General features: G+C 35.7%; 3 long non-coding RNA genes across 10 annotated transcripts; 2 read left to right on the top strand and 1 right to left on the bottom strand.

The window, feature by feature from the left end:
* The first annotated feature begins 79,196 nt into the window (after positions 1-79,196).
* On the top strand, positions 79,197-174,208 carry LOC139079838 (uncharacterized). 6 transcript variants are annotated; one of them, XR_011533799.1, is made up of 6 exons: positions 79,331-79,634; positions 79,748-79,903; positions 149,574-149,703; positions 162,456-162,603; positions 164,198-164,257; positions 173,204-174,208. It is a non-coding gene; the product is annotated as an uncharacterized lncRNA (long non-coding RNA). The 6 variants fall into 6 exon arrangements; XR_011533800.1 differs by having other exon boundaries at positions 162,456-163,023; XR_011533797.1 differs by lacking the exon at positions 149,574-149,703.
* LOC139079839 (uncharacterized) lies at positions 107,098-154,301 on the bottom strand. The gene is made up of 4 exons (XR_011533802.1): positions 154,183-154,301; positions 149,343-149,472; positions 146,536-146,694; positions 107,098-110,598 (listed from the first exon to the last, which is right to left on the bottom strand). It is a non-coding gene; the product is annotated as an uncharacterized lncRNA (long non-coding RNA).
* A 31,918-nt stretch (positions 174,209-206,126) lies between the features above and the next one.
* LOC139079837 (uncharacterized) lies at positions 206,127-223,630 on the top strand. Of its 3 annotated transcripts, none has more exons than XR_011533793.1 (6): positions 206,127-206,237; positions 209,230-209,284; positions 211,113-211,162; positions 213,799-213,986; positions 216,872-216,967; positions 223,267-223,630. It is a non-coding gene; the product is annotated as an uncharacterized lncRNA (long non-coding RNA). The 3 variants fall into 3 exon arrangements; XR_011533795.1 differs by lacking the exon at positions 223,267-223,630 and adding an exon at positions 219,350-220,467; XR_011533792.1 differs by lacking the exons at positions 216,872-216,967; positions 223,267-223,630 and adding an exon at positions 215,974-216,358.
* The last annotated feature ends 64,728 nt before the right edge of the window (positions 223,631-288,358 follow it).

The following is a 288,358-nucleotide window of genomic DNA, read 5'->3' as shown; positions in this document are numbered from 1 at the left end:
ACTGTCACTACTTGCAGATGACATGATTTTATTTATATATAGAAAAGCCTGAAGAATCCACCAAAAAACTTTTAGAAATAGTAAATGAGTATGGTAAAGTTCCAGGATACAAAATCAGCATACAAAAATCAGTGGCATTTCTATGCACTAACAATGAAGTGGCAGAAAAAGAAATTAAGGATACAATCCCATTTATAATTGCAAAAAGAATAAAATACCTAAAAATAAACTTAACCAAAGACGTGAAATATATGTACATTGAAAACTATAAAATATTGTTGAGGAAATCAAAGAAGACACATAGAAATGGAAAGATATTCTGTGCTCTTGGATTGGAAGAATTAACATAGTTAAAATGTCCATACTTCCTAAAGCAATATCTAGATTCAATGCAATTGCTATCAAAGTTCCAACAACATTTTACACAGAAATAGAACACAGAATCCTAAAATTTATGTGGAACAACAAAAGACCCCAAATAGCCAAACGAATCCTGAGAAAAAAGAACAAAGCTAGAGATACCAAACTCTCTAATTTCAAAATGTACTACGAAACCATAGCAAGCAAAACAGCATAGTATTGGCACAAAAACAGACACACAGATCAATGGAACAGAATCGAGAGCCCAGAGGTAAACGCAAATATCTATGGACAGCTAAATTTTGACAAGGGAGCTGAGAACATACGATGGAGAAAGGAAATTCTCTTCAATAAATGGGGTTCGGAAAACTGGACAGCCAAATGTAAAAGACTGAAAGTAGGCCATTATAATACACCATACACAAAAATCAACTCAAAATGGATTAAAGACTTAAATATAAGACCATGAAGCTTCTGGAAGAAAACAAAGGCAGGGTGCTCTTTGACATCAGTCTTAGCAGCATAGTTTCAAGCTAACATGTCTGGTCAGGCAAGAGAAACAATAGAAAAAATAAACAAATGGGACTACGTCAAACTAAAAAGCTTCTGCACAGCAAAGGAAACCATCAACAAGATAAAAAGACAACCTAACAACTGGGAGAAGATATTTGCAAATCATATGTCTGATAAGGGATTAATATCCAAAAAATATAAAGAAGTCATACATCTCAACAACACAAAAACTAACAGCCCAATTAAAAAATGGGCAATAGATCTGAACGACATTTCTCCAAGGAAAATATACAGATGGCCAACAGCCAGATGAAAAGATGTTCAACATCACTAATCATCTGTGAAATGCAAATCAAAACTACAATGAGATATCACCTCATTCCCTTTATAAGGGTTACAATTAACAACACAGGAAATAACAAGTGTTGGAGAGGATGTGGAGAAAAGGGAACTCTTATACACTGCTGGTGGGAGTGCAAGCTGGCACAGCCATGAAGGAAAACAGTATGGAGATTACTCCAAAAAATTAAGAATAGAACTACCATTACCATGCAATCCAGCTATTCCACCACTGAGTATTTATCCAAAGAACATGAAAACATGAATGTGTAAAGATACTTGCACCCCTATGTTCATTGCAGCATTATTCACAATAGCCAAGACTTGGAAGCAACCTGGTGCCCATTTAGGGACAAATGGATAAAGAATATTGGTATACATACACAATGGAATACTACTCAGCCATAGGAAACAATGAAATCCAGCCATTTGTGACAACATGGATGGATCTTCAGGGTATTATGCTAAGCGAAATAAGTCAGAACGAGAAAGTCAAATACCATATGATCTCATTTATAAGTAGAAGATAAAAACAACAACAAACAATCACATAGAGACACAGATTGGATTGGTGATTACCAGAGGGGAAGGGGAGAGGGAAGAGGAGGATGAAAGGCATGATTAGGCACATGTATGTGGTGATGGATTGTAATTAGTCTTTGGGTGGTGAATATGATGTAATCTGCATAGATACCAAAATATAATGATGCACACCTGAAATTTATACAACATTATAAACCCATGTTACCACAATAAAGGAATATTTTTTTAAAAAGATATTCAAAATAAATGAAGAAAGAATAAAACCAGAAGGAAGTGGCATAATATTTTTTAGTGCTGAAAGAAAGAACCATCTCGGGGCCGGCCCGGTGGCACAGCGGTTAAGTTCGCACATTCTGCTTCTCAGCAGCCCAGGGTTCACCAGTTCAGATCCCAGGTGTGGACATGGCACCACTTGGCATGACATGCTGTGGTAGGCATCCCACATATAAAGTAGAGGAAGATGGGCACAGATGTTAGCTCAGGGCCAGTCTTCCTCAGCAAAAAGAGGAGGACTGGCAGTAGTTAGCTCAGGGCTAATCTTCCTTAAAAAAAAAAAAAAAAGAACCATCAATGTCAGATTCTATAGCTGATGAAACTATCCTTCAGGAGTGAAGAGGAAACATGGCAGCCTCAGACAAAGGAAAACAAAGAATTTGTGACTGGCTGCCCTACCCATAAAAAATGGCTACAGGAAATTCTTAAAAAAGAAAAGAAATGATAAAGAATCTTGGGGCATCAGATAAGAACAAGAACAATTGAAAGAGTAGAATTGTGGGTAGGTACAATAGACTGTCCTCCTCCTCAGTTTTTTTTTAAATAATATGTGATAATTAAAACAAAAGTTATAACACCATCCAATACTTAAGATAATTGTATTGAATAGTGGGGAGGGTAAATATACCTAAATGGAAGTAAGATTTACACACTCCACTTTAAATGATAAAATGTTGATATTTATTGATTGTAATTAATGACAGATATATTGTAATGCAAAGAGCAACCCCTAAAGAAACTGTGTAACTATCAAGACAAGATTCTCCCAAATAGTCTTGTCACCAGAGGAGGAAAAGAGAAGTCAATACTAGAAAGAAACCAGATGTCCTTCAATGGCAGAATGGTTTAAAAACTGTAGTATGTCCATACCACACTTTGCAATAAAAAGGAACACACTATGTATATGCAACGACTTCGATGAATCTCCAGGGAATTTCACGGAGTGGAAGTCAACCCCAAAAGGTTACATATTGTATGATTCTATTTATATGGCATTATCAAAAGGACAGAATTTTAGAAATGGAGAACAGATTAATGGTTTCCAAGCGTTAGAGACGAGGGGAGGCAGGTGGGTATTCCTATGAAACAGCAAATGGAGCGATCCTGGTGGTGATGGAACTATTCTGTATTTAAACTATATTGATGTCAGTATCCTTGTTGTGATATTGTACTATAGTTTTGCAAGATGTTACCACTGGGGAAAACTGGGGAAAAGATACAGGCAACCACTGTATTATTTCTTGCAGCTGAATGTTTTATGATAATTGATAGAATGATATATGCAATTTACTTGCACCTCCCATATTTTCATGTGTTGTTTCATTATACTATTCTGTTTTTTCTTTATATCTTCAAAGTACTAACTGAACATTCTCAAATGTTCTCTATGTTTGAAATGAAGGTTATTCTGAATTTAGTCATGAAACTGCAAAAGTTATTGATTTTCCACAAAGAGCTTAAAGATGACTTCCCAAATCCCTGTGGAAAAGACGCCAGGAGACCAAGTGTAATTTTCATAAATCCAAACTTTTGTTAAATTGAGGCAATTCTGTGAATTAAATGTGAATCCAGACTTTCCTCACCTCCTAGTTATAGTGCTTTTTTCAAGAAGCAAAGCATTATCTAGATGAAAAAAATATATATGAAGGCCTAGAGAGGACACAGAAAAAAGTGCTGAAATTATAATTGTCTCATAAAATCTGTAAGATTTTAACTAAAACCATTTCATTATAAAATTTAAAAAATAAGAACGTGTGGACTGTCACAAAAATATGACATCTTCTTTACATTTTTTTCTATCTAAAAAGTGTAAGTAATTCAATAATCTGCATGAGCATTAACGCTCTTAAACTCCTTCATGCCCTATAATCATTTGGAAGATACTTACTTAGCTCTTTAATTTCAAAAACTGAAGAAACAAGGCAGACTTGAATTTCCATATTAGGGAGACCATCCATCACATGGCTACTGATAATATTCAAAAAGCCAAATAACAAATATGAAATAATAATTATTCTCTTATCATATCTTCCCTGTTAAACTATATTTGGGGAAATAATTTATAAGATCTGACAAGCAGATGATTCACTCAGATAATATTATTTCTATTCCAGTTTACTTTCTACCGATTTCAGCCTTTTTGATATTTCATAACTCTGGAGGAATCTTGAAGAATCGCTACATTCATGTAGCTACTCATTTATTTATGCCATCATTTGTTAAACAAACATTTATTTCCCACCTGCAGTGTTCAGAACATGGTGTTACATCATGCCAAAGAGACCAAAATGAATCAGACATGGACTCGATCCCTAAGGAACAGAACATTAGATGTTCCTTAAAATATCTGCAAACCTACATACAGTGTATGATATATATGAAAATCCTGCTGGAATTTAGAGAGGGAAAAATTCTTTATAAGGAGAGGATTGAGAGATGATTGGGAAAGAAAGAAATTAATTTATTTTAAAAATAGTATTTGATGTGAATTTGGTACAGAAAAAATTCATCCTTAGGCTATCATTTTTCCCAAGCAATTATTAGCTTTGGAAGGAAGCTTGGCAAGAATATTTGTGCAGAATTCCTTCTACTGAAGTCTCAGATAAATAAACTTAATGGGCAGCGGCCTCGAATTTGTAACCGGTATAAAAATACATGGAATATATACAGGTATACACACCCTTCTGCATGCCCAGAAATACATGTACTAATCTAATACAGCTCAAGTATACAAATCAAAAACATATTTGAGGTACAATCTGCAAATAAAAGTCTATAATTAAAATAGAATGAATAAATAAAGATGACCTGATAATAACGAAACAAAGACAAATCTCTAAAGATGGTGAAGCAGCTAGCAGAAAGTCAAATTACACATGGCGTCTGAATGTACGTTCCGTACATACTAGCTTTTGTTAGTTTTGGGAGAGCACATCTATGTTTTTTCTGTATCTTATTAAAAGAAAGCAAATTAAATAAAACTTTAGCTTTAATTAAAGAAACTATGATGAGCGATGTTCTTTAATTATTTTTAGAGTAGTTTGTGTTATATTCCTACTATTGCAATAAGCATTCTTTTAATATGCATCTCAATACCACTTTTCTGAATTTTACTTTAAAAATTTTAATGGAATTACTTAAGATATATTTAATACAACAAGAAAGTGATTTTTGCTCTGCTTTTTAAAAATTATAATGCAATATACATTATTCCAAACAGAATTCTTCTCCCATGATTACCTACCTAAATTGATCTGAAATGAAAAGGTGAAAGACATGTAAAGGGCTTTTCTTTTTCAGAAACTTGAAAAGATGCAGCTGTTCTAGCCTGAGTAAACGACTATAAATTATGAGTGTCAATCAAAGATGTGATTTTCATCTCCTGATTAAATCTACACAAAAGATCTTCAAACACACAGTTCCACTCTCTCCAAATGACAAATCAATCAAAAAAGACAATACAAGAGAGTGATTAGGCTGTAGGCAAAAGACAATAGTATGTGGGTGGCATTTTTCCTCTCATTCAAAGCCCTGTTATTAATCAGAAAATGGGAGTGACCATTTATTGCATTTACTTTTATTTAAACATTAAAAGGTTTCAATATGAGCATTCTGGAACCTACAAACATTGAAACAACAAAGGAAAAGGCTTCAATGGCTTGTAAATGTTTGCTTAAGAAAAAAAATACTATAAGTTTACTCAAAATCATCCAATAAATGTGAGTGGGTGGGTAGAAATTGCCTTGAAGCAAAAAAACCCAAAAAACAAAAAACCCCCACCAAAATGATAGATCACTCAATTAAACCACGAAAATGTCAAGCTTTTTTCACATTTTCTAGATTGATTTACACTCTTACCAAGTTGGTTGTCATGTCCAATAGGGTTTGATTTCCATCACTAAAGTCAAAAGACTTCAGGCAGAAAGACAAATGAAATCGGAAAAATGCTGGTGACATTGAGCTCATAGCTCAGAGAGAAACTGATTTTAGGAAATTAAGCATGTACTATCGCTTTCATCTTTATTAGTAAATGTTTTTGAGAAGTCATTACCCCTCTGACATATATAAGTTTAACAGGATTTATGCCCCCCAAATTTCTAAATATGTATTATGTCAAAAATTTAACTAGTTTTAGTGTAGCCGATTTTATATGTATTACCCATACATCCATTGTATAATCTCAATATTTAATAAGCTTATTTTAAAATGGAATAAATATTTTGATGTCTAATTTTTAAAAGTGACTTAGGGTTATCTTCAGAAAAACATTGCAACATATCAGTATGCAAAATACTTTAAAAAGTAATTATGAAATTAATAATTCGTATTCAATTCATGAATACAAATTTCCATTACTTTCTAACAAAGTAGACACTTTGTGATTTTATGCATGGAATATATTAAGAGGTCTTAATCAGTATTTATAAAATTACTTTTTGGCACATGTATGAAATAAAAATCATTTTAGTACTACTAGGAATAGCTAAGATTATTAAAGACTATTTACTTATACTAATCAGTCAACAATATTTTAAGATAAATCATTATTCTTATTTCATACATGAGATGCCGCAGGTGCAATGATTTGCATACTCAGACAGCTAAGTAGTGACTAGTATTAATTTTTCAAATTATTCATACATACTTTTTACATTTAAAAATGTTAAAAAATTTCCTAGTGATTTCTCTAGAAATGTGAGCTAGTAAGTGATAGCTGAGAATATTTGAGAAAATGCGATTGCATTTTTCCTAAGCATTTTCAGGAAATGTAACCATTTCCGGAAATGGTAACATTTCCTGAAAATGCTAACAGCATGCTCATACTCTTCTGCACTCTCTTCCCCACCAACCGTTTTTTTAAATTGGTCTGTAGGATGAGCAGGGCCACCAGACCAGGCCAATTCAGCCAGCACTGATCTATGTATTTTCACATTCTTTTTTTCTCTTGTTCTGTATATAAGAAGAAATGGATTTTTAATTCCAACCTATTCACCATTCTTCAGTATCATTATTTTGGCACCTCTCTGAAACTCTCTTAATTTTTTTTACCCCAGAGAAATCACTAGGATGGAGCAATAATGTGAACTTTCAGTTTTCATCTGCCTAGAACACAAATCTTGAATATGTGACTGTGTGTGTGCACATGTGATTTTGCACATAAGTTATGAAAAAGCAGTTGTGGGTTTTCTACAGAACGACTTCTTAGTAAATTACTGATTAGTAAATCAATATTTTGTTTTATTTAAATTTTATGTAAATATTTTACTTAAAACTCAAAAAAATTTATCATTTATTTTTATATGAAGTGTCCTCAGCACTCATTCTACCAGAGATGTATACTGGAGTGTATACTTCATGTGAAGACGGATCCTAAACTGCAGAATTTTTAATTCTGTCATATCTGGTCTGTCACAGTAATAGACACAGAGCAAGGACAAATGTTAGCTTATTCTTTTTTTTTCAGACAAAGACTTTATTGCAGTCCAGTGTGCCCTGACTCACTAGGAAATGGCTCTAGGTGGTGTTTAGACACAATGTTAAATGACCCTGAATCACGCAGTGAGGAACTAATTCCACTTTCAATTGTTTCATCAAGGAGAAAGTCTCTGTGTGGTGCTGGTAAGTCTGTCCCATCTCTCTAACACTTGCTGATAGATGTATGTTTTTCCAAACACAGATGCTGCTGTAGATTCAGAGATTCAGCAGGCAATAGTGTCTAGGTAGAATTTAATAACATTATTTTAAAAAATTCTATTTACTTTTACAGTTATCATCCAATTATAGCAAGATAGCTATTTTTCATTTGTGCTCATGACACAAATTTCCCTTTTAAAATAAATTCACGTTTGCAAAAATAGTGAGTCACCTAAGAGAAAATTATAAGCACAGGATGTTACAGATTTAAAACAATTGGACAAAATTTTAGATAAAAGTAATACTTGAATGAAGTTTTGTAGATGCTGCTTTACTGGATTCATAAGAGTGCCATCTGGGCTCCACAGGCATTGCTATTTGTTCACCCTATTCATAGTTTTCTAACTGTAGGGTGCATCACAATCATGTGGAGTGCTGGTCAAAAATGCAGATTGTGGGCTGGCCACATGGTGTAGGGGTTAAGTTCTTGCCCTCTGCTTTGGTGTCCCAGGATTCACAGGTTTGGATCCTGGGCACGGACCTGCACACCACTGGTCAAGCCATGCTGTGGTGGTGTCCCACATACAAATAGAGGAAGATTGGCACAAACATTAACTCAGCGACCATCTTCCTCAAACAAAAAGAGGAAGATTGGAAACAGATGTTAGCTCAGGGCCAATCTTCCTCACAAAAAAATAAATAAATAAAAAATAAATAAACGCAGACTGCAAGGACTTTAACCCCAGAAAGCCTCAGGAGGTCTGGGGCAGGACCTGAGAGATTGCAGTTTTGACAAGCAGCCCAGGTGGCCCTGATGTGACTGGTCAGTGAGAACAAGTGGCATATTCTTAAATTACAATTAGCCTTAAAAGAGAGCTTGTAGACAAAAGAGTCATACCCACATACCTATTCCTTTGCACCAATAATTGTCATGTTTTGAATTAAACAACTTTAGAAATCTGTTTCTTTGGGGCTTTTATATGCATTATTTATTATACAGAAAAATATTTTCATTCAGCTTTTTTGTTTCAATAATAAAGCAAACATTAAAAGGGATCACTTAGGATCTAAATTAGGCTATTGTGGTAGGTTGTATTGTTCTGAAATATTTGCTTTCCTTTCTTGTAAGATAATTATATTAATCATTTCATTGATGTCAGCTAGGTCACAAAAGGTGGTCTGTAGTGATATGCCAATTATGAGCAGAGGCTTTCAGATCTCTTGCTTAGTTCCAATAAGTTCTTTTCTCTGAGCCATGATATATGCAATTTCCCAGATAGGGGCTATTCTTTTAGCTTCAGATTCCAAACGTTGATGGCCTGTAGCAGAACCACTGCTTACCCAACGTAGACAAAACTTTTTTGTTGGAAGCCCTTGAGGTTTGGGGTTGTTTGTGACCATATGACTCTAGCATAAACTGACTAACACAGCCAGAGGAGACAATGCTTTTTATTCAAAAGTCTATTTTTCCTAGTCACACAAATTTTATACTGTTTTAATAACACAATAGCATTTGGTTACATTCACCAATACAATGATACGTATTTGGGGGCCTACTATGTGCAAAGAACTGGACTGAGAATTTAAGTTATACAAAATGTATAAGCAGCCACGGTTGCATACAAGGCCTAACACCATGATTTGTGCGATAAAGCAGGAGCATGAATGATAAGAAATGTCTTGAGACAGTGCCTGATTCCCTCCAAATTAAGTCCCGAAAAAGAAGAGTCCACACGGGGTGGAGAGTTGTTTATAAAATAGTCCCAAACAATGTGGAAAGTTAGCAGGACCTTAACTGATGGTAAATTTTAGTTGCAAAATGAGGAACACATTGAGTGGCTAACAGAGTAAAGAAAGGCACAGATGAAAAGACAAGGTGCCGTCAAGTTAAACTTGGAGTTCTTCAGCCGGTGGTTGAATATAAGGAGGGAAACTCAGTCTTTTGGATCTTTGTTTCCCCAAACATTCTACCCCAGAACACTATTCAACAGAATCTTAATAAAGTACCCCAAAATTAGAGTTCTATGCTCAAATAAGTGTGGGGAATCCTGAAATCACGGACAGTTTTGTTCATGCTGATCTCAAAGAACGTAATATACTGATACATGTTGTGCATCCCCACTGTGTAGATAAAGTTTTCAGTTTTTCCAAAATTTAAATGGCCATAAAACAACTTTTTTACATTGCGTCTTTGTGAACATTTGAAACAATGCTATTTGGAACTCAATTTAGGAAATAATTGTAGCACAACTTTCAATACCATGCCAAGGGTAATTAAGCCCTTAATTTTCCACAGCATTGGCTTCCAAACTTTTCAAGTATGAGGATTCTTTTAATAACAAAAAGTTTTGTGGCCAGCCCTGGGGGCACAGCGTTTAAGTTTGCAGCTTCTACTTCGGTAGGCTGAGGTTCTCAGATTCAGATCCCGGCTGCGGACGTGGCACGGCTCATCAAGCCGTGCTGTGGCAGGCGTTCCACTTACAAAGTAGAGGAAGATGGGCACAGATGTTAGCTCAGGGCCGGTCTTCCTCAGCAAAAAGAAGATTGGCAGAAGATGTTAACTCAGGGCTAATCTTTCTCAAAAAATTAAATTTTTTTTTAAAGTTTCAAGGACAACTATTAAATAGCAGTTGTACTAGATGTATGATTAAAAGTATTTATATCTTAGTTGAAATTCCTGGGTTCAAATCCCAATTTACTACTTACTTACAAGATAGGACTCTGTACAAGTTGTTTAACTTCTCTTAACTTCACCTTCTCCACTGCAAATTGAAGATAGCAAGTATAGTGTCTCATTCTTGTGTGTGTGTTTGTATGTCAGTGTGTGCAAGTGTTTGAATGTGTATGTGTATGTGCATGTGTGTATGCTAGGAATAAATGAGATTAATCTATGTAAAGCTAACTGGCACAAAATAAAAACCCAAGAATACTAGAGTGGGTTATTGAGGAATATGTATAATCTCTAAAACTTAAAACTTGAGTAGCATTGAAAGTTAATATTTAATTAACAACAGTGCACACATCTGGAAAATAGTAGTACCTATTTGTGCAAGATATTTATTTAGTGTGCCATCAGTACATGTGTCTACATGGATTTACAATCCCTTGTAACACTCCGGAGAGTAACTGCTCTAGGCACTGCAGAATGACTAAAGGTTTTTGAAGAGAGGAATGACAGAAAGAAAGGTATATTTCAGAAGATAAATTATGTAGAAAGAAAGGCAACAAGAGAGGTGGCAACAAGATCAGTGAAAAGACTATACTATTCCCCAAGGGTTGTGTGCACATAGGCATTATTTCACTAAAAAGTCAATAAATGGCTTCAAGGTAGGGACTTTATCATATGCTTTAAAAATGCTCAACTGTTTTTACTATAAATGGAATAAATCAAATCAGAGAAAGTTCTATAAAGGAGTCCAAATGGAGATAAAAGAGAAACTTACGAGGTATATAATTCTTAACATACGAATCTAGTGCTGACACTATTCTTCACTGCCGCCATTGAGGTCCTGCTGTCGCTGGGGTTCCAGAGCCCTGTGTGGCTCCTCTCAGGCCAATGACATAAACTTGGACGTGCAATGGAAGATGAGAGAAGATATATTAACTATAAGTCCCAGACCGAAAAGACTCAGCATCGGTTCCTGACAGATCGCTTATCTAAATTGCAACCCAAGTCACTGGAGTATTGTCCACATTCAAACAATTCTTGAAACACTGAGTACATGCACCATACCTGCATTTAGTGTTTTCTCAAAGCATCTTCTAAAGTAAGTGATTTGGTACAACACCAACATTCATTTGGGGACAAAGAAAAGTCTATGATTGATCCTGTATGCATTTTTGCTGAAATATGGATTGGAATCACAGAAATAGTTTGAAATTCAAGGGAATTCACAGTAAATGAGTTTTAGATAAACAGTGTAAAAAATATAATAACTTCTCAGGGAAGAGACAATATGATGCTTATTGCAGTACTGCTAAATCCCAGGTTTGTTAATTACCAGACAAAGCAATCTTTTAATTGCATCTAATTAGGATAATTTAGACTCCAGAGGATTTTGCGTTGTTGAAAAAGAAGGAAAAAAAAAATAAAGAAAAATATTAGGAAAGGTAGGTCTCTTTGTATTTTCAGATACTTTTTAAAACTGCAATTTAAAAATTTAAATATTTCAACTTAAAAATTTAAATTGAAGAATTGAATTGAAATTAGAAAATGTTTGGAAGAATTGCAATTTTTTTCTAAATTTTTGTTTTGAAGAATAAATGTATACACTGCCCATATGTTATTATATTGTGTTGAATTTATTTAATAGCATTTTTAATTATTTATACTATATCAAAATAGTCTTTGCTAACAAAGCATCCCACTAAAGTCAAATATAGGATTTGCCTTCGGAACACTCTTTCATGTGCAAGCCATAAACTTTTTTGATTTACCTCCAGTTAGAAGGGATAATGCCTGTGCAGGGGAAGCCAATGAAGGCTGTATCTCAGAGCAGAAGAAATTCTAGTAGATAAAACTAGGACATATTGAAGCTGAAGGCGTTCTGAAATGCAAAGCAAAACTAGAGACTCATTTTCAAAAGCCGTCTCCCCCATTCATGTCCTAACGGTGCTACCTCACATGTGACTTCTCCTGAATCTGCTCTTCCTCACTGGCCCTTCCCATCTATTTGTCCACATTATATTGTCAAATATGCATATATCTACGTACATCTTGCTGGGTGGTTTGTAGTGTAACATGTGGACGTGTAACTCTACCAACTCAGGAGTCACTATGGTAACACAAAATTCCTGAAATGGAGTTGTGGCTGTGGCATGGTCCCTAACTGACATGCCAAGATATATGGTTTTAACAAGGTAATAAAAAGATAATCTGCTCCTGATTATGCTTCCAATACACTCTGATGTTTTAAAACTCTTCATTAGAAAACCTTCTTTATTCCCATTAGAAATGCAGATCCTAAAACCCAGCTTCACAGGTTTTTTATTTAATATTACCTTTTATTACAGGAGAAACCCAAGAGACGAAGTATTTCATTAAGAAATTTCAGTCCAGCTAATAATGTGATCTTTCAGAATTTTAGTTTTAGTTCAAGTAGTAAATGCATGTGTAATAACAAAATATAGCCACCTTATCATCCACATTTGACTTCATTCTCTCCAGTGAAGAAAGAGCAAGAATATATTTTGGATATTTGATTTTACCAGTATAAAACAGGAAGAGCTCTCAGAATATCTGATGTGGTTTCTTTATCTCCAGGTGTAAAGGCATGGGAAAAGAGTCCTGTGAGCCTTATTAGAGAGGTACTCTAATGCCTTTTAATTATTAAAAACTTGCAAATGTAAAAATTAACTGATTCCTTTCTAACATTAAATTCACATTCAAAAAAGGAAATGTTTATAACCGTCATCTAAAGAACAGAAATACTATAAAGAGCAGAGATCATAAAAAGTTATTTTGATTTGTTCCTTTAATCATATTCACTCAAAAATAGTTATTCACCACTTATTTTGTCCCAGACACTGAGCCAAGCGTTTGGTGTATATTATCATTTTCAAAGCTCACAGCAACCTGTGAAGTAGTTAGTTTCCTAATTTCATAAATAAGGAAACTAAGACTCAGGCCCGTCTCAGCCGCCAATATCATGAGCTGGTGTGTGGAGCCAAGATTCAATGTGAAGCTATTGCCAAAGCTGATTGGTTCTCCGTGGTAACACTATTCCCAAGGAAGCCTAGTAGAGACAGCGAGGGGTTTGTTAACGTAAGACTTTGTCCTGTTTTGTAGGAACTTCTGTGTACTTAAGTATGAAGCGACCCTTAAAATAACAAACCAGTATATCTCAGGTGAGGAAACCACTGTATAGAAAATATGTGCTCTGAATCTGAAGACCAGAGATAAATGTTTGAGGTAATCTAAGGGAAATTTAATGAATAAAATCGTTGTTTCTTTTTATCTTCTTTTCGTCTAAGTCTATATATCAAATAAAAATGTTCCTCAGTTTTCAGGAAGCATTGGTTATAGATCTTATTGTTAAGAGTTAATTGACTTTAACTGCCTGTACAAAGAACCAGGATATGAGATCATTGCATGGACAGTTACCCTTTTTATTGAGGAATCTTCTCTCTGCTCCATCCTGCGCTCCAAACACATCTCACCCTGAGAGAAGTAGACAACAACTCTCACAGTAGTGCCTACTCTGGGCGATTCTGAGGAGAATTGAGGGGAGCTTGAAAGAGGTGGAAATTCCACTGTCAATCATCCTTTAAAAACACGGGGAATGGAAGGTAAGATAGTGGTACTCAAGAACTCCTGTGTTTTTCAGAGCCTCTTAAAAAAGGCACAGTGATATTTTGCCATTTATCATATAAATGCAGATGGGAAGTTAAAGAAAGTCAGGCCTGTGGGCTTCAGAATGCATGGTAGAGAATGCTAGTGCACAGTACTGTGCTGTTATTGTGCAATATCCTATATGTGTATTGCTTGTTCTGATTCCTTTGCCTTCTGTAAAGACTTGCCTCAACTGGGCTCTGTAGAATTAAGATAGGTTCTGTGGACATAGAGTCTTGAGATTTATAGACGAAGCAGTACTCTTGTCACCACTGCCCACAGAGGACAATATGGTGTTGCACTGGCAGTTAGCAAGAGGTCCCCAGGGGAAGGTGGTTAGGGATTAAAATTAGTGTTGCAAATTTCAACTTCTGATTCCAATATGCAGTTCTTCTTTCATTGGCAATTCAGGAACCCTTTTCTTGAGGAAGGTGGCAGTGTCTTTTACTCCTAAAAATGACCAGTGTTTTCTGGAAGATTAGAGTTTCACAAAAGAATTTTTTGGATATGTTTTTACCGCATTCGATTCTAACTGTTTGTTAATAAAGGAGACATTATTATACAATATTTCCAGTTTTATAGTAAGATAAAAGTAAATTATTTTCATGAAAAAATTTATACCATTGTACCACTTTTTCTTTAAAATATAATAGTTGAAAGTATTTTTAGGAGCCTAGGGATGATAACCTTGCACAGAGACCTTTTTTGAAAGTCACATTTTAGATGGAATTATCTAAAATGAATATGTGGTTCACTTATTGTCACTCCAGGGTCCGAAAAATATCAAAGGAAAGTTATTTGCTCAACAGGGGTCTCTCTAAACTTCTCCGCATCAAAGCAAGCTACTTAGGGAGCCCCTGCTCCACAGAATTCACTTCCAAGTTATGCAGATTGAGATCCCCTCTGAAGCCACAGCTGGAGGTTTTGCCTTTATAGAAACCTCAACTAGACGGCCCTGACTTTGGAAGTAGCTATTGACTTTCTGTATCCTAGGCAGTTTCATATCGATCTCGAGGCAACTCAATTACCCACACCTGGAAGAGGCAATGAATTTGAATAGTGTTCATGGCTTTTTTTAATACATCTTTTTTCCCCCTTTGTGAAGGGCAATGACTTACGCTTTGCAAAATGAATCAGCAAGGAGATACTCTTGTTGTCTTCTTGAAGGTAACAGAAAAGAATCTTTAAGATAAAACACTCACTAGTCTAGTGTGGAGATTATTTATGAACACTTACTTTATTCAATTTTTATAGTCTAAATGATTACAGCGTTTCCTTTTTTTTTAAATTCTAGGCTAGTTGAATGTTAAACTTCAAATAGTTGAGATTTTAAGGAGCAATCAATGTCTCTTTTTTCAAAATTAGTAATAGAAAAACCGTTATATAGAGGAGAAGAGAGATATATTGTAGGACAATTGAATTACTTTTTATTGAGCAATGACTAGATGATTTCTTTATTTCTACTATAGAATTATGTCATTTCAGAGGTGGAAAGACATTAGAGAGTGAGCTTTCTAATAAGAACTGAGATGCGGTCTTGGTGGTGACTCCCTCAGATTTTATCAGTGTGATGATGTCTGATAAGTTACTTGACACTACAATGCAAGTAAGTCCAGGGCTCCTGGAATAAAGGTGGATGATTACCACACCATCTCATAAGGCTTGTTACAAAAAGTAAATTAGATAATATATACAAATGGCTTATCCCAGTGCCTGGGACAAATTAAATGACCAACCATGTTATTAACAAGGTCAACTCCATTATTTAACAGGTAAAGTGAGGCACAGTAATGTTAAATTACCAAATTAAGGTGGCAAAGCTAATTAACAACAAATCTTGGATTAGAAGTACTGATTCTAGTGTCTTGAAATACATCATTTTAAACAGAAGTATATTTAATCCTCATATCCATATCTATAGATACTTTCCGTTTAAGCACAATACACATTTACTGAGCCCCTCTTCTATTCAAAACAGTGACCTGAACACTGTGGGAGGTATATTCATAAATTCGCACTTAATGGAGCATATCATTTAATAGTGAAAAATAAGAATATAAGATTAGGATTATAAAATAGGCATGATATTCTATAAGAGGAAAGATTGCTTTTAGTCAAAGGCAATTGGAAAAGATTTCCTAGGTGAGTCATTATTGAGATGTATTTCTTCAATGAATGCATCTTCTTCTTGAAAAAGCTTATTATAACTATGGGACTTCCTGCACTTCCTCCTCAGAATGTAGTACTTTTATACTACGGTGCTGCCCCTCACACTATCCCTTACACCTTTCTGTTGTTGCCATAAATATTTTATTTCATGTTGAAAATACAATCACCCAAGAGTATCAATCTTTAAAAGTTAAATCACATCGTGCTGCAAAAACATTTAAAAAAAAAACCCAACTACTAACCAAATTGCTTAGTTTCAGAAGTTTTTCTGGCCTTTTGTTTGATCATATTTATTTTTGCACCACTGTCATGAAATCCACATAAAGAAAACTTTTCCTTTATCTCTAATCATCTGTTCTTATGTACGAATAACTATGTTTTATTTTAAAATAAACTTCCCAAAAAAGGCCTGTCATAGTGCCTGATGAACTTTTTGATTGTTCTTTACATCTTGGCTCAGCTTTAACCGTCTGTCCATATCACCCCATTCTCTGCAGCTGGTAGGGACACATCTGAGGGGTTCTCTCGGCTCTCTGAGTCACCATACTGACCAATTGAATGGTCATCATACGTATTCTCATTTTCTCCCTACTGGAGGGGGAGCTTCTGGAAGGCTGAAACTGAGTCCTTTACTTCTGACATTCAAGAAATGTTTTCTGAATGGATCAATCAAATGGAGCTCTATTACAAGGTGAAGAATTTATTTTGGATAGCTGGAGTACAAAGGACTTTAAAAAAAAATCAAGAGTGGTCAAGGAAATGATTTATACATTATTTTGAGGACAGACATAGAAAAATGCATGTAGCAGAGATTGTCCTGAGGTAGGAGAAAAAGAAGGCCAAACTATGAAGTAATATAAGGTGCTAAGAAGAAAGTCCTTAAAATGGCTTGCTTGCTTTATTTTTCTCATTTAATTATAGTATTCCTGTTCATTCAATGTACTTGGATGAATAATACTGTTTAAAAATGTTTTATAAATATTAAAACAAAAGATGAGTAATAATTATGAAGAGAAAAACTTCAGAAAAATAAAACTCCCTTTACAAGGAAATTTCTAAAGAAGCTTTGAATAAAAGCTATGATGCCCTCTGGTGTGCACAAATTATAAAACCAGTCTAATACACATTTTTCATATATATTCTCTAAGCACTAATTGCTAAAAATCTCCATTAGTAAGTGCAGCAATTCACAACATATTTAATTTCAGAAGACCCAAAATACTAACATTAAGGCATTTCGTAAATTTTTACAATATAAATGCAAGTCAGCCTAGTCTTTCTCATTTGTGAGTGAGGGTAGTAATTTCTGACGAGAATGCCAAGGGCTTGAGTCCTCCGTGAGCTTGTCTGTGACTCCTCACAGGATTATGAATAAACATGACTGGAGGAGTATGCAGATTTCCTCGTAGGAAAGCCATGAATGTTTTAACACCCAGGGGTTCAAATTATAATAAAGGGATAGCACCTGTCACTGGAGGCAAACTACAAGATCACCTTTGCAATCCTTGGAGCAATTAAATCGCCGACAATTTAGCCTTTCTCTGGCAACTAGAGTCTCCGAAGGCATTCATGTATGTACATCTCGGAGGGCCGCATGTAGGACAGTTGGCTTGCATTACACTTGTTTGTGTTTTTATGCACTATTTTGCAAATATCTTATCAAAAGTTTTTTTTTTTCAAAGAAGCTTAGGGTGATTTCCTGTATCTTGTTAAATTATGAGAGGAGAAACTACATGGTTACTTCTAATCATTACAGTTGATCACGAATATGATATGACCTTCCCATTTGAACAAAATATATCTCTCTATGTGGTAAGTATGCAGATAGGATTCCTGCATTAGAGCTTTTGTAAAAATATTTTAATTCATTTATCTAATGGCATACTTTTACAGAAAAAAAATGCAGAAACAGATTATACTGAATGTTCTGGAGGAACCATATGGCATGTTTACTGGCCATGTTTATCCATCTGAGAAGGTGCAAGTGCTGTTCACACTTACAGCTCATTCAGAGGGATTCCCTATGCAGTCTCCTGTTTTCCAACATCAATATGCCACCGCCATAACTGCAGCTTCTTCCTAGGGATACGTGGCCCAGGAGGAGCTTCCTGTGACGGAGCCTGGTGCCCGGCCTCTCTCCCACTCACGGCTGGCTGGTATGAAAGCGAAGAATGCAGGAAACAGACCCTCTAGATTTAAGAATCCAGAAGTAAGCAGAAGCCCTGACCCCACAGAGCAATAAAGCAAAGGCACATGTAGCTTAAACATCTCAAGGAGGAGCCCTGGGGAAAGGAGGGGAAGCGCCTCCTCCTGAGTGAAAGCTCTAGGGTTGCAGTAGGGCAGGCGAGCTTGTAGGATACAACACACACTACTGGTGCTTTCAGAACAGCCTCTACTCCGGAGTCCTGGCCGGGGGCCCATGCAGGCAGCTTTCTCTGTTTCTTACTGTCCTCAATAGACTCACACTAACTGAAGTGACCTTCACAACTATTCATTCTTTACACCCTAAAATGCCTACTTAGAATATTTCACTGAACTCCAATGACTTCACTATTTGTCCATCATATATTTAATACTGTCATTTCCAAAGACAATGCATTACAATGAAGGAGAAAAGAAAAAAAAGAAAACAGCTTAAAATATCAGGAAATTAGTTCCAGAAATTACGATTTCACAACATTTGATATTGAGAAGATAAAGTTTTCAAACTTGTAGTGCTGCTAAATTTACTGAATAAAGGATGGAAGTAAAGAAAAGCAATCAGGAATTAATCCATATATCCTGTGAATATTTTTTAAAGCTCCCCTTATAACCAGGCTCTTTGTATTAGCTACTGGAAATTGAAATATTACAAGATGATATCCTACATTAAAAAATTCGCATATTACTGGAACAAGATGTAAAGAGAAGTATATAAAAAGTAAAAATTATTAGTGAAAATAACAAAGGCATAACAGAAAAAAGTCTTGTGGTCAAATGTGAATAAATAAATCTGTATATGAAGTAGTATAAGAAGAATATAAGAACATGCCTTTCAAATAACTTAAGAATGTTGTCTGCCAAGTTCCCATATACAAAAAGGGAAAAAAGCGTATAATTGCATAAGTAATATAGTAATACTTATATGAATAATTCATGTACACAGTCATATGTCACTTAATGATGGGGACATGTTCTGAGAAATGTGTCATTAGGAGATTTTTGTTGTCATTGTGCGACCATCACAGAGTGTATTTACACAAACCTGGATGGTACAGCCTACTCCACACCTAGGCTACATGATACTGATCCTGTGGGACCACCATCTGTGGGGTCTCTTGTGGACCAAAACGTGGTTATGCGGCTTATGACTGTGAACAAGTTTGTAGATGTGGGTGCTAGATATATGCATGCGTGCACACACACTCACATACACACACACACAATAGTCCCAAAGGATCTTTTGGTAACAATGTCTTGGCCAGAAAGCTTAATTTCAGTTGGATGAAAAAACAGTTACTGCCCTCACCCAATAATTGCCAGGGGCTTTCTACTTCTGCCAAATCTATACAGACGTCTACTTTCCTGAAAAGATAGACAAACAGGCTTAACCTTGGCTGTTACCTTGTTAACTGTTGCCATACAGATGGCTGTACTGCACCAGCATTAAAGAATGCCAGTCTGCAAGTCAGTTTGCTAAAAGGTACAGAGAGAGATCTAGAAGCTAGTCACAAAAAGAAAAGAATTGAGTAGTATTTCGAATTAACATTAAATCTTCTCATTTAATTGCAGTTTGATATGCAAGGCATTCCATTAATGGTCAATTGCTAACATGCACTGAATGTTTTCATGTGCTACCTACGTTGCATTTCATATAGCAAGTTCCATTTTTATAAATAGAAGCTGGAGCTTTTTCATACTAAACTGTGAGAGGGTGGTGATTTTAAATAATTGCTTTTTTAAATATTGTCATTTAAAAGGAGAATAAAGCCTTGATTTAAAAAATATACGTATGTGTGTGTGTGTGTGTGTGTATGAAACAATAAAACACATTCAATCACTATTTAGGAGGAAATTAAAGACTTTGTTACTTAGAAATGATAGTTTAGTTGAAAATGTTTGAGCCATTATGGTTGTAAAACTTAACAAACATGCCTTGTCATGTACATTACCCATTGTTTATTCAGAATGAGGAGTGTAGTTATATGTACGCCAACTATATCATAAAAGAAATAAAAATGCTAGTTAGAGTAGGATTGCCCAAGTTTCTGGACCATTATAAATTTCTAAGATTTCTACTAAAATTCCTTATTTCTGGCCTTCAAGACATACTGAATGAAAACTTCCCCCAAACATTCTGTATTTGTGATAATTTGCCCAGGTACCTCATATGCTCAAATAAATTTGGGAAACATTTTTCTAAGGGATGGAAATACAAAATGGTTACTTTTAATGTTGTTTCTTTGGTTGCTAATAATTAGAAAGGTGCTGGATGAGAGGGGGAATGTGCCTTAAAACACAGCTTCTCAAATCTGCCTGCTCATTAAGAATCATCTGGTAAGTTTTTAAAATACAGATTTGGGGACGTTGTTGCAGATGCATCGCTTAAGAAATTCTGGAAATCTTCCTCTTTTAAAATCTTTCCAGATCACATTTTTACTGGCGTGTCTGGAGATCTTTACTCTAAGGCTCTTTTGGAGAGCCGAAGGGGGAAAAGACTCTCCGGTAAACAAACAATGAAATCTGCATTACCTAGAATCCTAACAGTTTTTAATTTATTCTCATCCATTTTTTTACTACTTGACTTATATCTCAGCATTGCGCTGTTTTCTTCTACTCTACACTGTATCAAAGCTATCTTTGTAAGTATCAAGCTGCCCAGCTCATTCTTTTCTTAATAAATTTCTAGGGATCCTCAAAGTGTACACAAAGAAGCCCAAAAGACCTCAATTTTTGCTCATCAATCTATTCATTCTTTCTTCCTTTCACCAAAGACTTATTAAATATCTACTATGTTCCATATACTGTTCTTAGTGCCACATATTGGCTATTAAACAAAAAAGACCAAGCCTATGTTCTCACAGTGTTTTCCTTCTATAGGCAAGAGATAGAAAATTAGATAAACAGCAGCAATATGTTGATAGAGAAACATAGCACTATTTCCATGATTCCCTGGGTAGCAGTAACCAATCCAATTATAGGCATAACATCTGAAGTCCACTGAACTCTAAGAAGTCCCTGAATGGGTAAGACTCGGGGCATGCTATTCTCTGACATCGAATGCAAAAATTTGTGCTATAAGCATGTTCAGAACTTATTTTGAGGAAAGTGTTCATTGCTTTTACCAGATTGATTAGAGGGGTCACTGATCCTCAATAGTTTAAGCACAATCTTATAGAAGATGGATCTGACAAATTTAAAAGATTTCAGGTTTCAGTCAGAGAGTGTATTTGTTTCCTATTGCTGCTATAACAAATGACCATAAACTTATTAGCTTAAAATTGCACAAATTCATTCTCTTGTAGGTCTAGAGGCCAGAAGTCTGAAATTTGTTTTACTGGGCAAAAGTCAACGTGTCAGCTGGGCTGGTTCCTTCTCAAGGTTCCAGAGGGAATCCATTTCTTAGCTTTCTCTAGTTTCTAAAGACTGCCTACATTCCTTGGCTTGTGGCTCCTTCCCTCATCTTTAAAGCAATTCACTTAAACCATTTGTTTCTGCCATCACATTTCCTGTGATCTGCTCTGATCTTCTGCTTCTGCCTTATAAGGACCCTTGTTATTACAGTAAGTGCCTGCTTGAATAATCCAGGATAATTTCTCTGATCTCAAAATTTTTATTTAATTGCATCATCAATGTCTCTTTTGCCATATAAATTACATGAACAGATTCTGGGGATGAGGTTGTGGACATATTTTGGGGACCATTATTCATCATAGGGAAGTAGTTAAGAAAAGATGTTAGGTTATGAGTAACCACCGAATCACATTCTAGATGGCCGTCTCCCTGTGGATATAAAGTCACCCAGTCCCTTTGTACATTGATGCTTATATAGCACAATATAGATCATGTTGGGGATTGGCAAATATTTTCCGTAAAGTAACTATTTTAGGCTTTCTGTTGTAACTACTCAACTCTCCTACTATAACTCGGAAGGCAGCCATAGGCAATATGTTAATAAAAGGGCAGAGATGTGTTTGAATAAATCTTTATTTACTAAAACAAGCAGTGGACACGATTTGGCTCATGGTCTGGAGTTGGCAGAACCCTGGTTTAGATAAGTACAAACATATTAAGTACTTATTAAGCATGTATTTTATGAGATTGTTTGATAATAAAGTTGGAGCATGTTGAATAGCCTGGTGTTTGGACACAAATAGATTTGGCTTCGAGCATCATTTCTCTCACTTGTAAGCATGATAAAATTAGAGAAATTACTCTATCCAAACAACCACATCTGTACAATAGTCACATTTACTTAATTGGTTTGTTTTTAGATGCGATATTATATGTGAAGCAAATGGCCCTGAGCTTAGCACCTATTGAGTATTTAATAAATATTATTCTATATAATGTCTACAACAGAGATTCTAGGGTCTCAGCATTATGTCAATTTACTATACAGACACACTTATACACTTAATCAATAAAAAACAGAGTAAATATGTATTATTTTAAACGTGGGTAGGTAATAGTATTAAAAGAAGTCAGTTAATATTTAGCCATTTGCTTGAGATCTTAAATGAGTTTACAACTTTTCTTAATAATTATTGAAAATAAAATTAAAAGCTAGATTTTTTACTTATTCCTATTTTAGTAGTAAAAATAATTTATATGTCATTTAAGAATAATTCGTTTGAAGTGCATGCACACTTGACTTAATTAAAAATCCAAAATCTTCAGTTGTCTGTTTTCACTGCTCAAGAAATACCAATGACATTATGACAGATGGACTTGGCAATTAATTAAAAGTCAAATGATCTTTCCTCTTATCATTATAAAATCTTTACAGATACTTTTCAAGGAGGATTCCTTTTGGACTAGACAGTGTTGATTCGAGATCTGGTATTTTAAAATGTACTCTTTTCCAATTCAAATGTCACAGTCCACTTATTCAAATTATGGCATTATTCATATGAAAGTCCATTTCATATAGCCCCAAATGAAGTGAAATGTTGACAATGCCCAATTAATTTTCCTAGTTTATAATATGTGTAAATTTATAGAGAAAACATTCACTTTCATATTGATAATACCAGAAATGATTTTCTAAAGCATCAAGCCCTAAAGAAAGAGAGTAAATAATTCAATTCTTCCTGCAATAAAGAGCTATTTAAAAATATTGTCACTGCATTTTACTCATTATTCAATAATCATAAAAGCCCAATAAAACTATTATAAAGTTATTTATATCAAGAATTTTTCTTAATAAAAACTTTCTTATCATAAAAAGCCTGGTTTGGAATAGGTGATATGAGATTTCCTAGTTGTTTTATTTCAAACAAATAAAGTTGTTTTATTTCTTAGTTGTTTTATTTCCTCTCTTGTTTCCAGTGTTCTATATCATATTGATTAAGAAGTCTTCATTTTAAAACATTATAAAAGTATTTGCTGTAACTTAAACCAAGTTCAGAAAAATATAAATGTATTTAAGCACCTTACAAAGGAGAAAGTAGGTGATTTAGATATTAATTCTGAAATATCACTCTGAATTTATATTTAATAACAAAAAGCTGATATTTTCAACTAAAGTAAGTTTTATTTTTGTGTGACTATTGATAGTTTATTAGCTATCATTAGTTCTAAGCATGTGAAAATTACTAAAATAAACTATTATTGTGATATTTCATTTGATGCTATGGATACCAAAGAGTTGAGTAGGCCATAAGCCTTTCCCTTACGTCAAAAAGATTGTAATATGTAGCAGAAAACATTTAAATTGTGTAATATTTTTCATTCATTGTTCATCTACGCTAGGTGCTAGAAATACAAAAGTAAGAAACAACAACTGCCCATGCAAAAGTTATATTCTACATAAGAAACAGTTACTAGTACTTAGAAAGTGAGTCAGAGTTTTTAAAAAATATTTTGTTTTTAGGATAGTTGCATAATTATTCATATATGATAAGAAATATGCACCTGTGTTGAGTATAATGATAAGAAACATTTGAAAGGATACGATTATTTGATACAAGTGTTGAAATATGGAAGATATATATATAAAATACAGAATATTATATATATACATATATAAATATATACATGGCACATATAAATATGAAAGACATAGACCTCTGGGAGATTTTTGGCATGTTTCATGGATGAGCTGGCATTTTAATTGGGACTTAGAGGATAGACAGTATACTTTTAAACCAAAGTGAAACGGAGACATCTTCCAAAAAGAAGAGCGAGATTAAGCAACGCAATGAAGATGAGAAAAAAATAGGTCAACTTTGGGGAAAGGTGGAAGGCTCAGCTTTGTTTGAGTAGAGTCTCAGGCTCTATGCGGTGGAGTCAGAATAGAGCTGATTAAAGGTGGCTCCTGAAATAATTGTGCACTTCACTTAACATGGAGGGACAATTCTTGAACAGAGATATGATATAGAAAGATTATTCAACAGCACTTAGTAGGATGGATTATAGGCTGGGAGAAACTATAGGTAGAGAAACAATTTCAAAATAAGATACATAAGGGACTAAATTAGTGACAAAAAAAAGAATGGAGAAACACTGATAGATGGAAGAGAGCTGTGCTGTTAGAATCCCATGGGTACAGTATTGCATAAGGATTAAAACCATCCTGGAAACACAGAGGCCACACTCAGGGCCTTGCTTTTTATTCTTCTCTGTGTGAACTTTAAATTTTGTTTTTCACATCTGAGACCAAGAATTAGTAATAGAACTAACCTCATAGACTTGTGCCAATGAAATGAGATGCTGTGTGCAAAGTGCCCAGTACAATGTCTTAGAGAGTAGTCGAGTATCTGATGACAGGTTAATTGAATGGGAGAGGTAAAAGAAAGAATAAAGGGGATGTGGTTGAAGCTTTCATTCTGTGATTGAGCTACTAACAGAAACAGAAAAACCTGGACAAGAAAGTGGGCGATAAGGCATAGAACTCAACATAAAACTAAAAATCTACACCTATTCTTCAAACATCTTGCATTGTTACCATATATTGATCATCTTTATCTGGACTTTGCTAACTTTTGCCAATTAGCTGAGTTATTTTATTCATAGACACAATTGTTTTTACTGAAACCTTCTAATGTTTTGTTCCATATTTACCACCATAAAGAGCAGTCGGCTTGCTTCTGTCCCCACAGGTATACTTGTCATTCATCGCCTTCTGCTCTATTGATTAAATGACTTTTTGTGAATTTGTATTCAATCCAACACCTCCCTTTTTAAAAGCTAGGATCTAGGAAAAAGACACAGTTTCTGGGGCCAAATAGATTGTGGCACAGCTGAAGCTTTGTTCAAAATCTATACTGATTGCAATAAGTGGATCGATCAAGTAGCCATCTGCATTGATTGGTAAGACTGCTGACAATTTGAATCGACTGTCATTTTTTGCATTGAAAACCACTGCCGAAACCTCTATGATTAAAATCAACTTATTTAAAAGAGAGGGCAGAGGGAAAACAAAAAACAAATCAAGGATGGAAAAAGATATCTATGAACAAGAAAAATAATACAGTACTTTACCAACATTACTATGACTACCAAAAACACTTTCATTGCTAAGCCTAGGGCACTGATCAAAGAATGTGACTATAATATGTTTAACATGCCAGTTTCGAAAATATGAAGGTAGATAATAATAACAATGAAAGGTATTTAGAAACATAGAGCTCTACAGACAATACACAGTGAAATACACACAGATAAGACTTGTCAGGTATGAAACCCAAAATGTTTAAAATTGTTTAAGAAAATATCCCAGTTGTACTTGTGTCTCAGTTCTAATATCCAGAAAATAATTTTCCTATATGTTAAGACTGTAAAGTTCAAAACTAAATTTTCAGAAAATTTGGGTTCCTATCTTGGTTTCCTCTATTGTTTATTTATGAGAAACAATAATAGATTTGTCAAAGCACTTTTTAGTTTATTAAGTTTAATAAATAAAAAGCGTTTCATGAGTCAGAGGACTTGAGTGGTAATATTTTTATTCACCATGTGTTAACTTCTTGTGCACCATTCAGAGAATAATACCAGCCTCTGAGAGTAGCAATGTGAGCTCAAAAATATCTATGGCTATATCTCAAGGGTTGTCACCAACATTTTTTAAATAAGTAGGTATTTCAATCAACAATATAAATTATTATTTGATTTTATTAATCTATCTCTATTCATGAAAGTAAATAATCCAAATACTAATCTTTCACTTATTTACTTCTAGAGAAATATTTCCACAAGTGTTTCAATTGACTTAGCAACTTTTTAGCATATAGATAGAATAAATTAACTTTTTAATTTAGTCTAAATGTTTCAGATGTTTGTTTCAAAGATTCTGCGTTTGAAAACAGTCCAAAGTGACTTAATCATCAATATTTTAATTTTAAGTAGAGGAAAACCATAAATGCTACTGCTATAATCATAATTGAGAAATATAAGACACCTTATTCATAGCTTATAGATTTTATTAAATACTAATTTGAAACATTGGAATAGTCGATGTACCAGAAAATTAGTGGAAATGAGTAAAAGAGAATGTTAGTATGCAATATTATCTAAATATTTAGCTATTGATTTCTACTTAAATCTGTATATATTTTGCTTCTGTTTTTCTCATGAAACTAAATTTGATGAGTATTTTCAAAATTAAAAATTGTATCATAAAGAAAGTTTTAATTAAAACCAATCTTGGTTCTAGAGATCTTTGTATTAATTTAATTCCTTAAAAATGAACACATTCTAGATTAAATGTATCACTTGTAGCATTTAGTTTTAATTAACATATTTTTAAATTTTAAGGAAAAATACTCTCAAACAATTACATTTCCAGTTACAGATTAGGCATGACTGTCACTAGAGGGGAATTTATTTTCTTTATTTGAAAGTCAGCATGAAACATAGAAGCAAGTATCAGAGGAGTACTTGCTCATTGTTTCCAGGACTGACAAAGTGTGAAGGTCACCACTTACACGTTCCTGTGTTCTTTCACGTGATCTGTTGCAAACAAAGATTAAATACTCTTATTTATCTTCTTCTGATGATCATATATTATTCTGATGTCTAATGAGTAGATAAAGCAAGTTTTTCATTAAATATTTATAAAAATAATATTCTTTATGCTTACCAATTAAGGCATAATTTTATTATAAAAAGGGCAAATTTCAAAACTCTGAGACTGAAATTATTCTCATGATATGTCTTACGGTTTTCAGATCAATAATATTCATTCCTATTCTGAATTAGATAAATAAAAATAAAATAAAATATAATATAAACCAAAGGCAGTTATTTAAAGGTAAAATAAATGCGCAAATCCTTATCAAATTCCAAATTAATTTCAAAATCTTGATTTTAGTAATTTACTGAGAAGTCATTATTTACATTAAAGGCCTATTCCTTTCTTTTAAATATATTTTAAGAAAGGTCCAATAATATCAAACCATCAAAAATGGTTTACAACCCCAAAATTCTCTCCCCCTCCTCTCTCTCTCTCTCTCTCACACACACACACACACACACAGCTTTAGCTGTGTACAGTAGATAAGTATAATTTTTAAAATTAAAGCAAGTCATTTTTATTCAGATGCTACATAATTAGGAAGATCGTTATCAATAATTATGCACGAGATAAATATTAATTGTGATAAACATAAGTGACTAGTTACAGATGTATAGACAAGCATATAGATAAAATATGATTGATAGATAAATTATAGACCATAGAAAGATGATCGCTAGCTAGATAGACAGATGCATAGATAGTAAGACAAATTTTTTACATACATTTTCTCTAAAAACTGTTTGCTATTTTTAATTTATGAGAGCTTAATTTTCTTTCCTAATTGATTCACCTCAATATTTCTCAGTTTAGTTTCTGCTTTTTGGAGGGAAAATCACATTTCCTTTCTTTTTTCTTTTTTAAACAAACTGACAAAGAAATACACGGTTATGGAAAAACGTGCACAGGGAATTTCAGTTTTTCTTCATAGCAGGAAGCGGGTGCCCTCTGCTGTCCATTTGCAGACTAGTTTAGACTGCACTTGCCTGCTATCTCTGAAAATATTAAAAACTGTAAAAATTCATCCTTGTACCATGGAATGGCCATATAGTACATATATTTCATATATATGTATGATACATGTAAATAATATATAATATTTAACTTATAGAGTTGATAAATTTTCCAAAAACAAGACTTGGTACTTATAAATGTGAGAGAGACAAACTGAGCACGTGGATGGAGAGATAATTAATTGTGTGTTGGTATTTACACAATAGTAAGCAAAGACACAAGCTTAAGCTTTTAAATGAATGAAAAAGCAGAGAATTGAGTTTTAAATGAGTATTGAATTAATTTTTAAAAGAATTCTTAAGTTTCCACTATGATTATCACATAAAATCTTACATGACACATAAAGCACTTTTTACTGAGCAGTTTATCAAAATAAAACAAAGAAATATTATCACAGGTAACCGTGATGGGTAACTGATATTTATTTTTTCTATTTTTCCTAATTCTCTCCCCACCGACACAAAAGTGCTTTTAATAAAGCAATGTGAATGTTCTGTAATATGTTGCAAAAATAATGAAAACTTTTTCTTCGTCATTTACCTTTCAGATTTCACAATTTGCTCTCAAGTTTTCTATTTCCTTCAAATTATATTATAAATTAAGAATATTATATAATGTCAATAAAAGCTAACATTTACTAAAAAATTATAGAAAATTTTATTTAGATGCACTAGCTATTACTTCAATACTTTTAAAAACAATTTTTAATTATAAACATTTTTCTCACATACTCATGTATTCATTCAATAATTGTTCATCTACCTATAAGCTAATTACTCTGCTAAACCAAAGCACAAAAGTGAGTTAAATAAGTATCCTGGTTTCAATGAGCAGTTATTACTATCATATACTTTGTTTATGCTACTTAAAATATCACCAACCTTTATATATAAAATATTAGAATAATCTTTTTCATGAAGTTTCATTCCAAGAGTTTTATTTTTTCTCACCAAAATTATCTCCACTCCATGTTAAAACTCACTAAAGACTTATAGATATATAGATGTGTGTGTGTATGTGTGCATATATATATATATATGTAGAGAGAGAGATACACAGAAATTATTTTTGAATATAACTTTCTACCAAGAACCCAGAAATTCAAAACAACAAAAAATAATATATTTATTATCATAGTACTAATCCACAAGATTAAATAATATGAATCTTATTCAACTGCTGTATATTTATGTATAAGTTATGAAAAATATTCTTCTCCTCTTACTGCTCTAAAATAATATGCCACACTGTGTAACAAACATAGCAGATGTATCTTTAACATCTTATTCATTTTTGAGATATTTTCTAAGACCTTTTTCTCTAAACAAAGAAGAAACCATGTTTCAAGCATGACCTTCTCAACTCTCTCCTTTTTGGTATGTCCTAAGAAAGACGCCCTCAAAATTCACTGCACATTTTTTTGATGTACTTATGTCTCGAGGTTCGTTAGACCCAATACCCTGATTTGATGCAGTGAGCAACATTTCATGTAAGAATTATGGGCTCTGAATTAGAATATGTCAAACAGGAATCATTCAAAAACATCTTTGGGCAGCAGTGGAGAAAATTTAATTTTTCTAATAATATAGTAGTGAGTGATCCAGCAGGAGAAATAATGGTAAATTACTGGCAAAGAGATCTATGCCTCAGAAATGACAAATAACGACAATCTGAAGATGATCTCATCATGTTTAAAAATTTTTTTAAAAGAAAAAAGCATATTTGAATGATGTCCCATTATACCTGTGGAACTAAAATTCTGTCTTTGATATAGATTTTATAATTCCTCAAAGGGTCCCTAGAAAGAGGATATATTTTGTTTTAATGTGTGTGTGTGTATTGGGAGGGTGATATTCTTTATTTAACTTTTTGCTATTTGATGTGGTCATACTAATACAGTTTGTGGTGTAGAATAATAATTTAGGGTTTTTTCCTTTTTACTTCAACTTGCTTTTAAAATTGGTCAGACAAGTTTTTATTGGTAGTTATATATACTCAGTTCATTGAGCATTAATCATAAAGAACAGGAAAAAAGAATTATCTTTTTCACTTCTGATGAATTATTTTATTATTACAAAATAAGAAGCTTTCAAGGAAATATTGTCTTAATATAACAGCTCACGTCTATAGTCAGTACTGGCTATTGCAGGAGGAGCTATACATAGAATCCTATTCAAATTGCCATTCTTTCACATATTTTCTTAAAAAGTCAATATACAATGGTTGAAACCTCATTAAGATTCATACAAGAAAGGAACATGAAATTTTGCTTAATATGTCCATTCAACAATCTCATACGTGCACTATCATTTCCAAATGTGATTGACATTTCAGCAACTATTTTAGCTTTCCCTCTCAAGTCTCTGACCAGCCTTCTGACTTCTAGCACACTTGTATTGGTGGCAGGGGGTCAAGATGGCTACGTGTGAATCCCCATCATTCAAAAGGCAAATTGGCATAATCTAGATAAGAGAGTGAAGCAGTGTCATTGGGACAGAGGCCTCTCTCCAGCTTTTATATCAATGCAGAATGAAAGCAAAGGACTTTTTGAGTAACGGTTAATATAAGCTGCCTCAGTGCTGCAGCTGGTGCTCTGGCCTCATCTCCTTACCTACTCCCTCTGCCCTCGTCTACATTCTCAATGTCCTGGAATTAACTAGCTCTCCCCAGAAAGCCAACTGTAGATTCCAAATTTGGGGAGCTATGCTAAATTTTATAAAGAAATTTGACATGCTTAGCAATATAGTGATCTTGTTAACAGCTTGCGTCAAGGATCAGAACACCTGCTTCAGAATCCTAGCTCTAATTTTTGCTAGCTGTAACTATGGGAAATTTTTTAAAACATCTCTGTGCCTCAGTTTCCATTTTTTGTAAACTTAGGAATTGCTGTGTCATTCATGGTTGTATTTTATGTAAAGCTCCAGACACAGAATTAACACTCAATATATGTTAGTCATTATTAATTAGTGTTGTTCTTATTAACTTTTCAGTTGACTACTGGAAAGGGAGAGAATAATTAAATCAACTGGGGAGATTATTTAAATTGCAGATGTGTGGCAGAATATAAGGACTTTCTGAAATATTCGGTGTGAGAAATTAGAAAGTAGAAGGAGGCAATAATGTTTTCCCAATTCGTTGAGTGTTTTGGTGTTGATAAAACTAAAGGAAAATAGTTGAAGAAGGCCTGTGTGTTGGGATAGAAGCAAAATAAATGTGTTTGGATGGGATTATTCTGGGTTTGACAGCATCCTGACATGTTGAGGTAGTCATCTATGGGAAATATTAGGAACACTTGACTGGAATGTGTGCAAATGTCCTTTTAAGTTGATAGTAAGAGAATTCCCCATGGCATGTAAATTGCTTTCTTCTGTTACATGGACAATATGTTTTTACTTGAATTTCTTTCATGTACTTCCAAACTTTTTTTTTTGTGAATTATAAGTTGTTATGCTTAAGAAAAATTTCTATTTCATTTAAGTCCCTTGAATTTGATCAGAGCCTATTTTCTAAGTAACTCCAGGATCCTCTGGGTTCTAACAGTTACAACTGTTTTTACCTGATACTATTTAATTGTAAGAACGTAACCTCTCCCCTCCTCCAACTCAAAATGTCTTGCAACTTTATGTTTGGGAGTCCCTGGAGTGTTTCATCTCCCACTGGGAAGAAGTTGACTTAAGAACCTCCGCCTGGCTTCCTGTTCGTCTCCCACCAGTGTTTCTTCTGTCCATGTCAACTGTAAGAAGATTACTCTGTCAGAAAACATTACCTCTAAATTCTCAGATTGCAAAACCTGCACTCTTTTAAGACTGGGAAGTTGAGGAATGGAAAATCACCTCCTTTCCATTGTGAGTCACGACTTGTCCCCTAGGCCCTGGGGCATTACTGTTTGAACCCAGAATCTCATAATCTTTCATGAATATATAACCTTTTTCTGGTCCTAACAAAAATGTTCAAACACAAGTGTCGGCCCAGTGGCGCAGTGGTTAAGTTCTCATGTCCTGCTTCGGCAGCTTGGAGTTTGCCAGTTCGGATCTTGGGTGTGGACCTATACACTACTTGTCAAGCCGTGCTGTGGTAGGCGTCCCACATATAAAGTAGAAGAAGATGGGCACGGATGTTAGCTCAGGGCCAGTCTTCCTTAGCAAAAAGAGGAGGATCGATGGCAGATGTTAGCTCAGGGACAATCTTCCTCAAAAAAGGAAAGAAAATGTTCAGACACATTAGATCTTCAAACACTTATTCATTCATTTTATAATGAAAATGTTATCTATAAGGTTTTCAGGTCTCTGATATGCTCTGGTCAAACAATGGTAAACAAAACACTATAATTAAATTTGTTCTATGCTTATGGAACTAACCTTCTAGAGGTGACAACCAATGTTAAATAATAATACTTAAATTAACGTATTTATTCCCACAATTCTGTCAACAAATACTTATTGTTTCATTTCATTCAACACATATTTATTTGGCTCTTGTACCAGATACCATCTATAGAGATGTGAATAAAACAAAAAAATCCCTACCCATATGGAGTTTAAATTCCAGAGAAAAAGACAGCAATAAACAAATTAACAAATAATGTGTAATGTTCTTCAAGATAACAAATTCTAGGGAAAAAAAGTAACTGTGGTAAGAAGTATAGGAAATGTAAATGGATGGAAGTTGCTATAAATATAAAATATGAATGATATATGAAGATACAAATAGAAGGTAATAATTTTTGTGTTATAAATGAAAAAAGAGTATTTTGAAAGAAAAGAGAAGGACAAGGAGAATTCATTCATGGTGGAGAAACTAGTCTATTTTTTCCATTAACATTCCGAGCATGAATCCCAGCTAACCATTGTTTATCGTTTTATCTCTTTGGACTATAATTCTTAAAAGATACATACAAGTTCAATATTTTTTGATACCATGGGGAATTGTGTGGGCTGAACACAATAAGTACACATTTGAGTGCAGCACTATTAGCTAGGTAGCATACCCCCGCTTCTGCGGTGAAGATGTCTTATCTAGTCCTGAGCTGTTATGGAATAAACTGAGACGCTTCCTAACTCTGCCCTCCCACATGTTAGTTACAGCTCAGCACTCAGACTTGGATTAGAGTCCTCTGTAGGCTAGCCTCTTTCTCACTAAAAACTGTCTATCTGAACTCAATTTCTTATTGCTTCCTTTGCTTTACATTTTTGTTTCTCTATTGCAACTGTGTCTCTATCCTTAACAAAAATTCCTTCTTAATAATAATGAAATTGTCCATGTGATGATAAACATGAAAGGATTTGATTTCTGTGGTCATAAGCTGTCAAGAGTTTTTATCTACCTTGGCTGAGGAAGCCAAACCACCTTTCATCTCATTTAATTATTCTTATTTAACATTAGCTCCTACTCTTATCTGGCTTGAGGGTCGAGGTTGTATTCCTCACTTATATTCCAAGAAATACAGTCTCTGACTACCTAGGGAGAAGACCTGTGCTCCAACTGCATTCTACGCAAAATCCTATTTGATTTTTCATTGTAGTGCATTATAATTATTAGGGTCCAAGTTTAAAGGCAGGAATAATTATGTCTGCAATGATAGGTGATTGGTAAGTGCTGTTTAAGTTAATAAATGGATAAAGCAATGCACATAAGTAAAGGATTCCCTCCAAAATTACATCCTTTTGTAGTTCACAATATCACCTAAAATAACTTATTCCACACTGATAAAATATCCCCCTCAATAGTCCTCTCTCATCACGGTTTACTATTTAGTGTATCTCTGTGCTTTATCAATAAGGTTTAGAAATCAATTAAGAGAGCGCAAGGATATGCCCCGGCCTGGGAGCACGAGCTTAGCTGTGAGTACCCCTTGAAAACCAGAGAAGGACGTGCAAGTTGGAAGAGGATCGCTACAGCATCTTGACTGTTAATCAACTGCTCTTACTTTACCCCCACCCTCCTCTGTCCTCTCACCCCTAAGAAGTCTGTCTCCTTAAGCTGGATCACAGAAGATAGCCTTTCTTGCTAATGCGGTAAAGGGAGCAGGCTGCATGGGGAAAATGTGAAAATAAGGAATTCTAACCGGTGTTCAAACAAGGTTTCAACCAATCTTCCTACAGATCCTTTGACTTATAATTTTGCAACTTTATGATGGTGAGAAAGCGAAACACATTCAGGAGAAATCATACTTCGAATTTTGAATTTTGATCTTTCCCAAAGCTAGTGACACACAGGAGGATACTCTCTCATGGTGCAGGGGCAGCAATCCACAGCTCCGAGTCATCGCCGCGATCATGAGGGTGAACAACCGATACACTTACAACCTTTCTGTGCCCATAGGACCATTCTGTTTTTCACTTTCAGTACAGTATTCAACAAATCACACGAGATAGGCAACACTTTATTATAAAATAGGCTTTGTGTTAGATGATTTTGCCCAACTGTAGGCTAACGTACATGCTCTGAGCAAGTACAGTGTGAGCTAGCCTGAGCTGTGGTGTTTGGTAGATTAGGTATATTAAAGGCGTTTTCAACTTACAGTGTTTTCAACTTCCAATGAATTTATCAGGGTGTAACCCCTCTGTAAATTGAGGAATATCTGTATTTTCATATTCTCTCCCTTCCGAAGTACTTAGGAGTTTCATTTGCTGAGACATTCTATTTTTCTCCGTGTAAATAAGGTTGCTTTTTGTTGGGTCCCTATATGCAAACAATTAGCTTTCAACTTTCTTTTCTCTGCTCACGTAGATATCACTTGCTTTCTTCCAACATTTTTTGACATCTTTCATTTGGTAAAATAATCACCCATTTTATTTTTCCGTTAGGACTTTTAAATATTGTTTATCTCTCATTATTTTTATTCTAATTAGAGGAAGCAAAGATGTATGTGTATATCCAAACCTCTATGTTTTGATACTTGTAGAATATGAGCTATTGACAACCACTTAACTATATTTATAGTTTTCAAGTATCGTATTTGATTTTTGTGAGTCATTCTCATAGGTGCTTGAGAAAAAATATCTTCCTCATGACTTTGTCCCATTCTCCCTGTGATAGTTAACCATGTGTACCAACTCGACTGGATCAAAGGATGTCCAGATACCTTGTTAAACATTATTTTTGAGTGTGTCTTTGAGGGTGTTTCTGGAAGAGATTAACACTTAAAGCAGTAGACTGAAGGACAGCATATTGCCCTTGGCAATGTGAGTGGGCGTCATCCAATCCATTGAGGACCTAAACAGACAAAAAAGTAGCACAAGGGAGGATTCACTCTCTCTCTGCCTGACTGACTGAACTGGGACATCCGTCTTCTGCCCTCAATGCTCCTGGTTCTCAGAATTGGACCCAAAGCTACCCCATCAACACTCAGGCTCTCAGGCTTTCCAACTACATCACTGGCCTTACTGAGTCTTGAGTTTGCAGAGGGCCGACCTTGGGACTTCTCAGGATCCATAGTCCGGTGAATCATACCTTATAATAAATCTCTTTTTTTATATATGTATATATATATATATACAAAAAAAAATAAATTTATTTATAAATACTTAATTTATAAATATATTTATAAATGATAAATAATACATAATTTTATTCCTGTCTGCCAAGCCTAGAGAGAGAAACTTGATAGAGATGCTTTTGTATAGTTACCAGTAGTCAGATAGACATTACCAAACAAATATAAATACCAAACATACCTCTTTTCTCTCTTCTTCCTCCCTCCTGGAAATTTCTATTAATTCTGAACCATAAGAAATTGAGAATGCTCTTCATCATCTTTCAAAGTACTCAAAATGCAATATTTTCATTGTATAGGTAGATGTAAAAATAAATGTGGAACATGAAAGTGGTCAGATCTTGTTAGCATAGTATATTTGTTTCGTTATACATATAACTGCCATTGTTAAAAAAACATTTTCAATCCAGACCATGGTTCTGATTTATTGACTCTAAAATAAAAACAATGAAGACTTGCAGAATGACATCTGTGTTCATTCTCCTACGAAAATGTAATTCATTATTATTTTAAGTTAAAATGCATCTTAGTGGTGAAGAGAGTTACCAAAAACATATATAAGATTTGCTGCTCATTTCCGTGTACCACAGCATGCTAAGTGGATATTCACATTTTTATAAATTTCTACTTTTTTTAGTTTAAATGATTTCAATTTTCAATTCTCCACAGAATTTATTTGTTTCCTAAATTACCTCAGTTGGATATTTTTAAAGCCATATATAAATATATAAATAAAAAAATTATTTTTATAAATAGCATTTATAACATTACCTGCAGTCCTGTAAACTTCAATGGAAGCAAATCATTTTTTTGACAATAAAATGCATATGTAGTTTTTCTCACATGCACAGCTAAATTCAAGATTATATTTTTGAGATATGAGGATATGGTATTATATTAAGAGAATTCAAAATTACTGGTGATAAAAAATTTCAATTTTTTTACTATGCTCAGAAACAGAATAATGGTTTCATTCCTGCTATTTGGGTTTTTTCCCACTGAGTGTTACTGGGTTAGAAAAGCCTTATAACCTCATCTTGGTTGCCTACTGCTAAGAGCTATTCACGTGCCACAGAACATATTTTTTGAACATGTCAAACGCAAAAGGATCAACTAATAAAGGAAGAAATTGGCAGTGGTTTGGGCTATAGGTCATAGTTCCAGAACCTGCTGGTTCACGAAAAACTTAAATTATCCAATAATATTGTTTTATTCATGTCTCTAGTGTTGTCTTAATATGGACATTGTTTCAGCCTTGGTTACAGTCATTTGAAACTTAATTCACATGGTAGATACCAGTCGGTGTAATTTCACTGGTAAGATTTGCATCCTTTTGGATAGTGACAATTCTTCTTTATAGGTGGCCATGCAGCTTATTCAGTTCCTTATCATTGTTAGAAAAATATATTAATATTCTCAATAATCAAGGATCTTTTAAAATTCATTCTCCACTTCCAAATGCATAACAATGAAAAATTGTCATCTCTTTCATAAGATAATATTTTGATTCTCTTTTTTCTCAACACTTCTTCATATTTTCTTCTATCTTTTGATAAAATCTCTTTAATTTTATCTATTTATCTATCTCTTTAAATGTATCTATCTATTTATTTAATCTCTTAATTTTTAAGTTTATCATGTGGTTTTAAAACTGAATCTGCCTCAAGCGAGTAATGAAGATATTTCTATTTCAAATCTTCTTTCTATAAATAGATACGTATTTGACAATAAATATACATTTATCAACTCTATCCTTGATATTTAGTAGGCTCTAGAAGTGCAAAGGAAACAGTACTTTGCGCCATACCTTTGAGTTTGTCAAAGAGTAGTGTAGTAAATTGTTTTCCACAGCACTGTTTGTAGAGGTAATGCAGGTGAACTATGCATCCTTTTCATCAGGAGAACCTGCTGTGAGGTGTGTACATCAGCATAGCCTCCAACTATCTGCTGCCGCTTTGGATCCACTACAACATTCTTGAGAAGGCTGTGGTCTCCCACGGATGCCCCCAGTCAATGACAAGCATGGTGGACCAAATAGAACTGGATTATTCTTGCTGAATGCAGGACATCTAATGGAAAATCTTAGTTCTGGGGCTCCCCATAAGCCTGGAAAAAAAATTTCACAGAGCTACACGAAGAGTAAGGTTACTCAACACTTTCTCCTTTTTTCTCTTCTTCCTTCCTTCCTTCCTTCGTTCATACATCACTATCTGAAGGCCTGCCATGCCTAATTCTTTGTTCTCTCCCCTTTATTTTTCAAAGACAATTCCCCTCATTAAATATTGTGCATGTCTAATATCATCTTGGTCTGCTCATTGAAAGATCCTAATGACACACTAATGTTTTATGTAGTAAAATCATGTAGTGAAATTATAATTGGGACAAGAAGTTATGGGAGTTATACTGAAGAAAATTTGATATTACTAAAGCTCTGAAAAATACTGGAATTGAGAAAAATGTCTAATGTTTTACGGGATATTGGAAGAGAGGACATTTGAAATTTCCATTTTATATTGTGGATTTGGGAAATCCTCACCATCTACACTAATAGATCTGGCTTTGATTTGGGGTCACCACTGCATTTCTACGAGTGCTTGGGCTTTGTGAACCCTTTCAACTCTCAAGTCTGCATGGGCATTTAAGATAATGTATGTAGTGCACTGAGCTCAGTTAGTCACCTAATACATACCAACAGTTCTAATTATGTGTGATTAATGAATGCAGTCATAATTTAAATTGCTTTTATGTAAATCAAACCCAACTATTCCTACGTCAGTACATAAATGTGGAAACTGAAGGAACACAAAGAATACAGGGATAACCAACGGCAGTAATTTTCAAACTTTAACGTACAAAAAAAATCATCTAGGAAACTACTGAAATGTACATTCTTGGGCCCTCATATATAGATTTTGTTTGTTATTTCTTGGAAAATTTCTAGGAATTTGCCTTTTTAAGAAGACTCAAAAGTGTTTCTGGTGTTAGTAATACATGGAACAAATTCTGACCAAAAATATATGCTCTATGTGTGCGTGACATATTAAAATGTATTCACTTATTAATTTAACATGAGTATATAGATTTAATTCAGTTTTTCAATTTGGAACTGCCTGGAGTTAATATATACTTTTTCATAAATAAAATGTAACCGGCCCCGCAGCCCAGTGGTTAAGTTCGTGTACTCTGCTGCAGGCGGCCCGGTGTTTCATCAGTTCGAATCCTGGGTGCAGACATGGTACCACTCATCAAGCCACGCTGAGGTGGTGTCCCACATGCCACAACCAGAAGGACCCACAACTAAGAATATACAACTATGTACTGGGGGGCTTTGGGGAGAAAAAGGAAAAAAAAAATCTTTAAAAATAAATAAATAAAATTTAACTAGAGAAAAGCATAATGTTATCAAATATAATGGATCTTACAGCACTAGTTATACACTTTTCATGAGTGCAATTTCTCCTCATTTATAAACTCAAGTAGAATTTGAATGTGTAATTTACTTATTCCAAGTAGCATAAATAATTTTTAGTTGTCCAAATCTTTGATTTAATATTTATTTAGTGAAATGTTAAAGTCTCTCACATTATGAAATTCAACAATTTCTATCACTATAATTTTACTTTTGTATCTGTAGGTAGCTAACAAATCTATTTCAGATTTTACTTTAGTATAAAATTATAGGAATTTAAAATTTTTAATTTAAAAGATATTAAGGTTGCTAGATTTGTACTAATCAGGCCTTTCATAATGGTATGAATAAGGCAATAATTTGACAAGTCTTTGGAATGAAAGAATGCCACCTAGCTGACTAGCATAAGAAAAGAGATACTACCTTGAATATAAATTAACTCTTTACAATGTCATTCACCTTTGACATGTGCCAGTGTTTATAGAAAATTTTACAATAAAATCAGTAAGCAATTTTCAGTCCCTGTTCCTAAGTTTTTCTTTGTGTAAGTAAAAACATTTTGATTTTCAGATTATAAGTAAAGCGGCTCAATATAAAATATTTTAAATATAATTTTAAATGAATTATAATAAACTATTACTTACTAATCCTATAGAGCTTCAAAGTAAGATTCCCCCAAGGAACCGTAATGAATTTACTAAGATAACAGAACCCCTAGAAAACTAAACCAAAACACAAAAAGAATTCATTCTATAAATAAATAAAAGTAAATTCCATTACACAGAGAAAAAAGAAAAAGGAGGGAATGCTTTGAATGGGCGTTTCGGATGCAATCAACAGCTTGTAAACAGCAAATATTTTTCACGTGTCCTCTTTGAGGCATTGTGATAAGACCTGTGAATTCAAGAGTTAGTAGCATTGTTTTTAGTTAGGAGTTTGAAAAACAAACCATTACACAGCTTATGGAACCTACTCAACAGCAGGCAATGCTGTTGACTCTATGTGCCATTCATTTATGAAAGTGGGTTCCTTTAATGATATCTGATGACAGGTTTATGCTACATTCATGGTCACTAGTTTCTTTGTTCTTAAACTATTGTTTCAAAGTCAGCAACATTCAAATGCAAATTCGGCAGGTAATTGACTTGAGGAGAGATTCAGACTTTCTTATACACTGCCACAAATTTGTCAAATAAAAAACAAGTATAAAAACTAGGAAATGTTTGCTCCTGGTGATTCTTTTCTCTACAGTTTGCATAAGGTGATTATAAATGTTGACTAGAATATTTATTAATGACAAATGAAGCCTGATACTACAGTTTGGTAATGAATTTGCTAAGTGTGGGTGACTCCGAGGGAGATACTGGTAGGCTGAGAATATTTCTAAGTGAAACAGTACCTAGAAAATCAAGGCTATGGCTTGCATATATACTTGCATGGAATAGTACAGAATATTCTTGCATAGAATGGTATATGACTTATTTTTACATAAGAGTATATTCACCATTGCTTTTCATTTAATTTTTATTATAAGCCGCAAATTCTAAAGTAAGCTTGCAAAATTAGACTAATATATCCCCCAAATATAGAAAATAAGACCTTTTATGGCACTTATTTTCATAAAACAAAGTTATAGGAGAGAGGTAATATTTGTAGTCTACAGAGATAGATTGGAATAAGGAGAAATAAAATTATTTCAATATAGCGAAGCAACCAAGAAGAGTTTAAAATATGTTCCTCAAACCTATCAAAGTGTGACATTAAACTACTACCTTCTGAAGAGTAATCTGTAGATATTCCAGTACAAGAAGATTAAGTTGCTTAAAAATCAGGATACAGTTATTATTCACTTTGCATAGTGTCACATTGGCTTAAGAATAAAATTTACTACAAAGTACCTTTTGCCATTAGGATCCATACAACAAGGCTGAACAAAACTTACTAAAAAGTACCTTTAAAAACAGTTGATACCAGAAGAACTGCCAGGAAGGCATGGATGTACATTAGGGGGAAGTCACAGAGGGAAACATGAGTTTATTTGGATGAAAGAAGGCATTAATAAATAGGTTGATGCAACTCTGAAAAGCCACTGATATTAAATATTTGCCTGATTATATAAGTTGACTAAAATTACAAAGAGAGAGGGCCTGATTTTTGCAAAGAATTTATAAATAATTTCACCTGTAAACAATCTTGCTTCTAAAATAGATTAATTTAGTTGTTTCTTTCAGTCCATGCTCTTTGCTAAGTGTCTCTTTCATTGCTTGAAAAAAAATTTTCTTAGCTTACTGCAAAAATACAATTTTATGCTATAGCTGATATAAGAGAACAGTATGATACTCTGTTCATTCCAGTAAAACTTAATTTGAATTTTGAAATGTAAATTAAAAATTTAAATAATTTCCTTAATATAAAAGGACTAATTATTGTGAGGCTGTGTTCAATATATTTGATTGACTACAAGTTCAATCTAACTGCTCATAATCTCTCCTATCCAATATCTCTCATTCCTTTTTTCGTCTCTGTTTAACATGGGACTAAACACTGGTCATAAATTTATCCTAAAGAAATTATTATTTTACCATAATTTAAGTTTCTGGAATGTAACTTTCAGAAGCATAGCCAAGACAAATAGAAATGTCTACTGCTGTCGAACAGGAGTCAAACATTTCAAAATCTGCCCCCTCTCCGGGGCTGGCCCCGTGGCCGAGTGGTTAAGTACGCGCGCTCCGCTGCAGGCAGCCCAGTGTTTCGTTGGTTCGAATCCCGGGTGCGGACATGGCACTGCTCATCAGACCACGCTGAGGTAGCGTCCCACATGCCACAACTAGAAGGACCCACAACGAAGAACATACAACTATGTACTGGGGGGCTTTGGGGAGAAAAAGGAAAAAATAAAATCTTTCAAAAATCTGCCCCCTCTCCCCACCCAGGCTCTACTCAGAATAGAAGCAAGAGAAACTTGCAGATTGCTTTTCTTTCCTTTAAATTTAACAAAATAAGGTTAATCACTAAAATAATAAAACAAGGGGAAGGAGTGAAGAGAGACAATAATAGAAAACCTCCTAGAGACTGTCAATTTAGCAAATGGTTTGTAAATTACAAACTCCTTCCTTATCAGACGGATTCGCCCCGCCTCCGGTGGCATGCGGCTTGAAAGCAGTTGCTTTGGCGTGTTGGTCCTGTTGGTGTCATCCCTGCAATCACACACACACTCAACATCCTTCCATGATTAAGAACTCTAAATATAATTTCCTTATGAGAGTTCTTTTTGAAAAAAAGATATATATTGGAAGAATGGCATGTGAATATTCAAGAGGGAGCTATGAAGCTGAAGGGTTAGATGGAGAGGAAGAAAGGCAAATTTGAGAATGCTAATTAAGGACTTTTCAATTTGCATATTCTGCAAATAGCTCTACCCCAAAGATCAGCCCAAAGTGTTATTACTTGCAGAACTCAGATGGCCATTAGCCTGGCCCTGGCATCGTCATCCTCATTAGCACACAGATGGCCAGGGAAAATGGCATAACCAATTGCTCCTATGACTCTAGCCACTCCTGGTCTCTACCAGTCAGATCAGCGGTGTCATTAAGATAATGCCCCTCCTGCCATGGTTTCAGCTGCTGCCTGGCAAAACTCAGCTGATGTTTTTTCCCCAAACTAAGCAATGCTGATAGAAAACAAAAAATTTATTTAAAAGACAACTTGAAGAAGGAGGGATATATGCCTGGATTCAGGAGTCCTAGATTCGCTTCTGGGCCCAACTCTTCCTGAATATCTGTATCTTAATCTATGTCCCTATCTGTCTATCTATACACACACACACAAACACACACACACAAACATACACACATCTATTTTACCTTTCTGAGCATCAGTTCCTACAAAGTAAACAACATTGTAATCACTTTCTAGTCCGTTTCCTGTGAGAACGTCATATTAGCTAAAACATGTAACAATACCATTCAAAAGTAATGGGTTATTTCTCTCCAGAGGCATTTTCTTCAACTTCCACAATTAAGAAATTATCAGACAGTGTGTGTTTGTTGCAGATGTATTTTCTAAGTAAAAACAGGGAAAAATAATTTCTCAAAGACCCTTTTCTGGACATTTACTCATTCATGCATTCACTCATTTCTTTACTAAATAATTAGTGAGTGATTTCTATGCTTTAACCACCTTGATTGGTCCTAGGATACAGAAATAAATAAGACAAAGTCTACCTCCCCATGGAATTTACATTCTAGTGGGGGAGAGGAACAATAAACAAAGTAACAAGTATACACTAAAGTGTCTGATAGTGATAATTACTGAGAAAATAGAGCAGGGTAAAAGAATAGTGATAAGCTGGGAGAAGACTGAGGGTGTTTGTTTGAATAGATGTTCAGGAAATACCTCTCTGAGGAGAAAGCATTGAACTCGGTAAGGTTGAGTCACTTGCCCAAGGTCAAATTCCGAGAAATCTTAAACCTGAGTTGAACTCAAATATACCTACCACTAAAACAATACCCTAACCATTGTACGCTATTGGCCCACAATACAAAATTTCTATAATATGAATGGCTTCGTGTATATTTCAATAAACTCTAGAGTAAGGAAATAAAAGAATATTTCCTTATCATTGCATTTCCCCTGCTGCCCATTGATGGCTTATTTTCCCAGATATTAGGAAATACCGTACTTAGAATGCAAATTTCTATTTCTTTATATACTTTCTTGCACACTATTTTAACACCAAGCACTAACAAAAATGCGTGAATCTAAATAAAGTTATGCAGAATCAGTATAATTCTGTTTATGAGAGCAAGTGATATTGACACTTAGCAGAAAATTCAATTTAAATTTAAATTGACAAGGTAAACCATACTCCTTGAAATACACAGACCAAGGTAGTAATGATGTTCTGAATGGTTCTAGCTCAAGATTTTTTGTACCATTTAGGGAGACTGTAGATGAATTTTGAAGGAATTCTCCATTCCAACCACAGTATTTGGAAAGATGATCAATGGCTTCCTTAGATTGTGATTATTTTTCTCTACCTGCTAGAGAATATTCTCTAAGAATCCTTTCAAACAAGAATTTCAAGTCATAGTCTTTTTGATTTCCCAGTTTCTGTAAAAATATCCTTGTGTCCTCATATTACAGTGATACTTTTTTCAGTTTTAGTAGTCTATGTTTGAAGTTATGCCCCCTCAGAACTTTGAAGACGTTATTCCATTCTCTTCTTGTGTCATTAATTGATAACAAAGTCTGTTGTCATATGTTTGCAGAGAATCTTCCCCCACACGCATTTCCCTGGTAAGTCTTTGTATTTTGTATACGTTCTTGATGATCTGAAGCTGAAGTATCATGTGGTGTGGGTGTATGTGCGTGCTTGTGTATGTGTGTGTATGTGTGTGCATATGATATGTGTGTGCATATATATATGATATATAGGTGCATGTGAATGTGTATAATTGCATGTATCTTTATTATTGCCTTTCTTCAGGGCCTGGAATATACTTATTCAAGTATTACTTTTTTATGTATTCTCTATATTGTCCCTTCTGGAATTCCAAAAATGGATGCTATTTTTAACATCTGGTCTATGATGACTAGCAAAAATATTTCTCCTCTCCAAAATTTTGATATATGTTTCCACGTTGAGAGAACTAAATTTTTGAAATGTGCTTGGATCCCTTCAGTACTTCTCCCAGGTGTGACTTTCTTGATTTGTGAGTTTCGGAAAAAGACCTGGTCATCTTCTGATCTCTTCTTTCTACTTGGCATCTAATCTGCCCATGGAAAACATGTTCTCTGATACTCTTGACCATACCATAAACTGTCAATGAAGGTGTGTTTACAAGACATGACCTGCAAGGTCAGTGTCCCCTGTGACTGGATGGAGAAGTTGCCTGATTCTCATGTTCTCATAGGCATAGCGGTTAGCCTGCACATTAAATTCCATATCCAACCCAGGTATTATCAGTGAAAAAGGTGAACATTTGGTCTTCATCCATTTTACCCTTTGCTTTATTTCTCAATTGCTTCATGCTCAAAGGTAGAAAGAGGGAAGCAAATTGTTGGGCACCTTTGAAGATGCCAAATGTTTGTCTCTTCACCCCTCTTTAAAATTTTTCATCTTTTTTTCCCCTTTTGTATGGCTTTCTGGGGCAATTCTTCCACTTAACTTTTCCTCTCTACTGCAGCTGTATCTATTCTGCTAATGAGTGACTTTATCATTTATGTATATAATGTCAATGATCTCTAATTTGTTCTTTTAAATATATAAGTTTTTTGTTTCATATGAACTTATTCTTCTGTGGTAAGTGAAATATCCACATTTATCTCCTTATGAATAATAATCACATGTATTTTGATGTCCTCCTCTGATTGCTCTATTACTTCTATTTCTAGAGTGTGCATTCTTCAATTTTTGAGTTGTTCTCTGTTTTTCATTAACTATGAGTTCATGCCTCTTGGTTTTGAACTCTTAAGATTACTTGTTAGGGGGCCAGCCCGATGGCATAGAGGTTAAGTTCGAATGTTCCATTTCTCGGCTGCCCGGGGTCTGCCGGTTCGGATCGTGGGTGTGGACATGGCACCACCTGGCAAAAGCCATGCTGTGGTAGGCGCCCCATGTATAAAGTAGAGGGAGAAGGGCATGGATGTTAGCTCAGGGCCAGTCTTCCCCAGCAAAAAGAGGAGGATTGGAAGTAGTTACCTCAGGGCTAATGTTCCTCGGAAAAAAAAAAAAAAACGATTACTTGTCAGACTGCCTTCTGCCTTTATGTGTGGAGGTCACTGACAATCTCAGGAAAGATATTAGGCACCCATGCCCAACAGTCCACAATTTCAATCATCTTTCTAAGAAGCAGAAATCCCCCATCCCCGGCATAATTAAAAGGAATGTGCCGCCAGGCACCTGGAGCATTGTTCTGTCTCTCTCATTCAAGCTCCTAGTCTTGCTGTTTCTGCCTGATGACAGATCTCCTTCCTCTTAATTAATGGCTCCCACCGCAGCAGCCAAACTAAGCAACTTGCTGGGTGTTTTTCTGCCCACCCCCAATATCTTGATTCCCTGCTTCATCACCAACACACTAAGAGATTTCTTGGTGTTGAATTACATTCTGTGTCAGTGAACTAAAGTGTTTACTTTGGCCTATGGTTTCTATCAGAAATTGTCAGTTTTTCGTCTTTCAAGAATTCCTCACAATGTCTGGCTCTTCAATATTTCTCCTTCTTGATTTCTAATGTATCTATTTCTTTATTTTTATACCTTTTTTCAGTTGTTCATTTCTAAGATGTAATGCGAAACAGAAAGACTGCAGTGTACACTTAGCTCACTATCTTGAAATCAGAGACTCTCTGCAGATTCAGAAAAGAATTTTTACGTTGACTAAACTAAACTAAAAGTTGTTTGTTCACTGGTGAAAAATCATATCTTGGACTTTTCATAAGAGAATGAACAGGGTACATTCACCCATTCCACATCACAATAAAAGACAATATGAGTATTTAGTCCTCTGAAAGCATTATGGCAGTGATCCATATTTAGCCACAAAATAAATAAAATACACTCATATATATATCAATTATGTAATAGTGTCTGTCTCACATCACTTATTATCTTTTAAAATGTAGTTATAGAATGAGTGTCCCTGTTACATATTTAAGCATACAAATTTATTTTCAGCTGAATTAAGCAGTAATCTGAATTACTCAGCTTTACGATATAATAAAAAATGTGCCTCTAGGAAATAATAATCCTTCTAAATTTATAACATTTGAAAGCTGGTCCATATTTTCTTTTTTGTAATTGATATCTCTTATACATTTTTTATACCTCTTTATTACACGGAAGAGCCTGGAACTGTATTTCCCAGAAATTCCTTTTGTTCTTTGCTTCCTGGTTAGATGTTACCAATCAGAAAATTGCACACAATTTGGAAGTTAGAAGAGAAGGATAATTCATTATGCTCAGTAGACAGCTAAGATCATTGGCAGTGGCTTTCAACAACTGAGTAGATCCTCTGACTATCATCTGCTTTTCTGGTGCAGATTCCTGGAAACTTCCCGGCCTGGTGGAACTTTCCAGCAATGCTTGGACTTGAGGATTTCCTAAAATGGGCCTCCTGATATTTCTTCTCCAGTCAGCCACAACCTGTGTGTGCCTCTAGTTCTTACGTGGTATTAAATCTCTCTCTACTATAAATACTTAGAGTGGCTTTTGCTTCCTTAATTGAGCTATACATTACAAATGTATACAACTTGTTCAACCAATATCGTATCAGGATAATATATGATTACTAAATCCAGTGACATTAAGATAAACATTATAATTATCTACTAACTGTTGCTGTATTTCTTCAGTAGTAACCTTCAGCTTCTGTATGATGACAGAAAACATCGAGGGAAAGATGTCAGAGAAGACACATAGGGTTCCACTTAGCTAACATTCACCCTTTATTGTGGACATTGATGAAAGTGACATACAGCTCATACAGATTTTCTTTGAACTTCAGTTTTCAAAGATTTCCTTGAAACCAGCATACTTTTGTATTATAATACCTAGATGCCGGAGTCCAGCTCCAGCCGGTAGGGTTTCCTGAGGGATGAACGACGTCGGCGAAGAAAGAAGTTACGGTGAGACTGGAAGTGAGGTTTCCAAGTCTGATTTATTCGAAGTATTCAAGCACTTATATAGGGTCCAGGTCATGTGTTTATGATTTCATGGAATGGTCTCAGTACATAATTTTGGCAAACAAAATGGGTCTATAAGCATATCTTGTTACAATATTAGCACAGTATGTCTGTGAGATGTAAGCAACCCTTATTAAATATAGATATTGACCTTTTTTATATGTCTACTAGGCGTCTAGATGTTTAAGACTGATTGCAAAATGGGGTGTAACATCTAGATTCAGTTCCTCATGGGTCGAATGGTCCTAAGCCTCTATCTTTATTCCTGTAATAATGACAGTAGAAGTATTGTAAAGTATAAGGGGATTGAAAGCCACACAGGCACAGTGCTTGGGGTTTCTCTTTTACCGTTAACTATTTTATAGGGTTCCCAATCCTCATCATAATCCCAATTCCTCTGTGTCAATATATTATGATATTTTTCTACAACTTTATCAGGGTTATGGGTTGTTTTAGGAGAGTGTACGTTTTGCATATGTCTGTATGTCTGTGAGATGTGAGGCTGATTATTAGAAGGCTTCTTCTTTGAGGGTTGTCTAAATTTCTTCACTGCCTCTCCAGGAGGAGGTCAGAACGTTTTTTCCCTTCAGGCTGTTGCTCCCCTGAACCTTCCCTAGAAGGCCAGGTTACATCAGCTTTTCTCCCCTGCTTGGAGAGATTTTCCCCAAGACATCCCCATGTACAGGAAAAGAACAGCAAGAGCAATATTGCTAAGATTAGTAGCATGAGTAGGATCAGGAGCGGCCGACCGCCACCTTCTGAGGTCCGCCGTGCGTTCCCTCATCTCTCTCCCAGACCGCTGTCCTTGGGTAGAGGCTTAGCTGACTGGTGGGCGCTCCCGGCACCTAGACTTGTTTATTCAGAAACCTCATTCATTTCATGATTATTATAGAGCCAAAGAAACTTAAAACATTTTCAAATATATTGCGATAGAATTTGCAGAATACTTATTTCAGCAGTAATTTATGAAAATCCACAAAGGAACAATCGCTAATGAACATAGACATCTTTAGGTGTGTTAAGCAATATGTTCAACAATACATACAAGACCTACTGATAATTTTAAAATTTGTCAAATGAGGACATATATAGAGAAAATGTAAGGTTTAAATGGATGGAAGAAAGTGCAAATATTTTTTTTCTTTAAAATGCTGAATCAAAATAACTAGAAGCATCTATATAATGCTTTTATTTTATTTAAAAAACCACAAACCATGAAATAAAATGTGAAAATATAATCACAATGGGTATTATAAGTGAATTCAAAAGTCAAGTGATTAAAATAATGACTTCTTAGGAGTCAAAAATTGTTATTAAAGAATCTATTTTTCCTGTAGATAAAAATAAGAACAGAAACTTAGGATTTTAAAATAGCAGAAGAACGTTTTCTAAAGAAAATATCAGCATTTCAATGTTGTCAAACAATAAATTAGATCTGATTTAAGGAAGAAATAATAAATATTTCCTTCGTCTAAAGCAACTTGGCATAAACAGCATTCAAATGTCACAAAAGAAACTAAATCAATTCAGTTATTATTTCTTTTCCATGTAAATGAATGTTATGCCTGTGACAAAACAGGAGGTGAGAAATATGAAATCAATTTAATATTAATATTTTTCTAAAGTCCTGAAATATAGTATGTGAGTATGTGTGGGTGTGTGTGTATACTTTCTGTACGAAGAGTTGCAAATAATTAGTATGCACCAACTCACTGTGCTGACTTTCCTCAATGAACTGCATGGCTGAGCCTCCAATAACTCAGGGAGGAACAGGCAGTTCCGGCGGCAGCTCTTTTATAATTGACTATTGCCATGCTCAGTTTCACCTAATTGAGAAGTCTCTTAGACCAATCTTCAAGTCTTTACAACATTTATTGACCTTTCTTGGTTATGATTTCTTAGGTGGTAACCACTTTTGGGACAGAATACATTGCATAGATATGTAAAGCCGAAGTTTAATTGCTTTTGCGGAAACTTTTTCTGTAACAACATCTGACTAAACTAAGTCAATTAGATTCTTAAGTGAATTTTCACTATTGAATAACAAAATGTATATAGATTTATGCCTAAGGACACAGTCTCAGACTTTAGATAAACTGAGTCCTCGCTTTCCCATATTCCTATGTGAAAGAGAAGATCGGGAAAAACTCTTCTATTGTCGTATGGTCTCACTGTTGAATTCTATGATTGGCTTCAACTGATTTTCTTTTTTTTGGTCAAACAGTACCAGGTAGAAGAAGCTGATATAGCGCTGCTTTTGCTGACACTCTGAAACATTTCATTTGATCGCAGTTATCTGTAAATTTTAAAGTATACATTGATTTTTGTACAAAAAAATTATGTTTACATTAACCTTATATTAAAATTACTTTTAGCAGTTCTACCTAAGCGTTGGCATCATGTGCCACTGAAGCTTTCACAGTCTGAAGGAGATGTCTGGAGTTTCAGTTGAGTTTGTGTTCCAAAACTTGAATAGATCTCAAAAAACTCAATGTAGAAAAGCCTTGACTTTGCTTTAAATACTTATGTTCCAGTTTTGTGTAGAGACTACAATTAAAACTTTACCTTTTCTTTATTAAATCTTGCATACTATACATAAAGATAATGCAAAAATGGATTAAAAATAATTATAAACACTGATACTATCTATTGCCTGTGTCTGGAAACAACACATTCCCAAGATCCCAGAGGATGCTCAATATTCTTCCCAATGACAATCCCTTCTTCCCATCCTGGAGGTAGCCACTTTCCTGGCTTTATGGATATCATTATTTTTTTTCCTTAATTAGCATCTATATTTACATTTCTAAATAGTAGGATTTATTAATTTTCGTCTGTTTTTTGAACTTGATATAGGTGAACACATATGATTTGATTGGAGGAGTTGTTTTATTTGTTCACTATTAAGTTTTTAAGGTTTTACACTTTGTTTTACTTAATTACACTATATTCATTTTCATTCTGAATAGTATTTGAAACTTTAATTATATAGAAAAATGATGATTTGGTCAACTATGTGACCAATGTCTAAAGCATACACTTTTACTTTCAATCCCCTGTTTGGGATTCTATGCAACCTACTGACACCCCTAAGCTTGACTGAAACAATTTACATTAAAATGGTATAAGTGACATGCTTTCACTTTATTTCTCTAGAGTTTCATATATTATTACTGTATCAACTCAAGACTTTGGAAATTTACATGCCTGGAATATAATGTGTCAGTTCCCCCTGCATTCCCAAAACTGTAATTTGATATTTTAAAAAGTTTGTTGATTTAATATTAAGATTATTAATAAGAATAATTTTATCATTTCCATAAAATTAGTCTATTTTTGCACTTTCTTTCTGTATATTTGACAATAGAATTTAAAGAATAAAAATAAAATTTTAATTGTATTATCTGCACAAAGTAGAGTATTTCCAAGTCTCATATTATATCCATTTAATTGATTTATACATTTTTTTGTATTAAATAATGATAATTATTTTTCACCACTCCTCACTTGCCGCAATTCTTTCCTCAGTTAATTTTCATGTTTTTCTTCTTTATCATCTCTAACACCTCTTAGCAATCCTTCCTTGGAAATTTTTATGGCTTAAAAAAGTAGCACAATAAATATCTCCCCGTATCACCTACTTCAGTTACTTTGCTTCATCTCCCACCACTCCTTATCCATTCTCTCAATTTATTAAGTTCTCAGTAACTGTTATTATTATTACTATAATACTACACATTTATAAATTTTTATTTTTTCCCTTCTGACTATATTTTGAACTTCTCAGTGGCAGGAAGTGTTCTTTATTTATTTTTGCGTCTTTATTATCCACTATAGTAAAAAATGCAGGCAGTCACTGAATTTTCTTGAGATGGTTAAGGCAGGGCTTATTGCCTCAAAATTACAGGTAATTACTACTGAGCCTCACAATTCATGCTCAAGAATCCTTTCTTGTAAAACAGAAAAACCTTGATTGGAATTGTTGATTTCTTTCTCTTCCAACCTATGGTTTACCTGAAGTCTAAGTAAGTATAACGAGGAGAGTGCTGGGCCCCATTCGAATTACTGGTTGAATTAACTCTTTAAAGTTTAGCAGGACTATCACCTTTATTTACCTTAAAATGGGGAAAAAACTCTTTTTTTAATTCATAAAATAGACTTTAAAATTATTTCATTTTTGCAAGTAATCTCAAATAATGAAATCTTAAAATTCATCAAATTAGGATTCAGTTAACTGAAAAGTTTTAGGTTCCTAGATAAAATATTAATAAACAAGCTACTGTCATTCCTGAAATAATTTAAATAACACTTCTCAAGGAAGAGAGGAGAAAGTAAGAAAGCAGAGAGCCAATTTAAACAGAAGAAGTTCAAGCTGTCCAAGAATATTTCGTCTTCATGACTAATTCACTTTCATGGAAGGTTTTCTAGAAGAATCTCAGGACTAATTTTCAGCTAACCATGTGACTTTGCTACTCCTCGCAATGCAAGGTTACAAAGGTTTGTCTCTCACTGTAGCGGGGAATATAGGTACTAATGAGATTTGCAGTTAAAGGGCTTCTATTTTATTGGCCAGGATTCAGTTAGGGAGAAAGACGTCAAAATAGTTACTTCAATTAAGGATATAACAGTAAAAATTTATTAAGGAGGGAATGGAGAGCTGAAAAAGATTGGAAGGAAAGCCGGAGTTTATAGAGTCAGTAACTGCAGAAAAAGCAGTCTCCCATAGGTCTGGGGGAACAAAGAAGTTGAGGTTGTGTTATTTGAACCTAGAAGGTTGGAGAAGGGGACGCCGTAGGGTTAGGCATCAGACTTCTGAGATGGGGTGCTGTGAGGCTGTCTCTGGAGCTTGGAGAAAGAGGACCCTAGAGCTGGGACTTACATAGAGCTGCTGCTGGTGCCTCTGGGGAATGCCAGGAGATGGCTCTATCAGAGGGGAAAGAGGCTGGACGCTGGGACGAGCTATTGCTGTCAGGGAGAAGAGCTTTCGCTGGGGCAGTGACAGCAGGGACAGAAGACAGGAGCGACAGAAGACAGGAGGAAGGAACAGGCCCCTTTCACTCTTCCAGGCTTCCAGCCTCACTCCCTGACCTCTACTGGCAGCTGTCAAAGAAGAAATGCCATTTGTAGACTTCAGCACAAGCATGACAAAGCGGAGTATAGGAAGATGTATTTGGAGCTGGGAAACCATCACTTAATAATTTACATAAAAATTTTAATTATACAATTATTCCTGGAGTGCTCAACTGATGTGAGGCTGAAAGTGACTTGGGTTGATAGAGGCAGTAATCACAGCAAGAATAAATTTAAACTATGAAAATGTCAGTACATAATGATAAAGTTTAAAATTTAAAATACCCGGGAACAATGTGATATATCAACTTCTAGGCTCCTGTAGATTTTTAAATTATTTTATGTAACTTTAAAGAATTGAAACCCAAATTTTAACTATACTTGTGAATTATAAAATTTTGTCCTACTAATAGAAAGTAAAATTTACACAAACAGAAGAGTGACTTTGTTTAATTTATATCTATTAATTCATAAAGAAATAAGTGTATCTGAAGAAGCAAATTTCATACATGGATTTTTGAAATCATGTGAAATAATATGAAATAATTCCATGTTCTATAAGTAGCTGGAGTCCCAGAGAGTAAAAAAAAAAAATCTGCTTTTTTCAAAAGATGCTTCCAGATGTGCCTTTGTTTATGTGGACAAACCTCCCTAGAATTTTCTTTTATAGTTCTCTGAAAAGCAACGTTCAGCCTTGAAAGGTAAGCTCAGTAGTCCTCATAGCATTTCTGAGGGAAAGGAGCACCAGAACTTCTTGTGAAGTTTGCAGATATGATCCATCCCATGCAGAGTTGTTCACTGAGAAGGAAATGAGTAAATTTTCGTAGAGGCAAGGGAGCTGTCTCAGAGGAACAATTAAGATCATTTTCTTTTTAAGATTTAATATTATTACTGCAAACTCTGATGAACTGAGATGGTTCCAACTGGTGAATGTTGGCAAAAAAGTGTCAAAAAATTCCAAAACAGGGCATACCAAGAAAAAAGATCATCTGTTCTGTCTTTCGACACAATTCCAAGCTTAGAGGTTTATAGGGCAGAGCTAGTTCCGGGTCACGTGTGGTTGAGGTGAAAAGTTTTCAACCTCTGGATATACTGTCATTGAATTTGTGTTTTGGGGACACATGGTGAGCGTGACTGTGTGTAATCCGAAGGGCTCCTTGGGACCCCCTCACCAAAGCAAGGGTGAGGAGGAGCAAGAGCAGTGGACGAGTCTGAGGTTGTAAGCGACCAGGTTTCAACAGCAAAAGATAACAGCAACATAATTACAAAAGTGTCTAAAAATCAGGACCAATATATTGATAAAACTTTGTTCTCACCATTCTCTCCAAACTAGAAACTGGTCCAACACTTTAGTCAAAGTAGGCTCCAATGTTTTGAGACAATTTTTGATTTTGAGGACTTCTAATAAGATTATATAGTGAGGACTGAGTGTTTAATAGGAATCATAAAAGAGAGAGAATTATATTTGTATTTCTATCTAATAAAGTATGTCCTATCAGCCAGTACACATGTATCCCTCATACTGATTTCAGCATTACAAGTTTTGCTGGTTGTAGTGACCTGAGAAATAAAGAATCTCTTCATTTTCCAAGTCTCTGAGTAGATTCACAGAGGTTAAAAGCTTGGCCAAGAGTCAAATACCTAGTCAGTAGCAGAGACGGAGAGAAAAATAAAACAAAAAAGCTGATGTCATCTACAATTTATTCCAGATTGTCACCCAGAACTCAATATATTTAGCAGAAGCACGTACTTTAAAGCTACTATTCAGTGCTATCACTCTTTGACATCAAAAGGAAAAGTGATGACATAATACCAACTTAATATTTTATGCATATTAAAGTTAGGTCATATGTCTCATTCATCTTCTGATGTTATAAACGTTTAGTACGTAGAAAGCAGTCAATGAATATTTGTGGAAGGAAGGAGAGGAAGAGAAAAGAAAAGAAAGTTCAATCACAAGTTCAGCACTGCCAATTCAGGATGAATTCACAAATTAAAATAGGTATAATTAAGAATCGCTCCCTGAGTGTACATGTAACCACAGCACTAAATCCTTATGCTTAATACTCATGTTCATACTATTTCATTTTAGAACTACCTACCACCTTTACTGCACATCGAGTAGGGGAGGACATAGTTACAGCAGCAGACATCATAAAGAAAAAAGCTGATGTACTTTACTATATAAAAATTTGATGGGCAGGCCCGGTGGCGCAGCAGTTAAGTTCGCACGTTCTGCTTCTCAGCAGCCTGGGGTTCGCTGGTTCAGATCCTGTGTGCGGACATGGCACCACTTGGCACACCATGCTGTGGTAGGCGTCCCACATATAAAAAGTAGAGGCATATGGGCATGGATGTTAGCTCAGGGTCAGGCTTCCTCAGGAAAAGAGGAGGACTGGCAGTAGTTAGCTCAGGGCTAATCTTCCTCAAAAAAAAAAAAATTTTGAATTTTTGGTATACAAAATTTTAAGTACTTTGAAATAAAATGAAAATTACAAACTGAATAAAAATAATTGCAAGACATGTGACAGATAATATGACAAAACCTTCATATATAAATAACTTTTACAATTCAATAAGAGACAAGAGAAACAAAGGAAAAGGTGTACAGAGGAAGTTCCTCATGATTAAGAGCTATAGATATGTATAAATAACAATTAAATCTGTAGAATTTATAAAGATATCTATGATATACTGTCAGGAAAAAAATAAAGATTTCTAAGCCACATGCACAGCATCACATACATACACACTCACAACAATCTCTGGAAAGATTAAATGTTGACATTGGGTGAGTAAACCTAAAGCTGTTATTTATTATTATTATGTTTATGTTTATGTTTATTATACCTTTATATATTTCCTTCCTCTGTGTCTCAGCAAGTACTCCTTTAATAGGGAAAAAAAAAAATGAAAACTTGCGGGAAGAAAAATGACTGACCAATGGAGGACTCCTAGAATGTAGCCACTTATCAGTATTGAATCAATACTTATAACAAATGGATGGAATACACACAAAGAAGGATAGCTATATATTAGAGACGCATTGTGGTCTAATTGGAAAGAATAATGGCTACAGTGTCAATTAAAACTGGATTCAAAATGTATCTTTGCACTGATTAACAATATGGACTCGGGTCCATCACCTAAAGTCGTTGATATTAGGTATCCTTGCGGTTTCCAAGCTTGAGGATTGCATGGGGTGGGAGGGGAGGAGTTGGGGGATGGGCATGGTATATTCAAAATTTTTGTTTTTTCCTCTGTTCTTTGAATTTATTGTACTTCCTTAAAGTTTGTTTTGTTTTGTTTTGTTTTTTATTTACTTTTTAAAGTTATGTTTTTTCTGGTCTCCGTCATCTATGAGACTTTCATTATAGAGGTGTAAATTCTACCCGTATTTTCCTTAATGATTTAATTAGTCTTTACCTTTTTTGTTATTGTTATTTGCTGTTTTAAAAGACCTTCCAGGTTGAAAAATAGTTGCAAAGTATTGTCGGGTTTTCATTTTTTACATTCCCTCCAGTACAAATGAAATTTATTTTCCTCCATGGTGATGAGTCAAGTTGTCTCTTGTTTAAACAGAAAAGTTATTTCCCAGTACTAACTTTAAACCAATCTTAGTGATTTCAAAATGTCACCTAATAAACTAGAAAAGAATGCATATCTTTTAGGGTGACAGGATTAAATAAGATAATGTACGTAAAGTACACATTCCAGTGCCTGGTACATAACACTGTTCAGTCAATTGCCATATACAAACAACTTTGATATTTTTATAACAATCAATTCTCCCTGAGGATTAACAAAATGCTACATCTGGTATCTGTCTTTTGGAAATAGGAGACTACGTTTTAAGTTGTTATTCTTAGAAAATAATGCCTAAATTCTTTAAAGATAACTGGGCATCCTGTCTTTTACTAAAAGAATTCTAAGTTTTCTTTGAGCCTCAGAATCTATAATTTTATAGTTGTTTTGAATCACCAAGACTTCAACATATTCTGAGATATTTTTAAAGAGTTTATATTTACGTATATTAATAATGAGTCAAAATGTGCTATCTGTACTTTCCCAGTCTGTGTGACTATTGAAAAGCATTTTATAAGTGGCCATGACAATATCATAGGTACATGAACTCATTCTCTAGTAAATGCTCATGACATAAATCTTTCCACCCACACTATTGCTTATGTTAAAACAAAAGAGGCAAAGAATTAATAAATAAGTTTAACTTTTCTGGGCAATAAAGTTATCTCTAATCATTGAACATGATAAACCCTTTAAACTATACTCAGATTTTGTAACATACACATTTCACTGTATTTTATTCAACAGAATTTCTGCCAAACTTTATAACTTGAAATAAAAGTCTTGAAATTTCCTACTGAGATAGACTAAAGAGATGCACAAATTCTTTGCCACTCTTTCTATGGAGAAAAACGATCTTCTTTCCTCCTGTGAATCTGGACAACATGTAACTGTTAGGTTCAATAGTGTGGTGAACTAGACACCATGTCAGTTCCAGGCTAGCTCTTCAAAGGACTGGCAGCTTCTGCGTTGGTAATTTGGAGCCCTAACCTACCGTGTAAGAGATAATACGAGAGACCTGGAGAGGGCATTGAAGAGGAAGGGTGTGCAGCTACCTCCAACTTTCCAGCCATCTCCATCAAAGCACGAGATATGTGAGGGAAGAAACCTTCATGGAGACAGATTTTTTTCACTGCCAGGTACTCCAGTTTATGGCACATAAATTAGACACAAATCATCCAGCCACGCCTTCTCCAAATTACTGACTCAAAAAATTGTTGGCACATTTGTCCAAATCCATAAAGTGTACACCACCAAGTGTGAACCGTAATACAGACTACAGACTTTGGGTGATTACGATGTGTCAATGTAGCTTCATCAGTTGTAACAAATGCACCTCTCTGTTGGAGGATGTTGATAAAAGGAGGCTATGTGTGTGGAGGCAGGAGATGCATATGGATATATATGGGTATATATCACCTTCCTCTCAATTTTGCTGTGAACCTAAAACTGCTCTAAAAAACACAAAATCAATAAAAAAACATTGTTGGTAAAAATAAAATGATTCTGAAACTAAATTTCTAAGGTGTGCATGATTTTATGGTGGCCTATTCTTGTTAAAACACATTAAAGGATTAAATTTTGAGGAAAAACAAAAGAGAACCTGGATTTTTACATAAAGGAAACTTTTGAGTATTTGAAGACTTTTTATAATTCAAAACCTGAATTGCATAGATTACCTTGAACACCCAGAATATTTTATTCCTATAATACTGTAATGCAAATATTTAGATATATAAAACTGTATATAACTAGTTTATTTGGTAAAAATAGATATATCTACTCTTACACAACTGTAAGCTAAGTCAAACATAAGTCATTATCAAATAAACTTAAAAAATGTATACCATAGCAAGTAACATTAATACTACAGTTCCCAAACTGCGTGTGAACTCTACCTTGAGAAACTCCATTTTAACAAATTTAGTCAATCTACAAAATTAAATTATTATTATGTAAAGTTTTCCCAATAAGCAGAATCTAAGCTTTTATAATGACAATTATAAATCAACATGAAACCTGAAATATTTTCAGACAGTGAACTATATTTATTGGACAAAATGTCCCATCAACATATTTTTTTTTTCCCTCCTGTCACTGATAAGGTAACTATAATCGCTTTAGGTAGATGTTTATTAACATGTAAAATTCATTTAAATTGTCACAAAGCACAGTTTAAGAAGGTGGTCCATGGAGAAGTGACTACAAGAGTGTAAAAGCAAAGATCCTCAGTTGTCTGATCACTCTGGCAAGATGGGGATGGGACTGACGGCAGAGCAACAATGAGAGAAATGCAATGTGCTATCCCAAAGGCTGCCTCCATCCTGGCAAGTGAGTCAACATCTCTGTGTAGTTGAATCCCACTGAGCAGTTACAGCAAAGAAACATTGCATTTTTAAAACCCTGGAAAATCCAAAATCTAGACATTTTGTATGAACAAAGAAAAATTATGTTTGCATTATTTTATGAGGACGTATTCTTCTAATGAGTAATGAAGTAGAATTGTTTTCTTCCATTCTTTTCTATCTTAATTAATGTTAAGAACATAATATAATTTTAACTGTATTATCAATAGAACCCAGGGTCATAATCACACAATTTCTCAATTTGCATAAGTACCTTATAAACCACTTCCTAATGTGACATGATACGTTTGACAAAAGTAATGTGACTAAAGATTTTATTATTTATCTTTTTTTGCTGTAGAAACCATTTAATTTGCTTTCACCACATTTGATGCTGATAGAAAATTACTAATGTAAATGATCAATGTGCGTCTCCTAAATATGAGTACTATTTTTTAAAGAAATATTCTAAGAACTTTGGCAAACGTATTTCTCCCTTTGGTTTTCTTGGTAACAGCTAACAAAACACATTTATCCACAAATTATTCCTGGAAGCATTATATGTCTATTCGTATGATAAAGCAAGCTGCAGCAAAGAGATACATATTCTAATAAGGTGTTTAGATTATATTCCCAATGCATACATGCAAGTGTTTGCCAAAGTAAATTAAGCCAGAAAGCTATCATCTTCTTGTTACTGATAGAGTTCATCTATATTCAGTTGCATTTCCTTTTTAATATACATTTTACTATCAAATTTCTTCAATCTCTTTCCTCCTTTAGACTAATCTTCCCTTACTCTTTCCCTCTCATTATAACGGTCATAAAGAATAAGCATGTCTTATGAATCCTTACAAGGCTGCTGAGCAAGATAATAAACTTCGATTTTTTTGCTCCCAAATGTTAATACCTGTTTTAATAAATATAAACCAAACATTGCACTTTATTCCTTTTTAATTATCTAAGATGCCCTATTTTCCATAGTGTCCAATTAATGTCTAACACCAAGGGCGTCTCATTTTGTACAAAGCTCTACAAACATCAAGAAGAACAAAAGAACTGGGGAAAGCATTATGTATATCATATAGTTATAATAATTACCACATTGTTTCCAAATTATTTATCAGTGTGTCTCACATCTCTGCTACCTCTGACCTCTCTGATGAAGAGACCATATGTTATTCATAATTGGTCTCACCAGCCCAAAGCTCAGTGTCTGCTACAAAGGGAGTTCGCCAAAGATTACGGGTGAATAAATGGGTGGGTTGATGGTAGGTGGAGGGAGAGATTGAGGAGTATTGAATAGAGTAATATGTTACCTCCTCCCAAAAGAAAGTTCTGATAGAAAAGCAGATACCAGACATATAAATGCTTTATAGCAGTATATATTGTCAGAGAAATAAACTGTCATAATACTTAGCATAAATTTGGCCTACTTTTGCTCAGCATAAGCAGAACTAATTATATATAAGAAGGTATCTGAAATAATTCTGAAAGACAATCTAAAATAAAATCTTTATATTCATTGATGTCATCTCTCAAAAAGCAGCACTTAGACGTGCGTGCAATTATGCAAGTCAATCATTTACACAGAGAGGCGTAAAAGCATCCTGCAGAGGCGGAAAATTAATAAGAATCAACAATTAACTTTATTTCATCTATTCAAGCATCTTAGATATTGAAATATAAATTATCACACTACACAATCTTGCTTGGAAATTAGAGTGATGGCATCAAGAATGCATTATTCTCTTGATTCAAAGGTATTGAAAGCAAGAGCAGAAATCATAGTTAAATATAGATTCAAAACACTTTGGCACATCAAAGCATGCCATCCGACTGCTCAGCGTTCTTTCCACATGCCACATTGTGTTCACATTCTTATTCACTTTCGCCTGTAGTTCCTTGCTCCTCACAACATGACCCTCAGATAGAGCTGCATTCTACTCTTACAAATGCTCATTAGTGACAGCACTGGCATTCATTGCAAATGTGATTTATCCAGATTTTACCAAGAGAAGAGCCATTAAAGTTCCCACCTTGTAAGTTGCTCAACTTAGACCCAAGGAGAATGCCTATTCCCACTTTTCTGTTGAATTGCACACCAAATTCACATTATTTTGCCTCCACACCTCAAGATTATGATTGAATCCCCGCCCCCCACCAAAAAGAATAATATATCCATTTTCTTTATGCAGCTTCTTCTCTTTCTAGGGATTGCACACAAATTGTTTAAAACTTCACTGGAGAATTAATTACTGAGAAAGTCTATGGGACCCTTTCCCCCAAGGCTTTTTGTCAGCTACCCGTTGGCAATACAACTTCCTCATCCTCTCTCAGCTGTACAGTTCTGTTGCAACTTGATTCATGGAGCCCTAAACTAAACTAAATTGACATATGCATTTATTAAGCAATCTTTAACATGCCAGACAATATTTAATGTTAAGCACATGGAACACAACAGTAAACAAGAAAGACAATGTCCTTGCTTCCTGGAGCTTCCATTATTATGACAGAGCGAGGGTGAAATAGAGAGTTAATACACAAAGGAAATATTATATTGGGATCAATTTTGGAGGAAGGGAAACGAGAGAATAGAATAGCTTTGGGAGAGACAATGTGGATACTGTGGACTAGACAATATCGGAATTGTCTGCCCTCTCCGTAAAGGAAGGGCCATTCCCAGACATGACCAACCTTCAGGAATATAGTCCATGTGGAGAAACAGAATCCAACTCGGAGAAGATGAGGAAGAGCTGTTTGTTGGTAGGAAAAACCCAGCATCATCGAATGTGATGGAATGCGGAGTGCGAATATCCTTAGCCACAGCAATAGAGAAAATGTTTGTCTAGAGAAATAGAGACGAAGTTACCAACAAAGGCACAGCCCTCAGGTGGCCAATGAACCTAAATAGAATTCTAAATATTTGTATGTAGAAAAGAGGAACATTTGAGCTAAGAAATGAATGACTAAAAAGAAGCTATATCTTCAGAAAAAGAGAAAGAAACTTTAGTAGCGAAAGAGCAAAGCAAAGACTCTAAGAAGGAATAAGTTCAGTGAGGTCCAGGAACATAAAGAAGACCAGTGCGTCTACAGTGTGATGTTTAAGAATGCAGAGGTATTAGAAGAGGTAAGAGAGTTAGAATAAGTCCAGATACACCAGGTAAAGGGCTGGGTTTTATTCTTACATGACAGGAAGCCACTGGTTAATTGTAAACATAGTTGTGACATAACCTGGCATAACATTAAAATATGATAAAGGTCACTCAGGATACTATACATGGAACGGATCAGAGTAGGGCAAGGGTGGAAGCCAGGACCCAGTTAGGAGGCTTCTGTGGAAGTTCAGGTAAGAAATAATTATAGCTTAGCCCAGGGAAGTGATAAAGAGGGGACATTTGGAGACAACATAATAGAACTTGATAATTTAGTTAGATATTGGATGGTAGGAAAGAGTAGAATCATGGATAACTCTCAGATATTTGGTTTTAACAACTGAGAAGATAGTTGTTTCATTTCTGAAGCAGAGAGAGTATTTGGTCAGGTAAAATGTAATTTGTGTATTAGACATTAAAGATGAAATGTAGATTAGATAGCTGTACATATGAGGTTAAACTCAGTAAAGTCAGAGTTGGAAAAACGTTTAACTTCATATAAATGGACTTGATAGTTGACACAATCCCTAAGGGAGAATGTGCAGACAGAAAAGAGAAGAGGGTCCTGGAATGACTCATGGGATAGTACAAGTTAGCCATTGCATTAGTTTCCTACTGCAGCTATAACAAATCACCACAAACTTAGCTTAAAACAATGCAAACTTACTACCTTAACATTTTGGAAGTCAGAAGTCTAACCTGGGTCCGCAGGACTTCTGGAGTCTTCAGGAGAGACTCTTTCCCTTTCCTTTTGCAGCTTTCAGGGGCTGCCCACATCCCTTGGCTCTTGACCCTGCATCGCTCCTGTCTCTGCTTACATCCCCATGTCTTTCCTGACTCTGATTCAGCCTCTCCTGCCTCCCTCTTTCTCCTATAAGACTCCTTTGATTAAAATGGGCTCACCCGGATGAACCAGGATAATCTCCCCATCTTAAAATCCTTAATGTGATCACATCTGCAAAGTTAATTTTACCCTAAAACATACTCACAGTTTCTGGTAACTAGGACGTGGACATCTCTGGAGGTCATTATTCTGCCTACTACAGACATGTGGGAGAGTCTAAATTCAACTGCCTGGACTGTGACTACAGATTCCACATACCAGACTGTTTCAGACATCAGTTACCCTTGATATCTGAGACTACTGTGGAGAGACATACAATTTTGGGAAGAAATTATTATAGGCTAGAGCAGTACATTTATAGGATTTTAAAGATGCAGGAGACATTAAAGATCACCTAGAACTCCTCAATTCTTGCACAGATGAGAGAATTCATACTAAGAATAATTAAATGGATTAGGACTTAAATCCACATATTTTACTTGAGTTCACTACACTCCCCTCTCCAGAGAGTATCCTGGTATTTAGCAACTCAGGGTGGATTGCAGATTACCATTTGCCTGACTGCTTGGACTTGAATTCCATCTCTGTCACTGATCAGATGTATGACCTCGGTTATCTCTGCCCCTACTTTCTTCATTTGCAAAAATAAAACAATAATAACCTCCAGCTATTGATGTGTTTATCGGACAGCCCAGGTTTACTCAAGAGAAGAAAATCAATAGGAGTGGTGTCTAGTATGGAATTTGTTATTTGGATTCAACCTATAAAACTGTGAAAGATGCTGGGGAAGTGAAGGATCAGAAAGGGGAACCGAGAACCCAGCAAGAGTCACTCCTGAGCAGATCTGAGAAATCATTCACGCCAGTGGCTGAAGTGGGGCTGGGGATGGAAGTTTGTGGGGACATTTATGGGATGCTATTTTGTTGGGTGTTTTTTGCCTCAATTGAGTCCACAACCAAGCTTCTGGAGGGGAACCTAGAACTGCTATTGGTCAGCAGGACCAATAGTGGGGAAGATCGCCTCTCAGCAGAGTGGAGGAGAGCGAAGCCATTCTACAGCCCACCAGGCAATTCTGTCTGTCACGTTTGGCATCAAAAAGACCTCCTGAAAGTAATGGCCATCCTTTCACTTCCCTTCTACCTTTCAACTCTCTCACGAGTTCCTGTTGTGGTCAAGTCTAACTTGGAACCATATACGAAAGGGGATTCTGGGAAATATACTCTCCAGTTTATTCAGGTTGACACAATTAAAATGAACTTACCATTTACATTGACACATACATGTCTTTTTACAGGTAATAGTCTAATAAATTTGATGCAAAACCCAATATTTCAAAATTAATCTAAGTTGTCAATAGATGACATTCTTTAAAATTCAAAAGACCACTTAGAAATAAATTGCATATAAGGCATAAAAATATCTGTATCTGACTATATGAGCAATTTTTTCCTGAGGAAAATTAGAGATTTGTTTATGAATTTAATAGCATTGCTTAAGAAATGTTCCATTCTTTTGGGGACATATACTTATGTATAACTATTCCTTTATTGTTTAATTTGTGTTGTAAACAGAGCACTTTTTTTAATCATGTAAAATATTTTTTAAAAATTCAGAGTTAACAGAGATATAGCAATGCTCAATTATTTATTAAATTTGATGATCCAACATTCTTTACTGTTTCTCTAAAGATTAGTTACTGATTTGCAATTTACCTCTCTAAATACAGAATGAAATTGGATTGCCACAATTTTCTTCAATGGCCAATTTTTTGTCTAAAATACTTTGATTTTCTACAAAGTAAGAACAACATATGGGGGCCAGCCCAGTGATGCAGAGGTTGAGTTCACACGTTCCACTTCAATGGCCCAGGGTTCGCTGGTTTGGATCCCAGGTGTGGACCTACACACTGCTTCTCAAGCCATGATGTGGCAGGCGTCCCACATATAAAGTAGAGGACGATGGGCACAGATGTTAGTCCAGGGTGTCTTCCTCAGCCAAAAACAGAGGAGGATTGATGGCAGATGTTAGCTCAGGGTTAATCTTCCTCAAAAAAAAGAAAAACAAAAAGAACAATATATGGATATTCTGTTCCTTAGATGCGGTTTTAATGGCCTTATTGTTTTCTTGTGATCTTTTCTAACCATAGATCTAGAATTATTTCCAGAGAGTTTTCACAACTTTAATGAAAATAGGTATCTATTCTAGTACTAAATTTAGAATATTCAAATGAAATTATTACTCTGGGATTTCAAAATTATTTAACTGTGTAGATTCTCAAAGCTTTGGAAGTTATTTTTCAAATACATCATTGGTTTTTAGTATAATAGTTCTTACCACAACTTTCTTTCCGATTTCACAAATTTTGTGACACTTTTCTTTTTTTGCTAAGGAAGATTAGCACTGAGCTAACACTTGTGCCAATCTTCCTCTATTTTTTTATATGTGGGTCACTGCCACAGCACAGCTGATGAGCAGTATAGATCTGCAGCAGGGATTTGAACTCGGAAACCGAGGCTGCTGAAGCAGAACGTGCTGCATTTAACCACTGTGCCACAGGCCCAGCCTGTATCATTTTTGCTCAGAAGAAAATATCATGTCTAAAATCTATTTTATTTGGAATTATTATATATTCACAATATTTATTTACATTTTTATAGTGAGTTGTGTTTTCATAAGTGAAATAAAGATTGTTCCCTTTTTTGTTTGTTTGCTTTATGAATACGGAAACTGAAGTTAGGAATCCTTGTCTCATTTTGGCAAGTAAATTATGGAGTGCCAAATATAAAACAAAGGTTAATAACAAGTCTAGTGTCTTTTGTATTGTGTCACATATTTTTGTAACACTGCATCATATTTTAAAATGGACGGTTTACCTCCATCGTAATTACATCGTGCTTTCTACTTACAGAAACATGACATTTCCTCTGTAGACGTTCTTACTGGTGGAGCTTCAGGCTCCACTTCTCAGTATCTGGGTACTTTAAGGAGAGAGATTCACATCTCTCGAAACAGCCGAGTACCCCCTACATTTCCTGACCTCACGTGCAATAAGAAAAAATGTTTTAAGAAGATCTTTTATATAATGAAATGCTAATTAGTGTATTATTAACTGTGAAATTAGTTGCATTTAACTGATAACATTGTGGTTCCACAAACATGAACTTAAAAATTATTTGCTTATTTGGGTAATTTTGAAAAGAAATGGAAAAGGAGAAAGCAATAGAATCATAATTAACTAAAAGTAATGAACCTGTTGAATTAGTGCTGTTCTTTATTGCAAGAATAATCCAGAAGACCCAAATTCATAGCAGCTTTTCTAGTACTTCCCCACCCCCCCAAAGATTTTGTTATGGAATATAAAGAAAGAAAACTAAGTGTTGTCAGTTCCAGTGTGGGAATCTTGGTGTTGCATTTCTCTTTGCTATAATATAATAGCACAACGTTTTTTATTGTGAATATATAATGAATCCATATAAAATAGATTTTAGGAATGAATTAACCTGTAGGAATTGTCTGTGTGGAAACCGGATAGAAACCAAAGGTTGAAAGGTCCCTTTGAAGTCATCTGGCAGAATGTCCTTGCTATTTGAAGCCAACATTCTCCATATAGCGTTTCAGGAACAGGAAACTTACTGGCTATAGAAGAAGACTTTTCTCCCTTTGGTTAGACAAATCTTTAGAAAATCCTCCATTATTTGAAATCTGAGTTATTTTGCCCTGTGTTTATAGGTTTGTTTGCAGATATACAGAATTTAATTTTTCTTCTTCATAATTATTTGCAGCAGAAGTGAAATAATATATGTATATGCTTCTCATACCATAACATAGTACTGATGTTTAAGCATACTTCCTATAATCTCATATAGTCCAAATAAAAAGTTCCAAGCAAAATTTCAACTAGCCTTTTCCCTTAAAAGGCAGATTTGTAGTGGTAATCTTCCACTGATACAACTGCAATAGCAATTGTCTGTTCGGAAATATGAAGGAATAGAGCACACTGCCTTTTCAAATGCTATATCCACCAAACTACATCATTTAAAAAAAAAAGAACAAATGAAAATTTTAAAAGACAGAACAGAGATAGAGAACTGTAAGTAGGACAAATTTAATGAATTCATTTATGTGTTGGGCTAAAATACATCCCTCATCAAGTCAGTTTGAAGTTGCTGTGTGGTAGGGTGTTCCACCTGCTAATGACCCTGCAGCTGGCACGTGCATGGCATCCATGTTTATCGGCATCCTCAGTGTCAGTTATTTTTAAGAAGCTCTCTTCCAGGCCTCTGAATAATTTATCTATCAAGTGCGGCAGTGCATGACAACACCAACGATACAATTTGCAGCCTTGCACAGACTCTCATTATTTGGTGTAAATGAAATCCCAAGTCGTTAAACTTTTTAAAAAATGAAGGCAGCCTGTATTAAAAATATGAGCAATTGAAAGACCTCCTAGGTCATTCTTTCAGTCCACGATATGCATAGTAATGAGCCTGGAAATAAGTTCAATCCCTCAGCAATTGTTTGTTTTCTTCTGAAAGACAAAAGTTTCTGTCAAACACATCAAGGAAAAAGTTCAAGCAGGCTAGTTTCATCTGTTCCACTGGGAATATGCCTAGAAAATTGGCCAAGAGAAAAGACAACACAAGCAATGATGATAAGAAATAACATGCTCTGAAATTTATGAAGTCGTAAGTTATAAGTCAATAGAATATGTAGGGTGTCTGCCAAATAACTATGAGCAATTCACATTTCTGTGTCTGAAGGTTTTCCCCCCACATATGCTGTAAGCTTTATCAAAAAAAAGGAGATGGAAAGACCTTTTCCCTGTTCTGGTTATACGAGCCTTATCAATTTCAGGCAAGATGGCAACTAACTTTCTTGACAATGAGTATAAACGTATCTGCAGGCTCTCCCTGCTATGTTTCCAGTGAATTCTGATGGCGCTTTACATGAGCTTCAAAGCTATTTGATGTTGCCGCACTTTTAACCCATGAACTGAGATTCATTGCCCATCGGAAAACATTTAGTCACAAATCAGTATGGAATAAATGTTATCTAGCACAGCTGGTTTTGTTGTTGGTTTACAAATGCAAGAAATACATATGATGATACAGTGTAACATCTCAATGTGAACGTTGAGGAAAAGCCTTCAACACTCACTTACAAACTAACCAAACTTAGGTGTGATATCACTCTGCATTACCAATATGTTTTTTTTTTTTTTAAGATTTTATTTTTTCCTTTTTCTCCCCAAAGCCCCCCAGTACATAGTTGTATATTCTTCGTTGTGGGTCCTTCTAGTTGTGGCATGTGGGACGCTGCCTCAGCGTGGTTTGATGAGCAGTGCCATGTCCGCGCCCAGGATTCGAACCAACGAAACACTGGGCCGCTTGCAGCGGAGCGCACGAACTCAACCACTCGGCCACGGGGCCAGCCCCAACATTACCAATATGTTTTAAACGCACTTTACCTCTGTGAGGTGCCTGACTTTGTGGGATTAACAGAAGAGAGGAAGGAGGAGGAAAGAGCTCTAATGGTTTTATCGAGAAAAATCGAAGTGCAATTCAAGATTTGATTAATGTGGCTCTCTCCCACTGTCATTAAGTTCCATGAAGGCAGCCACTTTCATTTTACTTCTCCAGTATATTTTCACTACTTAACATGTTCCTGGCATGCATGGTAGATACTCAGCAAGTACTTGTTAAATAAATGAATGAATAAATGAAGTAACTGGCATATTCAAATTCTTGAAGCTTCCTGCATTCAAACGACCCTGCTAGGGCAAGGGCTGCTTTGAAAATGAGTCTCACAAATAATCACAAATCTTTTTGGTGTCCCATATATTGTGACAGTAAATTATTGTTATTATTATTATTATTATTATTGGTAAGGAAGATTTGCTCTGAGCTAACATCTGTTGCCAATCTTCCTCTTTTTGCTTGAGGAAGATTGTCCCTGAGCTAACATTTGTGCCAATTTTCTTCTATTTTGTATGTGGGATGCTGCCATAGCATGCCTTGAGGAGTGGTATGTAGGTCCACACCCCAGATCCGAACCTGCAATCCCAGGGCTATCGAAGTGGATTGTGCGAACTCAACCACTATGCCACCAGGCCAGCCCCCTGTGATGGTAAATTTAATAGAAAAATGCCAGCACTGAAAGAAATTTAAAACTAAGACAGTGTAAGCTGCTAACCAATTCTAGAATACTCTTTCCAGTAACTGTGATTGTGGTAGGCAGATACTAAGATGATCCCAGCCTCGTGACATTGAGGCGCATGTGTAATATCCTTCCTTTGAGTGTGGTGCACCTAGTACTAGCTTCTAATTTGACAAAAGTGATGGAACATCACTGCTGAGATTAGGTTACAAAGAGAATATCTCAATTTCTCTCTCTCTCTCATTCACACACACAGGCACACACACACACACACATTCCTTGGACTGGGAGAAACAAACTACCATGTTGTGACCAGCCCTATGGAGTGGTTAAACTCCTGTCCAGTCTTGAGACAAAAAAGCCCTGACTGAAGCTTGGCTGCAAATGAGAGACTCAGAATAAGAACCACTCAAGCTGCTCCAAGATTTCTGACCCACAGAAACTATGACATAATAAATGTCTGTTGTCGGTCACTCAATTTTGGAGTGATCTGTTATACAGCAATAGATCACTAATACACTGAAATACAGCACCCAGTCTGTGATTTAGCATAAATCTATTTATAGGGAATCAATGGATATAGGAGATCCTCGTTAAGAAATGTCTTCTTAATTTTAAGTTGAAATATACCACCTTATGATTTTCACCTATAGGTTCCTAAATGTTGGTACACCAGTGAACAAGACAGATCACTTTTCTGGAACTTTAGAGATTATATTTTAATTAGGGAGACAAACAGTAAACACATTTTAAAACGAAAAAACTATGGCGTATGACAGAATCATATCATGCATAACAGAATAAACAAAGTAAAAGGCAAAGAGTAATTGGAGAATGTGCCATTGGTTGGTGTGATCAAGAGGGGCATCTCTAAGGATATGACATTTGAAGTGGGCTTAAAGAATATGAATGAGGCAGTCACATGAAGAGCTAAGGAAAGATCCAGCAAGGCAAATGGAACAGTAAGGACAGCATCCCAGAAATAAGAAAAAGCTTCATAGTATTTAAGGAAGAGAAAGAAAGCCAGCTAGGTTGAAGCATAATGAAAAATTGGACAAAAGGTTTGTTAGTGATAAAGTAGAAAAGACTGGCAGGAGCCAGATGCTGTAGGGTCCTATTAGCCAAGGAATGAGCTCATTGGTTTTTTGTTTTTGTTTGTTTTAATACAAGTGGAAGCCATTAAAAGATTTTAATCAGAGGAGAGTATCAAAGGCTTAGTTAAAACTCTCATACTTAGGCCAATTAAGGCTGACCATTAGGGGTACATTTGGCTCTCTCAGGTCTATCAGGTGCCTAGGAGTTAACACCAATTTGGCTTATTACATAAAAATCACTAAATTCTACCAGCTTTAGCTGGTACTGGAACTTCTGTCTCTATTTCCCGAAAAAATAGTCAGCCAAAATATTGCACTTATCTTCAGAAAGAACGGTGATGTCCTCTCTGGAATCTCCTCTTTTCAAGTAGGTTCTTGAAATATCCATGACTAAGCTTAGACCCTGGGCTGAAGAAATACTACTGAAGCAATCAAACGAGGAACATCCAGTGAGCTGTAGGCTCTCTGAGCCTGGCACCAGGAAACGTCAGCCAACAGCAGTAAGGTATAGCAGGTCTTCCACAGTTCAGCGGTGTTCCTTGGCTTCTCATATCATGTCCTCAGCCTTTGACCAAACATAAGACAAATGCAGCAAAGTCAATATATCTGGGTATATTGGTCAACTATTGTCGTGTAACAACAAGACGTAAAATCTCTGTGGCATGAACAATAACAACCGTGCAGTTGGTTGGAGCAGCTCTGCTTTAGGCTGCGGTTCAGCTGGGCTTTGCTTCAGACCATGAATCTACCCCATGTGGCTCCTTCTGGGGCCCAGATTTAAGGGAGAGAATCTGCTTACGGGATCTTGCAAAGATAGGGATCAAGAAGTGGGAATAGGGAGCAAGAAGTGGGTAAGTGAAACACGTGATATTTCCTAATGCCTCAGCTCATAACTGTCGTAAACTGCCCTTTCAGCTCATTATTCAATGGCAAAATTAAAACACATGACAAAACTCATTATCAGAAGGAGTAGGCACTACACTCCCCCTACGGAAAAGGGAGGGAGCAGAGATTACTTTCGAAACATTCATCTAAACTACTGCACTGTAGGGGGCTCATCATTACGCCTCAGTAGGAAAACATCATCATGCTAAAGATCCCTGTACCCTTGGACAGAGTACAGGTAGCTTTTCAGGCTACAGATGAGTTAAAATCTGAAGGTTTTCTGGGACCCATATGTGTGGTCTTCATTTTGGCCTCCTGTCTTTAAGTTCTGGTTACGCAGTTCTTCTTTTTGTCCAGTTGGCAAATGTAGCCACTCATATAGATCACTGCCGATGCCCAGGAAAGTCTTCATCCATTTAGCATTGATGGCATGGCTCAACACATGAACTGTTGGCCTAGGTAATGAGTGTCTCCAACAATTCTAAGCCTTAAAAAAAATAAGCGTACATTCTACTAATTAGCTTCTCTTTACCATTGTAGCAGGAAGTGATGCTGCCCACTTCCTAGCAGAGCAGAGAGACCCTCCACGTGTGTAGTGAGCAGACTGTAAAAGTATCTTGGGATCATATAAGGACTTGCTTCTCTAATCTTGAGTTAATTTACTGCCATATCACTCTGCAGAATTTTCATTGAAGTTTTAGCATTGTTGCTGTTGAATTTGTTTTCTGTTAGGAGTGAGAGGGTTGTAACTGGGTGTGTACCACTTTTTAAATAATAGACATCTAAAACGTATATGTAATTTCTGGTATTCGTTAGACATGCCACATCATATACATTTATGACGTCAATTTTTCCTAAAACTTTCCTCTATTTTTAAGAGAGAGATTATTTGGGGAATTTTCTAATCAAATCAGAAATTTATCCCCTGACTTCAAACTTTAGGTTAGCACTGAAGTCTCTATTATTAAATGATTACCCAGTAATGAAAACCATCTTGAGGGGCCGGCCCGGTGGCTCAGCGGTTAAGTTCTCATGTTCCTCTTCAGCAGCCTGGTGTTTGCCGGTTCGGATCCCAGTTGTGGACATGGCACCGCTTGGCAAGCCATGCTGTCGTAGGCGTCCCATATATAAAGCAGAGGAACATGGGCACGGATGTCAGCTCCGGGCCACTCTTCCTGAGCAAAAAGAGGAGGATAGGCAGCAGATGTTAGCTCAGGACTAATCTTCCTCAAAAAAAAGAAAAAACACAACAACAAAACCATCTTGAAATTCTTAAATAAAAATTCATTACTATGTGTAGATGAACTTCTTGTTTGTAGAAAATTAAATTCCAGTATGTCCCTATTATAATGCAGGCATTATATAAGGTTGTGATAAGCCATGATCATATATTATTAAGTAGTTATATATAAAGCATATAAACAAGAAGAAAAGACTTTCAAACTTCCATGTTACCATTATTTGGCTCAAATTGTTTATTGCATGAATAAATAGGTCACACTGAACTCCATTTATTTGTTTCTGAGTATTGTTTTGAATGAAAAATTTAAAAATATTTTATACATGGAGAATAAAATCTACATATGTTTCATATAAATGCTCATGGTGACACTTGAGAATGCATATCATGGTTTTATTTCTCTACTAGTTTCTTAACATAATTTACCTTCAGCATACATACATCAAGTCAACTTTTCAAATATTTGACCCTTTCCATGTAGGTTAACTAGTGTTTTGAAATTGCAAAAGTGAATTATAAGGGAAATTGACATGCATCCATGCTATTAAATAAAACTTTAATAATTTTATCTGGCCTGTACCCTGTGTGTAGTTATTATAAAAGTTATTCTGAGAACAAAATTCCAATTTTTATTTGATAGCTGCTTCAATTGGCTTGCGTTTGTCATTTTATGTATTTTATGAGAAGAAGCAATTTTAGTTTGCTAGTCTTGAGGTGTTAAGTAACTTCTATTTTTTAGGTTTAAGAAGTCTTTTAAAGTTTGTCTTTATACTTTGGAAATTCTTATGTTGAAGATTAAAAGTTTGTAAGTCCTGAGCTGAATCTTAGAGAATAAGTTAAAACGGCATGTTTTCACACATGAGGAAAAGATGGTAGAGATAAGCTAAAGGACTTGCTTATGGCCCCATATTTAGTTCCCAGTGAGGTGGGACAAATGGAAAATATTCTTTTTGTCATCCTGTGATGTTTATAATTCTCCGTGGATTCTTTGCCATTCTATATCTCCCACAACTCTGGCACCATCTTCAGTTGTCACCATCATCTTCATTCTCAAAAGCGTCCTCAGCTGAGCATGACTAGAAACTGATTATATTTTTATCAGTGGAAAAGACGATGTGTGAGAACCCATTCAGTGAATTATTAGAAGATCTTAGGTATATAAAAATACGTAGCTGGGTCTTGTAGTTCTGGACTCCCCATTCCTTGAGACTGCATCAACTATCTTGTTTGACATCCACAACACTATAATATCCTGGAATTTCTTCTACTTTTCTGACTGTTCCCTGAGTATTATTTACTGGATCATCTTTTTCCTTCTTTACACTCAGTCAATAGGAGAACTCCAAAAAAATAAATTCTCAATTTTCTCCTCTTCTTTTTAGTGCCTGGGAAATAGAATCTAACACTCTAGCTTCAACTCTCCTCTATCTGTGAGTCATTTCCATTTCCTTACGTCTAGCCCTCCATTTTCCCATGCTACTCTTGCACTTCCCATTGAAATGTCCATCATAACTATTCTGAAAAGCTATTCTAGATCTCTCACTCATTATGTTTACTCTCTCTTTCTGTCTTACACACACACACACACACACACAGAAACATACACACACATATACACACCACTACCATCACCAAATTTATGTCTGTTAATAAATGGTCCAACTATCCTCTTTGTCATTAGGGTTGAAATCTCCAGATCACCTTGACTGTATTTCTTTATTGACCATCACATCTACCAATTGCTAATTCCTGATAATTCACATAATATCTTTCCATTTCCTATCTATGATTGCTACCTTAATCTAGAAATTCAGTAATTTGTCTTTCAGTTTATTGCAATATATTTAAAAATATATACCTTTCCTTAGACTCTTTTACCTCCAGAATGTTTTATGTACTAGTCTTTTTGGAAAACATATTACATTCTTGCTTAACATCCTCCCCAGTCAAAAGCAATCACTAATCTACTCTCTGTCTCTACAGATTTGCATATTCTAGACATTTCATGTGAATGTAATTCTACACTATGAGGTCCGTTGTGAGTGGCTTCATTGACTTGTTTAATGGTTTGCAGGTTCATGCATGTTGTAGCATACGGCAGTACTTCATATCATTTTATTACCAAATAATATTCCTTTGTATGGATATAGCACACTTTACTTATCCATTGATTACTTGATGGGCACCAACCTCCATTTTGATTAGGAGTTCAGAAAGAAAGTGATAATGAGGAAAATTATTTGTAAATGTTTGAATGTCGGTATTTTCAATTTGTTTATTTACTCTCAGATCTTACGTACGTGCCTTAACAGCCTTTGACACCAGCACAGGAAGAACAAAACAAACGCACCAGTTTCACCTTTAGTTGCTGGTAGTTACTGAAATAATTTTACATGGTTGAAGAGAGATGGAAGCTGAATAAGTTTCTGAAAAGCGGAGAAACAGTACAGAGATACAGTATAAGATGGCATTAATTATCCATTGCTCCAGTTTTAAAAATAAGACTGTTGTTAATAGCCAAACACCCTTTTTTAAAGTTCCTTTAGCGTGACAAGAATAACGAGCTATCTCTGTAATACAGGATTACATTGGTTCTTAGTAGCAGGCTGAGTCACATCAAATTGCCGTTTCTGTAGATTAAAAAATATTGTCTAGTATGGTTAAACCTAATAAAAGTGACTGAAACCCATTGGTGGGAAGAAATATTTTTCTTCATTTACTTTACTGAATATGATGGACTGATATTAAAACGAAAGAAATATATGAGGACTGTTGTTACAATAAACAAATGCCACAACAAATCACAGTAGCTATTTTTAAGGTGTCTTTTTCTCCATACTTCTTTCTGGGTAAATTTACATCCCAAACTCCTTTTTATATGGAAATGCAACCTTCATGGCAAACTAAATTCTCCTCAACTCTCTATAAGCCCAGGCTGCATAAACCAAATTTGGTTTATTTATAGGCTGGCTAGTAATTTATGACTTGGCTCAAAAACGTAACCTTGGTAAAAAAATTCACTAATACGAATTTGAATTAAGAGGAAAAAGGCAAAGAGGAAAGAACAGGAAGGAAGGAAGTAGCCCCAACCTAGGTCTACTGCTATTTGTCTACTACAGACGCCTAATTAAACTATCTTTTGGATGCCCATAAGAAGTTTATGTATCCAAAATAAATCTAAATTTCCTTGATTTGGCTTATCCTTACATACCTCTCAAAGCAGCTTCATTACAACCAGATGGCTTACAAAACAGAAGAGAAATCTCAACAACTTTAATACTTTGCCAAACATAAAGTATGAAGGAAAACCACCTCTCCTTTCAGGTATGTGTGTCTTCACTGCCAGAATTCACTTACTCTTATTTACATGGTTTATAAAAAACACTAACACAGTTTTCTTTAGAAAGAAGGCTTACTCAGAAAAGTTATAATTTCAGCAATTTTTTTTTGCCTGTGTACAGCGATTTTTAAAGTGGCAATATTATATTAATACAGGTGGCATCCTTGAAGGAAATGCTGTAAAATGTGAAAATTAATAAAACTATAAGCATTTTATATTACCAAATGAATACATAATGGTGTCATCCATTAAATAAAGTAATTAAGCTCTTTTTATATTTAATATACAAATTGACAGTAGCATATAAATCTACTATAAAATAAACACCATGAGGGCAGTGTTCTGTTGCTGTTTGGAATGTATCAGGAAAAAAAAAAAGAAACATGCATATTTCTTCATTTACTTTTTCTTTTCTGATAAGAATTCACAGCCAAAAGAACTTCCAGATCAGTGACATAGAGGTTTTTGCTCATTATACTTCATTATAAAAATAAAGAGATTTTTTAAAAAACAGTTCTACTTGCAAAGATAATAAAAAAAAACTGTCAAATTATAGACAAAGAAGATTTATTGTCTATGTGTGTTAAATCTAAAAAATCTTTAATAATTTTTTAAGAGAATATTCTTGTCCTATTTAATGGCTATAAAATGCCAGAAGGGTTTCATTGTAATGGAAGTCAACGTGAAAAAAGAAAATAGAACATGAAGTCTTATTGATTTAAAACAGGCCTATTATTCTTAATGTTTCATGGTAGCATGTAAACCTTCTGTATAATTCACAGTCAAAAGCATCACATTGTAAAGGTATTGGTGCGTTTTGACTTAGTATGTTTAGTGCCTACTTGATAAACATGAAATAAGAAAAGAAAATATCCATTTTTTACCGCTTTTTCCTGTTTGGAATCATTCTTCTTGTCAGCAGATGTAAAATGGATGACTATAGAAAGGTACTAAAATGTGGACCTACGGCTGGATAGCAAGAGCAAAGGACATGACTCTCAAATACTTTTCAAAACAAAGTTTTTTTCAAAAGCATATTAATCTCAGAAAATTTAGAAAATATCAACAAAGTAAAAGAAAACATTCAGATGGATCATGTAAGCTTCCAAACACCTTGGCATTTCGTCTAACATTGCACCATGTTGCATTTATAGATTTATATTTTTGGAATTATGGTTAAGAATTCATCCACAGTGAAGGCCATGTAAATTTTCACAGGGCTGGATTCAAGAGTTTTCAGGGGTCATTTCTTTTCTCTGCAACTACATTAAAACAAAGACACGAGAGCCTTGTAGGAGATCAAATTTTGCTTTCTGTTCACAAGATCCATTTAAAATTGACTGTCTTCGTTGGCTAGAAATGACTAGTTCAGAACCTATTGAATTTTTGACATGATTAAATGAAAACAGCTTTTAAAATCCAGAAAGATTTATTCCTAGAAAATAGTAGTAAAAAGGAAATAAAAAATTACATTAATACCTCTTTTTCTATTCCAGGATTAGCTTTCTCAGAGACAGAGAAAAATAAGACTGATTATAAATAAAATATAAAAGTTGAGCAAATTGCTTTGGATGAAAGATATCTAGAGTTACATGGAAAGAGTTTGAATATAAGTTAGTAGCCAATATTAAGCTAAAAAAAGAATTATTTAGAAAGCAAAAATTACTGAGGGCAGGCTGTACAAAGTGTAGAGAGCAGCCTATGGAAATGTTTTTTTATGATTGACTGAAACCATAATTATCTATAGAATTACCTGGAAAAGCTAGAGTTAAAAGTTTAGATTATTACATTGGTAAATGGAGTCAGAGAGCTGGTGCTTTATAATCTCGTAAGTCAATACAAAGAAAATTTTTCAGATAGTTTGTATTTGCTCTTGGTTCGGGTTTTTTGTTTTGGTACATTTAAAATGAATATTTCTAGTGTTCTGAATAGTCACTTAAAGTATAATAAAGAAGAACCAAAGAGAAAAGATGACTCAGTAAGGCATTAGAGCTGTATCTATTCTGTCTCGCTCCTATTTATCGTCTCTACTTGCCTCATTGCATTACGGGTAAGGTTGTTCGTCTCGTATACAAAGCAAAGTCCTTAATACAGCTAAATTGCATTCTCTCCAAACTATCATTAAAAGGTTTAAGAGCTTCCAACTGGGATAAAGGCAAAAGTGAATTTTTAAAAAAAATTGGTGGATAGGGGCTGGCCCCGTGGCCGAGTGGTTAAGTTCGCGCGCTCCGCTGCAGGCGGCCCAGTGTTTCGTTGGTTCGAATACTGGGCGCGGACATGGCACTGCTCATCAGACCACGCTGAGGCAGCGTTCCACATGCCACAACTAGAAGGACCCACAACAAAGAATATACAACTATGTACCGGGGGGCTTTGGGGAGAAAAATAAAATCTTTAAAAAAAAAAAAAATTGGTGGATAGAGAATAAAATGCAAATAAAATAAGTAATTTTGCAGAGTCTGTCTTAGTTCATTATATTAAAACCAAGCCACATCTTAGCTCCAAAGTTCACCATTTGAAAATCATCAACTTTAGTTTAAATAGTCATTTTTAGATTAAAGAGTCACACACATTTAAAATAATGAATGAAATCCTGTTCTATAGGTGAAATAAAACTTGCAAACTTAAATCTTTTGAACATGCAACCCTGGAGGAAAAAGAAAACAAAACTAAGGATGATTAATGATGAATGTGATACCCTAGACAAGTGTACAAGCATAGCTTTTTTCCCTGGTTTAGTTACACACCATAAAATTATTTCAAAGCATCACTGTGAAAGATTTAGTATTTGATTGTGCTGCAGGCTGACTAGAATTTCTCTAGCTATTTGTTCAAAGACTCTATTGTTTGTGCACTAATCTATGAAATTTCATAATGAGTTTGCATTTTTCAATCATGTTAACTTTCTGCGTTTTTTTTTATTCTTGGAAGCACATCCAGCTGAGGAAATCTATAGCTGATGGAAGGAAAGCTGTGTTACACTAATGTAATTAGATACATTTTAAAGAGCGAAAACATATATAATGAAAAGTGTAAAATTATTCCCATTTCCTCTGCAGAAAATTCTTTCAGAGACATTTAAAAAATCATGCTGGTTTCTTTTCCTGAAGTGATCTGAACGACGGAAAACCTCAATAGGGGGCACTAACAGTCTGTTCTGGAAAGCCTTGCATTTCCTTGCTTGTGACAATGAAACCTAACTGAGAAGGCAGTACCTTTTAGATGCATAAAGTTGCAGAAGTGGTATTGGAAAGGGGGAAAAAAATCATCTCGTCCTTGAGCCGAAAGATAAGTTCACAAACCTAATCCATTAGCATGTGATCCACTTTCCCTGTATCGGATATTATCTACGAGCTCTATAAATTCTCTAAGTACTTTGTTTTGCCTGTGGCTCTTGCAAATGATATTTCTCTCCAGTTTTAGATCTCATTGCACATAGTTAAACGCCATCCAAGAAAACGTTGTCACGCCATCAACAGTTGGTGATCTCTGCTGGTGGAAGGGCGCAGGGATACGTCCAAAGAACTATCTACAACAACCATTGGTCTTAGCGTCCTATCTCTGTATTTTGCTTTTGAGGTCACTTTTGACAGTAAGCCAAAAATAATTATAGAAAGAAATCTGTGGTGATATCCAAACTCTAAAACAACCCAGGAGTGACGGCCATCCAGGGAGAGCTGCTGAAACGTTTTGGAATAAAACCTGGGCAAGCCAACAACAGGCCCTGTTCTACAGGATGCAACTTCAGGGACTTCAGGAAAGTCTTTCTGATTTTAAGGAAGTTGAATGATGCAATCCAACCATGTGACCAGAAGCAGTAGTAACGGAACATTTGTGAAAGTTGTTGCCGAGACTGCAGGGATTCTCAAGAGAGACGCCAAATGAAGTCAGGAGACCGCCATGATGGGGCCAGAAAGCACTGGAAATTTATACTCCCCTTTGTTTGGTAAAATCAATCTATTTTGATTATTTTTTTCCATTTTAAGCAATTTGCATCTTTGTGTCTAACCTGAAGGCCGTCCCTTCTGATAAAGATTCCTTGATACTTTTTTCTCACAGCTTTGAGGAATTGTGTAAGATTTCTTCAAGAAGCCATCTAAATCCAGTAGCGGCTGCAGAACCACACCACACCGAGAATCACGTGAGGACTCTGAGAGATAGCTCTGCGTTCACACACCGCCTCTACAACTTTCAAGCCTTGTGTGGTCTTTAGAGGTATGCTGAATGAGCCCAGTTTCCCCTAACTTTAAAAGGAACACAGTTTCAGTCATTTAAGTTGAACTGAGGATTAAATTTAAAAAAAAATGTGTAAAGTACTTGGTGTATTTTGAGTGTTCGATACATGCTTCTTCACATCTCTTAGCCTGTTTTCTTTCAGACGTAGTCCCTTCATCTATACCAATTTTACGTTGACTATAACATGAACTGTCATAGGCAGTACTGTTTCTATAATCACCTTCCACAAAGCATAACATTTGTTATAAGCTTTTTTTTTCCTGTCTCCAATTGTCTCTTTGCTAAATAAATGTAAAATAAGTTTTTATTTCCATCACATAAAGTACAATATGAAAACTGAGTGTACCTGGAGTTAGATAAAAGTTTCCTCTTTAGCTTAATAAGCATTATTAATAAGTTTTTAGGAAATTGTATACATATGTGTATGTGTAAATCCAGTCTAGAATCTTATATATAGGTATATCCCTTAGTAATATAGTGAATAATTATTGAGAGGGCAACAACATATTGATGCCCATAACTGAATACAATTTTCTGAAAGTTCAATAAGAATCAGTCAACAAACTTGTCCCTGTAACTTGGTACTGGTCATTTAAGTGATTGAATACATTTTAAAAGCCTTATTTTGAATGTGAAAAATGTAAAATATTTTGAGTATTTGCCTTTAGTAAAGGGATACAATGCTCAAAATCAAAATTTTTATTTTCTTATGATCTTAGATTTCATTATAGCCTGTCAGTTATTTGCATGTGGCATTTCAATTTGATTAACTCTAAAAAATTTTCCCTCATTTCAATCAATATTTTCTTTTGTGTGTAGCCACAGTAAAGAGTTACATCCTTCTCTAAAGTCTTTTTAACCTTGCATCTCGAATTTCCCTTCTGTACTACTCATGTTCTTCCTATATTCCTGCCATTATCCAATACTTACATACTTCACTTTTAATTAATTAAGTAAATAAGTGCTTACACAGGCATACAGTTTTAACCAACACTCAGTTCCTTCCTGTCGTCTATTAGTGTCAACACTTGAGTGTTTAATAGGCAGTTTTCAAATGATAACCAAACACTTGCATATTCTTTTTTCTGAGACAGGCATGTGGAAATCATAATCAGAGAAATGTAGTTGAACCTTCGGTAGACAGACTGCACTATAAAGTACTCTGCCAATTAAATTGATGCTACTCATCAAAATTAACATTGCAAGCAGTATGCTTCTCTTCTATGTATCTAGTTCTTTGGTCATTTTCCCTTGCATTTATTTGGCACACTCATATGTATTTCTACATATGACAGTTAATTTTAAGTGTCACCCTCAGTGGGCCACAGTGCCCGGACATTTGGTCAACATTATTCTGGGTGCATGTGTGGGGGTGTTTCTGGATGAGACAAACATTTGTGTCAGTAGACTGAGGAAAGCAGTAGAGCCCTGAATAGACCTAAAGGCTGAGTAAGAGGGAGCTCCTTCTACCTGACTGAGCCAGAACATAGATCTTTTCCTGCCTTAGGACTCGAACTAAAACGGCTTTTCTTGGGTCTTGAGCCCACTGGCTTTCAGGCTGCAACTAAACTGTCAGCAGCCCTGTATCTCAAGCTTGCTGACTGCAGATCTTGGAATTTATTAGCCTTCGTAATCACGTGAACCAATTCCTTATAATAAATCGCTCTCTCTCTCCTTTTATATATATGTGCACACACAGACACATACACACATACACACATTTACACATAAATATACATATATATATATATATATATATATACACACACATCCTTTTGGTTCTGTTTCTCTGAAAGAGTCTACCTAATACACTATGTTATACAATTAAAATAGAAATCAAGACAACATAAAATTTCATAAAATAAAAATATTTTTGAAAATTGCTATTATATTCTTTAAGCCATATTGTTATGTAAATAGAAACAAAATTCCTGAAAAATATTTCAGCTGTTAGTTGTATTCATAAGGTAGGAAAGCTGCTCCACCTTTGTCTGTCGCCTAACTCCTTTCCCTCATTTATAGAGAAGGATCCTGTGGCCCAGAGAGGGAAAGTTACTTCCAAATACTACAGATTTGGATCAATATCACCTTGCTTTATTTAAATTAGTCTCACCATTCATAAGAACCAGGGATCAAAAAATCTCAAAAATATCTTCATATATGTTATCTTCTAGGCATAATTACAAGTCATATTTTAAGAGAAGTATAAGAAAAGGAAAGGTATTATTTAACTATAGTCTGGAAATGTAAAATTTACAGAAAGAGATTAAATTAATAATTTACAGATAGCCTTGTAAGAATCAGTCTCAGGGAATTGATAAATGCTCCATAGTAGAAGAGTGTCAATGAAATAATGAGGGGTGAACGACTGATAACATTTTATAAACCTTGGTTTATAGCACTGCATTCTTGTTTCGGAAAGGTGCGCTGTTGATCTTGAGAAATGAGGTTTGTGCAAAAATTAATGCATATTATAAGCCATAAGAAAAAGAATTTTACGTATTCCTTCATTCAAATATTTCCTTCAATATGCAAAAGAAATTTCTTAATTTCTCAAAGAATTTTATGAGAAGATATATTGTCAGACACGACATGGGTGGGTTAAAAAATTTCACTCATTGCGATTTTTGTGAGCATAGCTTTTTTCTTTTTTTATAGTACACAGTAACAAAGACAGAGCTATTACAGAAACACTCATGGAAATAGAGCCATAAAATCTGTGAATTTAGAAATCAAGGCATAAAGTCACAAGAATAATCTTACATTTTGAATTAAAAACATCTCAGGAATAGAAAAAATAAATATAAGATTAATTTGAATGAAACCTAAGGCTATTTGAACTATTTTGCATTGTATAAAACATGATTCACAAGAAACTATGTAATTTTGAAATATAGACATTGAATACTATAGATATAACACAGAAGGCCTTTTTTCCCAGAAGGCTTAAGTTAGAGGATCAATCTAGCAACTCCCCCGACACTAATAGGGGTATCAAGATTTTATGATCAAAATCACATTATGAGAAAGGATGTAAAAAATAATCTTTGAAAATTGTGAAAGAAACCACTGCAAATTTCAACATCTAGTTCAAGGAAAAAATTATTGACAATATCTTAATATAACTTCCACATTTTTTCAAATGGGGAACTTGATACTAGCATTGTATAAAATAAACCATAAAATTTTACTGGGTTTCTGTCTGCTGGCCTTTTTCTTGCAAACTGAATAAGAGATGGCATTTAAGAAGACTTATCTACCATGTGTTGATAATTTCATGATATAGTTGGTAGGATTACCAGAAGATTAATTTTCATAATTGCTCTGCACCCAGAGCTACCCTATAGAATTCTCAGGAATGAAATTTGCACAGCAAGAACCCTGCTTAGACTGTGTCTTTGTAATACCATGACTGATCACTTCAAACAAATGATCTACAGTGTTAGCATTCAGAGATTGATGACTTCTCTATTTGGAACTGTTCAGCTTTAAATGCGTTTAATAAATCTCAAATAAATTAAAATTTGAGAACTTCTAATAAGTTTTAATATTTTTATTCTAATGCTATCATGAAATCAATGTGTTAAATATCACTTTAATGACTCCAGGAAGTAATGACCTCGAGAACATGACTTCCTATTTTTACTCTTTCTAACTTACATTTTAAATAACTTACATTTTTAATATTTCCTTCACGTTTGTACGAAGAAAAAGAATCACCTTAAGAACATAGAGCACAAAATCGTGACCCCTGTTTCAATCTTCTAAGTCCTCTAACTTCTCTGAAGTAAACCCTATGAAATGTTTATCTTTCCAACTTATTTCTAATATTTATGTTCATATAGTTCCTTCTCAACATAAATCATAGTAGATAAGTCATAGTAGATATATATTTTGTGTGATTTTTTCCGCACATGATAACATGTCTAAGAAATCTTCTATGCAATTTCACAAAGGTCTACCTCATATCCCATTTTATGTATGAATTCTTCCCTCTCTCTGTTTTTTTCCTGCTAGAAACAGTATTGCAAAGGATATCCTTTTAAATATATGTTTGCATACCCAGGCATATATTCCTGAATTCTAGATTCCTAGGATTAAATTGTTGGGCCAAATAATGCGCATACTTGATACTTTAATCGCATCTATTGTTACTTTCTCAAAAGCACATATAATTTTACATTCCCACAACACTGTTTGAAAGTACACATTTCTTCTCAATTTGCAATCTCTTATTTTATTTATAAAGTTTTCCAACGCATAATTCAAAATGGGGTGACATACTCAACATATATTCAGATATTTATAGAAAAAATTAATAATATCTTTATATTTTGCCAGGTTTTTATATAGTTATTCTTTTCTTGTTGATTTATAGAAGCTTTGTGTATATATATTTTTATATATATATATATATATATATATATATAAAATTACAAATACTTTCTGTTGTATTGTATTAGTTGGGTTTCTGCTGCTATAATCCTCTTTAAAAACAAGCTCTGAATGTCAAGCTTACAAAGACAGTCATTTACTCTTCTTGATCATAGGTCTGTAGATTGTCTGGGATTTGGCAAATTTTGCCTGGTCCCGACTGGACTCGATTCTACTCTGGAGGTCAAGTTCAGGTATCTTTCACATGTCTTATGCAAGAAACCATTATCTACTTGGGCAAGTTTTTCTCATAGTGATGGCGAAAGTGCAAGAGAACAACTCTGACCACATCAACACATTTAAAACCCCTGTTTGGAATGTATGTGCACTGTATGAAGAAAATTTGTGAACTAGTGATCCTGTCCATCAGTATATCGTGAATGTTTCTCCAAATCAATTGCTTATGCTGTTGTTTTGGTACAAGCTGTAAAATCTGCATTCTAATAACCTGTTCCTTTGTAAATTCTGGATTTTGTGTCTTACCTAAGTGTCCATGCTAATCATGAATAAATATCATCCTATGTTTTCTCTTAATTTTTTTATAGTTTTGACTTTTGCATTTAGATCCTTGTTCCATTTGCAGGTTCTTTATGTGTACATTTTAAATGAAAACATTTTTTGTGAGCTTTAACTTATCTTTCCTATTGCCACAACGTAATTTTTATTGTCATTTCTGCATGAATTTGAAACGCCATCTTCATGTACTCAATTGCCACATATAAATTGGTTTCTTTCTTGCTTTTTTCATTTTTTTCTTCTAATCTACATCTCTATTTCTGCACCAGAACCACATAGTTCTCATTTCTGCAGCTTTACAAAATCTTTGGTTACATAGTAAATCAAGTCCTAGCTTACTGTTTTGGATTTTTTTGACCTTTTCTATATATTTTCTCTTTTGGATGACCTAAAGATTAAGTTTTCCTTTCTCAATTTAAAAATACTTCTGGGATTGTGAGAAAAAAAAGAATATAAAAATAACATAGATTGATCCATCTGAAATTGCTAATCTTTCCTCCTTTTAGACCCACAAAAATAGCAATCATTGTGATTCAACCTAATATATAAAATTCATTCGGAAGAAATGACATGTATACAATATTAACTGTTCCCATAAAGGAATATAATGTAGATTTTCCCTGACATATTTTTGTTTGGTTGGTTTGGTTTTCACCTGGCTTTTTCATAATTTTTTTAGGTATATCAATAAGGTCTCTAAGGTTTAATTTGTTGTTAACAAATGGGAATTATTTTGCATTAGATTTCCGTATTGCTATTGCTGATTTATAGGAAAGATATTGCTTTTTCACAAAGCTGACGTTGAAAGGAAGTGAAGTATAGTGGTCCCTATCAAAAGGCTCTGAAGCCAGGCTACTTTGGTTCAAATCCTAACTCTACCACTTATTTGAAGAATGATATTAAGGAGTTCCTGCCCTTGGCATGTTTTCTTCTCTACAAATAAGCTATCATAACACTTTCTGCCATGAAGTATGGTTTCCCAAATTCCTCTATCTATTGTCCTCTTTCAAGATTACCACCTCAAATCAGTGACCTGTCTGTGTACGTGTGTGTTCCTGGGGGTGGGGGCGGGGGGGGGGGCTTGTCATTGGGAGAGATGTGAGAAGCAAGCTTGCAAAGACAAACTTTGCTCCTGTCTATGAGGTAATTTCATTTTCCTTGATTCGGTAGGTCGTATTCTGCTAAATTGTTGAGCAAAAGTCAAGCAGCAGTTTCTGAAAGCTTTCTTAGGATTTTAATTTCATATAAAATTTATTAAAGTGTTAAAATACAAAACCAAACATGTCATCTGAACATCCATCATAGCAGAAATGTATAGAAATTCTACATTTTTACATTGCAGTGTAAGAAGTTTGAAATATTGTATTAACCAAATGTAATACATCCTAAGACAGAAAAGAATAGAGACTTAGTGAACAGGACTAACTTCAGTTAAGTAAGTAGAACAAGGTAATGTAAATTGAGCAAAATGAGAGAAATTCAGAGAAGAAAAGCCAGACATGAAGAGGTGACATTTACCCCACACTTTAATTGGGCAAAGAGAAAAACTCCTAATCTGAGTATATCCTTTTTTTCAGGCACTTTTTTATTATTACATTTTTAAGTATACAGGTCAATAGTTTTTATTATATACACAGTTAAGTTATACCATCATCACAGTCAATTTTAAAACATTTACGGCACCCCGAAAAGAACATCACATGTATTCTTTAGCTCTCACCCCACTATACTCCACTCCTCAAGGATGAAGCAACTGCTAGTCTACTTTCTGCCTCCATGGATTTGTCTATTCTGGACATAGCATTTAATAGATTAATATCATATTAACCTTTTGTAACTGGCTTCTCTCACTTACTGTAATGATTTTAAGTTTCATCCATGTTATAGCAGTTATCATTATTTCATTCCTTTTAACAGCAGAATAATATTCCATTCTATGGATGTACCATATTTGTTTATCCATTCATCAGTTGATGGAGATTTGGATTGTTTCTACCTTTTGCCTGTTATGGACAAAGCTGCTGTAAACATTCATGTGCAAGTTTTTGTTTGGACAGACGTTTTCATTTCTTTCGCAATATACCCAGGAGTGGAATTGCTAGGTCATAGATAATTCTGTATTTAATTATGTGAAGAACAGCCACACTGTTGACCAAAGTTGCTATGGTGTACGAATGCTCTGACTTCCCTCTAGCAGTGTAAGAGTGTTCTGGTTTCTCCAGATTGTTGCCTTGTTATTATCCGTTATTGTTTTTTTTTTTTTCACTCTAGCCATCCTTGTGAGTGTGAAGTAGTATCACACTGTGGTTTTTATTTGAATTTTCCTTATAGATAATGACACTAAACACCTTTTTAATGTTCTTATTGGTCATTTGTATAATGCCATTGGAGAAACGTCTATTCAGATCCGTTGCCCTTTTTCTTTTCTTTTTTTTTTTAAAGATTTCATTTTTCCTTTTTCTCCCCAAAGACCCCTGGTATATATTTGTGTATTTTTAGTTGTAGGTCCTTCTAGTTGTGGCATATGGGATGCTGCCTCAACATGGCCTGATGGGCAGTGCCATGTCCACGCCCAGGATCGGAACAGGCAAAACCCCAGACTGCCGAAGCGGAGCGCGTGAACTTAACCACTTAGCCACGCGGCCACCACTCATTGCCCGTTTTTTAGTTGAGTTGTCTTTTATTCACTGAGTTCCAAGTGTCCTTTATGCATTCTGGATACAAGTCGTTTCTTAGATATATAACTTGCAAATATGTTCTTCCATTCTGTGATTTGTCTTTTCATTTTCTTGATAACGTTCTTTGAAGCACACAAGTTTTAAAGTGGTCGTCTCTTTCCTTCGTGATTATTCTATTTATTGTCTGTAAGCAGCTTGTTTCTCATAAAATGCTGTATTAGATTGTGAGGACTGCCATGAAAAAGCACCACAAATTAGGTGACAAACAACAGGAATTTATTGTTTCACAGTTCTGGAGGCTAGAAGTCCAAAATCAAGACTTCTGAAGGGTTGGTTCCTTCAGAGCGCTGTTGGGGAGAATCTGCTCCCTGTCTCACCTAGCTTCTGTTGCTTTACTGACGGTATTCAGTGCTCTCCTTGGCTGGTAGGAGCATCAGTCCAGTCTCTGCCTCATCTTCACACGCTGTCCTCCCTGTGTATGTGTCTATCTCCAAATTTCCCCCTTTTATAAGGTTGTCAGTCATATTGGATTAGAGGCCTGCCCTACTCTGGTACAACCTCATCTAAACTTAGCTAATTACATCTGCAACAACCCTAATTCCAAGGACGGACACATTCTGAGGTACTTGGAGTTAGGACTTGAACCTATGAATTTTTGAGAAACAATTCAAGTCATAGGTACATCATCAAATAAATAAATACATGTCGAGTACTTAGATATTACTTAATAAAATCTTGAAATTTACATAAAATAACTATTTTCAAGGCTTTTCCCATACATTGTCTCTTTTATTTTCCTCATAACCACCTAGTTTGATAATCAGTACTTATTTTTGTCTTCATTTTATAGATGAAGCAGTTGACATCTAGAAGGATTACTGATTTGCCCCAGTTTATTAAGTGTCTATGTAACAAGAACACAAAGGTGCCATCTCCCACTCTACGTCCTCTCCAGGGCCTTTTACATTCCTAAGGGTAATGCCTATGACTATACCTATCTATTTAAAGGGAAGGTGGCACTGATAAAAGTTGCAAAGCTTATATACTTCTGTGAATGTGTGGGAAATAAATGCTCTAGGAAGATTGCATAACATTTTATCTAACAAACCTAATGCCTGTCTGCTGTGAGTTCTACTCAGCTAGATAACATAGGAAAGACAGAATGAATAAAAAGCATTATCCTTGCTTTCAACGTACATATTGTCTATTAGAGAAGTTAAGAATAATATGGAAAAGGATGAATAGGAAAACAAGATCAGAGAAACTATGATGAATTGTTCAATTTTGTGATTCAGACAGTGGTCAAAGGAGAATTAAATTTGGGTGGCTTGGAGTATTCTGGGATGGCTTTATTATGAAAATTGGACTTGAATTAGGGACTGATGTAAGGAGATGGAGCCTGAAGTCATACAAAGGAGGGAGCATTCCAGACAAGGGGAAAAACGTGAACCAAGGTAACAAATGGAATTGTGAATCCTCTCTCTCAGGGAAAGGGACAATTCAGGGTACGGTAGTACAGAGAAAAAAAATAATTGAAGAATTAATAATAACAATTGAAATATTAAACTTGCCATTCTTCTCATTTCTTTACTCATATTTGTTGATTAATAGGTGACTGAACTAGTAACTATAAAATTTTATGTTCATTCCAAAGCATTCACCCAGCAAGAAGAGAACCACTCTGAAAAATAAGATCAAGTTTTCATTTCATGGTATTAAGGAAAATTAGCACATATTCAAAGTAGTGGTTTAAACTCCCTGTACCTTAAGTGTTTCATCAGTCTACCTACTGAGTAGGTATGGAGTATGGGTCATGAAAGAGCAAAGTTCCCCTTCAAGCAAAGTCAACCCTAATCTGGTGGGTCAGTGCTTTAACCTCACAGCCTACTCAATCCATCTCTATTTTTCTGGAACTACCAACAAGGCTGCCAAATGTGATCCATGCACTTGTCCACTAGAAACTGAATGGGAGCCATCAACTCATTTCACACAGGTCAGCAAACAGCAATCAAAGGCTAATGGCTTTCTGTCACCACGAGCCCAGGCTAGGTGCAAAGGCCGACCTGGAGGTTAGAGGCTCTGCATCCCATTACCTATCCCAGCAGCTGTCTATTCCCCCTCTAAAAAGCAATTTACTTGGTGCAAAATTGAAAGTAGTACTTGATTTGCTGTTTTCCCAGAGCTGCTTTTGAAATGCCCAGAAGTTTTTAAGGTGGCAGAACTGATGGACTGGCCTCTTTGTTAAGTATCTGGCAGGTTTGAGGGAGCAGTGGTGAGAGAACTAATAAAGAGAAAAGCCAAGCTATGCCATGGCAAGAGTGAATCACCATTTGATATGTGACAAAGACTCTTGGGCTAAAATCCTCATACAACTGTTGTTAAATGTCAAATAGAGCCACACAACGGTGTTTCCAAGGAAAGCTTTTCTTTCACAAAGCAACTGTTAATTGATGTCAGTGATTAGAGATGGATCAGTTGAAAATACTTTTCTGTCTACATCATTAACAAACTGGAATTATAGGAATAGTAACAACTTAAAACATTTGATGTCAATATACTATAACTCTAGTAATGTTTATCTTCAGAAATAGTTTGTCCCAAACTGTTAAATAAGCAAGTTGCATATGTCTTGTCCTAAATTTTAGGAAAGCTTTGCCTTAAAATTAATAGAAAACTATCAAAAATGGAAAATCAAGAATAGTGGGTGGATATACACTATAATTATTTAAGATTGGGCTTTACGTACCCTCGAATGCATAAGTCATACCCAAAGTTCTAGTAAGCTTTTGTTGATTCATTTTATTATTTTTCATCAAGAAAGTGCTTCTAATTATATAATATTTAGGATCCAAATAATTTGGATGCATCCCTATCAACTAACTAATCATTTTATTAATCTATGAAAAGCTATAACCACCATGTCTGTCTATGCTTCTCAGTCTACGCAAACATCACTAGAAACAATATTTGAAAAGATTCCTTTCTGTGGGCCTCTGGGGGGAGACACAGCCCAAAGAGTGGTTGCAGCATTTTCTCAGGCTAGTTTATAGCATAACTACACACAGAGATGCACACACAAATACAGGTACAAATGCATAACAAAGATAAAGGTGGAGTGAAAACAGACACTAAGATCTGAAAAAGGCTCAACAAGAAAGAAATCTAAAATATCTCATTTCACTTAGATGTCTAACTGCATTTAGCAAGACATAAAATTACATTTAGTTAACGGAGAAATTATATGACCTCCAATAAAATGTCTCAGCTTGTCAGTAATGCTTCGTAGGGTGAAATAATCCTCAGAATTTACAAAAGCCTTATAAGACCCTATATTATTTATTTTATACTTTAGCTCAAATAATAATCATAATGTTTAATCATTGCCATTGACTTTCCCACAAATTATGAGTGTATGTGTGCATGTACTGTATGATTCAAAGTTAATTATGTATCCCCAGGAACACCCCAGTGATTTTCAACACATCATATAAATCTGTTCCCAGAATAGCTTTAAAATATTGATATATGAAAAATATCTTAGAGTCAAATCAAAGTTCAGGGATATCCTAAGTCATGTTATTTTAGCAAACAGATATAATTTAAATTCTAAAGTAACTTGCCTTGAAAGCTACTATTTTTGTTAATACTTTAAAAAAGACTTTATTTAGTCTTAGAAAAAAGTACAGAAAGTTCTTGTATGCCCTCTACTCAGCTTCCATAAAGGTTAACATCTTCTACAATCATAGTATATTTATCAAAACCAGTAAATTAACAGGTGTCAATACCACTAACCAAGCTACAGACCTTATTTGAATTTCACCCTTTCTTCCCCTCGTGTCCTTTCAAGAATCCAGTCCAGGATCCCACATTGTATTTAGTTTTTGTCTCTTTAGTCTCATCTTTCCTAGTCTTTCATTCTGTCAGTTCTCTTTCAACAGGAATTTCATTTATTTTCTGAAGCAAGAAGATAGACAGTGATTTCCACTGATTGTCTACTGTCACAATGATTTTATTATTGATTTTATTGATTGATTGATTTTATTATTGTGTCCGCTAAATTAAATGAGAAGTAATCAATAATTTTGTGAAAATATATACAATCGCACAAAAATTTAGGGTCATGTAAGGAAGAATAACTTGAACCTGTATGTTGTTCATGTATAATCATGATATGTTTTTGCCTTATCTTATTATCATTATATCTTTTAGAAATGTGTTGTCAATTCCGTTTTGCATGTGATGAAATTGAAGCACAGAAAAGTAACTTGCCCAAAATCACAGCTGATAAGGAACACACCAGAATCTCAAAACAAGTTTTTTGTATTACAATCATATGCTCTAGACAACCTCCAATGCATGAGTTCTGCTGACAGGTACATAGGATTAGATTTTTATAGACTGAAGGATCTAACTCCTAAACAATCTAGATCCTTTTCAGCTGCCTTGCACAGCTTCAACCGCCCACTCACACCAAAATGTGACACGACCCAATAGAACTGTTGCTTGCCAAGCCCTAGTGTGATCAATAGATATCAACTTTTCACTTAATTTTTCTGTTTTTCCATTAGGCAGTGTCAAATATCACATATACACAAATAAGTCATGCTAACATCTTTCATATAAATTTCAATGAGCCCAATAGTCCCTATCTGAATACCAGTGCTAAATTTCCCCCTTCATATTGCCTCCCAGTTTTGAAAGGAGTCATGTTCAGAGACATCTATCCATACACCTTTCCCCAAATTTTCTTGTCACCAAGTTACCATGAGACCTGAGCTGACACTCATGAACGGGGTGTTGTCTGACTCAATAATCCATAAAGTTGGGCATGTCCAGCAGCACTCCCTCATCAAATGGAAGTGATATATACATGACTGAGTGACATATACAGGCCCAAGCAGGCCCTGAAGGCACAAGTAAGTTAAATGAAGAAGTGGCCTAAATGCCCATGGTCCCTACTCCTGCCACACTACCTTCTTTCTCTCAGCCTGCACCTAAGGTGTCATGGAGAGTTCCCAACAATCAGTTGACAGAGGAAGAGGAGACTCATGTCTGGTTTAGAGATGGTTCTCATAATATGTAAGCACCACCCAGAAGTGGAAAGCTGCAGCGCTAAAACCTATTTCTAGGACATCCCTGAAGGAAAGAGGTGAAGGCAAATTCTCCCAGTGGGCAGAAGCTTGAGCAATGCACCTGGTTGATCACTTTTCTTGGAAGGACGAATGGTCATATGTGCAGTTATATACGAAACCATGGGCCATAGTCAGGAATTAGAAGGAATGTGATTGAAAAATTGGTGACAAGGAAATTTAGGAAGAAGTATGCAGATAGACTCTCTGAATGCACAAAAAATATGAAGATATCTGTGTCCCATGTTAATGCTTGCCAGAGGGTGACTTCCACAGAGGAGTATTTTAATAATCAAGCTCTGTTCTGTGGATACCAGTCAACCTGTTTCTACAGCCACCTTTGTCATCATCTAATAGGCCCATAAACAAAGTGGCCATGGTGGCAAGGATGGAGGTTATGTATGGGCTCAGCCACATGGACTTCCACTCACCAAGGCAGGCTTATCTACAGCCACTGCTGAGGGCTCAGTCTGCTAGCAGCAGAGACCAATACTGAGCTCCAGATATCACGCTATTCCCTGAAGTGATTAGCCAGCCACCCGGTGGCAGGTTCATTACACTAGACAACTTCCATCATGGAAGTGTCAGTGTTTTGTCCTTACTGAAATAGATACTTACTTTGGATACAGATTTGCCTTCCCTGCATGTAATGCTTCTGCCAAATCTACCATCTGTGGGCTTATAGAATGCCTTATTCATGATCATGGTACCAAACACAGCATTGCTTCTGGTCAAGGAATTCACTTCACAGCATTTTGCACACCAGCCTGAAGCAGTTGGCTTAACAAAACAGTGGAATGGCCTTTTGACAACCTAGGCACAGCACAGCTAGATGGCAATACCTTGTAGGGCTAGGGCAAGGTTCACCAGAAGGCTATATATGCTCCAAATCAACTTCCAATATACGGTGCTGTTTCCTCCATAGCCAGGATCCACGGGTCAAGGAATCAAGCAGTGAAAATGGGAATGGTGTCGCTCACTATTACCCTCTAGCAATCCAGTGGAAAAATTTATGCTTTCTGTTTCCATGACCTTATGCTCTGTCGGCCTAGAAGTCTTTGTTCCAAAGGAAGGGATGCTTCCACCAGGAAACACAACAATGATGCTATAGAACTGGAAGTCAAGACTACCACTTGGCTGCTCTGGACTCCTCATACCTCTGAAACTACAGGAAAAGAAGGGAGTTATTGTACTGGATGGGGTGACTGATCTTAGCTATCAAAGGGAAGTTAGGTTCCTACTCCACAATGGAGGTAAGGAAAGCATGTCTGTAATATAGGAGATCCCTTTGGTATCTCTCAGTGTTACCACGCCCTGTGACTAAGGTCAAAGGAAAACTACAACAACTGAATCCAGGCAGGACTACTAATAGACCAGTCCCTTTAGGAATGAAAGTTTAGGTCATCCCACCAGGTAAAGAACCATGACCAGCTGAAGAGCTAGCTGAAGGCAAAGAGAATATAGAACGAATAGTGGAAGAACGTAGTTATAAATAACAACTACAACTATGTAAGTAATTCCAGAAACAAGGACTATAATTGTTATAACTGTTCCTCTTTATTTTGTTATAAATATGTTTGTATGTAAGTGTGTATAGGAAATATCTTTGTTTCCCTCTCTCTCTTATTTCATCATCATGTAACATAACATTTATTGACTTATTATCATAATATTTAAGTATTGTTAATTTCATATAAGAGTATTTAAGTTGTGGGATACCAAAGAGAAGCCTAAACAGAACTCAGGAACTTTACCTCCTGTTCTAGAGAAGGGGTTACTGTGTTTTCAGTTACATGCAGGAGAGTTGTATCAAGTTAGGCAGAATTCTAACCTTGTTATTGCCTTTATTTAAAGATTAAGTACAGTTAAGAAGATGTGTATGAGTGCCAAGTTGGCAAAGGGTGGACTTATGATGGTTAATTTTATGTTTCAACTTGACTGGCCTAAGAGATGTGCAGATATTGGTTAAGCAGCATTTGGGGTATGTCTGTGAGGGTGTTTCTGGATGAGATGAGCGTTTGAATTGATAGACTGAGTAAAGCAGATTGTCCTCCCTAGTGTGCGTGGGCTTCATCCAATCCATTGGAGGCCTGAAGAGAACAAAAGGTGAGGCAAGAGAATATTCACTCACTGCCTGTTTTTAAGCTGGGACATCCATCTCCTCCTGTACTCAGACTGGAGCTTAAACCACGGGCTCTCTTCCGTCTCCAGCCTGCAGACGGGAGATCACGGGATTTTTCAGCCTCTGCAATTGCGTGAACCAATTCCTTATAATAAATCTCTTTCTTTCTTTATAAATATGTATAATAATTTATATAATCTTAGTCCATTTGGGCTACTATAGAAAAATGCCATAGACTGAGTAGCTTATTAACAACAAACATTTATTTCTCACAGTTCGGAGAAATCTGAAATTTCAGAGGCTAGAAATCTGAGATTAGGGTACCAGTATGGTCAAGTGCGGGTCCTCTTCCAAGTCTCAGACTCTGTTGCATCCTCACATGGTGAAAGGAGTGAGGGAGCTTTTGGCTCTCCTTTACAAGAGCTCTAATCCCATTCATAAGGGTTCCATTCTCATGACCGAAGCACCTCCTAAGGGACCACCTCCTTACCATTACATTGGGCATTAGGATTTCAACTTATGAATTTTGGAGGGACACAAATTTTCAGACCATAGTCTTCTGCACCCTGGTCCCTCAAAATTCATGTCCTTCTCACATACAGAATACATTCATTACATTCCACAACTTCAAAAGTCTTAATTTGTTCCAGCATCTACTCAAAAGTCTAAGTCCAAAGTCTCATCTACATATTACCTAAATCAGATATGAGTGACAGTCAAAGTGTAATTCCTTCTAAGGCAAATTGCTCTATAGCCACAAACCTGTGAAATCAAATATGTTATGTGCTTCCAAAATACAGCAGTGGTACAGGTACAGGACACACTCCGATTCCAAAAGGGAGAAATAGGAAAGAAAGTGGTGACAGGTCCCAAGTAAGTCCAAAATCCAAGAGGATGAATAACATCAAATCTTAAGTCTGGAGAATAATCTTCTTTAACTCGATGCCCCGCCAGCCAGGCCCACTGTGGGGGTCCCATCTCTTGGACACACTCAGGTGTCCCTGCATACAAGAGAAGCCACTTTGAAGCTTCAACACTGCTTAAAAATAGCTGCAGCCAAATATCCAATTTCATCACTCACAAGTTCTACCTTTCATAAAACATTAGGACACAAACATAATTCAGCCAAGTTCTTTGCCACTCTATAACAAGGGTGGCCTTGCCTCCATTGTCCAATAGCATGTTCCTTTTTTCTGTCTGATGCCGCATGACGGTGGCCTTTTGCATTCATATTTCTACCAAAATTCTGTTCCTGACCACCTAGGTATTATCTAGAAGATTAATGCTTTCTCTACAGGTCTCCTCTTTACTATCTGGGCCCTCACCAGAATTGCCCTTAACAGTGTGTTCATGGCAATGTAGGCTTTTTCTAGCACGTGTCTAAAAACTCTTCCAGTCTCTACCCATCGCCCAGTTCCAAAGCTGCTTCCACATTGTTAGATATTTGTTACAGCAGCACCAGTACTTCTCAGCATCAATTTTCTGCCTTAGTCCATTTTGGCTGCTATGACAAAATAACACATTCTGGGTAGCTTATGAACAACAGAAAATTTACTTCTCACAGTTCTGGAAGCTGAAAGTCGTCGATCAGGGTGCCAGCATGGTTGGGTGAGGGCTATCTTTGGGGTTGCAGACTTCTTGTATCCTCACACTTTGGAAGGGACTAGGGAGCTTTGTGAGGTCTCTTTTAGAAAAGTAGTAATCCCATTTATGAAGGCTCCATCCTCATGATCCATGCCCCTCCCAAAGGCCTCACATTGGACATTAGGATTTCAGCATTTGACATTTAGGTGATACAACCATTCAAACCATAGCATATATAAGAATAAATTTTATATATAAAATATATATTCTTTATATAAATATAAATAGTTATACATTATATAAATATAAACACCATATCAATATATATTATGTATTAATATGAATAAATATAAATGCATATAATTTATTTCTTTATAAATATATATTTTATATATTTACACTATTGGATTTATTTCTCTGGAGAACCCCAATATGAATGACCATGTGAGACACAGGGAGAAGGTGGGCATCTGCAAGCCACAGAGAGAGGCCTCAGAAGAAATCAAATCTGCTCATCCCTTGGTCTTGACTTATAGCATCCAGAATTGTGAGACAATAAATGTATGTTAAGTCACCCTGTGTATGCTGTTTTGTTATGGCAGCCCTAGTAAACTAGTACAAGATTTGACAGTCACAGAAATAACAAAGGAAACAGACCTGGATAGAACACAAAATACGTGGAAGAGTGCAGAGTGAGTAATACATGACTTTCCCAGCCTCTGGCAGTTCCCTTCTTCCCTTCAATCTTCTAACTGGTTACTCAGGCCTAGTTAAGAGCTATTCATACTTGAGACTCTATTTCCCCAAATGGACTGAATATATGGGCAGCACACCACAATGAAGAGAATGTCTGCATAAGCCTATTTCTGATTGCTCTACACATCACACTTACATATTGCATTAGATTTTTATTGCCACATAACCAATTGTCACAAACTTAATGGCTTGAAACAATATCCATTTGTGATCTCAAAGTTTCTGTAGGTCAGAAGTTAGGCATTGGTTGACTGTGTCCTCAGATACGGGTCTACCCATGTTGAAATCAAGGTATTGCACAGGTTGCATTCTCATCTGGAGCTTGGAATCCTCTTACAAACCCATTCAGATTATCCACAAAATTCAGTTTCTTGTAGCTGTAGGACTGAGGTGCTGCTTTCTTGCTGGCTAAAGGCCAAGGATTGCTCTAAGCATCAAGAGGCTTTTCTCAAGTCCTTAGCACATGGGCCTCTCCATCTTCAATGGCAGCATTCCTCCTAGAGAATCTGAATTCAGAAAGGGCCTAGTCTCTTTAAGGGCTCACTTGATTAGCTTAGTAATACGCAGACAACCTGTTCTTTGATTGACTCAAGGTCAACTGATTATTAGTCTAATCATTAGAGTGATATCTCATTGTGTTTACAAGGGGGGGAGGATTTTACAAGGCATGTACACCAGAGGGTGGAAATCTTTAGGGCCATCTTCAACTGTGTCTACCCCACAGATTCTTCCAAATAACAACAACAACAAAATGGTGAACAAGGTTGAAGACTCTTTCAGGTATAAATTCTCCATTTTATGAATAAAAGATAACACCAATATTAGTTTCCTTGGTCAAATTTATAACAAATACTAGTCTTTGTTTTTTCAGTTTTGATCCATAAACCCAGGTAATCCAGAGTGAACTGTTTTTAAAACAGCTGATATTCTCATTTGAGTGTATTATTTAAAACAGGTTTCGTATCTATTATCTCATTTAATCCCACCCCCTATAGATACACATGGCATGTGGTAAATAAACTAATTAACTATTATCCTCACTTTATAAATGGAATAAAGGTGATTGAGAGAAGTTGAGCAACTTGTAAAAAGTCACACAGTTAATGAGTGCTAGCACCTTGACTTAACTTTAGATTTCTGCATTTGCTCTTTTCAGCACACCATGCCATCTTTCAGAAGTCATTTGCACTAAAAGATAACAGAATCTAATGCTTCTATGTTTTTAATCTTTAAGGCAAATAAGACAAGAATCATAACATATTTGCTGTTAGTCTTGACTGTCACAATATTGTGTACCGTCTTGTCCATTTGAGTGGGCTTTAGAATCACAAATTTGACAGTCAATATGCAGATCTTTACTGAATCTATTGTTTCCTAGATACTAGGCTACACAATGTGGAATGCTGAGATATATAAGGCAAGCTTGCTGGACTCCAAGAGGTGTTTGTACTTAAAAGGCAATATCAACGGCAAGGGCTATTAATTGTCATTTTTCTTTTCTTTTTTTTCTTTTAATGATTGCCACCTGAGCTAATACCTGTTGCCAATCTTCCTTTTTCTTCTTCTTCTCCCCAAAGCTCCCCAGTACATAGTTGTATAATGTAGTTGTGAGTGCCACTGGTTGTGCTGCCATTTTTCTTTAATTCTTTTTTTTTTCTGAGTAAATTCTGGATTTCTCGTGTGGTCATATATGACATATATGTCATATATGTCATATGTTGTTCTTATATGGAAGATCTCTTATGAAAACAGGAAAGTAAAATCAAAAGACATTGTACAAAAGAATAAACTTCTTAGAAATTAAAAGAATACAAAATGACAGAGTGGCAGGGTCCAACATTTGAACACAGTTGAGAAAAATATTTTAAAATAGACAACTAAGAGAATTTTTACTCCATTAAATTATTTTCTTATTTCATCCTTGATGAGAGTTAATTCATTATGGGCTTCAGAGAAACTGATTGAATATACAATCTTATACTTATAAAAATTTTATCAAAATGATACAAGAGAACATTTTTAAGAATTATATTTATTTGTGCCACACTTACAAGGTAAATTTTGTCAACCTTGTTAGCCAGTTCTGGTTAATTCAGAATTAAATATAAATTGGGTTTTCTTTTTGTCTAAATGTCAGGCTTACTTTAATCAAAGATGAAGACAAAAAAATGAAAAGTTGGAACATTAAGAGTTACTACCTAAAATTTTCAAAGCCTGAGTAAATATACCTATCTGCTAAACACAAAAGGTAAGTTTTAGGTTTACAGAGATATTGCGGACAAGTCAATAGATTTTGAAAGTTTTGGTTTTACAATGACTTGCACCAACTCTAATCCCAGCCCTCATATTTTAGACTATCTTTACTTTTACCTTCCAGAAATATGAAATATCTAGGTTTAAGAGGTATCTCCATGTTGACCTTGAGATTAACACAAAGGCACTAGTTTTATAAGTGTAATCAGGTGATCAGTAAGGCATTTGAGTAGCACATTTCTTCTTGTATCATCCTTAATTAATCTCATCATTCATATCTGAGTCGTAATTTGCTACACCACTGCAAACTGAGTTTTAGTCTGGTGATTGAACCTATGCTACTTTCTTATCTTACCACTACAAATAGTTTGCTTTCAGTGGGATGTCTTGTCAGAAAATCTCATGATTCTATTGATGAGTTCAAAAAAGAGAGATAAGTAAACGAATTATGGTGTGGTAAAAATTGGCAAATAACTTTAGCATTAGCTACATAAATTAAGAATAACATTCCTAAACGCAAGAGGGAAAAAAATGAGCATTTATCAAGTTTTTCAGCTGATTGCTTATGTGGTTTGGGGCAAATAGTTTAACCTCTCTGTTCTTTCATCTCCACCTGTTTATTTATATTCTATGAAGCATTCTGGTGTCTTCGCATATCTGCAAGGTAAAGTAATGCTAAAAAGGAAAGAAAGAAAGTGTCATCTGGAAAATGAGGATAATGATATCGTAATTGTCAAGCAGTTTGAATTTTTTGAAAAAAAATATGAAGCAATTTGAAGAAGTATTGTTTAATGAAAGCAGCTATATCTGTAACTCAAATTCACATGATCATAACTGTATAAATTATAAATGAATCTTTTTGCTTTGGATAGAAAATCGGAGGCAAAAAACTGTCATTCATCAACAAAGTGATATGTGAAAAGTAAAGAAAGTAGCTTTATCTTCTGGTTTAATAAGCAAGTCAACCAAAGGGTGAAATATCTTTCTTTCAATGAACAGAAAAAAGTTTATTATACTGATTTTTTTGGCCTGTCTCTGTCTTTTCATTGTTAATGTAAAACACTTCATCATATTCTGGTTGCCTTTTGTCTTCAAATAATATGATTTTTTTTTTAATACACTCGGGCTTAAATAGGGATCTTTTATCATAGATGTGATAGCATTACTTCTCAAATTTCTTATTGCATATTTCCACTGATTGTATTCATTTTCCAATAAATATTTATTGGTCACTTGTTAAATGCAATGTACTAGGAGTTGTGAAGTTTTTAAAGATTGCACTAAAGCTTGCTAACTCTGAAACGTGATGGATGGTTGCACTTGGTTTTTAATGACACGACAGCAGGTGTAAACTAGCTCAATACAGGACGGGGAAAAGGTGGTCTATGAGGACATTTGGTGCATGTCTGTCAGGCCAGTCTCCATCAACACGACAAGAATATGGTCCAGGGAATACCAGTCTTTCTCTTCCCTCAACTGTCCTTTCTCTCTTAAAGTCTCTGCTGAAGCTGGATACTCAGGAAGCATCATCCTTGTTCAAAGATTCAGTCCTTTTCTCTGTTGCCCTAGTAAGGAAATAAATAAATATTTTGCCTGCTGTATTAGGAAGGAGGATTTTTCCTCATTCTACGTATTTATACAGACTCTTATTGGTTGATAAAAAGAAAAGTCAATTTTGAATTTTTAGTTAATAAACATTTCACTCACAAATTCTGACTCAATAATATCTTGGCATATTTTGTGGGAAAATTAATATTTATTCACTTTTTGTTGAATAAGGATGATGTGAATTGACTCTGTTGAAAGAGCTTAATTAAAAATTTGAGAAAGTTTTATGTTAACAACCATTTTTCCAATGTCCTTCTATGCAGAGGTCTTTCAATATTACTGTGAATTCGAAAAAATAAATCATTGGTTCATACCCTCAAAAAGCTAATAGTTAAGTGAGAGAATCTGACATGCATAGTGTGTTACATTGACATAAGAAAATATATTTCAACTGCTTATTAGCTGTGCAAAGTCTCATGCTAGCACTGAGAATAGAAAAAATAGACAAATTCTACCTGAAGATCAGGTAAAGCTGAAAGGAGGAAAATACATTGAACATGGGTAAGGTTTCTATTGGTGAGTAAGTGTTGGATACACATCTACTTTTGGAATTCTGTAAGAATTATTCCAAGGGAGGAAAGTGTGGCTTGTTCAAATAGAAGTTTGATAGAGGTCATGCATACAATATGAGAGATTCAAAAGAGGGACATGGCTAAAATGTGGCCAAATCAATACCAGCCTTAAATCTATTCTAAAAAATGCAGAGCTGAGATAACTCATATGAGACTAATTGATGTTGACTCTTTATCATATTGCTAAGTGTATGACGGTTCTGCCAAAGCAACGCATCAATACAAGTAACAGAGGGTACTCTACATTTCAAGGATTCCTAGAAAACTTGGGGACAAATTTTGCTAAATAAGGAGTCGTTCTTTCTTTCTAAATGTCTATATAAGGCTGAGGTAATTTAGAGAATCACGTAAATGCTATTTGATTAAAGTGTCAAGTCTGTATGACTTGACCTAAGTTGGTATTTGGAAGATCTTTGTGTCATCTTGAGAGAAAGAGAAACTGAGTAAGCCTTAATAGATTGCAAGAATTAAATTAACATATGCATTTTATTCATTCTTTTTAACAAGGCCTTGTTATGTATTGGGGGAAAAAGATATTTTTCTGAAGTTGAGTTGGGCCTGATGAGCCATTTACAATGGGCACGTTGCATTGGCCATCTCCTTCAAAACAGATGAAATAAAATATTCTAGAAAATTCCATGTCTTTTTTAATCCATCTCATTATTCTTAGAGAAGATGGTAGTTATTCATGACTTTCTTATTAGGAGAACAAAATTTTCTTAGGTGTCCACATATCAGGGTAAAACATCGTGCTTTAGTTTTAAATGTTTAGAGCCTACTCTCCAATTGTTCAAGAGACTATAATAACATGCAAGAAATTTAAATAAACTTTATTAATAGATGCATATTTATCTTCTATTTTAAATAGAAATTATGAAAACAATTCCATTCACACAATAAAGTTTATAAGGGAATCATTTTTAATATTTTAAACTATATAAAAGTTCATACTATTTCAATACATTTCTAATTGAGATTTTGTTCTGAAAGAATTAAAATGACACCCTCTGTGCATTTGTTAATCAATTACCATCAAATCAAATGTATCACCATCAGATGGTAATGTATGTCTATCGCAGGAGCTTTGAATGAGCTGGACCCAAGCTTGTATTACAAGAGCATGAGACGTTATAGCTTGTACAGCTTCTCATTCAATAGTTTGGAACATAAAAATGCAAATAATGTAAGTCTAAAGTTTTAATGATGACTGTCAAGGGAATATTGTATCTGAATCCTGCTTCAAATTCATTTTAGAATGGCAGACTTTAATCACCATGGAAAGAATTTTGAAAACCACTATATATAGAAAATATTTATCTTTGCAAACCTAATTACTAAGCTTCACTAAAAGACACTCTAACACTAACTCTATTTACCTATAAATTTTCATCCCTGTTTACCCTCTTTGATGTAATGTTTAATGTGGATTAATAGAAAATGAAAGGGATGTAATATTCTAGAAACCAAGTTTCTAGTCCTAGATTTGCCAATGGCTAGTTTTGTGATGCCAGATAATTTCACATTCTCTGATCTTCATATTAGTCATCAGTAACATTGTAGCTTTATTCCGATTTGATATAATATCTATGAAGTAAGTGTTAACAAGAAAGTGTTATAAAATTGTATATTTTGTACTATATACTGATTATTTCTAATTGTAAAATAATATATGCACCTTGTAGAATATTTAGGAAATATAGTACAAGGAACATTTATACCTAATTTAAAAATTATCAATGGAAATAATAAAACGAACTAATCATCTCTCTATTTTCTCTCTTTCTCTCATACGAAATAAAACATATTGCATGCATTTGCATCCCAATATCCCAAGAGCTGACAGAAATAATCATGGAATTTAGATCTTGCCTATGATTAAATGACTTTTTTCTGCAATATGTACCTTCACATTTAAGAGTTATTTTGACTTGTCCATTGCTTTACAACATCAGCAACACCATAGAGACATTATATTTTAGTGAAACTGTAGCTTTAGCATCAGTTGTTGTGGTAGGTTCTAAGATATTCCCCAGTGCTCACCACCTCTTGATATTCATGCCACTGAGTTCTTTCTGCTCCCTGAATGAGGACTGGCCTTAATGATTTGATTTTTACTAATAGAACCCAGCAAAAACGGTGGATGTCATTTATTTGGTTAGACTATGGAGATTGTGACCTCCATGAAGTTAGTAGACCTTTCCTATTGCCATGTCACCTTTCACACTTTGATGAAGCAGGCTGCCATGTTGGCAAAGCCCCATGGCAAGGCTCTGAGGGTTAACTCCTGCCAACAGCCAACAAGAGACTGAAGCCCTCAGTCTAACAATCCGTGAGGAACTGAATTCTGTCAACAACCATGTGATCTTAGAAATAGATTATATCCATGTGAGAGTTGAGATGACCATAGTCCAGCTGACGTCTTGAACACAGCCCATAAGAGATCTTAAAGTCTAGGACCCATCAAAAACATGTCCAAATTTCTAACTCATAGGAAAGGTAAAATAATAAATGTGTGTTGTTTTAAGTTATTGAGCTTTCGGGTAATTCATTATGCAACAATAGATAACTAATATAGTTTTTACACTCTAACTTTGTCATTATAATATTATTTCTGTAGTGTCTCATTGATTAATATTTCTACTGAGTCTTAGGTGACTGATATTTCCCAGGTAACTAGAGTGTATTACTGATTAATGTCTCTTTTCATAAAGAGTACATCTGTTGGTTATTTTAAGAGACCTTGAAAATCTTAATGTATCTTTTATTTGTCTGCACATATACATAAACATTTTTTGTTATTATAGACATGTCAGTTCCCAATATATTATCTTCAAAATATAGATTCTCTACCGTTATTTCCTAGTATTTATTGTTATGATATGAGTGTCTATTTTTAATAATTAATTTCTAATTCTATATGATAAAAATTATTAATATAGCTTGCAAAAACGATATGAGAAATGATATGGTATGAGAAAATGATATTATACGAGAAAAATAATCTGAAAAACATCAAGGCAAAGACAAAATGGGGCAGAACAACAAAATGAGCTCAGAAAATAAATGTGTATAGTTTTCATAAAGTCCTAAATCGTTAAAAATTTGTCACAAATTTAGCCTTGAGTTTTTGTTCAGCGAATGAAAGAAATATGTGGGACAAACTTCATAATATCATGTTTACATCTTTAAGATGGTAACATGTTGGATTCAGTGTGATTTCATCCTTTAGGAGAATTATCCACTAGCCTCCATTCCATCCCAAACCTCTTTTTGGCTAACATGTTAGTAGACAAGTTTCCTTTATCTTTAAAAATAATTGTTGTGTACCTGACCTGTCTTTTTGAGTTCTAGATTCACATCTTTCTTTCACTTAGAAAAGTTAGTTTGTGTTATATTTTGCTTTTATTCCATTTGTCCATTGAATTTTCATCTTTTGCCTAGAAGTTTCTTATAAAAATTTAGATCTTTGGATCTCTAAACATTGTTCTTTCTCATTGTTTTACTCACTTTCTCATTTTCTTAGTTCTGATGGAATGTATTAAGTTAGACTTTTCCTTTACCAAAACTTGTTTCTATAGTGTCTAATGTATGATTGGGGTCATGGATCTAGTTTTATTTCAGCAATTATGGTTTTTATCCCTCTATATTTTTTCCTGGTTCTAGCTCTACATTCATGGATGTAATACAATCTTAAGTTTTATTCTAACATAAATGAGGGGTTAGTGTAAATCTATACAGAAAGGAGTAGCTTATCATTATTCGAGATGAGCTCTTCCTTATGAACTGTAATATTTTTACAAAACTGGTGATATTTCACTGATTGCTTATTTTTTATATGATATTCTATATTTGCCTTGCCTTTTAATGGCTTAAAATGATAAAGAATCTTAGATAGTTTTGTTGGGCATTAAAACTCATAGACTCATCATGTTCAGATGAAAAGGGTAAGTATAGCTCAGATTAGTCAAAAAGTCACAAAATCAGTGCATTGATCCTGAATCTTTGATTGACAAGTAAAGAGTTAGGATTGATTTAGGAGGCATTTGAAAGCCAGAACGCTGGGCAATGTCTCCAGGATACTTCATCTCGAGGCATATCATTTTCTCTTCTGAGTTGATAGGATCACACATCGTAGGAACAAGTCTTGGCAGTGCCTGAGTTACTCTTTTTTGTTATAAACCAGTCCAGGAACAAGACCCACAAAGAAAAGACAAGCCACAGACTGAGAGAGAACATTTGCAAACATATATCTGATAAAGGACTTGTATCCAGAGTTTGCGAAGAGCCCTAAAAATCAATAAGATAACAAAGGATGCAGTTAAAATGGGCAAAACATTCCAAAATACTTTATGAGGGATGTGATAGCAAATAAGACGTTGATTAAAATTCTATACATAATTAGTCATAAGGAAATACAGATTGAAACCACAATGAAATTCCACTATATGTTTAAGGATGACCAAATAAGAAAACAAAAAAGAAACGAAAATTCCAAGGGCAAATAATGATGTATAGTGGCTACAACTCTAATAAAAGACCGGTAGAAATGCAAAATGGTACAGGCACTTTGGACTGCAGTTTGGCAGTTTACCACCAAAGCTAAATATTCATTTACCATATGACCCAACAAACCGCTCTTTGGTATTTACCCAAGACAAATGAAAACTTATGTTCACAAAAAAAATGCATAAAAATATTTAAGGCAGCTATATTAATAATTGTCAAAGATGCAAATAACACAAATGTCCTTCAACAGGTGAATGAATACACAAACTGTGGTATATCTGTACAATGAAATACTATTCAGCAATAAGAAGGGATCAATTATTGACACAAGGAATAACACAAATGATTCTCCAATGCTTTATGATAAGTGAAAGAAGCTGATCTTAAAAGACTACACTCAGAATGATTCCCTTTATATGCCATTCTGGAAAGAGCAAACGGATCAGTTGTTGCCAAGGGCTGGAGCGAAGGGGAATGATTGATTACAAAGGGGCAAGAGGAAAATTTTCCAATAATGAAAACATTCTATGTAATTCTGGTTTCATGAATCTATAGATTTGTGAAAACTCATAGAACTGTATACCTAAAAGGGCAAATTTTCTGATTGTTAATGATATCTTAATAATCAGACTCAAAACAAAAGTGTTAAAGGTAACTATGACTGAATTTTTGCAAGAGTTAAATGATGGACAATATTTCAGATGCTACTATTAATACTAAAAGCAAATTATAATTATGATAAGATATGATAAATTCCATAGTAATGAAATTTTATGTCTTGCAATTTGGAATGAAGATTACATAAGTTTTTCTTTCATACTCTACAGTGTGCTTTCATACTCTACAGTAGCATATGATTTTCATACTCTACAGAGGCTTTCATACTCTACAGTAGAATCATACAGATCTCCTGCTTGTAGAATACAGGTCATAACAAATAATGGTGTATTTAACAGACATGAGCCATTCACATTCCATTACTATTCAATGAAAGAAAAAAGACATATGCCAACTCTTCCATAATAAACTTTAGCAATTATTCTTTTCAGAAAATGACATTAAAAATATAAATTATAGGTTTATATTATACCAAGTTCACTCTGAATTAAAATACCGCAATATAGATTACATCATAACCAATGATGGATGACTAAATACAGTTCATAGATCCCTTCCCACACAGGGCTATATGATTGCCAAAAGCTAACTGTAGTGGAACAATTAATGGTAAACATAAATGCAAATATGTTAACAAATAGATCTAGTACAAATACCTAACATCAGCAATTCACTTGCTGTTTTCATTTAAATACTGGTTGAATTTCTTCTTTAAATGTGGAATGGTTTTGTCATGATCTTCACTAAGCTCCTAATAGTCCTACCAACAAATTAAGCATCTGTTAAGAAGTCCAACACCAATTCTGAGTATATTTTATATCTTTGGGCAAGGATGCTAGCTGTATTTGCACAGTAATAATGTTTTTGAAAATATAAAATCCTGTAGAATAATTGTGCTACGAATCCCATTTTATTTTTCAAAGACATTCAGTGAAAAATAATAAAAGTGAAAAAGAATGCAAACTCAGTCATTGAAGCAACTATTTTTTGGAATATTTTATTGTTTTATTTTATTTTTTCCTGAGGGAAAGGATGGATTATTTAAGTGTAGATAGAAGACCTTCTGATTGTCTTAATATTTCCCCATAGTACTGTGAAATAAAGGAGACAAGGAAAAAAGGACTTTTCCAGTAGGCAGTTACTTCTGCTATTTCTTTTGGATCACTATTTTCAGCATTATAGAGCATATAACTTGACAAATGAGATATTAACGGATCGTCTAACACCAACAGCATTTATTTATGGTTGTCTTAAAAAAATCAATTTTGTATATCAAAAGAGCTTCTAACCTAGGAGTTTAGAGATATGAAATGTGAGTTGTATTTGCTTCAACCTACTGTCTCTGCAACACTGGACATAATGTACTCTCTCTAGCATCTTTATATCTTCATTGTTAAGTGAAGTTAATAGATTAGAAAATGTCAGAAGTCCCAAATAATTTTTGATAAATCACTTTCTGATTCATCAAATGTTGTGAATTGGGTTTTTTTGCAGCTTGATAAGGAACATTTTTACTTTTTCTGTGAATTGAATTTAAATATAAAACATAATTTTTATTCAGTTAAAGGCACCATAGTTTAAAAAAGTTGCACACTGTAAAACAAGACCCTAGAAATGTAATTTACCCACAATGTTCTAGAAAACAATCACTAATACTATAGAACCTCCTAAATCACACTTTCCTGGATGTTTAGAGTTTTCATTTAGTTATTTTAATCCTGTGTTTTCAAAGTGTGGTTCTCCAATAACTACTTTCTTCTCAAACAAGTGATTCTTATTATTGTGGCTTTCCAATGGAAAAATTTTAGTGTACACTTAATTTTAATCATTGTCTTGAAAATTATTATGTTTTAAGGTTACTTGTTTTCTTATTCCTCTGCAGATTTGCCACTAAAATTCAAGGGATGTGTTTTATATTCTATTTACATAGCCCTTTTTCTAATAGCTTAAATTATTTCAATTTGGAGCAAGGATTAAGAAAGTGTAATGTGGTAAGGAGAAACTTATTTTATTTGCTCCATGGAAGGTGCAGAAACCAGGAATTTTTCCAAAGTGATTCTATTTATCCATATTCCATTATGTATTCCATTACAGTTATCAGTTAAACTGACGATTGGAGAATACATTTGAGTAAAGAGGAAACTAGATTGGAGAAGGCACTGGAAAAATCATCAAGGAGTAAAATTGAATCTCTAATCTTTTTTCCCTTTCTGCCTGTCTTCTAGAAATTTGACCCCTAATTCACTTCTCCTGATAGTCTAAATGCAAAGTAGTACGCTCAGTGAACCTTCTACTGACATCGACCACTTCTTGGGATGAACTTATCAGGGTTTAGATTTTATAAGGAAAGTAAAGCCTCACCAGTAATCAGGTAGGGTATGATACGTTATCATACATTTGCAGTGTAGTGTGGAATTCAGTGTAAATTTGCCTTTCCTGGGAGTGTTTGCATTTTATGTCTTATAACTTGTTGAGGAATGAAAAGGTTGGTATTCAATTAAAAATGTTGGACATGAGTGCACAGAATGGGGAGGAGTTACTCAGTTAAGAGAACATCTCAGTCTCTAAATTTACTCTACGCAAGCTGTCTGTACTCTACTAGGTCAATTGTATTTATTTTCATTAGTACATTCATTGAATCCAGGTTGTAACAGTTTCTATAACTGCTTAAAACAACATCAGTCAGAAATCTATATAAATAATTTATCACCCTTCCCCCACCCATTGCCCAAGAACTCCCCTGAGTTTTGTGTAACATCTTTCAGTTGAAAGGACATTTACAGAAAAATATGTACATGCCATAAATTTCTGCAAACACCAAGAAACAATCTGCCTTCATAATTTAGTGTGCAGGCAAAGTAAAAAATAGAATCTCTGGTGAATTATTGTTCCCTATAGTCATAATGTGCCTTGTTTCACTGCCCATAAAACAATATGAAAAGTGGCACTGTGATGGATTCAGCAGTTATACCATATGCCAGGATGTTTTCCTGAAAATATCTTTCCTTAAATATCTAACAAAACAGGTAGCTCCTCATGGGCTGATGCATATGCAATTCTAAAACATTTCCTGCATACTCGAAAAGGCCCTAACAAATAATAAAAGGATAATGAGCTGTGAGCATTATTCCGATGATTAAATGCTCAGGAAGTTGGATGGTGAAACCTGTAGGTTCCTAGTGTTTGATTGGTGGTCACACAATCATATCCTAGGAAGGAGATATGCCCAGAACCTTATTAGTCTAGATGCTAACATGGTATCTGGTCCGAAAATTCTAAAGTGTCTCAGTTGCTTAACATTTAGGAGATGATGGTACTCTGGAATGATAGTAATATTTTCTAAACTAATACAACATTTGAGAAAGATATCCTTGTTCTCGCAAAGTAAGTGGTACTAATGGCAAACAAGTGAAGTAGAAGCAAAGCAGGAGTCTGTACCTTGGAGTGGACAGTTAATCCTTTACTATTATTCAATAATGGTTTAATGAGAGAAATTCACTTGAAATTTAGATGCAACTGTTTTCAAGCCTTGCTTTAGAACATATAGATGAATATAGTTAATCTATAGGACCACACCCTAAATAATAAGCAGATATTCTAAACTTAGAAAAAAGTACTCAACTAAAATATTCACTGTCTCTCTGTTATCCACTACGTTATCTCCACAGCAAGCCCAGGGCTAGATCCATAAGGAAGACTTAAAAAATAGACTTCAAACAAACAAGTAAAATATGTTTTCTAGCATTAAAGTTACTTTTAAAAAGATTATGTTCCAATTATTTCAAGCCCTTTATTAAATTAATGCAATCTAACATTTCTCCGTATTTCTCATCTCATCCTTTTCTGTCATCTTCTTCTTTTCCTGTATTCTTTCCCTCTCCACACTCTCTCCAAGCAACTGTTAAAAAATAAGAAAGTGACAAAGCTTAGCTTTTAAAATATTTCATTTATTAAAAGAAAATTATCTCATAATTTGAAAGAAAAACGGTAGAGTAATTAGAAGGAAGTTGTTAAGTTTTGTAGATGGAAATAAAAGCTATGTGACCATGAGATGATTCTAGATACGTGGGAGCAATCAATCCCAGGCTTGACCTTTGCAGAAAAAAAGAAAAAATAGGAAGGCTGGCCCCATGGCTAAGTGGTTAAGTTTGCGCACTCAGTGTTGGTGGCCCAGGGTTTCGTGGGTTGGGATCCTGGCCATGGACATGGCACCACTCATCACGCCATACTATGGCAGCATCTCACATAGAAAGACTAGAATGACCCACAATTAGAATATACCACTCTGTACTGGGGCTTTGGGGAGAAAAAAAATAGATAACTTTGGTAGGATATACTACTCAATTTCTCTTTGAAAAATATATAAAAATAGGACAACAATCCTAATTATACTAATTTAAATGTTTTATTTATGTTTGTACTTTCAAAGGAGTTAAGATGATGGATGCTACATGATACATAATTGATAGATTTTTTTTCATTGTTGATATTCATAACACGCCAGATTCTTTAGACTAAAGGCTGCCTATGTTAATTAGTTCACAATTAAACCTTCACACCACATTAAATTGTACCCAAATGGTGCATAATTAATAGTCCATTGTGAATAAAATATGAGGCAACCCAACACAAGAAACCAAAATGAAAAGGGAAAAGACGTAATAGGATGTCCTGTCAATCACTTAGGGCATACAAAAGACTGCCGAGGAGCCTCACTTTTAGGAAAACAGTGACTAGATCTTGTACCTGAAGTTTGTCAGTATACTTTGGATGATTTGTCCTTGTTAAGACAGTAGGAGAGGATTGACCCTTGTTGGGTTACAAAGAAAACAGCTTTCTCAAGTCTAATAGAACTATTACAAAATAGCAAGCACACACAATTTATCATCACATAAAACAGGTAGAAATACTTTACAGATATGCTATGATTTCTCATGTGTCATATTAGCAATCTGTTGGGGATTGACTGGCCCAAGCTTTGTGGTACTATGTTCTCCAAGTTTAGCTTATGTTTTTTGCTTTGCCAAACTTACGTTTCCATGATCATCTCATAGGAAACAGCCAAGAGCTTCACACAGCTGAGGTAGCAGTGCCCATGTTTCCCCAACACAGAAAATAAATCCGTTCTCAGTCAATATTTATTTTACTACGTAAAGTGTACACGGTACTTTCTCATTGTCTTCTTAATCATCACAATAGCTCCAGGAGAACATATTGATAATGTCCCCATTTCACTCCTGAAGATCCAGCAACCAATAGGCAAATAACTATCAAAGCTCCGTGCCTCATATCTTATTCACAATGGACTATTAGTTATGCACAATTTGGGTACAATTTAATGAGGTGTGAAGGTTTAATTGTGAACTAATTAACATAGGCAGCTTTTAGTCTAAAAAATCTGGAGTATTATGAATATCCACAACTTTTCACTGTTCCTGCCTACTCATTCTATCCTGTAATTTTTTCTGCATCTGTTTCCACTGATGGATTTTTCTCCCCATTATGGGTCGTAGTTTCCAGCTTCTTTGTACGCCTTGTAATTTTTTATTGGATGGCAGATATTGTGAATTTTACATTATTGGGTGCTGGATAATTTGTATTCTTATAAATATTTTTAAGCTTTTCTTTGGGGCATAGCAAGTGTCTTGGAAATAATTTGACTCACTGAAGCTTGCACGGAAACTTTGCTAGGCAGGACCAGAGCAGTCCTAGTAAAAGCTAATTTTTTCCAACTATTGAGGCAATAACTTTCTGAATACTTACTTAATACCCTGTAAATTATGAGGATATTTTCACCTCTTACTGGTGAGATCACAAGCTATTTGCAGCCCTTGTGAAAGTTGGGATTGTGTCCTCTTCTCTTTGCATGTGGTTCTTTCCCCAACCCCATGTAATTTCCTTTCATTCATGAGCAACTGACTATTCAGCTGAGGACTTCGGATCTCTGTGTAGCTCTCTCCTTCTTGATATTATCTCCTGCAAACTCCGGCCACCTAGGACTTCCCAGACTGCCAACTCCATCTCCTCAACTCACGAACATCGCCAGGTTCCTCCCAGGTTTCCTTACCATTCTGTGACAGTTGCACACTCTTATTAGACAGTGAACAGGGCCACTCATAATGTTCACACTGATTGTTTCCCGTCTGTCAGGTCACTGTCCTTTACTGCCTAATGTGGTAAGTCTGTACGCTGTTGTTTCTTATATTCTGTTTAGTTTTTATTTATTTCAGGAGGGAGGGTAAATCTGTCCCCTCCCACACATTTTGAAGATTAGCAATCACTTACAGTCATTTTGTTCCTACCAACATCATAGAAAAACACTGGAGACTGAAAAAAATTTTCTTTAAAAAAAATAGGACACATATTTAGTCCAGCTCACCTATAAATAGAAATGTGTAAGAGATGATAGGTGACTTGCACAAGGATCTAAAAGTTACTAATGATAGAGATAGGACACTAATCCAGCACTTATTCTATTAACTCACAATTGTTTGAACTATTGATGGAGCTTCCAAGAATCAAATGAAAGTCAACAAACATAACTTTTTGACACTATAGTTTTAAATGTAATTCTCATCTGTGAAATGGGGACATTATCAATATGTTCTCCTGGAACTATTGTAATGATTAAGAAGACAATGAGAAAGTCTTGTGTACACTTTACATAGTCAAATAAATATTGACTGAGAATAGATTTATTTTCTGTGTTTAGGAAATATGGACACTGCTACCTCAGCTGTGTGTAGCTCTCGGCTATTTTCTATGAGATGATCATGGAAACGTAAGTTTGGCCAAGAAAAAAATGTTATTTGGAGAAAACTGATCCTGATATTTCAAAATTTAAGAATTTTGCAAGTTTGCAAATAAGCCCACAGTTTGGAGAGATTCTACCTTGGCTTAATCCTCATATGATCATGATTTCTTGTTCAAGGATTTGTGAAATTTCTTCACCTTAAAATTATCCTTTTTATCGAGGTTTCTTATGGGCCCAGCAGGAAATCATTAAATATTTTTATTTTTCTAATATGAATAAGAACTCCTCATGAGCACCATATGTTAACCTAGATGAACCTGAGGAAACGATAATAGGCAGGTCTGGTAATGTGGATTGTCCTATTCAGCTGTGTATTTTCAAATTCAGATACAAATTTAATTTGATTTGCCCTTTGACCTCATTTTAGTCCCAGGCACATGGGACTATATGTTTTAGTTATACAAATGGTTGTTACAGTAACGTGACTTCTAGATCTTATGCAAGCCACCTACTTCTCTTCAGAATATTCATCTAAGTTTCTCGGTCTATTGAGATTGATCATGATAAGAACATTTAGGGTTATTAAGAGCTGCAAATAATGCATGTGTTACTCCTAATAAATTACTTTGCTGTAAGCTAATGGTCAATTATTATAATAACCAAAATAAATTAGGAGGTAAAGCCTTTACTGGTGCCCCAAAACTAAGCTGCTAATATGAGCAAGATGAATGAGATTTATAATATACATCTTTGGTTAGGGAATAAATATATCATCACAGTTATGTGCTGATTGCTAACTAAAAGCAATGTTCACGGTTATTATTTCTGATGTTCTTTTGTATTTGGGTAATTCAGAGGGGGGATTTGGGAGATTGTAAAACAAATATTTCATTTTACCTTCCTTTTTTCCTTCACTCCTTTCACTTTTTGACGTTAATACTGCTAATTGAGAAAGTAAAATATCTAACTCATCTCCTAAATTATATTTTTCCAAAATATATTGCTTATTATATCAAAAATTCCAATGTTAATTAACTACATTTCTAGGGTTGATAGATTTTATTTTGTTTTTAGAATACAGAAGCCTTCAAGAATTTTCTCCATAAATAATTTAATTTAGAACAAATTATATTTAAATCTATAGTGTCAGAAAGTTATGTTTGTTGACTTTCATTTGATTCTTGGAAGCTCCATTAATAGTTCAAACAATGGTGAGTTAATAGAATAAGTGCTGGATTAGTGTCCTATCTCTATTACTAATAACTTTTAGAGCCTTGAGCAAGTCACCTATCAGCTCTCATGCATTTCTATTTATAGGTGAGCTGGACTAAATATGCGTCCTATTTTTTTTAAAGAAAATTTTTTTTCAGGATCCACTGTTTTTCTATGACGTTGGTAGGAACAAAATGAGTGTAAGTGATTGCTAAACTTCAAAATGTATTGGAGGGAACAGATTTACCCTACCTCCTGAAATAACTAAAAACCAAACAGAATATAAGAAACAACAGTGTACAGACTTACGACATTAGGCAGTAAAGGACAGTGACCTGAAAGAAGGGAAACAATCAGTGTGAACATTATGAGTGGCCCTGTTCACTGTCTAATAAGAGTTTGCAACTGTCACCGAAGGATAGGGAAACCTGGGAGGAACCTGGCGTTGTTTGTGAGTTGAAGAGATGGAGTTGGCAGTAGGGAAGTCCTAGGTGGCCGGAGTTTGCATGAGATAATATCAGGAAGGAAAGAGCTACACAGAGATCCACAGTCCTCAGCTGAATAGTCAGTTGCTCATGAATGAAAGGAAATTACACGGGGTTGGGGAAAGAACCACATGCAAAGAGAAGAGGACACAATCCCAACTTTCACAAGGGCTGCAAATAGCTTGTGATCTCACCAGTAAGAGGTGAAAAAATCCTCATAATTTGCAGGGCTTTAAGTAAGTATTCAGAAAGTTATTGCCTCAATAGTTGGAAAAAATTAGCTTTTGACTAGGACTGCTCTGGTCCTGCCTAGCAAAGTTTCCGTGCAAGCTTCAGTGAGTCAAATTATTTCCAAGTCACTTGCCATGCCCCAAAGAAAAGCTTAAAAATATTTATAAGAATACAAATTATTCAGCACCCAATAAGGCAAAATTCACAATATCTGCCATCCAATAAAAAATTACAAGGCATGCAAAGAAGTGGGAAATTATGACCCATAATGGGGAGAAAAATCCATCAGTGGAAACAGATGCAGAAAAAATTACAGGATGGAATTAGTAGGCAAGAAGATTAAAGAGTTATTAATTCCACGTGTTCAAGAAGGTATAGGAACACTTGAGCATTTTAAGTAGAAACACAGAAGATGCAAAAATGACTGAAATCAAACTTCCAGTGATGAAAATTACCACATCTGAGATTAAACAAGTATACCAGATGGGATTTAGAGCAGATTAGGCACTGTCAGAGAAAAGTCAAATTTAGAGACACAGCAATAGAAAATAAAATATGTAGGGAAAAACTACTACCCCAAAAAAATGAACAGAAACTCATTCTGTTTCTGAGGAAAGTATTACTCTGACACCAAAGGCAGAAAAAGAAATCTCAAGAAAATTAAAATATTCACCAATGTCTTTCATGAATATAGATGCAAAAGTTATCAATAAAATATTAGCAACCTAAACCCAGCAACATATAAATAGGAGTATACACAATGTTCAATGGACTAGAATTAACAACCAAGTTAGTCGAGGACTGAGGATACAATGCCAACGTCTATATTGTATTTCCAAATAATAGTAGTAAACAATATGAAAACAAAATTAGAAAAACAATTTCATTAACAATAACACATCAAGAATAAAATAATGAAGAATAAATTTAACAAAAGAAAAAATCATATACAATAGAAGTTACAAAACATTACTACGATACATTTTCTAAAAAAATCTAAGTAATTGGATCCACATTGGATTTTCATGCGTTGGAAGACTCATTTCACTAAAGAAGATATACGATATCCAAAAAGCATGAGGTTCAACAATGTTAGTCATTAAGAAAATGTAAATCAAAACTATAATGAAATACCACATCACACCCACTAGAATGACTACTATAGAAAGGCAATAACAAGTGTCAATGAGAATTTGGACAAATTAGAACCCTCATAAATTGTTTTTAGGTATATACAATATTGCAACCACTTCAGAAAATGATTTGGCAGACTTAAGATATTTAAAAATATATTCATTACATGACCAAGCAATTCCACTCTAGGTATTTACACAAGACAGATGAAAAAAAAATCCACATAATAGTTGTACCTGAATGCTTATAGCAAAATTATTCATAATGGACAAAAACTGGAAATAATCCAAATGTTTATAAATTGATGAATGGATAAACAAAATGTGGTATATTCACACAATGGGATATCATTCAGTAATAAAAGAGAAGAAAATACTAATACATGCCACAACATGTAGGAACCTCAAAAAACATTAAGTCAAAAAGCCAAACATACAGAAACCCACACATTACATGATTTCATTCATATGAAATGCCCAGAAAAGTCAAATTCATAAAGATATAAAGTAGATTGTTAGTCCCTGGTGCTAGGTGTAAGAATGGGAAATGACTGAAGAAATGCATGAGGGAAAAAATGTTCTAAATGTGGACTGTGGTGACATTTTCAGAATTCTGTAAATTCACTAAAATTTTTAGAGTGTACACTTAAAAAACATTAATTTTTGGTATGAAAATTATGCTTCGAGAAAGCTTTTTAAAAAATAAAAGAGCAGAACACCAATGAGCTCTGGATCAACTTCAATCTGACAAATACAGTTTAATGGAATTCTCTAATGAGAAAAGAAGGTGAGGAGGAAAAAAAACATTTAAGGAAATAATAGCTGAAAATGTTCCAAATTTGATGAAAATTTATAACCCAAACTTCCAAGAAGCCCAACAGATCCCAAACATAGGACACACGAAGATAGTTACGCAAGACACCTCATAATAAAATTGCTTAAAACCATTGGTAAAGAGAAAGTTTTAAGAACAGCCAGAGTCAAAATAAACACTACATAGAGAATGACAATGGGATTCTCAACAGAAGCAAGATGACTAGAAGACCATAGAAAAACATGCTTAAAGTATTGAAAGAAGGAACAAAAATTGTCAACCCAGAAATCTCTACCCAGCAAAAGATATCTTTCAAAAATAAAGGAAAAACAAGGCTTTTTACAGACATTTAAAATTTGAAGTAATTCATCATCAGCAGTCCTGCATTGCAGAAAATTTTAAAGGAAGAAATTCAGTAACAAAATAATACCAGATAGAAAACTGGTTCTCTACAAAGGAATAAATGGCACAGGTAATTGTGTGGGAAAATATAAAATAATTTCCTCCTTATTTTAATATCTCTTTCAATTTGAGTTTTATAACCAAAAGAATGATAATGTAATTGAAGTATAATCTACATGGAAGTACATATAATCTACATGGAAATAAAATATGTAACAAGGATGACAAAAGGCCAGGTGGGGAAAATAGAAACATACTCTTGTGAGGTTATTATAATACATACGAAGTGGGATAATATTACTTGAAAGTAAGACTGTGATAAGAAAAAAACGTATACTATAAACTCAAAATTAAACATTAAAAAAAGACAATGAGGGATTAAAGGTAATAAACCAACAAAGGAAAAAACAGAATAAAAATTTGTCAATAAGCAAAAGAAGATGAAAAGAAAAAGAGGAAGGAGAAGGAAGAAGAAGAAGGAGGAGGAGGAGAAGCAGAAGAAGAAGAAGCAGCAGCAGAAGAAGAAGCAGAAGAAGAAGAAGAAGCAGAAGAAGAAGAATAAGAAAGAAGAAGAAGAAAAGGGAAACAAAGAACACAGGGGACAAATATACTACAACTAGCAAGATGGGCAATTAAAACCCAAACATCAACAGTCGTATTAAATATAAATAGTCTAAACAATCTACTTATAAGACAGGGATTGTTATATGGGATTAAAAGAAATTAAGCCTCAGCTACGTGGTGTCTACAAGAAATCCACTGAAACATAAAGACACTAGCAGATTAAAAGGAAAGGGATGGGAAAAGCTCATATCACATTTAAGCAACCATTGCCCAATCCAAAGTAATGCAGATTCACCCCTAGGTTTTCCTCTAACATTTTTATAACTTTTCCTATTATGTTTGGGTTTTTGCAAATGGTGTAAAATGGGGATCCAATTCCATTCTTTTGCATATAGATATACCATTGTCCCATCACCATTTGTTGCAAAAGCTCTTCTTCCCCCATTGAAATGCTTTGACACGTTATTGGTGAAAATCAGTTAACCCTAAATGTGTGGGTTTATTTCGGAATTTTAATTCTGTTCCACTGATATGTATGTCTATCCTAATGCCAGCACAACACTATCTTGATGATTGTTGCTTTGCAACAAGTTTTGAAATTCAGAAATATGAGTTCTCCAATTTCATTCTCTTTTTTATAAAGATTGTTTTGACCATTTTGAGAGTCTTGGATTTCCATATTAAGTTTAGGAACAGCATGCCAATTTCTGCAAAGAAGCCAGCTGGGATTTTAACAGGGACTATGATGAATCTGAAGATCAGTTTAGGGCGTATTCTCATCTTAACAACATTAAGTGTTCTAAGTGATGAATGTGGGATGCCTTTCCATGTTTGTAAGTCTTCTATTTCTTTCAACTTTAAAAACTAAAGTTTATAGCTTTCAGTGCATAAGAATTTCACTTATTTTGTTAAATTTATTCTAAGTGTCTTACTATTTTTGATGCCAGTGATAAAGGAATTCTTTTTTTAACTTCATTTTTGGATCATTCATTGTACATATCTAAGAATACAATTGACTTTTGTATATTGACCTCGTATCCTGAAACCCTGCTGAAATCACATATATGCTATAATAACTTGTTTGTGGATTCATCAGGGTTTCCTATATACAAAATTATGTCGTCTGCTAATAGAGATACATTTAATTCTTCCTTTTCAATCCAGACACATTTTATTTGTTTTTCTTGTCTAATTGTTCTCCCTGGAAACTCCAGGAGAATGCTGAATAGAGGGAGTGAAGGCAGACATCCTTGTTTTTTTTGATCTGACGGAAACAGCATTTTTCTTTCAACATTGAATATGATGCCAGCTGTGAGTCATTTGTAGAGGCCTTTATAAAGTTGAGGTTGTTCTCTTATATACCTAGTTTGTTGAATATTTTCATCATGAAGACTTTGAAGTTCTTTTTCAGTGTCTTTTAAGACGATCATGTAGTTTTTGCCCTTTATTCTATAGATACAATATACTACATCAGTTGGTTTTGATGTTTAACCAACATCACATTCTTAGGTAAAAACTGTTTCTTAAATGGTATATAAGTCTTTGCTGTGGATGAGAGGCCCTCACTCAAGAACACCCTGCACTGTACTTCTTTTACTGGAACTTACTGTAGTCTCTGTACTGAATCTTCTCTCATCAAAGGCACATCCAACATCATAGGGTCTGCCAGCTGCAGTGTCATTTCCTGCTCTGGGTCCCACTCAAAGCTAGCTGACTTCAACCAGTAGATGGGATGAAGCAATATTCCTGGGTTTGGAAACATGTTTGCTTCAGAATTTGAAGAGGCCTACCAAGTATTTTGTGTGTGTATGTTAGATGCAAGATGCACCAATTTGTCTTTTATTTTGTAACGGATGTTCCAGCAACCCCCTAACTACTGGAACCCTAAAACCTCACTATAGCGGCCAGTCTCTGGACCTATGTAAGGTTTATCTCCCACTGTCAGAAACACACGTATAGTAAGAAGGCCTCCAGTGTACCAGCCACTTCTCAATCATTCTGTCTAATCATCAGGTCATTGCGATGTTGTTGAGATAATGAATCAGTGTGATGTTCTGTGGGATATCCAGGACTTCAGGTCTCTGGATTATACCATAACGTAGAAAAAGGCAGTTAACATAACTATAAGCCAAGATTGTAAATTAATATTATTGTCCATTTTAGGTGAACAAGAACTGTTTCTGATCCTGTTTTAACTGGAATAGAAGAGAATACATTTGCAAATCAGTGGCAAACCAAGGACTAATCAATGGCCTTAATAATCTGCTCTAGCAAAGAGATCACGTCTGGCACAGTAGTTGTGATCTAGGCAACTGCATGCATAAGTTTATGGTAGGTTGCCATGACTCTCCAGAATCCGTCTGGTTTCTGTAGGTGACACTAATCTCCCAGTCCCTTTGTATATACAGCACTGGTTTTGATTTATTAACTGGCAATGATGGGTGGTAGTTTCATTCGTCCTTCTTCACTTCACAACTTTTACAATACAGACCAGTATGGAGGTTACCCTGAATTCTGAGTATATCACTTCAAATTCTGCACTCACAGACAGGGTAGAAGACCTTTGGATATGCCTGCAGGATCTCTGAACCACCATGAGTCAGATGTTACCCAGACTCTATTTGTTACCTGGCTTCTGTAGGCCCCTACACTAACAGGTGGGCCAAGATTCTCTGGGAAACCGTGCTAACTCAGTAGTTCTAGAAATGTGTGGGTCCTAGAAATGTCCCTTTTCTCCAGTGGGCAGCAATCTCAATAAATAGTTACAGTCCCCTTTGGAGACGAACTCTAAAAGTCATCTTGGTATATTCTTACCATACTGTTGCAAGGGACTTTCTTCTAGGGACTTGGCCAGGACTTCAGCCAATGGGTTCTGAATCCAAAAATTGACTCATATGTAGGAACTGAGAAAGGGATTACTGGGGAACAATTTCTCACAGATCTCATCTTTATATACAATCTTGTGAAGAGAAGTACTAATTGCCCTTTGTATTGAAATATCTTTTCAAGGGTGTTTCTGTGGCAAACAACCTTTAAAGTTAAAAGAAAGTTTATTCCTTCATGGCAGAAGGTAGATTTGCTTAGTACTCATCTTAAAAAATGTAGATTTCCTAAGCTCAGGTTTCCTGTCCTGCGGTGCACTGTGTATGCAGGTATCACCTGGCTGTCTTGCTGTTGGTCTACACAGATTGGGACTTGGATAACTGCCCCCCCCCCATGCTTATATTTGGCTACCACTATTGCTGTGAGTTATAAAGTGTCCTTCATCTTTGTCCCAGAAGTCTTGTATCTTCTACCAGCTTCTACAGAACTGTGGCAGCCTAACTTGTTAGCTTGCAAGTAGGGTAAAATATCCCACTCTTCACAGTTCTTGACAAAGATTATAACCTTATCACTGTGGCAATTGTCCTCAATCTCTTGCTCTTCCAGACTTGCTTGTTTTTTGGTTATAGAGGTTAAGCAGGACTGTTGTTGGCTGCCTGTGTAAGACACGTGATACACATCTGGAATGGTTTGAAAAGGAGAAGCAAGGTAGGGATTTGGTGCTGGTTTACCAATTTCTTCACTTGTAAAATTCGTGAAAATATCAGTATCCTCCTCATAAAGGTTGTACATGTATTAAGTAACATACTGCATGTAGCATATTGAGACCAATATGTGGTATTTATAAAGGACTCATATATTATTATCATCATCCCTCATTTACTAATATTACTGAATTACCTATTACTTATTACTGAAAGTAGTAAGTTACTTGAGAAAATTATTTTAGGCCAATCCTAGGTCTGACCAGCTCCAAAACTGCGGGATAATTAAAAAAACTAAATGTTTTATGTCATGTGTAAATTACCCAGCACTTTGAGATTGATCAATAACTACTGATGCTGCCTTTCTTATATATGTACATGCTAAAAATGTAAAGAAGAATATGAGACCTTATCCTTAGGGCAAGAGCAATATTATCCTCTCAGCCAAAGTTTCCGAGATTAAATGGGAAGTAACAATTTTCATTCCTATTACGTTGAATAAGTATCATCAGAAAAAAAAGTGAAAATTTTATTTTGTTTTTGCACAATGAAGGAGACCATCAGCAAAACAAAAAGGAAGCATAATGAATGGGAGAAGATATTTACAAATGATATATCCGACAAGGGCTTGGTGTCTAAAATATGTAAAGATTTCATACAACTCAATATCAAAAAAACAAATAATTTGATAAAAAGTGGGCAGTGACCTGAATAGACATTTTTCCAAAGAAGACATACAGATGGCCAAGAGGTACACGAAAAGGTGCTCAACATCACTAATCATCAGGGAAATGAAAATCAAAACCACAAATAGATATATCCTCATACCTGTCAAAATGACTATTATCAAAAAGATAAATAACAAGTGTTGGCAAGGATGTGGAGAAAAAGGAACCTTCATGCACTGTTGGTGGGAATGTAAATTAGTGCAACCACTATGGAAAACAGTATGGAGGTTCCTCAAAAAATTAAAATGGAACTACCATATGATCTAGCAATACCACTTCCAGGTATTTATCTGAAGAAAACAAAAACACTAATTCAAAAAGATGTATGCACCCGTATGTTCACTGCAGCATTATTTGCAATATTCAAGATATGGAAGCAACCTAAGTGTCCATCAGTAGATGAATGGATAAAGAAGATGAGGTATATATACACAATGGAATATTACTCCACAATAAAAAAGAATGAAATCATTTCATTTGCAAAAACATGGATGGATCTAGAGGGTATTATGCTAAGTGAAATGAGCCAGCAAGAAAAATACAAATATAGTATGATTTCAATTGTATGTGCAGTCTAAAAAACAAAACAAATGAACAAACCAAACAAAAGAGGAACAGACTCAGATACAGAGAGCAAATTGGTGATTGCCAGAGGGGAGTGGCGTGCAGTGGGTGAATAAGAAGTGCAAACTTCTATTCATAAAATAAGTAAGTCAGGGAGATGTAATGTACACCACAGGGAATGTAGTCAACAATATCATAATAACTTGGAATGATGACAGAAAAATTTCATAAATTTTGAATTTCGCAACTAGTCTTATCAGTGTGATTATTTTGCAACGTCAATAAGTGTCAAATCACTATGTCATACACCCAAAACTAATACAATATTATATGGCAACTATACTTCAATTAAAAAAAAGAAAATATTCATTAAAATCCTGTCGACCTGATTTTATGAGCAATGTATAACAGAGCTGTAATTCTGAGATTAAACAATATTTAATGTAATGAAATGTCTTGTCAACTTTAATTTACTAACACAAATGTGACTAGATGTATTGGTCACTGATGGGAAATTGACTTTAATTTTAGTACTGTCGTCATTCAAAGATAAATTGCATCCTTTGTATATTAATATACTAGTGCCTCCTTAAGAATAATGCCCTGGATTGAAAAAAAGAAGTAAAAGAAAAGCAGATGGACATATTAACTAGGAAGACATTCAGTGCATTCTTCCACCCAAGTTCTTTCCCCAACGTTATTGATTTTGGCCCAGAGATAAACCCAGCCACCGTGAGTGATAAACTGTCACCAAGTCCCATTGACTTTTTTCTCTTTTTGCTGTAGTTTTGTCAGGTCAATGAATTATCCTTGGCTTATACTCTGTTCTCTAAGGCATAAATCAAGATTTTTAAAAAACATTAGCTCTTCACAAGTTTGGAGGGATAAAGCCAAATTTAGCCTGAAAAGAACATCTATGCTTTTGTTTATTTGAAATGCCTTAGTCTGATTCATAGACTGTCAATATAATTGCCACTTATTAATGATAAGAAGCGGTTTATTTTCATAAACTTTGAATTTGTTAATGGACAGAAAGAAAAAGGTTTGCTGTTGTCATCTTTATGCACTTTACTTCAGTGGTCATAACATATGAATCTCAATGATTTCTGTACTTGCAATTAGTGATGATCAAACTATATAGTCACGATGGTATTAATAATCGCAAATTTTTATTAAAAGTTTAGCTTTTGCCAGATGCTATATTAAGTACTGTATGTGTGTCTATTTATCTATCCTCAACCTATCTATCATTTTTCATCTATCTGTCATCTATTCATCTACCTATTTATCTAAAGTCATTACATGCAGCCAGGATTAGATACTATCATTATCTCTATTTCATAAAAATGAAACCTGAAGCATAATGAGGCTATGTAACTTGCTCATGTTAACAGATCTAGTGAGCAGTGAGATGAAAATCTGAATCCAGGTCGTCTGGTTTAGTGCCCATAGGCTTTTAACTACAACATTATATATATTACCTTTTTAATGTAACAGCAGAGCTATATTTAACGGTTATTAAATAGTCTATTGAAAATTTTAAAAGTACTCATAGGTTAAGCTTTCTCAGATTAGTATCCTATTAAAAGACACACAAGGGGCCGGCCCAGTGGTGCAGAGGTTAAGTGCGCATGTTCCCCTTTGGTGGCCCAGAGTTCGCCTGTTCAGATCCCAGGTGCACACGTGGCACCGCTTGGCTCGCCATGCTGTGGCAGGCGTCCCACATATAAAGTAGAGGAAGATGGGCACAGATGTTAGCTCAGGGCCAGTCTTCCTCAGCGAAAAGAGGAGGATTGACAGCAGTTACCTCAGGGCTAGTCTTCCTCAAAAAATTTTTAAAAAAATAAAAATAAAAGACACAAAAATAACGAAATGTACTAAAAATAAAATAAGAAGCAATTTAACCCAAACCAAACAATGTATTATTTTGAAGCATTTGAGTTGATAGTTCCAAGAAACAGGTACTCCAGTGGCTTGAGAGTCCTTACAAACCTAGTATAAGATTTAACTTCACAGAAGGCTACTGTTTGGACCCTCTCTCTCACCCAGCAATTGCTTCGCCCCGCTATTCTAGCACATTCTCATTTTTTCGTTGGCATCGTAACATTGCATTTTCTGGCTATACACTATATATTCGGCATTGTGTAATTTTTAACAACTAAATGGAACTCACTGAGAGAGAGAACACTATATAGCCAATATTTTTAAACTATAAATTATATTACATATAATATTTTGACTTTCTTGCAAACATATTTCCCTTTATCATTCCTATTAACGGGATCCAAACTTTCCCAAGCACTACCTATACTATATAAAAAGTTTACTAAATGTCAATTTTCTGATTATCTTTCAGTGTCATTTTCAACTATTGTAACACATTTAAGTTCTAATCAAAAGCAAAAATATTAAGTACAATTATAACATAAAGCCTTATTGTGAGTCTATATAACATTTTAGTCTTATTCAAGATTTTGCAGATAGATCCTGAATTTCTATTTATTCCTTCTTGAATCTTATATTTGAGGGACAACAAGCAAAGAAAAGCTAACAGAGGTATAATAGGAGTGTGCAGAAAAAGAAAATCAAAGGACAATAGAACAGAGAAAAAAATCTTTAAAAAAGTGTAACAACTTGAAACAACGTATTAAAATGCCGTGAAGTAACTCCTGGATTCATGAGCAACCTGATAAATGATCTTCCCAAAATATGTCATATCATGCCATTTCCTTGCCAAAAACACTTGTATTTCTTTCCTGCACTTCAAATTAAACTTCAGTTTTTTATTTTAGAGTTCAGGGCCAGCTATTATCTAGTTTCCATCTCTCCCGACTTCAGCTCTTACTTCTCCGTGTTGTTTTTCTCACTGTAGCCACAATGGCCGATTTTCTTGTCAAGAATGCATCAAACTTGCTCCTGCCTTTGGGTCCTTATCCATGCTAATATTTTCTGAAAAGAAAAAGCTCAATTTTCCATGAGTCTCTTGCGTGACTGATAGTTGTTTCCTTTCAGATTTCCTATTAAAGGTCAGCTGAGGAGACAGGCTTCCTCTGAACACTGAATCTAAATAGCCCCGTCTGCCACTAACACAGTCCCCTGCTCATTGCCTCTATTGAACTTATCACTTCCTGAAGTTATCTTCCATTTATTTGTTTCCTCTTTTACTGGCCACATTCTCACTTCTAGAATGCAAGTTCTCTGAGAGTAAGGATCTTGCATATCATATCCACTATTATATGATATGAACACTGACACAAACCTAAATGCTCAATAAATATTTGTAAAATTAAGAAAAACATAGTCATTTAAAAATAGAGCATGTTTTACTGTGTCATCATTTAAGCAAAACATCCTCCTTTACCCACGCCTCCACCTTCCTGTGATGTGATTCTATGAACATGATGGCTTGTGAAGACTGGCATTTGGAACAACAAATCTTAAACAAGAATATCAAGGTCTGTGAAAACAGGTGAGTCAATGTGATAACCAATATGAATTATAAAAAGTTTGCTCTTTGCTCAAACTAATTAGTTCTTTAAATGTTTAAATTCCTTATGGTTATGGTACAGAGGTCTTTGTTTCCTTGCTGGCTATTAGCTAGGAGCCATTCTTAGACCCCATATACCATTCTCATACGGTCCCACATGGTTCCTTTTATCTTGAAAGGTAGTTACAGAGAATCTCCCTCATCCTTGCTCATGTCAAATCCTTCTCACCCTTCTAATCTCTTTAAAGGTTCCCCTGACTAGGCCAGGCTCACCAATGATTATCTCTCTCTCTCTCTCAGAATCAAAGGAGTCATTCAACATAATCTAATCACAGGGGTTAGCACCCATTATGTCCATACTTCTGGCCCACATTCAAGAGGAGCAGGGAGATTATATAATGCTTATCAGCAGCAGGCACAAATATTAGATGTCAACTTAGAATTCTGCCTACCATAAGATGTATTTTCTTCATATTTAATCAACATATAAATTTTATAAACAATGGTTCATAGATTTAGTTATCTAAAAAAATTAATAAAATAGATACATAGATATTGATAGACAACTGGCAATGTTAAAGCAGTAAAGGAGAAATCTTTTTTTTATTTTTGGTGAAGAAGATTCGCCCTAAGCTAACATCCATTGCCAATCTTCCTCTCTCTCTCTCTCTCTTTCATTTCTTTTTTGCTTGAGGAAGATTAGCCCTGAGCTAATATCTGTGCCAATCTTCCTCTATTTTGTATGTGGGATGCTTTCCCAGCATGGCTAATGAGTGGTGTAGGTCCATGCCCAGGATCTGAACCTGTGAATCTGGGCTACCAGTGTTGAGTGTGCAGAACTTTAACCACTCAGCCAGAGGGCTGGCCCTAAGAAATCCTTTTTTATGCATATATAATTCATACATAGATTGTCCAAAGTCTTAGATAAAGGACAAGCTGATCATAAATTGCACCACTCTCAGTTATTTGTAATTCTGAAATAGACGTAATTTGCAGTTAAGAGTATTTGTATGTGCATTTCATTTTCTCATTGGATGAGTACTTGTAGATATTTAATTAACATCCAAGAGAGAACCAGTTTGCTTAAAAATTAACTGAAAATTAGATGAGATTTAATTTTATAATTAGATTATAATTTATACATTAAATCTAGAATGGTGAGATGTTACCTGCTTATTAAGCATGGAAGTAGGACAGATGGTTTTGAGTCAATTAGCCATGTGAAGAGTGCGTAATATATTTTTGTTTTATAAGGATTTATCTGTCTGTTAAATTGGGACGGAATCTGCTAAACCTGCAACCACTGCAATTACCTTTGATGGCTTAGAAACAGTGTTCAGAGAAGGAAGGCCTCGCATTTGCCCCAACTTCATCATTTACAAGTTATATGGCACTGGGCAAGTTTTTCTGCAAGATTTCCTTACAATTTTCTGTTTTCAAAATGTCTTGGAGTGCTATCGCTCCTTCCCATGGTTTCCTTTGCCTTTGAAAAATATAAAAACTATATTACGTGCTCTTCACGTGGCTAACCAGCTCAAAACCATTTGTCCTACTTCCATGCTTTGAAGAGAAAGGGCATCATGTGAGAAGGGGCACATCCTTCTCAGCCCTCCCACATCCTTCGCCTCTACTCTCTGCCGTGAGAACACCATGACTAAGCTCTTCACCCCGGTTTTTCTCGTTCACAGCGCAAAGCCCAGCTCAGCAGCCCTGCTCATCTGCCACACTCTAACGCCCATTTGCCGCCGGTACTGTCCATTCTAACCTGATCTCTCATCCCCTTCCCAGCTTCTGAAACCCAAGGATTGTTAGAGGCAAAATCCTCTTTCCTCAAACTCTTGCTACATGTTCCTTTCTCTTTTTGCTCCAACGTAAAATTGACTTTCCCTAAAGACACTACTTCCCCTGTAGGCCTCTCAAGTGGTGGGTTTTCCCCCCAAAGCTTTGGTAACACCAGGCCTTCGGGAGTTGGAGGTATTCTCCTTTCTCACGGTGACTTGCAGTCTTTACTCCACCTCCTCCGCTACAACTCCCTAGATGGGAATCACATTTCAGATTCTCCTTCAATCTTCCCGGTTGTACTTCATTACTGACTTCTAAATCAGTCTTCCCTTACACATTTTATTTCCTGCAATATCGTCTCTCTTTCCAGCGCAACTCCTTTTGTAATTCTTGATATTTTTATTTTACTGTTTAATAACATTCAATAGAACTTCCAAGAAAATTTTGTGCAATAATGGAAATAGAGAATATCTCTCTAGAAACTCTTTGTTGTTGAGTTTTGGTAAACATATATTTTTTTAACACCGTCTCTGCTTTTTTGAAGAAAAATTCAGTCAATTCATATAATAAACAATATATTTTATTTTATTCCTCTCTGTTGAAACCCATCCTTTTATATAGCTGTTTGTGATGCTAAAGCTGGGATTCCCAAAACTGTCTTGCCCTTTTGTCCGCTCTCCTTCTGTCAGGCTCAGCCGAAGGAGGGCGCTAGAGCGAGGCCGCAAGGCTGGAGGAGGGTGAAGGGACTGCTCTCTTCTTCTGTTTCCTGCTCCCTTCCTGTTTTCTTATGGTTTCTGCGAGTGTCACCCCAGCAGCCCTTTCTCATCCAGCGCTAGTAATTCCCTCTGCAGAAGGCGCTGAAGCCAGTCTGCCGTTTTTCCAATAATTGCAAAACCAGCCTCACGGGCCCCCATCATGGTCACCAGCAGCGGACCAGTGTGTGCCTCTCCGTCACCAGAGTTTTGGGTCTCTGCACACTGGGACCCTTCTCTAAGTTTCTAAATTTTAATAATTCCAGACACTTCTCTTTCTTCCCCTCTGCCGTAAGGATGACGGTGCTTCCTGTAGCTGTAGCCGTTATGACCTTAGAATTCTTTTCACCTTTTCAATCTCCTAGTTAAAAATTTTATGCATGGTTAACCATTCTTGTATTGAATTCTCTGTTTTTAAAAAGCCTCAGCTAAGGCATTAATCCTGCTTAGACCTGGGTCAGGTCCTTAAGTCAGCTCACTGAGGGTTTTCTTCAAGGTAAGAAAAATTTCTTCCATTATTTGTTCAATTTCTTTCTCTTCTAGCTCTTCTTTTTCTACCAAAGGGTCGCCTATAATTCAAGTATTAACAGTTCTGAATATACCCTTCAAGTCTTTCTTTTTCTTTTTCCTATTCTTTTTTTCATGATTTCTATCTTTTTGCATTGTTCTGTTTTGAAATAGATCTTACATATGATATTTCAGTCCATTGATTTACATCTCCAAAGAGGATATAAAATATTGGGCAAGCAAGTTATCGTTTCTGCCGTACTTGATCTCCTTTCATGATTTTTCTTGGTAGTGGTACTATTGAAATTGTCATAAAATTGTCAAAGTGTTGTGCAAAATACCTCTAAGAATTCATACTAAGAAAAAAGTTGCATGCGAAAAGATGTAGGTAGAAGATTATCATTAAAGGCTTATTTATGAATAGCTAAACTCAGGGCACAGGAAAATACCCAACTTTGGTAGAACAGTTAAATTATGAAGCAACAAATGATAGAATGGTATTATAAAGTGTTCAAAGAATGAGGTAAGGAACCAGTTACTAGTAGAATGACATTGGACAGGTTACTTCTTTATGATTCAGTTGTGTAAAATTGGCAAAATAATAATAATAATCCTTCTTCCATAGGATAGTTGTGAAGATTTGTTGACCTAATGCAAGTAAAACATTTCGAAAAGTGCCTGGTACATGGTAAATCCTAACTAGGTTAATGTTAGCTGTTATCATTATGATTATTATTCAGTCATTAAATTGTATTTATCATATTATGCAAATGTTATGTGTTCATGATATATTGTTAAGACATATCAAGCAAGTTAGAAACAGTAAGCACAATTTCATTTAGTTTTGTTGAATGCATATATTAATATGGAATACAAAATCTAGATAACTAATAGACTATATATTAAATATATGTGGCAGCCTATGTACTAAATTGCTCACTCCATTCTTTGGAGTTAGAATAGTTGTAAGTAATTCTTTTCTTTCTTTCTTTATTTTAAATTTTTCTTTATGTAATAACCATACTCTACCCAATTATTTAGAAAAATTATTTTTAAAAAGCTTTGAAGTCTTAATATTTTATAATTTTCCTCCTTATTTATATTCTAAGAAAGTATAATAATTTGAAATCATTCTTTACATCTTTTTTGGTCTTATTATTACACTTTTATGGAAGATTTGTTAGTCTTTGGAAAAATAAACGTTATTAATTAGATGGTAATATTACCTTTATAGGTAGAAATTTATAAATATGAATGTTTCAGAAAATTGAAGAGACTCAACAAATTGTCTCTAAATTTTGATCAAGTTGAGAAATGAGACAAAAGTATGGCAGATAGAGGGTAAAATAATTTTTCAATATATTTCATATATAAATAATATATAAAAATATATAATATTGCTTCAAAATAAAGATGTTTCAAAATATTCTAAAGATGAAAACAAACCAGTTCCTCAGAAGAAGCAAAATTATTCCTTAGATTAGGAGCTAGGAAAACTTTATCCCTTCAAAATTTAAAAAAGAAATCATTACTAAGTTTTAAAAAGGTAAAAATATATAAATAATATGCTTACTAGCCTTTCTCTTTATTGATAAAGACAAAAAGAAAGAAAATGTTCCAAAAGTCTTTTTGCTAAAAATCTATTTGACAAAATTGATAGCACAACCACACAGGAAGGACTTATTTCAAATAAATTTAAAGCACACTAAATTGCCAGTGAATTCTTACCTGATGATATATGCCAAAAAGACAAAAATAAATTAACAAAATCTCTAAAACTGCTTTCAATAAGCATGGTCTTGGTAATAATATTGGAATACTAATTTGAAACTGCAATATATATAGTATAAGATAAAGCAAAGAACAACCATCTTATCATGATGTTCAAAATTGAAAAATAGGTCTAGACATATCTGAGTATGTGTGTACATGCAAATATGTAATGAAATAATATACATAATTTGGTAATTATTAAAGTTGAATTTAAAGTGTAGTTATGAACATAAATTAAATCTTAACTTAAAAAAAAGAGTGTGTTTCACTATTGTCAAAAGTAGAAAAAAAGGGCAACCCAATAGTAAAGAGCACCTATAGCACAAAAATTAAGATTTTGTTCTCTACACGCCATTTCCCATTTCTAGTAACCAATGTAACTTAGAGAAATAGCTGCTTGTAGGTATAGGAGAGAAATGATGATGATTTTACATAAGGAGCCTGTAACAAATCGTCTTATCAGACAGCTAAGAAACTAACAAAAAAATGCTAATATTTTGTCAAGAGGACTCAGGAGCCAACAAGAGGAGGCTCTCTCATTTGCCAAAGATTTAAAAACTTGAACATCAATTAAGAATAATAAGCACAATGGGTTTATCAGATAAAATATATTTAAATTAATGAGATCATAAATATAATACAAAAAAGAAAATTACTGATTGATGATATTCAAAGAATAAAAGGAATGAACATGTTATTTTTGTAACTAAACTTTTAAAAAGAAAGAATCAGACATTTATTCTGATTTTTAGTATAAAACTTCCTTCAAAGTAATCACAGAATAGAGAAGGAGAATTTCTCTTTGAGAAAGTATTCTCTGTAGAAATGCAGAAAGAATGTAGAGTTAGAATATTGACATTTTAACTTTAATCTGTTGGAAATAAAAGAAAACTTCAATCTGATAAAGGGTTAAACCTAAGACCTATTGCTAACATCATACATACTGATGAAATGTTCTCGTTTCCTAAAATCAGGAGCAAGGAAGGATGTTTGATTTTAACACCTCTATTCAGCTTTGTAATTTGGGTTCTAGCAAATGCAGTGAAACAGAACAAAAAGAAATAAAAGGCGTATATATTGGAAAGAGGTAGAGAGGTTCTTTTCTGCTGATGACATGATTATCAACTTTAAAATCCAAAGGAATCTACAGAGAAGTTACCTGAAATAAGTGAATTTAGCAAGGTTTTAGAATACAAGATCAAAATTCAATTTAAAAAAATTTTTATATGCTACCAACAAGCAACAGGAAAATTAAATTTAGAAATAGCATTTATAGTAGTGGCAACCAACATTTAATACCAAACAATAAATTTGACAATTCATAAATTAAACAAATTTTGCCAAATAAATTCATAAATGCAATAAAAATTGTATAAGAAGTTTTCACTGAGCTCTATAGCATATTGCTGAGAGAAGATTTAATTTATTACGTTCATTAGTGAAGACCTAAATAAAAGAAGAAATATAATATATTAATTGGAATATTCAATATTGTTAGAATGTCAATTCTATGCATATTGTGTCACCACCATGCCAATGTTTTTTGTAGAAATGGACAAATAAATTTGAAAATTTGTATAGAAATTAAGAAGACCTAGAACGTACAAGGGTATTGAGAGAGAGAGAATAAATTAGAGAGAGAAAGAGAATAAAGTTGGAGGACTTGCACCACGTGGTTTCAAAACGCAATAGAACAATACATTAATTTAGGTAGTATGGAAGTGGTGGAAGGAATGAAACATAGTGGAGAGCAAAGAAATAGACTCACGTGTACATAGACAATCAAGTATTTATTGACAGGGATGCCAATACGATGCAATGAAAAGTGAAAAGTCTTTTTCCTAAACTGTGCTGAACAAGTGGATATCTTTATGGTTAAAAACAAACCTAATCTTATACATACAAAATTTAATCTGAGATAGACATTAGATCTAATTGTAAGTGCTCAGACTGTGAAGCTGCTAGAAGAACCATAAGAGAATGTCTTCATTCCTTTCATGTGGGCAAAGATTTCTTACATAGGATATACAGGACATCTTCCACAAAATTAAAATGACAGTTCATTAAAATAAAAATTACTGTTCCTAAAAAGATCAAATAAAGACTGGCAGAGAATGTTTGCAATTCATAAATCTGACAAAGACTTATATCTAGAATATGTAAAGAACTCTTAAAACTCAATAATGAGAAGGCAAACAACTCAATTCTTAAAAATGGTGAAAAGTCAACACTTGGACATGAATTGCCAATAAGCACATTGAAAGACTTCATCCATCATCAGATAAATTCAATGTAAAATCAAAGTATGATACCACCACACACCCACAAGATGGCTAAACTTCAAAATTAAATGAAACAAAAGAAGATTAACAAAGTCCAGTGCTGGGATACGGAGTAACCTGAACTCTTATATATTCCTTCTGGGAATGCATAATGGTTGCACACGGGAAAAATCCATGAGAGTTTCTCAGAAATTTAAATATACATCTTGCCATATGATCCAGACATTCCACTCCAGGGTATGTCGCCAAGAAATGTGAAAGTGTGTATTCCCCAAAATCATTCTACAAGAATGTTCATGGCGGATTTTCTATGGTAGACAACATTTGAAAACAGCTTGCAAATGCTTCAATTGGAGGATCAATAAGTAAATTGTCGTGTTAATTACACAAGGCCTTAAACTCAGATGCTCTAATGCTACGGTGGCCTATGTAAAAAGAACAAAATCTAAATCTGCAAATGCTTGAAGGTGAGGAAATCCAAACTCTAAGGACAGCCCAGCACAAACAGTCAATGAAGCTTTAAGCTACAGCCAATCAAATAATTTCCTTTCTTTGCTTCCATACTTTCTCTATATAAGTCTTTCCCCTGGCTCCTGTCTAGGAAGCACTCCTAACCACTGCTCGTTTGGTGCTCCCCAATTGTAATCAATTTTTGCTAGAATAAATTTAAAATATAATATGCATCAGTTTATCTTTTTTTGTTTTTTTTCGGTGAGGAAGATTCACTCTGAGCTAACATCGGTCACCATTTTCCCTCTATTTTAGGTTCGGGTTGCTGTCACAGCACAGCTGATGAGTGGTGTAGGTCTGTGCCCAGGATCTGAACCTGTGAACCTGAGCTGCTGAAGTGGAGCACACTGAACTTAACTACCAGGCCACAGGGCCAGCCCCTCTTTTAACAGTAACTTATCCATACTATGGGATGTATCTAGCAATAAAAGGAAACAACTAATGATATATGTAACAACATAGATGAATCTTCAAAACGTTATGCTGAACGAATAAAATATGACTTAGAAGAGAACATGCTTAATTCTGTTTATATGAAATTCAAGAACAGATAAAACTTCTTTTCAATGATAAAAATTTTAACACTGCCTTTTTCCAGAGGATGAGGTGGGAGCCGGTAATTTACATATTGCTCATGATTTCAGTTCCATGGGTGTAAACATTTGTCAAAACACATTGCACTGTTAAGATCTTTGCACTTCACCATATGTAAATTAAACCCCAATAAGAAGATTGAACTCAATAACAATAGGTTCTTCCTCACCTAGAAAACATAAAAACAAGAAGAAATGCAAACCTCTAAAAAATAATGGATCCAGCAATGATCCTCAGTGACAACTAATATTACAAAAAGAAATCAGTTGTATATTAAGAACATCTTGTTGAAAAGAACCAGCACCATCAATGAAGTCATTTTGTCAAAATATGGAACTTCTATGATCTAATTACTTGATCTAGCTAACAGAGTGTAAGAAATACATTATTTAGGAAATCATGTTAAAATATAAGAATACAGGAAAGCGCTATCCAAAATACAGGGGACTCTGGAGGACAAGCAATCTCTTTCTTCCACAAATAAATTTCAAAGAGATAAAGGAAGGTTGTGGAATCTGTATATTAAAAAAATATTTAGGAGACCTTTAAAGCAAGTGAAATAGATAAACATTTTTGGATCCTGGAAAGCTTTTGGGTCCTTTATAACATGCATGTATTGTATAGCTAGCTAGCTAGCTAGAATTATATGTCTGCTTATAGGTATATATGAAAATTAATATTGAATTGTATTTTAATATATACTCTGTATTGAAACATGATACAATAAGATAATAGAAATTTGATAATTAGATATTTCATTATATTAAGAAATATTTGTCATTTTTTGGTATTATAATGGAATTGTGGCTACGTTGGAAAAATATATGCTTAATTTTAAATACACATACATGTATATTTATGGATACAGTTATAATGGTGCCTGAGGCCTTTTTAAAAATAATTCATCATGGGGAAAAGGGAAAAGGAAGTTATAAATGGAAGGAGATTTGCCATGAGTTAGATCGTGAGAAACTGGATGATAGATGTTTGGCGATTCCTAACACAAGTCCCTCTACTTTTGAATTTGAAGTTTCCATAATAGGTTGCTAAAAAAACCATCATAATAGAACAAACTATGACAATTGCACAGTAATTACATCCAAGTGTTTCATAAGGTTCTTTTGAAACTTTCTTCAGATGGCAACAGTCCAAAGTACAAATTAGTAAAAGTAGTTTTACGGTTGCAAAATATTCTGCTCTAAATACAAATGTCTCCAATCGTCAGTATGAATAAAAATCTGGTTTTGCACTTATAGAATAATAGATATCCCTTTTCAAAGGATATTTATTTCTATATGTGGAAGATTTTCTATAACCTCTCTATTGGCATACAATATCAATAATCAAAGGCCTATTGTTGATTACAGGGATGTCAGTCAGACTTAACTTTTTCCTTCTGTGGATTATAATTGCCTTAGTGCAGAATAGTAATGTGATTGCCTAGATATTTTCATAGAGACTTCTATTCACTTTTCTTCCAAGTTAGTGACAGAGTATCCCTGCTGATTGTCTGTATCTTTCTTACCTGAACCTTTTAAAATTTCTGGTAGGTAAACGAGGTCTGCAAAGACACAACGTCGCCCTTCTCTCAGATAGGCAGAGAAGGTCAGACAGCTGGAGACCGCTGTTGACAATCTTTCCTGATGAGATTATTTCTACCAACACATGCACCACTGGTCCCTTCCACATAACCACACACATACACCCTATATTCTGCTGTCCTACTCTAATCATACTACTGTCAGAGGTTGTGGGGTTGTGGCAGAGATTGAAAGTGAAAATAATTAAGCAATACTTTGCATTCTAGGAGTATCGTCATCATTGACACCATATATCTTAGTTAAAATATATATTTTTTAAACAAGTTTAAGGCATCTTGATATTTGTCTCCGGAGATGCTTTTGGAAAGCAAAGGTTGATAAAATCTCCTGAAATTTAGATGGGAAATATCTTTTTCTTAATTTAAATATATCCAAGATCCGCATGAAGCTCAGGTTCTGGTATGACTAACACCAGGCACTAGTTTTCTCTGTCTGAACTTCCAGTAGGTACTCGCTGGAATTTAAATTCGAAACTATATGCCCTAACCAATACCTGGAATAGAGCTGCTCCATATTCCTAGAATGATGTGCTTTAATAGTCTAATATTTGAATTGGAATGATAAACATCCCTTAAGAATATTCAGAAACCTAATACATATATCCATATGCATCTTTATATATATATATATATATCCATATATATTTATATATATCCATCCCATTTATGTATATCCCACGTACATCCATATATGTATGTCCAGCATATATGTATATTATATATACACACACACATTTTTATATATATATATATTTATATCCATCCCTTTTCTAGAGAGACATAGCCCAAGAATTTATTCATTGGTGAGGAAACCATTTTCCTCAAAAACAAGTTAACACTTCAATAGAGAAAAAAATTGAAGAATCAAATTCCTAGAGATTTTTTATGAAAAAAATAAAACTAGAAGTTTTAGATACATTTAGGTAAGAACTCTTTTGAAGTACATACTACCAAAAGCCTATCTTAGCCAATAAAATCCTTCGCGGTGCATTCCACGTCTTCTGCTTGTGAGCACTGGTGACTTCCAGCTGAGAGAAACGTATTAGTAAGTGTGTGCCTCAGTAACACTTTAATTAGAGGGTGGCCAGTGTTTCTTGCTGTCAGCTCTATTTAATATTATAATGTCATCTTTCAAAAATGATAACCTGGCTTTTCAAATATTGAGTGTTCAGTCAAGTTAAAAGTTAAAAATAATCAGGAATTAAATAATACTCCTTGGTGAAATATACCTTGATGAAAACTATTATCTGATTTTTCAGTTCCCATTTTCCTGACTCTCTCAGGCACAGGATATTTTAAATGCAAATACATATCTAAATTTGTACATTAAAACTAATCCAAAACTAATTTCTGTATTCAAATTTAAGGTCAAGGAGCACAGAGTAAAAGTCACAATATTACATAAATATTAAAGTTAATCATTTGTTTTCCTGGGTAGACGTACCCCACCCCACCACAACAGGTTTCTTCTGATCCACTGCAGTGAATAGGGCTATATTGCTTAGATCTAATGATCTGTCGTTAGAGTAATAAGCAGAATTCTCTCATTAATATGTCTCCTTTGAATTTGTTTTGCACCTCCCTTTCACAGAACCTCTGATACTCAATGAGTTGGCAAATCCCTGAGACACAGAATCTTAGAGTTGAACTGTAACCTGGATGATAAGTGGTTCAGACTCTCCTATACGTAAGAATTCCTTTTACAGATCCTCTGCCTAACTTAAATTTCACATCTCTTCATTTTCATTACCAATACCATCACTTTAGTTTAAACCTGCATGTGCTCATCAACTGTTTAAGCAGCAGTGATATCCTTACATCCTTATCGCCATTTCTGTGCTTGTGTTGCGTTAGTTGCAACATCCGGGTTAACTTCTTTCCTCTTTTCTGCCTGGATACACCTGCCAAGAGCCAGTAGAAGTACAGACTTACGTGTGAAGTCTTTCTTTATTATCCTTATCCACGACATTCTTTCTACTCTGAATTCATTGGCAGCGTGAACCCTGATATCAAATAGTTTAAAATCCCCTGGTGATTCAAAGAAAGCAAATTTCAAAAAATGACCAATGACATGAGCCAGAGCCAAAGGAGTGACACAAACCATATGCGCACGGCTGAGGCAAGAGACATCATCAAGAACTGGTGTAAGATTTATGTTTACTGAAAAATGGCAACACGGTTGCAAAGAGGAATGCTCCAGATTTTAGGGATAAGATCAGGACATAATAACTTTAGAAATAGATACAAGTGTGAAAAAAATCTGCTATTACTTATCTGTAGAAAATTTACAAGAAAATGTACATAAGCACATAGTAGATTAAATAAAAGTTATGAAACTAAATTGTTTTCCCCAAATCACCAGGATCTTCAAGGTCTATCCCCAAATAACTTCAAAGAAATACCACTCTATGATTTAAGGAAAATTAGATGCAACTTAAATCAATGTTACTTGCAATAGGAGACTTTTTTTAAATGGCAGATAAATGGCAGAGATTTTCGTTGCATTAAAAAAATATTGCAAACAGAGCTATATAGTGAAAACTTATGTGGATTCTCCTGGCATCATTCAAAAGAGAAATAATCTGATTCTGTATGATTTGTCCCAGGTATTCAGACAGGAAATTCTCCAGAGGGCAGAAGGGAAATTCATTTCATTACTACAGCATGATAGAAATATTTCTTAAAGAACATCAAATTCCCTTTGTTCCAATTCAGTGCTCTCCAGGTAACTATCTGATCTATCATTTGTTTCCCTGAGTAGATATACTCAACCCCACTAGGACAGGGTTTCTTATGATCAACTCCAGTTAATCGGGCAATATTCCCCCTCACACATTAATAAGCAGGCATTGTTCTCCATTAATCGGTCTCCTGTGAGATTGGTTCAATTGATTCATACCTGATTTTGACGACACCTTTAAGTAAGTTAATAAAACAAAAATCTTAAGAGAATACCTAGAATAACTACATCCCCACAGCATTCTGAAAAATTATGAATTAACTAAGTGCTTTTTATCTCAAATGAACTATTTGAAGTAATCCATAACCAAAACATACCATTGAATAATCAGAATTAATTTAGAAGGGAAATTGTTTATTAATGATTTTAGTATTAATTTTGATAATTGATTTAAAACTGAAAATTAATTATTAAGGAATATAGACTAAAGTTTTTTAAGTATGTTACAAGTTTAAAAAAATGTATTAATTATAATGGTGTGTTGACCATGATTCTCTGTAATCAGTTATATAATCGTATGTGTCAATGTTAAAGATGAACTGAGTTGAAAATACAGTAGGGATTTTTGAAAGTCTGTTTTTCTATACTTATACCTAAAAGGAACTAATTAACTGTAATTCATAAATGGTTTCTGTGAAATGAAAAAAGTAAAAAACAATTTTTAATAGACCTTGGTCTTCTAAACAAGGAACAAACCTAACTACTGTTACTTGTTAAGCTTTCAAAATAAATATCACCTAAATTAAAAACCCTGAATCTTCCTTTCCATAAAAGACTTGGTCTGATGTAATTACCCAATTGTCATATCGTCTTAGTAACCTCAAATATACTCATAAACACTGAAACTCATATTTGAGTAATGGAAATGACTTGGCAGTCAGTTAGGATGATGACTGTTGGTTTCCCCATTCCTTCAAATTTTAGTTTCATATTTAGAGAGAGAGTCAAGAATGAAGGAGAGGAGTTATACAGATGGTAAATTAATATTGCTTGTAATTTTCCTCATTTCTCTCCTTTATTGTTCATCACTTGGTTTATTTGCATGAAAACAGGGCTGCTGATTCTTAAGAATTCATTTGCATGAACTGTCTCAGCACACAAAATCACAAGCTCCTCATCAACAAATACAACTGTGTGATCAGACAACAATAGAAAGTAAAGGTGAATGGGACCCCAGAGATAATATAAGCCACTCTTTACACAGATGAAGACAGTAAACTCTGGAAAATAAAAGATTTCACCAAGGTAGCTGTAGTTTTAACAAAGGCAGAATTCAGCTCAAGTCTTCCTGAATTGCAAATAATTATTTGCGTTGCATTACGAAACAGTCTCACTAAGGCGTTTGAGTCACTTTTAGATCTCAGGATACAGAATCTCTTTTGGTCATGATGCTTATTGATGATGTTTTGGATGTTATTCATTTTCTTCTGTCATTATTATGACAAATGGCACAAAAGATAATAGCTTTAGGTGAGACATGGCTGGTCTATGCTGGTCTCTTCCTATTTTAATGATCCCACTTAATGCAAAATGGGGAAAACTGTGAAGAAATTTATGAGCAGCCCTGTTTCTAGGTATAGAGTTTTGGAAAGTTTCTTAAGCAATATGAATAATATAATAAATGCCTACTTACTTTTAAATATTATAAATGGCCTTTTATTTTGTACTAATAGATTTTCTTTTAGAGAAGGCTTAGGTTTCAAAAAAATTAGTAGAAAGTACAGAGACTTCCCATAAATCCCCTCTCCCCACTCCCAACCTTCCGCCTCACCTTCCCAAACAATTTCCCTATTATTAATGTCTTTCATTCCTGTGTATGTTTGTTACAATTGATGAACTAATATTGATACGTTATTGCTATCTAAAGACTATAGTTTACATTAGGGTCCATTCTTTGTATTGCACAGTTCCAAAGATTTTGGCCCATGCGTAATGTCACGTAGCCACTATAACATCATCATGTTACTATTTTATAATTCCACTGCTCTAAACATCCCCTGTGCTCCACCTATTCCTGCCTCCTCCAACCCTTCCTCCACTCTGGAGCTCTAGAAACCATTGTTTTTTTCCTGTCTGTATAGTTTTGCCTTTTCCATAATGTTATCTTGTTGGAATCATATAGTATGTACCCATTTCACATTGGCTTGTTTCACTTAGTAATACGCATTTAAGATTCCTCCCTATTTTTCCCTGGCTTGATAGCCCATTTCCTTTCTTTCTTTCTTTTTTTTTTTTTGTTGATTTCTAGTTTATTTTAATTTTCTTCATGTCAACTAGATTTTTGCTCTCAAAGAATTTTTTACAAGATTTACATATTTATTATTAATTTTAAAAATTCAACCACTTTTTATTATTTCACTGAGGTCACATTGGTTTATAACACTGTGTAAATTTCAAGTGTGCATTATTATATTTTGGCTTCTGTGTAGACTGCATTGTGTTCACCACTCAGCCACAAAAAAAGACAAAACTGTGCCATTTGCAGAAACATGGATGGAGCTTTAGGGTATTATGCTAAGCAAAATAAGTCAGACAGAGAAAGACAAATACTCATATGATTTCATTCTATGTGGAAGATAAATGAACAGAAAAACACATAGATAAGGAGAACAGATTGGTAGTTACCAAAGGGAAAGGGGATGGGGAGAGGGTGAAAGGGCTAAAGGGGCACATCCATATGGTGACAGATGGAAACCATTTCTTTTTAATCAATGAATAATATTCCATTGTAGGTATGTACCACGGTGTGTTTATCCATTCACCTATTGAAGGATATCTTTGTTGTCTTTCAACCAAGTTTTGGCAATTGTGAATAAAGCTTCTATAAACATTCATGTGCCCACTTTTGTGCAGACATAAGTTTTCAGCTCATTTGTGTAAATACCCAGGAGCATGACTGCTGGATCAGATTATGTTTAGCTTGGTAAGAAACTGCCAAACTCTTTTCCAAAGTGGCTGAGAAAAACTCTCAACAAACTAGTAATAGAAGGACATTACTTCAGTATAATAAAGGCTATACATGACAAGCCCACAGCTAACATCATATTCAATAGTAAAAAACTAAAAGCTTTACCTCTAAATTGGGAACAAGGCAAGGATGCCCACTCTCACCACTTCTATTCAATATAGTACTGGAAGTCTAGTCAGAGCGATGAAGCAACAAAAAGAAATAAAAGGCATCCAAGTATAGAAGGAAGACGTAAAATGATATCTGCTTGCAAATGACGTAGACTTATATGCAGAAATCCCTAAAGACTCTACCAAAAAAAAAAAAAAAAAAAAAACCTGTTAGAACAAATGAATTTAGTAAAGTTGCAGGAAACAAAGTCAATGTCAAAAATCACTTATATTTCTATACACTGAACAACAAACTATATGAAATGGACATTAAAGAAAATAATTCCACTTACTACAGCATCAAAAATAATAAAATACTCAGGAATAAACTTAACTAAAGAGGTGAAAAACTTGTACAGTGAAAATTATAAAACATTGATGAAAGAAATTAAAGAAGACACAAATGGAAAGACATTCTGTGTTATTATGGATTGAAGGAGTTAATATTGTTAAATTGTTCATACTACCCAAAGTGATCTACAGGTTCAATGCAATCCTTATCAAAATCCCAATAATATCTTTTCAGAAGTAGAAAATAATTCTGAAATTCCTATGGAACCACAAAGGACCCCAAGTAACCCAACAATCTTGAGAAAGTAAAACAAAGCTAAATGCCTTGTGTCTTCTTTTTCTTTTTCTTAAAAGTCAGTTGGTGTGGCTAAAGGTTTATCAATTTTATTGGTATTTTCAAAAAACCATTTTCTGATTTTGTCTATTGTTTTCCTTTGTCAATTCCATTGATTTCTGCCCTAGTTTTTATTATTTCTTTTCTTCTTCTTACTTTGGATATAACTCATTCTTCTTTTTCCAGTTGCCAAAGGTAGAAACTTAGACTACTGGTTTTAGGTCTTCTCTGAAATATGCATTTCAATCCTATAAATTTGCCTGTAAAGACTGCTTTCACTGAGTCTCACAAATTGTGACAAGTTTTTATTTTCACTTTCATTTATCTCTTTTAAAAAGTAGCCAACAGGATAGATAGATAAGAAAGGATACTCTCTTTTTAAAAAATCTATTTGTCTTTTATTAGTGATTTTTTCTTAATTTTAAGTTAGGTTTATCGAGTAAATCTGTTATCTTATTTGAAATCTACACCAACCCTAAGAGCTACACCTCATGCCAGTATTTTACAGCTCTTCATATACAAATCCAACACCAATTTTAGATGCTGCTTACTCTGATAAGAATCACCTAGATTGCTACTTAAATATATATATTTCAAGGCCTATCCCCTAGAATTTCTAATTCAGTAGGTATCTACAGGATCTGAGGAATTTGCATGTCTATTTTTTTTCCTAAGCAAGATTAGCCCTGAGCTATTATCTATTGCCCATCTTCTCCATTTTTGCGGAGGAAGATTCACCCTGAGCTAACATCTGTGCCAACCTTCCTCTCTTTCATTTGTGAGTTCCTGCCACAGCATAGCCACTGACCAGTGGCGTAGGTCCATGCCCAGGGAACCAAACCCAGGCCCCCAAAGAGAAGCACGTTGAACTTAACCCCTAGGCCACTGGGGCTGGCCCAGGAATTGGTATTTTTAATATGTTCTCCAGGTAATTTCTTTTTACCCTTCACAATTGTGCCAAATACTGCACAATCTCTGCCATAACACTGGTGTACTTAAGATATTTCTGTGGAGTGTCTAAAAGTTTGAATGATATGGTTTGGCAAATATCTCATAAAACACTTAAGGTCATGTGCTATCAAATAGTTTCATAGGGGCTTTTCATTACTTCCAGTTACCATGTCTATTCATTGTTTTACTTCTTAAAAAGTTTTTTTAACATTTTTTTTTTTACTTCCAATCAAAATACCATGGTTAGTATGATATGGGAGTATTTGACTTTATATATGAAATGTGAATGGCAAAATGATAAAAGCCTTGAGCTGAAATATTTTCCTTTCTCCAGATTTGGGATACTTCTTAAAAATTAAGAGAAATATAAGTTATAATCAATTTACTAATGTGTGTGTGTGTATTTGTAGCTATGGTTTATTCAAAAGTCAGTCCATAATGAGGAAAGGAGATGGTAAAATTTGGCAATAAAAGTAATCTTTTCTGGGCTGGCCCAGTGGCGTAATGGTTAAGCTAAGGCTCTTTGCTCCAGCGGCCCAGGGTTCATGGGTTCGGGTCCTCCGTGGGGACCTAAACACCACTCATCAAGCCATGCTGTGGTGGTGTCCTGCATAACGAAAAATAGAGGGAGATTGGCACAGATAATCAGCTCAGTGACAATCTTCTTCAAGCAAAAAGAGGAAGATTGGCAACAGATGTTAGCTCAGAGCTAATCTTCCTCAAAAAAGAAAAAGTCTTTTTACCAACAATTTACAATGTTTCAGGCTTCTGGCTTCAACCCTGGTCCAGTCCAGTGGTTAAGATTTCATGCTCTCACTACTGTGGCCCTGGTTTGTTTCCCAGACAGGGAACCACACCTCCTGTCTGTCAGTTGCGATAGTCTGGCAGCTGCATGTTGCTTTGATGCTGAAAGCTATGCCACTGGTATTTCAAATACCAGGATCACCCACAGTGGGCAGGTTTCAGTAAAGCTTCCAGACTAAGACAGAGCAGGAAGAAAGACCTGACCACTCACTTCCAAAAAATCGGCCATGAAAACCCTATGAATAGCAGTGGAGCATTGTCTGATACAGCACGGGAAAGTTAGAGGATGGCACAGAAAGACCAGGCAGGATTCTGCTCTGCTGTACACACGGTCGCTGGGAGAGGGAATCGACTACATGCCACTAACAACAACAAAGGCTTCTGGGACTACAGAAAAAGTATCTGTGTATAATTTAATACTTTATAAAGCATAACTGACCAGTGCAAGTATCTATGTGTAACAAGTTTGCATTCCCTTCAGGTGAAAATATACATGTATTCTTTGTTGCTACCCTTGCCTTGGAAACATATGTGTATTATCTCTGAAACGATATTAAAAGAACTTCACCCTTTCAAAGTTACGCTGTCAAATTTTCCATATCCCATCATGTCCTTATTCACGACATCACGAGAGAAGTCTTTGTAAGTAAATGGAATGCTCTGTTTGTAAAGCTTCCGTAATATTAGTCATTAAAACAGTGTTGGAGAATTTGTTGTTACTATTATAATCTCCCTCAATGTTACTTAAAAAATACCCCAGAGAGCTCAGCTGGCAGGAGAGATGATAATGGGGCAGAGGCTCCAGTCGTAAGGTGTATCCTTCCAGAAATCCTCATAGTGTGTTACACTAAAGCCAGTACGTATTTTAACAATGGAGTGACTTCCCCAAGGAAATGTCCCATGTTAATGGAAGAGTTGGGTCAAGAATGCTACTCTCTGAGACGCCTTCCTTTTTTGACGCCTCAATTCCTTATTTCTTAAATAATTACAACTCTTTCATGGTGACAAAGTACTAAAACTAAAAATATATTCAACACATTTTCTGAAGAAAACCAGTAAAGTCAGTGAAATATTTGTTCAAGGATGTTAATTATATGAGTAATTTCTATACTTATGTTTGTTATCATTATAATTCCTGGATTACAAGGATGTGAGACCTATAGTCTTTCACTGTCTGAATATTATCTAAACATAACAATTTTCAATTTCAGAAAATAATGTCAGATACAGCCCGAGACTTACACATACAAAATAACATTTCCTTAGGGAAGTTCTCTGCTATATTTCCCTTCTCATCCTTTTTGCTTCTTTTTTTTTTTTTTTTTAAATTCCCTATCCAATCTACTTGACATTTTTCTCCTTAAAGCCTATTCTTATGTTGTCCAGTTTCTTATATATTCTGCTTCTGTTTTGTTTGGTCTGGGTTTGTTTTTTACATTGTCTTCCTTATTCCTCGACGGATTTCTCTCTCAGGTTTCATACAGGCAGTGTATTGATGGCGATTTGTTTTCTAAAACTGTATTTGGGTTCCTGTTAAAATTATTTCCAAAGTTATACTTTTCTTCTGAATTATGCAATTTTGTTCCTTTTATCTTCTGTCAGGGTGTATTTTCTGAGGCGCCATGCATTTCCCATTTTATTTAGCCTCAAATCAGAGGAGATGTCCAAGCCTGATATTTCCTAGTGGGCACAGGGTGTATATTGGCCTTACTTCACTTAACTTTTCATTCAGTGTTCAATTACCCACAGCTGAATGCACTCCACTCCCATCCCAGTTCCCCGTTTCCCGGAGGAATTAATCTAATCCAGCTATTCTGCACTGAAGTGAGAACTTGTCCTGCACCTATTACAAGAAGGAAGAACATGAAAATCCCATACTCTTACTATTTACTCTTACCAATTTTCCTTTTCTTCTCTGATTTGGCACAATCTTTGAATTGTAGATTCTTTATTTTTAAAAATGGAATACACAACTCCCTTGACATGTCCCTCCTGACTTCCAGTTTGCTTCTTTTCCAAGATTTCTCATTCATCAGTGGTTGTAGAGGAAAGGGCACTGTTAGGAGAAAGAACAGAGGGCGCTAGCAACCCACTTGCCCCAGAGAGGCCACATCCATAGAATAGAAAGTCTTGGTTGGGTCTGGGTTTCTGATATCATTTTTTAGGCAATATATGAAGGCAAAAGAAATCTCCCTGCAAATGAGCTCGGCTCAGGACAGCTGTGAATGTGTGATCTGTCGATGGCACTTCTTTACTTAACCCAGTACAATTAGCATGCAGTTAGCGAAAATTCTTCTAAGACTCTGGAACTATATCAGTGGTGTTTTTGTTTTTCTTCTCCCCTGGTGATCATAGTTATGTTAGAATTAATAAGAGTTTTTATGAGGATGTATGAGCAAATTCCAGGAAGATGTCTCTTTTTTAAAAAAAGAGAAAGTACCAAAGTCATTTCTAATACATTTCAAATATGTTTCCTTCTTTCTTCCTGCCCCCCCCGACCCCCACCCCCATCCGCCACCCAAATCAACTTCGCTCCTTTTGGAACATCAGCACTGGCAGAATAAAATCAAGACTCTTCAGCAGAACATTTAATCTATAGATGTTCTAGCCACAAAATAATCGACAGCTTACATTCCTCTTTCAGGCCCTAAATTAACAACACATAGATCTACGAGCCACCTTGGTAATAAGCCTACCTGTCTATTTTTGTCTGTCTTTGCTCATTTGCACCTCCCCTATGTTTTCCATATTGAAACCTTGCTCTTCCTTAAGGCTTCTCACAAACGCTACACATAATACTAAGTCTTTTTCGATTGACTGCTTAGGGTGGACCTATTCCTCCTTTATACCACAGCCTCATTCTTGGAATGCTGTTTGGCACTATTAGTTTATTATTTGCACAAATAAATATTGAATCCCCTGCGTATCTTTCCCAACAAATTCTCCTCTATCTGCATAGTAGCTCTTTTAAAATCTCCCTGTTGTCAAGCATCCTTTTCCACTACTCTCCGTTCAACTTTACAGAGAAAATATCAGCCATGAGATAAGATCTGCATTAATTCTCAAAACTTTATTGGTTTTAATGAAAACATGCCTTCTCCTCTCATGACTATGAAGAAATCTTCCTTTTTGTTGCCAAAGACTAATTCCTTTACTCTTGCTTGAGTTCTATCTGCTCTCACTCTCTAAATAACAACTAGTTTATTTGAATAACAATTTTCCTTTTTACTAGCTCTTCATCAGTATTTAAAAATGTTCAAAATCTCCCACCTTAAACATCATTCCCATCATCTAACATAATATTTCATGAAAAGAAGAACATTTAATGACTTAAATTCTCTAAGTACAGTGACTATAATGACATACGTACTCTCTTTGACTACCGTGCATGTTTTTATCGTTGTTAGGGTCAATAAACTGATATCTACTAGTCTCTATTTCTGTCTTTATGTCTCTCTTGAGCTATAAAACCATAAACCCAAATACTTACTGAGCATCTCCATTTAACCCCCCAAACACTCAGATTCTTCTTCTAATGTACTTCTCTTGCAAAATCCCCAACCTTAGTAAATACGATCCACCCCATTGTGAAAATTAGAAACTTGCATGTATTATTTGACTTCTTATTCTTCCTCACAACTAACCCCCAATCACCACCAGGCCCTGTTGTTTACTGAATACCATCCTTTTAGTCTTCTCACTTCTCTTCTTACCCATGTTCATGCTTATGGTCCAAAATGATTTATCACCTGGTTTTTGACAACCTCTCCTAAGAGTTGTCTTTGCTCAAGTGAGATCTATAATTTACAGAGCAGCCAGGGCAATGTTTCTAAATCACCCAGCTGACAGTGCAGCTAAAAACCTTAACACAGTTCAGAAGCTCATTGCCTTCTGGAGAAATCCAAATTTCTTAGTGTAGCACAGAAGGCTTTTCCTAATCAGATACTTCATTTCTTCTCCTATAGCTCCAACATTTCCAGCTGGCCTCTAAAACCTATTTTGAGATTCTCCATGTTCCTTATCTTTTGTTGTAGTCAAACAGATGCATACGGCCCAGTGGAGTCTCTAGGACTCTAAAGAATGGCTGAACCACTAACAGGAAGGGCCTGTGTCTTTGTGAAACAGGGGACCCTCAACTGATTTGCAGTGGGCAATGCTATGACAAAGCAATAAACTGTTCCTGTATTTAGTCACTGAAATATGGTGCTTGTTTGTTACAATTAATCTATCATAACTAATTTATTTAGGAGAAGAAGTATTAATTACAAGAGTAATATCCCCAATACGTAGTTGACTAACACAAATACCCTAAACAAATAGAGGATTTTTTGGCATAAAGATCATATCTGTAAATACTCCCAATATGTAGTACAAAAGTAGAAATAGATGAAGACAACAAAATAAATACTATTAGTGATGGGAAATTCCAGATGTAGTAACATGCTTGCAAATTCATCTCCAGAGAGATGAGAGAGGGGAGAGGAAAAAAAAATCATTGGAGAAATTTTAAGAAAAAGATTCCCCTAATGATTAAATAAGACATGGAATTCAAACTTAAACTGCTTATCAAATGGCAAGTAGGATAAAATAAAGAGACTATAACTAGACTTGCCCTTGGGAAATATCAGAATTCCAAAGACAAATGGATTCTAAATGCTTACAAAAGTGAGAGAAAAAAAGCAAAAGAAAAAGCAGTTCACTTACAAGGACCTGTAATCGCACTCTCCCCAGATTTCCTCTTAGTAATTCTGAATACAACAACAGTGGTTGCCTTGAAAGGGATGCGGGAAAATAATGTTCACTTGAGAAATTTTGTACTCAGCCAAACTTCAAACTGTGTGTTAGAACAGAAGAAAACATTTTCAGACATGCAAGAACACAGAAAGGTTATTTTTGTTCACATTTTTTATGAAACATCAATGGGATCTATTTCAGGAAAATAAAGATGAAAAGCAAGAAAGGGAACTGCTTAAGATCAAGAAGCTGGAGCAAATCGGGAGGAGTGAAAGGAAGTCGCCCCCCCGACAGTTCTGGAGCATGCCAAGGGAGCTATGGCTAGACGTGGGTATGGAAAAAGGAGGCGCTCAATATCGTAGGCAGATGATTAATAAATGAAGTAAAATTAAGAAAAGATCAAGAGAAATTATTGCTTTAGAAATCAGAAAATGAAAAAATGTAACTAAAAACTCTATGACAATAAACTTTCAGAGTTGCTTGTTTCACACAATTCTCATACTTTTGGTAGAATTATTGGTCTTCCATGAGGAAAGGTCAGAATTTGAGGAACAGGAAACTTTGCCTCAATTAGTGCTGGCTTTCATTCAAGAAAAAGATAATCGTTCTTTATAACACAATTGAGAGCTGTCTCTATATAGTGACGGAATTAGAGTTTGTCAAGTGTGCATGAAATTTAAAAACACCTAACTCCAGAAAACAGTGAGATCATCAGATGCAATGTTACAAACTTAAGAGTGCTTTTTAAATATATCCCTCCTTTTTCTTGACACAGAATTTGTTTACAGAATGAATTGGAAATATGAAGATTTTGTTATTGACATTATGTTTATAATATGCATATGAAATTATATGTATGTAAAAATTAGATATATAATATATATTTATTTGAAAATAAAGCCCTACATATTCAAGATTAAAACTTATAAGATGAAAGGCAGCATTTAAACGAGAAAATGACAGCATTTATCATTAAAATATCATTGTTATCCCTAAAATAGCATCCTTCTTACTAAATATAAAACGAGTAGTACCTTTAGCTCACTGGATTTAAGTGGCATCACTTGTTTTGCTCTGAAACAGAAGCTTTTTACTTGTTTATTAGCTATATCTGAGCTAAATATATATAGAAATAGGGACTATATATTGTGTCCATGAAACACACAGGAAATGTATAATTGATTTTTTCATGTCCAAACATAAAGAAGGCCAATTTCTTTTTTCCTTTGAATTCTGGAATGATTCGAGTTCAGCAATGGAAACAAGTTCATTGTGCAACATAAATGTTAGGGTCTCTTCTGTTGTGCCTCATCTTCCATGGTACAAAAGACCACCATGATAGGAACAGGTAAAATGCTTTCCGATGTTGAGGAAGAGGAGGAAGATGTTGCTTGGCTAACCTAGGACCCTCATACATTCTTTAAATGGCAAATTCTGAAAGAAGATAGGTTGCTAGAGTGTGAAGCCTACATGGTATTGATCATTTGCAGGGAAAAAAAGGGCAATGAAAACAAGAAGCTGATGGAGTAGCAAAGAAAGGAGAAATTCTATTCTGACAACCAGACAGAGCCAAAAGTTAAGGTGCAAGTACAATAGGATTTGTAATAGAAAAGCAGAAAATAAACAATATTGTGAGCTCTAAATTAGAAAGGAGAATTGAGAAATTAATCACGCCAGTTTGAAAGCTCTCCTCTTTTTATATTCAGTAAAGACTAAATATTTAAAGGAAAAAGATCTATCGTTGGAGGGAAAGTCCATATGGGGTGCCCCCTTGGCGCTTTGCGCTAGTATTGGAGCTGAGAATCTATTGGTGGTAGGAAGAGAAATGCTGTTCTAATTCTATCAAAGTGCCTCTTAGTGAAATAAGTCAAAATGCTGACTGTCTTGTGGACACATGGCTTTGGTTTGTTTGTTTTTCTAGGAAATCTGCACGGGGCCTCAGTATTGGCCTCTTGTATAATGCAGATCAGGTTCCTTTCACTGACTTACTGAGTCTCTCCTCAGCCCTCAACCTCTAACTGGTGGTGTTCTCTTGCCCCTTCACAGTTTTAAGAGTGAAATGTAAAACACTGTAAAATATAACAGAGCAAATAATTAAAGTTGAGGAGAAAGAAGTCAGTTGGATTTCGAAATTAGCCTCAGAGAATCAAATGCAGTGTAAGGCACATTTGGAAAGTGGAGGTGGGGAAGAAGCCACACTGGGTTAGGCTGAGTAGAAAAGAGAAAGAAGGAAATGAAAATAACAAGAGGAGACAATTCTTTCCAGCAACTTGGTGTAGAAAAATGATCTTAAAAGTTAAGGAGAAATATGTTTAAACTCAAAGGGTTCAAATAGAAAATACAGTGAAACTTCCTGTGTTGGAAGGAAGGAGGGGAGGATGGAATCGCTTATATACACTTTTTAAGTAACTTCATGGTTAGAGTCTTCTATTCAGGTCTGGAAGTTGGAGGTAAAATCATATGCTACGATTAATAACTAATCATAACCATTCACAGTTACTGAACGCCTAATGAGATCAGTGTTCATCTAAGCTCACAATCATCCCATGAGAAAGATAAAATCATTATCTTTGTTTTACAAATGAGGAAATTAAAACATAGAAAACTGAGTAACTAGCACATAACCTTATATTTAGTAAGTGGTAGAGTTTTGTTCCAGAGCCTGTATTCTTAATTAGTATACTAACAAATAATAGATTGCATCCAAAATTAACAAGCAGTGTTAGACTACAGGGCTTAAGTATTTTGGTCATAGTTTATGGTGGTAGAATTACGCTTAAAATAATGAAAAAGGACAAATTTTAAGGGATTATACAATATTCTGCTTAGTTTTGAGGACCCCACTAATGTTGGAGACCAGGGATTTTGAGTACCATGATCACATTATTGTGTGAATTTCCTTTTCTTTTTTTTTTTTTAAATAAAACACTGCGCTTGATAAGGTACTACATACAATAAAGATGAGCCAAGAAAAAGAATTTGGCCAGTGTTAAAAAAAACAGCATTTGGAGAAAATATGAAGAACTCAGACCTCGGGAGGTAGAAAGTAAAATCCTGTCTTCTGTCCAATTGTATCAGCTTTCCAGGGCTGCTGTAATGAAATCCCCCAAACTAGGTGACTTACAATAACAGAAGTTTGTTGGCTCACAGTGCTGGCGGCTAGAGGTGTGAAATCCAGGTGTCAGTTGAGCCATGCTCCCTCTGAAACCCCTAGGAGAGGGACCCTTTGTTGTCTCTTCCAGCCTCTGGTGGCCCCAGTCACTCGCTGACTTGGGGCAGCCTAAGTCCAATCTTTACATCGTGTTCTCTCTGTCTCTTCTCACAGTCTTCTCTCTGTGCATGTCTGTCTGTGTCAAATGTCACCTTTTTATAAGGACTGCAGTCATATTGGATTAGGGACTACCTTAATGACCTCATTTCAACTTAATTACCTCTGTAAGACCTATTTCCAAATCAGATCACATTCTGAAGTACTGGAGGCTGTGACTTAAACATATCATTTTTTAGGACACAGTGCAACTCATTACACCAAAATATCCATACAGGAGGAGATTCTCAAGTTCACAATAGCCTAGGGAAATATTAAGAGCATTAAGATATGCCAAGTGGACATAGACCAAACCATTGGCAGGCCATCCTGCCTTTGTTTAGACCTTTTAAAGAACTGCAGGGACTCCTCTTAGAATGTCTTATCTGGTAAAAAGTCCTTACAGAAGGATTAAAAGCATGGTTCCACCAAAGACTAATGTACCATAATACCCATAATTGAGTAGACATGGAGAGACGTGTCTATAAAAGAGTTACCCTGTGGCTTTTGAACTAACTAAAATAAAAAGCCTGGGAAATTTAAAGGTTTTGAGAGAACTTTATTGGCAAAAGTGCTGCCAGTCTGGAATAAAAAGAGAACGAGAGTAAGATAAGAGACTTCTGGGAGCCAAATTTCGACATAACCAAAAAGCAGGTTGAGAAAGCAGCTCAGTTGCCAAAAGGGAAATAATATTCAGAAATCACTTCAGACATAACCAAGCAGGACAATTAAAGAAACTTCCAGAAAGAAAAACAATGGACTCTGGAGAACCAAGGTACGTTCCTAAATCCAGGGTAGGGAGAGCTGATAACATGTCGTCCACGAGATTTTGGACATGCTATAAAACAGCAACTGCTATGGGCCTCGCATTCTCTCCTTCTTCAAAAAAAGTCTTTGCTACTATTACCTTTTCCCTATTTCAGCATCATATGGTGGGTATTTGGGGAGACAGACAACTTTTTTTGATGAGGAAGATTCGCCTTGAGCTAATATCTTGTTGCCAATCTTCCTCTTTTTTTGCTTGAGGAAGACTGGCCCTGAGCTAACATCTGTGCCAGTCTTCCTCTATTTTATATGTGGGTCTCTGCCTCAGCATGCCTAATGAGAGGTGTAGGTCTGTGCCCAGGATCCGAATCCATGAACCTGGGCCGCTGAGGTAGACAGTGCTGAACTTAACCACTATGCCACGGGGTCAGTCTAGATAACTTGTTTGTTTGGGTCGTCATTTCAAAAGCAAATATTTGAAGACATGTAGATCATGAAATCCTGAAATTTTAAGCAGATACTGTAATTGGATGACTTTTGGCAATCATGGAATGGGGTCAGTGGGTTTTTCTGGTGAGAGGGAGGTGAATACTCATGGAAAGAGGACTGAACACAGTAGATGAGATGATGGTGAAAAAATTCACTCCCTTCCTTTTCACATCTCCTGGTGGCAGAATAAACTTCCTCCCACCACCCCTCCAGCCACCCCTCAACTTTGGGCTTGCTGCTGTAACTTACCTTGCCAAATATGACACAGGAGAGGCTTCAGATATTTTTCTGGAGTTGCATTTCTTCTCTTGTACCTCTCCTATTGCTACGAGAAAGACTTCCCTGAGTAGCTGCTGCTCCTTTATCCTTAATTCCCCAATAGAACACACTTGAAGCAACCTGAGCCCAGCCTACATCGGCAAGGGGCCAACAGCAGTCAGACCTGCTTCTTGAAGCAGAACTGCGCTGCCAAGATCAACCTCTATCAGCGGAGCCCCAGCCGGCTCTTAGACATGCCAACGAGCCCAGCTGAGACAGAAGAGCTGCACCAGCTGACTGGGTTTTTTCAGGTAGTTGTTACCCAGCTTTATGTAGCAACAGCTAACCAATACTTTCTCAGCTATGAAGAAAAATGATTAAAAAGTATACAACCTACTCTCCTATATGAAGTGCTCAAGGATGATTCTTCTTTTTCTCTTTTATTCCTATATCAGTCTTCATTGTATATGTTTTAAATGCACATGAATGAATTAACATTTGTGCTTTTTAGCTGTTTTGTTTTAAATCAAATATAATTCCTCACCAAAAAAGGAAGGAAAATTGTTAATGATTGTTATATTACCTTCTGCTGTGTTGATTTTGAAATATTATATTGTCATTCTGAAAATCAAGGGGATCCAGGGTATGACCATCTACGCACCTATAGTACTTGAGTTTTAATCAGTTAACTAACCATTTCTAACGTTCCTTTGTATGTCCTCTTATAAGGCCTTAAATCAAGAATAATAAAACTGCCGATGTGTCTTTTACACCTATGTCATCCTTATCACTTCCCAGACCAATGCTAGGCAGCTCCAAAGCTTCACTCCTTCACCTTATAAGGGAGGGATGATAGAAATATTTAGACACACTTGGAACTCTCTATATTTTTAACTAGCTCATTCTTATTTTAAGAGCTATCCTATTTTTCAAACGCTCAATGTAAGAAATCAGTCAAGTCCAAAAAACAGGATTACTCTCCCTGAGCTTAATTTTATAAGGTCAAGTGTTATTAATATAAATAGGTTTTACCAGCTGCATACTTGTTGTTTGGATGAGTAAAGCCATACGTATACTTGTATGCAAGAGTTGACACAATGACCAATAACAAATTGACTTATTTAAATATTTCATTCTTAGACTAAAATGCCCTATTCTATTATCGATGCTGGTAGCTCACCATTTTTCAGGTCAAATTGAAAGGCCCCAGAGATTTGTCAATGCCTTTATTGTTTATAACACTTTCTTGCTCAGGTAATTATTACTTGAGTCCTTAAGAAATACAGACAAACCCACATACTTATATATATTAGATACAATAAAGAAATCAACTTTTCTATATTCTGATATTGTCAGTTCTACGATAAATTTACTAGAGTATTAATAGTCAGTTTCCACCCATGTCGCCAGGGTGGGGAAGTTTGGCCCTGTGGTAGAAACATCTAGATTCTCAATTAAAAAGTAAATAGTATTCCAAGATAATTTCAGTATAGAAATAGGTAACTTTCTTCTAATAAACTCTAATTTAAGACCTTCAGAGTATGAAATTGATAAGAACATCTTTATTCTGATTGTTTACCTTGAGAAATTTGGGTACTATTATTGGGGTTTTGTGTTCCAACAGTCTCATGTATTATCTTCATTGGTGGATAATACACAAGAATCTAACAAGTTCTGATCTGTCTAGCCAGGTTGTAGTAAACAGATCTGCCTCTATTGGAGACATAAGGTATCTACAAGTCAGTCTATAAACAATTTTAGCCCATGAGGTAGAATGTACTCAGTCAGAATCCCAATGTGATCTACTACAAAATCTTGTACCAAATACCATGAGACTAGGCATCTAGTAGGCTGGTTTGATGCTTAATTTTATGTGTTAACTTGGCCAGGCCATGGTGCCCAGCTGTTTGGTCAAACATCAGTCTAGATGTTGCTGTGATGGTATATTTTGATGTGGTTAACATTTAGATCAATAGACTTTGAGTAAAGTACATCACCCTCCACAATGCCGGTGGGTGGGCCTCATCTAAACAGTTGAAGGCCTTAACAATAAAGACTGAGGTTTCCCCTAGAAGGAAGGAATTTGAACTTGATACTGCAGCATAAAAACGTCCCTTAAGTTTGCAGCCTGCCTGGCCTGCCCTGCAGAATTAAGACTCAAAACTGCAACTTCAGCTCTTACTTGAATTTCCGGCCTCCTGGCTTACCCTGACTTTGAACTTGCTAACCCCCACAATTCTATGAACTAATTCCTTAAAATAATCTCTTTCTCTGTCTGTCTGTCTCTCTATTTGTGTTTCTGTCTCTATCTGTCTGTGTCTCTCTGCCTGTCTCTTTCTCTCTATATACATATACCTACATATATATACCTCTCTCTGTATATCCTATTGGTTCTGTTACTCTGGAGAACCTTGACTAATACACCCAGTAACTAGGACAGACCGAACGCTGATAATTAAAAGGAGAGTGTGGCTCTGAAAATACTAACATATATAAATATTTCAGAATTTCTAGCTAAACTCAGAGCAGTACAACAAGCTTATCGGGTTCACTGTGTCCTTTCTCTCCAGGTTATAGTAATATGGCCTGTTGCCATTATATACTGATTTAGTTAGAACATTCACTATTTTAGCATTACTGCATTTAAACTTTTGTGTTAATCAACTGGGTTATCAAATGATTTCAATTGCTCTTACTAAAGTCTTCTAATGCGAATCTATCCAACTAGGAGCAATGCAACTGGTGGCAGTGCACCCAGGAAAAAGAGCCAACACTACCATAGGATTCTGACAGTGAAAGACACCAATACTATCACCACATACTGTTTTGCAGCTATGGTTCTAGAAAGTGGATGTTTGTAGAGGAACCCAGAGGAAATAAATACTTCTATCAGTGTGCTTACAAGAAGTTTCCGTCTTCCAGTAGCTGTCTCTACTTGCTCGCTTCTACATCTAAATCTCATCCAAATCTTACTAGCTGTCCAGTACAATGAAAACATCGCCGTGTTCCTTGGTAGGAAGATGGCTCTTTTTGCTTCTGAAACCTAAAGTCATCAAATTATATAGTCCTGGGATGAAGGCAAATATTTTACCAGTGGTTCATTGAGTGAAATAGCTCCCGGACTGTTTACTGTCTATGGGAGAAAGAGCACCATGTATTGGTCATGATTCAAAGCATGTTCTACATCCTGTAGGTGGGCCCCACAGCCTTGGAGGGCATCACCTTATAGATGGATGGTGCCATAACTGAGGTTTCAATAGGCCATCCCACCATTATAAGGTCAGCTGCTTCTGATGATGTAGTACATGATGATAATGATGAAACACACAAATGTCAGCCCATTGCTCTACTTATTTTGGCTGTGTAATAAATTCCTTTATCAGGGCCAATATTACATTGGATACAAAGCTGACAATACAACATTCGGTCGTCTGCAGATGGTGTTCTTTCTGAAACATGGCAGTCTTTTTGATGATGAAAGTCCACTGTAATCAACCTGCTGCTAGGTGGCTGTCTGATATACTATAGGGATTCTGCCACATTGACAACCTGACATAGATTTCTGCTGCTGGTGTAATGGCTCTCAGTGGTGGCGGCAGCCACGTGAGCCTTAATGAGGGGAAGTATATTGTTGAGCAGGCCCAGAACCAGTATTTCTGGCACCACGGCTACATGTTCACGAGCTCATTGAGCAAACACTGAGGTGTCTGGGGAAGGAGGAAGATCATCTTGTCAGCTGATTCTAATGCAATGTGGAGGGAGCATTTTCATGTTATACAAATACTTTCAAAGTCTGGGCCCATTATGAGAGGTCCATCTACCTACTTCCCATTACGTTTGTCACTTGGTCACTGATCTTCCTATCTTCTCTTCCAATTCCCTGTTAATGCAGCCAAACTGTTAGCCATTGCTTATTAATCAATGTAGTTGCTTATTCCTACCTCTCTTCCCTTCTAGGAAAGATGGGTCCTGTGCACAATTCCAAATTCTCTTCAGGGAAGAGTTTTACTTACTCACTGTCCATCAGGGCTGCCATGAAACAGTGTTCTTTCACTTCAGGTCATTGTATTATTATTATTTTTGTTGTTGTTGTTGAGGAAAATTGGCACTGAGCTCATATCTGTTGACAGTCTTCCTCGTTTCGCTTGAGGAAGATTGTCACTGAGCTAACATCCATGCCAGTCTTCCTCTATTTTGTATGCAGGATGCCACCACAGCATGGCTTGATGAGTGATGTGTAGGTCCGCACCCAGGCTCCAAACCTGCGAACCCTGGGCCACCAAAGGGGAGCACGTGAACTTAACCAGCATACCACTGGGCTGGCCCCAGTATACTATATTTTAAAAATCTGTAAACCTGTCTTGAATCTTTGTTCTCATTCATACACTGAACATGAATAACTCCCATGATGAGAGTTCAGCTGCCAGAGCAGCAAGGATATTCTCACGAAGAATCTGCCTGCTAATGCAACTTAATTGTGATTTCTCAACCTACTTGAGCCAAGATATTCATGCTGCTGGTCACGTCTGCTCTGTAGGTGAGTAAGTAAGAAAATAGCCACTTCAAGAAGAGCAGTTCGATTCTATAGTTACTTTGTATCACATGTTAAAGCATTCAGTCTCTTCCAGGACCCAATACTATACTTGGCCTCTATTTCAGGAGTAGAATAATCATTGACCAAGGAAAGCATGATTTTGTTCCAGAACTCAAATAGCCCACATTATAACTCATCAATATGGGTTTCCCCCCACATAGAATACAATGAACCACTCATGGAGAGAAAAAATACTACTTAAAAGCATATATACTTGGGCCCATGTTAATAAAAACTTGTTCAAAATAATTGGAGGAGATTTTCTCTTGTGCCATTTTAGTATTGTCCTATTTTGTGTCATTTATTATTAGCTATATATTTCCAGCCTTTCCTCCATTGTACATAAATTTCCTTAGTTACATAGGACCCTTGTTAATAACAGAAATTATTATGAAGTGCACCACGTCAGAATTGCCCAGGTCAAATTCTAACATTGGCAATTCTCCCTCAACGTCTTTCTCTCTTCCTCTCATGGTCTGGTCTTTGGTGGTCAATAATAATCTATATTCTCTGTCATGCCCAGCAAGGTGACTGAGCAGTGTTCTTTGGCTGTACTTTTGTTCAAGATGACCTTTCTTATTTCATAATGTTATAGTAATAGATGATCAATAAATGAATTTTCCAGGATCCCTAGGATACGGACAATGAACAATAGATCACATGGAATTCAGAATTGAGTGGAGAGAGAGGATAATACTTACGCTGCATAAATAGCACCTCATTCTAGATATTTTTATGGGGATATAAAATATAAGTGTCTTGGTTTAGTAACCTGGGTTAGTTACTAATCTTCATATTATCTCTCCATCTCCGTTGCAATTACCACATTATTTATTGTCCAAACACCCTAAAATGAAATTTACCCAAATCCCAGAGGACAGTCATAGCACCCAGAATTCATTTTTACTCATCGTCTCTTTTTTGCCCATTGCATCAATAGCTATATGGTATACTTTTTTTAGCTTCCAGTCCTAAATATTGTGGTGAACATTTTATTTTATCTATTGTGTGGACATTTTATTTTGATGGAACACTCTGTTATATAAATGGGCCAGAGTTGGCGCCTGTGTATTGGCCTAAAATGACCCCCATGCTGTTTATTTCTCCACAGCAGACTACACTGTTACCCCAAAGCCTGTCAGTGCCAAACTCAAATTCTTACATCTGCAAATGCTTTAAATATAGTCCATGTAAACACAGTTTTAGCTATTTAGAGCCTATGAATGTGGTGTACTCCACAAAACCGCACACAACGTTTATTAACCAAACATTTATTAACCAGAAATATTGGTGGTAAAGGTAAGACAAATCCTTTAGCAATAAAAGACCCCATACGGATTCTGCCCTTTGTGCTCTCTGACCTGGGGCCTCCTCATTCTGCTGCTGCTGATGCATCACCTACTCCAACTTCCTCTTCTCCCCCTGGAGGTTCCTGACCTTATTCTGCTTCCGGGTGGTGGCCTCTCGCTGCTGTCTCTGGAAGGTGTCTTGTTGGAAAGGACTTCGTCTCTCATATGACCCTGTCCAAGCATCACTCAGTACAGCCTCTTGTGGTCCTGTCTCTTCCTAGATAACTCTGAAATCCTTTAATTTACCGCACACTCTCAAATTTAGCAAACTTCCTACCAGTATATTATAATCTACTTACAGTAAGTGTGTTATACAATCAATATTCTTACCTTATAAGCTTCGGAGTCCATTTTCTCCATTCTCAGACTCTTTAAAAACTCACAGAAGAGGGGACAGTCCCTAGTCACAGAGAGATGGTGAGAGAAGAATGAGTGAAGTCTGAAGGTGTGAATGGCCAAGGGCTACAGATGAATTCTGTTATCTCCTAGCAGCCTGAAGAAAAGTCACTTAGTGTTTGAAACATCAGAAATATCAGTGGTGAAAAGAACACAGTGTGTGCCAAAGAGAGAAACTGTATACAGACTCAGATAACGATAATACTGTGAGGACTTAAGTATGGGAAAATGGCAGCAGAGAGATAACAATCAATGACACTTGGGAAATAATTGTGTCCTAAAGTGCTCCCTATGTTGTTAATTATAAAACCAAATGTAATTTCTATTTGTGCCAGCCTCTCTCTTTTCCGGGGCTGTTAGCTCTATGATTCATGTCCTGAGTTTCTCTGCTGGAACAGTGAAAAAAAAATTAACACAAACACTTTTGCTTCTTGTCTCCAAAGTACTGAAATGATAAGAGGAAAAAAAGGAAGATGAAATGTTGATTATATGGTAGTATGAGATGAGAGCAGGAAAAAGATGATTTTTATGAGCTCATGTTCTTGCAACCTAATTCATCAGTTTGAAATTCAAACACTCGTCAAGCAAGGCAAGTTCTGCATGGTTATAACTTGGAAGCGCTATAGCTATTGATTTTTAAATTTAGATTCTTTGTCTTTTTTTATTCCTAGCAATGCACCAAGTTTAGTAAAATTTACTGCAATTTCAGTGGGAAGAAAATGACACTGTAAATACGAGAAAATAACTCAAGAAAAATGCTCAAAAAGTATTTTTCAGAGAATTGCGTATACACACAGGGCAAGGATATATGTCAGATTTTCCAGCACAGAGCAGATTATAATAATCTGACTTTTTTTGACTCACTGCATTGGACCATATGTCCTAATTTTTGCCTCAGAAAATAAAATTGCTACATGTACCCTTTCCAAGCATGCAGAAATAGGAAACCAATTCAAATTTATTTATATATTTTATATTCAATGCATGAGTTTGTTACAACACTTATCAGGGTATTATAGTCTCAAAAAATTGCATTTGTAGTAGGTTTTGATAAGACTAAAAATAAGCAACAACAAAATTTATTGCAGACCTAAAGAGCCAATTTGGAAATTAGTTAAAAAATAAATCAAAGGTAATAATACTATACTTATTAAGTTACTAGAACTTTAATAAGATAATTAAAATGATAGTTTACAAATTAGTTATATAAATAACATATGTCTGACTAACATTCATTATACAAGCAGATAAATTAAGATACAAAAATGTTAAGATCAACTTGATCATTAAGGGCTTAAGAGTCTACAACATTTATGTTACAGCCTAGCTTTGTTCACCAAGCAAGCTCGGGGAGATTTGAAGAATAATCATTAGATTATATATAAACATGTGTATATACACTTTGCTCTGATTTGCCTGCCGTGCATAAGTACTACAATAAAATTTCCAACCACTCTGTTAGCTCTATCCTAATACTGTATTTAGCATTCAATTTTTGCTGGTTATTTTACAGTCAATACAAGTAAATTGACCTAGTGACTTACTTCTAATGCATAATATACCAAAAAAGCGACAAGATGTCACCCACAAGACTATCTTATAAAAATGCTCTGCATTAGGACGAGCCTGGTGGTGGAGAGGTTAAGTTCACGCACTTTGATTTGGTGGCCCAGGGTTGATGGGTTCAGATCCTAGTCACGGACCTATGCATTACTCATCAAGCCATGCTGTGGTCGTGTCCCACATATAAAATAGAGGAAGATTGTAGTAGATGTTAGCTCAGGGAAAGTCTTCCTCAAGCAAAAGGAGGAGGCTAGGCAACAGATGTTAGCTCAGGGCCAATCTTCCTCAGCAAAAAATAAATAAAATAAATGCTCTACCTTCCCTTCTGCTCACTTCTCTTGATCTCTTATTTGTTCACTCAGAGAAACCAGCTGCCATAATGTGCATTGTCCTATAGAGAGACCAAGGTGGCAAAAAACACCCCTGAGGAGTCCACTGGTCAGCAGCCAGTGAGAAACTGAAACCTGCAATTCAACAACAAGTCAACGAGCCGTGAGAGTGGTCCTGGAAGTGAGTCCTCCCTCAGTCAAGCCTTGGATGACTGCATCCCTGATCAACACCTTGATTGCATCCTCATGAGAGAGCCTGAGGAAAGACCCAGTGAAGCCATCTTTAGATTCCTGCCCACAGAAACTGGGAGAAAAATAAATGTTTGCTGTTCTAGGTCATTAACTTGTGGGGTTACTTATCATACAGCAACAGATAATTAATACACATGGTTTCAAAGATGACTGGATATGGATTATAAAAGGGAAAAAAATGCAAAACAACTTATGACTTTTGCCTGTGAAATGTACTTGCTAGTGTTAGATATGATGACTTTGGGAGAAAGAACCACCTTGGGCAAAAGAGTCAAATGAACTCTACTCTTGGTAAAATTGAGGAAGTGGTTGGGCATTCAGAAATTAGAAAGGAGGGGTTAGAAATTAGGTAAGTGGTCACAGGTGAAAATACATATTTAGGAATCAGAAATTTAGATATTTAGACTTGTAAAGCAGTTTAAATATATTCTCATTCAATACATCAGTTGAAATATGACGAAAAAGATGGCCAGAAAGTTATTTGCTATGAAAATTATCATCCCTCGATTTGAAGACCTCGGTTTGGGGTCCTGACCTGATTCAACCATAGTTCATATGTTCTTTCCCATTCAGTTTCTGATTGACATCTCAGATATGGATGAGCTCTCTGAGGAACACAATGTGGAGAGAGTAGAAAAAAATGCAATGTTTAATATTGATTAAGTAGCTATTGTATGTAAATCATGTGCTTTATTTGCATTTCTTCATTGAGTTTGATAAGTAGTGTCTACAATAGTAAATAATGTTATATTTATTTTACAGATAAGAAAACTGAGGCTTAAGACACTGTTCTTAAGAAACTGTTTTGATTATGACAAAAATCATATATAACACCAAATTTTTAAGATTAATTTGGTAAGCCTATATGTCAGACTCAATCTAACAGAAATTTTGTCCTTAAACCTAAAAATATAGATTTAAATTCCATGTTACTCTTTTTTTTTTTTTTTTTGATGAAGACGATTGGCCCTGAGCTAACATCTGTTACCAATCTTCCTCCTTTTGCTTGAGGAAGATTGTCATTGAACTAACATCTGTGCCAATCTTCCTCTATTTTGCGTGTGGGATGCCACCTCAGCATGGCATGATGAGTGGTGTGCACCTGGGATTAGAACAGGCAAAGTTCTTTCCCGTCAACTGATATACACATTCTTATAAAAAATGTTTTCTGTTAAAAGTGAACTATGTCTTTAGATATGCTTAGCTGAGATATCTTGGAAGAATTGATTATGAAGACATGCGTCCAACAAAGTACTCATTTTTAAAAATACTTTAGGAACTGGATATTTTTCTATCTCCACATATGACGTTCTTAATACTGGCTAATCACTGAGGACAAATCAGTACTTTACAAAAGGAAATGCATACTGCTTGTCATATTACATGATATTATTAAAAGATCTGAAATCAATCAATGAATTTAAACAGTAAAAGAAAGCTTTATTTCTAATTCTCTATTTTGAAAGTGTTCTGTAGTTGCTTTTTATTAATTTATAAATTCTAATGTTTTCTCCTTAGGCCAGTGACCATTCATCCTTTTTAACGGACCCAGGAACGAGTGGGAAAGCTTTTCCTTACAAACTGTGAGTCACTTTTATTTAAGCAAACTCAGTATATAAAATATACGTTGATATGTGTTTATTCATGTTTCCAAATGTTTTTTAACATTTGGGTTTTTCGTCCATGTGTGCTTCTAAATCAAAGATGTAAAGGTATTTTGGTAATATATTTATTAGTGAAAGAGTCAATGCATGGTTTATTTTTTTCTACTCAAAATTAAATGAACTAATGTGATCTGATATAGATGTTAATGCAATCTCTTGTAATTCTTACATTTTTAAATCCTTTGCTACATATTACAGAATTAAAGAACATGTGTTCAATTCAGGAACGTGTAAGTGCTCAATACATATAGACCAACTTATTGACAATGGCAAATTTTGAATTTAAGTTTGAGCAATTTAACTTTCTTCAAGAACAAAAATAAACACATATGATTTCAGGTTGATAGCTTATTTCTCCATTTGTGTTTAGCCTTACTTTGCAAGGATTTATTAAGCCAGAGAAAAGGAAAAGGATGAATGATAATGAACCCAAATGAAATTTTGTGCAAATATAATCCAGACAAGTTTGTACAAAAAGACAACAATGAGTTTTCATCATTCTGCCTTATCAAAATGTGTAAATGAGGATTCCAATGAGCCATTCCATTTGGCTGATGTGGTAGGCTGGTATCCTTAGTTCTCTAAACATCTTTATCCTTGGCTGTAACAGTAAGGTGAATATGATATATTTCTGAACTTCTGTTTTGTTCAAGTTTTTTGATGAGAGTAGAATTGGTTCACCTATTATTTTTCCTGTATTAACACCCATTTGTTGATTTAAATTTATTATCCAATAACAGTTGAAGAAGATGGAACAGGAGAATACAACCAGCGGCTTGAAGAAGTCTTGATTCTGCATTTCAATAGTCTCTAACAAAACTTTTCTATACGCTTCCCTCCATCAATGAAATACACTGTCCTGTTTTCCCATGAATGATAACTTTATTGTTTTTAAATTTTTTATCAATTATTTTACTGAGGTCATAATGTTTTATAACATTGTGTACTTTCAGGTGTACATTATTATCTAACACTTTCTGTATAGACTGTATCATGCTCACCACCAATATTCTAATTTCCGTCTGTCACCGTTTGTGTGTGCCCCTCTACCCCTTTGGCCCACCCCCCAATGTGCTCCCCTCTGGTAATCACTACTTTGTTCTTTGTCCGTGTGTTTGTTTATCTTCCACATATGAATGAAATCATGTGGTGTTTGTCTGTCTCTGTCTGGCTTATTTCACTTAACATGATACCCTATATTGTTGCAAATAGGATGATTTGGGTTTTCTGATGCTGAGTAGTATTCCACTGTATATATATATACACCACATCTTCTTTATCCTTGCCTCAGTTTATGGGCTCTTGGGCTGCTTCCACGACTTGGCTATTGTGAATAATGCTGCAATGAACATAGGGATGCATAAGTCTCTTTGAATTGTTGATTTCAAGTTCTTTGGATGAATATCGAGTAATGGGGTAGCTGGATCATATGGTATTTCTATTTTTAATTTTTTGAGAAATCTCCATACTGTTTTCCATAGTGGCTGCACCAGTTTGCATTCCCACCAGCAGTGTATGAGGGTTCTTTTTCTCCACATCCTCTCCAACATTTGTTAATTTTTGTCTTGGTAATTGTAGTCATTCTGACTGGTGTAAGGATTACCTGGTTGTAGTTTTCATTTGCATTTCCCTAATAATTAGTGATGTTAAACATCTTTTTCATGTACCTGTTGGCCATCTGTATATCTTCTTTGGAAAAATGTTCATATCCTCTCCCCATTTTTTGATCGGGTTGTTTGTTTGGTTGTTGTTGAGTTGCAGGTGTTCTTCATATATTTTGGAAATTAATCCCTTGTCAGATATATGATTTGCAAATATTTTCACCCAGTTGAGGAGTTGTATATCCATTTTGTTCATGGCTTCCTTTGCCTTTCAGAAGCTCTTTAGTTTGATGTAGTCCCATTTGTTTATTTTTTCTTTTGTTTCCCTTGCCTGTTCAGACATGGTACTTGAAAATATGTTGCTTAAGACCAATGTCAGAGTGTACTGCCCATATCTTATTCCAGAATTTTTATAGTTTCAGGTCTTACCTTCAAGTCTTTGATCCATTTTGAGTTAATTTTTGTGTATGGTGTAAGATAATGATCTACTTTCATTCTTTTGCATGTGGCTGTCCAGTTTTCCCAACGCCATTTATTGAAGAGACGTTCCTTTCTCCAGTGTAAGTCCTTGGCTCCTTTGTAGAAGATTAGCTGTCCACAGATGTGTGGTTTTATTTCTCGGCTTTCAATTATGTTCCATTGATCTGGTGTCTGTTTTTGTGCCAGTACCATGCTGTTTTGATTTCTATGGCTTTGTAATATATTTGATAGGTTAAGTTGTTTGTTAGAGTGGACCTGTATTGCTATGAACTTCCCCCTTAGAACCACTTTTGGTGTGTCCCATAAGAGTTAATATAATGTGTTTTCATTTTCATTTGCCCCCAGGTATTTTTTGATTTCTCCTTTGATGTCATCATTGATCCAATGGTTGTTCAGTAGTGTGTTGTTTAGTCTCCACATATTTGTGACTTTCCTAGCTTTTTTTTTGTAGTTGATTTTTAGTTTCATAACATTGTGGTCCGAAAAGATGCTTGACATGATTTCAGTCTTCTTAAATTAATTGAGGCTCACCTTGTTTCCCAATACATTGTCTACATTTGAGAATGTTCCATACGCACTTGAGAAGAATGTGTATTCTGCTGTCTTTGGATGGAATGTTCTATATATATCTATTAAGTCCCTCTGGTCTAGTTTTCATTTAAGTCCACTATATTCTTGTTGACTTTCTGTCTGGATACTCTACCCATTGATGTAAGTGGGGTGTTGAGACCCCCCTTCTATTATTGTGTTGCTGTCAATTTCTCCACTTAGATCTGTTCATAGTTGTTTTATGTTTGTCTCTGTTTGTCTTTTAGCTGATATGTGTTACCTGGAGGCAGCATATTGTTGGGTCTTGTTTTTTAATCCACCCAGCCACTCTGTGTCTTTTGATTGAAGAATTCAATTCATTTATATTTAGAGTAATTATTGACATATGAAGGCTTAATACTACCACTTTATCTGTTGTTGTCTGGTTGTTCTATATTTCCCTTGTTTCTCTTGTATTTATGACTGCCAATTCAGTTTGGTCGTTCTCTATGATGGTTTTCTCTTTATTTATGATTTGTGTCTCTGCTCTGATTTTTGGTTTGGTGGTTACCATGAGGTTTTATAAAGATCTCATAGATGAGATAGTCCATTTTCTGAAAGCTTCTTATCTCCTTTAGCCTAAGCAGGGTCCATCCCTTTCTTCTTCGCTAAGTTATTGTTGTCACAGATTATTCTATTTTGTGCTGTGAGTATGTGATTAAAATGAAATGTTTACAGTTATTTTCCATATTTCCTTCCCTTTATCTTTTATGTTACAATTGTTTGCTAAATTGTTTTCATAGAAAGCTGCAATTTTCTAATTTTGCCTTGCTCAAGGTTTTTTAATCTTTGTCTTTTTGTTTCAGATATGAGGGCATTCTTGATCATTTCTTGTAAAGGAGGTCTGGTTGTGATGAACTCTCCCAACTTTTGGTTATCTGGCAAAGTTTTACTTCTTCATTATATCTGAAGGATAGTTTTTCTGGATAGAGTAATCTTCACTGAAAGTTTTTGCCTTTCATTATTTTGAATGTATCATCCAGGTCTCTCTTAGCCTGTAGGGTTTCTGCTGAGAAATCCAGTGTAAGCCTGATAGGGTTTCCTTTGTAGATTATTCTCTTCTGCCTTGCTGCCCTTAATATTTTTTCTTTGCTTCTGGCTTTTGCCAGTTTTCCTATTATATGTGTTGGAGAAGGTCTTTTTACATTGATGTAGTTAGGAGTCCTGTTAGACTCCTATACTTATAAGTCCAATTCTTTCCCCAGATTAGAGAAGTTCTCAGCTATTATTTCTTTGAACAAGCTCTCTGCTCCTTTCTCCCTCCCTTCTCTCTCTTGAATAACTAAAAACTTTATGTTATACTTCCTGAGTTGGATATTTCTGGAAGAATTCATTTTTTTCAGTCTTTGTTCTCTCTCCTCCTCCACCTGAAGAATTTCTATATTTCTGTCCTTAAATAACTAATTCTGTCCTCCATAACATCAGCTCTGTTCTTTAAGGTTTCTAGATTGTTTTTTATCTCATGTATTGTGTTCTTCATCTCCAGGATTTCTGTTTGGGTTTTTTTTTTTTTTAGAGTTTCAGTCTCTTTAGTAAAGAATTCCTTCTGCTCATTAATTTTATTCCTGAGTTCATTGAACTGTCTTTCTGAGTTTTCTTGTAACTCATTGAATTTTTTATGACAACTATTTCGAATTCTCTGTCATGTAAATTGTAAATTGCTGTGCCTTCAGGATTGAGTTTTGGAGACTTATTTTCCTTCTTCTCTGGAGTGTTAATGTAGTTCTTCATAGTGTTTGATGAAGTGATACTTTCCTCGTGCATGGTAGTAGTATCAGGTCGCAGATTCTGCCTGCCACTACTAAGGGCAGGGAGGAGTATGTTTTCTGAACCCTCTGCATGTGCTGAAAGTTATGCCTATAGGGCTTGTCTGTGTTTTCCCACTGGCTTCAGCCACTTGGCAGGTCACACATTCACACAGGCACTCTGGTGCAGATCCACTGACTTGGCCAGGGACTAGCTGAGCTGGTGCAATGTGGGGTGGTGGGGGAAGGATTCTTTCATTCATGCAAATGCCCAGGCCCACTCTGTGCTCATGGGTGGTTCACCTGAGCTGCTACACTTGTTGGGGTCACCAACAGGGTGGCTAAACCATGCCACTCAGTTTGGAGCATTCCTGGGGGCCAAGTTGCAACTCTGAAAGTGAAAGTGTTTGCACTCTGGCCTGTGTACCCCCCACCTCCTCTTACAGTCACATACCAGCTACTGCATGGCGACCTGCAACCTAGATTGGTGCCACTGGGGAGGGGTTGTGGATCTGCCCACCGCTTTCCATCGCTTCCTGGGATCCCAGTACCCCACCTTCAGGTATATGGCTCTATGGATTGCTCAGACATCCTATTGTGCTTTGTAGGGAATCCTCTGTTGCTTAATGAATATCCATTTGGTTGAAATATGGTGGGGTGAGACTAAGGGAACAGCTCACTCCACCATGATGCTGACATCATTCCCTGCTAAAATTTCTAATATATGTTATGAAAACTACTAAAAATAATAAGGAAAAGGAATTTTCTGTGTGGTCGTGGCTAGCTGAGATTGCAATAAATTTAATTAAGCAATTGGTTTTAATCTAAAATTAAGCTGTTGAAAAATTAGTATTTGGTTTGCTCTCTGTTTAAAGAACGATGTTTTCTTGAACTATTGGTCTGCTCTTGATAATTAGAAATTATGAAAGGTGTGTTTCTTTTCCTTTGTAAGTAATCTGCCAGGAGACATTCAAGACTCAGGATTCACCTTCTTTGACAGGACCATACTTCCCATTTCTAGGTCTCCTGGGTCTCCCTAAGTCCTTCCTATGACTCCCACAGCCAGTGAGGATCACAGCATGACAGAGGCATTTCTAGGTTTCCTGAGACACCGGCACGCTTCCTACGACTGCCATGGTTGGTACAGGTCACAACTCCACAGAACAGGTGGCAGAGCCACCTACAGCCTTCACTGGCAGGGGGCACACTGTTACCTAAATTTCGGTCTCTGATCCTGATGCCAATCCAAATAACAAGAACAGAATCTTGGGTGAAAAAGGAAAGGCTTTACTCTACCAGGCAGAGGGAGCAAAGCAAGGACCAGTGCTCCTGAAATTTCTTGATCTCCATTAAGAAATGGGTAAGTATTCTCATTTGGAGTTTTAGATAAGAGAAGGGGGCTATGGCCTTCTTGGTCAGCAATTTCCCAGTGGCCTGTGTCTGGGGCTGCTTCCAGTGGAGGAGACAAAGGATTTCTCTGATGAGTGTCCTTGGCTGTTTATCTCCATGATGGAAGGTAGACTCTGACATCAGGAAGCCAAGGAGTTTGGCTTGAGAAGCTTCAGTTTCTTGATATTCTCTGGACGTTAGTTTCTCTGTAAAAGAACTTCAAGTTCCTGTGATTAGCCATGACTTGAGAGGGAGCCAAGCATGGGGTCATCTGAACTTTAACAATTTGTAACTTCTCAGGGAGTCAGAGATTAAAGAAACAAGCATTTACATGTGAGTGTAACTAAAGAGCCAGGGAACTGGGAATGTGTGCTTTTAGTTTTAACCCATATGGACAGGGTTCACTGTAGGGGAACAAATATCAGGGCTGATATTAACTAAGAGCCGGTAACAATGCCATTCCCAGTGTGGCTCCAAATGATACCTTTAACATTCATGTTACTAATACTAAGTTGCATATGTATAGCACTTTATAAGAACATTTCTGTTGAAATTTTGCACATAACAGCTACCTCCTTGTATAGTCAGGACAGACATTTAAAGCTGAAGAAATTACAAGATTATGATGAGAGAAAGTGACTTGAATAAGAGTCAGACTCAGTAAATGATAAGATAGGGATTACATCCAGTCCTTCAGACTCCAAATATTCTTCATAAATCTTTCTACGATAGCACACTAAGTCGGAAAATTACTGAATCTAATAAAGTGCTACAGTATTCCTTGTGATTACTTCAAATTTTAAATGAAATTATTTACATACTCAGTGCATCTTAGCTGGCCTATATCCAATGTTTTGCTTTGTTACTCTGAGACTAAAGCAAATGGTTTTATAATGAAGAAATGTAGGTAGGAAGTAGAAATTTGGAAGAAACCTCAAATTTTTGCACTAGTAAGTTGTTTTTGAGCTAATTTGTGCTGCAAAGAATGGTATGATCATGAAGTCGACATACTTTAGATACATTGGTCTACAGGAATGGAGATTGCCCAAATCAGTACTCTGCTGGGTTTGGAAGTATAAGTCAGCCTGAGTGAAAAAAAGGGGAAGAGAAAGGAATTCATGATGACATGGTATAGATTACTTTTTCCATTTCAGTCAATTATTTCACAACTCTAAAATTAAATTAAAACATAAAAAACAATTGTATAATGAAAGTTTGCCTTTATGATGTCTCCTGTTAATCTCAGCACTATTTTTACCTCATTATCATCTGTATTTTATGATATATATTTTTTCTTTTGCTTTTTTCCATTTATTTTAGCCAAATAGTGTACAATTGGTTAGAAAAATTTGCCAGCATTATGAACTGAATAAAAGCAATGAGGAATTTATTTTCTGAGTAGAATTTAATTCAGTAATATATTAAGAAATATTAATTGAGCATTTACAAATTTTAGGTATTTTTCTAGATATTAAGCATGCCAGAAGAAACAAGACAAATGCCCCATAATTAAATCCCGAAAATGTGAATTCTATTTTTATCTCAAGAGCTAGTGATTGGGCTTTTAGGCCTGACTGCTTTTTTTTTAAAAGAAAATAATTGCCTTTTAAATAAATTTCTTCAGAGAAAGATCTTGTGAATACACAAGATGAAATAGAAAATATAAAGTTAACTAAAATGAGTCTTAATTCTGTTCAAAATTTGGGAGCTATAAAAGTTGAATGAATAAATCACTCAACACCTTTATATTTAATCTCGGTCTTTAAATGGATTCATTTAAACACATCAAGGTTTTGGAGAGATTATGTTTTATTTTATAATAGTAATTTGCAAAAATACAATTCTTTCTGCACTTGAAACTTCATGCAGCAAATCTGTGTCTGAAAAGCTGGTTATTTACGTAGCGCCAAACAAAAATTTGTCTTACTCTCAAACTTTGGTTGGAAGGTCTGAGTCAAAGTCAGCTTCCTAATTAGACTCATAATTTTTAAGTTGTTTTTTTTCGTTGCTATCTAGTTTAGTAAACGTGAAACCAAACAGATAATAAGATTATTCTTCCTTGGTTAAAAGGAACTTTTTTAGATAAGAAATAATAAGTGTTGTTGAAGATGTGGTGAAACGGAACCATTGTGCACTGTTGGTGGGAATGTAAATTGGTGCATCCACTGTGGAAAACAGTATCAATCTTCCTCAAAAGATTAAAAATAGAAATATGGTATGATCCAACAATTTCACTGTTGGGTATTTATCTGATGGAAATGAAGACACTAATTCAAAAAGATATCTACACCCTCATGTTCACTGCAGCATTATTTATAATAGCTGAAACATGACATAAACTGTGTCCATCAATGGATAAATGTATAAAGAAAATGTCATATATATACACAGTGGAACGTTATTTAGCCATATAAAAGAAGGAAATCTTGACATCTGAAACAACATGGATGGACCTTGAAGGCATTGTGCTAAGTGAAATAAGTCAGACAGGGAAAGACAAATACTGTGTGACTTCATTAATATATGCAATTTCAAGAAAAAAGTTAACTCATAGATACAAAAAACAGATTGGTGGTTGCCAGAGGTGGGAGGTGCAGGGTGGGCAAAATGAGTGAAGGGGGACAAAAGGTAAAAACTTCCAGTTATAAAATAAATAAGTCCTGGGGATGTATTGTACAGCATGGTGACTACAGTTAATAATATTGTTTTATATATTTGAAAGTTGCTAAGAGAGTAGATCTGAAAAGTTCTCATCACAAGAAACAAAAATTTGTAGCAGTGTATGGTGATGGATGTTAACTAGACTGATTGTGGTGATCATTTTGCACTATATTCATATACGGAATTACTATGTCATATACCTGAAACTAGTATAATGTTACATGTCAAGTATATCTCAGTTAGAAAAAGAAAAGAAAAAAATTTGAAATGAATTTATGTCAATATATTTGCTTTTTGTAATTAAAAAATAACATACAGATAGAGGTTTAATGAGTACCAAAGTTCACTTTCAAAGGGTTTATGAAAGTTTCAATTACTTACTACTGTATTTATTTACACAGGTGCCAAACATTTGGAAGAAGTACAAGAAGAAAGAGAGAAGGAAAGACGGAGAGAAAGACAGAGAGATGGAGAATAGAAGAAAATATAGTTATGCTTTGGTAAATAATAAAACATTTATGGTAATATGTAGAATTATCATTGAGGTTCCAGTGTAGAGTGTTGAAAAGTTGAAAACACTGTAGGGAATGATTTCCATGATCCCCAATCTCTCAAAGAAATTATTTTACCTCAAAATTATGTTGAGAATATTCGATCTCTCCCTTTAGAAATTAAAGCAATAGAAAATGAAAGCACTGGCTTTATAATTTTGCATCAATGATATCAATATTTCAAGAAGATTTTCATGTTACTGCTCTCTATTGTGCCATCTGCATTTTGGTAAGCAGGCTCTGATTTCTTCCATAAGTAACACTTAATTCTCCAAATTCTGGAAAGAGTAACTACTTTTATAAGTGAAAAGTAGAAATTCAAACTCCTTTAAAGTAACGTAAATCAGAATTCCCTAGACCCATCAAATTTCTCTATATTTTGTAACACTCTTTCAATATTTAACTCATGAACAAACTTGCTTTTCAAAATACTGTGAATTGGTACATGCAGAATCAGTTTCTAAATCATTCAGGTAAGAATCATCTTGTTTGTCAGAAAGCATTTACTTAAATAATACATTTAGCATATTTTCACATTATTATGGCATTGAAAGTGATGTTTGTTCCTTTAAATAATTCAAATGAGTAAGACTGACTCTGTATCTTGCAGGCACAATCTGAATTTTTACTGTACAAATGGACTACAAAGCTATTAGTGTATTGCACACCTTATTTTGATTCAGAAAGGATTTCTGTATCTACACACTGTTATCTTTTCTGTGATATTTTCATTTCAGATACAACTAAAATTTCGAATACCCATAATTCTAAGTAAATTAATTTTTGTTTCTGTAATGTCTCATGAATATGAAGATTGCAAATATATAATTCTTTAATATTTAAAAGGTAATTGACAACGAGCTTGTCTTGTGATTCTTTATTGAATGACCTGCCTGGAATGCACTTTTAACTGAATCAGGTTTATAACTAGTAACTAAATCAGGCATAACAAATGTTTAAAAGCCTTTATTAAAATGCAATGTTTATTGAAAAATAATGAACATCACTAATAGAGCACTCTGTCAATAAATTGTTATTAGCTTGTCCCAAGTTATCTATAATGACAGAAAAAAATGGCAGCTAAGTAATGTTTTGTTGTAAACATATTTGTTTTAAACTGCAAATCCTGCAACTGTTTCAAATCTCCAATTTTCATTATCAGAGCTCTTCACTTTGAATGGACTTTCCATTGGTCAGAGTTCTGTGTGGAGATTCATAAAACAACACAACTACAAAACCTAAAATTAAATTCCATTTTCTAATAAATATCAAGCTCAATCTGGATGGATGAAGTAAATCTACTTTGCATTGTGCAAGTCAATACCTTTAAAATACCAGCTTACTTTATCACACCTGTATAATATATTGACTATATTATTGATTGAATTTTAATAACATCCTACAGAAGATACGGAAGTTAGAATAACATTCATCAAAAAATAAAGAACAAGCTTTATGCTTTTTATTGTAATTGTGTTTTTGAGTACAAACTAAACTTTTAGATTGTTAAGACAGATATTCCAGACATGACTCAAGGCTAATATGGAGTTTAAGACCAATTTGCTTTTTATATAATTCTCAATTTTACTTTAGTCCCGTTTATTCAATATAGCCTAAATCAATAACAAAACTCTCACAAATTTTTGAAACAAAGTTTCAACTTTAAAAAATTGTGTCCTAGGAGACCTTAACCACAATCCTGCAGTAACCCAAATGTTTCACACAAATGACAATTAGTGTCTTATTGCAACAATCAGCGCTGCTCTTAAAGCCAGCTTGTAAATTCCAGGCATGCTATTTCATTAAGTGGTATATCCTCAATACCCAACCCAGGGCCTTGCACATAGTAAGCTCAAAAGAAATGCTTCTTTAATAGGGAAAACCACAGAAAAGTCACATTAGAACAGTGTTGCAGAAGCAAGGACACAGTGTGGCAGAAGCAAGGACATCCTAAGTAACGTGCCTCATTCTTAGCAGAAAGAGCTCCCAGATGAGAATCAGAAGACCGTGAATCTGCTGGTCCTGCCACTTGCGATATGTACAACCGTGGGGGAATCGCTTAACCTTCAAGGCTACAGTAGCCTTATGTAAACAAAAAATAATCCTAAGAGGTCACCTACAGAGAGTTCTTCCATTCTAAAATTCTGTGACTTTCAAAATTTCTGAGGCTTTTAATCTGGATAGCATTGTTTCAAGGCATGATAAATTTAATTGAGCAGATTGAGCCATATAGCTTTTAAATAGTCAAAAATATCATGCTTAATTATTTGTTAATAGTTGCCAAGCTTATAATTCAATAATTCAGAATTTAGTTGGATTGTATATTCCAAAATGAGCCTACCTTCACTACAAGAAAAAAACACCAGCTTGGATATTATTTCTTAAGTATGAAGAATCTCTGCATGTTGATTCTTTTAAATATATGAGTCTTAAAACTCATTGTTGTTAGTGTCATAAATATAGAAATTTAAAAAAATTATCTATGTCTGTATAATTTTAGTATAACCAAAAATGTCATAATAAGAACTAGATAAGAGCATTCTTTCTTAGAAAAGAATCTCAGCCCAATGAGAAGATTGACAGTAGTTATGTTGGAAGGAAAATGGAGCTGCCGAGAATAACTCAGGTAACACTGACATTCTAGACAAAAGTACTTAAAGTTGTTCAAATTCTTGTTCATTTATGACAGGGTGGTTAAAAATAAAGAGATGCCTATATAAGGATCAGAATTTTGATTTACATATAAAAATGTAATGGGTTTAAAATTTAATGCTATCCATATAATTAATTCAGAAACCAATATAGCTGTATGTATAAATTAAATAAAGCTTTTGTAAGTAATAAAACTTGCTTGTAATTTTAATCGCTGAGTGGAAGGCGGCATTTGAAAATTCCTCAGAGAAATCTTAGGAATGTATTTTCAGAATGATATTAAATGGACACTTTTGATTTATTTTCTTCAAATCGACACTTTGAAGAAAGAAAGTCTTCATGAAGTCTGAGAAAAGTGAATTGAAATAGCTGTATTAAATCAGGAGACAGGCAGCAGCCATGTGAGCTGCCTAGTAAGGAACATGTGGTTCTGGCGGTGCAGGAGGAGAATGTAGCAGAACCAAGTACAGAAAACTGCAGAAATGCCAGGAATAAATACAGCTCGATTGGTACCATCTCTAGGCAACGCCATACCGAACTCCGTATTGAGGGAGGTATTTCTAGTCCCCTAAAATTCCAGTCATGGAAAGGACCTAATGATGCGGGGTCGGTGAGCTGAGGAGTCGAAAGAAAGATTTCTTAGACTCTCAAGATCTGGCAGTAGTGCTCTTTTATTTAGAGAATAGTGTGGAATAGCATGGGGACAGGACCCATGGGCAGTCAGAGCTTCTGCTGCCGCCGCTTCTGCTGCCCCCGCTGGCATGGGGACAGAGCCCATGGGCAGGCAGAGCTGGTGCATGGGGACAGGACCCACGGACAGTCAGAGCTCCTGCTGCTGCCCCAAGTTGAGGGTTAGGGCTAAATTTAAGGCATAGGTATGTGAGTTATCTCTTTACAAGACAAAGAATATGTAAAAAAGTTAAAATGGTAGATAAGAATCAAACCGGATTGAGTAAATGGCAGAAGTCACCGCTTGAATTTTATCCTCGGCTAAAGACAAAGGAGGATTTGGTGGGGGGGAGGGTCAGTTACATGAGGTTGCCAGACCGTAACCAACTTAAGTTCTTGCCTCTGGCATTGATTAAGAGCTTCTAGAGATAAGACCATCCCCTCTTCTTCCTGGCACAGAGAGGGAGGCATCTTCACAGATAGAGGTTTCCCTTAGAAATGTAAATATTTCCCAACAAAGGGGCAAACAAATTCCACTCCTTGGAGCCTGAATCTCAGCTGTAGTTTTAAAACTAACCAGCCTAAAAATCCTCATCATAAGCCATTTTAAAATTAAGCAGCCTAAAAATCCTCATCACTAGGAGCCCATCCTCATTTTATAAATGGACTAAGGACGCCTCAGGATGTCAGGTAAATTCCCTACGGTCACTAAATATTTAATGCAAAGTCCAAACTGTATCTCACGGCTTCTAATTCCTAGTCTAATGTTCTTCTCCCCTTTGCCATGTCTCATTTTTTAAAGACACAGTATCTGAAGCCTAGCTTTTCACAAATTGCTAAACTCTTTAATATGTGTTTCCTGTAGTCTAAAAATGATACCAGCAATTTCATCTCAAGCTATTAATTATTTCCTTTAAGAAAGTACAAAAATTAACATGAATTTCAAATTCAGGAAGAAATCTTAACTAATTTTCAATTTATAAAGAACAAATTAAAATGAGTTCTATTTATGCCACTTATACCCGATATTTAGAATAAATATGACAGTCCAAATATGCCTGAGAATTCTTTGCAATAAAACAGTAAATTTTGAATCTTTGAGTTGGTGAGACAATGTTTATATTTCTTACTGAATTTGTTCTAAAATACCAGGGACCAAAGAATATCTTTTAAACTGTATGCAAGCACACAGAAGTCCTTTGATTAAGTAAATGGAGACAGACAAACAAAGTCATCAAAACATCATCTTGTCTCTCATTTCCCTAGGAAATTAGATGTACCATAAGAATACCCCATTTGTTAAAATTCCATCACCCTCCTGTACACTAGGAGTTTTCAAACTTTAGTTGCATCCAAATCACCTGGTTAAAAGCAAATTGCTGACCCCACTCCCAGAATTTCAGATTCAGTAAACACAAGATGGGGCCTGACAATTAGCATTTCTAACAAATTTCTTGGTAACGCTCACACTGCTGGTCTGATGAATACACTTCAAGAACCATTGCTTCACTCTCCCTAGTTCATTTGTATTTTAATTTACAGAATCTTACTATTATGTAAAATTAATCATTAATGTAACTGTCAACATATGTCTTTCCTTAGGCCTTTTTCTCCTAACTTGGGGAAAAAAAACTTGACCTGGGTTAATTTTCATATTCATACTCTCCTATTGTTTAAAGACACAATGTGCTCTTTAAACAATAATTATCAGATCCCAATTCCATGTGATTTCAATCTTTATTTTTCACTTTAGTATGAGGCCACTTCTTTGTTGAAATACCTCTGTAAAAGGAAATAACTGTACTTTTGCCTTATAACAATAATATTTATATATTTAATGATTGATGTTAAATAGATAATTGAGTCACTCCTCAAAATTTCTCTCATGAACAAACACTGATTGCAGGTCTTGATGGAAGAGTACAAAATTGGTGAGTTGTGAAATACAGCCTGCCAGGGCACTGCGGGATCTGTTAAATCACCTTGGTTTTTCTTCTCCAGCCTGAATTACAAGCTCATTTATTTGTTCTTCCTTCAGCTTCTCAGAGATGTCGCCTGTTAAATTGCTCTCCCTTTGACCATACCCTGCTTTTCACAATCTAATTGAAATGTGGAACCAAAAAGTGGATTCACAGAGAGTGAAATATATTTTAAGTTTGTACGATCACTAAAACATATATAGTTCAAAGCATTTGTGTGTATGTGTGCGTGTGTGTGTGTGCAGTTTCTGTACCACTCTTGTGAAGGCAATGATTTTCTCTCTGATAGAACTCTTCCTCAAAAGTAGTCCCGATTTATTATTAGAATAAGTCATTAAGCATTTAATATTAGACAGTAGTCTACCAAAGATGGAACTGTTAAAGAACAGAATTAAATATTTGTTGACATGGCAAAATTTTTACAGGGCTTTCATAGTAGCTGAAACACTGCCAGTGATTTCATAGTAAAGATGGTGCCACAGGCATTTCTGAGCTCCTGAGTCTCTGAAAAGCCGAGAAAAACTGATATTCATTGGAGAGTTGTGAAACTCACTGGAGAATCCCTGAAGTCAATTGTGATTATTATAAATATGTAGGGGTCTTTGGATTTTACTCAAAACATATCATTCTTAATGAACTGCTTTTAGAACTCAGGATAACCTTGTGTTCTGTAAAATGCTGACACATAGTGCTTCTATGTGAAAGCACAAAAGATAGCAACTGGAACTGGAATTTTCCAAGAACTACCCATGGGGTTTAATGAAGGTTCTTATAATTGAGTTCAAAAAGATGAAACCATAAATAGAATGCATTTCTTCTGCAAGTTGCCTAGAAACTCGAGTTCATATGCTGCCAGGAACAATGTTAGAATCCATTGTTCAACGGCTGAAAGGGCACACTCCAGGCTGTGAAAACCCCAAGAAGCACCAACACGTGCTCATGTGTTCCACCATGTTCCACCGTTATGCATACAGGCTTGCTATGCTGCTGGAATCCTAAGAATTCTGTTCTTTGGAATTTTAAAAAGACTTGTATTTTGTGTTATAATTCCCAAATAATGTGATAAATTTCCCAAAGTCTCATTTGGAAATAAAAGTTAATCATTGCAATCCTCTTATAAAGTTAAACAAAAGTTATTTATCCTGAGGTTATTTTACCAGTTAATTTAATAATTTATAAAGAAAAAATAGAGTGAAGATTTTCCATACACTATATAGCAACAGTGAAAGATTCTACTGAGGGTTATGGAGAAGTTACAGCCTAGGCACACAATCCATGCACGAGACCATCTCTCACCTGTGCAATGCTAACCACCTCCCTAGCTCTTCTTTCCTGTTATATTTTGTATTATCCAGCTTAGAAGATTTGAGGAAGAGGAGAAAAAAACCTCCCTTATGCTCTTGCTATACTAAAGAAGTACAAAGAATTACCAACTATGCTGTTTTTAACTCTTTCTTAAATATCACAAGTCTGATCTTGCCTTTCTGCCTTTAAAGTTTGTGTTTCTACTTTGGACAAAGGCACACTTCTCTGCACCCACGACACAACTCATCTTGTGCACATAAGGTCAGATTCACAGGCACATGTATTTACAGGTGATATGGTACCTTTACATTTAAAAATAATTAACATAATTTAAAATAAAATTTTAATTTGCTGAAAATGAACAACTTTAACTGGAATGACATTTATTTTGCTATTTCTAGTTTTGTCAATTTAAGAGACTTGAACATGCTGATTTAAAAGAAATATTCTTTATAGAGTTAGTAGATTTCCTTCATGCCAAGAAAGAATATCACATTTCAGTAACATAAAGGCTTACATAATTGCTCTCTTTGTGCCAATTGTGGATATTTACAAGTTTGCTTTATTTTACATTTTTGGTTAAAATTATAATGTTTATTTTGGGGGAGATAATGAACAAATATAGTGAATATTTCAAAAGATTAAAAAAGGAGGGATAGAAATGTAAGTCTCTTGCTCCTCGCTCCTCCCAGTTTTCCAGATTTCCTCCTCGGTGATAACTATAGTTTCCAATTTCTTGTGTATCCACTGAGAGATGTTTTATGCAAATATAAGATGTATTAAAAAGATTTAAAGTGGATATTCTGTCATGCAAAGGAAAGGAAATATATTTTAACAGCATATCGATTTCCGTAATTACTTTTTCTCTTCCAAACATGGGTTTTAAATGTTTGCTTTATTTGAAATGTGTTGCATGATGTATTTTTCAATCTTAGTTTCCTTAGATATTATTGAAATTATAAAAAATCATTGTAACAAATAAACATATTCTAAAATACTTCACTGAGTTTTATATTTTTACTTCTTTGTGGCTTTCATTATTAAGTAGCTGCAGCTCAGATTTTTTTTAATTTCCCTTAAGAGTGAAGGCACAATAATAACTTTAACTGTACCTGGACATTATTTTGGTGTACATCATAACTTTTATTCAGTCATCATCAACTAATTCTCAGAATCATGGTAAGGTGTTATACTCAATTTGTAGAAAAGTTAATTTAACATATACTGTACCTATATTTTAAAGATTGAGAGAATTATGATTTGGAGGAGGGCTGAAAATGAGATATCAATTGTAATTTGCTTTCAAAACCTTTGAAAATCAGTGGTAATTGGATTCTATTCCATAAATGACAATCTATTCCATAAAATGACAATTTAATTACTTAAAATCTGTGAATTAAACATACCATCTATAAAAATTTCAAAGATAATATATTGTCTTCACCTGTCCAATATCTTTTGTTTCTTTAAACATATAGAAAAGATAGAGAGACAATCTCTGTATGACTTCACTCACATGTGGAAGTTAAACATGTAGACAGAACAGATTAGTGGCTACCAGGGGAAAGGCGGGTGGGGAGAGGCGCAAAGGGTGAGGGGGGTGTACCTAAAACACAACTGACGAACAATAATGTACAACTGAAATTTCACAAGGTTGTAAACTATCATAAACTCAATAAAAATTTTAAAAAAAAACAAAAAAACCCAAAAAAAGATAGAATCTGAAGTCTTTAGACAAACACCAGTCTGTCTCAATACTGAAAAATGCAATTTCATGTTTTTGCTCATATGGAAATTACCTCATGAATATTAAATATTTGAGAACCTTTGTACAAATATTCTACAAACATAAATTGTCTTTAAAATGTCATTTAAATTATTGCACCTCTGGCTTTATTCCTGATGTTAGTATTGACATCCACGTGTTGTATTTAGATATAAGCTGTTTTAGAGCATTTCATTTCAGCTCAGAAACCATTGCCTTAATTCTGAAAGTAGGGTAGATCCATAGAGCTTTCTCTGAGCCTTTTAGCAGGTGTTATTTGTTCTGTTTTAATTTAGAAAGTTTGGAAACAATGAATTTTTCTAAGTAGTGGATTTCCTTCTTATTCTCTAAATAGTTTCATCTGATTCTAAATGAACTTACTATTTCAGGAAGAAGTAAACAGTCTGTGGTAGAAATGGGGGCTGCTAAGCAAAAAGATAAATAGAGGTGCGATAAATAGAAGATAGATAGAGGCAGATAGAGATATGGAAATATAATTACATAGGCTAAGTACTGATATCTATGTCTGTCTACACCTACATCCATCTATCTATCTATCATCTATCTATCTATCTATCTGGAGGAATCTCAAATGCAGGAATCTCAGATGCATAGAATTGAGTTGCTTATGCTCTATTCATTGGACATTGTCATCATCATCTTGTTCATTGTTGTTCTAATGTTTCTCCTTAATCTCTTGCTCCAATTGTATTTTTCTTCCTGACTTTGACACTCACTCTCATAAAGTTATTGAATTTATGTCTAAGTGATGTATGTGTATGCATAAATCTATAAGGTACTATTTGGAGGTTATTTATATAAATTTTGATGATTTTTTATTAGGATTATGATAGTTAACAATAAATTTTGACGATTTTTATCATCAATGGTGATGGTTCAATATTTTTTAGACCAAGTTTCCCAAATATAGTTTGTTCTTTCTCTAAGATTGTTGAAAACTTAATTGTATCTATATAAGATGTTTTCCCTTTACAGCCCACTATTGATAGAAAATTACAATATATTCAATAGATTACTATCAGAAGCAATGCCTACTCGAAGCTTTTTGTGCTGCAGGAGACATTCCTTGGGCTACCTGTTATCTCACCTACAGTTGTCACTGAAATTTCCCATGCATATAGGAAGCATCCCATTTCAGGAAAAAAACACGTTCTTCCTGTTTTTTGCTTTAAGGGAAGCAGAGGAAGCTTGCTCAGTCGAGAAATGTGGAGAGTTAACACCCAGGAATTACTGTCTAAGAATGGAGGACTGAATAGCTGACCTCAACATAGCCTGCAGAGGGCAAGTGAAGTATGATCTCCGTTTCCTCAGCTGGTCACCAGTGGAATTCATCTCTAGTCATCCACAGAGGTCATGAGCTCCATCACACATACTTTACTGCTCTTTCTTCCTTCCCTGTCACAGTCTTCCCAATCATTTTCTCCACAGTCCCTGGATCACCTCTCAAATGAATCAGCCTCACTCAAGTCCTTGTCATAGGCTTTGAGAGGATCAAATGAAGATACAATGTTATAACAGACATTTCCATATATGATTCCTTGTGAATTTATGTTGGATTGAGGGTAGTAAGGTGTGAATATAGTGAAGTGAAATATTGGATTATTGCATCTAATTCCTTACTCCTCCCGGTTATGGGGTTTTATACTCATGCCCATGACTGTGTGATCTTGCAGTACTTTCCACTATAGTAGCCAATCTATTCCCTTACTTCACTGATGTTGTAATTCATCATGTAACTAGCAAGTCTAATGAGGTTGTTGTGGCCAAGATGGAAGCAGAGGCTTAAATGCATTTACAGGATTTTTCTTGGCTTCTTATGCTCCTAAGATTACTCTTAGAAGAGCATGCCTCAGATAGCAGCTGCTCCTTCAGCCTGAGCCCCAGGACGATAACAGGTAGTGTTAACATAACCCCAACTAGAAGTCAGAGACCAACTGGCCCCAGCCAAACCCGGCCTAGATCAACGAAACAACAGTAGAGCAGATATACGGACAAAAATATACATATTTTTGGGTGCCTGTGAGTTGTTTTTTTTTTTTTTTTTTTGAGGAAGATTAGCCCTGAACTAACTACTGCCAATCCTCCTCTTTTTGCTGAGGAAGACTGGCCCTGAGCTAACATCTGTGCCCATCTTCCTCTACCTTATATGTGGGATGCCTACCACAGCATGGCTTTTGTCAAGCAGTGCCATGTCTGCACCCGGGATCCGAACCAATGAACCCTGGACTACCGAGAAGCAGAACCTGTGAACTTCACTGCTGCACCACCGGGACGGCCCCCAGATTTTTGAGGTTAAGTTTTACCCAGCAAAAACTTAATACCATAGTTAGTTTTAATAGTAATGTTCTATTATTCTACAAAATAGCTGCCTAGTTATTTATACCACTGATTGTTGATATTCAATATTCTAATATTTGCCAATTTGTCGGGTGTGAGGTATCCCCTTGAAGCTTTAATTTGTATATCTCTGCCCACTGGTGAGGTTGGATATCTTTCCGTATGTTTTTAACCATATGAGTTTCCATTTACAAAAAGTGATTGTTTATTTTCTTGCAATTTTCAATTAGTACTCTTTTGAAGGAATCCATTTATATCCTAAAATTTTTTCTGCTATTGTTGTTTTTCAATGTTGCAATGAATTGTCCCAAGGTATTACCTCTCTATCAATTTTATCAATATATTTCAGTGATGAGAAATCATTTTGATTTAGTCAATTTATATATACTTATATATATGTTATATACACATATGTATAATTTAATTTTGGGCTTTGAGCACCATGTGTTATGAGTCTTTCTTGATCTTGTGTTCAAGATATTCCTACATATTTTCTTCTAGGGATTTTATTGTTTTACTTTCATAGTTGAAGTAGTACGGCCATCTGTATCATGTGGTTGGAGATAAACTGCCTATAATATTAGTCTCCATGCCAATATGATAATATTTTCATTGTATTTAGGTCTTTTGTAATTTTTATGGAGTGTTTAAATGCTAGCCAAGTTCTCATCAACTCCCTACCCCACTCACAGAGCCTTTATACGTACTGTTCTCTCACTAGGAAGAGCCCCAGCATACTTTGCCCAGCTAAGTTCTACTCTTCATCTCCTTCTCATTTTAAACCTCATTTCCTCAAGGATACTTTTTCATTAAAACTGAGTGTGTAAAATGTCCTATTTATATTCAATAGGCATCATATATTAAAATATTGCTATCAGGCCACTTGGTACCACAGAGTTCATCATTCTTGAAAAATAGGGCAGACATAGTATGTAATACCTTTCCAAGGGTTAATTTGACTTTGTATCTTTTTTACCCTCAAATGCTCTCAAAAAAGACATGAAGACTGGGGCTGGCCCTGTGGCATAGTTAAGTTCACATGCTCCACTTCAGTGGCCCAGGGTTCTGAGGCCCAGATTCCGGGCTTGGACCTAGCACCACTTGTCAAGCCACACTGTGGCAGCATCCCACATAAAATAGAGGACGAGTGGCACAGATGTTAGCTCAGTGATAATCTTCCTCAAGCATAAAGAGGAAAATTGGCAACAGATGTTAGATCAGGGCCAATCTTCCTGACAATAAAAAAAGGTAAATATTCAAATTTGTAGAATATAATCTCAAGAAAAACATATTAACATACTGACTGTTTATTTTGTGCCAGGCGATAGATCTAAAATTTATATATATTTTGTGTAATTATATTATATATAAATATGTTTTATATAGTAGCAAACAAAATTCTGGCATACTCACGTCCTTGGCACTAAGCTAGAAGCTTTACATATGCTAATTAATTCAATCATTATAACAACTCTATGAGGTAAGTGCTATTATTATCATCCTCATTTTATAAAAACTGACGAAAAAGAGATTAAGTAGATTGCCCAGGTCACACAGCTAAAAAGTGGTGAATATGATTTAAATCTACTCTTGCGGTTTAAAGTCTACGCTCTTAAACGCTAGGCAGTTATGTCTTTGATTCTAAGTTTCATGTTATTTAATAGTCACAATAACATGACATAGTAAATAACTACACTGAATTCATTATCCAAATGAGCAAGCTGAGAACTCAAGAAATTCAACAACTTTCCATGGGCACATGAATATAAGGTTCAGAAGCAAGTACTTACAGTTGTCCCACTTCATATTCTATATGCTTACTAGACAAATAAGAGGAACTCCATATTATATTATGGATTATATTATGTAGAATATGGTAATCAAAGCACAGAAATTTAGTTAATTTTTATATGTTTTCAAAATACAACATTCAAGCACTGTTCATACTAATATATGAATTTCCTTTTGAAAACCAGGATCAAAAGCTGAATTTCCAGACTTCCCCATTATGGAACAATACAAGTGACCTTAAACAGAATGTCACTTAACAAAGTAAACAGACGAAATTTCAGAACTTCTTGTCAGCAACCTTTATTGTGTTTACTCTCACAATGATTATAGTGTTACAAAGGAAGTAGGAAAGGAGACACTTAATTTAGTAATTGAATATTAGATTCTGTATATGTGGTCTAAATATTAAAGATATTCACAGATTCTAAAACTCAAAACTATTTTAAGTGTGCTGAGTACAAAGCTGGCTTTCTTAATCCCTCAGAGAAAGCTGTCTAAAGCCCAGAGTCTTTTGCTCATGTCTATTTTGAAGGATGGAAATTTGGGGAAAAAAATAATAGCATTAAGATTGTATTAAATTTAATAAAGTGTTAGGGTTTTTTAAGCAGGGATTTGCTTTGAAGCTAAGAGATTTCAAGTCTTACCTATTGCCACAAAATCATTATTAAACCATTCTTGGAAGTTCCAGATATTTGTAATTCAAGAAACCATACTTTGACATGATAGAGGGCAATTCAAGTCACTGTAAGAGTTTACTATAAATTCCAAACTCCCAAAGGATTCCCAAATTTATATTTTTCATTTAGAGACACAAAAGTACAACTTTCCCCTCTATCTTTATATTTATCCTGGTTCTCAGTGCAGAAAAACACATGGGATATTAATGGCAGAAAAGTACATAATTAATAGTATAACCTTAGCTTACCAAGTGATAGAAGATATAGCAACAGCTAAGACAAAAATATTACATACATATTGAAAAGAAAAAAGTAGTAAACAATTTTTTAAAAAGCATTTCTTATGTACATGAGTCATACCTAGTTTTAGTATTCTTGACTAATTATTTGTATTCTCAACAAAAGTTAATTTTATTCCTAAGTGTAATTTTTAGTTATTTCTTCCCAAATGTTTTACTATGGAAATCCCCAAAGATATAGAAAAGATAAAAGAATCACTCAGTGAATACACCTTGTCCCAACTATTTCTTCCAGAACTGTTAAATTTTGATATGTTTGCTTTCTGATATATCTGTCTATTCATTATTCAATCATTATATTTTTGATGTATTTCATATACTTTATTCTCAAATACTTCAGAATGCATACATTAAATTGAGTTTAATGTTTTAGGGGAATAAAATTTACATGCAGCGATATGCACAAAACAAGTGCCTCTATACATAATTTTAATGCATCTTAGTCTTTCTTGTTTCTGCTCTAAGTTTTGCATCCTTATCCTACACCAGATGTCCCTGTTTCACTATAATTCATATATTCTAAATGGCAGAAATCGTGAAGAATCCTGTTGTTCCCCAGCCCTTAGCCAATATGCTGCTTATTCTCCTTGGGATGCTAAGATGTCATTTAGCTTTGTACTAGGCTGTTCTCTGTCATATTCTTACAAGAATATTGAACGAAAGCAGGCAGGCATCAGCATTTGGTAGTACAGAGGAAAGCAGAAAGAAACATAAAAATGCCAAAGCAGGAGATAATTAATCCCTAAATGAAAGGTCATTTATAATTTGTGTCTACAGAAGTGACATTACTAAAATTAATAACCAGAACTTCATACACAGGATCTATTTTCCTGACAAAAGGTAGTCTGCTTCTACTCTGGTTGTATTAATATGTGCTATTAAAGGCAATGTTGTTAGCCTGAAGGCAAGGTACCTTGTTAATGTGAAATGTTGCCGGAGGTTTACAGATGATAACACTTGATTGTTAACAGGCCACCCTATAAAATCAATTAGCTCTGCTCCAAATAAATTTTTACTGGTCTTATAAATAATTTCAGCTAAGGGCTATATAGTATCAGAATATTTCCATCGACCTCAAGAATAATTTTGTTATTGCAGTCTTATGCCTTCATTAAAGGTTATTTTTTATAGAGTTAAAAAATACTGGTAGAATACAGTGCATAAAATTTTAGTATCTACAAATCACATGGCTTCTTTAAGTCTCTAAAAAGTCCTATATTCACATAATATAATTTAGGAGACAAACCACCCCACCTCAACTCTTTCAGTGTGTTTAAGGGAGCTCATAATAAATACGAAGAATATTGCTACCCTGCTATATGTAAAAGAATGTGTTCTAAGAAATCAGAGTGAATCAAATTCTTAGTGAATATGGAACACTATTAGGTGAAACTGTAGTTTGCTTATGCACAACATAAGCTGATTAATAATATGAGTCTGGTGATCCATCCTTCTACATTGTTAACAGTTGAATGATGCCAAAAGTGGTTAGACAAGTGCCATTTACAAATAAAGTACTAAACATAACAGCTTATTAGTTAATTTCAAAAGGGAATATGCCCAGGATTTAGAAATTTCATACTTGGTATTTTATGAATTCTAATTCTTTACCATCTTTTTGGTTTTCAATCCTTCACTTTTCCTCACAGTACAAAAATGATTGCAAATACTAGAAGTAAATCAGAGAGTCTAGATCATGAAACTGAACTCAGCATTCGGCTTCAGGGAAGTTTGCAGTAGTCAGCCCAGCATAGTGAGCGTGCGATCTCTTTCCCTGTTAAAATCCATTGAGGATAAGAAAATCTGCAATTATTTATCTTCTGAGATGAAACTCTCACATTTCAAAACTATTAAAATCAAACAATCTGCATCTTGCTGAATAACACCATAATTTGTGGGGCAAAGCCATTTACCTTAAATAATGTAAGATAAAAAGAGAAGGAAACTCTAAGTGAAGATACAAAATAGATTTAAAAAACTAATGGGGGCTGGGCCAGTGGTGTAGTGGTTAAGTTCACGCGTTCTGTTTTGGCAGCCCAGGGTTTGCAGATTTGGATCCTGGGCGCCGACCTGCACAGTGATCATCAAGCCATGCTGAGGTGGTGTCCCACGTACGAAATGAAGGAAGATTGGCACAGATGTTAGCTCAGGGCCACTCTTCCTCAAGCAAAAAGAGGAAAATTGGCAACAAATGTTAGCTCAGGGCCAATCCTTCTCACCAAGAAAACTCAGAAAAAATCCACAAGTGCTCATATATCCATAGTTTTATTCCAATTTGGAACAATAGTGTAATAGTTTTATTTAAAAGCTAGAATGATAAAATTTCTTTATTAGTTATTACCATTTTTTTCCTAAAATAATAAAATGGAATAGTCACTCATAAATAATTGAAATGTGTTTTTCAAGAAAATGTCCCAGCAAAACATTTTAAATTAACTATTATCTAAAACTATGCAATAGCTTTTGTCCTTTTAACTTTACTATGTCTTCTCAGCAATGATCTCTAGGTAATGTGGCATTTCGTTTTTTGGGAACAGCAGGAAGAGTTGTGAGGTTGAAGCTGTACATGTTCATAGAAACTGTGAAGTAGATCGGAAATAAAATGTGGCTCATTCGTCCATTCACTCCTTGTCCTGAAAATGGTCTGTTGATCCAGTTTGTAAGTGGATCTTGTAGGAAATGCCAGGGCAGACTACTCTGCCCCGGAAGTTGATGAGCCCAACCAAGAGCCGCGGCTGGCCCAGTTCAGCCAGGGCGGGAAAGTGCACTTGTGGGTGGAAGCGGCATTTGCCTATGAGCCCAGAACTCACACCACAGTCTGACTCTTAGTATCACCCCTCCTCTGATAAAACTCCCAATGATTTTAATTGTTTTCTTTGGTATTCACACTTTGATAAATAATTGTCACAGTACTCCTAGAAACATCTGTAAGCCGAAAGGCTGTTTTCTTTGCGAATATCAGGTAGAAGGAAGTGTAGCTTAAAATAATTAAACAAATTGCTCTGGAGCCAACTGAATGGGTCCAAATCCTGGCTGTGCTGCTTGCTATCAGGTGACTTTAAAGAACCTCTCAGTTTTCCCATCTGTAAAATAATTATAATTATAGGACCTGTCCCACAGAGCCATTGTGAGAGGTAAATAAAATAGCGTATTTTAGATACTTAGGAGAGAGCCACGTGCATGAACCCTTTGTTATTTTACGGATGTAAGAGACTCTAAAAAGAAAAAGGTAAGAGGTAACTGAAAACAGACAAGCAAATGTATAACTTCGAATAAGGCAGAAACTGCACATGAGCTTTGTCTTTGGATCTGAAAATAGTGGACATGGTCTCACAAAATTTCATATCTTTTTTATCCTTCTCTCTGCTGAACTTGCAAGAGAATGGGTTTGTTTAAGGGCATCTTAGAGGATGCTTTTCTTTAAAATAGGCCTCAAGTTCAGAAGAGGATCCATAGCTCTTTCAGACCCTAGGTCCCTGGAAACCCCCTGAGGCTTCAGGATCAGGCAAAAGAGGCCCGAATGTGGGTTTTTCAATTGATGAATAAACTAATAAACATATTTATTCATCCAAAATCAAGCATTCATTTAGCACTTTGTCCTCCAGGAGCTTATATTCTAGTAAGAGCCAGAGACAAAGGCAAATATTAGAAGACAATATGATATTGCTACAATGGAGGCCTGAAGCTGATATTGAAAGGAATCAAGAAGCTCCCCAACAGAACCACAAGTGGTCAGGGAGAAGAGAGGTGCCCAAGGGGGATCAGTTGTTGACCAAGTGGAATGTGAAGAAAAGGTAGGGGAACAGCATATGCAAAGACAATTTACTATAGCGGAAAATAAAGTGGAAGATTCAAGATGAAGCTGGAGTGATAGAAATGGAGCAGGAAATAAAAAAGAATCAAGAATATGTCTATGGCCACACAATGATCAAGGAGAGAAGCAACAAGGATACTAAACATGAAGAGAGTCTTCTGGGATGTTTAGTTGCAGAGATCTATATAACAGACGCTGTGAGCATGCGTTCTGGCAGGAAGCGGGGAGTCTGGCGTAGACAAAGTCAAGACTATACATATTTTGATGTCAAGTGAAGAGTTGAACACAGTCAAAGGATGACCAAAGTTGTTTTGTTGTTTAAAATTTTTTATCTTAAGCATCCAAATTACATTTGATTCTAGAAAACTGATGAAACAGTAACCAAGAACTGATGCAGAGACTTCACAGCAAAAGAACATTAAACAACTAAACGGAGGGTCTGTCAAACAAAACGCCTCAGCCTGAATATTAGCAACAAGAAAGAAAAAGAAAGATTCAAGCTGTAGTGTTGGAAGTAGGTGGGGAAACGGTAGAAGATAAGGCAGAAGGATAAAATGGATCAGAATTTTTTTGCCAAGCTAATAAGTTTGATAATATTCTTAAAGCAATATGAAACATTTCAGGTTTTAAAACAAGGATTATGTATAATATCGTCTGCCTTAAAAAGATCCTCCCTGGAAGCAATATGGAAGATTTACGGGAAGCATGGAGGCCAGTTTTGTGGTTATACCATGATCCTGGTAAGAAATGGCAGGTAACTGATCTAAATCAGAGAGCACTGAGAAATTCTAGAGGTGGTAAAAGGGAATTGATTATATTATAGTAGAACCTTTAGCCTATTCAAACTCAGTGTGCCCCTCCACTCTAACCTCCAAATACGTTCGCTGCCACTGATATTTGTGTGCACACTTTCAATTTATAATTTCCATTTTGAAAGGAATAAAGAAATTTGATTGACCCTTGAGTCAAGAGGAAAGATGATGGCAATAGAGAGGATGGCATGATTTCAGTATCCTCAAATATGGGACTGTATTTGATGACCAGATGCTTCTGATATTTTTTCATTAGTGATTTCAGATGTGGCTTCTTAGAGCTCCAAGTGAATAACAACAGAGATGAGAGCCCTACTGTGTGTCCAGCCCTGGTCCAGTTCTGGCCCCTGAAGACTGATGTCAAGCCTGTTGGTGTGTTGTGCATTGGGAGTAGTGCTAGATAAGGCATCTACAATAACTCAACTAGCAGTAAATAGCAACAAGTGGAACTGAAAGACGAGGAAAAAGACCAGTTCTTCTGGTAACTGCAGCACACAGACAGTTTATTAAAATTCAGAATATTTTTTTTTATCAAAGGAACAAACACACACATAGTTTTACAGTCAACTCCAATAGTAGTCATAATACAAAAATAGTTCCTTCCTTTCTCTTTCTACCCTTTAGTCCTGCTTCCAAGAGGGCATCGCCATTCATCTTTTCAGGTGTTTCATTAGGAATTCTGCAACTTTAAATACTATGCTATATTGTTATTTTATGGTTTATTAGTTTCAGAAATATTATATTGACTTCTTTGGAAAGGATTTAGCTTCCTTTATTTCCCACTGCCCTCCCCACCCTCCTTGTTAATCTATTTATTTTGATGAAAGAATAATCAATGTTTACATTTTTCACAGTTTCTAAACATATTTTTCACTATATAGCCAAGTAGTTTACTAGAATTACATTTTCTTTCATGTACCACTTTTCACTTTTTAAAAAAAGAGTCAGCTTGTGTTTCTGACAATATTTGCTCTCAGCACAGCCATGATTGTTACGCGCTCTATCACATTTGGTATTTCATTGAGTCTTCCTCTTTACCTTTCCTTTCATGAAAAAGCAGTAATGGTTACTGGCTGGAAGCATAAATCATGCCTGCAATACATAAACCACTATATTTAAATACATTCCCTCTCAATTGGAAACATAACTGAGTTTTCAAAAGGCTACTACACTTTTCTTCACAATGAGCTCTTTGTAGTTGTGGGGTTGATGGCAATACCTTTGAGTTTCATGAGCCTGTGCTCGTTGTACCACTTTGTTTACTGTGAGATAATTTCCTTCGCCAGACTCAATGATGGTGAGCAAAGTATTTCATAATACTTAGAATATATGTACGTGAGATTTTTTAATAAGGAATTGGCTCACACAATCACATGATTATAGAGGTTGAGAAGTCCCAAGATTTGCAGATCTGCAGTCAGCAAGGTGGGGGCTCCAGAAGAGCCTATGCGGACTTCCAGACCTAATCTGAAGGCCTGAGAACAGGAGAGCCCCATGTGTATATTCCAGTCCAATAGCCAGCAAGCTCAAGAACTGAAGACAGCTGATGGTTCAGGTCAAGGATGAAGGCCAGAAAAGACTGATCCTCCAGCTCAAAGCAGTGAGCAGGAGGAGCTCCCTCCTATTTGTGGGAGGTCAACCTTTTTGTTCTGTTTAGGCCTTCAACTGGTTGGATGAGACCCAGATTAGGGAAAGAATTTACTTTACTCAATCTACCTGTTTAAATATTAATCTTGTCAAAAAATATCTGCACTGACACACCCTGGACAAGGTTTGACCAAATATCAGGGCACTCTGTGGACCACTCAAGTCAACACATAAAATTAACCACTATGCTTAGTTTTTATAAGGTAAAATACACTGCTTTGGTGATCCTTGCAAATTGATATGGAGTCTTGCCTCTCAATGGAGGTGATTGCTGCTCCATGGAGACATTTGGCAATGTCTGGAGAAATTTTTTTGTTGTTACAACTGGGAGGGGTACTATTAGCATCTACAGATCTTCCTTGACTTACAACGGGGTTGCATCCCAATAAACTCATTCTAAGTTGAAAATATCATAGGTTGAAATGCATTTAATACAACTAACCTAGCAAACATCATAGCTTAGCCCAGTCCACCTTAAACGTGCTCAGAACACTTACATTAGCTTACACTTGGGCAAAGCCATCTAACACAGAGTCTGTTTTATAATAACATGTTGAATATCTCGTGTAGCTTATTGAATACTGTACCAAAAGTGAAAAACAGAGTGGTTTACGGATGCAGAATGAGCGGCGGCTTGCTGCCGCTGCCCAGGATCATGACAGAGGATCATACTTCATACCGCTAGCCTGGGAAAAGCTCAAAACTAAAAATTCAATGTATAGTTTCTACTGAGTGCATGTTGCTTTGACATCATTGTAAAGTCAAAAAACTGTAAATGGAGGAAGATCTGTAGTGCTAGAGGCCAAGAAATCTGCAAAACATTGTAAAATGCACAGAACAGCTCAACACAAAAGACTCATTCAGCCCGGGGTGTCAATAGTGTTGAGGTTGAGACTCCCTGGTTTAGAGAAAAATGTACATGTCATAGACTTACTTTGTCCTAGTTGCCAGAAGCTGTGTAGTTGTATTCCAGTAAATAAACACCGTCTAGAACATCAGCTGCAATTGAAGCAATCTCTGATTTAGTTTATGATAATTCTCAGTCATTCTTCAAGATCTGTTTGCCTTACCCAGAGCACCAGAAACAAGTCAACTGGACATGTGATGGGAATCCCTACTCCTATGCTATTTGTTTGATTTGCCATCTTAGTCAGAGTTCTAGGGCCTTATATTTGATTGTCCCTACCGTAATAGCTCTCAAAACAGCAAGTCCTACGTATTGATTGTTGTATTTGTCTCCCATTCAGGAATGGGGCAAATAGTCATACAATGCCTGCCAACCCAATGCATTTTCTGACCTTTGAATTTGGGCCAAAAATCTATTTTTGACTTGACCACTGGAAATCCCCGTTTTGACAAGTGCACTCCAGTGTCATTTGAGTCCCTGATAACTAAGTTTAATTTACAGCCAATGTCTAGAAATTCCTAAAATGATTGGGTATTTTCTTTTCTCATGCAAAGATATCCTAGACAATGGCTATATTTTCCCTCGGGGAAGGACTGGAAGAGTAATTACAGCACACCCTCATGTCAATATTGTAGCATCTTTCTCAAGGATGCCTGAGCTCCCAATCATGGGTATTTTTACTGTCTTGGGTCTGAAAAATGGATAATAAAATCAATGAATTGCCATTGTGGCAACGTAAGTAAAATTTTGCCCACTAGACCTAAAGGTTTTCCTGTTATAGATGAAGTAATACTTTAATTCATTATCACCTATTTTATTCCTAGGTTCCTACTGATCAATTACACCATGTTGTTGGATTGTGAGGACAGGAAGTATAGGGCAGCTTTCGACTATAACCCAGGGGAGAGAATCAGCCTGGGAGAGTGAGAATCTGCACCGACCGTGCAATGGTGCGTCATGATCGATCTCCCACTTCCTGTGGTTCTGTGTGTGGACTTATACATATTCAGGCACACACATATCCAAATATAGAGATTTAGTTTATGGATTAGCAAGGCTCTCAATGTTTTCAACCTATCCCAATTTTTGTTCCCTTTCACCTTTTTAATCTGGCATTAAATGCTTGTGACTAAATTTATTTGTCCTGAAAATGGTGGTGACTTACCCACAAGTTCAAAATCATGGAAATAGTAAATTTTTTGAATGATTCTCTATTCAGAGTTTTACAAATACCAAAAAACAAAAATACTGCAGTATTGAAAATATTTTTTCATTGTAAATATATCACAGTTATGGTAACTTGTTTTGGTAAATAACCTCTCCCTCCTTTCCTTTTCTCCTTCCATCTTTCCTGCCTTCCTCTCTTTCTTTTTTATCATCTTCCTTTTTAAATCCTAGGTGTTGTGTTGGGCAGAAAGCATTTCCTCAATAATATAAGCATTACTGTATTTTTATCCTGTACCACATTGAATACAAAACTGTATGAAAAGAAGTCATTGATAGAGAATCTGTAACTATTTTTAATGCCACTTTATCCTCACATACAGAGATTTTATAGAAATTGTCCTGTTATTGAGGAGGCAAATAATGAAATGGGATATTGTTACTGTGAGCTAACATGGCTCCCAACTCAGAGATAGAGAACCACGAGTTATACTCAGGCTTGAAACCAACATAGAACATCCAAGATGAAGGAAGAGCAAAGTGATCAAGTCTTGGATTAAAGATGCTTCCACAGAAATTTCTTGCATCATGCCTAAATATCAAGTTACCTAATTTAATGTTGATCATCTGCTGTGAGTCACCATAAAAATTTGTATAAAAGATGGAGAAGGTTTTGATTGAGTTGGATGGACTTAAGAAGAAGATAACTAGAATGGGGAAATTGCAGAAATTAAGGAAAATTGAGTGATAGTTATTAAAACTAATAAAAATCAAAACCCAAAACATTGAAAAGAAAAATCAAGGTGTGAAAAGCTTTTCTGTGGAAAAGTGTTCTCTTGGGCCATGGCAATAGTAGTTTTCTATAGCAATTAGCAGTGAGATCCCAGAGCTGGAGATTATGTATGATATAGCCACTTAGTGGATTTGCTTTAATTAATTATTTACAGATTTGTATAAAGTAAAGAAGAAAATTCTGGAGAAGGTAAAGACCGTGGCCAAGAAAAGTAGTCAGGTTACTCCCAAGGTTTTCCATTTTATACAGAAAGTAAAGAGTGAAGAATTCTTTAGGTTAGGTTTTGAAGCAAAGAAAACAAAAAGTCACGCTGATCCTGAGTTAGTGTATACAATGGTCCTTCTGACAAGTTTTGTCCTATAGTCCTGTTAGAAGCCAAAGAGCAAATGCTCGACCTTTAAATATAAACACTAGCACTGATGACAGTGGAATTCTTGAAAGAAAATGAATTTAAAGGGCTCATTTACAGTTTGCATATAAAATACAATTCTTCTCAAAAATTATAGAAATCAATGAGTTAACTTTAAACATGTCTGTTGAGGTTATAATTGCAGGTTGCTTGAGGTAAAGAGGTGAATCTAAATTTTACTTTTTTAACTCATAGAATAAAATACAAAAATAGAAAGATTGGTTAATATAAAGCTTTCATTGGTTATTAATTATTCAATTAAAGAAAAGAAAAATATTATCAAAGCTAAGCAGAAAAAGCATGAAGGTAATTTTTAGTGCTGAGAATAAACAAAGAGACATTTTATTGCATGGTCCAAAGAGAATACTGGAGGAAGTCACTGACATCAAGCAAAGCTGGGATGCAATCTCTATTCACAGATTCCAAGCTTATTAAGTCAGGAGCCAGATGGCTTTTCCAGGACAAAACACAATATTATAAAAGTTAGACCAACCAGGTCTTTGGTTGTTTTATTGAGTTACAAGGAGATGAAGTGAGGGAGAAGTGTTTTTCTCAGTAAGTGTTGGCCTCAGGAATCTCATTTGTTGTTCATAAAGATGGCTTGACGCAGTTACGTGCTGTGTTACTGGTGAATTCAGCAAATGAAGCGTCCAGTGTCGGTGGAAGACTGGCTGCTGCTCCTTTAAAAACTGCTGGCCCGGAGCTAACAAGGGACTTTGACGATATAATAAATAGAGCGGGTCAGATTATATTACATCGAGGACCAGATTATCCTTGGCTCTTCAGTTTTCTTCAAGAGAGTTTTTATACAATCATATAATTCTTGCAGTTGGTCTCTAATGGATGAAAGATGCATCAAGGAGTGTTTACCTTTTAATAAGGCAGGTTGAAGAAAGTCCCATTTGACTGAAAAATACAAATATCCGCACATAGCCATCCCGTCTATTTGATTTGGTGTTCTTGGCTTTCCCCTAAACCAGTATGTAGAGACCATTATGAGGACCATCAATGAAAGCTTTCAATACTACGGGGATGGACACAGATTAGAACAGATCTACTTTATGGGCACAAGTAAGAAGCTGTAACAACTGTCTAAAGAAACACTGCATAATAATTTTTCCCTGCCCAGTTTAAAACCAGAAATCCAACCTAGTGTAAGAAAAGATCTTGAAAATGGAAACAGTCTGGAGGCAGCTCAAACTATAGAGTCTAAGGTCCCAGTTGATAACAAGTGATATTCAGGATGCTGTGGTAAATGCTCCTATTTTCAGAGAATGCACCAAACTGACTTTGACTTATAATTAACTTTACTTATCCAGAGCCAGACCGAGGCGTGTTAATTCACAAGAGTTTACAGCCCCTGAGATTCATAAAGATATAGCTAAGGGAAACATTCAATGTCCTCTACCCCTGAGTCAAGCCAGATATACGTAGATAACCAGATATTTCAAAAATTATTCACTTGTTTATTAGTTCATTAATTTTTGAGATGTAATCAGATCACAGGGGTAGATTTCTAATAAATTTGAAATGCCACAGTAATACCTTATATGTGCATTTCTCTTTCTAAAATTTTTGTTGTTTTTCTGTCTGGCGTTTTCACAAATTTAAGGTTAGACTACCTGTGTGTTTTACTAGTAGCAGATACAGAAAAATCAGAGCTTGGGATAAATAAAGTCCAGGAACAGTATGAGTGGAACTAAGTATAAGCAAATATGAGGACCAGCATCTGAGGGACACTGGAACTTAGCACAAACAAGGAGAGGTTGATGAAAAAGTATGGTGAGCTAAATTAAAACGTGGACTTTGAAAAAGGACGAGATGTCTTGTAAGAACAAAATTCTATGAAGTCTGAAAGGAGTGATACTCAAAGTATAATGGGACTGCACTTAAAAGAATTAACTATGTGAGATAATGGATGGATAAGTTTACTAATTGTAGTAATCATTTCACAATGTGTATAAATATGTTAGGTGTGTCTGTATATACACACATATATATAAAGACACATATATATAGCAGGGCCTCCATATCTGCCGGGTGTTGCATCCATAGATTCAAATAACCACAGATCCGAAGGCTATGATGGTTGCGTCTGTACTGAACATGTACAGATTTTTTTTGGTCATCATTTACATAGCATTTACGTTGTATTAGATATCATAAGTAATATAGAGATGATTTAAAGTGTACAGGAAGATGTGCGTAGGTTACATGCAAATACTATGCCGTTTTGTATAAGGGACTTGAGCATAAGCAGATTTTGGTCCTGGAACCAATCCCCCCCCACAGATACAGAGGGATGGCTGTCTACGCATTGTGAAATGATTATCACAATCAGGTTAATTCACATCATGTATATATCAAGCCATCAGCGTACAACTTAAATACATGTAATTTTTATTTGTTAATTATACCTCAATGAAACTGCAGAAAAAACCCAAAATATTATGGGACCAAAGTCTCAGATTGGTCACTGTGTGTAGTGCTGAGCAGAGTCCTGGGGGAAAGGACAAGGGTGGCAGTGGGTGTTCATAACACTCAAGGAAGCATCCACATTTAGCAGAGAGATTTTCTAACATTTAAAAAATGGTCATAATTATACTGCGTATATCAGTTAGATGGCAGCTATATCTGCACCATGCTCATTGGATGTGAAGGGAAGAGTGGCGTAAAGGATTGACGGGCTAGTCACTATACTCATGTGCCCAGAAAATGCCTGCCTTGCTCTCCAGGCTGCCTCACATCCTAGTGGAAATGTCTTCATGTCCCTTAGTCTTTTGAAGTATAGATTGCAGTCCTTTGTACTCTCCTATCCATACAGAGATTTCTTGGACCTCGGTGTTCACACTCTCTTCTCCTCGTCCAAGGCCTCATCTTTCTTCTTCTTCTTGGTCAGAGCGTCCCTGACTTTTCATGGCCTGCTCCCCAGGTTGCCAAAATTTGCTCTTTTCACAGATGGTGCTTCTGGCCACCATTGTGGCTGTTCCTACACTGAAACTTTCATCTTTCTTTTTTCTTGTTTTAATTTTCTTTTCTTTCTTTCTTTTTTTTTTTTTTTTGAGGAAGATTAGCCCTGAGCTAACTACTGCCAATCTTCCCTTTTTTGCTGAGGAAGCCTGGCCCTGAGCTAACATCCATGCCCATCTTCCTCTATTTTATACATGGGACGCCTACCACAGCATGGCTTTTGCCAAGCGTTGCCATGTCTGCACCTGGGATCCAAACCGGCGAACCCTGGGGCTGCTGAGAAGCAGAACGTGCGAACTTAACCACTGTGCCACCTGGTCAGCGCCTCATCTTTTTTCTTTATCCTACCTCCTCTTGCTGCTCCCCCTAAAAAAAATCTATTTGTAAATATCATGAGTTTACCAAAACGCTTCTCATTTCAGTGAAAAGAAAAGCCAACAATTCTTAGCAATTGGGATACATTTATTAGAATTTCCTTTCTTCGTGGCAGATCCTGGTGCTGACCTTTTCTCATAAGTTCTTTGTCTTCTCCCACAGACACTTTTGACTTTCTTTGTTCTTCTAGCTTCAAAATCAGTAGAGATCGCTGAAGGTCTAGAAAGTCCAGATATTAAGTTCACTCCTAGCCCTGCCACTTACTAAGCATGTGACCTAGGACAAGGTATTTCTCTTCCTTGAGGATAAGGACTTCCTCACCTATAGTGGATTTGAAAATTTCCACTGTAGAAAGGCATATGTAATGAATCACTAAATGGTAGTTACACGTACTGTAAAAAAGGAAGAAAAAGAGAAAAAAGTACCAACTCTTCGGGCCCTACCTGGCCACCTCAAAGAGACAGAGTGAAGAGGGTAAAAAAACGATGTTCAGGTATTGACAGTATCTCCTTGTTCCCGCCCGCAACACTCATTCCTCATCTTTCTACTCATTCTCTAATGGGAGAATCAGGCCCTGTGTTCAAAGAGAGGTTCAAGTACAGCCTTTTGAGCCCATAAGCAAAACTAATTTTTGAAATAAGTATTAACCTGCCTATGTAAATATTTAAAATCAATGTAAAGATATATGGAATAAATCAAAATATCAGGAATAGTCATGAAAAAATATCAGACAAACACAAAAAGAGAAACATTTTATGTTCAGCACTCTTCAAAACATCAGGAATAATTGAGCAGTTTCCTTTGGCCTGCTTTCCTAGAGAGGTCTTCATGCACGTCATATCTCAAGACAATTTGTCTCTCCTTCTCCCTCTCTCTTTCTTTTTACACACACACACCCCTCAGAAAACATAAACTGATTTTACATATCAAGAGTAGTAGCTAACTTTTGAAATATTGCAAACTAAATAATCCAAAAATAATGACAGCCGTTAAACTCAAACTTGTTTGTTTAAACTAAGAATATAATAGATGGTACAATTAAGCTGACATATTATACAAAAGGGGTTACATACAAGCCTATATGGCCCAAATATAGGCTTCAAGAGGATGAACTAGCGTATTTAAGCCAAGGATCTAGAAAATTCAAAAAATGGTTGCTCAGCTCCTAAAAAATGGAAAGTGAGCTAGTAGAAGAAAGAAATATACGGCTTATTATGCAGCCTTTCCTATACCCTTAAAGAAGCCTGAGAATTTAATCCTTGATTAAGTATCCCCTGTAACACTAACTCAAAACATTTTTAGGAAATCACTCATACTAGTTCCAAGATACATGAGAGTCCAGTTTAGCACTATGAAGTAGAATAAATCCTGCATCTGTTGTTGAAATTATTTATAGAGCAATGTGGGATCAATACTGAAGAACTCCAGAAGCACAAAAGAACGGGCACTATCATGTTCCCCTTTGGGAGCCTGCGTACATAACCGTGTATCCATCTAAAGGGACCCTGGAACCGGCTTTCCTAAGCTGGGGTCGTGTACACTTACTCAGCACTCCTCATGTGACTGTGAGCGTCAGGAGTGCCCAAGGACTGAGACATTCAAGGACATGCTTCGGAGTCAGAAGAAGACTTTCGTTCTGCTTTACATGGGAATGCTCTGTGGTCTTTTGCCCAGGGTCTCTTCTCAAAGCTAGGAAACTTTGGAGATACTTGAAACCTGTTGTGTCTCTGAAAAGAAGATCACTGTTCTTAATAGAATAAACTTGTCATAAGAACTAGAGAATTAAAAAGTATTTGATAAATATTCTACGATACTTGGCTAAAGTGGATCACTTTTTTGACGTTGCCATTTCTAGTAATAATTCCTTTGTGTTTAGCCATCCCTACTTCACACTTGGGCATTTTGACTCCTCGCTCTCTCATCCCTCCATATGGGAACAGTCATCAAATCATAGTCATCTGTTTCCAGGTGACTCACACCTGCTTCCCCTTAGTCATCTCCCTGCAAGCAATCTGATATGGGCTCTTATTCTGCCAAAAGTTTGCATTACTAATATAACTGCCTAATTGTTTTGCCTTTAGGGACTTATTTTTTTCCTCTGCTTTTTAAAAAAGGAATACTTAGGGCCAGACCGGTGGCACAGTGGTTAAGTCTGCATGTTTTGCTTTGGCAGCCCAGGGTTTGCCGGTTCAGATCCTGGGTGCGGACCTATGCACCACTTGTCAAGCCATGCTGTGGCGGGCGTCCCACATACAAAGTAGAGGAAGATGGGTATGGATGTTAACACAGGGCCAGTCTTCCTCAGCCAAAAGAGGAGGCTTGGTGGCAGATGTTAGCTCAGGGCTAAGCTTCCTCAAAAAGGAAAAAAAGGACTATTTACTTAACAAAACTCCTTCAGCACAGTGAGCCTAAAAGAGATTCACAATTTAATGAAAGGCTTACCTCAAGAACTTTAATATGTCATTGAAACACCAAGACCAATGTACTAAAATTATCAATATTGAGTGCTAAACTTCCTAATTAACTTTAAACAAAGTGTACTTGGATATGTTCTACAGGATATTAAATGAAATAAACACAATATAACAAGCTTACTAAATGCTTTACTTTGAATTATACCCACAACTCCTCTACTTGTTTTACATTTAAAAAATAAAAAGAATATATTAACAATGTGTAATGTGATATGGTTAAAAAATACAATTAAAACTGCTTTAGCAAGCTATACTTATTACCTTAAGTAAGCTTCTGACTTTTTTCTTGAAAAATATTGAAGCTGAAAATTCCAAAAACAAATCCTCATTTCTACATGGAATGAATTTTATTAATAATCATACTTATATAAGCCAACATTTCCTATGTGCTTGTTATGTGCAAGGCACCAATTTGTACACTTTACATGAATTTTTTAATTCAATTTTTCGTAAAAACACTTTGAGGTAAGTACTACTATTCTTATCCTGTTTTAGTCTTGAGCAAATGAGAGACTAATTCATTTACTCAAGTTCATAACTCTAGGAAATGCTATGGTCAGATTTGAAAACCAGACATGCTGAACACATCACATTTTCTAAATTGTTAAAATTAATTTTGCCCCTTTCTTAAGATTGTTTGAACTGAGCTGATAATCAAGATTAATTGCATTTCTCAAGTATATTTTACTTGAAATACGATTACCTTCCTTTTGCTCCTTCTATTCCTTCAGATATGTAGCTTTCACTGCCACAAGTGTCTATTTATTAGTCCTTGGTTACCTAAGCAATATGTCTTTGAAAGTCACTGATATTTTTCTGTAAAAAAAAATATCCACCTCTCCTCTCGTCTCTGAGCTGCCGTAATCTAACCTGTGAACTGCTGCAGGACAAACCTGATTACATGAACTGGCTTAGTTACGGGGGTCTTCCTGACCTCTCAGCCTGCCATCCGAGGTCTGCCGGGCCATGGCACAGCCTTGTTGTATGCTGGCTGGGAGCACAAGCCTCTATTAAGTCAAATTCATCTATCCACTGCTCTCAAATCACTTTTATTTAGCTGATTCACTTCTGTTTCTTATAATGATTTCTCCCTGTTTATGCAACAATCCCATTTTCTCAGATCTCACATTTTCTATGATGTCTTCAAAATTCACTAAAGTAATCTCTTCTGATCTTTTTCAGTAATCCAATGCCATTCATATTTTGACATCTATTTTTTATCCTGAAGGTTATATAAATACACCATGCTTGATTAACATTTGATTATTTCTGTTCTGCTGTTAAAGATCAAAAACCAACCTCAACTATTTTAGATAATCCAAATGTTTTTAATATTGTAATCTATTGATGAATGTTTGCTGTTCAAATATGAAAGAAAATGTTTCTTTTATCTTTAACACCATCATTGTTTTCAACTCTGTCCCTTCTTCATCTTGGTAAATAACCACTTTCTTGGGCACTTTTGCAGAAATTCTTCCCAGATACAATAGGTCAAGTGGTAGCTGTAAGTATGGACCAAGTTCTTAGAACAATTGATTGCAATCTGCACTGCAACTTTATCCTTCATATGATGGCTCCTGAGTGGAGAAATGGCCCAAAAGAGACAGACAAGGGAGGATAAGCTTTTATACTTTACAGTATATTTGATAGCCTTTGATGTTTCTGTCCACAAAATGATGATTGGATTCTCTCTTTTTCAGTTCCTTAATAAATGTTACATTTCCACAAGTTTGTCTCCTAATAGCATATCTGTTTTTCCTAGATATAGCTCAATTCCCCTGAGAATAAGTAAATAATAATATACAATTATAGTGTCCAATATTATCTGTGATCAGAGAGAGATCTTAGTTCTCTGATTTCCTTGGCTACTGTTAAAACCAGAAATATTAGGCAGATAATTGGCAATGTTGCCAAACACTCATTCTCTTATTTTGAACTCTTAGTTTTATCTGTGTTTTATAAGAATGATGGAAGACATATCAGAAAAGGTTTGTATACCTAAGAGAGACTGTCTTTAAAGTCAATTATTGGGCTTCCTAAAAGCATTTTTGCTAAATCAATCCTTTCAGGTTTGTTCAAAGTTAGTGACGGAATTACCTTATGGCATTACAGCAAGGTCACTTTCTGTTCCACCTGAATAATTTTAGCAATATTAAGGTATATTCTCTCCTGTGTCTTCTAATGTTTTTGGCAAGTGGACCATAAAAAATTGGATGTCTGTTTTGGTCTAGTAGTTGCTTCTTTCCTGCATTCCCCAGGAGCATTCCACAGATTTTGTTTTTTTCCTTCCTGGAGGAGACTTGGTTGACTGAGCTAGGCTTAAGGTAACAGTAAACTTTTATATTAAAATGAATGTATTCCCGTTATGGGATTTATCCAATGATGAAGTTCTCTGAAACATGGTACCTTTCATGAGGTAAAAACTGACAGAATTAAAAAGAGGAATACAGAGTTCAACAATAATAGTTCAAGATGTCAATGACACATTTCCAATAATGAATAGAACAAGTAGGCATAAGAATCAACAAGGAAATAGAACAGTTGAACAACACTAGAAATCAAAAAGATCTGATGGGTACATATGAAATACACCACCCAACAATAGCAGAATATATACGCTTCTCAAGTGCCCATGGAATGTTCTCCAAAATAAATCCTATGCTAGCATATAAAGCAAGGCTAGGGCCAGCCTGGTGGCACAGTGGTTAAGTTTGCATGTTCTGCTTCGGCAGTTTGGATCCCGGGTGTGGACATGGCACCACTTGGCAAGCCATGCTGTGGCAGGCATCCCACATATAAAGTGGAAGATGATGGGCATGGATGTTAGCTCAGGGCAAGTCTTCCTCAGCAAAAAAAAGAGGAGGACTGACAACAGTTAGCACAGGGCTAATCTTCCTCAAAATAAATAAATAAATAAATAAATAAAAATAAAATGCCTGCAGATGAATGATATGAAAATACAAATCCCCAAACTTATGGGAAGTGGCTAGGGCAGTACTCAAAGAGAAATTTATAGCTATAAAAACCAATATTAAGAAAGAAGATTTCAAATTGGTAATCTAACCTTCATCTTAAGACACTGGAAAAATAAGAGCAAATTAAACCAAAGCAAGCAGAAAAAAGGAAATAATAAAGAAATCAACAAAATAGTAAGAAAACAAGAGAGAGACTTAATGAAACCAAAAATCGTTTCTTCAAAAAGATCAACAGAATTGACAAATGTTAAGTTAGAATGACTAAAAAAAAGGAGAAAATTCAAATTACCCATCTCAAGAATCAATGGGGGATATCACTACTGACATTACAAATATAAAAAGGATTTCACATACAAGGAACAACCGCATGCTAACAAATTAAATAGCTTAGGCGAAGTTCACAGTTTCCTAGAAAAACACAGCCTACCAAAACTGACTCAAGAAGAAACTGACCATTGAATAGATCTGTGACAAGCAAAGAGATTGAATTAGTCATCAAAAAGGTACCCACAAAGAAAAGCACAAACCCAGATGGCTTCGCTGATTAATTCTACCAAAGGTTTAAGGAAGAATTAATACTAATCTGCCACAAACTCTTCCAAAATTTAGAATAGGAGATGATGCTTTCCAGCTCATTCTTTGAGACCCGTATTGACCTGATACCAAAACCAAGCAAAGACATCACAAGAAAATTACAGTGTACTTGCTTGTGCTTTGATGTCATATCTAAGAAACTATTGCTTTACCCAATGTGACCAAAGTTTATTTCTCTGTTTTATTTTGTTTTAAAGTTTTAGCATTTTCATTTAAGTCTATGATCAATTTTGAATTAATTTTTATGTCCTGAGTCATATGTCCGGGCCACAATGCAGACTGAGTAGGAGAGGATTTAGAACCAGAACATAGAGTGCACACAGGTCGCCATAGACACAGATGCGCATCACACTTGGAGAAGTGACTTACCCTATAACCTTGACTATTCTCACCTGTAAAACATGGAGTATGATTGGGTGTTAATACTTTCAATCTCAAAGGACTGTGACGACTGAGTAAGATGATTGAATTTAGTGTTTATTATAGTATCGCTGCTTGGTTTTTACTCAAAACAGTCAACTAATATTTTTATGATAAGCTGAAATAAAAATTAGAGGCAAATTTTTAAGTTTTATAAACTCATAAATGTATTTTAATGCTAGTGTTAACTCTTTGCCCTTATTATAATTTTTTATGACTATTGAGTAACTTCATATAGTTGCATTCCTCTAGAAAATGCTTTTTTCCTGGTCATGTAATATGGTACATACAATTCAGAATTACCTGGTATGTTTTTTGTCATTGTTGTTTACTTGGGGATACTGTTTGCAGTGGCAACATTGAAAATATATATATAAACCAAAAATAAACCATGGCACTTCCTTTAAACAAGAAAATAAACGTAGAAAATTTTGACTTACCAGTATGAATTCAATTTAACTGAGATGCATCCTCAAGCTTTGGCACCAGGGATGTAATTCTCTTCTCTGGTGACAGCCTTGAGGTCCTGGGATGGTTGTGTTAAGGAAAATCTCTCTTGGAACGTGCTGCAAGTCTGCGAGGTGGCTCATCCCTCTCTCAATGCCTGTAGAAGATGACATTAGTGGAGCCGTATTAAAATAGAGCCGGGGCAGCCATTTCAGAGGAATTGCCTTGCAGGTCTTGTTTTCTTCATCTCCCAAGCTGGACCAAACCACCAACATTCCCAGAAGTCTGTAAGGACAAGAATATCCTGTCTGTAGGGACTGATGAAATTAGAATTTGCTGATGACCAGATTGCTAACCAATCAATGAAGTACAAGTCTAGCCTTTTGCCTGATTACCAAAGCTCAAGGCAATCTGTGAAGTACAAACCTAGCCTCACCTCATCTAGCACCAATGAACTCTTCCTTAATAAAACTTGTCTCATCCTCCTCCCTTTTTCACATAAAAATCCCGAGCCCCTCTCTTGTAATCAGGACACTATTTGAGTTTCTACCTGAATCTGTGCTCCCTGAATTGCAATTCTCTGATCCCCTCTTAAACTGGTTTGTGCTTTGGTAGGTTGACACCTCCTTCCCATCCCCAGATTTTAAGAGCCTGTTAGGCTACCCTCTTATCAGTAGAGCCAGAATACTCTCTCTGATAGAGCCATTCCTGTATGTATGCTAACTTTTCTCTCTTCCTTCTCTTCTTCAGCAGGACACATTTTCTCTCCCATTAACTACATTTCACTGCTAAATTGAATTATTGTGATTCTGTGACTCTAGGCAAATTAGGATTAGGTGGCCCCCATTCACTTTTCAAAAATTACTGATCACATCGCATACTCCATTTTATGGCTTTCTCTAAATTCTAAAGCCTTGTGACCTCTGACAGAAGAAGTGCTTTCAGGATTACACAGACCTAGCTCATTCTAACCCATGCTCTCCAGTGGCCATATTCTGTGTCTCGTGTTCCATTTTAAATCCACGTGCTACTTACACTCACCTCCCCCAGCCTCTCTACTCTTGTTCTTCTGGAGAACATCCAGATGACTTTTTTCTTTGGCTTATTAATTTGGACATCATAAATTTGGGATTTAATTCATCTAATTTTCATGGTATACTTCAACAATTTCCTATGCTCTTTAAACTGTGTTTATTTTAAAAAATTTTACAACTTCCATATAAAATGTTAATCTTGCTTCCAGGAGTTTCCTCAACAGTGCTCCGGAGGAAAAGCACATGAATCCAATTTGTCAATATCTTTTCAGATTTTTGTTGTTTAAAATATCTATTTTATTAGATAAAAAATAAAAAGTTCTCCTTTGGGCTTAAGTAAGTCAGACTTGATTTCTGAGCTCTGCAGCCAAAAGATAATCTCTCATTTTCCTGTAATAGTTCTAATTTTCGCCATGCAACGATATAATTAATTTTAGAATTTGAGTCATTTTCTTAATCTTGAGAACTAAAGGAGCCACCAAATAATATAAAATTGATAATGAGAAACAGGTCATTGTCTTTAGATGATGGCCTATTGTAACATCTTGCCAAAACATACCGAACGATGCTCATTTGCTTAAACCCTAAAACACCAAATTTACACACCAATTTTTTCCTCAGGTTATTATATACATTTTTTTGTCCTTAATATTGCCATTAGAAATCACAAATTGCTTTCAAAGTAATCTCAGCCCAGATACCCTGTGCGTGACGTGGGAAATGGGACCTTAAAAGCGCTCCCTCCCTATTCGTCTCCTGATTTTCTCTGCGCTAGTCACAATTAGGAAAGCAGCAGCTGCTTCCATTTATTGCCTCACTGTTCCAGAGTTACATTGGACGTAGATGATAATGCCCTTCCTAGGACCTCTTTAAGGAACATGGAACTGAATCTGAAAGAGAGCAAGGAAAATATCTGTGAAAGCATCTTGCTTTTAATTGGATAATTCAAAAGATCTAGTAGCATCCAGAACTGGTTAGAGCTCATAGTAACTGAGAACGTTGTTCTCTCTGTGATACAGAAAGACAAAGAGTGAAGACATGTGAATACTCTAATTAAAAAACAAAAATGTGTAGGCATGCTGTCAGGCCAGAAGGAATTTTAATATACAAACAGTGCCTGCATGTGTTTGACATACACAGTGACAGTTTGAAAGGCTTTTTACATTCACCACATTTTCATTAAAATTGAGCATGTAAAACTAGACATTCTATTACCAGATCATAAAACCAATATATCCTTCGTTGTTTCTTGAAACAAGATTTTCACAAATTTTCAGCTTTAAGGATGCAACCTTGGGAAAGGTTCTGAGGGGCCAATCAAAAGTTAATACAAAAATATGCCAAAGGAAAAGATTTTTAACTTAAAAAAGAGTCGTTTTGTTCTTTAAACAATGTTATTCAATAGAAATAAAATGCCTAAGTTTGCATGAAGCTAGGCAATAATCATATTTATTCTGAGCATCATATTTTAATGATAATACATTAAAATTTTGGTTTACAATAATGTCAGTATATAGAAGAAAACTATTTTTTAATCTGCTTTTAGGAGAAAGAGAAATCAATCCAAGAGCAACAAAAATAAATTTCAGACTAGATTCAAAGTAAGTTAGATTCTGAGTTTATGTCTGTGGTGTTGATCCCATCCTTCATTTACTAGCACGTCTTTCTCGTCTACCCTCAATCTGTCCTGCTTTATTGCCTCTTTTCTTTCATTCACTAAACAATATGGTAGCATCTTACCTAGTTAGGTTATTTATATAGCTTTCATTAACAAAAGTTGATATTCAAAAAGATTTTAGTGTTATCAATTATCTTCATAATTAATACTCCTTTCATTCCACTTGTTTGAAGTTTTACTTAATGGTGAAAGGAAAGCCACAAGGAGGATGAAAAACTGACATAATGGCATCACGCACTCATTATCTAAGATTGTATTCTGACATTTGCTTTGACGCCAAAGGAAATTATTTCCACAGTAACTAGAGAAACAGATTTACTCTAGTTTAGAGCCATTTCTATCAGTGATTACTGATAAGGAATATATTTGATACTTTGTAAAGAACAATAATTACACCAACTGTGATGCAACAAATTTCCAATGGTGTGACCCTGTTTGGGCAGTCAGATTTGCATAGTAATTTGAACTCATACACTCCTGAAAGTATTAACTCTCACTGTTTTAATAACAAATATTGATTAGGCGTCTACATTGGTCCAGGGACTGAACTAATTACCATACAGTATTAATATAAATAACAGTCAATAGAGTTATAAAAGCTGGAAAAGACCTATAGAAGCTAGAATTAGGTTCAGTAAGATGGAATTAAGGGAATTGCAAGTAACCAAGCCCGAAACAAGACAACTTTGAATCCTAAAATAAGTCCAAAAAGTCAGAAACAGACTTATTAGGAAACTGATGGGCTCTACCAGATGGTGAGAAAGCATTATGAAGGAGTCACTATGACAAATACCAGTCAGACTTTTCAAAATCCCATTGTTCAGACAACATAAAAGGTTATTTCTACAATTATAGGCCTGTAGCGCAAGGCAAACACTCTCTGAGTGGTGGTATCCTAACATTTCTAATTTTTGAGATCTTAAAAATTATTTGACACTCAGTTTATAACATTATTGGATATAGAGTAGGTATTCCTGGCATGGGAAAGAGAATAGGCTAGAAGAGTAGAGGCACTGAAATAGGACAACGAAGTGAAACGATGAATGTTACTTACTTTACCCTTTCACTTAAATCAGGAACACTAAATATGGGACACAAGAGGCTCTGCAAACCCCAGTCTTCCAACCCTGGCAGGCACCACTAGCTGACCAAAGTCCTCTTTTCCATTAACCTAAGATACACTTCAACCCAGAATTCTGAAGCCACTTTTGTGGCTCAATGTAGTTCAAAGTGAATTTAATTGTCCCAACATTTCCTCAGACAGGAAGAAACAGGAAAAAAACAAAACCTGGCTTGAATCAATAGTGCTGTATTATCAGAAATTATAAGCCCAGAAAAAGGACTAAATACTACAGAGCCACCAAAATAATAGAGAATTTGGTTAATGCCAAGCCTTGTCTGTGGCAGCAATGAATGCACAGATATGCCCCCGATTATCCTGGGGTTTAAATAACAGAGGCTCAGATATTCCCACTCATGTATAGAGCGTGCTAGGCGTTTCCTGTTGTCCTGGATCCTAAGATTTTAGAAACCTTTGGTGTACTTTCACTGTTCAAATTAATGTTAGGCCAAGAATAGAAAGATATGCTGTGAACAAAGGTTCATATGTTATGAACAAACAAATGGAAATCAAATGGTACTCCTCAACAGTAAGCAAGCCGTATTTATCACAACTTGAGAATTGTTTATTATTATTGGTAGAGTCAATGCTCTGTACTTAGCGACTCATAATTACCCCCATGTCTTTGCAGATGCTGCTTGCTCTGCCTGTGACAGCTTTCCCCAGCTTCCACCTCTCCAGGTGTCTGACTCCTTCAGGATTCAGCTGAAGAGTTACTTTCCCCAGGGAACGTTTTCCCATTTGTTCAAGTTTCATTAGTTGCCAGTTGTCCAGGATCCTCTGGAATTATACAAATCTTGCTTCTATGGCACTTTTCACACATGTTGTGATTGATTGTTGCTGTGTTTATCTGCCTACCACAGGGGACCATGAGATCCTTAAGCATATAATCTATTTCTACCAGACACCTTTCATTATAACTGGTAATATCTTTAATTATAACAGATAGAGTGAGAAAGTGGCAAGGAACGAGAGCAGAGAGATGGGAAGGAGTAAGTAATAAAACTAGTAGACATCTCAGATGTAATAAGTACACAGCAGAACACTTGATTCTCTGCTCCTGCCAATACCGCTCTGCCCTTGGATTTCCTTTTATCCTGAAATGGCACTACCATTTACTCAGTTGTTCAAATCTGGATCTTTGTAACAAGGAGTCTGACTCCATTCTTGATGTTTGACCCCTGATAGCTTTTAAGACTCAGCACTCCCTTTTCCCCTTGTGCCTCACTTCTGGGAAAACTGATAAGAAACCCTGGTTGCTGCCTCCTTCTGCACAGGCAGGAGATTCAGACCACGCATGGGAAGTCTCACCAGAGCCCCGTGCCTAACCACAATAAAACCCTGAGCCAGTCGCCCTCCCTGGCATTCTCAAACCATTTCAGACTTGCTTGAAAGGCCTGCCCCATCCTTTCCAGCTACCTCAATTATGTAAGTAGTGAGCCTCTTAGTGTGGATTTGGCATCATCAGTCTGGATAGCCAAACCAAATTTGGGGGGGGGGTCCCTTCTGCTTTGGAGGTTGACTATGACAATTTTACAAGTTATCCTTAATTCCTTTTTTCCTCATACACCTAACAAAATACTCAATCCACACCTATCAATGCTACCTTCGATTCATATTCCTAACCTCTCCCTTTTCATGGCCTCTTAAGTCTGAGACATCATCATAACTCTTGGGCTATTTATCACCATCCTGCCATTCTTGCCTCTCAGGAATTCATTCAAACACAATCACCACAACAATGTTTCTAAAAGATAAGTATATCTACTGACCTTTCTACACATTTCGAATAAAATTCTAATGATTTAACACCTACACAAGCCCCAGTCTGAAGGCAGGAAAGATGACGTCGCAGCTCAACCAAACAAGCAGAAAGACAGTGAGTTTTCCCTTTCTCTGCCTTTTTGTTCTCTTCAGGCCCTCAGTGGATTAGGTGATGCCCACTCACTTTGGGGAGGGTCATCTGCTTCACTCAGTCTACTAATTCAAATGCTAATCTCGTTTGGAATCACCTCGTAGACACACTCCGTATGACGTTTAACCAAATATCTGAGCACCTTGTGACCCAGTCAAGTTGACACATAAAATTAACCTTCACATCACCATTTCCTAAACTGTTCCATCACATTCCATCCCTTTACCCTGCTATATTTTTTATTACATTTATTACTTCATTCTATTGCATTGTATTTTCTTTTTTACGTTGTTGAATGTATCTCCCAGTAGAATATATATTTCAAGAGGCAGCCTTCATCACTGGAATATACCCAGTACCCAGAACAGTGTCTAGCTCATAGTATACACTCAATAAAATATGTGACGGTTAAATGAATAAGTTAACAGACGTATCTCCAAACACCTGTACATATCACATACACACACACATATACACACACACACAAGCCAAACTAAATGTATGTAATGAGGCTGAATAAATGAGGAAACAATCTGAATCAAATCTGAAAAAGTCAAAAGTCCAGCCAGCAAGCTTTAGAGAAAAGTAGCAAATGAGTATATAGAAAAAAGCCACAATCGCAGCCTCAGCAGATTCATTGTCAGTCTTCTCTTGACCGTCAACACTAAGAGAATGCAGAATTAGGGTATGATGTCGGCTTCCAGTCATATTATCTTTCTAGTCCATGCACAATTGAAATGTTATTCTATTATACACGGTTTCTTCAGTTTCCTCTTTTATGCAAATAACTCAGTTATGAAAATTATTATTATTTTTATTGTTAAGGTACTCATATATTTAGTCACATAAAGAAGTCCCTGGCATCTTTTGACCTCTCCACTATGAAAGGGCATGAGCTCTCAGCTAACCACGTAGCTATTGATTGTGTCGGGCTGGTCTTCTAGAGTCCGCTCCTCATGCTTCTTGAACCAGAAAGAGAACTCGGGAGTTTCCGGGAGAGTGGTTAGAACCCTGGACTCATTAGTGCAGCTGCAGGATTGGAGAGAAGCTTCACGAGATTGTTTCCAGGTGGTAAGAAATGAAGACGTCTCCAATGCATAGCTGGGACGGAAGGAGACTGACTCGTTTCGCTGGTAAAACATAATCTCTCTTTGAAGCCAGACTACAGCTATCTACTCAGGTAGATTATTGGAGCAGAGAAAGGTTTTTAGTCAGTCCAAGCACTTGAATATCTGCACAATATAAGTTTGGGAGGTTTATGCTTCTTTGTGTGTGTGTGCTCGCATGTGTGTGGTGTGTTTACTTTTTCATTTTCTCATTTCGAATCTTCATTTAGAAAACTGCAGCCAGATTCAACAGTGCTCAGAAGAATAAAACTTAAATTATTTTTGTCCTTTCTCAGTCAAAAGTTTTAAAGAAGGAAGACTACCTCCAAAGAACAAGGAATGCAGTACCAGTGCCCGTTTTTATGAGTGAATCTCAAGTGGAAGGTGACAGACAGCAGAACAAACACTATAAAGCATAGTGGCTAAGAAGACAAGCTTTGGAATCCAGCAGGGCAGCATTCAAATTCGGCTTCTCTCATTTATTGTAAGATATGGAGAAATGATTTAATTTAATATCCTCAGTATTTACAATAATTCTAACACAACTCACCTCATCAGGTTATTATAGGATAAATAAAATATGCATGCAGAGTGTTTAGCACAGAACTTAGCATACGGTAGGAGCCATATTACAGGAAGTCAATCTTAAGATCATTGATTGATATAAACATCTACCATCTCCTCTAAAATTTTAGAGGTACAAAGGATTGTGTATTATATCTTCTGAAATGAATGTTTCACTTACCAACCCGTATATACCAATAAAATCATATTGTAACATAATGATAATTCTTATTCGCATGTGGAAATTTACCAGAAGTATGTGCTCAGAGATGCTCATTAGTTCACAGTAGATTACAATATCAAATACCTATAGGAGAATGAAAACAGAAAAAAAAAGCAGCAATTTTTAAGTTTTGTTTCTTGGCACTCTCAGTTTTCTTGTGTTTCCTATTTTTGTTCTGTTTTAAAGCCCATGCCTTGCTTCGACAGGTTTTACAGCCTGATTGCCTTTAGGGCTGCTATTTGACAGAGTTCTTTCATAACCCACCACAAGAAGAAATTAATTTTATTTTACTCAAAACCTGGATCAATAATTTTTAATGCTTTTATGCATGATGATTTTTTTTTACATATCCTAGCAGGAGACAGAGAGAGATCTGTATAGTAAATCTTAAAGCAACTTTATTTTCAAACACATGAGAGTAAAATCAGCTGGAAAGCTTGAGAGCACAACAGCTATGAGAGAGTTTAGAAGAAAAGAACAATGTAAAAACGAGTGAGTTGTTGTTGTTGCTGTTGTGTCTCATAGACAAGATACAAGAAAACAAAGAAAGCCGGGCTAGGCTCTGATTGACTTCTAAGCATTCAGTTAAAATTGTGCAAGATGGTATAAAGCCATCAAGAAAGCCACTGAGGAGGATGAATGCTTAGCCTCAACCATCTGTTCCCTGTGGGGGAAGGGTATCTTCTCAATCAGTAAGTTGTTTGCTTTGATCCATGGCCTGTTGTCCTGAGTTACTGCAGGAATCAAGCCAGGTTTCAACCTCAACTCACTCCCTATTTAAGTCCCTGATACTTCAGTACATTTTATTCTAACCTACTTCTGCTGGGTAACTTGGGGGGTGAGTATCTCCTCCAGTATTACTAAGGTATTTACTGATGATCTTCTAATAAATTCAAATGTAATAATCCTCTTCTAACTTTAATTATACTCAAAAGTTTTACCCTTCCTCTATTTTTAAAGGCAATTGATTCTTTTATTTATTTATTTTTTCTGGCCCTGAGCTAACATCTGTTGCCAATCTTCCTTTTTTCCCCCCAAAAATTGTATTCCTAGTTGTAGGTCACTCTAGCACTTCTATGTGGGATGCTGCCACAGCATGGCTTGATGAGCGGTGAGTAGCTCTGCACTCAGTATCTAAACCGATAAACCCCAAGCTGCCAAAGCAGAGTGAGTGAACTTAACCTCTTGGCCAAGGGCTGCCACCCCCCCCCCCCATATTTTAAAAATTATCTATTCCCCACACTGTTAAATTGAAATATAGAATTTAAGCATAAATTTGAGTAAATTTACAGTTTATATCCCAATGTATTATATGTGGTAACATTTCATTAAATATGTGTTTATTAAACCTTGAGGCTGCAGATTTAGTTCATTTCATTTCTGGAAAGTATCTGCCATGTGGGTGAATTGACAAAGCTCATCCACATTAATAAACCGATCAATCAAATCAGAAGTAATTTATTCCAGAACAACCTAACTTTATTTTTAAATTCTAATAAATAGGTTAATAAGTAACCTATGAAAACTTTCTCCAACTAAATTCTAGTTTTAAAACAGAAAAAAGCCCATGCCAACCTCCTCAGGATGTCTCGTTAAATCTCTCCTGTTTTCCTCTTAGGGGTCTTGGCTTTAGGATTTTAGAAGCAGTGCATTCCTAATGGTGCCTCTGTGTGTTCCCCTGCAGGGCCTCCTCCCTGGGATAACACACCGTGGTAAGATCCATGAGAAGCATGCCTTTCTGCTGCAAAACAGGAGAAAAATGGCTGTGAGAGGAGAGGTAGAAATCCACGGCTAGTAGATAGACTCTTAGTCCCGTCACTTTTGGAGAAGTCCACCTATGGAATTGAGATCTTGAAATTGCTATCCTTGCCCCAGCTAACATCTGGAAAGCCTTCCTTTTCTTTAATTTGAAGATTACGAGTTAAATCTTCCACCTTGTTTTTTCCACCATCTCTGTTAAAATTTTGATGTGATCGTGTAAAATCACTGAGTTGCAAAACGTTTGGAGACAGGATATGTTGTCCAGATATTTTTAATTAAAGAGCTGGAAGTGAATTCTGAAAACTACATTTGTATGTCTGAATTCAATAACTCACAAATTTTTTTTTAATTTAAAAAACTTTTTTTTTAGAGATTGGCACCTAAGCTAACAACTGTTGCCAATCTTCTTTTCTTCTCCTTCTTCTCCCCAAAGCCTCCCAGTACCTAGTTGGATATTCTAATTGCGAGTGCCTCTGGTTGTGCTATGAGGGATGCTGCCTTAGCATGGCTTGACAAGTCATGCCATGTCCGCGCCCAGGATCCAAACTGGCGAAACCCTCTGCCGGTGAAGAGGAGTGCGTGAACTTAACCACCTGGCCACGGGGTTGGCCCACTCACAGAAAATTTGACCAAATTCTTAAATAGTTGACTTATGAGGCCCAGGGCACCAGTGATATTGATTGCCTCAATCACATCGACTTGGCCTTATCTCCGATCCCATTCAAGTCTTGGGTAAATGGTACCATGCAGACATCCCAGGCCAAGATTACTTTAAGCTGACAGGTCCTCATGTCACATACATGTCATCATTTCATTTTCAGCACTGGGACGACTCCTCCGCAGTGGACACTTGCAGCAGCAAAAATGCTTCAGAAACATGGGGAAGTTATTCAGGAGCAATCTTCAACCAGTGAAAAGTAAGCTCTGACGGACAGGCAAATACCATTTCAAAGCATTCTGTGGCTTTTTGGAAGGTCTCAGCTGAAACAAGCTCCTCATGCTGGTGACCTGAATAACTCTCCCTTATATGGGCTTTTTCTCCTTCCGCATCTCACTCTCTATTTTCCCCAACTCCTATTCTCTGGGATAATATAATGAGTTAATTTCACACAAGACCTTGTTGCAAGCTGTGCATTCAGAGAAACACAAGCTAAGGTATTACTAATAGCAGTAATCTTAGCAAGCAGACCCTCAGGATTCCTGAACTGTTTCACTTACTCAAAAAACAGTAAGAAAGGTTCCTCTGCTAACGGGGAATGAGATGATGATAACGCCTGGCCCCTGACACTTTCGTTAAGATACTCATCTGTGGCAGATTGGAATAAAGTACAGTTACAGCAAGAAGTGCTTAGACTACGCACTTGAACAATTTTGTATTTGCCTTGCTTAGTCAACTACTTTGAAAACTTTGTTAATTGCTTTGTTAACTTTTTTTAGAAGTCACCTGTAAAGAGAAAGGACAAGTTCAGTTCAATCAAGTGTCAGCTCAGGAATGCTGTGACAGCCAGAAGTTCTGCATGGCAGTGTTTAAAAAAGATTCTTGTGTCAAGGGTCTGGGGTAGACTGGGACATACCAGTTCACTGATGGGTCTGAAGATGGATTGCTGTTGCTCTACAAACCTACTCAGAGATATTCTGAGTTATAAGTGGTTTATTGGGTTGTTTTATTTTATATAGAGGAAGGATCAGCCTGAGGCAAAAATACACATAAATGCCTTGGTAGTGACAAATGACTTGAATGGTTCATCAGAGGCCTTGGAGGATCTGATAAAAGGTAATCAGAGAAGGGGAATACAAATAGACCTACAGAAGCTGGCAAAAGACATACGTATTTTTGTGTCTCATGTTAATGCCCAGCAGAGATCATTCACTGCACAAGAAGCACTCAACCAGCCAGGTGGACAGGAGGATCTTTACTTTAAGGAAAGGATCATTACTTCCCATCCTTCCCATTGCTTGTGTGATGAGCCCTTCAAAAGTGGATCAGTTGTAGAAGAGATGAAGTCTGTGCATTGGTTCAGCAGCTTGAGTTCCTTCCAACTAAAGCTCATCTCACTACTGAAGCTGCGGCTGAATATCCAATTTGTCATCAGTAGGTGTCAACTGATATGGCATGTGCCCTTGTTATTAAACAACTAAACAAAAATATATAATAATATGATAGGTAGGGATTGGTGTTACAAAGAAAAATAAGACAGAGTATGATGACAGTGTCTGAGGGAGATGAGTGTTTCTATTTTCTTTTTAACAGATTAATAAGAATTGTTTTTCAGATAAGGTGAGATTAGACCAGAGATCTAAAAGAAAACAGCAGAACAGGAATTTGGATAACTGCTGAAAGCACATTTCAGGAAGTGTGAATTTCAAGCTCAAAATTCCTGGGGCTGAAGCAGGTTCAGTGTGATGGAATAATAGCCAGGAGGCCAGTGTGGCTGGAGCATCTGAGTGAGGAGGAGAGTATTAAGACATGAGGACTAAACTACAGTGAGAGGGATGATTTTAGGAGCATTTATAAAATTCTAAACTCAAAAGTATTTTTATGAGTGAAATGAGAAACCATTGGAGAATTTGAGAAGAGGAATCCTACGACCTGGTAATTCAAAGGGCTCTCTCGGTGAAGGGTGGAAGGCACATCTCCTCTGTGGGCTAATATTAATACCAAGGGTGTTATATAGGAAGCTACGTAAAAGGCTCATAGAGAGATGACCATGACTTAGACTAGGTTAGTTCAGGGAAAGGTGGTGAGGAGAAGTGGTCAACTCTGGATGTACATGTGCACATGCACACTCATGCACATGTCTGCAAAGGGTTTGACTAAATTAGAAGAGAGATTGGGAAGGCTGGGCTCAAAAGTCTCTTTTATCTCTCAAATTTCTTGCTTATAAATGTCAAAGACATTAATCAGAGAAATATATTTTTTCTCTGTGTATTTGATTAGTAACCCTCTAATTTGGATTAAGTACACACATATATAAACCTACATAAACATATGAATATGCAAAAACTACATATCTCCTAATTAGATTCATGACTCATTTTCCTTCTATCTTTTAATTATATGTAAATATTTGGGTAAATGTGATTTGTGACCTGAATGTTTTTTTCCACGTCTCAGAGATTCCTTAAAATCTCACTCAGCTCTGAATTTAGAATATTTGTTTTATGTTTGCATTTAATGTTCATGTACTATTATTGGTTTGGTTTTTCTTTGTATTGTCAGTCTTTTTATATTGTTTTAAAAGGAAATATAGAAAAGGAGGAGACTTTTTCAAGCTTACAAGTTACTGTTTCAAAAACAGAGGCACCGTTACTGTGACTTCTGGAAGAGATTGCTTTTATGTCATGATTTCAACTGATGTGCCTTCAGAAAGCGTGTGACCTGGATAAATCATGGTGATGTGTGAGGTGCCACGGCTGAGATGTGATTCATTTCCACATAGACACATTGTCTTCAACTTCTACAGTGAAGTTTATTGAAAAACGCATTTGTTAAAAAGATCAACTTTCTTCTCTCAATAATTTTTTTCCCTTTGATGTTAACATTTATAGCCCTTACCCTGGCTTTCTACTAGTATTTCAAATTAACATTTGAAATGACTTCCCTATAGTGCAGAGCCCGGCACCAGGGATGGGAACCTCCATTCACCTTAGGGAGCCCATGGTGAGCTCTTGAATCCCAGCTCTACTTTCTTCTCCCAAGAGCTACGAATTCCTGGCTTTGAAAACCTCTCAGGGACCACTGCCATGCAGAGCTCTCCCCAGTGATTTCTTCTAACCTTCCTCTGCAGCTGCCACTTATATATTTTCTATCACTCCGTGGCTTAGCAGATGGAGTCATTAAAAAATAATGAATCTTTAGAGTTGAACTCATCACTGTAATGAAATTTCACATAAATGCTCCTTCCACCAAAATGTAATATGCTTAGTTGGCACAATGGTTGTGCAGTTAAACACAGAAGAGAAAGCAATCCTTAATTCTATATGCCTCACCTCAAGATATTCAAATAACATTTTGCAAGTCACTTAACCTATTTTTTCTTTTTATATATGCGTTCATATATATATATGAAAGTGGTGGATGTATTTTTATACAAAATGAATAAAGATGCTTTTTTGGATAAGGTGAGAGTACAGCAGAGACCTAAAAGAAAAGAGGAAACAAGGAATACGGATACCTGGAAAAAGCACATTTCAGGAAGTGAGAAACTCAAGTCCAAAATTCCTGGGGCTGAAGCAGGCTTAGTGTGACAGAACAATAACCAGGAGGCCAGTGTGCATGGAATATCTGAAAGAAGAAGAGATTATTAAGTACGATGTCCAAAACATGGAGAGATGATTATAAGACCATTTATAAAATTCTAAGTTTTTATGCTTGTATTCATATATGTATGTATGATTAAATATGTATTCATAATTATTTAGACAATGCCTCTGATCAACACTCATACATTCACGTAGACATGCAGGGTATGTGTGTAGGGTTGTGTGTAGCACTGAGAGAAAAGACAACTTCTACTAGGGAACCCGTTGCTCTGGTTACCTGTTTTGTCATAGAAAAAGATTTTTTAGATGGGAAGAAACAGTAGGCAGCATCCAAACCCAAAGTTCAATTTATGGATGAGAAAAACAAAGCCTGGGGAGGTGAAATGACCCATCCAAGGACAGACATCTAATTACTGGGAGAGCAAGGGTGAGAACCCAGATGCCTGGGCTTTCAATTAAGCATCTTTCATCTGCAATACCATAGTGACTAATGATTAGAATGTTCAAAGACTAACAAAATAACGGCTTCTTTCTGAAAAAAAAAAGAGTAAAATTTACAGGAATACTTAATAGATGAAGACAGCTACAATTTACTGTTAGGAAAAAATATGCAGCATGCAGCATACTTGTAAGTTCTCGAATTATGAACAAAACTGATCCCCTGAATAGTATCCTCAAATTCAAACTAGTAAATCAAATGTAATTACTTTGCAGCTATTTAAATAGGATTTACTGAGAGGGATAGCCTCAGTTTTACATAGGCGCTGATAGGATGATTGAAGTCAATATATCCCCTCTGGCTAACATTGCATCTGCTGGGCAAACTTAAGAGTTTTCTCAAACTTCAGAGATGAGTAATGTGAGTTATTGCCCAGATGGATGATGATTATTCACTATAACCATCCTCCATTGCCCCCTAAACAAGGTATCTTTCTGGATAAGATGTAAATATTAATGAAATCTTCTGTTCAGGAATCAGTGCTGAGATCAGAAGAGTATGAAGAATCTGGACCTTTGTAGTGAAATTAGCCTCAGGGGGAGTGGATATATCTGGGCTATGCTGGGTCACCCTAGCAAACATGAAGGAGGTGACAAACCTCAAGAATCCAGTAAGAATCATTTACAAAGGACAGAAATCCTACTGAAGACAATGGGAAAAGCAGGAACATTTGCCTCGGTGTGCCATAGAAATGAGGCATAAAATTAAAGAAAGACTCCAAACATACATTTTGCATAAGATTAAAAAAAAGGGAAAGTGAAAAATACGTCCATTGACAATTACTCAGGATGCACACAGAGCAAAGTGTCTCTTTCAGCCATGCGCACTCCATCCATCTGACTCCCTTTATTTTTAGTTTAAAGGAGGCACTGATTTCAGAATTTCGGTATGACTGAATGATAATACAAAATCCAGAAATAAAGACCTTTGAGCTTTATGTGGGCACATTATCCGCTCTTCCATAACAGCTAAAGATTGTTTGTTTGTTGCCTTGGGAAACGTGATAAATACATGGCAAGCGATAGGATATATTGGAGCATATGAGGAAGCCATTTGGTTTAAAACTAATTCAGCCTGACCTTGTTTTTCCGAAAGGGCCTGATGTGGCCTGTTGAGTATGCATTGTGCATCTGCTTTAGATGCTTATGATGTCCCAAAGACAAGAATGATTCCCTTAAAGATAAGGATGTGGTTTCTCCTCATATTGGCATTTCCTTAAGGATAGGCGTCTCTTCCTAGAAACTAAGGATTCATTACTGACCTGCTGTGTTTGCTTTGTGACCGCAGACCCACTGTGCCAGCAACAGTATCCCGTGACAGTTGTAAACAAGACATTCCTGTCATATGTAAAGTATGCTCCCTGTTCCAAGGTGGTATATAACCACTCTGTACATGCCACTTCGTTGGCATGTTTCCTTGCTTGGGGAAGGAAGCCCCAGGGCTATAGTCCTCAGACCTGGCTCATAATAAGCTCACCCCAATTTTGATTTATAGATTGATTATGGATTATTTAAAGTTTTGCTTTGATTGAAAAATAAACAAAAACATAGCACATGAGTTTGTAGCATTGTTTATAAGTCCTATTAAAAAAGAATGAAACTAGGGAAACACACATTTCTTAGACAAGTATTTTCATTAACCTTAAGCCATTAATTAGCAAGCAGCTGGATTATTTGTGGAAAAAGGAGAATTCTTCAAAGATGGCTGAGAAATTATGTCCTTGGGATTAGAAAGAAGATTCTGTGACTGTAATCATTGGATAGAGGACTGGAATACGTCATAGCTTCTGAGCCACAGCATCAAGAAAGTAAAAATACAAGCATTAAGAGAGTAACAAACAAGGCTCAATAATATTAACAAGAAATATTCCTTCGCCTCAAGTCTTCCAGCTAAATTTTCACTTTAGCCTGGTCTCAAATGCCTCCCAGAGAATTCTAGGACTTCTCCAGAGGAGGTTTACCTGTGCTTTTGGAGGACTTTTATTGGTATCCAGTTGGCATGCTAACCACCTCACTCCTACCCCATCTATCCCTAGCACACTTTGTTAATCCTTTTTCCTGGGCAGCCTGGGAGCACCTGCCAACTCTGAGATTGGCAATGCTTAACATGGAGGGTGCCGATGTCTGCCTTGAGGCATTGTTTTGTGTTGCTGCCAAAGCAGCTGGCAATGCCTTCTATTGCTGCAGAGGCTGCTGGCATCAACAACATAACTGCTTTGTGCTCTCAATGTCCCAAGGAGATGTTAGAGCTTTTACTCAATTGTTAATTACAGGCGTTAAAGACACAAGCATAACCCTATGGGGGACCAGGGGAAAGAATCTCTAAATGACTAACTCAATTCTGATTAAGAATCAATCCTCCTGTCTTGTGCCCGTCTTTGACCAAAATTTTTGTAACCAATTTTTCTTAACTGAAATAATATTTTGCCAAGAAGTTCTGCATTTCTCTCTCTAGAAATGTCTGAATGCATGAGAAAGCGTGGACTCAAGCAAGAATTTCAGCTCCAGGGACGAGAAAGCTAAAAGAACTACCGAGGAGTATAAAAGTCAAAAGAAATCTCAACTTTTAATGATTGGAAGCACTTATGGAATAAAAAGAAAAATCAAATTAAGGAAGTTATTTGCAGACAAGCAATTTCACATCAGCAGCCTTTGAAACAAAGGAAGCCATAAGAATTCTGTACAAATTGTTCTAGACATCTTCCCTAAGAAAAACGAGTAAATTAATAAAAAATCTGAATCCAGGTTTGGATTAAAATTAAAAGTTATTTAATACTACATTGGAAATAATTATCAGTTAAAATAAAATATTAAATTCATTTTTTTACTGATCACAAAGCGTTTTTGTCAACCCAAGACTTAACTATATTATGCTAGAGTGTGCTTTTAATAAAAAAATTTTCTGTATGGAAAAGTCAAAATTCATGTGTATATGACCTTCATTCTGGAAAATGCTATGGCTTGAAATTAAGCCCTAAGGCTAGTATTTGCAGGACTCGGGAGACACAATCTATAATAATCAACTTGAACTGAGTTCCCCACTGTTTGATTCAACCTGCTCCTGGAGCACTTACCCTGTACCCTAGATGCGAACTTGGGAAAATTCCATGATTTCTTTAGTAGATTTTTTGGTAACTCAAAGTTTTAGTGTCAACTTAAATCACAAACACAGCCTTCATAATTTAAACACCAGCCCTAAGGGACAGCCTGGTGTCATAGTAGTTAACTTTGCATGCCTTGCCTCACTTCAGCAGCCCAAGGTTCACAGGTTTGGATTCTGGGCAGGGACGTACACACTGCTCATCAAGCCACACTGTGGCAGTGTCCCACATAGAAAATAGAGTAAGATTGGCACAGATGTTAGCTCAGGGACCATCTTCCTCAAGCAACAAGAGGAAGATTGGCAACGGATGTTAGCTCAGAGACAGTCTTCCTCACCAAAAAGAAAGATACTAGGCCCAGAAACTAATTAATTTGTGACTTAAAGTGAAGCTTCTTCTCTCGGCAATCTGAGATCTGCAATAGCAAGGCAGCGGCTCTAGGAAATGGGGTCATCGTGAGCTGCTTCTAATTTTCTCACTCTGGTCTTTCTTCTTAATCAGCCTTGCTAGAGGTTGATCAATTTTATTAATTTTTCAAAGAACCAGATTTTGACTTTATGATTCTGGTGTGTTATTTGCACGATTTATCGATTTCCACTTGTATTATTTCCTCCTTGTACTTATTTTGAGTTTAAATTACTCTTCCTTTTCTCGTATCTTAAGCTGGAATCTTTGATCTTTATTTTGTGGTATGAGCATTTTAACTTGTAAGATTTAAATCTAAAATATACATTTCTTTCTGTTTTAGATAGAGAGATACACAAATGGATAAATACATAGATAGATACCCCACAAGTTTTGGTATGTTGTGTTTTCATTATTGTTCATTTTGAATTGTTTTTCTAATTTACCTTGTTGATTTTTATTGGATCGATGGATTGTTTAGAATTGTTTAACTTTATTCCCACAAATTTGGGATATTCTAGATTCCTTCTTGTACTGCTTTCTAATTTTATTCACTTATGGCCACAGAATATATTTTGTATTATTTAAAGTTTTTAAAATGTCTTTAGACTTGTTTTAGGGCTTTTCATGTTGCCTATCTTATTTAGTTTTCTATGTGTATTAGGAAAACAAAGCATAATCTGCCTAAGATGAGTATAGTTGTGTATAGTTGCTTACAGGGTGGTCAGTTAGGTCAAGGTGGTTGATACTGTTGTCAGAACTTTTATATTTTTGTTGAATTTTGTCTTCTTATTCTAATTACTGAGAGAAAAGCATTTAAATCTTAAATTTTACGTTTTTGTTCCATTAATGCCACCAATTTTTTCTTTATGTACCTTGAAGCTCTGTTATTAGTGGATAAACATTAAGGATTATTATCTTTTCTTGATGAATTGACCCTCTTATCATTGGGAAATGTCATTCTTTTGCCCTCGTAACACTCCTTGTCTTGAAATCTACTTTATTTGATATTTACTTAGCAGCAGTCTTATGAATAGTAATTGCATGCGATGTTTTCCATGCTTTTCATTTTATTCTAGCTGCAGCTTTATATTTAAATCCTTTCTCTTGTAATAAGCACAATAGATTGGCTTTGCTTTTTTATCGAATCATTCAGTATCTACTTTTATTTGGAATGTTTAGTCAATTTACATTTTTATGTTTTATTAAGGTATTTAAGTCAGCCATCTTGCTACTTGTTATTATTTGTTCCATCTATTTTTTGTTCTCTTCTTCCATCTTTCCTGCACTATTTTGGATTAATTAAGCATTTTTTAGTATTTCATTTTATTTTGTCTATCATATTTTTTGCTATGACTCATTGTTTTACTTATTTACCGCTTGCTCGATGGATTATAGTGTACATTTTTAACTTTTTCAATGTACCTTTAAGTAACATTATACAGCTTCATGTTTGAAGAACTCTATAACCATATACGTTTACTTAGCATCGTCTACTCCTTTAACTTATTGTTACCATATATTTTACTTTTACATATATTACAAACAACAGAATACATGTTATTATTTAAGCATTAAGTAGTCAATTGTTTTTTAAAAATAGAGAAAAATTCATATTTTTGCACATTTTTATCCTTTCTGAAACTTTTAATTTTTTTGCTGTAGACATGACTTCCAAACTCCTACCATTCCCTTCAGTGTAACTTTCTTTTACATTTCTTGCAATGTGAGTGTACTGGTAGCAAATTTTCTCAGTTCTGTTTCACATAAAACTGTCTTAATTTTACCTGTATTTATAAAAAAATTATTTGAAGTAAACAAAAATTCTATATTGGCCATTTTTTCCACTGGCTCTTTAAAGATGTTATTCCATTATTTTTTGAGTGCAAGTTTTCTTAGGAGATATCAGCCTCTGATTCTTCCATTTACGCTATATATTATATGTATTCTTATTCTTCATTCTTTTAAGATCTGTGCTTCATTTTTTTTCAGCATTATCACTATGATGAACTTCTGTATGGTTTTCTAGACATTTCTCATGCTTGGGGTTTACTGAGCTTTCTGGATATCTGTGAGTTTATTTGATCTCAAATTTGAAAAAATTTTTGCTATTTCAACACATACCTATACAGACATACATTCTGACTCTTTCTTCTGGAATCCTAATTGCACAATAATGAACACTTGATATTTACTGACCTTATCCCACAGGTCACCGATGTTTTGTTAAGGTGGGTTTTTTTTAATCTTTCTTTTCTCTTGATTCAGCAAGTGTGTTCTTCTATAGTACCCACTATGTTAATTTTTGATACAATGAATAGTATATTTTTGCTGTTGTAAATTTCATTTGCTTCTTTTATCTAATGTCCTCCTTGTCTGTTAATTCTGTTATTTAACGATATGAGCATTTGCTTCTGTTGATTATATTTTCTCTCGATTATGGTTCCAATTTCCCTGCTTCCTTGAATCTCTTATATATATATTTTTTTTCATTATGTCCCATACACTGTGTAAAAGGAATTAATCACAGTAGTGAATAATTCACGGTCTTTTTGTTCTGTTGGTTATTTCCCAGAGAGTAAAAGTTATTTTTTCGATCTATTGATCATAAGAATGGCCACTCAGATTCCCACAAGAATAAAATTGAATTGATTCTGGGCCTCAGCTATAATTACGTTGAATTTATCTGTGATCAACATCCAATTGTCTATGCCATCATCATTTTTATAATGTCTATATTTGAGTTAGAGAAGGGTGCTGGAGTTCCATCTATGACCTCGCTGATTTCTCCTCATCCCTGTGAAGTTTCTCCATCTATGACAAATCTGCTTCTCTGTTTAACTTTGTCCAGGCTAAGAACCCACATACAGTGTAGAAGCTGCCACAGCTCTCTGCTCACTTATAAGGTCTCCTTTCTGTCTGTAATTCAGGTTATCGAAGTTTCCTGGTATCCACCACTTATTCTTAGCTTTATAGAAAAATACAATTTTTAAAAAATGTTCCATGTTTATCTTACTGTTACCATGGTAGCAATGATCTTTCATGACCTCCTCCATCCTATCTAGAAATATAAGTCCTTCTTTGGCATCTCTCTTCTTTCTCTTGTCTTGCTACCGGTTCCTGGTTCTTCTCACACTGCAGTGAAGAGAAGAGGACAGGGGATATAAAGCACAGGAATTCCTACAAGACTGATAATGTTACAAAATGACTTTATGCACTTTGGTCTCACAGACATATAAAGCTTCTTTTTTATTTGCAATTTTCTCTTTTAGGCCAATCAAACATTCACACTGCAACTCCCATGTAGTGGTTAATGTTTCTTAAACATCTAACCACACCACATCTTTTGAGCTATTATTTACAACTGGCCTTGTTTTTCTCTGACAGAGACCCTTTTAGTCAGGCTCTCTTTCAAAGTGACTACAGGAGACAGCCCCACCATGGTTTCTATGTCTGTTTTCTGGATTCATGCAGCCTTGATTCACTATTAATGGGGTGGGGGTGGAGCGGCATGGATTGTGGATGTCTAGAACCACCTTCCTCCTCTGTTCTCATACATCACTTAAATCTGGTTTTTGTCTTTAGGTTCTTCTGTTGTCTGTCAGACACCCATCAACTGTGTTTCAAAAGGCAAGAAAGAATGCTTCTAAGTATAGTTCTTATCTGTCTCTGTTAATGCACCTATTTATAATGTAACTGTCTTCTAAGATTTGAATTTTCTTAATTTTTGAGTGTTAGAGATTTGACCATTCATAAGCATTATCTTAGATATTTAATCCCACACTTAATAATCCTACTCCATATTACTCTATAAGCATTGATCCTAATCAACTCATACACAGCACATATTTTATTTATGAAAGGAGATCACTTTACCTGTGTTCACTCATTCTTCCCCTCCTTGAGTTTGAAGATGTTTCAGAAACTTTTAGAATAAAATCTGCTTGGAGCTTTGTAGAATGATATTAATATTGGAACCTAGAGACTCTAGTATTTTGAAACTTTTCTCCTTCGTTTCTTTGTTGACTGACTTACATGGAACATAAAAGGAAGACTTTTGAGTTACAGAATTAATAACAAATTATGGAAAACTTTTCTTTGCAATAGCAATTACTGACTATATATTCTATCAGACCCTACAGATAAAAACAACTAAATAGCCTACATAAAAAGAAAATAAATGTATCTATAATCCAGTAAAAAGTTAGGAATATTTGGAAGCCAAACACATGTAACAGACATTCCAAAGTATTTTCCTTGAAACTTGCATTAGATTAAGAAGAAAAAAAACTTCATTGGCAATTTACAAACATAAATTCACACTATCTGTGTGTTCTTAAGAACTCCAAGCTACAAAAAAATGTAAAACCTTTCTTCAACCATGGCCTTAGAATATTCCAACAGAAATTATTTCAAGAATAAAGAACTCATAATTGAAAATCAAAAAGCATATATAATGCACCATAAGTGAAAGCCAGAAAAATTAAATGAGAACAGAATCAGATGTGTAAACCTATTATATATCTGAATTACTAGACTCAGAATATGTAATAATTCTGTGTAAAAGAGTTAAAAATAAAATAAGGATAAAACAATTAGTAAAAAGCAAGAAACTTTAAAAACAGCGTTTTAGACAAACGAAAGTGAGACTTACTGAACTGAAAGATGTATCTGAGGAAGTCATCCAGAATTTAATATTGAAAGGTAAATAAAAAGGAAATGCAGAACAGTTAATGTATAGTTCCAGAAGTAGAGGGAAAAAAAGGAATATGAAGGAGTCAATATTGAAGGAGCTTGAGAGAAACCAAAAGTAGTCAGAAACTGGGAAACTTCAACCCACAAAAGGAAGGAACCACATTGGATAATGTTAATACATTTATTCGGTTTATATCTTAAGGGAACTGCCTAGCCTGATGTATATAGAAAATAGACTTTAATAAGAAAGAAGCAGTCTTACTGAGTTGGAGGATCACAAGTCAGAATTTCAGGTGCCAGAACAGTTGAAAATAAAGAGAAGTGGGTATTTAGTCAGAGTGGGACCTTCCAAATCTGTGTGCACACCCGCCTCAGTTTGAAGGGCCTAAGAGTAGGGAGAGAGTTTCATCCCAAAAAAAGAACAGATAGTTTGTTTTTTTTTAAAGATTTTATTTTTCCTTGTTCTCCCCAAAGCCCCCCAGTACATGGTTGTATATTTTTAATTGTGGGTCCTTCTAGTTGTGGCATGTGGGACACTGCCTCAGCATGGCTTGATGACTTGTGCCATGTCCGTGCCCAGGATTCGAACCAATGAAACCCTAGGCTGCCAAAGCGGAGCATGCAAACTTAACCACTTGGCCACGGGACCGGTCCCCAGATAGATAGTTTTAATAGCTGAGAAATTAAGCAGCTACTTGACATTGGGAATCTAGATTTTAGAGTTCAATTCTTGAGAAGTTAGAAATAAGTGTTTGCCTTAATCATTCCATTGAAACCCTGGATATGGCCACAACTTAGGAATAAGAACCATATCCTAAGACTAAGGTTTTCGCCCTAAGAATATGGGCAAAATTGAAATCCACCTTCCCTAACACAACTTAAAACCAAGGCTCCACAAGGTCAAGGATAGCTTCAAGTAACTTAATGCAACTCAACATTCTACAGAGAAAGTTAATAGAAGCCAGATTCTCCACATATATCATCCACAATGTCCAATATACTAAAAATCAATCATAAAGAGAAAATATTAAAATACCAGATAAAGGGGCACATTACATACCAGGAAATAATGATAAGAGTGACAGTTAATTTCCCACTGAGGCCAGAAGAAGATGAAATTGTTAACCTCCAATTCTATATCTAGCAAAAATATCTTTCCAAAATGATTTATAAAAATTTCAGTTAAACAAAAGCTGAGAGAAAATTTTGCCAGAGGAAAAGAATGTACTGAGAAACCCTGAGATTTTTCAGGCTGGAATGAAGTAATCTTGGATAGAAATCTATATTTACAGAAAGGATTAGAGAGTGCCAAAAATGTAAAAATACATAAAGATAAAACTATTTTCCTTCTTTTGTTATATCTTTAAAGTCTACTATAAATTGTTCTACTAAAGCAGACCAATAAAATGAATAGAAAAACTGAAAAATTCTCGTATGACTTGAAATTTTGATCATATATAACAGCAATACATGCGTAGTAAGATAATTTGAAGTTATAAAAAACATAATTTTTAAACATGACATTCCATTATAACTATGTTAAAAGTTAAATTTAAAATCAAATCCCAGAATTGGGACTATAAGTGATTACTACTAGGATATTACTGCAACAATCTGTACTTCAATTGTAGGTTAAACACATCTTTAGAATTTAAATCTACCAACGTAATCATATAATTAAAGGCTAGTTCACATTACTTTATGTGTTTTATAACATAAAATATTATGAAATATACATATGTATATAAAAATGCAATTGGTTTTGGTTATATGACTATTTTTGTTTTAAAATATAACATCCTTAATAAACTGGAAATACGTGTTTTTGGATTTAAGTATTATCTAATCTACAAAGTAGTTATCATTGAACAAACGATGCAGGTAGTTGGAACTATTTCAGATGTAATAAGATTATTCAGTATTTCTATCATTAAGTTGGGTAGAAAAATGATGATATGCTCATTAAGTTTTTATATTATACTAAACTTAAAATTGCTAATGCTGAGACTTTATAACGGGAAATGACGCTATTAAAAAATCAATGAGTGGAAAAGTACAATTTAGAATAATTATGGAATTTAGAAAAGCATTAGTGAGTATATAGGCCTTCTCTTAACCTCAAGGAAAGAATTTTGTGTGGTGAGACATAAATACCTCAACATATTCAGGAGTGCCATCTATGTATATAAATAAATTGAAAATGGTGAATAGTAAGCAACAAAGAGAAATTAAAAATAAAAGTATTACCAATATATGCTAATCTATTCCTTTTATTCCAATCTCTACTCAAACACATGTTTTGTTGGTACGGCCTCTATGGGAAACGGTATGGAGGATCCTCAAAAAATTAAAAATAGAACTACCATATGATCCAGCTATCCCACTTCTGAGAATATATCCAAAGGAAATGAAAACACTAATGCAAAAAGGTATCTGCACCCCTGTGTTCATGGCAGCATTATTTACTATAGCCAAGAAATGGGAACAACCTGTGTCCATTGGCAGATGAATAGATAAAGAACGTGGTATATGCATATACAATAGGAAATTATTTGGCCATAAAAAATGAAGAAATCCTACCATTTTCAACAACATGGATGGAACTTGAAGGCATTATACTAAGTGAAATAAGTCAGACAGAGAAAGACAAATACTGTATGACCTCACTTATGTGTGGAATCTAAAACCAAAAAAACCAACTTATAGAAAAAGAGATCAGATATGTGGTTACCAGAGGCAGGTGGCGGATGGAGGGAGAGTTGGAGGAAAACGGTCGAAAGATACAAGTTTCCAGTGATAAGTACTAGGGATGTAATTTACAACATGCTGACTATAATTAATATGGTTGAATGATATATAGGAAAGTTTCTAAGAGAGTAAATTCTAAAAGTTCTCATCAAAGGGAGAAAGTTCTTTTTTTACTTTTCTTCTTTATTTCTTTACATCATTTCTATACAAGATGATGGATGTTTGCTGAACCTATTACAATAACCATTCCACAAGATATATAAATCAAACCATCATGCTGTATATTTTAAACTTATATAGTAATATATATCAATTATTTCTCAATGAAACTGGAAAAACTGATATTTTTTTTTAAAATCATGTTTTGTCAAAGCAGAATATATATATATATAATATATACGTGAAGAAAAAGATTGCAAGGTGTTAAAACATGTGATTATACATTCAATGAAAAAATAATGGCACTAGGTTTACCTAATAATGTGTAAATACCTCAAATATCTCAACAATCATTTTAAACTTTGCATGGCTCTTGTGAAAGAGAGAAAATAAAATTAATCAATAAAAGTTGTGTTGCAAATAGTAAGTAGCACTACTAGCAGCAATAAATGCACAAGTTGTTGCAATGAATACTTAGTGAGGCTTTTTTATGCTACTTTGTCCTAAATAATTTAAATATATTAACTTTTAAATTACTAGAATATCATTATGTGATATATGATATTATTTTTCTCATTTAATAAGTGAGAAAATTTAAGCAGAGAAAGATTGTTAGTTTTCCATTCATATATATATTTCACAATATTGTATGGTATAAAACACATAAAGTAATGTGAATTAGCCTTTCATTATATGATTATGTTGGAAGATTTAAATTCTGAAGATTTGTTTAATCTATTAGTTGTTACAGTAAGATCCTACCAGTAATCATTTATAGTCCTAATTCTGGAATTTGTTTTTAAATTTAACTTTTAATATAGTTATAATGGAATATCGTGTTTAAAAATTACATTTTTAGAACTTTAAATTATCTTACTATGCATATATTACTGCTATATATGTTCAAAATTTCAAGTCATATGATAAAAGATTTTCTGTCTGTAAGTGGCAGCCTGAATCTACAGACCCAATTTGTGAACCTTAGTGGATTGGGAAGAGAGGATCTGGGTTTTCCTCCAATAACAAACAACACTTTTACTTAAGTGTATTAAACTTTTACCTTCTTTAAAACAAGAAATCGAATTACATTCTATCTTATGTGTCCTAGATATTTATGATTCCATTGAAAAGTATAAAAAGTATTATTCAGTCTAGAATTTATTGAATGCTTTCTCTGTCCAGGGAGATGTGCAATTTGATCAAGTAAGTGTTTGATTGATCTTGTGTTATTCTTCTATTTTCTATATCAGAAGGGAAACAAAACCCAGTTGGAAGTATTGAATAGGATAACCTTTGTGTACAGCCTACAGGGTCTTTATAGAATCATTCTTGCTTTCTTGTGTAAGTAGTGCATTCCTGAGAAAGTATTTGAAAGTATAATATAAAAACCAAGCTTCCAAGGAATTGAAAAATATTACAACACTCCTAAAGTAAAACAATTTGGATCTTATTCTACTTGTTATCTACTATACACGTGAGATAATAAAGCTTAAGATGAGGCAGCGTACAAACTGTTTTTAGAGTTCAGACCTTGTCTTAGTCACCTTGGGCTGCTGTAATAGAATATCACAGGCTGGGTGGCTTAAATAACATTATTTTCTTATGGTTCTGGAGACTGGGAAGTCAAAGATCAAGGCGTCAACAGACAGAGTAACCGATGAGAACACTCTTGCTGGTTTTCAGTCGGCTGTCCTCTAGTTGTACCTGTGTCTTCATATGCCCGAGAGAAATCATCTCTCTCGTGTCTCTTCTTCAAGGAAACTCATTCGATTCATTAGGGCCCCACTGTCATGATCTAATTCTCTCCTAAATGCCCTGACTCCTAATACCATCACACTGGGGACTAGGATTTCAATATATGAATTTGGGGAGGACGGGGGACACTGGCATTCCATCCTTAACTGACCTGTAACTAAGCCCTAATTCATCCATTCATTAAATATGTGAGCGTGGACAATTTTTGTAATTCGGTATCTCATTTTTCACATGTGTAAATTGGGAATAACACTGGTATGTGGTTGATAGTGTTCTTGTGAGAATTAAAGGAAAAATAGGTGCAAGTTTTTGGCAAATAATAAACAATAAATAGGATATATTATTATTGTTATTACTTATAAATATTACAGGCACAAATCAAATATAGACATTAAAAGTCTTTACAGATAATTAAAATTGCCACTAGTGAGTCTGCAATGCTTACTTAGAAGGAAGCAACTTTCTTGCTATTTATATCCTGAGAAAGGAGGATGGCAGCCTTCATTTATGGTCCCAGAGTCTGTAGTAAATTCTGTCTCCCTCCACAGTTCTGTGTCTGTGAGCTTCATTAATTCTCTTCACAATCAACGTGTTAGGAAGCACTTCGGAGTCATTCAGGTGGGGCCCTGTTTGCCGATCCTGTGGCAAATTGAAAGTGGCTTCGAGCTACATTCACTCAGGCAATCCTCGTCTTTTAATAATTGCGCAAATAACTCTGCTGAGCTAAAAAAAGAAAAGCTGGTGACAAATCTAATCTTTTCTAACATCGGTGCTCATGTTCAAAGGCTTTACTCAACAGTTTAGCTGCTAACATACAAGTTAGAAGAAACAAAGGTATAATCTGCCATTCTTAGACTGGTTCAAAAGTCAAGCAAATGAGAGCCCAGATCGCTCCATGAGAAAACACATAACAGATCCTTTACATTCTTCTGCTTGTTGTATCATTGTATTCTTAGCATTTGTCATTTCCTTGAAGGCTGAGACCACACTTTGTCTTTGTGTCTTCTACTCTTTAGCAGCACAATAAATGTCTTCTCACTTGAATGAATAAATTAATGTTCATTTTTCCTGGGGAGTTACTGGAAATTTATAAAATTTTAAATGAGATAAGCATCCTGGATACCTTATAGGAATATAAAGCAACATCCCTCATACATTTGCATTTAATTCTAATTCTAATTTTTTGGCAGATAATGAATAACTTAATTTCCTTAAAACTTAAATAGAAATAATCAAGTCACAATATTTCCTCAAGGAAGTTAAGATTACTTTAAAAATAATTGTTTAACATAATTTCACACTTGATACAAAGTCTATTCTCAGGAGAAGTTCTGTGACTCCTTCTGTCAGTAGTGAGTAACTGCTCCCCACCTTATTGTTCTGTTTCTCTCAGGTTCATTTCTTAGTTTTAACAGACCTCATAGAAAGTAGGAAACGTCTGGCTTTCAGTCAAACAATTTAGTGAATTTAATCAATCCACGCTGAAGGAAAGGTCAGTTAACAAGCTTGTTCTCACAGTCACAACAGTTTGGTTGCCATTTGTCTACACTGGAGAATTCAACTCTTTATTCTCAATAGGGTGATTGACAAAACATGAGGCACTTAAGGGTTGGGAGGTGAGAGCAGTGGGAGAGGGAAAGGAGAAGGAAAGTAGAGAGTAAATGAGTATTTTATGTTTTTTTATTAGGACAACAAAAGTATGGTATAATAGATTTGTCCATTTGCCAATCGTGTTTGGACTCAATAGTTCCTAAGTATTTATTTTCTTGAAACTTTTGTCTTTTCTAAATATTGTCACCTTTTTTGATGAATGTGAGTTGATTTATATAGAAGTAAAATTCAATTCATGGACTCAGCATAAAATAGTGAGGAAATACTTTCAAATCTTGTCATTGCTCACAGTGCCTTCAAATGCAGAGGTCTGATCTGCCAGGAAAAGAGGAACTGAATGTAATTGCTTTCCAACAGTGAGATAAAATGCTTCCTCTCTAGGACATTTCAGTTTTGTTTGCTGGTGGGCAGTGGGAAGAGGTGGCACCAATGCTAAATTGCTAATTACTATTAGAAAAGTTTTCCTAGTGTTAAGGCTATAATAAGTCCATCAGCAAACAGTATTTGTGATGAGTTATCCACCAGTGCTAAACTCAATGTGCCTCCTAGGTTTAGTGTTACTTCATTTTACATTAACTTCAAATCCATTACTGAGTTATGGGCCCACAAATACCCTTTCTTTGGCCAACATTTATTTGTAAGATTCTTCTGATTGCATTGAATTTCCTGTGCTGCCTTCCAATAATGACATTGTTTCAGCTGTGAGAACTTATTAGGAAGTATATGATGCTTGCAGTTTTGCAGAAGTTGATTCCCCCCTGCGGAATAATCTCTATTCTAATTTGACTGTAAAATTCCCATAAATTATTTCAATCTCATTTTAGACTGGGACATATTTCATTGATTGGTAATAGCCTTAAATTACTTTTTATTGTGATTATAATGTTTTCTTGTCAAATAGCAGGAAACAGTAAATTATAGAGTAATTTAACAGGTGGAAATATACACAAGCAAAAATTGTTAGAAACAAAGATAAACCATTAGAACAAATTGCAGTCTGCACAGACCTAATCAGTTCTTTCATGTCTATGGCTTGAGAAATCAGTTGTTTCTTCCACAAAGTTTAATTAATCTGGAATCCTGAACTAGTATGCAAAATAAAAAGTGTATATGTGGGAACCGTGGAATCATAAAATTAGAATGCAACAAAATGTATTTGATGCATTTATTTGAGGATAAGAATGCTGTTAATTTTAATGCCAGAAACTCCATATTGAGGGACCAGTACTAAACTATAGACCCGTAAATATTCCTTGGCTTAAAATGAGCTTTTCTGCCACAGACAAAATGATGTCCTCACCCTCATTAAAAGAGGATGGGTCATACACAAGAAATATAATTGCACTGAAAGATTTGTAGGTGTGGGGCTTGCATGAATTTGTGCGCACACTTCAGATGGAAGCCGTCAGGGATTTCTAACGGGCTCTAATTGGAAGCGAAAATGTATGAAAATCAATTTTCTTTCATAGGAAGGCTGAATCTGCAAAACCTGCTAGTTATCTGACTGGCACTGTTATTTAATCTAACATGAATACTTTATTTCTAAACCTAAGTCAGATCCACTTTAGTGTCCTTAGAAGATACTCTGACTTTTCCAGAATCAAGTGACATAATTAAAGGAAATCATTATTTTGGAGATATTCAACAACCATTTAGTCATGGACCTATCTTGTGGAAATTTTGAAATTACTAAAATATACTAAATTGATTAATGAAATTGACAATAGTTGGTTCCTGCATAACCAAATCAGTGAAGAAGTGTAAAAATCCAAAAGATGATATGCCAAATAGTAAACTATGTTTTATTTTGGAAAATGTTGAATGCTTGCATGTATATGGCAGTGTGTGAATATGTGTGTGTGACTGTATTTGTGTATTTGCATATCTTAAAAAGTTTCTTCCAGTTAAATTTAACATTACATTTAAATCATTAGAAGAGTATATAATATGTTGGCATTGAGTTAAGGTGCAATAAATGCTCTGTATGATTTTCTCAAGGAGGCTGTGGAATATGGTAGAAATAACCTGAGCTTATGAGCAGAAAGGCCTAGATTTGAAAGGTCTCTAGTATACACTTTTTACATAACTTTGTTCATGGAATCTTTTCTATGTAAATATAAAATAGATAATATAAGACCTATTTTAAGTTATGGTAGAAAGGTTAAATATAATGTTTACGATTGCCTTAAATCTTTCTTGAAACAAATAAATAATGTCATAAGTTGTTTCACATAGACTAGATGCTCAATAAATTTTAACTAAATTTCAAATTTGATTTCACTGAATCTAGGCTGTCAATTTGTAAGGTACAACATTATGCCCCATTAAAAAAGGGTGAATAAACAGTGAGACGAAGATTTAAAAATAATCCAATACTGCATATGTTTTGGTCTCATTAGCTTCTACCTGCTTTGAAATGTCTTCTATCTCTTCTGAGAGATTTAAAATTTCTTATAACTTCAATTTCATTTCAACAATGAAATATACATAGTTTCACTTACTTGTATCTTCCTGTTTTAGGTTTCATAAAACACTTTGCAGTTGACTTGTTTCACTCAGAGTTTACCTGTTATTTTGTTCCCTGACTGTATTCTCAATGACTTATTTTGTTTCAATGTCAAATCAATGAATAGTCTTTGTTTCATTTTTTAAATAGTGTTTTTGAATAATCTTTAAATGGAAATTACACCGAACAATTGAAACATCAACAATGCATATAAATCAATAGAAGCAGTTACAATATGAACTGTTATGACCAAATTGAAGCCTACATAGGCAATGACAACTAAGTCATGAGTGCCATCTGCCAATAGCAAATATACAATGCCATTGATTGTAAGTTTCAATTAAGTTTTGAAGATGATAAAATGTGAATCATTTGCATCTTAGAATAGATGACATATAGGATTATTACTGTTGTAAAACATTTAACGTTTATTGAGTTTCTATTATGTTCCATATATTCTTGGAACTGTGCTTGGCCCTAAGGGTAAATGAAAGAGGAAATCATTTTCTGAGACCTAGAGAGGTCAATGAAAATGTTCTCACGGTTGTAGCAACACATTCTAATCTCTTGTTGAACTCAAGTCTACCTCCAACTTGGTCCATCCTCCAGAAAATGAAGTTACCACTGGTTTCTATGATTGAGCCTCACTTTTGATTCTGGCCATAGCTCTTTTAATCGAAGAGGTTTAAATGGAACAATCCATTTTGGGTTCTTTTGAATAGTTTTCCCCATATAGCTGGCGTGATGAAACAGTTCCCTTGAGGAGAAGCAATCCAGCTTTTACGATATCTAATCAAAAGTGAGTAGAACGCAGGGCAGTTAGAGCTTCCACTAATCCAGCTATTGAAACCATATTAACAATGCAACTATGATCATTTATCTTTTCCTTCATTTAAAAAAGAATTATCGAATCTCTACTGTATATGAGTCATTATACTAAGTGTTTAGGATACAGCATAGTTAATGAGTTGGAAACAAAATACAGTTTGAATATAAAATCATAACTAATAATAAAAAACTAAATTTTTTGAACATACACTCTCAACACATTTGTGGTGTACGTGAGGTAGCTATGGATATTTAGGTAAGGATTCAGTAATATGGTCATATTTTTTCAGCGAAGATTAATCTGATGGTAAGTAATGTACTTTAAGGCAATATTTGAGTGCATAAATTTATCTCTGCATTTAAAATACATAATGCATTTCATGTGTTTCATGAGGTTTCAGCTGGGTTTTATTTTCATATGTTTAAATTACACAATAAACATGCAAGTATCTAGCAAATCAAGTGAAACTCACTTGTCCATTGATACAGGCTCCTTGACATTAACAGGCAATAGGTCAAAAGGAATACATTATAGATTTGTGAAATGTAATTTATGTAAGCAAGTGTCCACAGCACTCATGAAATGTAAAACTACCTGAATCACATGGAAGCAATATGATAAAATATATGTTAATGAACTGTTACAGGGGACAGCAAATAGTTTATGGAAACCAAGTGAACAGCTATGCAAATAAAAACAAAAGATAAAAATGAAGGGATAAAATGAAAAGAGCAGAGAACCATGAGAATATCAAACACAGGCATTGGATGAAAATAATTACCAAACTGCAAAAAAAAATTGTGAAAGATCGATCACAAGAAAGATAGTTTCTCCTTGTTAGTAGTACAGTGACTTTGGTGTTACTTCCATGCCATGGATACTTCTCATTCAATCTGAATATTTCACATTCAAATAAAAAGTTTCTTACCTGTTTATTGATTTCTATAGCCATCAATAAGGGATATGTCACACTTAAGGGAGAACCTATTTATAGTTGATGAAATAGAGATCAAGTCTATGTTCATCTTTCAGGATTTTACCTTGGGTTTCTCATATGTAATATCTGAGAAAACCATAAAATCAACTAAACAGTTCCCTGAAAAGTCTTCCAGAAATAAATGTATTTCTTACAGTCATTTCCTGTATTCAAAGACAATTTTCAATATTTTGAGTTAGAAAAGTCCTCCTCTTCATTCCTGCACCCCTTGACAATGTTAGACAAATACCATCATTTGATATTTGCGTTGTGGCCACTGATATTTTTTCTCTGACTTCAAAAGTTGTGCATATTGATCATTAAAAAGTCAAAAATATTGAAATTGTGAGGAGAAGAAATTTCTAGTGTTGTTTCTGGGTATGGCAATCAATTACATTGGGCTTTTTTGACATGAAACAAATTATTAAGCAGCATTAGCAAGACAGAAACCTAAGCACTTCCCTTAAAGTCTGACCTTTTCTCTTTTATAAAATGACACTGATCTGGTGACTATAGTTGCCCAGGATATTAAAATGCCTGACTTTACTACACCACAACCTCATTTATTCCTATGCTTCTGTGTGTCCAATAGGCATTCCTCCAACAGTCTGGCCACAACATTCACGGGACACAGACGTGTGCTTTCTCAAAGGGAATGTGGTTAGCCTGAAATGGCTTCTGCTTCATCTTATTATTACCTCTGCAACTGGAGCAAGCAAAGCTACTTCTGGTTTTCCAGTCTTAGCAGGAAAACCAGTAAACTTTTAAAAAGCCTTTCCATTTGGGAGCATATTGTCTGCTGCTTTCTCTTCAAGCCCTGACTCAATCTCACTGTCTACTTGATCCACAAATTTTCTTTCCTCGCCGAGAGCCTCTATCCCTTGCTGCTTCTGGTGTCCTGCAAAGATTGGTTCTCTCTCAGAACAGGCATGATAGTGTAGGGTGTATATTTGTTTTTTCTTTAATAAAATTAATGTCACAAAAGAATTTTTATTTCAGTGGCTTATAGCAAAATTCCACATGTCTGTAATAGTACATTTTCTCATTTTTGCTTCCATTTTGGCTTCGAATTCTATTTGGTGCACTTTAATGGTTGAGTTTTGGCTGAGATTAGATTTGCTTCTCTGATTTGACACAGAATAATGTTCCTAACCCAACCAACTATCCGTATAGGAGTTAATGTATTTAGCAGACTCAACAAATGAAAGCAGATAGAAAGTCAATCTGTAGCCCCAGATACAAATTTTGACGATATCTTTAACCTTGATTTTTTAGTCATAGATAACGGATGTACAAGAATAAAGAAACTAGGGCTATCAATAGAACTACCAAAGGTAAACCTCTCTAGGGGGGAAAAATGTTAGATTTAAATATATTCGCCCACATAAATGCCTTTGAATGAGGACAACAAATATAAAAATGTTGCACTACTCCAAGAATAATCTATAAACCTATATGCTCAGTAATAAAAATCCAAAAGGAGCTAGAAAAAATAATTTAAATATATAGGTATATTTGACGAATGATGTTGATAATCTGGATATTTCAAAACCATCTTAGGAATCATGTATTCAAACACTTGTAAAATGCAGAAATTCTTTCTTTTACATCACTTACAAATACACTTTTAATAAATTCTTCAAGTGGTAAAGATTTCATTTACTATCTCCTAAAGCAGCTCACCTTGCTGAACAGCTGTAATTGTTATAAAATCTTTTCTAATGTCTTTTCTAATATTATGAGATAATTACTCTTTCCTTGTAATTTCTAATTATTGATCAAATTTCCGCCTTTTTGAAAAATGAAGGATAACTTAGCTCTAACTCTATGTGGTTATTCTCTAAATATCTTAAGAAAATCCTATCTTTATCTTTTCTTTGCCCCCCTAAATAATTTAGACTTCTTCAACCGTTCATATATATACTGTATAAATTATAACTAGGCGAACAAGCCTCTTTGACTCTGAAGCACTCTTGTTTGTCAAATTTCATCTTAAAACATGGTCTCAAATATTGGGTCAATATTTCATAAATTGCCAGTTTAAATCAATATTCATGGAAGACCAAAGGTAATTACATCAACAATTAAGAGTTTATAGATTTACAATAATATTCTACTGCAAAATTGATTTCAAACCATTACGTGTGTCTACAATAGTTCAAGAATCTGATATTTGTTTTAAATTTCTTTTTACGAGGAATTGAGAAGAAATTCCTGATTATCTAAACACCTTTTAAAAGTCATTTCTTTTGATTGTGTAGGTGGATGCAGTACATTTGGTCTAAGTTCTTTCCTCCTCTTCCCTTCAACTTCTTGCTCTAATAGAAATCTGATTCTCTCTGAGAGCACTGCTTTCTCCTCTCCTCTTGGGTCTTGATGGTTTTTTCTCTCTCAGCCTCTGTATTACTCTTCTACTACCTTTTCTTTCTGTCTCCCTTCCTTCTCTCTAATAACCCTGGGCTCTAATCTTATATCATCTTATATCAACTTCCCCTACATAGTTGCTAACATCTGTGAACCTACTCATATTTCTCAAATACTTTAGCTCCTGACAATCTATCTTATTTTTTAGATGATTTATATGAACACATAAATGACCCTTTCCTTGCTTTAACTTCTCAACTCCTTAAAATTTGCTTCTTCCATTCCTCAGCTACTCCTCCTCATGGGCATACTCTAGAACTTCTCCTTACCAATAACCAGCTCCTTTAAAATGTTAATTCCATGCATCTCAGTGACCACCAGTTTCCATCTTTCGAGCCAACTCTTTTGCACTTGGTTCCAACAATCTTTTCCCTCCACAGAGACCTCTAATTTGTTAATTATCCTCCTTCTATTTGAGGCCATCTCTCCTCTCCATAACCACCTTCAACTCAATAATCAATCATTATAATCACTCCCTGGCACATACCCTAGATTCTCTTGTCCCTCTATGACTTGGCTGTTCTCAGCTGGTAAAACCACACCCAAATTTGATTCAGTACTTGACCTATTCCCCCCATACCTGTGCAGATAAATAAGACTTAAAGAAACACACAGTGGTTTCACTCTGCATTTATGACTTAAATCGTAAATCACAATTCTGCTGTGCATTCACACTTTATGTCCCTTCCAGTCACTCTTTCATTTTTCTGCCACAGGGGTTGCTACACATTTTCTTAAAGGATCAAATAATAAATATTCTTTGCTTCTAGGACAGATTCTGTAGTAATTACTCAGTTCTGCCCTGGTATCTTGAAAGACTCATATACATTATGTAAGCAAATGAGCATGGCTATATTTTAGTAAAACTTGAACTAGACAGTTGGCCTTTGGGGCATAGATTGCCAACCCCTGCTCTGAAAGACTATTTCACACCTTATCTTCTCTCCTTGAACTTAAGCACCTTCTCTACCCTCTCACTCAATGGAAGATTTTGCTTTTAACTTCACTGAGAAAACGGAAGCAATCAGAAGCAATCATCTGTAGGACCCCATTACATCTGCCTACTTAATGTCTCCTTCCATATGTTCTGCCTTCCTGTATTTTACCACAGGTGAACTACCCATGTTCTTATATAAAGCCAATCCCTTCACTTATTGAAAATATCTCATTCTCTCTCTAGTTCTTACTGAGATCTCTACAAGAGTTTCTCCTTTTCTCTCCTATAGCATCAGTTATTCATTGTCTATGAAATTATAGATGTGCTCTTACTTCTCCTGTTTTAAAAAATGATCTATATTTGTTGCCTAATTTCTCTTAAAACCATTCCAACAGGTGTTTGCCCCAATAGGCTACTAAATTGTCCTTGTCAATGCCATTGATAGCCTTCAAATTGTTAAAGCCACTAGTCAAATATTGTCTTTATTTTACTTGATCTATCAATAGGTGATCATACAATTTAACATCCAAATGCAGGCTTTTTTGAGAATGGGAAGGAAAAGGAGCACTATTATCACTTGTATGAAGATACAATGATATACTAAGACTGTCCTGGAAAAACTGAGATGAATCTTCAGCAGGCTTTGACAGAGTTAATTACACTCTCCTGCATGGTACCCTCTTTCAACTTGGCTTCCAGGATACCACCTTCTACCTGATAGCCTCCTGCCTAACTCCTCACTACTTTTCAACTTGCCTTGTTGATTTCACTTCTTCCCTATCTCAGGTCTGGGTCTTTAGTGCTGCAGGGCTATTACTAGGGCCCTCTTTTCTATCTGCACTCCTACTCTTGTTGATCTTACCCAGTATCGTGAATTTCAATGCCATAGACATACCAATTATTCCCAGACTTATATTTATAGCAAACATTTCTCACTGCCTCTCCTGCTACCCACCTTCATCTGAGCCACCATTGTCTCTTACCTGAATAACTGGTCTCAATGACTCTAACCTTTTCCTTCCATGGTCTATGTTCAAACCAGCATTCACAGTGATCCTTTTAAAAGAGCATTTAGATCATGCCTCTTTGCATCTTTGAACCACCCTTCAAGCAAGGTAGAAGCCAACTATCCTTATGTTACATGACTTTCCCAACCATATATTCACCGTCAGCCACAAGTCTCCTTGCTGTGTTCCTTAACATGAAAGGATCCAGCTTAGGATTGGAGATTGGCTGTTCATTCTGCCTTGAATGGATTTCCTAAAGATATCTCTGTGGACTCTGATCATTCCTCCAATTCTTTGCTCACCAGTTTCCTTGTCAAGGAGACCTAACCTGACCATTTGTTTAAAAATTTTACTGTTTTTTTTTTTGCCACTTCCATCTTGATTCCTCTTACCTTGTTTTGCTTTTTCTTTTTAATATAATGTGTATATCTTTTGCTTTTATCTACTAGAATGTAAGCTCCATTAATGGCACAAATATCATTAGCATTTTTTCTTATTTAATAGATAACAAACACATAAGACATTGCCCGGCAATCAGATACTAAATAATTATTTATTCATTTAGTGAATGGGTACTTAACTTGAATGCCTTATCTTCACAATTTAAATAAGATATAAAGCATTAAATAGTTATGTCTCATTTTTTATTCTTTCATGTTTTTCAATATTATACACCTAGCTCATCCTTACATAAATCTGCAAAAAGCCTGTTCTAAAGACAAATAAAATTTATATTCTCATTTGTATAAGATATCTATTCTTGTTCTAGATGAGAACATTTTTAATTCAAAAACAACAAATAAGTCTTGTCCTTTGAAATAACTGCCTTGGAGGCCAAGTATTTTACTCTAGTTATGCTGCCATATTTGGAATTCATTTTAATAATGTCTGCTTTTGGAACCAATTTATAAAGCAAATGAAGAAAAACAGTCTCATAACTATGTATTCACATCTTATTTTTTGACCATAAATTGTACTATCCGATTCGATAACCTATCTTATTCTCTATGTTTAAAACTACATCTGCTTTTTACCTCATTTAAAATCTACCCTCAAGGCATAATTATTTGCCACCATTTAGGATGTTCAAAAGAATGCGTAAGAGATTTGGATGCAATTCAGAAAATACATCTCTGGAAATAGCAACATCATTTGAATGCATTTTTAGAAGAAACAGTCATTTGAATATTTGAATTTTGGAATGTTTGTTAAAATATCCATAGCATATAGATATATTCTGTATCCTCCACTGACATCAGATATAAGGCTCTTTAAAAGCGTTCATTAAGACAATAGTGAGAAAATAGAGTGGAATCTTTCTTAATGTTATTCTCATATAATACTAATATCATCATCAACAATAAAAATAAAAGATGAATTTGATTCTTTTCTTTTCTTATATATAAATTTTACATATATATCCACACACTCTTCTTTTCCTAACTCTTCGCACCTGCTAACATTCTGGAAATATTAGTTTCTGCAATCCTAAATATGCTGACATTTCTTTTAAGCGTATATTCTACAGTCAATATATGATACTAATTTTTATCCTATTCATCATAAATATACTAGTTATGTATATTTTGAGAGTATATACCTCAGACAAATTAACAACAAACTGGGACCCACAAATAGATCAGGACTTAATTTGGAAAGCATAAAAATTAAGAAGATTTTGGAGAAATATCTGAACTACAATGCATTTACAAAATTTTACATTATTAATATAATTTCCACATAATTATAGTGTCTCAATTTCTTAGATCCATTTCACTTACCTACATTTTTCTGGACATGAAAAGTTCATGTTTTTGTTTATTTCATAGTAACAAATGCTATAAAAACATATATAATCGTAACAATTTTCTCCAATTTATTTGTACTTGCCTCATCTCCTAGAGATTATCATCTACTTCCATTTTATGGTTCCAGTTGAATATATTCAGTTTAATTTAAAAAATGTAAAGACATCAAGGGCCAGCCTGGTGACATAGCGGTTAAGTTTCCCTGCCCGGCTTTGGTGGCCCAGGGTTCACAGGTTTGGATCCCAGGCATGGACCAACACACTGCTTATCAAGCCATGCTGTGGCAACATCCCACATACAAAATAGAGGGAGAGTGGACAGATGTTAGTTCAGCAACAATCTTCCTCAAGCAAGATTGGCAACAGATTTTAGCTCAGGGCCAATCCTCCTTGCCATCCCCCACCCAAAAAAGTAAAAACATCATGAAATACTAGTGAATTGATTGTTCTCCCTCATTTCCATATAGCATTATCTTATTAATACTTTTCCATTTCACATCCAATTTCAATTAAAGCAATATTATTAAGATAAAAATATCTATCTCTACTAAAAGAATATTTTTCAGATAAATGTCTTACTTTAAATAGCTATTGATTCCAATGCCATTTTTCACTAAATAATACAAACAATCCCAAAATTTGTATGTAACCAAAAAAAGATCTCAAATAGTCAAAGTAAATTGAAAAAGAAAAGTAAAGAGGGAGGCATCACAGTTCTAGATTTCAAACTCTATAACAAAGTTATGGTTATCAAAACAGTATTGTATTAGCATAAAAACAGACACATAGATCAATGGAACAGAATAGCAAGCCTAGAAATAAACCCACACATATACAGTTAATTAACTTACAGGACAGGAGCCAAGATCATACAATGAGGGAAAGGACAGTCTCTTCAATAAATGGTGTTGGGAAAACTGGACAGTCACATGCAAAAGAATGAAACCGGACCACTATCTTACACCAAACACAAAAGTTAACTCAAAATAGATTGAAGACTTAAATGTAAAACCTGAAGCCATAAAATTCTTCGAAGAAAACATAGGCAAAAAGCTCCTTAACATCAGTCTTGTTAATGGTTTTTGGATTTGACACCAAAAGCAAAGGCGACAAAAGCAAAACTAAACAAATTTGACTGCATCAAACTAAAAAGCTTCTTTCTGCACAGCAAACTATCAACAAAACGAAAAGGCAACCTGCTGAATGGGGGAAAATATTTGCACATTGTATATCTGATAAGCAGTTGATACCCAAAATATATAAAGATCTCATACAACACAATAGCAAAAGCACAAACAATCCAATTAAAAAATTGACAGACGATATGAATAGACATTTTTCCAAAGCAGACATGCAAATGGCCAACAGTTACAGGAAAAGGTGCTCAACATCACTAATCATCAGAAAAATGCACATCAAAATCACAATGAGATGTCACCTCACACCTGTTAGAATGATTTCTATCCAAAAGACAAGAAATAACAAGTGTTGGTGAGGATATGGAGAAAAGGGAACACTTGTGCACTGTTGGTAGGAATGTAAATTGGGGCAGCCACTGGAAAACAGTACAGATGTTTCTCAAAAAACTAAAAATAGGTTGGTGTTGTCAGCATCTTGGCAGAGTGAGCTCTTCCCTTAGACTCTCCTGCTTAAGATACAACAAAAAGGACATTCATAAACTAACATAGGATATTCACACAACACAGCAGATATCTGAGAGATCCACCCAGCCATACATCTGAAGGTGGATGTGCTGGACCCCCCAGGAGGCAGTAGAAGGAGGTAAGGGGATCTCTTCTCCCTGAGCAGCAATGACTTAGGTCACAGGACTGTGCAGGGTGGCCAATGTGCAACTCTGAGAGGAGAAGTGGGAAAGGGCAGCCCTCCACAGGAACAGCTTTGCTCTTGGGGATGCCTCCCAGCCTGAGGGAATACTCCACACCAAGAAGGCTAAGCAACCAAGGGGGCATCTAGATTAAGCCAAGCAGCCCAGGGGGGCAGACAGCAAATGAAGAGCAGAAGCCCTTGGGATTGTTCCCGTTGAAAGAAAGAGCCCCTCCTCCCCACATGGTACACCAGCTTGGCCAGTTGGCCAGAGCAGGCGACACCTGCCAAAGCACCTGCATGCCTACATGTGTGAAGCAGTAGTGGCCAGTGGGGAAACGCACAGGACCCTGTCAGCACAGCTTCCAAAACAGGCACAGCTGCCAGGGATCACAGTGGGCTCAGAATACACAGCTCCTGCCCCACCCACTGGAGGCAGGTGAAGTCTGCAACCAGATACTGCCAATATGTGATGGCAGAAGTCAATCCCTTCAAATAGCATGAAGACATATATTAACACTCCAGACCAGAAGGAAAATGACAAGAACCCAGAAATCAATCCTAGGGTCACAGAAATTCACAATCTAAATGACAGAGAATTCAAAATAGCTATCATAAAAAAAAAACTTGACAAGTTAGAAGAAAACTCGGAAATAGAGTTCAGTGAATTCAGGAATAAAATGAATGAACAGAGGGAATTCTTCACAAAAGAGATTGAAACTATTACAAAAATCAGAAGTGTTAGAGATGAAACACACAATGAATGAAATAAAGAAAACTCTGAGTCCTTAAATAACAGAGCTGGTATTCTGCAGAAAGAATTAGTAATTTAGAGGACAGAAATACAGAAATATTCCAGATGGAGGATGAGTGAGAAAAAAGACTAAAAAGAAATGAAGAAATTCTCTGAGAAATATCCAACTCAATTAGGAAATGCAACATAAGGATTGCAGGTATTCCACAGGGGGAAGAGAAAGAGAAAAGAGCAAAGAAATTGCTTTAAAAGCTAAGAACTTCACAATCCTGGGGAAGGAGCTAGAATTATAAGTAAATGATGCTAATAGAACTCCCCATTACATCAGTGTGAAAAGACCTTCTCCAAGGCACATATTAGTAAAACAGGCAAAAGTTGATGACAAAGAAAAAAATATTAAGGGCATCAAGGCAGAAGAAAATACAGAGGAACCCCTATCAGGCTTTCAGTGGATTTCTCAGCAGAAACCTTACTGGCTAGGAGAGAGTGGAATGATATATTCAAAATTCTGAAAGAGAAATTTTCAGCCAAGAATACTCTATCCAGCAAAAATATCCTTCAGATATGGTGGAGAAATAAAACCTTCCCAGATAAACAAAAGCTGAGGGAGTTTATCACCACAAGACCCCCTCTATAAGAAATGATCAAGAAGGCCCTCATACTTGAAAAATGAGAAAGAGATTCCAAAGCCTTGAGCAAGGAGATAAGTAGACAAAATCAGAAAACTGTAGCTCATTATAAGAACAGGTTAGCAAATACTTAGTTATAACATTAAAGATAAAGGGAAGGAAAGCATCAAAAATAACTATAATCACTTCATTTTAACCACAAACTCACAACACAAAATGGAATAAGTTGTGACAACTATAACTTAGACAAAGAGGAAGGGGATGGAACCAGCTTTGACTAAGGAAATAAGAGACTATCACAAAATGGACTATCTCATCTCTGAGATCTTTTATACAACCTCATGGTAACCAGTAAACAAAATCAGAACAGAGATACAAATGATAAATAAAGAAGAAACTGAGAAAACCATCATAGAGAACCACCGAACTGAATTGGGAGTCAGAAATACATGGGAAGAGAAAGAAGCGAAATACAAAGCAAATGGAAAACAAGTGAAAAAATGGCAGTATTAACCCCTCCTATATCAGCAATCACTTGAAATGTAAATGGATTTAATTCTTCAATCAAAAGACACAGATTAAATGGATTAATTGGACGGATTAAAAAACAAGACCCAACAATATGCTGCGCCCAGGACACACATCTCAGCTCTAAAGACAAACACCAGCTCAGAGTGAAGGGATGGAAGATGCCATTCCAAGCTAATGGCAAACAAAAGAAAGCAGGTACTGCCATACTTATATAAGACAAAGTAAACTTCAAGATAAATAGGGGAATGGAGACAAACAGGAGCAGTATAAAATGATAAAAGGGGCAATCCCCCAAGAGCACATAACACTTATAAATATATATGCACCTAACACAGGTGCACCAAAGTGCATAAAGCAATCATTAAAAGACCTAAAAGGAGAAATTAACTTCAACAACCCACTTACATCAGTGGATAGATCATCCAGACAGAAAGTCAAGAAGGAAATAGAAGAATTAAATGAAAAACTAGACCAGATACACTTAATAGATAAATATAGAACACTCCATCCCAAAACAGCAAAATACACATTCTTCTCAGGTGCACATGGAACATTCTCAAAGACAGACCACATGTTGGAAAACAAGGCAAGCCTCAATAAATGTAAGCAGATTGAAATCATATCAATCATCTTTTCTAACCTCAATGCTGTGAAACTAGAAATCAAGTACTAGTAAAAAGCTGAGAAAGTGACAAACATGTGAAGACTAAACAACATGCTACTGCACAACCAATGGATAATCGAAGAAATTAAAGAAGAAATCAAAAGAAATCTGGAGACAAATGAAAATGAAATTATCATACCATATCGTATGAGATGCAGCAAAAGCAGTCCCAGGAGGGAAATTCGTAGCAATACAGGCCCACTTTAACAGACACGAAAAATCTCAAATAAGCAATCTTAAACTACACCTAACAGAACTTGCGAAAGAAAAACAAACAAAGCCCAAAGTCAGTAGAAGGAGGGAAATAATGAAAATTAGAGCAGAAATAAATGAAATTGATACTTAAAAAACACAAGAAAGGATCAATGAAACAAAGAGCTGGTTCTTTGAGAAGATGCATAAATTTGAAAAACCCTTAGCCAGACTCTCTAAGAAACAGAGAGAGAAGGCTTAAATAAGTAAAATTAGAAATTAAAGGGCGAGGCAGGCCCTATGGCCGAGTGGTTAAGTTTGCGCTCTCTGCTGCAGCAGTCCAGGGTTTTGCCGGTTCGGATCCTGGCTGCAGACATGGTACCACTTGTCAGACCACGTTGAGGCAGCATCCCACATGCCACAAGTAGCAGGACCTGCAACTAACATATACAACTATGTACCGGGCGGGGCGGGGTGGGGGGATTTGGGGAGATAAAGCAGGAAAAAAAAAAAAGATTGGAAACAGTTGTTAGCTCAGGTGCCAATCTTCAAAAAAAAAAACAAAAACAAAAACAAAAAGGAAAGTAGATGTGTGCATAAAAAGACACTTGTGCCTTCTCTATAGATAGGGAAAAAAATCCATTCAAAAAAAAAAAGAAATTAAAGAGGAGAAATTGCAATGGATAACACAGAAATACAAAGGATTATCAGAGAATATTATGAAAAACTATATGCCAACAAATTGGACAATCTAGAAGAAATGGATAAATTCTTAGACTCATACAACCTCCCAAAATTGAATCAAGCAGAAATAGAGAATCTGAATAGACCCATCACGAGTAAAGAGTTTGAAACAGCAATTAAAAACTTCCCCAAAAATAAAAGGCCAGGACCAGATGGCTTCTCTAGAGAATTCTACCAAACATTCAAAGAAAATTTAATACCTATCCTTCTCAATATTCCAAAAAATTGAAGAATATGGAATACTTTCTAACTCATTCTATGAGGCCAGCATCACCCTCATCCCAAAACCAGACAAAGGCAACAGAAAGAAAGAAAATTACAGGCCAATATTGCTGATGAACATTGATGCAAAAGTCCTCAACAAAGTATTGACAAACCCAATTCAGCAATACATTAAAAGGAGCGTACACCATGATCAAGTGGGCTTTATACCAGGGGTGAAGGGATGGTTCACCATACACAAATCAATCAAATCAGAATTACCCTTATCCTTTTTCCTCTTTCTTGATGAAGAGGTTTTGTTAAAGGATCATAAACGTTTGTTAGTGGAAATGACCTTAAAGATTTTGGATTTTTTGAGGAAGACTAGCCCTGAGCTAACTGCTGCCAGTCCTCCCCTTTTTGCTGAGGAAGCCTGGCCCTGAGCTAACATCCATGCCCATCTTCCTCTGCTTTATATGTGGGATGCATACCACAGCATGGTGTGCCAATCAGTGCCATGTCCGAACCAGGGATCCGAACCGGCAAACTGCGGGCTGCATAGATGCAGAACGTGAAAACTGAACCACTGTGCCACCAGGCTGGCCCTGACCTTAAAGATTTTTTAATCCAATAACTTTACTCCTCCCTGCCAATCCTAGGTGAGTTCTGGGTCTCACTGCTTAGTTGGAAGTCTCAATATTCTGTCTCTTTTTGGTCAAAACCATATAATTGTAATTCTGCATCATTTTCTGTCATCGTGGTTTTGACTAGTTGCCTGGTACCAGTTTCCCACTACACACAGAGTTCTGGCCCAATCTTGGCCACAGTCCCAAAACAGTACTCTTATATCCTATTTCCAGCAACAGATTTTCTTGTGATTTGTAGTCTTATCTCTACACCCTGGTTTGTGCCTTATTTCTAGTCTCAAACCATAATTAATCATTTACTTTTCTACTCATCCTGAATTCTCTAATTCTGCAGCTGTAAATGATCATGCTTGATGGTACCTCCCCAGGTGTGGAACATCCCTAATTGTATTTGGTCTTGCTCTCCCATTGGCTCCTACATCAATTGAGTAACTTTTCAGTCAGAAATTTTTTTTGCAAATCATCCTGTGGGTGAATCGTTACCCAAATCTGCCGTACCTGACCCGTTTTCCCTCTGGTCCTCCATCATAGGGGAACTTTTCTGAGGTTCTAACATTCTGTATCAAAAACTACCAGCATTAAGGTTGCATGCATTTCACAATGCTGCTTGAAATATTACAATATTTTTACAGTGTGGTTTCTCTAAGGAGTTTTCTCCATATGTGCCTCTGGATTTATTCTCACATGTTTTCTGATACACTGTGTGTTGTCTGAAGTTGACCATAATTGATTACATCATCCAGGTTTCTTTTTCAGCTGACACTCTCTCTTCTTTAGTCCATAAGAGAGATGACCAAGAGGTCAGAGGGCAGGAGGAGGCAAAGAATGAGATATTTTGTCATTATTCCTCCCCTGCTGTGATTCCAAACTCCTGGGAGGGTTGTGTCCTTTCACAATTAAAGCCCTTAGCAGGCGTCCTGTCCTGCATGGCTCCAGCTCTCACTGGATTCTTCTGTAAAATCATTTCCTCTCTTTGCCACTTCAGCCTTCAGGATGATATTATCTTGTTGCTTGCTGTTACTCTCTGGGAACTTCTGCTGGTTCCTTAATCCTACTGACGCCAATGTAAATTTTAAATTCATTAAAATCTCCTCAGTTGAATCATGTGAGTGGAATCTCTTTTCCATCAAGAACATGTAACTAATAGAACACCTATAACTGAACAATATTCTAGTCGTTATCTGGTAAAAATAGAGAAAGAGAGATCTCATCAAGTTTTTGAATTATTGATTTTCCTGTCTACTAAAATCCCCTATCTCTACCTTTTTTAGACATATCCTCTCATCATTCACATCTCTCTTTTTGTTTTGTGCAATTTCTTTTTTCTTTTTGTGCTGAGGAAGTTTAACCCTGAGCTAACATCTGTACCAATCTCCCTCCACTTTATATGCGGTTGCCACCACAGCATGGCTGATGAGTGGTTTAGGTCCCTGCCTGGGATCTGAATCCATGAACCCACCCACCAAAGTGGAATGCACCTAACTTAACCACTATGTCACAGGGCCAGCCCCATAATTCACATTTCTTTATCTTCAGTTTGTAAGGTTCTTGTGTTAAACCCAGTGTAGGATCACAAAATTTTCCATGTTGACAATTGTTCTGTTAGAGACAGTCTTTTACTCTGGACTGTCTATATTTCTTTGCATATTAATCTTAATTTAGTATGGCTGCTGATGTTCCTGTAATACATCAAACACAGGAAATAATAGGCACATCACTTATGACTCCATCCAAGCGAAGAGTGGAAATTAAAAGAGATCTGTGGCACATCGTTAGTTTTCAGAAGTTCAATTATGACATATCTAAGCATGGATGTCTTTGACTTTATCCTGTTTTGAGTTTGCTGATCTTCTTGATCATTTACATTTATGTCTTTTGCCAAATTTAGGATGTTTTCAGCCCTTTTCTTCAAATATTTACTCTGTACTTCACACTTTCTCCTCTCCTTCTGAAACCCAATGATACCAATGTTTGACCTTTTTGTGTTTTTCCGTAGGATTCTGAGGCTCTGCTGACTTTTTCTCTTTTTCTTGTTCATATTGAATAATTTCTGTTGATCTGTCTTCAAATTCACTGGTTTTCTTCTGTTATATCCATTCTGCTTTGAGCTCATGCTGTGAATTTTTTGAATTATTTTATTTTTCAGTTCTAAAATTTACATTTGATTCTCTTTTGTGCATTCTATTTCTCTGTGAGGAAGTTCTATCTTTCTCTTGGTTTCAAGTATATTCAGTCATGTCTTGGAACATGGTCATAATGACTACTTAAAAGTCTTTGTCTGATCATTCCAACATCTGTGTCACCTCAGAGTGAGCACTTGTTTATTGTCTTTCCCCTCGCAAATTGTTGTTATGGTCTTCTCTTTTTCATATGTTGAATAATACTGGATTGCATCTTGGACATTTTTCAATATTGTGTTATATCCCTGGGCCTTGTATAAATCCTATGAGGAATACTTATTTGTTTGGTTCAGGCCATAGTTTCTATCACCTTCTGTGGGCTGTGGTTCAAATGTCAGTTCAGTCTTCAAGCCCTTTTCAATGCCGTTCAGATCTGTCCAGGGTGTGTGCCACCCTGTGGTTAGTCTGGGGCTTGAAAGGTGGTCTGCATCGTGGCTATGCTCTCATAGCCTTTTTTCAGATCCACAGATGGGCAGCTCAGGCGTGAGCCTAGGAGTTCGTATGGAACGTTTTGAAACTGCTTTCTTGAACTTCCTCCTCTCCATGACCTTCCCAACTATTTCCCAGATGCCGTCCTTCTTGGTATGCTGGCTATAAATCCAGGGGTTTAGCTTCCTACTCTGCCACATGCTTCCTGTGACACTTCTGCCTCTGCAACCAAGCAGCAAGAAGACAGGAAGAGAAAAGAAAGCAATGATATTTTCCCCATGCTTTTGAGACCACATTTCTTCTAGTCAGAGAAATGCCCGTTCTCAAAGTTTTAGACCCTTCTCAGATACCATTGCCATCCTTACTACCACAACTCTGAGATTGCCTGGGGGCTGGGGAAGAGAAAACAGAAAATAAACAAAAAACCAAAGATTTCCCCATTCTCTCTCACCTTAAGGGCCACCATTGCTACTTGGGTGAAGAATAAAGGGCTCTCTTGGAGTTCTTTCTGTCTGCACTCAGCGTGAGGTTCTAGGTTTTAGGTTCTATTGTAATCCAAGATAGAAGATATTGAAGGAAATAGTCTGCTGGTTCAGCGGTACTTTGGGTTATGTTTTCCTTCCACAATCCATTTGCTACCATTTATTTTTCAGAGTTTTCAGGTAGCTGCCCCACTCATTCTGTCTGGGGATTTTGATTGTACTCAGAGGGAGTTTAGACTAGTCTTCTTACTACATCTTGACTGGAGCAGAGACTTTACACTAGATTTTAATGGTACCATTTATAAGCATTTAAAAAGAAGCAGTAGTCAATATTAGTTCATCTGAACTTAGTAAGATTATGACTTTGAAACTGAGTTTCTTGCCATCGTTGATGGAATAACTAAACTTGCAACATCATGACAATGTGGCAATATCTTGTGTTAAGACAATCAGTTGATGGGATCTCCTGAAAACCTTGATATCCAAAGCTAGTTTATAAGGAATATGATACAGACTACATGGGTTTAGACAAGGGTACTAATTTTGGAGTAAAAAATAGCAACTTCAGAGTGGTTCCTATTATTCACCCCATGGTTCTAAGCTAGCCCTACATTCTGGCTTCTGGCTAATTACCTCATGAGTATGTCAGTCTCTTGGCCACTTTAATTGGACCAACATAGAAAGAGACTGAATTCATTCAATTTGGTTTTTGGAGTTCAATGTTCCAAAGAGGAGCATCTTTAATCTACCAGTCTATAGTTTTCCAAGTGGCAAAGCAAACAGGCCTCTGGCAAAAGCCCAAGAGGCAGTAACAACATAGCAAGGTTCATCAAGGGGTTTCATAGACAGGGCTATGAGAAAAGACTTGAGTTGTGCCAATTGAAGGGAGCAACCATGCCCACTTTTGCTTTCTCATAGCTGACACTGATACTGAACATCCACCACATCTCAATTTGCAGAGACTCATAAGTCTCAGGGGACTTCAGATTGTGGAATTCTGTAGGAACTAGCGCTTTTCTATCGGCCACTCTTCTCAATTGTGGTAATCTGCTCTAAACTTAAGGAATGGAAAAATACAAGCACGTAACACATCAATTTCTACTATAAATTCAGATATAGAAGTAGCAATGATACATTGATGTGGACTACAGTGTCTCTACCCATTAGGTCACATTAACTTCCCTGCCCTTCTGCACATGTTGGCCAAACCCCAACAACTAAGGTGAGTTTACATCTCATCCACAGATAGACTCTGTGTACCCAACAGTCATAAAAATTTTGAGTTCCACCTCTCCCTGAAGTTTCTCAGCATACTCATATGCATGCATATGGCTCTGGGCTCCCATGGAAACCCTGAGTCCTCCGTCACACTCCTAATCATCTTTCTCCCTAAACAATTGGTGAAAGGGTAGAAGGTGAGTAAGGGATTAGAAGTTACAAAAGGAGGAAATGGCGCTGCACCAATATCAAGGAACATTTGTTTTCAGTTTCGAGTTTTGTGGTGGTTGTTCAACAAGGAAACTTCTGAAGTTTATAGCCTACCCAAAGCTAGTAATTGGATACCAAGTCTATTTCTGACACCGTCTATTTCACCGTTGGGTAGTTCCTGATTCAATAGCCACAGAAACATTTCTTTCCAACTATGGCAATGGGATTTACACTCTTTTCCTATCTCAGGCCTGGCTCACACAGTAATGATACTCTTTAAGTCTTCCTTAATTTGGGACAACTGCTGTCCTGTTACTAGATAATATCTCTCGTTTCTCAATCAGTTAAAATATATGGGCTAGAGGAGTTCTCCAGGGCAGTGAGACTGCCCGCTATAATTTATCTAAATGTCTACAGGTCTATTTCTCATTTTTCAACAGGTCACCTTTATCAGCATTATAAACTCAACCTGAGACAGTAAGAGCCTGAACCCTACTCAAGTCCTCATCTATGGTTTCAGATGGGTGTTTGCTTTAGAGATATCTCCCCCAGATGGACAAAGTTCCCTCTTAGCAGCTAGGGTTCGCTATGAAATATCTGAAACCTTTTACAATCATCTCCAAGTGAATCTAAGATTGACCTGAAGGGCTTGACAAAGGAAGGGCTTAATGGTAAGATGTTTCAGCTGTTGCCATTCCTCCTTAACAAATTCCACATGCCCTGTCCCTTCACATCCCATGTTAACTAGCCAAAGTTCTATCACATGTTTTCATTCATATAGATCTTGATGTTCTCTTCATGAATGCTGAAGTGTTTCTCTCTGTAACTCTTGTCTGAAAGGGAATAGAAACTCTCGCTAACCAGGAGAGATTTCAATACTGGTTATTACAATGAGTAGTCCACCAGATTTGTAAGGAAGTTCCCCTGCCCAAAAAAGACTTAGAAACAATCAGGGTACTGTTCAGGTAGCTGTCTTTGAGCTTACTTCCAGTTTCTTGACCTGCAACTTCCTCCCCAATTCCTCTTCATTAACAGGCAATAAAGTGGAGGTCCATTTATTTCCCTGTTGCCTGTACACTTTGGTCGACATATTCACTATTGATCCCCTTTGACTTTCTTCTTGTTATTCAGCCCACAAGGCCCTCAAAATTCCTCTTCCAGGCTGCCATGTCTTTGTTAGCATCCCATCCCTGAATCCAAAACTGTCTGAACTAATAAGAGTCTTAGATTTTACCCATCATGCAAGTCAAGTAAGCCTGCCACACAGTCAAAGATGTTGGTACAAATATGTGATTCCTGGTCAGAGATAAAGAATTTGTGACTCTGAGGAATAGAAGCAGATTTTTGTCTTCTTTGGTGGCTTACTGTTTATAACTCCGTTTTGTTGCTTTAGTGGTTACTTTGAGTTTATTGTATACCTCTTTAATTTGTTACAATAAATTTATTGTATTACAATAATTAATGTAACTTAATTACAATAGTAAATGTTCTTTCACCCCTCTCATCTTTTTTTAATTGCCTAGATATATTTTACTTTATTTCCCACACCATATATATATAACATATAATAATTAATATATATTTTTTGATACTTTTTTATTTTTTTCTCCCTTTTTTTTTTCTCCCCAAAGCCCCCCGGTACATAGTTGTATATTCTTTGTTGTGGGTCCTTTTAGTTGTGGCATGTGGGATGCTGCCTCAGCGTGGTCTGATGAGCAGTGCCATGTCCGCGCCCAGGATTCGAACCAACGAAACACTGGGCCGCCTGCAGCGGAGCGCACGAACTCAACCACTCGGCCACGGGGCCAGCCCCAATAATTAATATATTTTTAAATCTAACACTACATTGTTATTGCCAGCCCTGGTGGGGTAGTGGTTAAGATTCGGTGCTTTCACCATCACAGCCCAGGTTCATTTCCTGGTAGGGGAACCACACCACCTCCATCTGTCGGTTGTCATACTGTGGTGGCTGCCTGTTGCTGTGATGCTGAAAGCTGTGCCACAAGGATTTTGAATATCAGCAGGGTCACCCATGGTGGACAGGTTTCAGCAGAGTTTCCAGACTAAGATAGACTAGGAAAAAGGACCTGGCCAGTCACTTCTGAAAAACTGGCCAAGAAAACCCTACGAATAGCAGCAGAGCATTGTCTGATAGAGCACCGGAAGTTGAGAGGATGGTGCAGAAAGACTGGGAAGAGTTCTGCTCTGCAGGACACAGGGGCGCTAGGAGTGAGAATTGACTCAATGGCACTAGCAACAAAAACGTTGTTATTATTTCTGGTTAAGTATTCAGTTAAATAGATTTAAACAGTAAGAAAAGATCAAAATAGCTAAGTTTCTGGTGCTCTTTATTCCTGTGCGTGGATACGTATTTCTATCTGATGCCATGTGGCTTCCAACTGAAGGACGTCCTTTACCATTTCTTACAGTGAAGGTCAGCTGGTGATAAATTCTTTTGGCTCTTGTATGCTCATTTTGTATGCTTATTTATCCTTCATTTTTGGAAGGTCTGTTTGGTGGGCATAGAATTTTAGCCAGACAATTGCTTTTCCTTTCAACAGTTTAAAAATGTTGGTGAACTCTCTTCTTGCTTACGTTACTTCCAATGAGATGTCTGCAATCATTCTTTTATTTGTTCCTTTGAACACAACATGTCCTTTTTCATGGATGCTTTTAAGATTTTCTATCATTGATTTGCCCAATTTAATTATGAAGTGCCTTGGTGTAGTCTCTTCATGTTTCTTAATGATTGGGGCTCCAAACCAAGAGAGTTCCCCATTCTCTGGCTTTCTCTGGACACTACTTCAATGCTATAAGCTAGGGCAATCATAGTCCTTATTTATTTATTATAGTCCTTATCATTTATTTCTCATCTCTGAGGAATCATTGTCCATTGTTGCCTGATGTACAATGTCATGATCCACCATTCATCAGAAGTTTCATATATTTTCTGCATACTTTTTTTAGTTAGGAAGGTAAATTTGACACCTATTTCCAATCCTGGCTGGGAGTGGCTCTTTATCTGATTTTGATTTTGATATCACATTAGTGAGTTTCCTGTTATTATTTCCATTTTACAAATGTGGAAACTGTGGCACAGAGATTGACTTGTAGTATTAATCAGAAATTTAGTTAAAAAAATAACAAAGAAATCTGTTCCAGGAAAAATAATGTAAAAATTTAGGAAACATATTTCAAGAATATATTTCATCCATGTTGGTCACCATATTCATTATTTTATTTAATTATTGCTTTCTAGCAAACAATTGTAAAATTCTTTCTAGAGCTAATTAAAATACTATGGTTTCATCAGTATTCACAACCACACTCTCCTAACTAAAACCCCAAATAAACACCCCTACCCGTTTCTTAAAATGGAGCTAGCAATTTTTGAGGCATGAGCCCTTGCTTTTCTCCCTCTGCCTGGCAAAGCAAAGCCTTTCCTTTTTACTCATGACTCTGTTCTCATTATTTGGATTGGCATTGGGTTCAGAGTCCAAACTTTTGGTAACAGTCTAGGGTATAAAACATAATAATATCACTGAAATTATGTTATCTCATTTCTCATGTTTTCTTTAATTTGGGGGCTATATAAACAAATATCCTACATTTCTTCAAATTACACTGTTAATATCTATTAATATTAATATTTCCCATTGACCTGTGTCTGGGGCTGCTTCCAGTGGAGGAGACAAAGCATTGCTCAGATGAGTGTCCTTGGCTGTTTATCTCCATGGTAGAAGGTAGACTCTGAAACCAGGAAGCCATGAATATGGGGCTGGGAAGCTTTGGTTTCTTGATATTCTCTGGACATTAGTTTCTCTGTAAAAGAACTTCAAGGTCCTAACGCAACAACTTTAGTGGGAGCCCAGTTTGAGGCCATCTGGGCTTTAACAACTGTAACTTCTATTAGGTTGTAAAGCTCAGGGATCAGAGGTTAAAGAAACAAACATTTACATGTGAGTGTGACTAAAGAACCTGCAAACTGGGAATGTGTTTTAATTTTAATGCCACACCGTGCTGAGTTCACTGTAGGGGAACTGATATCAGGGCTGGTATTAAGAGTCTGTAACAAATGAATTTATGACATAATTAAAGACTTTCATTTCAAACTTTTTGATCTCGTTAAAGTCAGAGGACTGAGTCACAGTTTCTCAAATCTCTTACACATCTGTGATGAACAGAAAAATGCATATCATTATTCACTGATTTGTAATAGAGATGATGTTGGAATTTAGCTTTTTACACGTGTAAGGAAATGGCTTTGCAAAGCAAATATATTGCATAATATACCTAGAAAACTAAACTTCAGCTCTTCAAGTCCTTCCATAATTCATGACATGGAAACTGGTGGGTAATTATTGCTAATCTCAGACATGGCTGGTGCCATTCTTAGAATGTAAAGTCAGGGTTTCCATTCAGGAGAGAAATCAATGAATATAGAGGTTGGACAGCTGATGCTCAGGTGCTTGTCCATAAATTCGTATCAAGAGCATTCAAAATCTAGAATGGACGTTTCAAAGCAAGAAGAGAATAAAAATTGAGGGCAGAGTCTCTAATCCACTTACATTTTATTTATTTAACTAATATTTACTGACTTACTCTGTTTCAAGTACTGTGCAAGGATAATCTGTGAATAATTTAGACGTAGTTCTGGCACTGACGTAGTTTCGATTAATGGAAACATCATGCAAAGACTATTCGGTAACCTGGCTAAATCCTTGGATTAGAAGCTTCACTGAAAATAATTGAGGGTTAAGATCCAAGTTTATTTAATTAATATTCTTATTGCCTAGGAATTTAAAACTAGAAGGAGTGTTATCCATTTATAACAGGCTTATTTCCTGTGAGGCTACAAGTAATTCTCATTTCCACAGAAATACCCCTGAGTTGGAAATCCAGAGGCTGTCCATTTTACTTGGTAATGGTTTGTTCAGTTGTATTTTGGTTGTATATATTTTTTGTATCTTTTATTTGTTGAAGAAAAGAGACAGTTGGGAGGATGCAGGGTTTGAGATTGAAGGTAGTGGAAGTTTCATTTAAAGTGGGGGCTGAATTGGGGATCCCTCATCACCACAGGAGCTGCTTAGAACCACTGATTTATGAAAGAATGAGGGAGTTTCTGTGGAAGACCTTGTGAAGGAGTTTTCTGTGTTTTTGCTTACTTCCCCAGAAAGTTTTTCCACACAGCATAACTGGGAGGCATCTTGTTTCAAACTCCACTAAGAATTCTCTGGAATGTGTCTCCCACCTCCTACCTCAGTTATCACCTCTTCTTTCTCAAGAAGATTTCGAAACATCTGTAGGTAAATTGTCAGAAAGTCGAAAGAAGCCTTAAATATTTTTTTAAATTTTAAAAGATTTTATTTTTTAGAGCATTTGTGGTTTTAGAGAAAATTGCATAGATAGTAGAAAGAATTCCCACATACCATCTATCTCTCACCATACAGTTTCCTTTATAACATCTTACATTGGTATAATGTGTTAAAGCTAAACCAATATTGGTACCTTTATTATTATTAAAGTACACAGTTGACTTTACTGTTCACTGTTGTACAATTCTGTGGGTTTTGACAAGTGCATAATGTCACGCCCATCATCAGAGTATCATATAGAATAGTTTCGCCACCCTAAAAATGCACTGTGCTCCACTTATTTATCCCTTCCTACTGATTCATACCTCCTGACCTCCTAGAAACCACTAATCTTTATAATGGCTCTATATTTTTGCCTTTTCTACAGTATCATATAGTTGGAATGATATAGTTATAGCCCTTTCCAATTGGCTTCTTTCACTTATCAGTATGCTTTTAAAGTTCCCTCAGGTCTTTTTGTGGCTTGGTAGCTCATTTCTTTTTAATGCTGAATAGTAGTCCAGTTTGTTTATCCATTCATTCACTTGAGTAAATATCTGGGAGTGTCATTGCTGGATCTTACGGTAAGCCTATTTTAGGTGTATAAGTAACTGCTTTCCAAAGTAACTATAGCATTTTGTATTCTGACCAGCAATGAATATGAGTTTCTGTTGCCCCACATCCTCCTCAGTATTTGGTGCTGTCAGTGTTTTAGATTTTAGCCATTCAAATAGGTGTGGTGTAGTAGTTCATTGTTGTTTTACTTTCTAATTCGCTAATGACTATGATGTTGAGTATCTTTTCATATGCCTTTTTGCCATATCTTCTTTGGTGAGTTGCCTTGGTTGAAAAATTTTTTAAAAAGCTCTACAATGTGAAAGTATATAAAAATTATGCTTGTTCTCCCCCTTCACAAATAGCATGAGCTTTTGGATGATTCGACAGTCTCTTAGGGAGGGGGTGTATTTTTCAGTTTGAAAGAAGTGAAGCAGTTATGTGGAGAGCACAGGGCAGGTTATAGCTGACAAAGGCTATCTTTGTACCACATCTGTTTTCTCCTCCTCCTGAACACTAAACTAGACTCAATTTTTTAGCCTCTTCACAGTTAGGGGTAGCCCATGACTGAGTTCTAACCAATAAAAGATGAGTAGACATAGTATCAGATCCTTTCAGATCTACCTCTAAGAATCTTTCAATAATGATTCTTTTCCTCCTACTTCTGCTGAATGGACATTGATTATCCTTGGAGTCAAATGTTAGAAATGGCAGAGCCTCCATCTGCCTGAGATCCAGAATGACTGTGTGGAACCATGCACCACTACGACCACCACCACCATACCCACCTACACAGTGAGTGGACCTTATGGAAACAAGAAGTAAAATTCTATTGCCTTGATGCCTGAGGTCTTGAGGTTTATTTGCTATAGCATCTGGAAACACCCTGCTCCTACAAGGGTCTTGAGGACCACTTCAAAGGATAGGCAGATGAAGTTGCTTTAATAGACAAATTTATTTTCATCTATGAAAAGTTTTCCCATGGCTAAATTTCCTTTGATAGTTTTAAGAGATTCAACATCAATAAACTATGAACAGAAGAACAAAACAAAGCAAGCAATTTTCTAAAGGGGTTAGTCAAACACTTACATGTCAACTGAGGTCACTATTTCCATTAAGAACTTGATCAAATTGGCTGAAGTCTTTATTTTCTTGCTTGTGAATAGTCATATTGCTTTCTAAGGTTTCTGCAAAATCTGAGGGTCTTACGCCACATGGTAACCTACAAGTTCATTGATGACCTTCAAGTTCATGCTTATGTTAATTTACTTCAATGTATTAATCATCTTTCTCTAAGTTTTTTCTCAATGGATATGAGCAAAGGGATCATTTAATCTATTTATTTAATATATACACATATATTCCCACATACATGCATAAGCTAACACACACCCACAGGCATACGTACAATCAATCTTACTCAAAGTATCTGTGTATATAGCAGATTTACTGAAGGTTTAGTGAGATAATTACATCACAGGAAAACTAGCAACTTAAATTTGAATTATAAGCCTCCTTATCTCTTAAAGTTAATTCAGCCATCCAGTCTACCACTGTGAACTTTTTACTTCCTTGTTTTTATCACACCAAAGACAGCCTCGTCCTCTCCTGGTCTTTTGAGGCTTCTTTTATTCCTCATTCTGTGTGCCTTCCTTTTGATTCCAAAGAAATTTAGACTTTTCTTTCTTGTACATTCTTTTTCTAGACTCCAGCTTTTTTTATACACTCAAGGACTATCAAATTATCTTCCTAAACAAGGCATATTTTTCCTGTACAAAAAGTTTTTTGTATGCCAAAAGAAATTAATTTATATTACTATACATTTAAGAAGAGTTATAGGCATTGACCCAGTGGTGTTGTGGTTAAGTCACACACTCTGCTTTGGTGGCCTTAGGTTCATGGGTTCAGATGCCAGGCAAGGACCTGCATACCACCCATCAAGCCATGCTGTGGTGGTGTCCCACATACAAAATAGAGGAAGATAGGCACAGATGTTAGCTCAGCGACAATATTCCTTAAGAAAAAAAATAGGAAGGTTGGCAACAGATATTAGCTCATGGCCAATCTTCCTCACCAAAAAAAAAGAAGAAGAGGTATAAAAACAATCTGCAGCTCCAATAGCACACAAGGAAATAGCACGGTAGTCTAAAATATCTGCTTTATTCTTCTCCTGAATGCTAATGAAAACATAATTACATAATAAATGCAATATGTATCTTAAATTTTTATTCTTGGCTTCTTAAAATTAGGCTGATGAAACTAGTCAATTCCCTTTTGAATACATAAAGATGTTACCTATAAATGTCAATGGTTAGAATAATTTATTGAAAAAGACATTCTTTCATTTTATTGTAATAGTACATCTAAGGAGCCATGAAACTTAGTAAACCATTTACATTTTCTAAGTTTTCTTATCAGGAAATGTCAAGGTACAGTTAAGATACTGAAGAACAGTGAGAAAGTATAAAGATCAAGGAGAAGACCAGGCCTCACAGCATTCGCTATTTTGCCATTTGTCTACACTCTGAGGATTTCAGTGAAGGCTCTTATGATTTTGTACTGCATAATTCCCATTCATAGGTACCAACTGAAAAGAGCTACTTTTCAAATTCTATACCTGTAAGCTCTTGCAGTCAGATTTTTTTCTGTGGTGTTCTAAAATCTTGGCATCAGTGAAAGATATTCAAAACTCACAAATACAGTTGATTGACAGTGACTTTTATGCTAAATTTCAGTCAGAAAAATGTTCTCCTTGATGTAACATACAAGTTAAAAGACAAGGTTTTTATCTCATCTGGTTGGGAGAAAAGGAAAAAACCATTGGCAGTTAAGGAGATACAATCAGAGAAAACTCAAAATCCCCTCAATCAAATTTCTCCCCACATCCTGCCCAGAAACTGAAATTCTCACATTTGTAGGATTAAGATAGCTCCTTTATAGGAAATTTCCGGGAGGATAATCCATGAACCCTCACGGGCTATTATCTCAGATAATATATCCTTAAGGAGATATATTTTAATGCCGACCCTGAGATTGGCGGGTGGAATGCTCGAGGCAGGGAATGAATGCGCCATGTCCAAGTGGAGCGAGTAAAGGAGCTGTGCATAAACACCTTGATTACCTGAGAGGTCGTGTGGAATAAGGAGCAAATAGAAGGAGAAAGTGGGAGGCATTTCTAAAATCAGAGTAACTTAGCATAGTATTTTTCCTGCTACACTTGCCAGGATTTTTTTTTTCCATCAAAGCTTTGTTCCTTGATGCAGGTAAATTATCTAAGATCTAAAATAATACATAGGTGGTTTATTTGAATTAATAATTGAATTTATCAAATTTGATGGTGTGTAGGTAAATATACAAAAAACAATTATTTATGTATAGGCTATAAACAAATAGGTAACAAATTTTAAAAACAGTATACCATTTTAAATACATCAGAAAATGTCAAATATAAAAGAATAAATCTAACCTCTCCAAAAAGTGCGTAAACTCTACATAACTAAACAACATTATTGAAAGAAATTTGAAAACTTCTAAATAAATTGAAGAAAGTCATTTCTACCAGTCCTCCCTTCACTAACAATTGATTCTCTTTCTTTTTTCTTTTGTTTTTGAGGTAGATTAGCCCTGAGCTAACATCTGTGCCCATCTTCCTTTACCTTAGATGTGGGACACCTGCCGCAGCATGGCTTGATAGGCAATGCATATGTCTGCGCCCCGGATCTGAACCAGCAGAGTGTGCGAGCTTAACTGCTAAGCTACCAGCCTAGCCTCTTATTTTCTATTTTTTAATGCACATCAGCTCCCAGTATGACGACATTTCCTGCAGCTCTTGGTTGGAGGACTGCCCTGGAGCTCTCAGAGCTCACTTTGCCTGGGTACAGGGAGAGCCACAAGTGGGGAAATTACATCCATCAGGGACAGGGCTTTCCAAATGCTGGTGGGGTTGGGAATATAAATACTCCAATTACCATGGTCCTGATTGGACGTTTCTGATGTGTGACCTATGTTCTCCAGAGCTTTCCTGTAAGATTGAGCCAAAGTAAATTTCATGGCAGTTAACTGGATCTAGAATCTTTATTATTCATAATAGCCAAGGTATGGAAATGACCTACGTGTCTGTCAACAGATAAATGGATCCACAACATATGAGTATTATTCAGCCTTAAAAACTGAAGGAAAACCTGTCATTTTTGACAACATGGGTGAACCTGGAGGGAATTATACTAAGTGAAATAAGCCAGACAGAGAAAGATAAATTACTGCGTACTGTCACTTATATGTGGATTCTGAAACAAAACCAAACAAAAACAAGAAAACAAACAAAAGTTGAACTCATAGAAACAGAGGATAGAAAAGTGATCGTCTGGGGCCGGAGGATGTTGGAATTAGGGAGAGGTTGGTAGAAAGGGTGCCAACTTTCAGTTATACTGTGAACAATGTATGAGGCTCTGATGACTAATATGAAGTGACTCATGATAGCGTGCTATCAGTTAATAACGCTGTGTTGTACAATTGAAATTTGCTGAGAGGGGAGAGCTTAAATGTTCTTACAAAAAGAAAAGATAAATATGTGAGGTGACAATTGTGTTAACTAAATTGATGAGGGAAACCCTTTTACAATGTGTTTTTATATCAAAGCATTATGTTGTACACTTTAAATATCTCACAATCTTGTCAATTATGGCTCAATAAACCCGAAAAAAAAAGAGGTTAGAATGTGAGACCTTAAGAACTAAAAAGGAAAAGACAAAAAGAATCCTTGTTGGTCTCTTTCTAATAAAAAGGACTTAAACATTATCTTCTAATTTTGACAACTGTATTTCTTCTTTTGCAATCCTTAAATGCTTTATTTTTCTGGACTTATTTCATTGGCCAGGACTTCCAGTACCACGCTGAATAGACGTGGTGATAGTGGGCATCTCTATCTCATTTCCAAGCCCAGAGAGAAAACTCTCAATAATTCAAGATAAATTGTTTTCTTTATTGGATTTTTATTTTGTTTACATATATAGCAATGCTTCTTGCTTTAACGTATGCTCAGCTAACATTTGAATTTCCACACTGACTTTCGTTAATTTATGTTTTCATCTTAAAAGTATTTCTACTCATTACTTTCATCATTTATGTGTCCTTATTTTTAAATTGTCTGTCTTCTAAGCAGCTTACACAAGATTTTGTACAATTTATGTGTGTGCAATCTGAAACTTATCTTTCAATTTGAGCGATTAGTTCGTTTGTATTAATTACGTGCAAACTTGTATCCTCCATATTACTATATGTTTTCTATTGAAGCTACCTGTGTTATGTTTCTTCTCTTCTAGTTCTTCTCTATTTTGACTTCTCAAAGATTAATCAAATAATTTATTGCAACTTATGTCTCTTGGCATGTTTACTAACTGTAAGTCAAATGCCATGCACTGTGTTCAAAACATTTGTTGTTGATGTCATATTCTCCTGAGAGCTTTCACCTTTTTACCAGATGAAAAGTGGAGTCTGATCAACTTACTCCAGTCATGGATTGAGCTACAGGGTTGATTACTCCCAGTTTTGGTAAGGTTGTGTTTACTTCACTCTTCCTGCAAGATATATTACTCCAGGCTTTCCAGGTGACACCCTAAAGTGTTCTCTTGGGTCTATCCTTCTGAAAGGACTTGAACTCTAATTCTCATCTCCTCAGCATAAGAGAACCAAAATTACCACTCTACTCTTCAGAATATATGTTATTTAACTTTTTGTTTTCCTATTTTACACAATTTCAGGTCAGTAAGTCTCTTGAGAGGAAGATTAGCTTGCGTGAAGCTCAAGTATATATGTCCCTCTGTCTGGTATATTGGCCACTCAAGGTTCTGATTTGTCCCACCATTTCTATGAGATCACCACAATCTCAGAAATATTAGTCTTTTCAAGTCCTTCTTCTGTCTTCTTAACTTGCCAAAGTGTAGAGTGCCAATTTACCCTGGTTTATTGAAGACTTTCCTGGTATCAGCACCGAAAGTCCCACATTCTGGGAAAGTGCTTAGTTTGGGGTAAACTAGGGTGATTCACTCTTCCGGGAAGTAAATATTTTTCTAATGTTGATGAATATGTTTTATTTGGCTTTTAATCCTGGCATTGAGATGGCTACAGATAGGGCTAAATGCACAATGAAATAACCACAAAGTAACTAACATTAAAACGTGAGTTGTTTAGAATGTGTTTCAAACATCAAGAAATTATGCTAAAGTAGGGAAAAGCCAAATGGAGTAGCCTGGTGAGAGGAGTGGGGGATGGGGTAGCGCTGATTATACTCCTCTGAGGAAGATGAAGATATTTAATGGTTTAAATAATTTAAATAGCTAATTGAGCTTGCTTGGTTTGGAAGTCACTTAAACATAGATAATATGTTAGTTTGCTAGGGCTGCTGTCACAAAGTACCTCAGACTGGGTGGCTTAAAAGGCAGAAATATATCATCGTACAGATATGGAGGCTAGAGTCCAAAATCAGGGAATCAGCAGTGTTGGTTCTTTGGAGGGTGTGGGGGAAGGATTTCTTCCTGGCCTCTCTTTTTGGGCTGTTTCTCTTCATGTCACCCTCTATGCATATCCGTCTCTGTGTCTTAATTTCCCGCTTTAAGGACATTAGTCATGTTGGATCAGGGCTCATACTTGTGAGTTACTTCTAACTTAACTAATTACACCTGCAGGCATTCTATTTCCAACATCCTGATATAATGGGGGTTAGGTCTTAAATATATATGAATCTGGGGGGACGTAATTCAACCCATCACAGGTGTCAATTCAATACACGACCTGTGAGGAAGGAGTGGAATTGCAATATGCTAGGAGATAGGTAATTTGGGGGCCAAATTACAACAAGTCTTCCTTGTCAGATGCAAATATGAATCATCTGTGTATTTAGTTTTTAGCTGCCTAAAAGTTGCAAGTTTGTGAAGTGTTATTTCAATAGCTTATTTATTGGGACTTAAAATAAGTAGATGATTTTTCCAATACAAAGACATTTGCTTCAAATCTTTATATGATACTAGACCATGGAAGGGTATAAGCCATAGGGAAATGGTTGATACAAAAAATTCTCTTGTTCTAGATCATGAAAAAGTTTATATAACTGCCCACTTCTTAATACTATAGTTGCTATTTTAAATTAATAAATTTGAGGCCATTAAAATATTCATTTGGCTTTTGAAGTTTTAAATTGTATTTCATAGTGATTATGTTAAATTTCCAGAGTTTTAAAATACTTTAAAGAGCTACGCCTTATAAAATAGAAAAGATTTTACAAAACTGTTATTTAGAAAGTATTCAATTTGACTCTAGTTCACTAATTTTCTAATTTAAAAAAGTTGACATTACTGAATATATAAGAAAGCTTTTGGGGGCCATTATTTACTTTAAAGCTAATTTATCCAAAATTGCTTTAAATTTCTACTCACCCTTCAATTTGTTAATAAAGGAAATATCTCCTTCTAACAAAAATTTGGAAAATGTCTTTTAGCTTGCTAAAAGCAGTTTTAATAAAATCAAGAATGGCAGTAAAAAATGTACAGCTATTTACATTTTAAATATGACGGAATGGTTTCTACTTTTATGAAGATGGAAGAAGACATTTACATAACTTTTATTTATTTTTCTTCTCTAGAAACATCCCTGATTAGATTTTGCTAATCAGAACTATCCTCTCTTTTTGAGAAAATGTAATATAATATCACTTGACCTTCCCCGCAAATTTCAGGGATTTAAGTTGAAATCCATAACACTCCGTCTCTTTATTGCTGGGCAATTTGCTATCAGACCATATGTCCAACATACCATTTGCATTTGAATTGGGGAGTGTAAATGATAGTTTAATGAATTCGTGTGCTGAGGAATGAGGTAGATAGCAGAAAGGGAAAACAATACACATTCAATAGTCTTCTCATTTGTGATATTCTTGCAGTCATTACACTTTGCCAAAGGAAGGCCATATTCTCTAAAGCTTTTAATGAATAATTTCTAAAAATAAATATTAGGTTTAGAAAGAATTAGAAGTATGCCATAGTACTCTTATGAGAGATCAACTGTAAAGCCATGTTAAATTGAGCATTGACTATCCATTTTCACCAAGATGAATATTATGATTAGATGATAACTGAAATTCCACTTGATGATTTGATGCCTCACCTATAAAAAATTGACAACACATACTCAAGGTGCTTCTGAAAAATGAAACACATTTTATTAATGCTTCAAACACTACATTTACAAAAAGATCCAGCACTTTCCACAGAGATACTAAAGAGAAACCCAGAATATGAGTTAAATTTCTGTTAAAATGACAAATATTCTTTGAGATAATCAAATGTTTATTATTGTTTTTGTCTTCTAAATAAGCATTGAACCAAAAACCTATGTAATTTTATATCTTATTTGAAAATATTATATATAGATATATACTACAGTGATTGCTTTTACATATATATAGTGATTGCTTACGTGTTAAAACTTCATTTGAAATTAAAAGTCATCAAAAACAAAAACATATGCCATCGTTCATAAATATACTCCAACTATTTGTACAGAAATGTGCTGAAGGTTAGTTTAAGACTGACCCAGTAGGACAACAAAGAAATATAAAGGAAGAGAAAACTAAGAAATAATGTTTGAGGTACTCTTATATATGCTTACTTAATTAAGATGATTAACAGTATGACTTTGGAGAGTATAAGGCAAAAAAAATGTGTGAAATAGTAATAAAAATTGTAATTCGACCCTTAAAGAGCATGCTTTTTTGTTCTTAGAGTTTGCTCTTAGAGTTGATCTCTATTTTCAATGAAACAATCAATAGAAAAGTTTCAGAATACAGTTGATATGAACACAGGCTGTCATAGTTTACTATGACATTTCCTTTCACCAGATAAGATAGAAGAAATAAAATGGTTATGTTTATCTGTAATATGTGTCAATAAATAACTGGATATCTTGAAAGATCCAAAGCTTTAACTGAATTTTAAATTAGTGTCATACTATCTTCAACTGCATATTTACAAAAAGAGACAAGGCTTAGCATTATATAACTTTAAACTTAAAATATGCTATGGTGACAATCCAATCCAGCCCTTTGTTTCATGGAGGTAGAAAGTGAAGGGCACCAAGACTAAATGGCATTCATGTCGTTTCACAGAGGACAAACTGGGATGGAAACCTAGGTCATCTGACGGCCAAGTCAAGAAGTAGTACTAAGTTGCCTTTCTCTAACCATGTGTAACTCCTGGGAAAAGAGTTGTCGTGTGTGTACCGCCAAGAGCCAGATAGAATGCTTTGAATCATAGTTAATAGCAAATATATAGTTTAATTTCATAACAAGTAAATCTAAATGTTTGTGAAAGAGAAATGTTATCTCCACCTACCTATCTTTTTATTCTTTTTCTTTCTTCCTTCCCTCCTTCCTTCCTTTCTTTCTTTAAATGCATAATAGATTCCACTCATCACCACCTCAGCTCAGTTTAAGCTTAGGATATAGTTTTGCGACTGGCAACTACATTTCCCAGACTCTATAGCAGCTAAATGCAGTTCTATGACTCTGGTGGATCCAATAGAAACGACTGGTGATGTTGTGTGGGACTTCTTCACCATCTCATCATTGACAAAGCCCCTTACCCTGGGCTTGCTTTTCTCTTCCTTCTTTTTGGCTGACAATGGTAATGGTCTGGAAGCAAATCATGGATGGCAATCAAATGTCCCTTCCATTATTGGAACTTTTTGTAGTGTGGCATATAAGTTTTTTAGTTTCAAACTTGTGATAATCATTCACACATTTCTTCCGGAATTTTTAAAAAGTAATTGAATCTACCAGAATCATTTAAAGGGTATAGGAACATAAAACTGGGTTGAGGAGAATTTTTATTCAAGTACTTTGTCCAGGATCTTCCCTGCGCATTGCTAACAGAAACACATGGTGAGACGTGAATGTTATCAAAATGCCCACGACTTAAAGTCAAGTTTTCATTACCTGTTGTGTTGTGTGAAGTCTCATAAATAGTTTTCTTTACAAAAGGCATTTTGAAACACTTATAGATTTACTGACATTATTTTTGGGGGTAGAGATATGTGCTATGAGCATCTACCAATTTTTTCCTAGCAGAGAATAGGATCAGTATATTTGATAGAAGAAGGAAAGAATAAGAAAAGTCAGAATCCAGTCCCAGGTCAAAAATAGACCGATACAACCATGGAGCCCTACATGACATTAAGAAGCACCCAGAAAAATACCTTTCTAGGGCTTAATATACATCCTGCACCATTTTAAACAAAATAGACGCTTGAATTAGTTCATTTAATTTTCATAATATGCCTATCACTTTATATTATCATTATCATTATTATTGATTTATGGATAAGAATATTAGTGTCCAAGGTATGAAACTAGTAAATACTAGCACTGGGATTCAAATCCAGACAGTATAACTTCAGATCATCTACTCTTAGCCACCACCCTGTAAGGTCTCCCAGAATGTCATGGGGCATCTGAGAAATTGGTAATCGTGTATCTTTGGTTGGGAAACCGAGAGACGACACTGGGACTGGCTGCTGCCTCTTTCCTGCTACACTCAGCAGCCAGCCCTAAGTTTTCAAATTGAACAACTGCTATTCCAATATGGACAGGTCACTTTGAGAGCCCCATCCCTGTGACTTGCAAAATTAGACAGTTGCACTCAGACCAGAGGCAGCAAAAACAGTCCTAAGTGAAAACGTGATGTCCAAATTGTACCTCAGCAGCAGGAACAACAGCAGAGATGCATATGCGAGCCTTACAAATGTAACTCAATCAACACATTTTGCTAAAATATCTTAAACTAATTGGAAGTAGTTTCAGGGAAGTAGCCCACTGCTGCATGGACACAGTTAGATGCCAAACCAGCATCACAGACAAACTTGCCCTGTGCCTGCTCATTCTCCATATGTGGCCTGAATCATTCAGTGTAGACACTCTCATCCATGAGCATGACCTTCCTGCTGAGATTTAAAATAGAAAGAAAAGCACTCAGTAAAGAGTCCAGCTTCATCAGTCCTACTTTGGAAAGCTAGCCAACATGTATACCCATCATCCATCTGGGCGAAAGGTTTTACAGCTTTTAGACATTAAATGACTCACTCTGCAAAGCTCTTTCCAGACTAATGGTGGCTCTAATTTCTCTATTAGATGGACCAGAATATTAGGGAGGCAAATCTTTGCTATTATGCTCCCGGAGAATGAACTCCCCCAAAGCATAGATGAGTATAATAGCTGATAAAACCTTGAAAAATGCAAGGTTAAAATTGTGTTTATCTGCACCATGCCATCTGCATCCTCTAACAGCTTGAACAGGAAGGATTTGTTCCTTAAGCATTATTAGTTTTGCTAAAAATTGTCCTTGTTTTTTGCTACCCTGAGGAAATAAATGGCATTGTAAAAATGAGACTGCACTTATTATAACCTAACCCATGGACCACTTTCTCAGAAGTAATTTGGTCATTTGACATCATATACCTCCCAGTGAGAATAAATAGAAATGATGTTTTTTTCTTCTCTTCAAGTTCAGCTTGCCCTTTATGTCAGCTTTCCTTTCACATTCTTTTTTATCCAGTTATTCATATCACGATGAGTTTATATTAAATAAACATCTTCCCAAAATATTCCTGAACTTATTTGTCAAATGTAATACTTTACTATTTTATTAATATATTGTGTTAGAAGTCAATGTGCTGTTTCCCCTTGAGAAGGACTAACCAGGAGAGAGTCAAGGGGACTTCTGGTTGCAGGTAATATTGTACTTTTTGGTGTTCGGGGTGATTATGCAGCTGTGTTTTACTGTGTAAAAATTTACCAAGGTCTATATTTAAGATTTGTTACCTTTTCTCTGGAAATGTTATTTTTCACGCAATTTGCCAAAAAATGGCCTATTTAATGAAATTTACTAGTACCCAGAAAATTGATTCACTGAACTGTAATAGAATTTGGCAAGAGGCACCTTTTCTGAGGAAAGCAGACACATTACACTACTTCTAAGATTTGCTTTTGTCTTTTTTTGTTTGTTTGTTTTTTGGTTTGTTCAGGAAGCTTAGTCCTGAGCTAACATCTGCTGCCAATCTTTCTCTTTTTGCTGAGGAAGACTGGCCCTGAGCTAACAACCGTGCCCATCTTCCTCTGCTTTATATGTTGGACGCCTACCACACAGCATGGCTTGCCAGGCGGTGCCATATCTGCACCCCGGAACCGAACTGGCAAACCCTGGACTACCGAAGCGGAACATGCTACTTAACTGCTGTGCCACCAGGCTGGCCCATAAAATTTGCTTTTAAAGAAATTACAAAGCACTACACCATCTTAGTTATCTCCAGCTCAATAAACTAGAATGAGAAAAATTATTTGAACCTATAATTTTTACTTGTCAGAATAAGCTGTTATAATGTGCTCTGGATGCTATGATGATTAGCACCCAGACTAGCAGCTATAGGTCTATTAAATTATGACAGGGCAGAACCTTCTCATGTCCCGTGAATGCTCAGATATTCTTAAGAAAAGATAAACGGAGTACTGCTGAAATGCATGTCCAGGTTGGTTATGGAGTGTCCCTGCTACGATCAGAATTTACTTGTGGTGCATTACGTAAAAAATTTAGTTTTCAACCTTCAGTAACGTGAGAAACTCTGACAGCCATAATCCCCAAATGCTTTTACCTTGACTAAGAAAGAGACTGCTCTCAACCTTAGGATGCTGCTTGAAAAGCAATGGATTCTTTCTTTATTAAGTACATGAGTAGTAGTATTAAAAATGAATAAATCTCCCAAATTATCTAGTCTACTATTTCCTTAATATGACAGATTACCTGGGGTGCTTGTTAAAATATATATATTTCTGGGCCCCATCATGGACTTCATACAATAGCATCTTGAGGAAGGAAGAAAGGAACTAAGGAACCATGAAATACATAACAAAAAGAAGAATTTCAGGTATTATTTTAATCAGAAAGAAAACTGATTTAGACTTTCTAGTGTTTTAAATTTCTCTTATTAATTCACTGGGAAGAAAAAAGTTCTAAAGCTCAGGAATTTGTCCAGCCAAAGACATTTGGTAGGTGAATAAGTGTCCCTAGCAGGGCAAGGTATTTGATGGTCTCTGCACACACACATGCATAATCGTTAAGTGATCATTTGAAGATCTGAAGACTGGGTAATATTAGGAGCAATTCATGGGGAGGCTGTATTAGCTATAAAAATGCATTGAGCAGATAGATCTTTTCTATCAGTGAAGTAATGGCTCCAAGTGAAAGGCTGAAAACAATATGATAATATGATAAAAAGTTCCAAATTAACTTGCCTATCACTGAAAGAGTAAATGAAATGTATAATCTAACAATAATCTGCTGCAAAATAATATAAAATAAATAAGTAATTATAGAAATTGGAGTCAAGGAAGAAACGAGAGAAAAGTTTAGAGATTCCAATTTCTTTGCATTTTACGGTGTGGTAATAATTAATGTTGTTTGCTAACATTCCAGTATCCACTCTCCTCTCTTGCCCCCACAGAGCCCTTTGTCATCTCTCCCATGTGCTGACTTATTCTACAACTAAGTGAAAGATAAACCCTTTTTTCTCAATTAACAGAGATGTTTATGTTCATTATTACTGCAGGATAACCTAGCCTAGACTCAGTCGTATACACAACTAAAGGCAAATGAGACTCTTTGACTGATGCTCACAGATTAAGGATCAGAGTAGGTACATTATACTAAGTTATAATGTAATTTGTAAATGAACTAAAAGTGATGATATCACTAACAAAAAATTTTCAAAGTGTAATGGAGAAGGTGAGATGATTTTGTATGAGTGTGCATTTATATCATTGAATGAAAGGCCCCCAAGTTGTTCACACCTCCCTGTGTCTACAAAATTGGACAATAACCTCTCATAGTGACTGGTCTTAACCACATAATGTATCTTGGTCAAAAATATTGTTGCAAAAGTGAGATCAGCACGTGAAAATGCTTGTGTATTTGAGCTTAAGTTCTTTTAATTGCTGTTGGAAATCTGATGACGTGAATAAGCCGGGATAGCCTGGTGGTTGATGAGCGACACATGGTTCCAGTCCTTGCTGTTGACCCAGCTTTGACCCAGCTCATAGGCAACTGACTGCAAGACACTAGAGTGAGGCCATCCAGGACCAATGTCTGAGCGAGCTCATCTAGGTCCAAAGCCATCTCAGAAAATCTACTTTTTACAATCGCAAGCTGAATAAGTGGTTGTTGTTTTAAGCCAACTGATTTTGTGGAACAATTTGTTACACAGGAAAAACTAACCATTACAGATATTGGTAGCAAAATGCTGTAGTATTCATCATACATTCTGCATTTGCCAAATGACAGTTACTACATCTATCTGCAACTATCGAAAATGGGGGAAAAGGTTTGTGCTATTAACAGCTCCAGGCAGTATTTAAATATACTTACTTTGGCAGAGTTTATACTGTCCCCTTGATCTCTTGCTTTATTCTTGGCAAATTGTAAGGGGAAAATTTATGCTGCTGTTAGTGCAACTGCTGTGTATGCCGAGCTACTGTTGTCATGCCAGTCAGGGGCAAAAGCAGCGTAGCTACTGAGGTATTGAATATTCTGAGAACATTCTAGACAATGGTTTAGTTCCTTTTTCAGGCTCATTTACTTTTGTTTTTCTGTTGAATAATTCCATTTGTAAATGAAGCTTTTAATAATTTTGCGGGAAAAAAATATATATTATTACTGATATTGGTAATAAAGTGCTGAACCGAATAATGGTGGAGCCTGAAAAGCAGCAAAGAAATTGTTAGCAGAGGCAGGAAAATGGCAAGTACGTGGCCGTGGCCAAATGGAAGAATGGTGAATCACGTTATGCAATTGCAAAGAATTTACAAAACTGTCATACTCAGTACTTGGAAGACAGAAAATGTACCCTACCTGAACTTGGCAAGATGATTCACAATCCACATGTAAAAGTGTCTGGTGGAATTTAGCTATTGTGGTTGGGTATGGAAAGAAAAAAGTCAGCTCGATAAACAACTGTTAAACTCACAAGCAAAATATAGAGGCAATATGGAAGATCTAGCACTTGCTATGTTGACAAATAAAATTGTTTCTCATCTCCTGGCTTCCAAGCCAATAAAAAAATTCTGAAAATCAAACACGGTATGGAAACAAAGAACAAATCAGTGGTATAACTGGAACAAAGCTTTGTTAAGACTTTTGAACTATTTCAGTTGGTGGCTAATATATGTCCTCAAATAGATGAAAGAACTTCTGAGTCATAAGGACATGGTCCCACAGAGCCTAATCAAAAAGTAGTCTTGATGGTGTTACAGGGATGCAGGTTTTTGAAAAAATTGTCTATATGAATGCAATTAAATGGAGTGCATTACAGGTATATAGAGAAAGAACACAACATTAGTAGGGTGGTTGTGTTTTCAAGCTAAAGGGCCACCAACTTGGACTTAGAGGGACTGAATTTGCTCAAATTGCAAAAAGGCCTCTGGGAACTTTCAACATGAAAGAGGCTGGTTGAAAAAAACTACTCAGGTGCAAACTGAGGCCTTGTCTTATGGAAAAGTGAGGACATCTCAGAGAATGGAGCCAAGATCCCAGACAGCAGAGGCAAAACAAAAAAAGAAAAGGAGAATATTGGACATTTCCAAAAATAAGTAAGGGAGAATAAACTAGAAAGCCATTCCAACATGTAGAAACTGGTCCTCTCAAAATCAAAACAAAACAACGAAATGAACGAAGCATTTCTAGTTCTCAGAGTAGGAATACCTGTCAGAATTTGTGCTGAGGGATTTAAGAATTGCTAAAGACCAGTGATTGCTATATGCCTTCAGTTTTATCTCTTTGAGGGTATCTGCTGAAGTTATTCTGTTCTTGTCTCACTGTCATATATTAGGTGTCTTTTTAGTTCATATATCTCTGAATTAAAAAAAAAAAAATTGCTTCCAAGGAGCCACGATATAGAACAAGAGGTCCTGGACTTTGATCCTGATTCTGTGACTGGATAAGACCTTCAGAGGTCTTAAGAAGGTAGGACAGCGTTTTGCATGTAGGAAGGATACCTGATCTGCTGGGTCCCTTGGGAAGCAGATGTTATAGTAGTTAGGTGTGCAAAAGATTTATTGAGGAGAAACATCTGTAAAAAGAAAAAGAAGAAACCAGAATTGGGAAAAGATAGCTATCAGACTTCTATGCAGATCTGACAGTCTCTGCCAGTCCAACAGCGAGCTCCTGAGCAAAGATCACAATACAAGGAGGTCCAGTGTTGGACAGAAATAGTTAAGCCCTTGTGCCCATCTTGCTTAGTCAATGGCTTGGGCCACTCCCAGAAGAGCATGACCTCAGGGCAAGAACAGAAGAGGAACTGAAGGAGTTAATAGGTAGAGACCAGAACCTAACCATACTCCTCCTGGCTGAACAAAGAATCTTTTCCTGAAAGGGATTCTGAGCTCTAAATTGGTTTCAAACGTGAATTATTAGGTCAGAAGACAATAGAAATAGATTGCAGTAGTTATGGCTCTGATTTGTTTCCACCTATCTGCATCCACACTCTTGAATAGTATTCTCCCACACTGACTCTGGTCTTTGACCTTTGGTATTTTGACCTATGGGATAACAGCAAAGACTTGAAAAGGGCATGCTCAGAGAAGCTTGCTTTCTTGCTGATCTAAAACCCTGATAACATGTAAATAATCCCAGCTAGTCTGCTGGACTAGCTAGCCTGAAGCCTAATCATCACTGTTGCCCTCACTGAAAGCAAGCTAAATGCCACCATGAGATTAAGGCCACTTGAGGTCGGACAATAATCTGCCACCCACCTAGCTCCACAGGCTCCTGCATCTTTCTCTAAAAAAAAATAAAACAAACAATTGAGCAAACAAACCAAAATATAAACACAAACATCTCATAATGATTTATTTCTCTCTGATGCTGTTTCTATGCTCCTTTAGAACAAAATTTAAATACGTAGATATATATGTATTCAGTATAGATATTCAGTATATGGTGTTCTTCATTTACATATTTCTAATCCACTACATTTGGCTCTATTCCCCCAAACTCCCATGAAACTGCCCTTGTAAAGTCACCAATGAATCTCACACTGATTAACTCAATTACCTTTTGTCTGTACTTGATACTCAGCACAACAGTTGACCTACTATCAACTCTCCTTGATATACGTTTCCCCTATTTCCTTCCACGATATCAGCCTCTTCTTTTCTGACTACTTCATAACCACCCGCTTCTCACACTCTTTTTTTAAACTGGAGTGCAAGTTCCAGAAGGAAGCAAGAAATTAGATGACACTGAATAGAGAGGCTAATATTCAGAGTGAAATTCATGAGAAAGCAAAATAAAGGGATCTAATAGGAACAGTGAGATTTATTATTGGAATAGATGGGAAGCCAGGGAGGATGAGAACAAATATACATAAGGTGGCAGTTCTGGTGGTAGGAAAATATGGAAAGCACTATGGGTTTGCTTCTGTATTTAAAAATAGGGGAAAATAAAAATGCAGGTTTAGAGAGGAGTGCTCAGAGAGGAAACATAGAAGATTTAAGAAGAGAAAAGGTGAGAGACTTTATGTTTTCACCTTCAGACCGAGCTTCTAGAGCTGTAAAAGAGACATTTTCTCTCTTGAAATAATTAGGGCAAATTGTTGAAAACTTTTGAGAAGTAACAAAGTGGAAAGATATCAGAATTGACATCCATGCTCTGTTACTAACTGTAGGAATTCGGGCAAACTGTATGATCATTTTCAGCCCCAACTTTTTCATCTACAAAACATGAGTTATAGTTTTCATCCCACTTTCATTGTGAAAATTAATCAGAATAGGCTATAAAAATCAATATTCTATCATGACCCATCAAAATTTGTTTACTCAAATTCCCTGTTCCGTTAGGAATATCACAACCACCTGAGTAGTTTTGAACAAACGGAGTCATTGATTTTTACAAAATCATTCTCATCAGTATAAATTCAGACATAAAGGACCATGGAAACCTGGGAATCTGCAGAGCTAAGAATGGAAGTAATATTGTTCACAGTGGTGTGCTCTCCTTCTCAGATCCTGGAAGTGGAGGCGACCAAACGAAAGCGTCCCCGTATCCTCTTTCTCAAATTTGATTCACCTTCTTTCTTTCCTCCCACAGTTATTTGCTTTTGATATTTCTTCTTCTGCTGCTGAATTTTCTGTATGATTATCCTCCTTCTAGAAGATCAGAGGAGTGGCTGGTTGTGGGTATAATTCATAGAAACATATTATTTTCATTTGCTTCCTCTGGCTCTGGCTCTGGCTCTGGCTCTCGGTGGCTCCCCATGGATGCTGAACCAGCAGAAGGAGACTGCAACTCCAGTCACCTCAAGACCTCTTGATCAGGGTCCTCACTACCTGAGGGCACATAAGACCTCAGAGAGCAATGAGAGAGTGCCAAGAACCAATGAGACTGTAAAAATCCATGAAACAAGAAATTGGCCCAAATCATTCATTTTCTTGCTATTCAGCACAATTCCTTATTTTCCATTCTGTTGAAGGCCCCCATCAGTTTGAGTAATGAGGCTAAAAACCAACATAAGATTAATTACTCTAAGCCAAGTGAGTTTTAGGCTGGAAGCAGCTTTAGATGGATTAACCGCCTGTTTCATAATAGGTGGCATAGAGGAGTGAGGAACAAATGGAGAGTAAGGCATAGAGAGGACAACTTACACCAATAGCATTTCCAGATAATATAAAAGATAATTATAAATACCATAATTACTAATACAAAATACACAATATTGTCAAGTAATAGATTTACTTAGGCTTGGAAAAGTCATGGAATCACAGAGTTTATTAATTGGCAGTGCCAGTATCCAAACCCAGTTTTTCCACCTTACTTCAACCCTGAGAATGAAGTGTCTTGCTGTCCACTCACTAGTCAAATTCTAAACAAGCAGTAGGAAAAGCTCTCAGATGAATTACAGAGAAACTATTTTCCTTTCACATGCAAATCTTATTTAAGAAAATACAATAAATGTTTTATAGACTTTTTAGAACAAGTATTGATAAATTATTGAGAATGATGTAAATTGTTGAAAATCATTTTGAGGAGATAATTTATGACTTTTAGTAACATTTATGAACAAATGATCTTTAATAAATAACTCCATGTTCAGCTACTGTGGCCGCCAGCAGTGTACGTTTCAATTTGTATTAATTATCACTTGTTCTTCTGTAAAATTAACTGTTTAACTCTATGCATCTCTCCCTCCTTTCTCTCACCCAAATTGAAAGAAAATTTTTCAAAGCAACCAGAGTCTTTCACCTTATTGATTATTACCCAGCAAAACGCAGGGCTTAATATGAATTACGCCCATGCTGCTAAATTTTCAGCTGATGCTCTACCAAGCTAAATAAACCAGAAGCTCTAATACAGTACATGGAAAGCTATGAGCTTGTCATGTCGCATTTGCTCTAAAACTTGTTTTTCTCCACACTAGGTAAAGGCTTTTGTAGAAAATCAAACTAATTATGTCATAATTGCTTGTTTCATAAATAAATTCACTCACTCTTTATGCCAAGAGCTTGGAAACTCAATTGCCACAATAATGCTGGTAGTAAAATGGCCAGTAAGGACATTTTTTGTCATGCTCAAGAAAAATAGTTCCTATATCTCTGTGGAATTTGTCTCTTGTATCCATGTCTAATAAAATGATTCATGGTATTATACAAAACCTTTACTTACTTGTTTTTATATGCTAAAACATATATTGTTTACTATCTACAGGCTTCCTGACCCAAATGCAGAGAATCAGATTAAGTACATTAGAGTGAGGCCAGGAAATTTTCTAAAAGTGCATCATGATAGCCTCGGTTTGGAAATCACTAAACTAGATGACGTATTTTTTTTTTCTTTCATTTTATTTTATTTTATTTTATTTTTTTTTTATTAATGTTATAATAGATTACAACCTTGTGAGATTTCAGTTGTACATTTTTGTTAGTCATGTTGTGGGTACACCACTTCCCCCTCTGTGCCCTCCCCCCACCCCCCCTTTTCCCTGGTAACCACCGATCAGATCTCCTTATCAATATACTAAATTCCACCTATGAGTGGAGTCATATAGAGTTCATCTTTCTCTGACTGGCTTATTTCGCTTAACATAATACCCTCGAGGTCCATCCACGTTGTTGTGAATGGGCCAATTTTGTCTTTTTTTATGGCTGAGTAGTATTCCATTGTGTATATATACCACATCTTCTTTATCCAATCATCAGTTTCTGGGCATGTAGGCTGGTTCCACGTCTTGGCTATTGTAAATAATGCTGCGATGAACATAGGGGTGCAACGGACTCTTGAGATTTCTGATATCAGGTTCTTAGGATAGATACCCAGTAATGGGATGGCTGGGTCATAGGGTATTTCTATTTTTAACTTTTTGAGAAATCTCCATACTGTTTTCCATAGTGGCTGTACCAGTTTGCATTCCCACCAACAGTGTATGAGGGTTCCTTTTTCTCCACAACCTCTCCAACATTTGTCACTCTTGGTTTTGAATGTTTTTGCCAATCTAATGGGTGTAAGGTGATATCTTAGAGTAGTTTTGATTTGCATTTCCCTGATGATTAGCGATGATGAACATCTTTTCATGTGTCTATTGGCCATATTCATATCTTCTTTTGAGAAATGTCTGTTCATGTCCTCTGCCCATTTTTTGATCGGGTTGTTTGTTTTTTTGTTGTTAAGCAGTGTGAGTTCTTTGTATATTATGGAGATTAACCCTTTGTCGGATAAGTGGCTTGTGAATATTTTTTCCCAATTAGTGAGCTGTTTTTTTGTTTCAATCCTGTTTTCCCTTGCCTTGAAGAAGCTCTTTAGTCTGATGAAGTCCCATTTGTTTATTCTTTCTATTGTTTCCCTCAACTGAGGAGTTACAGTGTCTGAAAAGATTCTTTTGAAACTGATGTCCAAGAGTGTACTGCCTATATTCTCTTCCAAAAGACTTATTGTCTCAGGCCTAATCTTTAGGTCTTTGATCCATTTTGAGTTTATTTTGGTGTGTGGTGAAAAAGACTGGTCAATTTTCAATCTTTTGCATGTGGCTGTCCAGTTTTCCCAGCACCATTTGTTGAAGAGACTTTCTTTTCTCCATTGTAGGCCCTCTGCTCCTTTGTCGAAGATTAGCTGTCCATAGATGTGTGGTTTTATCTCTGGGCTTTCAATTCTGTTCCATTGATCTGTGGACCTGTTTTTGTACCAGTACCATGCTGTTTTGATCACTGTAGCTTTGTAGTATGTTTTGAAATCGGGGATTGTGATTCCGCCGGCTTTGTTTTTCTTGCTCAGGATTGCTTTAGCAATTCGCGGTCTTTTGTTGCCCCATATGAATTTTAGGATTGTTTGTTCAATATCTGTGAAGAATGTTCTTGGGATTCTGATTGGGATAGCATTGAATCTGTATATTGCTTTAGGTAGTATGGACATTTTAACTATGTTTATTCTTCCAATCCATGTGCAAGGAATGTCTTTCCATCTCTTTATGTCATCGTCAATTTCTTTCAAGAAAGTCTTGTAGTTTTCATTGTATAGATCCTTCACTTCCTTGGTTAAGTTTATCCCAAGGTATTTTATTCTTTTCGTTGTGATTGTGAATGGGATTGAGTTCTTGAGTTCTTTTTCTGTTAGTTGATTGTTAGTGTATAGAAATGCTACTGATTTATGCACGTTAATTTTATACCCTGCTACTTTGCTGTAGTTGTTGATTATTTCTAATAGTTTTTCTGTGGATTCTTTGGGGTTTTCTATATATAAGATCATGTCGTCTGCAAACGAGAGTTTTACTTCTTCATTATCTATTTGGATTCCTTTTATTTCTTTTTCCTGCCAAATTGCTCTGGCCAGCACCTCCAGTACTATGTTGAATAGGAGTGGTGAAAGTGGGCACCCTTGTCTTGTTCCTGTCCTCAGAGGGATGGCTTTCAGTTTTTGTCCTTGAGTATGATGTTGGCTGTGGGTCTATCATATATGGCCTTTATTATGTTGAGGTACTTTCCTTCTATACCCATTTTACTGAGGGTTTTTATCATAAATGGGTGTTGGATCTTGTCGAAAGATTTCTCTGCATCTATTGAGATGATCATGTGGTTTTTGTTTTTCATTTTGTTGATGTAGTGTATCACGTTGATTGACTTGTGGATGTTGAACCATCCCTGTGTCCCTGGTATAAATCCCACTTGATCATGGTGTGTAATCTTTTTGATGTATTGCTGTAATCGGTTTGCCAAAATTTTGTTGAGGATTTTTGCATCTATGTTCATCAGTGATATCGGCCTGTAGTTCTCCTTCTTTGTGTTGTCCTTGTCAGGTTTGGGGATCAGGGTGATGTTGGTTTCATAGAATGTGTTAGGGAGTTCTCCATCTTTCTCAATTTTCTGGAACAGTTTGAGGAGAATAGGTATTAAGTCTTCTTTGAATGTTTGGTAGAATTCTCCAGAGAAGCCGTCTGGTCCTGGACTCTTATTTTTGGGGAGGTTTTTGATTACCGTTTCTATTTCCTTGCTTGTGATTGGCCTACTCAGATTCTCCATTTCTTCCTGATTCAGTTTGGGGAGATTGTAGGAGTCTAGGAATTTGTCCATTTCTTCCAGGTTGTTCAATTTGTTGGCATATAGTTTTTCATAGTATTCTCTTATGATCTCTTGTATTTCATTGGTATCTGTTGTGATTTCTCCTCTGTCATTCCTAATTTTATTAATTTGCGATTTCTCTCTTCTTTTCTTGGTGAGTCTGGCTAGGGGTTTGTCAATTTTGTTAATTCTTTCGAAGAACCAACTCTTTGTTTCATTGATCCTTTCTATTGTCTTTTTTGTTTCAATATCGTTTATTTCTGCTCTTATTTTTATTATTTCCCTCCTTCTACTGACTCTGGGCTTTGTTTGTTCTTCTTTTTCTAGTTCTGTTAGGTGTCGTTTGAGGTTGCTTATGTGAGCTTTTTCTTGTTTAGTGAGGTGGGCCTGTATTGCAATGAATTTCCCTCTTAGGACTGCTTTTGCTGCATCCCAAATGTTTTGGTATGTCATGTTCTCATTTTCATTAGTCTCCAGATAAAATTTGATTTCTTCTTTAATTTCTTCAATGATCCATTGTTTGTTGAGAAGGGTGTTGTTTAGTCTCCACATTTTTGCACCTTTCTCTGCTTTTTTCTTGTAGTTGATTTCTAGTTTAATAGCATTATGATCAGAAAAGATGCTTGATATTATTTCAACTCTCTTGTATTTATTGATGTTTGCTTTGGTTCCCAGAATATGGTCAATCCTTGAGAATGTTCCATGTGCACTTGAGAAGAATGTGTAACCTGCTGTTTTTGGATGAAGTGTTCTATATATATCTATTAAGTCCATCTGGTCTAATTTTTCATTTAATTCTATTATTTCCTTGTTGATTTTCTGTCTGGATGTTCTGTCCATTGGTGTTAATGGTGTGTTGAGGTCCCCTACTATTATTGTATTGTTGTTGATGTCTTCTTTTAGTTCTATTAAGAGTTGCTTTACAAATTTTGGTGCTCCTGTGTTGGGTGCGTATATATTTATAAGTGTTATGTCTTCTTGGTGGAGAGTCCCTTTTATCATTATATACTGTCCCTCTTTATCTTTCTTTATCTGTTTTGCTTTGAAATCTACCTTGTCTGATATTAGTATAGCGACACCTGCTTTCTTTTGTTCATTATTAGCTTGGAGTATTGTTCTCCATCCCTTCACTCTGAGTCTGTGTTTGTCTTTGGGGCTGAGGTGTGTTTCCTGGAGGCAGCATATTGTTGGATCTTGTTCTTTGATCCATCCTGCCACTCTGTGTCTTTTGATTGGGGAGTTCAATCCATTTACATTTAGAGTGATTATTGAGATGTGGGGGCCTACCACTACCATTTTGTGTCTTGTTTTCCGCTTTTCTTCAGTTTCCTTTGTTTCTCGTCCCATGGTTTAATCTGTTCTGATGTAGAGCTGCTACTCTCTGTTGTTGTCCTTCTACTTATCTCCTCTGCTCGTGGTTTTGTAGCCCCTTTCCTTTTTTGGATTTTTCAGGAGTGAGGGTTTTCCTGAGGATTTCCTGAAGAGGAGGTTTTGTGGCAATGAACTCCCTTAATTTTTGTTTATCTGCGAAAGTTTTTATTTCTCCATCGTATTTGAAGGATATTTTCGCTGGGTAGAGAATTCTCGGCTGTAGATTTTTGTCCTTCAGATTTTTGAATATATCATTCCACTCTCTTCTAGCCTGTAAAGTTTCTGCTGAGAAATCTGCTGATAGCCTGATGGGGGTTCCTTTGTAGGTTAGTTTCTTTTGCCTGGCTGTCCTTAGTATTTTCTCCTTGTCGTTGACTTTTGCTAGCTTCACTACTATATGCCGTGGAGTTGGTCTTCTTGCATTGATAAAGTTTGGAGATCTATTGGCTTCTGTCACCTGAAGATCCATCTCCCCCACCAGATTTGGGAAGTTCTCAGCCATTATTTCTTTGAATAGGCTTTCTGCCCCTTTCTCCTTCTCTTCTCCCTCTGGTATACCTATAATCCTTACGTTGCATCTCCTAATTGTATTTGATAATTCTCGGAGAGTTTCTTCATTTCTTTTTAGTCTTGCTTCTCTCTCCTCCTCTGCCTGCAGCAATTCTATATTGCCATCTTCCAAATTGCTAATTCTTTCCTCCATATTATCGGCCCTACTGTTCAGAGCATCTAGATTTTTCTTAATCTCCTCTATTGTGTTCTTCATTTCCAATATTTCTGTTTGGTTCTTCTTTATCGTATCAAACTCTTTTGTGACATAGCTCCTGAACTCATTGAGTTGACGGTCAGAGCTCTCTCTTAACTCATTGGGAATTTTAATGATGGCTGTTTTGAAGTCATCATCATTTAGGTTATATATCTCATTTTCTTTGGGATTGTTTTCTGTGTATTTGTTACTTTCTTTCTGTTCTGGAGATTTAATGTATTTTTTCATATTGCTTGATGTTGTTGATTTGTGCCTCCACATGGAGATAGAGTTTAGTTGCTCCTTTCACTTGTTTCAGCTGCTGCGGTGGGGGAACAGCTGTTTATACTGCACCAACCAGGAACCCTGTCCGCAGTTGCTAACTGGGCCTGGGCCCCTCCTCGTAGCCACAGTGGCCCTTTGGATTCCCTCCTCTGGTGTGGGGACTGTCACAGGGGGGCTTCAGGCTGCTGGTGCCTACTGTTGCAGCCCACCTAGATGTGCTCTCTCCTTGGGGTCTGCAACGGTGTTATGGGCTTTTCCAGCGGCCAGGGGTGGGATCACTTATATTTGTTGCTCCGTTGCTGTCGGCACCCACAAAATCTCACTTGTCCTCTATGGGTCGTAGGAGAGCTATTGGCATCTTCTACAGTCTGTGGTTAGTTCACCTAGCTATGCTGCTTTTGCCCTGGGGTCTTCCAGCCTTGTGGCTGGTGGCTGGGTGCCTTCTACTGGTGCTGTGCAGAGGCTTTCCCTAAGGCTGCTGTGAGCCTGTAGGGTTTCCCCCTAGGCTACGAAGCTGGGTCTCTGGAACTCCCCCCAGCCCCAGTCCTCTCCGAGATCTCCGGCAATCCCTAGTCCCACGGGGCGGGCAACGGCAGCTGGGGGTCGCCCCGCCCTCTGGGATTCTCTCCGGGCCTCTCCCGGAGCCGTGAATGCTCGGCGTGGCCCCTCTGCTAATGGCAGACAGAGAGCTTTGTCTGCTGCCTGGGCGGAACTCCGGCGCTTCCCGTCCGGGTCGCAGAGCCGGCCTTTGAAACTTCCCCCAGCCCCTGTCCTCTCCGAGATCTCCGGCAATCCCTAGTCCCATGGGGCGGGCAACGGCAGCTGGGGGTCGCCCCGCCCTCTGGGATTCTCTCCGGGACTCTCCCAGAGCCGTGAATGCTCGGCGTGGCCCCTCTGCTAATGGCAGACAGAGAGTTTTGTCTGCTGCCTGGGCGGAAC

Source organism: Equus przewalskii, chromosome 27, assembly GCF_037783145.1.
Source record: "Equus przewalskii isolate Varuska chromosome 27, EquPr2, whole genome shotgun sequence".
Lineage (NCBI taxonomy): Eukaryota > Metazoa > Chordata > Mammalia > Perissodactyla > Equidae > Equus > Equus przewalskii.
Note: the sequence above shows the minus strand (reverse complement) of the source record. Positions and strands in the feature narration are given on the sequence as shown.